The 288358-nt window shown below is 40.7% G+C and overlaps 1 protein-coding gene and 1 pseudogene across 3 annotated transcripts; both read right to left on the bottom strand.

Annotated features, from left to right (window-relative positions):
• Nucleotides 1-64452: 64452 nt before the first annotated feature.
• Nucleotides 64453-249879, bottom strand: ANO6 (anoctamin 6). 3 transcript variants are annotated; one of them, XM_046010920.1, is made up of 21 exons: nucleotides 249467-249879; nucleotides 206294-206347; nucleotides 178364-178443; nucleotides 145525-145653; nucleotides 130325-130390; nucleotides 129105-129392; nucleotides 128777-128890; nucleotides 126653-126768; nucleotides 120271-120405; nucleotides 111519-111624; nucleotides 107402-107462; nucleotides 100236-100378; nucleotides 97929-98006; nucleotides 93049-93274; nucleotides 91823-91992; nucleotides 91522-91619; nucleotides 85390-85520; nucleotides 78045-78250; nucleotides 73896-74098; nucleotides 72363-72468; nucleotides 64453-67567 (listed from the first exon to the last, which is right to left on the bottom strand). In XM_046010920.1, exons 1-21 carry the CDS (start codon nucleotides 249537-249539, stop codon nucleotides 67361-67363), a joined length of 2790 nt encoding a protein of 929 aa, XP_045866876.1. In that variant the 5' UTR covers nucleotides 249540-249879; the 3' UTR covers nucleotides 64453-67360. The 3 variants fall into 3 exon arrangements, with proteins under 3 accessions (XP_045866876.1, XP_045866877.1, XP_045866878.1); XM_046010921.1 differs by lacking the exon at nucleotides 206294-206347 and having other exon boundaries at nucleotides 249467-249878; XM_046010922.1 differs by lacking the exons at nucleotides 178364-178443; nucleotides 206294-206347; nucleotides 249467-249879 and having other exon boundaries at nucleotides 145521-145653.
• Nucleotides 171527-176967, bottom strand: LOC123945895 (annotated as a pseudogene).
• Nucleotides 249880-288358: the final 38479 nt, after the last annotated feature.

Raw genomic sequence — 288358 nt, 5'->3', positions numbered from 1 at the left:
CATTTTGTTCCTTTCTCATTTTCCTGATGTTGTTTGTCTATCATGTTTTCCTTTAGCTTACAGGGCATTTTAAAGACATTTATTTTAAAGTTTTTGTGGAGTAAGTCTGAGGCCTCTGATAATTTTCAATTTCTGGAGTATTATTTTTCTTTTGAGTCAGCCATGTTTCCATGTTTCTTTGTATGCCTTGTGATCTTTTGTTAAAAAGTGAAAATTGGGGCATTTGAAAAGAACAGTCTCTAGGTTTTTGTGGATTGGGTCTGCGCAGAGATGAATCTTCATTAGTTAGTTTAGTGTGGAGTCTCAAGGTCCTCTCAAGCCTCTTCTGAGGCTGTGTCGTCCCATCCTGTGTGTGTGCTTTCCCCCAAATTTCCCTGTATATATGTTTGCTTTTAGATGTCTTAATTTCCTTTGAGTCTTGCCGCTGCTCTTCTCAAGGACTTAGATTTCTGTGTGGTATTCCTCTTCCCATAATCTCTTGACCCAGGTGTCCACAGGTCTGCAGCCTTCCTGCAGCTCTCATGTCACAGTGCTCACCACTGCTTCTGGATATCCAAACTATGCCACCATCCCATCTGTGTCCTAGAAGGGTGAGACAGAAATTAGTCCTCCGGGCATCCCCAAACAAACCAGAATATCACAAGCAAGTTCCACTTTTTTTTTCTTTCTCTTTCAAGGGAGGAACCAACAAATGTGCATTTTCCAACCTCAGAGCACTGGGGAGGAAATGGGGCAAGGATTGGCAGAAACACCCTGAAATTTCCTACCCTTTTGGGTGTGACTTTCTTTGGTTAGTCATTCACTGGTTTGCTACAACTTTTTAACTGATTTCTAGAATTCTCACAAAGCTACTTTTGTCTGTAAGTTGTATATTTGGTGTTTCTGTGGGAGAGTAGGTGTAGACTTTACTAGTCTGCCATCTGGCTGAAGTTTTTCTTCTGTGTAAGTCTTCTGATGTAAGTAACCTTGTATCATTTTGGAAATATGTCATGAAACAGTTGAATGAAATGAAACCATGTTGATTAAGAGAGAAGCAAATTATAGAATATTAATGTATTTGTGCTTCAGAGAATTGAGTAGAAGAAACTAAGTTTTTTTTTAGACATTGGTGCTCCGAGTAAGTGCAAGGAAGTGCTAAAGGAGCCCTGAATGGTGGTGGTCTAAATGGACCAGAAGTTTAAAAAAGACCTCCAAATAACCTTTAATTGACCAGAAAGTAATAAGATAATATTTAGTGATTGAGTTCTAACATACGGAGATTAAAGTACTTAGTTGGGGCTTTGAAGTTTTTATTTTGCAAAACAGATTTTTTATCCGTTTAGAGTATGTTCGTTTGCAAGACAAAGAATATTGTCTCTCCATGGTTCAATATATTTAGTTACTTTTTCTCATAAGGAAAATCTAGAGGTAGAAAGAGTCAGAGGGTGGTTCAGCAGCTCAGTAATACCAGAATGTGTGTGGGCATGCTTCTGGCCTTACCCTCATGGTTGCAGATTGGCTCCTGCTGCCCCATATTCAGAACAGAAAGAAGAGGAAAGTTGCTTCCAATTATCAGACTCTTTATCAGGAAAGCACTGAGAGACTTCAACTTACAGCTCACTGGCCATAATATGGTCACATGGCCTTTTTTGCTACAGAGGAGTCTGAGAAATTGAGTCTACATTTTTCTGCCTATGCTGTAGAAGGTGGCAAGAGAGAAGCAGGGTTGGAATGGCTGTTGGGTAAGCGGATCCAGCAGTGTTTCCTCACGGGTATTCAATGAGGAAAATTCTACTTGGTTCTTAGCTAAGTAAGTAAGAAATTCTATGCCTTCATTTCATCACAGACTTCCATAGTCTCCAGAGTCATATTCTGATAGAGTGGTGCATGCACAAAGTGTATTTCTCAGTTTCTGTTTTAAGATAAGATTTTGTATTTTGGAACAAAAGCGTATGTTGCTTTTTTCCCCTGTTAACAATTTTAATAATATTTGACCTTTTTATGAACTCATTCAGACAACATTTATTAGGTGTCATCTATGTGATAGTACTTATAGTAGATACTGATAATTCAGAGATGAGTAAGATCCTTAGCTTCAAGCGGTTCATAGTCCAGAAGGTAAATGCTTTGAGGTAAACAATTACATATATGCAATTATAATTTATTTTAAAACACATTGCTGTGCATGTATGATGATATTGTACTTGCGGCTCTTGTGATGTGCATATTCTTAGTCTGCAGACAATCTTTTGGGTTTGTGGGGTTTGCTAGGAGATCCAGGGAACACAGTTTAGAGATGACTTACAGTTCATTAAGCAAATGCCACTGTAATGATACTACCTTTCTTTAATCTTTATATTGTCCCTGAAGTCATTGAAATCTATAGGTCTTTTATATGAGGCACGGATACCCAGCCTGATGATAATACAGTGGTTTGAATTTAGGTTCCAGTGTTATGCGTGGAAACTAAGAACGTCATTGTCATTTAACTTTATGGCTAAAAAGAACTGGTGAGTGACTACATCTGGTTGCGTTGATGTACTCAGGTCCTGAGTAAGAATATGAATCAACTGCACCTGGTAGCCTGAGGCATTCCATTTTCCAGCCCCTGAGATCTGCTGCTCCCAAGCAGACCACATGGTATGATTCCCCTTTCAGTTCTGCTTTTGGAGCTCACAACTGCCTGGAATCATGAGAAGCTTTCATTCTACTTCTTGTCTAGGAATCTTCTCCCCTTTTCCTCATTGGATTACATGAGACCAGGCCATGGCATGAAAGCCTGCTTTCCTTTACCTCTACTTTGTGATTCTGTGTCTCTGCAAAAGTCCCTTGTTTAGAAGTCCACAAACTCCAGTCTTTGGGCCAAATACTGTAGCTGTAAAGTCTGGGAGCTAAGAAGGGATTTTACATTTTTAATTGGTTGAAAAACCCAAAAAGAGGACTTTTTTGGTGATGCGTGAAAATTACATGAAATTCAAAATTTAGTGTCCACAAATACACTTTTATTGAAACACAACAATGCTCATTTGTTTACCCACTCTCTGTAGCTTGTTTTGAACTACAATGACCAAGTTGGATAGTTGCCACAGAGACCATATTATCTACAAAGCCTAAAATGTTTACCATTTGGCCCTTTACAGAGAAATTTTACCAACCTCAGATTTAGAAGAAAAACATCTGCCTCTGGCTATAGAAAAGAAATCCATAATCACATTAATAAACTACTCTAACCAGATTGGGATTGCCAATACCTGCCAGTATACCGAGTTGTAAGGGCATTGACACTATTGCATGGTAGTGGTGGGTGGGCATTTTTAGCAGCAGAACTGGTTTTTCAAGTAATTTTTATTAGTTTACTTGTTCAATATGATATGTATATTTTATAATTTATTTTATATAATTTTATATTTTTATGTTATATATTTTATAACATAATATATATATTTTATATACAAAATTTGTATATTTAGATATACAAAAATAATATGAATACACACATTTTATTTTTTTATTTTTTATTTTTTTTTTAAAGATTTATTTATTTGACAGACAGAGATCACAAGTAGACAGAGAAGCAGGCAGAGAGAGAGGAAGAAGCAGGCTCCCCGCTGAGCAGAGAGCCGGGGGCTTGATCCCAGGACCCTGAGATCATGACCTGAGCTGAAGGCAGAGGTTTTAACCCACTGAGCCACCCAGGTGCCCCAGAATACACACATTTTAGATTGGTCTCTGGGTTCATCTCTAAAGTCCCTCCAATGGTCTCTAAAGTTCTGTGGCTCTAGGTTTGCCTGAAGTCTCAGCATCTTTGCTCTTAGAAGGACTCTGTCATTGCTAGGAGGAGCTCTACATGACTGGGGGTTTCACTGTTCCCACCGTTAGTAAATGGTGCTGATAATCTCTACAAACCAAAAATCTGCATGTCAACTGTCACAACCTTTCCTCTCCTTTATCCCCACATTCAATTTACCACCAAGCTCCATCAGTTCTAGCTCCTAAATATCTTGCATGAGTATCCTTGTTTCGCTTTCCACCACCACCTCCCTACCCAACATGCACTTGGACTCTGGGAAAAGTCATCCAGTGATGTCATTATTCACTCTGCTCCCCTGAAATTACTCTCCATAAAGCAGGGTAGGCTTTTATAAACAGATCTGGTGAGAGATTCCCTAGTTTTGACCCCATCAGTGTCTTCCCATTGACTGCCTCTCTAGGCCCACCTCTTACCTCTGTCTACCTAGAACTCAATCATACTGGTCTCCTTTCAGTTCCTTTACTGAGTAGTGGTCTGTTCAGTCTTGGGGCCTCCATGCCTGCTATTCCTTCCTCTCTTACTCCCTCTGTCCTTTAGTTCTTGGTTTTTGTTTACAAAGGGAAATGTTGAATATTTATCATATTCCAGATACTATGTTAATTGCTCAGAATACAGATAATGAAATGACATAATCCTGTCTAATATAAACCTTATAATCTAAGAAGGGATACTTAGGTATATTAGGGATATACCTAAGGGATATATTAAACAAATAATCTTCAAATAATTACAATTGTTATCAATGATAAGCTGAAAGATAAATAGGAAGATTTCAGGGAGTAAAACGGGAGTATTGATTTCATCTTGGAAACACAGGGAAAACATTGTGGGAAGAATATTTAAACTGACTCTCATAGGATGAACAATTATTCTTTAGTTAAGAGAGATAAGAAAATTCTAAGTCAAGGAAAATAGCATGTACAAAGTCCTAAGGCTAAAAAGAATTGAAAGGGATCTAGTTCCAGAACATGAAGAGGAAGAGAGACATTGATTAGAATAAGCTATGAATAAAGGGATGGCCCCGATCATGTAGAATCTGGTAGACGCTGTTAAGCATTTTGGCCATTGAGGAATTCAGATTTAAGTGTCTTTTCCTCCAGGAAGCCTTCCTTCATTCTCCAACTGGGTGAGGCAATCAGCCCCCACTCTCTGTTCTGACATCACACACATATGGTTCCACAGTCCCTATTCTTTGCTGACCTTTATTGCCTTGTATCTTTTCCCTGCTAGCCTGAGAGCTCCACGAGGAAAAGAAATTTTTCTCCTTCATCGCTATTCATCTGTGCCTAGCTAGCACAGTGCTTGAAATACAGCTGAGAGTTCGATATAGGTGTGTTAAATAAATGAATGCCCCTCCTTTTCTGTCACTGTCTAAACACGGGCTCTTCTGGTGCTTCCCAGAAGCGTGGAGATCACCAGATATTCTTGCAATGGCTCTATTTATGGATCATTCTCCTTGATCATTGGAATAGCTTCTCCCCTGCTCTCCTGACTTCTGTTTTCTTGCTTCTCATTACCATCCTTCCCGCTGCTCCCTGGAATACTATCCCAAAGTAAAATTTGGATCGTGTCTTTAAAAAAATGTTTTTCTACCCTCACAGACCCTCCATCACTTCTCCCTGCCCACAGAATAAACTTTAAGCTACTTTGTTGCTGGTCCTAAGTCATCCATGAGTTGACCTTGACCTATCTTACTGGTCTTATCTTTCAGTTCATGTATTCTGACCTCTGATCATAGCCCAATTCCGCACCATGTCAGATGCTCAGATATGCCCCATTCCAGTTGTGGTACCAAGAAGGAATACCTTTCTCTTTCTTCTCTGTCGATGTTTGGCTCATCCTTTGCCATCCAGAAGAATCTCAGTATTCTGTTCTTTTTACTGTTTCCATAGCCCAGTGGTTCCCAAAGTACGGTCCCTAACCAGCAGCAAACTTGTCTGATGGGAAAATTCTCATGTCTTACCATAGACTTACTGAAAACCTGGAGTCCTGGGGTGGGTGGGTGGGGGGATGGGGGTACAAGCTTGTTGAACAAACCTTCTAGGTGATTGTCATGCTCATTACTGTTTGCCCAGCGCATGGCTGTACTTCTATTTTAGGAATTTAGAATGCATTGAGTTCTGGCTAATTATTTACTTGTCCATATCCCTTAATAGAATATAAGTAGACTGAAGGCAAGAACTAGATCATATCCATTTTATCTCCGCCAAAGTGGAGGAAATGAAATGGCAATGAAGTACAGGGTAGTTATGGATAGTTGGTGCTGCTCCTTTTATACCTAATGCAATTTAAGCTTTCCTCCTCTGCAAGTAAATTTATTTGAAAGGAAGATAAATTATGTTGCTATACATATTACATTACACTATATTTCACCACACACACACACATATATGTATCTGTATCTACCTACCTATCTCTACCACTATAGTAATTAATTCACCTGCAACATTCTTAATGATGAATCCCAGACTCAAATCTTAGGAACCTGCTAAGAAGAAAGTTCTCTGAGGGGAAACTGATTTGTCTTGCCTAGTTAGGATTTAGGATTTTTAGCCCTGCTTCTCAGACTTTCACATAAATATGAATCACTTGGGATCTTTTTAAGCTTAAGTTTCCTGATTCAGTTGATCTGTGGAGAGGCCCATGAGTCTGCCTTTCTCACAGGCTCCCAGGTGGTGCTGCTAGTCTGAGTGGGCCTCAGAGGGAAATTTTACAGATGACCTACCTTCTTGCAAACTAGCTATATCATTTTTGTCTTGCACAAGGAGATTTGGCATGAGTACAACTTCTTTGTGGTATTTTTATTCATGTATGGGTGAAAGGCCCTAGCCAGTGGTTCTCAACCCTAGTTACACTTTTGAATCACCTGGAGGTGGTTTTAAAAAATACCAGGGCCCAGGATCTACTCTCTGAGAGCCAGATTTAATGAACCACAGCCCTAGGCAATGAAGTAAAACAGGTGCAGAAATTACTGTTATGTTCCACATAGCAGATCTATGACAAATCTGCCCTTGAGAAGTTTTTCATCTAAATGGTAAGATGGTACAATGCATATTAACAAGGACTTAACATAAAATTATTAAAAGGAAAAACAAAAAGCAAACTTTGTTCATGATATAAAATATGACAGGAATAGTTGGAAACCAAACCAAACAGTAGGCCTGCTAATATGTGTACCTTTCTCTGGAAATACTCCCAAGGAAATTGTTATTTGGGAGAATAGGAATCTTGCCTACTTGTTGGATGATGAGCTTAGACCATCATTATTAGTGTATATGGCCCATTTGAAGATATTATAGCTGAAATATATTGGATTATGTTCCAATTCTTTATCTCATACCTTGTTATAGAATTGTGAGACATATATGCTCTTGTTGTGTTGACTTTGCAATGCCTCCCACAAGAGCAGGAACAGCATATTTTCTTATCTCATTGATGTTGGGATGGACCAATGGAATGTCACAATACAAAGACTTTAAATTTTTTTTTAAAGATTTTATTTATTTGACACAGAGAGAGATCACAAGTAGGCAGAGAAGCAGACAGAGAGAGAGAGAGAGAGAGGGAAGCAGGCTCCCCATGGAGCAGAGAGCCCGATCCCAGGACCCTGAGATCATGACCTGAACTGAAGGCAGAGGCTTAACCCACTGAGCCACCCAGGCGCCCCCAAAGACTTTAAATGTTTTGCTTGGCTTCTTGTACTTCCGCTGTTCCACAATAATACCCCACTGAGGGGGGTGCCTGGGTGGCTCAGTCAGTTAAGTGTCTGCCTTTGGCTCAGGTCAATGTCTCAGAGTCCTGGGATCGAGTCCCATGTTGGGTTCCCTGCTCAGCGGGGAGCCAGCTTCTTCCTCTCCCTGTGCCCCAACAGTGAGGAGTCTCCTTCTCCCTCTGCTCTCTCTGTTGCTCTCTCCTTCAAATGAATAAATAAAATGTTACTGTTTTTAAAGATCACACCTAGGATAGCAGAGGTTGTGACTCACCTCCAGGAGACTGGGGCGTAGCTCAGAGATTTTTAAATATTAAACACAGGTAATTCACTGACTTCTCCGTTTAAGGAACTAGAAAGTTGAACAATGTAGATGCATTTTGCCCAATACATTTAAGTTCTCTTAATCAATGACACATCTGAAATATACTTTATTGGATGATTTCTGTGATGGAATCATCACTGTTTACTTGTAAAATAAGGATACAGTGGTTAGGGTTTATAAAGTCAGAGTATTCAGTTTGGAAACTTCTTTATTTTCAGAATGTGCTATTATCTCTTTTTTGTTTAAATTGTTTCTTTTTTGAAATGATATGATAGTTGGTTAGCTATGTTTTTTTTTTCCCTTACTTAGTTGGAAATTGAATGTTAGAAATCTTGCCTATGTTCCTAATTTTGGTGGAGTGCAGGAGGAGTTGCAGAATTTTCACAGCATATGAGTCCAAAAGCTAGGAAACCACCTTTATAATCCATTAACTTCATCCAATGTAGAGAAATCAAATTTGGAAGATGAATATTAGCTGAGGATTAAATGAACCTGTAGGCAGAGGTCCTTCCTAGTTGCTGATAGCACAAACAAAACATGCCCTACAAGAAACCCATACTAGGGGCGCCTGGGTGGCTCAGTGGATTAAGCCGCTGCCTTTGGCTCAGGTCATGATCTCAGGGTCCTGGGATCGAGCCCCACATTGGGCTCTCTGCTCCGCAGGGAGCCTGCTTCCTCCTCTCTCTCTGCCTGCCTCTCTGCCTACTTGTGATCTCTCTCTCTGTCAAATACATAAATAAAATCTTAAAAAAAAAAAAAGAAACCCATACTAATTAGGGGTTAGACCAGAGCCCCGTGTTTTGCCATCAGCTTTTGTTTTGCTTGTTTGTTTTGTGAACTTGTCTTAAATTGGTGAGGCTTCTCTGCAGAAATCAAGGATGGATAAAATAGATTTTAGCTAAGCAAATGCAGTGTTTACAACAAACCACACCTAATCATATAAAAATGTCAAAATCGCTCTTCCTAATAATGTTATGAGGTGTTCTGAAATGATAAGCTGTTAATTTCTCTTTCTGGGATTTCTAGCTGACTGTCAAGATAATGGTAATATCACCTGATATATTTTCAATATTAAAAAAAGATTGGCAATATCTTTATAAATATGTAGTACTGCAGAATTGAGACAAATGGTACCAGTTGGCTATGAATAAACTTCCCTGATTACTGTTTGGAGAGGCATTAACTCCTTCAACTCCATGAGGCAGCTATGACAGGGCAGAAACACAGGGACAGGCAAGACCTGGCCACCTGTGTGTGCTTGGACAAGTCATTTAACCTCTCTGAACCTCAGTTTATTTATCTACAAAAGGCAGGATTTAGATTAGGTGGCTTTTAAGGACTGTACCAGATATGAAATTCTATAATATTATATGTATTCATATAATTACATTTCCAAATGAAGAGGAAAAAAATGAGGCCAAGTTATTCCTCAATACGTTCTTAGTAAGGTAGTATTTTTGCGAATGAGGAAACAGAGCCACAGAAGGGTTAATTAACTTGCCCCAGATCACACAAAAACTTTATACTTTTGTATATGGTCTTTTGGATCCAATTTAAAATATACGTAGATCTGGGGCGCCTGGGTGGCTCAGTGGTTTAAGCTGCTGCCTTCGGCTCAGGTCATGATCTCAGGGTCCTGGGATCGAGTCCCACATCGGGCTCTCTGCTCGGCGGGGAGCCTGCTTCCCTCTCACTCTCTCTGTCTGCCTCTCTGCCTACTTATGATCTCTCTCTGTCAAATAAATAAATAAAATCTTAAAAAAAAAAAATATACGTAGATCTATTTTTCCAAAAGAGCAGCCTCAAAAAATTCCCATTATCTACATTTTACTTTAGCAGACATTAAAATTATTTTTACCCTCTTTAAGTGGATTATTAAATTCAGGGACATTTTCTGATTTACAATTATAAATAAACTTTCTAAATACTAAGTGCCCTGACTTTAAAGAATCTTTACATTTTCCCTTTAAAAGATAAACAAAAACCAGGGGCCACCTGGGTGGCTCAATCAGTTAAGCATCTGTCTTCAGCTCAGTTAATGATCTCGGGATCCTGGGATCAAGCCCAAGTCATTGTGGGCTCCCTGCTCAGTGGGGAGCCTGTTTCTCCCTCTCCCTCTGCCTCTCCCCCTATTGTGTGCTCCCTCACGCGCTCTCTCTGTCAAATAAATAAATAATTCTTTGAAAAAAAGATAAACAAAAACCAATTGAGTAAGCTAAAAAATAACTTGCTTTTTCCAATTATTATACATGCACGTGTGTCTGTGTCTATGTGCCTGTGTGTCTATGTATATGTATGTCACAGGGAGGAAAATGCTGTCATTTTGTTTTCTCCTAATGCTTTTTACTCCCATTCATCATAATATAGGAATTACCTAATTATCTATAAAATGTGGCCCAGGTGAAACCCAACTATCCTTAGTTTTCATAAGGCGCTCGAAGCACAGAGGTGTTCGTTGACGTCATCAAGGTCACACAGAACCTTACAATGCTGGCTGGGATTAGCATCTAAATTTCCTGACCCAGGCGCTTTTCTCCCATGAGGCTGTTCTCTCACAGAGGGCTTAGACTACGGCCTCCTTCGCAGGCAGGATTTGGACACTCTCGTGAAATGCTTCATTAACGGTCACAGCGCCCTTGGACATGGCTACCAGTGACGTCTCCAGGTAACAGATGATGGGTTTTGAACAGGAAATCAGGGAATTTAGAGCATAAATTCACAGGAAAATAAACTCAGGTGTGAGGACAGGCTGGACTTTTACTAATAGTCAAGCCACGGCTTTCACGCTGGGATTCCATTTTTTCCTCTTGGCTCATCACTCCACCTCCACAAGCACTTGATTTAAATCAGATACGTCCCTGGGACTAATATTCAACAGCCTAAGATCTTGTCTTTTCAGTTTGGATTATTTTTTTCCCTACTAAAGCAGATTTCAGTGTATTTATAAGAACTCCGTCAATGGTACCGTACAAATAGTATTCAAACAAGTTTCCTCAACCCTAATTAGAATATTGTTTTATTACGCTGCACATTTCCTAAATTGCACACTAATTAAATGTATATTGTACTTCATTATTACCCATGAACAACTCTCCGTACTCAGGATTTATGGCTGTGTACCATGGTGGTTGATGACGGTTATCAGCATTTCAATTTCAAATGCGTTTCAGAGGTTTAGAGCTTATCTGGAAAATTAATTGCAGCTGAAAACCTGGGGTGCCCTGTTTTTACACAGACCAGCCTGGGGCTCTCCTGCTCCCGGCTCCTTTTTCTGGAACAGCTGCCAGGGGAGTGGGATGAGGAGTGGAAGAGGGGCAAAAAAGGAGAGTGGATGGTGGGGGGAGCAGAGAGCCACTCTTCTCAGACCTTTCCACCAATCGCTGGAGTCTGTCTGGAGGGGAAATGAAAACTCTTTTCTGCTTAATGAACGGAGTAAGTGAACGGAAGCCTGAGTTCCCAGCACTCCATTAGCAAGCCAGCCAGCCAGCCAGGTGTTGGCCGCTGTCAACGTTGGCAGATTTTGCCCTTTGTTTATTTTTTAAGCAAAGACTTCAGAGTTTTGTGGGGTTTTTTGTTTGTTTTTTTGGTTTGTTTTTGATCTCAGCTACGGGATTTCAAGATATGGATGTGTTTGTTGGCTTAGAAGCAGATAGATGAACCTTGAAGGCAATTGGACTTTTTCCTGCCAGCTTGTCCCTCAACTTTTCCAAGCTGGCAGGTCAGGGAACAATAAAAGAGAGCTATTCTGGCTGGTGGCCTTGCAACCCACGTACTCAGCATTCTGTGTTGTGACTTTAATTGTACTCTGCCTAGCAACATAAAAGAGCAGTTTTCCAAGGGTAAAAACAGGAGCATTTACTTTTATTTATTTTTACTAATTTAACAGGAAGGTCCTGGTAATAGACTAAGAACTTTCAGTTTACCATGAACACCGAAAAGCCGAAACTCCCTGTTGAATTCAAAGGGCCATTTGGTTGCAAAAAGCAGCAACCAACAAACCCCAGGCTAAGTAAATGCAATGCAAGAACTGGAAGTGTAGCTGAATATTATGAGTGGCTGAAATTATAAGCTGGGAAGTCTTCAGGAACCAAGATTGCCATTCTTTGTCATCTCTCTCTTGCTCATGCTTAGCTTCTCTTTCTTTCCATAATGTATTTCACTTCTGCCTCTTTTGAGACATCTGCTTTACCCTCTGCTTTTTACTGTGATCTGGTTCTCCACACAGTTTTCCAAACTCCCAGCCTTGAGGGTCCACGTGACTCTCCATTTCCAGTGACTACCACTAATTACTACCGTTCTGCTATCTCAGTTTAAATTAAGAGACAGGCTCTGATTGACTCCACTTAGGTTAGCCGTCCAGCCCATGTCTGATCAGTTTTGATGGGTGTGATGGCACCACCACCAGTAAATACATTACTTACTTCTGCAGAGTCTATGAAAGCAGCATTGCCAAGAAAGAGGGTGCTAGCTGGATACCTAGTGTATTGTACACACACCTGGAAATGGCTTAATGGCAAGCAAGTGGTGCCATATGTGGAAAAACAGCTCATAGAAAACAGAAAACAGTTTAATTCACTGGCTTCTAAGCATTAGAGGGCATACATACCCTTACACTGCCTATGAAAAATAAAGATGCCACAGCTCCCTCCAGAGATGATGGTGTAGGGGCAGTTAGTAAGAATCAGTACTTTTTAATAAGACTTTCAGGTGAATCCAATGAAAATGGTCCGTATACCTCATTTTGAAAAACCCTGGTTTCTCAGCTGATCCTCAACACATTCAGGTATAGCGAGTGATTAGTGGCAAAGAACATCTTTATTGATACTTAGTGTTGGTAACGTTCAAAGACCCCTGATTTCCCTGTAGTGCCTGGAGCAAGTTAGGGAGTGGGAATGAACTATGTCCTACATCTGAGCTTTGATGGTGATCTAGTGATAGGTGTGTATAAACAGTTCCGGATCCTATTCAGAGAAACTCCAAGTGCCTTCGTTTTACGAGGGATAGTTCCTGTCTGAAAAATAAAAGGTAAATTAATTATGAAATAACACGGTCATGTTAACAATGCCAGAGCAGTCAGCACTAGAGTGAAACATACCAGAGTTGATTACATTAGCTGCCTGGGAGGATTGATACTAAACTGTCAGGAGTGACATAAAAAAACTTATAGTGCTGTTAGTACTACCTCGCAGGAGTATCAGAGAGGATAATTTAATTTCTTTCATCCTTGTTTCCAGGGTTTCATACCTTCCTGAAAACGCTCATTTTAAAGCACACAGATTTATAATTTTTTCACACTCCCCCCCCCCGCCACCAAGTTAAAAATATACCGTACGGTTGCAAGCTTGCTGTTTTGTGTGTGTTGAAGAATGGTTTCAGGTTAGCTGGAGGGCCAAATATCTACCTTCCAACACGCAGGGCTCCGCCTGTTTTACTGGATAGAAAAACCAAAGCAGTGGAGGAAGAACAAAATTAAAAAGAAATTAAGATACGAGCTTTGTACAGCCAAGTACATCATCATCTTTCCACATGAAGCACAGAGGGTGGTTCTTGCAGGCGCACACAGGAGCGTGGCACCTGTGTTCATTTAAATGATTACACATTCAACAAAATTTGAATGTGTGATGTGCAATCATTTGAATCACTCATTATACATTAAAATAAACTGACACAAATACAACTCGTTCTCTGATGCTTTTGAGAAGCTAAGTAAATTAAAGAACGAAACGAAGGTGATGCTAGGATGAAGATTTGACACACAATAGAGGCAGAAAATTCCGAATTCATGGTTTTTGACTGTGATCAGATAACTTTCAGTGCTGGCATGGGATTAGAAACACAGCAAGACTGTTCCTTGTCCAGGATCTTCCCACCTAAGGCTCCCAGACCACTTCTCACTGAGCTTTGGACCCTAGCTTAGCAAGCGGAAAGAATGTAGTCCTCCAGCAAAGTACAAGTGTTTTGCCCAGCTTCCCCCATTATAATTGTTCGTGATCACTGTCTCTTCATTTTTATGGCTAATGATTCTTACATCTGACTTCAACGGGGCTTCTGACACTATCAATCCACTGAAACTATTTTCAAGGTTTACCACTTTGACAAATCCAAATTTCCTGCTTTCCTACCTTTCTCGACCTGTCAGCATTTGAAACGGATGACCCCCTGTCTCCTACCTGAAACTTCTCTTTCCTTCTGCAATAACACACAGTTGTAGTTTTCCTTTCTCATGGTAGTTCTGCTGAGCCTTCTCACCCTCCTCCTCCATATTAAAATCTGAAATTTAAATGTGATGAAAACAGAACTCTGACTTTTTAAACATACCTCTCTTAAACCGTAGCATCTCCATCCCTAGTTGCTCTGGCAAAAAATGAGTTATTCTTAACTCCTGTCTTTCCCTCTCTTCATCACATGTTCAATTCATTAGCAAGTCCATTCAAGACTGTACCGAAATGTTTCCCAATCCTTTGGGCTCCATTACTGTTCACCCTGAAGACTATTACAGCTATCAGGTTTCTCTCCTTCTAGTAGTAGTCAGTGTTCTTTCCCTCCAATTTTATCCATCTTTACTGATATCACCCTTGTCAGTCACCCATCATATGTTGCCTGGCTACTGTAGTTACCTTCTAATTGACCTCCTAACTCTACAACCAAAGAGATCCTCTAAAAAATACAGAGAAATTTTGACATTTCCTATAATAGCTTCCTATTATATTTAGAATAAAATTTGGGATCATCATAGCATACAAAGCCCTAGAAGATCTATTTCTGAATTCCATGACTGTATTTTCTACGATTCTTCACTTCACAGAATGTTCTTTTAAAAACTTAAATCTGACTTTGTTTTTCCCAGGATTAAAAACCTTCAAAGTTTAGTAATCTTTACCACATTGTACAATGTTATGTCTGTTAAGAATATTTTTGGCTCTGATGTAATGGAAAAACTAATTAATGGCGTCTTAAACAAAAAGGGATGAATTTTTCTTAAAGAACAAGAAATCCGAAGTAGACAGTTGGTGGTACTGGTGCAGCTGTTTAATGATTCCACGAAGTAATCAGATTCCTTCTTTTTTTCTCTTCCATCCTTAGTGTGTTGGTGTTTGATCTTATGCCTATCACCTCATGGTCCCAAGATGGTTTGTAAGGTTCCAGACATCACATCTATATCATCTGTGTTCAAGGTAAGAAAAAGGTAGAAGAGATAGAAGCTATCTCTTCTAAAAACGTAGAAGAGATACTCCTACTCCAGGGCCTTTGCACTTATTTCTCCAGCTGGAAAGAGTTTTCCCCAAATTTTCATACGGTTTGCTCCTTGTAACTACTGAGGTTACAATACAGATATCTCAAAGAGAAGAGTCACTAATCCAAAGTAGCACCTCTTAGTTTACTATAACTGTCTGGTTTTCTTTTCTTCTTATTGAAATCTATATTCATTTTGTAGGGCTGCTATAACTAAGTATCAAAGACCAGGTGGCTTAATGTCTTCCTTCAGGCTTCTGTAACAAAAATACCATAGACTGGGTGGCATACATTACCGAAATTTATTTCTCACAACTCTGGTGAATGGAAAATCAAGACGCCTGCTGATTCAATTCCTGGTGAGAACCCTCTTCTGGTTCGCAGATAGACACCTTCTTGTTGTATCCTCACATGGCAGGGAGAGACAAAGGAAGCCGATTCTTTGGCGTCTCTTCTTATAAGGGCACTAATACCACCATGGAAGCTTTACTCTTAGGACCTAATTATCTCCCAAAGACCCCATCTCCAAATGCCATCACACTAGGGACTAGGGTTTCAAGATATGGATTTGTATGTTCAGTCCACAGGACTCAAACAATAGAAATTTATTGTGTCATAGTTCTGAAAACTAGAAGTCCAAGATCAAAGTGTTAGGGTTGATTCCTTCTGAGGGCTGTAAGGCAAAGAGCTGCTCCAGACCCCTCTCGTTGACTTGTAGATGGCCATTTTCTCCCTGCGTCTTCACATTGTCTTCCCTTTGTATCTCTCTGTATCTACATTTTTTCTTCTCATAAGGATACTAGTCATATGGATTAGGATCCAAGCTAATGACCTCATTTTAATGTGATTACCATTGTAAAAAAATACCTATCTCTAAGGTCATGTTCTGAGGGATGGGGGTTAATAATTCATATATATTCATAATATTATATATGGTTGTATATATAATTCATATAATATGAATATAGATATTCATAATACATATGGATTTAGGAAGAGGACACGATTCAGTCCATAAAACCTCAATAAATATGTGCTAAACGAATGGATGGATTTGAATCATAGCTGCCATTTACTGAATGTTTACAATGTGTCAAGTGCTACATGGAGTGCTTTACCCCATCTCCTTTAATTCTCACAGTAATCCAGCGAAGAAGGTTCTACATGTATTCTCTTTTAGAAATGGGAAAACGATAGCTAGAGTTATATGAGTAAAACGGCAATATAGTGGAGGCCAGGAAGACAATAAAGGCTGGGATGTCTCTAGCAAAATACTGAGGAAACTTCATTTGAGACATCTTCATTACCTTTGACCACATTCAATCATAATAAGACAAGAAGACTGAAACAGAGAATTTAGACAGGGGTCAGCAAACTGGTTTTTGTGAAATACATATTTTAGGCTTCTGAGTCACGTGGTTTCTGTCATAACTTCTTTGTCATTATAGTATGAAGCAGCCATAAAAAATATATAAACAAATGACCATGGTTGTGTTCCAATAAAACTTTATTTATGAAAGCCAGTGACTAGCCTTTATTAAAGAAATTTTTACTTTGTTTCTTTGTCCTTTCATTTTCCTAAAGGCAAATTAATTTTATGAATTTAGAAAAGCTATGCTGACCTTCATCTCTGAGATGCCCCTTTTACAGAGATTTGTACTATATCATTCAGAATCTGAGAGATACTCAGAAGGTCTACAACTGTCCTCCCAAATGCACTCTCCTCTGGAAAATTTGTTGTCACGTCCTGTTGCACTGTGAACTTATTTCTGAGTGATGACAGAAGAGAGCTGTGGGGACGGAGGAGAAGTCAAAGGGACAGAGTTGCAAAAGCTAGCAATCCCAAGTTTCATTCCTGGCTGAGGGATGGACAGAACTAGCTTCAGTGCCTGTTACTTCAATTCTCCACGAGTTGTTTCTTTGCCTGAAGAGATCAGAAAACAAAACTTTATCTAAGGATGTAGTAGCCTGGGTAGCTCAGTCATTAAGTGTCTGCCTTTGGCAGGTTATGATCCCAGGATTCTGGAATCAAGCCCACATGGAGCTCCCTGATTGTTGGGAAGCCTGCTTCCCCCTCTCCCTCTCTCCCTGTTTGTGTTCCCTCTCTCACTGTGTGTGTCTCTGTCAAATAAATAAATAAAATCTTAAAAAAAAAATGTAGTCCTTATTAAACCTTGGAGGTGACCTGAATAAATATACTTGATAAATAGGTAAGGTAAGGGTAACCTGATTAAGGGGTGTTAAAGAATTCTCCCTTGTTGCCTGAATATTTGTATATTTTCAACTTGTGAGTCCCTGTGCCACTTGTCAGCTTTTGATGAGTTTCTTTTATTTTCTCCTGATTATAAACCTCAAGGACTCAGCCTGTTTGGTTTTTGTTGTTGTTTTTTTTCCCCCCTCTTCTCACAACTGTCTTATTTCATTGTAGTCCATGGAGGTCTTCTTTTTTCAAGTATAGAAAAGATGGAGTTTCCATTACCCCACCATTCACCCCTTAGTAGCAGGGTCCTTGTGGGCCCATGTCTGTTGCAATTGAAGCAGCCTACTTCTAAAGCAACCTGAGAAACAGGACCCAACAGAAGTGAATATGGGAGTTTCTATGATAACCTAAAGATCTTACAGTACTAGACCCTGATCTAAGTAAGACTTCTCCATGTCTTCATTTTCATTTAAGAAAAAAATGACATTTTTTTCTTATTACAACAGTGACACATGGCAATATGTTAGACTAAGTGTCCTGAAAATCTGTCCAATACAAAATCCTAGGAATTCTAGATTAAATATAACAAATATCCTTTAAACACATAGCTGAAATGATAAGAATATTAGAGAAATCTTCAAGGGCCAAAAACAAAGAGGGAGCTGGAAACCTGTGTGGTTCTTCCCAAAATAATAATAATAATAATAATAATAATAATAATTCTTCCTCTTCCTCTTCTTCCACCTACTGGCAATATGAAATGAAAATGACACTTACTTACTTATCAGGACCTAAGCTCCAGACTGAAAAAAAAAAAAAAGGTAATCAAGGCCTTCCCATGTGTGGGTTTGGGATTTGAATTTTAGATTACCTGAATGTCTAGGAAACCCTAACCTGAGGAATTCAAGGGGTTCTTATTTGAGAGGGCCCCAGGATGCGTGGCAAAAGCAAATGCACATTCCCCATGGAGGCTTTTCTTCTTACTCAAGCTCTGAAGGATTCTTATAGATTAAACCCCAAATAAGGCTTCTTAGGTCAAAAATTTCAAAACTCATAGGAAATGAACCATTATGTATGACAATGTTAGCAGATACAATAATAGCAAAATTAGATACCCAATACCTTTTGATATTGAATTATCACATATAGGTTATAAGTAGATTTTAATATGTCTCTTTGCTAGTACCAGACTGGTTACTGTACCTTTAAAATCAAGAAGTATGAAACCTCTAACTTTGTTCTTCAAGATTTTTTTGGATATTGTGGTCCCTTGGGATTCCATATGAATTTTAGGAAGGATTTTCCTAATTCTGTAAAGAAAAAAAAGGTCACTGGAATTTTGATAGCGATCACATGAATTATTTTGAGGAGTATTGGCATTTTGCCAATATTAAGTCCTTGAATCCATGAGTACAGGATGTCTTTCCATTTATTGGTGTTCTCTTTAATTTTTTTTTCAGTAATATCTGGTTTTTGGTGTACAAGTCTTTCATCCCTTAGACAAACTGATTCCCAAATATGTTATTTGTTTTGATGTGATTGCAAATGGAATTTTCTTACTATTTCAGACTTTTCATTGTTAATGCATAAAAAAGCAACTGATTTTTGTGTGTTGATTTTGTAGTCTTTAACATTGCTAAATACACATATTCTAATATTTTTGTGTGGAAACCTTAGGGTCTTCTACAAAATCATATTGTTTGTGAACAGAGATAATATTACTTCTTTCTTTCTAATTTGGATGTTCTTTATTTCTATTTTTTGCCTAATTGCTCTGGCTAGGATTTCTAGTACTATGTTGAATGAAAGTAATGAAAATAGACCCACTTGTCTAATTCCTGATTTTTTTTTTTTTAAGATTTTATTTATTTATTTGACAGAGAGAGATCACAAGTAGATAGAGAGGCAGGCAGAGAGAGAGAGAGGGAAGCAGGCTCCCTGCTGAGCAGAGAGCCCGATGCGGGACTCAATCCCAGGACCCTGAGATCATGACCTGAGCCGAAGGCAGCGGCTTAACCCACTGAGCCACCCAGGCACCCTCTAATTCCTGATCTTAAAGAGAAAGCTCTCCGTCTTTCACCATTAAAAGTGTTAGCTCAGCTAAATTTTTCAGAATTTGGTCTTTTATTATGTTGAGGTAGTTACCTAATAGTGCTAGTTTGTTGAGTGTTTATATCATGAAAATGTGTTAAATTTCATCAAATGCCTTTTCTGCATCAATTGAGAAAATCATAGGTTCCTCTCACCCCCATTCTATTAATGTAGTATATTACATTGATTAATATTTGTTTGTTGAAGCGTCCTTACATTCCAGGAATAAATCTCACTGCAGCATGGTATATAGTCCTTTTAAGTTATTGTTAAATTCTGTCTGCTAGTATTTTTCTTGAGGTTTTTTTCAGCAATATTTATCAGGGGTATTGGTCTGCAATTTTCTTATAGTAGCCTTTGTGGAGACTTGGTATAGGTGTAATGCATAGAATGAGTTTAGAAGTACTCCTTCCTCTTCAGCCTTTTGAAGAGTTTGAGGAGAATTGTTGTTTTGTGTGTTTCTAGGAATTTATCCACTTTATCTGAGATATTGAATTTGATGTACAATTGTTCATAGTATTCTCTCATAATCCCTTTTATTTCTGTAAAATCTACTGTAATACCCCCTTTGTCATTTCTGGTATTAGTTTTTGAGGTTTTTTATTAGTCATTGTAGCTAAAGTTTTGTCAGTTTTGTTGATCTTTTTGAAAATCAATTCTTGGTTTCATCGATTTTTCTCCAGGTTTTTAACTCTCTATTTTGTTTATCTCTATTCTAATCTTCATTATTTCTTCTTTTAGCTAGTTATTTATTTGCTATCTTCTCTTTTTATCCTTTCCAGTATAATTAATATATGCTATTATATTAGTTTTAGGTGTATAATATAGCTGTTGGGCAATTCTAGACATTATTCAGTGCTCATCAAGGTAAGTATATTCTTGACCTTCTTCATCAATTTCACCCATCCCCTCCGATAACCACCAGGTTTGTTCTCTATATTTAAGAGTCGATTTTTTGTCTTCTTTTCTTTATTTTATTTAATAAATTCCACATATGAGTGAAATCATATGGTACCTGTTTTGCTTGTTTTTTTCTGACTTATTTCACTTGGCATTATACCCTCTAGATCCATTCATGTTGTTGCAAATAGCAAGATTTCATTCTTTATTATAGCTAAGTAATATTCCGGGGTGTGTGTGTGTGTGTGTGTGTGTATGTGTGTGTGTGTGTACACATCATCTTTATCCATTCATCTGTCACTGGGTACTGGGGTTGATTCCATAATTTGGCTATTATAGATAATGCTGCAATAAACATAAAAGTACATACGTCTATTCAGATTAATTAGTATTTTCATTTTCTTTCATTAAATACCACTTAGTAGACCACTTGGTAATTCTATTTTTAATTTTTTTGACAAACCTCCATACTGTTTTCCACAGTAGCTTCACCAGTTTGCATTCCCACTGACAGTACAAAAAGGTTTCCTTTTCTCCACATACTCACCAACATTTGTCTTTTGTATTTTTAATTTTAGCCATTCTGACAGGTGTGAAGTGATATCTCATTGAGATTTTTATTTGCATTTCTCTGATGTTGTGCGTCTTTTCATGAGTCTGTTGGCCATGTATATGTCTTCTTTGGAGAAATATTTGTTCATGTGTTCTGCCCATTTTTTACTTTGATTATTTGTGGGTTTTTGAGTTGTAGAAGTTCTTCATGTATTTTGGATAGTAACCCTTTATTGGATATGTCATTTGCATTTATCTTCTCCAATTTAGTAGGTTGTCTTCTTATTTTGTTGATTGTTTCTTTTGTTGTACAGGAGCTTTTTATTTTGTTGTAGTCACATAATTTACTTTTGCTTTTATTTCCCTTGCCTGAGGAGACAGTGTTGCTGTGGCTGATGTCAGAGAAATTACTGCCTGTGATCTCTAGTAGGATTCTTATGGTTTCAGGTTTCACATTTAGATTTTTATCTATTTTGAGTTTAGGTTTATGTGTGGTGTAAGAAAGTGATCCAGTTTCATTCCTATACATGTTGTCCTGTTTTCCCAACACCGTTTGTTGAAGAGATCATCTTTTTCCCATTGGAGATCCTTGACTCCTTTGTCAAGGATTAATTGACCATATAATCATGGGTTTATTTCTGAGCTCTGTATTCTGTTCCATTGATCTATGTGTCTATTTTTGTGCTAGCAATAACTAATTTCATTACAGTAGTTTTGTAGTGTGTTTTGAAATCTGAGACTGTGATACCTCCAGTTTTGTTCTTCTTTATAAAGATTGCTTTAATTATTCAACAGCTTTTGTGACTTGATAATATTATTTATTCTGGTTCTTTGAAAAATGCCTTTGATATTTCGATAGGGATTGCATCAAATCTGTAGATTGCTTTGAGTAATATGAACATGTTAACAATATTTGTTGTCTGAATTCCTCAGCATGAAATATCTTTCTATTTGTGATATCTTCAATTTCTTTCATTGGTGTTTTATAGTTTTCAGAATACAGGGGTTTCACCTCATTGGTTAAGTTTATTCCTAGGTATTCTTGGTGCAATTGCAAATGGGATTGTTTTCTTAACTTCTTTCTCTGCTGCTTCATTATTAGTGTATAGAAATGCAACAGATTTCTATATATTGATTTTGTGTCCTGCAACTTTACTCAATTCATTGATACTGTCAAATTGTGTGTGTGTGTGTGTGTGTGTGTGTGTGTGTGTGTGTGTGTGTGGAGTCTTTAGGGTTTTCTATATGGCGTATCATGTCATCTGTAAATAGTGGAAGTTTTAGTTCTTCTTTACTGATTTGATCCCTTTTATTTATTTTTGTTGTCTGATAGCCATGGATAGGATTACCAGTATTAATGTTGAATAAAAAAGTGTTGAGAGTGGACATCCTTGTCTTACTCCTGATCTTAGGGGAAAAACTGGTTTTTTGTTTTATTTTGTTTTGTTTTTATCATTTAGTATGATGTCGGCTATAGGTTTTTCATACAGGGCCTTCGTTATGTTAAGATATGTTCCCTCTAGATCTACTTCGCATAGAGTTTTTATCATGAATTGATGTTGTACTTTGTCAAATGCTTTTTCTGCATCTATTGAAATTATCATGTGGTTTTTATCCTTTTATTGATGTGTCCTATCATGTTACTTGATTTGTGAATATTGAACTACCCTTGCATCCCTGGAATAAATCCCATGTGATTGTGGGATTTATTGGATTTGAGTTACTAATATTTTGCTGAGGACTTTTTTCCTCTATAATCATGAGAGAGATTGGCCTGTGGTTCTCCTTTTTATTTTGTGATATGTTTATTTGGTCTTGATATTGGTGTGATACTGGCCTCATAGAATGAATTTTGAATCTTTCCTTCCTCTTCTGTTTTTTGGAATAATTTGAGAGGAATGGGTATTAACTTTTTTTAAATGTTTTGTAGAACTTTTCTGTGAAGCCATCTGGTCCTGGACTTTTGTGGGTTGTTTTTTTTTTTCCACAGTTTTTTTTATTAATGATTCAATTTCATTGCTGGTCATTGGTTTGTTCAAATTTCTATTTCTTCCTTTTGGTAGTTTATATGTTTCTAGGAATTTATCCATTTCTTCTAAGGTGTCCAGTTTGTTGGCCTATAGCTTTTCATAGTTTTCTCTTATAATTGTTTTTATTTCTGTGCTGTTGGTTGTTATTTCTCTTCTTTCATTAATAATTTTGTTTATTTAGGTCCTCTCTCATTAATGAGTCTTGCTAGAGGTTTATCAATTTTGTTGATCTTTTTAAAAACCAGTTCCTAGTTTCATTGTTTGGTTTTTAGTTTCTATATCATTTATTTCTGCTTTAATCTTTATATTCCTTCTTTTTGCTGCATTTGGGTTTTGTTTGTTGTTATTTTTCTAACTCCCTTAGGTGTAAGTTTAAGTTGTTTGACATTTTTCTTGCTTCTTGAGGTAGGCTTGTATTACTATAAATTTCCCTTCTTAGAACTGTTTTTGCTGTATCCTAAAGATCTTGGACCATTGTGTTTTCATTTTCATTTGTTTTCATGTACTTTTTAATTTTTTCTTTGATATCTTAGTTGACCCATTCATTGTTAAATAGCATGTTGTTTAACCTCCATGTGTTTCTCTTCTTTCCAGATTTTTTCTCTGTGGCTGATTTCTGGTTTCATAATGTTGTGGTCAAAAAAGATGCCTAGTATGATTTTGATCTTTTTGAATTTGTTGAGACTTGTTTTGTGGCCTAACATGTGATCTACTCTGGAAAATGTTCCATGTGCACTTGAAAAGAATGTGTATTCTGCTTTTTTAGGGTAGAATGTTCTGAATATGTCTTTTAAATCCATCTGGTCAGTGTGTCATTCAAAGCCACTGTTTCCTTGCTGATTTTCCATTTGGATGATCTTTCCATTTCCATCAGTGTAAGTGGGGTGTTGAAATTCCCTGCTATTGTTGTAATACTGTCAATTATTTCTGTTGTTTGTTATTACCTATTTTATGTATTTGGGTGCTCCCATGTTGGGTGTATAAATATTTACAATTGTTATATCTTATTGTATTGTACCCTCTATTATTATATATTGCTCTTTTTTGTCTCTGTTATAGTCTTTGTTTTAAAGTCTATTATGTCTGATATAAATATTGCTTCTCTGGTTTTCTTTTGACATACATTTGCATGGTAAGTGTTTTCCATCCCTTCACTTTCAATCTTTAGGTCCAACATTAGTCCCTTATAGGCAGCATATAGATGAGTCATTTTTTTTTAATCCACTCTATCACTCTATGTCTTTTGATTGGAGCATTTAGTCCATTTACTTTCAGAGTAATTACTCATGGCTATGTATTTGTAGCCATTTTGTTATTTGTTTTGTTGTTGTTTCTATAGATTTTTCTCTGCTCCTTTCTTCTCTTATTCTCTTTCATGGTTCGTTGGCTTTCTTTAGTGATATACTTGGATTCCTTTCTCTTTACTCTTTGAATATTTATTGCTGGTTTTTGATTTGTGGTTACCATTAGGTTTGTATATACAGCTTCTGCATATAGCAGTTTATATAAAGTTGATGGTCACTTAAGTTTAAATCCATTCTTTATTCCTTTTCCTCCTACATTTTAGATATATAGTGTCATATTTTACATCCTTTTATGTTATGAATCCCCTGACTGATTTTTACAGAAATATTTATTTTTATTGCTTTTGTGTTTTTCACTTTTCATCCTCTTACTTATTCCCTTTTCACTCAAAGAGCTCTCTTTAATATTTCTGGGAGGACTGGTTTACTGCTCATGAACTCCTTTAGTTTTTGTTTATGTGATAAACTATTTATCTCTCCTCTATTCTGAATGACAGCCTTGCTGGAAAGGTTATTATAGGCTACAGATTTTTCTGTTTCAGCACTTTGATTATATCCTCCCACTCCCTTCTGGCCTACAAGATTTCTCCTGAAAAATTTGCTTATAGCCTTAAGGGGTTTCCCTTGTATGTAACTGTCTTCTCCTCTCTTGATGCTTTAAACTTTTTTTTTTTAATCACTATTTTTTGCCATTTTAATTACTATGTGTATTGCTGTGGAACTCCTTGCGTTGAACTTTTTGGGGGGGGGGAGGGGGTGCTGTCTGTGCATCTTGGATTTGGTTAACTGTTTTCTTTTCCAGATTACAGAAGTTTTCAACTATTATTTCTTCAAATAAATTTTCTGTGCTCTTATCTCTCTTTTCTTCTCAGATATCTATAATGCAGATACTACACTTGATGGAGTCACTGAGTTCCCTAAGACTATTCTCAATTTGCATAATTTTCTTCCCTCTCCTTTGCTCAACTTGGTTACTTTTCATTACTGTCTTCTAGGTCATTAATTTGTCCCTGTGCTTCATCTAGCCTGCCATTTATTCTGTCAAGTGTATTTTTAATTTCATTTATTGTGTTCTTGATCTCTGAATGGTAGCTTTTTAAAAAATCTCTGTGTTAAGGGTCTCACTGAGTTCCTCCACTTTTTTCTTAAATCCAGTGAGTATCTTTATCTAAGGCGTATAATTATTTTACATTCTCTATTGTGCATATTACTTATATCGATTTTGCTTTGGTCTCTTGCTGTGGTTTGGTCCTTTTATTTCATTTGGGACATATTCCTGTCTCCTCATTTTGAATGAATACCTGTGTCTATTTCTGTGTGTTAGGAAAGTTAGCTACTTCTCTTGTTTTTAATGGTAGCCTTATGAAGAAGAGGTACTGTAGTACCCTACAGTACAGTATCCCCTGTTCCCATAGGCCTGGTGCTTCAGGGAGTATTTCCAATGTGTGTTGTATATGCTCTGCTGTTGAGTCTTGGCTTTGTTTTCCTTCACATCAGTCATCAGCAGAGGCTCTCTTTGCCTATTGTGAACAGAAGGTGTGCAGTGGTCTGACAGTGAAGCAAGACCTGCCCCTGCTGGAACTAAGGTCCGCAAAATGTGGGGGTCTTGACAGGGCTTGCTCAGGTTTTTGGAGGAGAGGCCCAGAGCACCAGGACTGAGGCAAGCATGACTGGGAAGCACAGGTTGAGGGAGGGTGCAAGCAAGTTAGATAAGGAGTGTTGGAGCTGTGCTGGTTCCCACAGGTGCTGGGGAAATAGGGGAGGGGAATGGCATCTGCTAGCTCCTTTGTTCCTGGAGGAGTCTCCCCATGATCCCTGTCTCTCTGAGCCATGTTCCGAGATCAGCAAATCACTCTCCCTCACATCTGCCCCCCAGAGTTTTTTCAAACTGCTAATTCTATGCTGTATCTGCACAGTTTGTTTGTCATGCTGTCTCTTTAAGGGTGGAGACTCCACTTCCTAATACTTCAGGGCTCTTCCAGAGCCGAGCCCACTGATTTGTTAAATTTCAGATTTTAAATCTCACTGGTTTTGAGAATTCATGGAATTCAGCTTCTCTCACTTTCAAAGGCAAATATTATGGAGATTCCTTTTCCTGTTCATGGCCTCCCCAGTATAAAAGTTTGTTTTCTGCCCTTCTCTGTGCCACAGGTTCCCCCCTCTCCCCACTGCAGATGAAATATGGCCATGTCTTTGCCCTTCTTACCTCCTTCAGTGTGACTTCCTTCCCTTCATTTAGTTGGGAAGTTTATTCCATCAGTCTCCAGGTCATTTTCTTGGTTATTTATGCTGGAATGGACATTATTCAGTTGTATTTGTCAGAGGATGTGAGCTTAGGCTCTTCCTACTCTGCTGTCTTCCCAGCTGACCCTCTAGAGGCATCTTTTTTCCCAGTTGTATTGAGATATAATGGACATACAACATTGTGTACGGATAATGTATACACAATGTGGTGATTTGATCTACTAATATATTGCAAAATGATTACTATCACAGCATTTGCTAACACTTCCATCATGTTAACATAATTACCATTTCTCTTTTATGTTGAGAGCATTTAAGATCTATTTTCTTAGCAACTCTCAAGTATCATGTTACAGTATTATTAACTCTAATCACCATGCTGTATGTTAGATCTCTAGAATTTATTCATCTTATGACAGAAGTGTATACTCTTTAACCAGCATCTCCCCATCTCCCCATCTCCCCCCATCCCCAGCCCCTGATAACTACCATTTTACTCTGTTTCCAAGTTTGGTTTCTTTCTTTTTTTTTTTTTTTTTAGGTTCCATATATAAGTGATGTTTTATAGTATCTGTCTTTCTCTGAATTAATTTAACATAATGCCCTCAAATTTCATCTAAGTTGTCACAAATGATAAGATTTATTTTCTCATGGCTGAGTAATATTCCATTGTATTTATACATTACATCCTTTTTATCCATTCATCTGTAGACAAAGGTTGTTTCCATTTATTGGCTATTGTGAATAATGCTGCAATGAACATGGCAATGCAGATAGCTCTTTGAGATCCTGTTTTTATATTTTTTGGATGTATATCCAGAAATTGAGTTGCTGGACTATATTGTAGTTCTATTTTTAACTTTGGAGAAACTTCTATATTGTTTTCCATTAGTGATTGCAAGAATTTACATTCATACCAGTAGTCCACAGGGGCTCTCTTTTCTCCAGATCCTGGTCAAGACTTGTTAGTTCTGGTCTTTTTGATGATAGCCTTTTAACAGATGTGAGGTGATCTCTCATTTGGTTTTAATTAACATTTCTATGATGATTAGTGATGTTAATTAAGCACCTACCGACCATTTGTATGTCTTCTTCAGAAAAAATATTCAGATCCTCTATCCATTTTTAAATTGCACTGTTTGTTTTCTATTGAGTATTTTGGATATTAACCCCTTATCAGATATATGATTTCAAATATTTCTTCCCATTACATAGATTGCCTTTTTATTTTGATAATAGTGTCTTTTGTCTTGCAGAAATTTTTAAAGTTTGATGTAGTCCCACTTACAAATTTTTGCTTTTGTTGCTTGCGCTTTTGGTTTCATATTCAAAAAATTATTGTCAACACCAATATCCAGGAGCTTCTTCCCTATCATCTTCTAGAAGTTTTATTGTTTCAGTTGTTATGTTTATGTCTTTAATTCATTTGGAGTTAATTTTTGTGAGTGGTGTAAACAGGGTCTTGTTTCATTCTTCAGAGCATGATTTCCAGTTTTCCCAGTATCAGTCATGAAGAAACTATTCTTTCCTCATTGAGTGTCTTGGCTCCCTTGTCAAATATTAGTTGGCTATACATGCAAAGGCTTATTTCTGTGTCTATTTTTATTCCAGGACCAGTATTGGATTACTATAGCTTTGTAGTATAGTTTGAAATTAGTAAGTGTAATGTCCCCAACTTTGTTCTCTTTCAAGATTACTTTGGCTATTTGAGGTCTTTTGTAATTCCATACAAATTCAAGGACTGTTTTTTCTACTTCTACGAAAAATGTCATTGAAATAATTTTAAATTTAATTAAAATTTTTTTCATTTTATTTTTTCTTTTCAGTGTTCCAGCATTTTTTGTTTATGCACCATACCCAGTGCTCCATGCAATATGTGCCCTCCATAATACCCACCACCAGGTGTCGTTGAAATTTTGATAGGCGTTGCCTTGAATCTATAGGTGGCTTTGGGTAGTTTTCTTTGAGTAGTGTTTCCTCTTTTCCTGCCTTTTTTTGTTTTTAATTTTATTACTGAAATATAGTTGATATGCAATGTTTTATTAGTTTCAGGTGTACAACATAGTGATCTAATAATTCAATACCTATGCAATATTCACCATGATATATGGAATTTCCATCTGTCATTATATAACATTATTACAGTATTATTGGCTATATTCCCAATACTGTGCTTTTAATACCTGTGACTTACTTATTTTATAACTGTAAGCTTTTACCTCTTAACTCCCTTCACCTATTTCGCCCATTCCCCCTACTCCCCTCCCCTTTAACAACCATATTTGTTCTCTGTATTTGAGTTTGTTTCTGATTTTGTCTGTTCTGTTTTATTAGATTTCACATATACATGAAATCATACAGTATTTGTCTTTCTCTATCTGACTTCTTTCACTTAACAAAACACCCTCTGGGTTTATCTATGTTGAGGAAAATGGGAAGATCTCATTCTTTTTTATGACTGAGCAATATTCAGTTGTGTACATATGTAACACATCTTCTTTATCCATTAACCTATCAACACTTAGGTTGCTTCCATATCTTGGCTATTGTAAATAATGCTGCAAAAAGCACAAAATTGTGTGTATCATTTTGCATTAGGGTTTGTGTTTTCTGTGGGTGAATACCTGATAGTGGTATTATTGAATCATGGTAATTCTATTTTTAATTTTTTGAGGACCCTCCATATTGTTTTCCACAGTGGTTTCACCAATTTACATTCCCACCGAAAGTGCACTAGGGTTCTCTTTTGTCCACATCTTTACCAACACTTGCTATTTCTTGTCTTTTTTGATTTTATCCATTCTAACTAATGCAAGATGATATCTCACTGTGGTTTTGATTTGCATTTCCCTAGTGATGTTATCTTTTCATGTGTCTGTTGACCATCTGAATGTCTTCTTTGGAAAAATGTCTGTTCAGATCCTCTGCCCATTTCTTAATGGGATTATTTGTTTTATGGTGTTCAATTGTATGCATTCTTTAAATATTTTGGATATTAACCCTTTATCAGACATATAATTTGCAAATATCACCTCCCATTCAGTAGGTTGCCACATTGTTTTATTGATGATTCCCTTAGCTATGCAAGAGCTCTTTATTTCAGTGAAATCCCAATAGTTTATTTAGAAAAATGTATCTCAAAAATGTTGCTAAGGTTGATGTCTGAGATTACTGTGTGTATTTTCTTTTAGGAGTTTTATGGCTCCAGGTCTGTTTCACATTAAGTTTTAAATCCATTTTGAATTTATTTTTGTTTGTGGAGTAAGAAAGTGGTCTAGTTTTATTCTTTTGCATGTTGCTATCCTGTTTTCCCAGCACCATTTGTTGAAGAGATTATCTTTTTCCCATTGTATGTTCTTGCCTCCTTTGTCAAAGATTAATTGACCATATAATCACAGGTTTATTTCTGGGCTCTGTATTTTGTTCCATTCATCTATGTGCCTATTTTTGTGTCAGTAATTTGCTAATTTGATTACTGTAGCTTTGTAGTATATCTTGAAATCTGTGACTGTGATTTTGTTTTTGCTTTGTTCTTCTTTATAAAGATAGATTGCTTTTGTTATTCAGATCTTTTGTGGTTTGGTAAATTTCAGTATTATTTTTTCTAGTTCCATGAAAAATGCTATTGGTATTCTGATAGGGATTGCCTCAAATCTGTAGATTGCTTTGAGTAATATGAACATATTAACAATATTTGTTGTCTCAATCCTTCAGCATGAAATATCTATTTGTGACGTCTTCAATTTCTTTCATCAGTGTTTTACAGTTTTCAGAATACAGGTTTTTCACCTTGTTGATTAACTTTTTGCCAAGCTATTTTATTATTTTTTGTGCAATTGCAAATGGGACTGTTTTTTAAAATTTCTCTTTCTGCTGCTTCATTATTAGTGTGTAGAAATGCAACAGATTTCTGTATATTGATTTTGTGTCCTGTAGTCTTACTGAATTCATTGTTACCATTAATTGCTTTTCTGGTGGAGTCCTTAGGGTTTTCCATGTATAGTAACATGTCATCTGCAAATACTGGAAATTTTACTTCTTTACCAATTTGAATACCTTTTCTTTCTTGTCTCATTGCTAAGGCTAGGACTTGCAGCACTATCTTTTTTTTTTTTTTTTAAAGATTTAAAAAATTTATTTGACAGACAGAGATCACAAGTAGGCAGAGAGGCAGGCAGAGAGAGAGAGAGGAAGGGAAGCAGGCACCCTGCCGAGCAGAGAGCCAGTAGTGGGGCTCCATCCCAAAGTCCTGGGATCGATTACCCTGGGATTGATACCTGAGCTGAAGGCAGAGGCTTTAACCCACTGAGCCACCCAGGCACCCCGAGGACTTGCAGCACTATCTTGAATAAATATGATGAGAATGTACACCCTTGTGCTGGTCCTGATCTCAAAGGGAAAGCTGTTTTCACCACTGAATATGATATTAGTTGTGGTGTTGCTGTTGTTTTTTTCACATACAGCCTTTATTGTGTTGAGGTATTTTTCCTCTAAACCCACTTTGTTGAGAGTTTTATTAACAGTAGATATTGGATTTTGTCAAATGCTTTTCTACATCTATTGAGATCATCATATGATTTTTGCCTTTCATTTTTTAGTGTGATATGTCACAATGATTGATTGACAGATATTGAACCATCCTTTCATCCCTAGAATAAATTCCACTTAATTGTGGTAAATGATCCCTTTAATGTATTATTGAATTTGGTTTGCTAACATTTTGTTGAGGATTTTTGCATTTGTGTTTACCAATCCTGGCTTGTAGTTTTCTTTTTCCTTTTTCTTTTTTCTTTTGTAGCGTCGTTGGTTTTGGCATGCTTTGGTTTTAGCTGGCTTCATAGAATGAATTTGGAAAATTTCCTTCTTTTTTGGGACTATTTTGAGAAGAATAAATATTAACTCTTTTTAAAATATTTGGTAGAACTCACCTATAAAGCCATCTGGTCCTGGACTTTTGTTCATTGAAATGTTTTCCATTACCAATTAATTTTTTTTTTTACTAGTAATCTCTTTGTCCATATTTTCCATTTCTTCCTGATTCAGTTTTCAAAGATGGAATGTTTCTAGGAATTTTTCCATTTGTCTAGGTTGTCCAATTCCTTGTCATAATTTTTTGTAGTAATCTCTTATAATTCTTTATATTTGTGTGGTTTTGATTGTTACTTCTCTTTCATTTCTGATTTTATTTAGAGTCATCTCTTTTTCTTGATGAGTCTGGTTAAAGGGTTATCCACTTTGTTTATGTTTTCAAAGAACCAACTCTTGGTTTCATCAATTTTTCTTTTGTCTCCATTTATTTCTACTCTGATCTTTTTTTTTTTTTAAAGATTTTATTTATTTATTTGACAGAGAGAGAGAGAGAGATCACAAGTAGGCAAAGAGGCAGGCAGAGAGAGAGGAGGAAGCAGGCTCCCTGCAGAGCAGAGAGCCCGATGCGGGGCTCGATCCCAGGACCCTGAGATCATGACCTGAGCCGAAGGCAGCGGCTTAATCCACTGAGCCACCCAGGCGCCCCTACTCTGATCTTTATAATTTTCTTTTTCTACTAACATTACACTTTAGTTGTTCTTTTTCTGACTCTTTTTTTTTTAAGATTTTTATTTATTTATTTGACAGACAGAGATCACAAGTAGGCAGAGAGGCAAGCAGAGAGAGAGGAAGGGAAGCAGGCTCCCCACTGATCAGAGAGCCCAACATGGGGCTTGATCCCAGGACCCTGAGATCATGACCTGAGCCGAAGGCAGAGGCTTAACCCACTGAGCCACCCAGGTGCCCCTTTTTCTGGCTCTTTTAAGCGTCAGATTTGATTGTTATTATTTGAGATTTTTCTTGTTTCTTGAGATGGGCGTATATCACTATACATTCACTTTTAAAGCTCCCTTTGCTACACTCCAAAGAATTTGGATATCATATTCAATTTTTATTTGCCTCCAGGTATTTTTTAATTTTGTCTTTGATTTCTCTGTTAATCCATTGGTTGTTTAGTAGCATGTTGTTTAGCCTGCAGTTGTGGGTTTTTTTCCAGTTTTTTTTTCTTGCGATTGATTTCTAGTTTCATATTTTTGTGGTTAGAAAACATGCTTGATATGATTTCAGTCTTAAATTTATTGAAGCTTTTTTTGTGGCCTACTATGTGACCTTTCCTGGAGAATGTTCTATGTGCACATAAAAAGAATGTGTATTCTGCTGTTTTGGGATGGAATGCTCTATATTTATCTGTTAACTCCATCTGATCTACTGTGTCATTCAAAGCCACTATTTTCTTATAAATTTTCTGCATGGGTGATATATCCATTGATGTAAAAGGAAGGTTCCAGTCTCTTACTGTTATTGTATTACTGCCCACTTCTCCCTTTGTATATAATGCTTTATGTATTTAGGTGTACCTAAGTTGAGTGTGGAGATATTTATAATTGTTATAGCCCCTGGTTGGATTGATCCCTTTATCATTATGATGCCCTTCTGTGTCTCTTGTTACGGTATTTGTTTTAAAGTCTATTTTATCTGATAGAAGTATTGCCACCCCAGCTTTTGGGGGGAAGGAGGCTGTCTTCCTTTTGGAATAATGATTTTCTGTAATTGTATGCTTTGATTCCTTTCCTTTTATCTTTTGCGAATATACTGTAGGCTTTTGTCTTGTGGATATCCTGTGTTGTACATATAACATCTGATAGATTTAACAGTTTACACTAAAAACTTCAGTTGCATATAAATCTCTACCCTTTTATTTCCTCTCTTTTTATATTTTGATGTCACAATTTTCCTTTTTTATATTGTGTATCTATCAAAAATTATTGTCACTGTCATTATTTTTAATGCTCTGTCCTTTAATGTTAATACTCAAGTGGTTAACAATCCATCATATTACAGTATTTGAGTATTTTGAATCTGACTATATACTCACCTCTACCAGTGTGCTGTATATTTATTCACATGTTTTCATGTTACTGATCAGTGTATTTTCATTTCAGCTTGAAGAATTCCTTTCAGCATTTCTTGTAAGGCAGGTCTAATGGTAATGAAGTCCCTCAGCTTTTGTTTGTCTTTGAAAGTTTTTATCATTCCTTCATTTCTGAAGAATAGTTCTGCTCTGTGAAGTAGTCTTGGTTAACGATTTTGTTTTTTTCCTTTTAGTACTTTAAATATATCATCCCACTCTCTCTTGATCTGTAAAATTTCTGCTGAGAAACCATCTGATAACCTTATGGGGTTTCCTTTGTGAGTTATAAGTTATTTCTTCTCTTGCTGCTTTTAAGATTCTCCCTTTGTCTTTGATTTTTGACATTTTTATTATAATAAGTCTTGAGTAGATCTCTTTAACTTGATCTTGTTTGGTTACCTATGACCTTCATGGGCTTGGATATCCAAATCTCTCTCCAGATTTAGGAAGTTCTCAGTCATTATTGCTTTAAATAAGCACTTACTACTTCTCTCTCTCTATTTCTCTTCTGGGGTTCTCTTAATTCTCAAATTGGTGTTTTGATGGTGTGCTATAGATCACATAGGCTTTCCTTATTTTTTTCCACTTTTTTTTTTTTTCTTTTTGCTCCTCTGATTTGGATAATTTCAGTTGATCTGTCTTAGGCCTCACTTATTCTTCTGCTTGGTCAAGTCTATTGCAGAAATTCTCAAGTCTGTGGCTGAAGCCTTCTTAAGTTATTATATTCTACAGTTCCAATTTCTGTTTGGTTCTTTGTCTTTTTCCTGTTGCTGTTTATTATCTCCATTGAGCTTCTCATTTTGTTGATTATTTTCTTGATATTGATAATTATTTATCTGTATTCTCCTATAATTCTGTGAGGATATTTAGGACAATTATCTAGTATTCTTGTTGGGCGATTCCTGGATCCCCATTTATTTGGGGCCAGTTGCTGGAGGCTTACTGTATTCTTTTGGTTGTGTCATATTTTTTTGTCCTGATTCTTTGTAATTCCCAGGCATAGGTGCCTGCACATTTGAAGAAGCAGCCATGTCTTCCAGACTTTATGGACAGATTTGGGTAAGAGAAGACTTTCCCTTGCATGTGAGGGCACACTGGAGTGTTATGATCCCAGGTTTAATGGTGCAGGGTGTGAAATGCAGGGGTATGTGGTAGCCCTGGGTCTAGGGAGGTTTGGTGTGTTTTCTGGCTCAAGCTATTGGGGTCTATAGCTTTGACAACTGTGTCATCGTTGGCAACTACTGTTGTTGGTCCGCAGTGGCTGCAAGGACTGTTGGAATTCTCAGTGAGACACCTTCATGTCCATGGCTAGAGACCAGGGCAGATATCAGCCATGGCTAAAGCCAGCAGTGTACACATACTCAGCTGTGAGGACCAGCTGTAGGTGTCTATAAAGTGTCAGGGATAGGTTGCAGATATACACATAGTGATGGGTACCAGACCAGGCAACAAGGGTCAGAGCCAAGGAGAGGTTCACGGGCAGCTGTGTTGTGTGTGCTGTCCTCTGATTGTGTTAATCTCTTCCTGCGCATATGCATTGCAGTGAAGGCCAGTGATGTGCATCAGGTCAGCAGCATGCGAGAGTATAGCTGGAGGGGCTAGCCTCAGGGGTCGTCTTGGTGGTGGAGGTCAGCCAATGGGGTCTAGGCTGGTGTTCAGCATTCCAATAGCTGCAGAGGCCTGGGCAGGGGAAAGGAGCAGGGAGGGACTCAGTCGAGTGGCATCATTGAATCCCAATACCTGTGGGGAGAAAACTGGTGAAATCTATAGGAGGCTCACAACAGAAATGCTGGCCATTGGTTCTTTCTTCTATGTTGAAAGCTTCTGGGTTTATCCATAAAGAAAGTCACTGTGAATTGTGATCATTCCCTTTGTGTGACTGCTGCTGATTTTCTTCCTTGCTCCTAGCTGTCCCTTATAGCCCTTTCTATACCCCATCTTTGTGGGGGTAAAACTAAAGGGGGACCTTCATGTGGTGCTTCAAAAGCACCTCCTGCCTTCCTTAGTGAGGGAAACTATTTCTAGTTGTGAAATTCCTTCTTGGCATCGAGTAATGCTGGCTTGGGGGAATGGAATGATATAAACAAAATGTCACTGTCTTCCTTCACTTTTTGTTGAGGTATTCTAGGATTTTTGTTCCACTGGGTTGCTGAAGTTACTTGAATGGATTCCAGAGCTCACCCAGTGCTGGTTTTGTCCAAGGATAGCTGTTTAATTATTGATATTTGCTGGGCGGAAGGAGCCTGGGGTCTCCTTCATCACCATTTTGGTGATGTCACTTTCCTGTTTCTTTATATGCCTTGGGATTTTTGTTGAAAACTGAGCATTTTAAAAAAACAGCTACTTCTTCCAGTTTTGCTGGCTAGACTCACGAAGGGGAAGATAACCCCTAATCAAGCCAGGGAAATTTACAGTCTTAAATACCAGCATTAAAAAATTAGTGAGGTGAGGAACACTACTCTCTCTCCAGTGTGTAAAACAATGCCTGTCATACAATAGACACAATTTGTTGAGTGAATTGTGAAATGAATCTAAGTTAAGAAATTAGACAGAGGGGTGCCTGGGTGGCTCAGTGGGTTAAGCCTCTGCCTTCGGCTTAGGTCATGACCTCAGGGTCCTGGGATCGAGCCCCGCATCAGGCTCTCTGCTCAGCCGGGAGCCTGCTTCCCCCCAACCCCCCTGCCTCTCTCTCTGCCTACTTGTGACCTCTGTCAAATAAATAAATAAAATCTAAAAAAAAAAAGAAAGAAAGAAATTTAAAAAAGAAAAATAAAGACTAAACCCAAAGAAAATCAAAATAAAAATGATATATTGAATATAAAATATAGACATAATAAAATGAGTCAGCAAAGTCAAAAGTTGGTCCTTTCAAAAGTCCAATGTCATGGACAAACCAAAATTAAATATCACAGCAAAATCGTATCTTGCATACCCTGGTACTTACTGTTTCCAATTAGTCTGAACAGAAATGAGAGTCAGCATTTGCCTTTGGGAGTTTGTTTAAAAGCCCAGATTCAAATTCTCACATGCCCAGAAAACTCTCCTTTACCATTTTCCTATGGATAGGAAATAACAGGGTGCTAATCTCATGATAGCCTTGCTAAGGCTGCCTTCTGGTTGAATCTGTCTCCACTTGGAGGGACCAAATGGGAATCAGTCATGAGAACCACACGGCAGATGAGTTCAGGAGTTTGCCCAATGCAGCATTTGTATATGGAGATTGATAGCTTCCCAGATCCACTTCACTGGACTTTTACATTGGCTTCTGTATGTCCTGTAAAAAAATCTTTGGTGTCACCTCACCTCAGAAGGCAGCTGTAGTTCTGTATTGGACTATGCCTCATTTCAGTGGTAGGCTGGTGGTTGGTGGCCAGCAGAGAGCTGGCAAGTGGCTGGGGAAGTAACAGTAAAAATATTTTCTCTCAGTTCACACCCGGGACTGCCACCCACTCAGCCATTGTATGAAGCCAACATCTCTAGCTCTACCCATCTTGATTTAGTAACTTGCACAGTCAACTGTCATTTCTATTTTCACCCTATTTTATTTTCCTGGGTATGCTTTCTAAGTCTCTTGGCTGGAAGAATCTGATCTCAGGGAAGGTTAACACATTCATTCACTTATTTATTCATTCAGTCAACAACTGTTGGTTGAACATCTACTCTCTGCCAGGTCTGCTACAGACACGGTAATGAATGAATACACTGTCCTCTTTATCTGAAGGAAATATCTTTAATGAGATTGCTTCCTGCATACAGTGTGCAGGTCCACTGTACATTGTGTTTTTAGAGTGGGGCTCTAAACAGCATCAAGATTTGTAGTTTTGACCATTTTCTGCATTTTACTTCACTAATATTAATGGTCGTATTTCCTCCCTTCAGACTCCAGAATTTCTAAGTAAGACAGCCTGGAATCCAACGTATATACACAAATCTATGCTCTATGTAGCAGGATACACAAAAGAGGCTGCAGAAGTCCTCAAAAAAACTGTGCAGTCCGGGACAGACAGCTGGGAAATAAAGATCAAGAACTAGCAGGCATCAGTCAGGGATGAGGGCTTTGTGTGAGGAGAAGCACCAATGCAGGCCTTGTGTTGGGTCCTGAGCTTCAGTGAAGGTCATTAACATCCACCAGGAGATGAATTTCACATGCAGTGACAGTGGAAAGTTTGCATTGGTCTTCTGCCCACCCCCTCACACTTGGAGACATATTGTCCAAGTTAAATGTGAATGCCATGGTTCACTCTGGTTCAAATTTTTACTGTTATAAAGCAGTGATTCTTATACTTTTTGCCCACCAAACCCCTTCATACTTTTCAAACAGTATTGAGAACCCTGAAAAACTTTTGTTTGTGTGAGTTCTATCTAGTAATATTTAGAGTATTAGAAAATAAAACTAAGGTAGGAGATAGGAGAAGAATAAATGAAACAAGATGGGATTGGGAGGGAGACAAACCATAAATGACTCTTAATCTCACAAAACAAACTGGGGGTTGCTGCGGGGAGGTGGGATTGGGGGAGGGGGAGCGGGCTATGGACATTGGGGAGGGGAAGCGAACCATAAGAGACTATGGACTCTGAAAAACAACCTGAGGGTTTTGAAGGGTCAGGGGTGGGAGGTTGGGGCAACCTGAGGGTTTTGAAGGGTCAGGGGTGGGAGGTTGGGGGAACAGGTGGTGGGTAATGGGGAGGGCACGTTTTGCATGGAGCACTGGGTGTTGCGCAAAAAGAATGAATACTGTTACGCTGAAAAAATAAATAAAATGAGAAAAAAAAAAAAAAAAAAAAAAAAAAGAAAATAAAACTAAGAAATTAAAAAATTTTCTTAATTTTAAAATAACAATAAACCCACTGCATGTTTTAATGAAAAATAACTCTATTTTTCAAAATAAAGTGGGAAGAGTATAATGTTTTATATTTTTAATGTCTGACTTAATAGAAAGCAGCTGGATGCTCATAACTGCTTCTGTGTTCTACCTGGGGCATATGGAATGTTGTGTAGCTTCTGGAAACCCCTTTCCACACCGAGAAAATGAGAGTGAGAATGCAGATAATGTCTTCACATTATTATGAAAGTAGTTTTGCGTTTGTAGGCCTCCTGAAAAGGTCTCAAACTTTCCCAAGGGAACCTAGACCACACTTTGAGAATCACTGTTCTAGAATCTCAAAGCTGACAAGATGCTTTTAACATATGTCAACATTTCTCAGACTTTTCCACCCAAGTTCCAATGAAGAGAAAAAAGGAAAGGCATAATCTGGGGGGTCTAGATGAAGCAGTTCAACATAAATAGGCAATTCCTTTGAATTTTGTTAATTTTATATTATGAATTCCTTTACATTTTACATTCAGCTCCAAAATATATCTGTTTGTTTCGATATGACCTTTTCTCCCCTAATCATTGAAACCCACACCTCAAAGTAGATGCCTTGGATTCATCTGTGGTTTCTTATATTGCCTAGCACACTGAATTTAGTATGAGACATTAGGAACTCCAAAGTGACACTACCCAGTAGGAACAAATAGCCCCATTTAATGAATCAGGAAGCTAGAGGCTACAGAGGTTAAATAACTCAGTGAAAATAAGGATCAATCAAATGGAAGCAAGCAAAAGCTATTTATTCAGACCTTGCTATAGTAAAGGAATCAGTCACTGTCCAGTGCATTTTGGCTGAGACTCAATGGTAGAAATAGGAGTGAGGAAGCTTTCTAGTGGAAAAATGGGAAGAGTCCAGGTGTGATCTAGTTGGAGGCTGTTGACATGGGGAAGATGGAGGCAAGCTACCTAGAAGGGGGTCATCCTCTGTGATTGGTTAGGGTGCATGTTTGGCTTTCCCAGATTGATCCTAGGTTGGATGGAGGGGTAAAAATTAGAGAAGCTGTCAGTCATTAATCAAGCCCCTGCCATGTGGGGCTGATTGTTTTACGGGTTGTTGTTTGGCTTCCTGGACTGTCACTAGAGAGAAAACGGTCTGACTTACTACAAGTCTGGCTGGCTTTCTGATCTGACTAGTGTAGTTAAGGGGTTGGTCTCCTGGGCTGGTTGCTACAGGTTGTGGGTCAGGGTTCTATTTCTATATACCATCTGGCAATTTTCCACTCCATATTCAGTCTCTCAGTAACAAAGGGTAACAAGAGAGGACATGGCCTAAATGTCTTTGTGAGAGTTATCTTTGGAAGAGAAGAATTTGCAACGCCCCTGCATGTGGCCTCTTGACCACAGCTGGTCAGAAAACTGGAGTACTTAAAGAGGAAATGGAATAAGTTAAATTTATAATTGCTCTTTCAGATATTTTAAAGCATTTCATTAAGTTTGCAAGAGGAGACAGACATTCAAAATTCCCTTAAAAGTGATAAAATTTGCTAAGTTTATGAAAAGAATAGGATTTGGGTTGAACTTAAAAGTAGAAGGAAAGAAGTAGCTTTTCTGATCTATAACTTCAATACACTAAAAATAATTATTAAGACCAAAGCAAATCTCTGAAGTCTCTTTTGGGCAAAAAGATGACCCCGATGACCTCAACTCACACTTCCTGGCCCTCTGAAGTGGGCTGGGCTGGGCTGGGTGAGAGCAGGACCTAGGTCTCTCTCACGCAGCCTCCATGTATAGCTTCAGAAATTTCAGTATGTTGTATTTCTTCTATAATCATATGCTTCCTTTAGAATCATTTTTTAAAGGCTACTTAAAATTCACCTGCAATAAAATAAAATGTTGGCAGTGAGTTAGTATGTGAATAAGCACCTGGTACCGTTCATGGTATTTATCTGACCCCCACCAATTACAGGTCACCCTTGAACAGTGAAGGAGTAGGGGTTCCCTGCCCCTGCACAGTTGAAAATCCTCATAGAATTTTGACTCACCAAAAAATTTACTACTACTACCCTGCTATTGACCAGAAACCTTACCAAAAGCATACAGTTAACAATGTTCTGTTAGTTTCAGGTGCACGCCATAGTGATTTGAGAAGTCTGTATGTTATGCTCTGCTTGCCACAAGTGTAGTTACCATCTCTCCGCATACAGTACTGCTACAATATCATTGACTATATTGCCTATGCTCTACCTTTTTCCCTGTGACTTCGTCATTCTGTAACTGGAAGTTTGTCTCTCCTGCTTCCCTTACCCAATTTACCCATCCCCTACCCACACCTTCTGGCAACCACCAGTTCTCTATTTCTGTGGGTCTGTTTCTGGTTTTTTGTTTATTTGTTTGTTTGTTTTGCTTTATTTTTTATTCCACATATACATGAAATCATATGGTATTTATCTTTCTATGACTTATTTCACTTAGCATAATACCCTCTAGGTCCACCCATGTTGCTGAAAATGCATGATTTCATTCCTTTTTATGACTAATATTCCATTGTGTGTATACCACATCTTTTTTATCCATTCATCTATTGATGGGCACTAAGGTTGCTTCTATTATAAATGATTATTATACATGATGTTGCAATAATAAACATAGGGGTATGTATAGCTTTTTGAATTAGTGTTTTTCTTTCTTTGGGTAAATGCCTAGCAGTGGAATTATTGGATCATATGGGATTTCTATTTTTCATTTTTGAGACACTTTCATACTGTTTTCTACAATGGTTATGCCAATTTACATTCCTACCAAGTGTTCCCTTTGTCTACATTTTCAATCTTATTTCCTGTTTTGTTATTTTTTTTTAAGATTTAGTTACTTTAGAGAGAGAAAGAGAGCACACGTGCATGAATGGGGGAGGGGCAGAGGGAGAGAATCTTCAAGTAGACTCCCTGCTGAGCATGGAGTACCATGTGAGGCTCAGTCTCACAACCTGTGAGATCATGATCTGAGCTGAACCAAAGAGGTAGATGCTCAACTGACTGAGTCACCCAGGTGCCCCCTATTTCTTGTCTTTATTCTAGCCACTCCCACGGTGCTATCTTATTGTGCTGTTGATTTGAATTTCCCTAACGATGAGCATCTTTTCATGTGTCTGTTGCCATCTGTATATTTTCTTTGGAAAAACATCTGTTCAGATCCTCTGCCCATTTCTTAGTTGGATTATTTGTTTTTTGGTGTTCAGTTGTATACATTCTTTATATACTTGGGATATTAGTGTCTTATCAGATACATTATCTGCAAATATCTTCTCTCATTTAGTAGGTTCCCATGTCATTTTGTTGGTGGTTTCCTTAGCTATGCAAGAGCTTTTTATTTTGGTGAGGTCCCAAGAGTTTAGCTTTGCTTTTGTTTCCCTTGCCTTAGGAGACATTCTAGAAAAATGTTGCTGAGGTTTATGTCCAAGATTATGGTGTATGTTTTCTTTTAGGAGTTTTATGGCTCTGGGTCTGTCTCACAGTTACGGGTTTTTTGTTTGTTTGTTTGTTTTTTGTTTTTTTAAAGATTTTATTTCTTTATTTGACAGAGATCACAGGTAGGCAGAGAGGCAGGCAGAGAGAGAGGAAGGGAAGCAGGCTCCCTGATGAGCAGAGAGCCCAATGCGGGGCTCGATCCCAGGACCCGGGGACCATGACCCGAGCCAAAGGCAGAGGCTTTAACCCACTGAGCCACCCAGGCGCCCTCACAGTTAGGTTTTTTTTGTTTTGTTTTGTTTTGGTTTTTTTTTTTTTTAGATTTTTTTTTATTTTTATTTATTTGACAGACAGAGATCACAGGTAGGCAGAGAGGCAGACAGAGAGAGAGGAAGGGAAGCAGGCTCCCTGCTGAGCAGAGAGCCCCATGCGGGGCTCGATCCCAGGACCCTGGGACCATGACCTGAGCTGAAGGCAGAGGCTTTAACCCACTGAGCTACCCAGGCGCCCCCACAGTTAGGTTTTTAATTCATTTTGAATTTATTTTTGTATATGAAGTAAGAAAGGGTCTAGTTTCATTCTTTTGCATGTAGCTATCCAGTTTTCTCAACACCATTTGATGAAGACACTCTTTTCTCCATTGCACCTTCTTGTCTTCTTTATTGTAGATTAATTAACCATATAATCATAGGTTTATTTCTGAGCTCTCTATAGTGTACCATTCATCTATGTGTCTATTTTTGTGCCAATACCATTATGTTTTTATTACTATAACTTGGTAGTATGTCTTGAAATCTGGGATTGTAATACCTTCAGGTTTCATCCTTCTTTCTTAAGATTGCTATACTTATTCAGTCTTTGTGGTTCTGTACATATTTTAGTATTATTTACTGTAGTTCTCTGAAAAATGATATTGGTGTTTTGATAGGAATTCTGTTAAATCTAATTGCTTTCATTAATGTGGACATTTTAATGACATTAATTCTTCCAATCTGTAACATGGAATATCTGTCTGTGACATCTTCAATTTCTTCCATCAATTTTTCATTAAGTTTTTTACTCTAATTTTAGTGTAACTAACATCTAGTGTTATGTTAGTTTCAGGTGTACAATACAGTGATTTAAGAATTCTGTACGTTACTCATAAGTGTCCTCTTACTCTCCATCACCTATGTCAAGCATCCATCTACCTACCTCCCCTTTGATAGCCATCAGTTTGTTTTCTATAGGTAAGAGTCTGTTTCTTGTTTTTTTTTTCTTTTCTTTTTCTTTTGCTCTTTATCTTTTTCCTTTGCTCATTGTTTTGTTTCTTAAAGTCCACATATGAGTTAAAACATGGTATCTGTTTTTCTCTGACTGACTTATTTCTTAGCATTAAACTCTTTAGCTCCATCCATGTTGTCGCAAGTAACAAGATTTCATTCCTTTTTTATGGCTGAATAGTATTTCATGGTTATATATACCACATCTTCTTTACCTATTCATCTATTGATGAACACTTGGATTTTATATTTTGGCTACTGTATATAATGCAATAAACATAGGCATGTATTGCTTTGAATTGCTGTTTTTGTACTTTTGGGGTAAATACCCAGTAGTGCGATTCCTGGATCATAGGGGGTAATTCTTTTTTTAACTTGTTAAGGAAACTCCGGACTGTTTTCCACAATGGCTGCACCAGTTTGTATTCCCATCAACAGTGCATGAGATCTCACATTTGGTCTTCTTTTCCTCCACCTTCTTGTCAACACATGTTGTTTCTTATCTTGTTGATTTTAATCATTTTGACAGGGGTGAGATACCTCATTATAGTTTTGATTTGTATTTCCCTAATGATGAGTGATGTTGAGCATCTCTTCATGCATCTGTTGGCCATCTATATGTCTTCTTTGGAAAAATGTCTATTCATGTCTTCTGCCCATTTTTGAAATGGGTTATTTATATTTTTTGGATGTTGAGTTTTTGAAGTTCTTTATATGCTTTGGATACTAACTCTTTATCAGATGTGTCATTTACAAATATCTTCTCCCATTCTGTAGGTTGCCTTTTAGTGTCATTGTTTGTTACCTTCATGGTGCAGAAACATTTTATTTTGATGTAAACCTAATAGTTTATTTTTACTTTTATTTCCTTTGCCTCAGGAGACTTCTTTAGAAAAAAGTTGCTATGGCCAGTGCCAGAGAAATTACTGTCTGTGCTCTCTTCAAGGACTTTTATAGTTTCAGGTCTCATATTTAGGTCTTTAATCTATTTTTAGTATATTTTTGTGTGTGATGAAACAAAGCGGTCCAGTTTCATTCTTTTGCATGTAGCTGTCCAGTTTTCCCAAAACCATTTGTTGAAGAGACTATCTTTTTCCTGTTGTATATTTGTTCCTCCTTTGTTGAAGATTAGTTGACCATGTAATTGTGGTTTATTTCTGGGTTCTCTATTCTGTTCCATTGACCTATGTGTCTGTTTTTATGTCAGTACCACACCATTTTGATTGCTGCAACTTTGTAATATAAAGTCTGGAATTGTGATACCTCTAGTGTTGTTTTCTTTTTCAAGATTGCTTTGGTTATTTAAGTTTTTCTGTGGTTTCATACAAATTTCAGGATTGTTTGTTTTATCTTTCATCAATGTTTTATAGTTTTTGGAGTATAGGCCTTTCACCTCCTTGCTTAAGTTTATTCTGGGATATTTTATTCTTTTTGGTGCAATTGTAAATGGGACGGTTTTCTTAATTTCTCTTTCTGTTACTTTATCATTAGTGTAGAGAAATGCAACAGATTTCTGCATATTAATTTTGTATCCTGTAACGTCACTGAATTCACTGGTTTACTGCTAATTGTTTTTTGGTGGATTCTTGAGAGCTTTCTATGGATATATGCCACCTGCAAATTGTGACAGTTCTACTTCTCCCTTACCAAGTTGGATGACTTTTATTTATTTTCTTGTCTGGTTGCAGTAAAGACTTCCAGTACTATTTTGAATAAAAGCCATGAGAGTGCACATCCTTGTTTTGTTCTTAATCTAGAGCAAAAGCTCTATGTTTTTCAGCATTGAATATGATATTAGCTGTGGGGTTTTCATAGATAGCCTTAACTATGTTGAGGTATGTTTCCTCTAAACCCACTTTGTTGAGAGTTTTTATCATGAATGGATGTTGAACTGTGTGAAATGTTTTTTCTGTAGCTATTGAGATGGTTCTATGATTTTTATCCTTCATTTTGTTGATGTGGTGTATCACGTTGATTAATTTGTGAATATTGAACCATTCTTGCATCTCCAGAACAAATGCCACTTCATTACGATGAATGGTACTTTTAATGTATTGCTGAGTTCAGTTTGCTAATATTTGTTGGGGATTTTTACATCTATGTTCATCAGGGATATTGGCTTTTAGTTTTCTTTTTTTGTAGTGTCATTTTCTGGTTTTGATATCAGGGTAATCCTGGCCTTATATTTAGAAATTTTCCTTCTGTTTCTATTTTTTGCAGTAGTTTGAGAAGAATAAATATTAACTCTTCCTGAAAAGTTTGGAAGAACGCAATTCTGAATTCATCTGGTCCTGGGCTTTTGTTTTTTAGAAATTTTGTACTGATTCAATTTTGTTATGAGTAAGCTGTTTGTTTAGATTATGTATTTCTTCTCAATTCACTTTTGGGAGATGGTAGATTTCCAGGAATTTATCCATGTCTTCTAGGTTGTCCAGTTTGTTGGCGTATGATTTCTAATAGTAGCTTCTTATAATCCTTTGTATTTCAGTGGTGTCAGTTGTTACTTCCCTTTCATTTCTGATTTTATTTGGGTCCTCTGTCTTTTTTGCTGCTGAGTATGGTTAAAGCTTCATAAATTTTATTTTTCTGTTCAAAGAACCTGCTCCAGGTTTCATTGATCTTTTCAATTGAGAAGTTTTCATCTATCTTTTCTTTTCATTTCTTTTTCTTTCTCTCTCCCTTCTTTCCTTCCTCTCTCTCCTTTCTCCCTCCCTCCCTCTCCCTCCTTCCCTCTTTTTTCTTTCTATCTTAGTTCATTTACTTCTACTCTGATCATCATTATTCCTTTCTTCTACTAACTTTGAGCTTTGTTTTTACTTTTTTTCTAGTTCCTTTAGTTGTAAGGTTAGACTATTTGAAAATTTTCTTGTTTTTGTGTGTATCTGTGTTTTCTGTTTATTTGTTTTGTTTTGTTTGAAGTAGGCATATGTCACTACAACCTTCCCTTTTGAAACAGCTTTTGCTGTGTCCCAAAGATTTTAGACCCATTTTCATTTGTCTTCATGTATGTTTTTATTTTCTCTTTGCTTTCCTTAATGACCAATTGGACATTTAGTAGCATGTTGTTTAACCTTGATGTGGTTGTGTTTTTTCTTCTTTCTTTCTTTCTCTCTCTCTCTCTTTTTAAGATGCTTGATATGATTTCAGTCTTCTTAAATTTATTGAAACTTACCTTGTAGCCTAACATGTGATCTGTCCTAGAGAATGTTCTATGTGTACTTGAAAATAATGTTTATTCTGTTGTTTTGGGTGGAATGTTCTGTATATAAGTGTTAAGTCCATCTAGTCTAAATATGTGATTCAAAGACACTCTTTTCTTATTGATTTTTTTTGCCTGTGTGATCTAACCATTGATGTACAAGGAATATTAAAGTCTTCCCCTACTACTGTATTACTGTCAATTTCTCTCTTTGTATCTGTCAATAATTGCTTCATGTATTAAGGTGCTCATATGTTGGGTGTATAGATATTTACAATTGTTACATGTTTTGGTTAGATTGATCCCTTTATCATTATGTAATGCCCTTCTTTGTCTCTTGTTACAATTTATGTTTTAAAATCTATTTTGTCTGATATAAGTATTGCTACCCTGTCTTTTTTCTTCTACAGTTTGCATGGAATATCATTTTCCATCCCTTCACTTTCAGTCTATATGTGTCTTTATGTCTACATGTGTCTTTAGTCTCTTGTAGGCAGCATGAGATTAGTGTTTTTGTTGTTGTTGTTTGATCCTTTTGTCACCCCCTGTCTTTGATAGAGCATTCAGACCATTTACATTTAAAACATTATTTATAGGCTTGTACTTACTGCAATTTTGTTAATTGTTTTCTGGTTGTTTTTGTAGTTCTCTGTTCCATTCTTATTCCTCTTTCCCTTCTGATTGATGACTTAATTTAGTGTTATGGTCACCTTTTTTCTCTTTTACTATTTTGTATCTATTATAGGTTTTTTGTTTTTAGTTTTTGTGAAGTTCATATATAATATCCTAAGTATATAGCAATCTCTAGTAAGTTGATGGTGTCTCTGAATTTAAAATGCATTCTGAAAGAATTTCATTTTTATTTTTCCCTCCATTTTCATGTATATGTTGCCATATTTTACAATTCTTATTTTGTTAGTCCCCTTACCTATTTTTTTAAGGTATAATTTTATGACTTTTGTCTTTAACCTTTATACTAGCTTTATAAGTGTTAGCTCTACTATCTTTACTCTGTTTGCTTTACTTATGACATTTTTTTCTTGCATAACTTTTTTTTCAAAGATTTTATTTATTTATTTGACAGAGATTACAAGTAGGCAGAGAGGCAGGCAAAGAGAGAGAGTGGAGGAAGCAGGCCTCCTGCTGAGCAGAAAGCCAGATGCGGGGCTTGATCCCAGGGTCCTGGGATCATGACCTGAGCTGAAGGCAGAGGTTTTAACCTACTGAGCCACCCAGATGCCCCTTTTCATAACCTTTTTACTTACAATTGTGGCTTTTTCTTTTCTACTTAAAGAAGTCCCTTAAACATTTCTCATAAGGCTGGTTTAGTGGTAATGAACTCCTTTAACTATTTTTAGGTTTTTTAAAAAATTTGTTTTTGTCTTAGAAATACTTTATCTCTCCTTTCACTCTTTTTTTTTTATTGTGTTATGTTAGTCACCATACAATACCTCATTGGTTTGCCTTTTTTTCCCCCCAATGTTTCTCTTTATTTTATTTCATAGTTTATTTAGCCAGTTTGTTACATAGGTTAGTCAACCCTGTTATTGGATTTTTGAGGTTTTTTAAAAGTTTTATTAAATTCTTTTCAGCGTAAGAGAATTCATAGTTTATGCATCACACCCAGTGCTCCATGCCATATGTGCCCTCCATAATACCCACCACCTGACTCCCCCAACCTCCCACCTCCTGCCCATTCAAAACCCTCAGAGTGTTTTTCAGAGTCTATAGTCTCTCATGGTTCATCTCCCCTTCCAATTTCCCTCAACTCCCTTCTCCTCTCCATCTCCTTATGTCTTCTATGTTATTTGTTATGCTCCACAAATAAGTGAAACCATATGATACTTGACTCTCTCTGCTTGCCTTATTTCACTCAGCATAATCTCTTCCAGTCCCGTCCATGTTGCTATAAAAGTTGGGTATTCATCCTTTCTGATGGAGGCATAATACTCCATCATGTATATGTACCACATCTTCCTTATCCATTCGTTCATTGAAGGGCATCTTGGTTCTTTCCACAGTTTGGCGACTGTGGCCATTGCTGCCATAAACATTGGGGTACAGATGGCCCTTCTTTTCACTATATCTTTGGGGTAAATACCCAGTAGTGCAATTGCAGGGTCATAGGGAAGCTCTATTTTTAATTTCTTGAGGAATCTCCACACTGTTCTCCAAAGTGGCTGCACCAACTTGCATTCCCAACAACAGTGTAAGAGGGTTCCCCTTTCTCCACATCCTCTCCAATACATGTTGTTTACTGTCTTGCTAATTTTGGCCATTCTAACTGGTGTCAGGTGGTATCTCAATGTGGTTTTAATTTTAATCTCCCTGATGGCTAGTGATGATGAGCATTTTTTCATGTGTCTGATAGCCATTTGTATGTCTTCATTGGAGAAGTGTCTGTTCATATCTTCTGCCCATTTTTTGACATGATTATCTGTTTTGTGTGTGTTGAGTTTGAGGAGTTCTTTATAGATCCTGGATATCAACCTTTTGTCTGTACTGTCATTTGCAAATATCTTCTCCCATTCCGTGGGTTGCCTCTTTGTTTTGTTGACTGTTTCCTTTGTTGTGCAGAAGCTATTGATCTTGAGGAAGTCCCAAAAGTTCAATTTCGCTTTTGTTTCCTTTACCTTTGGAGACATATCTTGAAAGAAATTGCTGTGGCTGATATCGAAGAGGTTACTGCCTATGTTCTCCTCTAGGATTCTGATTCCTGTGTCACATTGAGGTATTTTATCCATTTTGAGTTTATCTTTGTGTATGGTGTAAGAGAAGGGTCGAGTTTCATTCTTCTACATATAGGTGTCCAATTTTCCCAGCACCATTTATTGAAGAGACTGTCTTTTTTCCACTGTATATTTTTTCCTGCTTTGTCGAAGATTATTTGACCATAGAGTTGAGGGTCCATATCTGGGCTCTCCACTCGGTTCCACTGGTCTGTGTGTCTGTTTTTATGCCAGTACCATGCTATCTTGGTGATCACAGCTTTGTAGTAAAGCTTGAAATCAGGTAACATGATGCCCCCAGTTTTGTTTTTCTTTTTCAACATTTCCTTGGCAATTCAGGGTCTCTTCTGATTCCATACAAATTTTAGGATTATTTGCTCCAGCTCTTTGAAAAATACAGGTGGAATTTTGATCAGAATGGCATTAAAAGTATAGATGGCTCTAGGCAGTATAGACATTTTAACAATGTTTATTCTACCCATCCAAGAGCATGGAATGGTCTTCCACCTTTTTGTATCTTCTTCAGTTTCATTCATGAGTGTTCTGTAGTTCCTTGAGTACAGATCCTTTACCTCTTTGGTTAGGTTTATTCCCAGGTATCTTATGGTTCTTGGTGCTATAGTAAATGGAATCAATTCTCTAATTTCCCTTTCTGTATTTTCATTGTTAGTGTATAAGAAAGCCACTGATTTCTGTACATTGACTTTGTATCCTGCCACATTACTGAATTGCTGTATGAGTTCTAGTAGTTTGGGGGTGGAGTCTTTGGGTTTTCCATATAAAGTATCATGTCATCTGCAAAGAGAGAGACTTTGACTTCTTCATTGCCAATTTGGATACCTTTTATTTCTCTTTGTTGTCTGATTGCTGTTACTAGGACTTCTAATACTATGTTGAACAAGAGTGGTGAGAGTGGGCATCCTTGTCGTGTTCCTCATCTCAACGGGAAGGCTGTGAGCTTTTTCCCATTGAGGATGATATTTGCTGTGGGTTTTTCAAAGATAGATTTTATGAAGTTCAGGAATGTTCCCTCTATCCCTATACTTTGAAGCGTTTTAATCAGGAACAGATGCTGGATTTTGTCAAATGCTTTTTCTGCATCAATTGAGAGGACCATGTGGTTCTTCTCTCTTCTTTTATTGATTTGTTCTATCACATTGATTGATTTGCGAATGTTGAACCATTCTTGTAACCCAGGGATGAATCCCACCTGGTCATGGTGGATAATCTTTTTAATGTGCTATTGGATCCTATTTCCTAGGATCTTGTTGAGAATCTTAGCATCATATTCATCAGGGATATTGGTCTGAAATTCTCCTTTTTGGTGGGGTCTTTGCCTGGTTTGGGGATCAGGGTAATGCTGGCTTCATAAGAAGAGTCTGGATGTTTTCCTTCTGTTTCAATTTTTTGAAAGAACTTCAGGAGAATAGGTGTTATTTCTTCTTTGAAAGTTTAGTAGAATTCCCCAGGGAATCCGTCTGGTCCAGGGCTCTTGTGTTTTGGAGGTTTTTGATCACTGCTTCAATCTCGTTACTAGATATCGGTCAATTTCTTCCTGGTTCAATTTTGGGAGTTTATAGTTTTCCAGGAATGCATCCATTTCATCTAGCTTGCTTAACTTATTGGTATATAACTGTTGATAATAACTTCTGGTGATTGTTTCTATTTCCTTGGTGTTAGTTGTGATCTCTCCCTTTTCATTCATAATTTTATTAATTTGGGCCTTCTCTCTTTTCTTTTGGATTAGTGTGGCCAATGGTTTATCAATCTTATTGATTCTTTCAAAAACCAGCTTCTAGTTTCATTGATACATTCTACTGTATCCTAGTTTCTATCTCATTGATCTCTGCTCTAATCTTGATTATTTCCCTTCTTGTGTGTGGAGTTGGCTTAATTTATTGTTCATTCTCCAGTTCTTTAAAGTGTAGAGACAGCTGGTGTATTCTGGATTTTTCAGTTTTTTTGAGGGAGGCTTGGATGGCTATGTATTTCCCCCTTAGGACTGCCTTTGTTGTATCCCATAGGTTTTGGGCCAAAGTGTCTTCATTCTCATTGGTTTCCATGAATTGTTTAAGTTCTTCTTCTTTGATCTCCTGGTTGATCCAAGCATTCTTAAGCAAGGTGGTCTTTAGCTTCCAGGTGTTTGAATTCCTTCCGAACTTTTCCTTGTGATTGAGCTCCAGTTTCAAAGCATTGTGATCTGAGAATATGCAGGGAATAATCTCAATCTTTTGGTATTGGTTGAGCCCTGATTTGTGATCCATTATGTGGTCTATTCTGGAGAAGGTTCCATGTGCACTTGAGAAGAATGAGTATTCTGTTGTTTTAGGGTGGAATGTTCTGTATATGTCTATGAGGTCCATCTGGTCCAATGTGTCATTCAAAGCTCTTATTTCTTTATTGATTTTCTGCCTGGATAATCTGTCTATTACTGAGAGAGGCATGTTGAGATCTCCTACTATAAATGTATTCATATTGATATGACTCTTTATCTTGATTAATAGTTTTCTTATGTAATTGGCTGCTCCCATATTAGGGGCATAAATATTTGCAATTGTTAGATCTTCTTGGTGGATAGTCCCTTTAAGAATTATGTATTGTCCTACTGTATCTCTGACTACAGTCTTTAGTTTAAAATTTAGTTTATCTGATATGAGAATCGCTACCCCAACCTTCTTTTGAGGCCCTTTGGCATGAAAGATGCTTCTCCATCCCTTCACTTTCAGTCTGGGTGTATCCTTAGGTTCGAATTTGGTCTCTTGTAGACAGCATATGGATGGGTCCTGTCGTTTTATCCAGTCTGCAACCCTGTGTCATTTTATGGGCGCATTTAGGCCATTCACATTTAGAGTGATTATTGAGAGATACATTTTTATTGACATCATGTTACCTTTGAAGTCTTTCTGTAGATTGTCTCTATATTTCTGTTCAATAATATTCTTAGGATTTTTCCTCTTTTATAGAACCCCCCTTAATATTTCCTGCAGTGTCGGCTTGGTGGTTGCATCCTCTTTTAAGCCTTGCTGGTCTTGGAAACTCTTTATCTCTCCATCCATTTTGAATGTCAATCTTACTGGATAAAGTATTCTTGGCTGCATGTTCTTCTCATTTAGTGCCCTGAATACGTCTTGCCAGCTCTTTCTGGCTTGCCAGGTTTCTGTGGACAGGTCTGACGTTATTCTAATGGGATTTCCTCTGTACATAAGGAGCTTCTTTGTCCTAGCTGCTTTCAAGAGAGTCTCTCTACAATTATTCCTCATTCTCACTATTAGGTGCCTCGAGGACTTTCGAGATTCTATAATCTTGGGGGCAGACCGTTCTGCCTCTAGTACATGAATGCTGGTTCCATTTATGAGATTGGGAAAATTTTCATGGAGAATTTGTTCCACCATATCTTCTAGACTTATTTCTTTCTCCTCCCCTTCAGGGATTCCAATAATTCTGATGTTGGAACGTTTCATTTATTTCCCTAATTCTGTTTTTGTGGCTTCTAAGCTGTTTGTTCCAGGCTTCCTCCTGATCCTTTCTCTCTGTTTGTCCTCCAGATCACTAATTCTATCTTCTGTCTCAGTTACCCTAGCTTTTAGAGAATTTAGATTAGATTGGAACTCATTGAGAGCATTGTGAACATCATCCCTGGTGGCTTTCAGTTCTGCCCTAATCAATTCCATTTTGTCATCCATGGCTTTCTCCAGCCTAGTTATTGCCTGGATAATTGTTAGCCTGAATTCCCTTTCTGACATGTTGTCTATGTCGATAGCCATTAGCTCTGTTGCAGAAGGCCCAGCCTCTGAATTTTTCTTCTGTTGGGCATTCCTCCTCGTAGTCATTTTGATGAGAGATGGCTGAACGGAAGTAGCTGAATGCGTTGACCATGGTGCAGGCAAGGTGCACCCTGGAAAGCTTCTGAGCAATCCAGAGTCCCCACCCAAATGAAAGAAAAAAGAAAGAGAGAAAAAAGAAAAAGAGAGAGAGAGATAGAGACAGGAAAAAAACAGAAAGATAAAATAAGAGAAGACCCAGACCAAATGGGCCCCAAGATAAGGTTTATGAAGTATACAAACAAAAACAGACAAACAAAAAGACTGATAAAAGTAGATGACAAGAGAAAAAAAATATATATATATATTTATAAAGACAAAACAAAAAAAGAACCTCGTCAAAAAGAACCCCAAGTATAAGATTTATATACTACCAGGACAAACACAAATACACAGAAACACTAAGATATAGGGGGATTAAAAATTGGTTTACCTATAGGGGTAGCATTGATTGGGGAAAGGGGATTACCTTGAAATTTAACTCTTATGAATATTAAAAAATAAAAATAAAAAGAATAAGCTAAGCTAAAATAAAATAAAATGAAAAATGAAAAAATAGGGGCGCCTGGGTGGCTCAGTGGGTTAAGGGCTCTGCTTTCGGCTCAGGTCATGATCCCAGGGTCCTGGAATCGAGCGCCGTGTCTGGCTCTCTGCTCTGTGGAGAGCCTGCTTCCTCCTCTCTCTCTCTGCCTGCCTCTCTTGCCTACTTGTAATCTGTCTGTCAAATAAATAAAATCTTTAAAAATAAATTAAAAAATAGAAAAGCAAAAGAAAAATACAGTATATGTATCAAAAAGTTCAGGTTTAAGGTTGTTATGGAATTTGATGTACTGGACATCTCACTGTGATGGTAACTAGGTTAAAAAATTATCTATAAAGAAAATGAACCAGAATAGTGGGAACAAATTAAAAATAAAGGTTGTATCAATGAAGTAGTGGTGGTTATTCTTGTCTTTTCTTTTTCTTTTTGGTTGACTTTCTGGGGGAGGGGCCTGCCATGTGGGTTTTCAGTCAATGATGTTCCCTGAGTTAAGTCCTCCTTCCCCCATCAAGGGGATGGGCTCTGAGGAAACCGGTTTTTCAGGCTTTTGTTCTCTGGAAGGTTTTTTTGGTTGTTTTTGTTTGTTTGTTTTTTGTTTTTGTTGTTGTTGTTCATTTGTTTTCTCTCGCCTTGTCGGCTTTGGATGGTTGTTGGAGGTTTAGAGGAAAGCAAACTGCACCCAGACCTCCCTCTCAGAGAGAAGCCTCAGTCTGTTCCCCTCTGGGTGCTGCAGAGCACATAAGCTCCCCCTTAGCCGCGGGCAGAGCACATTCCCAGTCTCAGTCCCTGGGGTTGCAGGAACTCCTGCTTGTACCCAAAACCACAACAGCGGTGGATGTCTGGGCAGCTCCAGACCGCCAGAGAGGTTCCAAACAGCGATCGCACACTGAGATTTTCCCATTAGCTCGGGCTGGGAGCGCTTAGACTCTCCAGGTCCGAGAGCGCCAGGCTGGCGCCTGCATGCGCCTCTCTCAGGGGAGGGTGAGGGGCACGACTCAGACTGGTTGCATGGCCTGCGCGCATGGATAGTGCCAAGGGCTGTGGTTCTGCTGACTGTCGAGGCTCCCAGCTCCTCACTGGAGCTGCCTCTCAGGTGCACCCAGGCGCTCCCATGTGCTCTTAGGCGGTGTGCTCGTGGCTCAGGGACCAAGATCTGGTTTCTTCACTGCATTCTGTCTGGCTCAGCGCTGGGGGTGGATGTCCTGGGTCAGGGGACTTAAGCCCCTGTCCCTAACCACCCCAATTCCCACAATTTCCCCCCACGGTCCTTTGCTCTTTTTGAGTGCTTTCAACCAGACTCCAAGTTAATGCTGGTCCCCAGACGCAGGGCACTCTTGTATTGGGGTATTACTTTCTAATGGGTCACTTCTGGTGGCTCCCTCCCCCTTTTGTTTATCTTCCAATATCAGTCCGACGTTCCCACCCTGCTTTACCTGCCCACTGGTGTCTTCTGCCTTCGTAGAGATCCAGAAGTGTATAATTCTAATCTCAGGCTGATTTTCTGGGTGATCAGAGTTCCTTGGTAGGTAATCAGCTCACTTTAGGGTACAGGTTGAAACAGTTCCCCTCCTAGTTCCCCGCCATCTTGTCGACCTCATTGGTTTTTGATGTAGTGTTTCAAGATTCATTGTTTACATATAATACCCAGTGCTCCATGCAATTTGTGCCCTCCTTTATACCCATCACCAGGCTCACCCATCCCCCCACCTCCCTCCCCTCTAAAACCCTCAGTTTGTTTCTCGGAGTCCACAGTCTCTTGTGGTTCATCTCCACCTCTGATTCCCACCCCTCCTTCACTTTTTCTTTCCTTCTCCTAACATCCTCCATGTTATTCCTTATGTTCCACAAGTAAGTGAAATAATACGATAATTGAGTTTCTCTGCTTGCCTTATTTCACTCAGCATAATCTCCTCCAGTCCCATACATTTTGCTGATGCAAAAGTTGGGTATTCATCCTTTCTGATGGCTGAGTAATAGTCCTTTGTATATATGGACCACATCTTCTTTATCTATTTGTTTACTGAAGGGCATCTTGGCTCTTTCCACAATTTGGCTATTGTGGACTTGTTGCTATGGCCCTTCTTTTCACTACATCTGTATCTTTGGGGTAAATACCCAGTAGTGCAATTGCAGGGTCATAGGGTAGCTCTATTTTGAATTTTTTTGAGGAATCTCCACACTGTTGGCCGAAGTGTACAAACTTGCATTCCCACCAACAGTGTCAGAGGGTTCCCCTTTCTCCACATCCTCTCCAACATTTGTTGTTTCTTCCCTTGTTAATCTTTGCCATTTTAACTGGTGTAATGTAGTATCTCAATGTGGTTTTGATTTGAATTTCCCTGACAGCTAATGATGGTGAACATTTCTTTATATGTCTGCCAGCCATTTGTATGTCTTCAGTGGAGAAATGTCTTTCTTGTCTTCTGCCCATTTTTTGACTTAATTATCTCTTCTTTTGGGTGTTGAGTTGGAGAAGTTCTTTTTTTTTTTTTTTTTTTTTTAAAGATTATTTATTTATTTATTTGGCAGAGAGAGATCACAAGTCGGCAGAGAGGTAGGCAGAGAGAGAGGGAAACAGGCTCCCCGCTGAGCAGAGAGCCCGATGCGGGACTCGATCCCAGGACCCTGAGATCATGACCCGAGCCGAAGGCAGCGGCTTAACCCACTGAGCCACCCAGGCGCCCGGAGAAGTTCTTTATAGATCTTTGATACAGCCCTCTGTCTATAGTGTTATTGTGAATATCTTCTCCCATTCTGTGGGTTTCTTCTTTGTTTTAGTGACTATTTCTTTTCCTGTGCAGTAGCTTTTTATCTTGATAAAGTCCCAAAAGTTCACTTTCACTTTTGTTTTTCTTGACTTTGAAGATATGTCTTGAAAGAAGTTGCTGTGGCTAACGTAAAAGAGGCTACTTAACTATGTTCTTCTCTAGGATTTTGATGGATTCCTGTCTCACACTGAAGTCCTTCATCCACTTTGAGTTTACCTTTGTGTATGGTGTAAGAGAATGGCCCAGTTTCATTTTCCTGTACCTAGCTGTCCAATTTCCCCAGCACCATTTATTGAAGAGATTGTTTTTTTCCACTGGATATTTTTTCCTGCTTTGCCAAAAGTTGTTTGACCATAGATTTGTGTTATCTGGGCTCTTTACTCTGTTCCATCAGTCTATGTGTCTGTTTTTGTGCCAGTACCATGCTGTCTTGGTGATCACAGCTTTGTAATAAAGCTTGAAATCAGGGAACGTGATGCCCCCAGCTTTGTTTTCCTTTTTCAACATTTCCTTGGTGATTCGGGTTTTTTTCTGGTTCCATACAAATTTTTAAGAATGTTTGTTCCAGCACTTTGAAAACTGCTGATGGTATTTTGATCGGGATGGTGTTGAAAGTATAGATTGTTCTGGGGAGCATCTATATCTATATAAATAGACATTTTAACAATGTTTATTCTTCCAATCCATGAGCATGGAATGTTTTTCCATCTTTTGTCTTCTTCAGTTTCTTTCATGGGTGTTTTGCAGTTCCTCAAGAATAGATCCTTTACCTCTTTGGTTAGGTTTATTCCAAAATATCTTATTGTTTTTGGTGCTATTGTGAATGGAGCTGATTCCTTAATTTCCCTGTCTATATTTTCATTGTTAGTGTATAAGAAAGCAACTGATTTCTGTGCATTGATTTTGTATCCTGCCACATTACTGAATTGCTGTATGAGTTCTAATAATTTATGGGTGGAGACTTTGGGTTTTCCACATACAGTATCATGTCATATATGAAGAGAGAGAGTTTGACTTCTTTGCCTGTTTGAATACCTTTAATTCTTTTTGTTGTCTGATTGCTGTTGCTAGGACTTCTAGTACTATGTTGAACAATGGTGGGAGTGTGGGCATCCCTATCGTGTTCCTGATCTCAGCTTTTTCCCACTGAGATTGATATTCTCTGTGGGTTTTTCATAGATGGATTTTATGAAGTTGAGGAATGTTCCCTCTATCCCTATGCTCTGAAGAGTTTTAAACAGGAAAGAAAGCTATATTTTGTCAAGTGCTTTTTCTGCATCAATTGAGAGAACCATGAGGTTCTTCTCTCTTCTCTTATTGATTTGTTCTATCACATTGATTGACTTGTGAACCACCCTTACATCCCAGAGATAAATCCCATCTGGTCATGGTGGATACTCTTTTTAATGTACAGTTGGATTCTATTAGCTAGGATCTTGTTGAGAATCTTGGCATCCATATTCATCAGGGATGTTGGTCTGAAAGTCTCCTTTTTGAAGGGGTTTTGTCTGGTTTAGAGATCAAGGTAATAATGGCTTCATAGAAAATCTGGAGGGGCGCCTGATTGGCTCAGTGGGTTAAAGCCCTCTGCCTTTGGCTCAGGTCATGATCCCAAGGTTCTGGGATTGAGCCCCTCATCAGGCTCTGTGCTCAGCAGGGAGCCTGCTTCCTCCTCTCTCTCTCTGCCTGCCTCTCTGCCTACTTGTGATCTCTGTCTGTCAAATAAAAATCTTTAAAAAAGAAAAAAAATCTTAAAAAAAAGAAAGAAGAAAAATCTTAGTCTGGAGATTTTACTACTGTTTGTATTTTTTTGGAAACAGCTTCAGGAGAATAGGTATTATTACTTCTTTGAATGTTTGGTAGAATTCCCCAGGGAATCCATCAGGTCCTGCACTCTTGTTTTTTGGTAGGTTTTTGATCACTGCTTCAATCTCACTACTGGTTATTATCCTACTCAGGTTGTCAATTTCTTCCTATTTCAGTCTTGGAAATTTATAGGTTTCCAGGAAAGCATCCATTTCTTCTAGGTTGCTTAACTTATTGGCATATAGCTGTTGACAGTAATTTCTGATGATTTACTAATTTGGGTCCTTTCTCTTTTCTTTTAGATTAGTCTGGCCAGTGGTTGACCAATTTTATTAATTCTTTCAAAGAACGAGCTTCTAGTTTCATTGATGTGGTCTATCGTATCTCTGGTTTCTAATTCATTGATCTCTGCTCTAATCTTAATTATTTCCCTTCCTGTGTGGAGGGTAGGCTTAATTTGTTGTTGATTCTCCAGTTTTATAAGGTGTAAAGAGAATTTGTGTATTCAGGATTTTTCTGGGTTTTTTTGTTTGTTTGTTTGTTTTTTATTGAGGCTTGGATGGCTATGTATTTCCCCCTTAGGACTGCCTTTGCCATATCCCATAGGTTTTAGACTGATGTGTCTTTATTCTCATTGGTTTCCATGAATTAAGTTCTTTAATTTTCTGGTTGATCCAAACATTCTTGAGCAGGATGGTCTTTAGCTTCCAAGTGTTTGAACTTCTCCCAAACTTTTTCTTGTGATTGAGTTCCAGTTTCAAAGCATTGTTGTCTGAGAATATGCAGGGAATAATTTCAGTCTTTTGGTATTTGTTGAGATCTGATTCATGACCCAGTATGTGGTCTGTTCTGGAGAAAGTTCCATGTGTACTCAAGAAGAATGAGTATTCTGTGGTTTTAGGGTGGAATGTTTTGTATATATCTATGAGGTCCATCTGGTCCAATGTGTCATTCAAAGCTCTTGTTTCTTTGTTGATTTTCTGCTCAGATGATCTGTTGTTGAGAGTGGTATGTTAAGATCCCCTACAATTAACATATTCTTATCAATATGTCTCCTATTTTGATTAACAGTTGGCTTATGTAGTTGGCTGGTCCCATGTTAGGGACATAAATATTTAAAATTGTTAGATCTTCTTGGTGGATGAAACTTTTAAGAATGATGTAGTGTCCTTCTGTATCTCTGACTACACTCTTTAGTTTAAAATCAAATTTGTCTGGTATGAGAATTGCTACCCCAACTTTCTTTTGCAGTCCATTGGCATGAAAGATGGTTCTCCATCTCTTCACTTTCACTCTGGATGTATCTTTAGGTTCAAAATGTGTCTCTTGTAGACCAAATATGGACGGGTCCTGTCTTTCCATCCTATCTGCAGCTCAGTGCTGTTTTATGGGAGCATTTAGGCCATTCACATTGAGAGTGATTATTGAAAGGTATGTTTTTATTGTCATCATGTTGCCTATGAGGACATTGTTTCTATAGATTGTCTCTGTAAATTTCTGTTCTCTATCACTCTTGGGGTCTTTCTTCTTTTATAGAATCCCCCTTTATATTTCTTGTACTGCTGGCTTGGTGGTCACATAATCCTTTAGTCTTTGCCATTCTTGGAAGCTCTTTATCTCTCCATCCATTCTGAATGTCAGCCTTGCCAGATGGAGTATTCTTGGCTGCATATTCTTCTCATTTAGTGCCCTGAATATGTCTTGCCAGGCTTTTCTGACTTGCCAGGTTTCTGTGGACAGGTCTGACATTATTCTGATATTCCTCTCTCTGTACATAAGGGATCGAGATCTTCCCCCTAGCTGTCCTTAAGACAATTCCTCTGAATTTATGATTCGTGAATTTCACAATCACATGTCTGGAGGTCTTTCTATTCTTGTTGATTTTGGGGGATGTCCTCTACCTCTAGGACACAAATACGTGTTCCATTCCCCAGATTAGGGAAATTCTCATCTACAATTTGCTCAACTATATCTTCTAGTCCTCTCTTTCTCTCCAGCCCTGAAGGATCCCAATAATTCTGACATTGGAACATTTCATGGAGTCATTTATTTCTCTAATTCTGTTTTCATGGTTTCTAAGCTATTTATTCCAGGCCTCCTGATCCTTCTTTTCTATCTGTCTGTCTTCTAGATCACTAAATCTATCTTCTGCCTCATTTACCCTAGCTGTTAGAGTATTTAGATTAGATTTGATCTCATTGATAGCATTTTGAAGTTTTGCCAGATCAGCTCTCACTTCTGTCTTTAGGGATTCTATGTTGCCACTAATGGTTTTCTGCAATTTAGCCATAGTCTGGATAACTGTTACCCTGACCTCTATTTCCAACAACTTCCTTATGTCCATATCCAATAGTTCTGTGGCATAGGTCACAGTCTGTGAATTTTATCTCTGTTAGAGTTTCCTCCTCCTAGTCATTCTGGTGAGAGATGGTTGAGGGGATGTATAGTTGAAAATATCAGCCGCAATCCAGGCAAGGTGCACTATTTCCACTGGTGATCGTCTGCCCCTGTAGAGATTCAGAAGTGTGTAATCTTCCATCTTGGCTGATTTCGTGGTTGTTCAGAGTGGTCTGGTAGATATCTAGCTCAATTCAGGGGACCAGTTGAAATAGGGTCTTCTACTCCTCTGCCATCTCGACCCCTCCTTTCATTCTTTTTTAATGATAACCTTGCCAGGTAGACTATTCTTGGTTGTAATTTTTTTCCTTTCAGCACTTTGAATATGTCATGCCACAGTCACACCCGCCCCCCCAGCCTGCAAAGTTTCTGTTGAAAAATTAACTGATAGCTTTATGAGGTTTCTTTTGTACATAGCTTTATGAGGTTTCTCCTCCTTCTCTCTTGCCATTTTTTAAAATTCTATCTTTGTTTTTTAATCCTTGAGATTTTAATTTTTATAGATTGTAGTGTGGACTTCCTTGGGTTCATCTTGTTTGGAGTTTGCTGTATTTCCTAAATGAAGATGTCTGTTTTCTTCCCCAGTTTAAGGATGTTTTCAGCTGTTATTTCTTCAAATAAATCTTCTCCCTCTTTCTCTCTCTTTTCCTTCTAAGACCCCTATCATGCAAATGTTTGTTCACTTCATGTTGTCCAAGAGATACCGTAGCCTATTCTTAAAACTTTTTTCTTAAAACCAATTCTTTTTCTTCATGCTGTTAGGTTTGGACTCTTTTCACTATCTTAACCTCCAGATTGCTAATCTGTTCTTCTGCGTCCACTAATCTACTGTTAATTCTCTGTGTGTGTGTGTGTGTGTGTGTGTGTGTGTTTTTAGTTTCAGTTATTGTATTCTTCAATATTTATATTTTCTTCAAATATTTATATTTTCTCTTGTTGAAGTCCTCACTGAGTTCATCCACTCTTCTCACTAGTCCAGTGAGCATCTTTATGACCATTATTTTGAACTCTTTATCAGACACGTTGCTTATATCCATTTTATTTAGCTTTTGTCTTGTTCTTTCATTTGGAGCATATTTCCTATCTCCCTATTTTCTGTGACTTTCTTTATTTCTATAAATTAGACAGAATAGCTATTTCTCCTAAACTAAAAGGAATGATCTTGTACATGGTTTCCCTGTGTAGACTGTATGCCTGGTGACTTTGGTGGGTTGGCTGGCTGAGGCTGTGACTGTTGTGGCCTGGGGATGGGCATTCCACCATTCCATCCTGGTGGAATGGCCGGAGATGGGCATGAGCCAAGGCAATCCTAGAGCTCTCAGCACAGTGCAACCTGGCCAGACAGCTGAAGTGGGTGCACACTGGAGGGTCCAAGGACTCTCTGTGAAAAGGGCACCCTGGCAAGAAAGTTGAAGATGAATTAGGTCCGAGCTGGGGTGTCCTGGGGCTCTCTGCACAGAGGACGCCCCAGCAGAATAGGTGAAGCTGAAGTTGGTATAAGCCAGGGTGTTCTGGGATGCTGCATGTAGAGGGTGCCATAGCTGGGCAGCTAGAGCCAGGGTGGGTGTAGGCCAGGCTGTTCTGGGGTGCAGGGGCTCTCTGGCATTGTGGTTAAAGCATGGTTGTGGAATCCCCAGGGCTCTCCACACAAAGGAAGCTCTGGTAAATTGTCTGGAGCCAAAGTGAGAGCTGGGATGTCTGGCAAGTCATCTAGAGCCAAAGTGGTATGAACTGGGAGTGTTATTGCACCTGTATCACTTTGGCAAGTTGGCTGGAGCTACAGTGAGTGCTGAGCAGGGGTGTCCTGTTGTGCTTCAAGCAGGGGAACACTTTGGTGGGACAGCTGGGGCTAGTGTGGGCTTGGGGCTCACTTGGTGGTAGGCTTGCTAGTGTACCCAGACCCTGCTCCTGTCCACATTGCCAGGTGGAGGAGAAGGAAGGTTATCCAACCCCTCCAACCTGGAGAGAGTTTCAGCAGCTCCTCTGCCATTCAGCAGAATTCTAGGGCAGGATCCTTAATATTATAGTTGCTTCAAGCCATGGGTTTGTTTGCATTTGTTTTGTTTGTTTGTTTTTTGGGGGTTTTTGGTCTTTTTTTTTTTTTTTTTCCCTGTTCCCAGGGGCATTTGAGGCTGGTCTTGGCTAGGGGTCCAGGCCTTGCTAAGGCTGGCTTTGACACCCTGACCCTGCTTTTGTCTGTGCTATCAAAGTAAAGGGTAAATGCAAAGTATGGGGCTCACCAGCCCTTCTGACCTGGAGTGAGTTCCAGTACCTTGCCTCCCATTTGACAGGGTTCTAGGACTGATTCCTATATATTCTAGTTGACTTTGTAAACAGTGGCCTTTTTCCTGTGTTCAAGGGCAAATGAATTTGCTTGTGATCCCTCTGAATTTTCGCTCCTCTCACTGCAGTTTGCAATGGAGGTGGGGGTTCCCTTTGTTACCTTGTCTGTGTCTCCTGCTATTTATTCCTTCTGTGGTCTTTCATTGTGCATAAGTGGTTTGGTCAGTCCTCAGTTCTTCAGGAGGAATTACTCTAAAATAGGTATTAGTTTGGTGTGTCTGTGGAAAAGGGGAGTTCAGGGTCTTCCTTCATTGCTATCTTAGAGCAGAAGATGAAGTCCAATCAACATATATTTTGTATATTTTATACTCTATTCTTACAAACAAAGTAAGCTAGAGAAAAGAAAATGTTAAAATCCTAAGGAAGTGAAAATACCTTTATAGTACTGTATGTATTTATTAAAATTTTATTATTAAAAAAAATCTAGGGGTGCCTGGGTGGCTCAGTGGGTTAAGGCCTCTGCCTTCAGCCCAGGTCATGATCTCAGGGTCCTGGGATCGAGCCCTGCATCAGGCTCTCTGCTCAGTGGGGAGCCTGCTTCCCCCTTTCCCTCTGCCTGACTCTCTACCTACTTGTGATCTTTCTCTGTCGAATAAATAAATAAAATCTTTTTTAAAAAATCTGTGGAGAGGCACATGGGTGGCTCAGTTGGTTTAGTGACGGACTCTTGATTTCAGGTCTGGTCATCATCTCAGGTTCCTGAGGTGGAGCCCTGCATCAGGCTCTCTGCTCAGCGTGGAGTCTTCTTGTCTTCCCGCTACTCCCCCCCCCGCTGTGTGTGCTCTAATAAAATCTTATTTTTTTAATTATTTATTTATTTATTTTAAGATTTTATTTATTTATTTATTTGACAGATAGAGATCACAAGTAGGGAGAGAGGCAGGCAGAGAGAGAGAGAGGAGGAAGCAGGCTCTCTGCTTGGCAGGGAGCCCGATGCGAGGCTCGATCCCAGGACCCTGGAATCATGACCTGAGCGAAAGGCAGAGGCTTTAACCCACTGAGCCACCCAGGCGCCCCTAATAAAATCTTAAAAAAAGAAATCTGCATATAAGTGGACCCATGATGTTCAGACAGGTGTTATTGTAGGGTCAGCTGTATTTATGATCTCATCATTCCCTGCAAATGGGAGACGGTACTTAGCTTAAGAAATGAAATTCTGGTCAGTCCTTTGCTAGACTTAAAAGGCTTGAGAATAAAAATAACGGTAGTACTGGCCCCAAGGATATCATGTAAGGATCAGAAAAGGCTTCTTGTTGTTGGTCCGGTTATGGATTATATTTGATTTAGAGTTTTCTTGGAAGCCTAATGAGATTTAAGTTGGCAAAAGCCAAAACCAAATGAAACCAAACCAAAAACCAGAAAACAAACACCTCCCCCCAATAAAACAGAAAAAGTTAAAATCTGGATATGTTGTCTAGGATAAAAAGGGTTTATTTCTATAATGATATTTTCCCTTCTTTTCTTCTCCATAATTTCCCCTTTCTGTACCCAGTGCCACAGCAGGTTCAAACAGAGACTTTCTGGGATTATTAGAGACTTGCCCTCTCTGGTGGCATGCCCCCTGCAACCATGTTTAGCGTGCAGAAGCCAACTTTATGCAGTTGTAGAAAGTGCCTCTTCCTCCTCGCTGATGCAGCCTGGCTCTGGCGCACTACAGTGTGGGGGGGTGGAGGGGAGCTGGTTCCCAGCTCCCACCTGCTCTCCGGGCTTGGTGCCCTTGGCAGGGCTTGCTCAATCCCAGCAACTGGTTTTTTAGCAGCCCTGGCTAAAACCCCACACCCAGTTTTTCCCAGAAAAATCATGTTTCAAAGTAAGTGTAGGTGGTGAAAAATATAATTTTAGATATCATCTACATAAAAGCACACATTTGTTATCTGGGTGATACATAACTGATAAATAGTGGATATATATGTGTGTGTATATATATTACATATATATATATAAATGTTTACTTTCCTTAAAAACATGAAGACAAATATAGAGACCAGTGTTGTTTTGAAAAATGAATTTATTAAAATGCTCATAATTATAAAATATTAAAATGCACAGAAATTCACAAAACATTACAAACTTTACATCTCATACCACAGTGTATGAAAGCATCATGAATATTTCCGTTCTACTTTAGTTAAGCTGCTCATACATTTTAACTTTTCAAACATCTTATGCACAATGCGAAAATGGTACAAGAAGTGTTTCAATAACAGAGCATGTTCTGCCCCCACATTGTGAACTAATGTTTCCTGAAATTCAAGATGCATGCATGGGTAATTAGAAGGGAAGGCATTTCGTGACAGTTTACAAGATGGCCTTGTTGAGTTTTCAAACAAAAATGGTAGCGTTCCCTATCTATTGACACATCCGAAATATCTGAGGGATATTTAAGGAAAAATCCCCTGAGTATTTTGGTCTAATGCTTCAATCTGTTATAATTCACAGGCATTACAAAAGGATACAAAACTCAAAGTTCTCTAGTGGTTAACACCGGGCAGGTGGAGGGCCAGATTTTCCTTTCATGGGGGCACAATCACACCCACCCTTTTTCCTGGGGTGCTGCTTCCGCTCACATTTACAGATCCAGCCCATGCCTGCCTGCAGACGCAGCCCCACATTTTTCTTCGCAGCGGACAAGTCTGCGCTGGAGTGACATTAACACTGTCGCCGTCCCAGGTGACCCTGGCTCCCCGCACGTCGCTGTTTGGGGAATACTGGCAGTGTCCTACATCCGATTTTCTGCCTTTAAAAATATTGAGCTTTCCCCCGCTCCTGTCCACAAAAGCACATTTTAACCTATGAACGACTGATGAAAGATGACTTATGAAGACGTAAATGCACAACTCTTTTAAAGTTTTATCGTATGTACAAGGAGATAAGGCAAGAACATTTCCTTTTCCGTGCTCCCCTAAATGGTGAGTACTCGCCAGATCCAACACGAGGAGATAGTCCTCGGCTTCGGAGAAGAGCAGAGGTAAGAGCAGAGGAAGCGGCCCCACGCCGGGGAGCGGTGTCCCAGGTGAGCAGGGGAGGGACCAGACGCACCCGGTCTGGGCTGTGAGGAAGAAGCCGCTGTGAAGAAACGCCTTTCTTACTCCCTTTGCCGTCAGAGCTCCCGTGGCTTGCTGGGAACGCTCTGTTCCCATTGTTCATGTGACCAAGAAAGTTAGTAAAATGTTGTCCCTGATCCACTGGGCCAATTCAGAAGTCCAGAGCCCTGCTCCGATGGATCCTCCATACATACTATTTTTGTTTTTCAAAGCTTCATGGCATGCATTTAGAAGGGTGACCTTGAGTCAAGCTGCTCTTACCACAAGCCTTGGAATCTGCTCAGGACACGGCTTTCCTTTCCGTCTGCCGCTGGGATGCTGAGTGGCTTGGCCCCTGGGCGTTTAGCAGCACCGCAGTGGGTGGCGGCCCACCTTGCAGGAACCCAGTGCCAGACACCCTCTCCCCCACCCGGCACTGTCCTGGTCCTGTCCTGGGAGAGCTTTGCACTTGAAAGGCAGTCAAGCACAGTAAAGGCTGCTGAGCAGACAAACTGAAGGCAAGATGTGCGCAGTGCGGGCGTTCAGCAGGAAGTTACCTCCCACCGATGGCAGGGGTTGTGACCAGACTGTGGCTTTAGGGAGGCTCACATCCAAACCAGAGTCTCTTTTCTGGATTGGGAGTGATCTGGGTCTGCCCCTGTCTCTCTCCTCTCCCCCCACCCCTGCCCCCGCCTCCCCCACCCTGGTGCATGCAAGTTACAAACAAGTTCCTGGGCTGGGACAAGGGAATGGAGGTTGTAGGGAAGCACCTTGACCATGGCAGATGCTTTGGTATGTTGATCACTTGGATAGGCAGGACTCCTGCTGGAAAGGCACCCCCCCACGGGGACTCACAGTGAGGGCACCTGCTGGTCTCTTGAGCTGCGCAGCACCGTCCTGTGGGGCGAGCTGGGCAGTGAGCTGATCTGATGACTATAGGGCAACTCCTGGGAAAGGGATGGGCTTATCTTTCCAGACGCTTACGTTGATAAAAATGTAATTTTAATCCCTTGATTTCATTTTTTTTTTTTTTCAAGAAACTACCTATCTTTAGAAGAGGTAAATTAATTATCCTGATCAATAGGAGTTCCAATTCTATTTGAATCTGTAACTTTCCCTACTTTTGTCATCTTACTCCCTTGAGATTTGCAAAGCAATCAACACTGATTAGGCACAGAGGATTCCAGGAGTGCTCCTGGAAGATAAAAGGTGTCACTGTAGATTAGTCCAAATACACTTCAGAACCCTGCTATCTTTCTTGCAATCCATTAAGAGTATTTCTTTGAGATGGAAAGATAGGCCAGAATGAAGATGGAAACTATTTCCTCTTATTAAGTGCGGTTTCATTTCTGTAGGGATGTGCTAATACATCTAAATATTGTGAATTCTTGGGTCTATTTGCCGCTGAATACAGCATTCAAACTGAATTCTGAGTTAGCTATTTTTAATCACACAAAAGCTAGTATGTCTAGTCTTTAACGAAAGTATTGTAAGAAAAGAACTCTGGGACCAATCTGGCAAAGTGAAGAAATGAAACACTGCCTAAAAGGGGAGCATGTGCTTGAGAACAGAAAGGAATGAAAATAATCAAACGGAAGGACAAAAATCCATTCAGCTTTGGAAGGGGTGGTTTTTAAGCACACTGCAAGACACTTTCTGTGTTACAGAAATTCCAATTTATCAAAAAAGGGTAACATTTCTGGTTTTCCCAGGTCCTGCATGGCAGGCTGAAACTGAAAAATAATCTCTATGAAAATGGCAATAGCGAAGATGCCTATTTGCTAAAGTGTTTTAACTTAAACATTCTCATTAGTGATTCATAATATATTTTGACAGAGTTAAATTCTGTAAAGTGCTTCTCAGAACATAAAACTCTTATTCTAATTTTGGTCGTAAATTGTTCTCTACCACTGCCCCCATCCTCTCAGCTATGACCCCCATATTTTTTGTCATATCTTTGAGGTGATTCTCCCGAAGAAGCTTTTGGGTTAAGTATTTTTCTCTCTTGATCTTGCTCTTTGTGCTTTTGGATACATCTGGGATGGCATAGGATACAAAGAATTTCACAGAGTAGATGAGATGCTGTGGGAGAGAAGAAGAAAAATGTCAATCACAAGGAAATGGTGGGGAACACAGAGCTCTTTTCGGTTTTTTGTTTTGTTTTTTGTTGGCTTTTTGCTAGTCATCCTAGCAATAGATCTGGATAAGGTGGTGGGCATTCTCCGTATACAACCAGTCTCTCCTAGACCATGTGGGTCTGCCAAAGAGCTACATTTTGTTGCTTTGACAATTTCAAGAACACTAACACTCACCCTGACAATGCTGCAGTATTTTTGTGTGTGTTCCTTTCCTATCTCATTTCCAGGCCTCTTCCCCCGAAGATTAGCACTAAATCCTATCTGTGTGAGTCTATCTGTGTCATTTTATTTTTGAGAACCTGTTTAACAAAATATGTATATAGCCCCAAATAATATATTGTTTAGTCTCCCTTGATTTGGGCTTTATAAAAAGTAGGATACTGTATATGGTCTTTTGAAAATTACTTTAAAAGATCTATTTACTAGAGAAAGAGTACACATGAGCAGGAGGGGGTAGAGGGAAAGGGAGAGAGAATCTCAAGCAGACTCCTCACTGAGCATGGAGCCCAACATGGGGCTCAATCCCATGTCCTCAAGATCACGACCTGAGCTTAAACCAAGAGATGGATACTGAACTGTGCCACCCACGTGCCCCTAAAATTGACATTTTCATTCAAAACTAGTTTCTAATCCATCCATGTTATTGTGCATAACTGTAGTTTGTTCATAATTCTGTGTAAGAGTCTCCTGTCGCTTCCCCCATCAAAATGTACTGGGCTTGTTTCTAGTGTTTCTATTAGAAACAGTGATGTTAAGAATGTTTTTGCATTTGGATTCTGGAGGACATCTGTGAGAGTTTCTCAAGGGGATGACCCAGAAGTGGAACTGCCAAGACTGTTAGATGGTACCAAAGTATTTTCCAAAGTAGTTAATCCGGCTTCCACCTCCACCGGCAGCGTGTGATGGTTTCAGTGGCTCTGCATTCTTCCCAGCACTTGTGGTCATCGTTTTTTTTCTCACCAACATAGTGATTATAAAATGTACTTTCATTTTAGTCTTAACGTTTCTGATGACTAACGATGTCGAACAAATTTTTATTTGTTCGTTATGTAAAGGTCTCTGACTTACCAAGGAAATACATAATATACAATGATCATCATTAAAATTCAATAAATTGTACACGGTGTTCACGTGATAAGAGTGTGGAGAAAGCAGTAAAGCAGATTAGGAGTTTATGTGTTACGTGGGAGACCAATTTCAGATGGATTTTGTGCAGATCAGACTGGGTATGCCTCACTTTGCCAAGGCTTTGAGGAGGCGAGGGAACTAGCCATGCAGACATCAGGAGGAAAGGCATGCGAGGCAGAGGGAACAGTCAGTACAGAGTCTGTGGTGGAAGCCTGCTGGCTGTGCATCAGGAACAGCAGGGGTGGAGGCATGTGAGGGACAAGAGAGAGCGGTCACAGAGCATGGCTCGAGTGTGTCAGGCCTTGCACGGCACTGTAAGGACTGGCTTTTACTCTGAGTGAGATGTGAAGGCAGCAGAGAGCCTATTTAGGAGCCCATAGTCTTATTCAGGCGAGAAATGATGGTGGCTCCAACCCGGTTATAGAAGCAGAGCTGGCAATGGTCAGATCTGCAATGTACTGTCCAAGGAAAGCCAGCAGCATTGCATGCGGAGTAAGTGGGGGACTCTTAAGAATTTTGCCCTTAACAACCAGTGAGGCAGCTACAACTGCCATGACTGAGAGGGGACAGACCCACTGTGGGTGGAACATTTAGGGCAGCATGGAGAGGAGAACATTCCAAGTGGATTGAAGAAAATATGGGCATTTGGGGCGGTAGATGTATCTGTTAGCTATCCCAGCAGAAAGATCAAGTAGACATTGGATTCGTGGGTTGAGTTCAGGAGATACATATATCGTTGAGTCACTGGCATATACATGGCATTTAAAGCCAACGGACTGCATGAGATCACCAAGGCTGCGAAGAGAGAAAGAGAAGGAAGGGACTAAAGAAATTATGAAGGGACGGCCTAGTGAGATAAAAGGAAAAGGGAAAAAAAAATTTTCCTGGGAGCCAACTGAGGAGGAACTTCAAGGAGAGAGTGATCAGCTGTGTCAAAGGCTTCTGATTAGTAAGGTAATGGGAGAGTGGAGAATATTTGAGATGAGAGTGTGTCTGAATGATGGAAATTATAGAGTAAAGGGGCAAAAGCTGATGATGTAGGAAGGAGAGGTTCTTTTTTTCCCCCTATCTATATTTATACATGTGGACTTTCTGTATCATGCTACCCTTGCATTTCTGGGGTAAACCAATGTGGCCTGATGTCGTCTTTAAAAAATATATTGCTAGATTCAATCGGCACATTTTAAAAAGATCCTTGCATCAATGCAACAAAGACTGCATTATAATTTTCTTCTTTCTACTCCTGATTTAAGGATCTAAAAGGAGTTGGAGAGCAACTAAAATGATCTGAATGGGCTAAAATGGGCTGGCATTTTCTTTATGGAAAGATTTTTCAATTACTCAAAATTTTGTTACAATTCTAGGTTTGTAGTTCCTTTCTTTAGCGTTTTAGAAGATATTTGACTACTCGCTTCTGGCTTCCATGCTGCTGTTAAAGTCTACTCTCATTTCAATTTTGTCAGTCCTCTGTCCTTTTTCTCTGGTTGCTTTAAAGATCTTATCTTCAACAAGCTACACTTTTGTTACAATCTCGGTAAGCCTGGATTTCTTTATTCTGCCTGATTTGCTGAGCTTTATGCTCTGTGAACAGATCCCTTTCATTTCTTTGGGAAGAATTTTAGCCATTAACTCTTTAAATATTGTCTCTCCTCTAGTATTTTTTTTTCTTCTGTGGATTTTTTAAAAACTGCTTAATCTCTTTTTTCTATTTTGCATTTTCTTCTCTCCCTGTGATGTACTGGGAGTAATTTTTTTCAGACCTATCTCCCAATTTATTCATTCTTGCTTCAGACTTCTGTTTAATCCATATGCTTTTGCATTTCGACAACTATATATTTTTCAAAATTACCTTGTAATTTTTTAGTTTCTTATTGTTTGCTCATTTGTCAGTTGCTCATTTTGTTTCAAACATTTTCATACACAATTTTAATTAATTTCTAAAGTGATAATGCATATTCTTGAAGTTATTGAGGGTCCAAATTATTATTTTCTTCCCTCTGAATCTCACTTGTGGTTTCTCTCACTTCCCCGTGTGATTACTGTTCATCTTTGGAAGCTCATATCTGATTATTTCAATCTGAGAGAAAAATGTGGTCTAAGCGGCAGACATCTTTTCTCCAGGGAATATATGCATTTCCTCCTGCTCTGAGACAAATTTAGCTCTTTGGGGGGTCCCTGGCTGAATCCAAGAGTCTCAACTTTAGCTGGTCCACCTTGGGGCTGACCGGCTGCTTGGCGCCCTTGAGACTCTCGAGGGAGGAGCTGATGACCCCCTCGTCCTCAGAGGCCCCTGCGCCTCAGGGGGTGCTTCCTGCTCTAGTTGAGCCGTCACCTTTCTGCCCCCTTCGTAGATTCTCCTCCCTTCCTCTGAGCTCAAAAATGTAAGGAAATTCCACTTTAAGCTACTGTGAATGTTCTGTAGTGAAATGGCCCCTCAGTGTATCTAGTCAGCCATGATTTCAGAAGCAGAAGTCGAAACGCTTTGGCAACTACATATCTGAATATAAACTAGTGATTCTTGCTGATGTAGCAGAGACTTGGAATCCTTCGATGATGGGGAGCTAAATGACAACTTGTTTTCTCTTCTGTTAATGTTTGGTAGCTATTAAAAAAAAAAAAACAAAAAAACCCACGACTAGAAAAATGATCAAAGCCACGCAGCCTATCCGGCTTTTTTCTTGCTAACAGATCCTCATTCTGTTCAGAGCAAACCCAACATGTCCCATCTCAGCCTACTCTGTTGCTTGGAGGAGCCGTGTGCCCTGGAGGCTTCTGGCAAAGCATTTTCTCTCCTGACAAAAAGGAACAGATACAGCGAGCGTTCCTTTCCTTTCTCCTTACTGTCCAGACCCTGTACGTGCTCCATCAGGAGTTGTAGCTCTCACCCTGCAGCCACACACACGACATGCCGAGAGAGCACAAGTGCCTAGAGTCAGAGATCCCGTCCCCACGTCAGCGAGCTGGTCTTGATTCAGGAGCCACCACCTCCTACGCTATATGAGAAAAATCAACCTCTAAGTGTTACCCTAACTGGGACCACACCCATCGAGCAACTTCTGAGCCTTCACAGTTTGGTAGTGGTTATTCCCTCTGTGTCAGAAGTAAAGTTGCTTAGTTCAATTTCAAATTTATTGCTGCCTCAGTCATTTTAAGAGCTGGTTAATTTTAGGGATATAAAAAGACTTTTCTAAGAGGCAGATTATGAAAATGTAATAAAAATACTTAATAGTAATACAAATAAAACTATGACAAGAATAAAGTTCCTCAGGGGCAGAGATCACATCTTAGTCGTCTTCAGTAAGCCCCTTCCTGGTCTAGAATGCAGCCTAGCGCCCCCAATTTTTAAAACAGGCATTCAATACTGCAGTGAGAGGCACTGAATCCCCCTAGCACACAAAATGCGTTCACCTTTTCAAGCAGATAACCGATTTCATTTCATTAATGAGAGCATTATGGGTATTTGCCTGTTAAATTTCATTAACAGATGTCCTAAAATAATTGCTAGCAAGAGAAAAGAATGTATTTTAAGTCCGAGTTGGCAATACTTAATGCTAATGAAAGCTCTGCAAATATACTGCCGTATAAGCTCTTTCAAAATATACTTCTTCTACCTCCATGACAATGATGAAAGCCAGCTTGGCTGCGATCACATGCCAGTAGTAGATGTTGTGTTTATACTGCTGTTCGTGTCCAGGTGGGTTCCGGAAATCACGATACCTGAAAAGTAAAACAGGGATATCAGGAGGTTCTTTTTGATTAAGTAGTGAAAGCAAGGGCCCCTTTCAAAAGAGCTCATAATTAATGCACTGCTTTTTAAAACTGGACATCCTATAAATTTTCTCCAAGAGTTTAATTTGGCTACAAAATCCCGAAATAATGAGTCCAGTAATACTTAACGTAAAATAGAGAGATGATGGTAATGATATACACCATATGTGTAAAAACTATTTAAAAAATTTTTTGTCAGAGTTATACTCTTTTGAGAAAGCAGGAATAAAACACTAAAACGATGTGGTGTATTTTCACAAACAGGATTATAAATTTATTTATCTCGTGGTGTCAGCTTCCCTCAGCTATGGGCTACCTCTCCCTCTAGAGAGGAATGCCCAATTGCTTGCTGTAATGTAATCAACCTAATTTCCTTTTTAGAGGTCAGGAGCTACTGCTGTTAGTCTATTGCCCTCAGGTAGCACATCTCAAATTTTCTGCCTGTAACCTTTTAGACCTGAAAGAGTTTAACTACTCTTTAGAATTACGTCAAGGGGCACCTGGGTGGCTCATTGGGTTAAAGCCTCTGCCTTAGGCTCAGGTCATGATCACAGGGTCCTGGGATCGAGCCCCTCATCGGGCTCTCTGCTCAGCAGGGAGCCTGCTTCCCCCTCTCTCTCTGCCTGTCTCTCTGCCTGTCAAATAAATGAATAAAATCTTTAACAACAACAACAAAAAATTACATCAAGTAAGAAGATTCGATATGGGATTCTGAAGAGGCTCTAAAAACATTTATTTGGGACTTATTTCTGGTTTCTTGGTTGTGCTGCTGAGAATCTGAACCAGAGAAAGGTTTGAGGAGTTGAACTAAATGAGATTTAAATATTCCTTTAGGGTTAAGACACTGAATAAAAAAAAACAAACAAAAAAACTTTAGGACCTATACTTTATCAAGTGGTGATTTACTTGTTTATTGTCCACAGCTGACCTCACCAGCCCTCACAATCAATGCAGAGAAGCCTCATGGAGCGCTTTGGAGAATGCTGCTGGGTGAGCCTGCTGTCTTCACACTTCTCCGAGTGACAGTGCTCCTCTCTGGTCACTCGGCACATCAGCTTGTGCTTGAATAACAGATGAGTCATTACAACTGAACTGACTTGTTTTTGGGAACTCCTTGAGTTTCTTCCTTTCTAAGATACAAACAAGACTCTCCTCCTGAAACAGTTTCCCTGTGATCATTTGAAACTCCCATCTTTAAATGATGCTTTATGTTCTGATTGGTAACGTCTGACCCCAGTCTGTAGTAAGTGTGGCTGAAAAGAAACCTGGGCGGGGGAAGGGGAGGGAATGTCTCCAGCGGTTTTATTTAGAATTACAGGACAATAAAAGTCCTTTAAAAGAGGAAGTGCATTTTTAAACATGTAAGCAGAACTTGCCTGCATGTGGTAGGGATAACAGCCTTAGGGTCTGGATTTCCCTTGCTTTGGTTTTTGAAGTCTGAGACATTGAAGATGGAGAGAGTACTGTTGATGTATCCTTCCATGGTGTAATGGGTGTGGTTGCCATATGGAGGGACGGAGAAGGACCAGTAATACACCAGGCGGGGGATCATGTCAGATGTGAAAGCAATGATCATGGCCTGTATGGGGAGGAAAACAAGAAGGGGGTTGTTAATTTAGAGCCTCTATAGCTATGGTTAACAAACACACCAGAATTATGTGTTCATTGGTTTATTTTTTTTTTTAAATGAAAGATTCAGAAACTTTAATCCTTTCCTAACCGTCAAATGGATATAGATAGCCAATGTCCTAAAGTCTTTGAGCAATGCTTTAAAGGACAGTTACTTCCTCTTGGTCTTCAGTTCACATAAGGGCTGTCCAGAAGTCCATCTGCAGTTGAAAAGCAAAGGCCTGCAAGTTGCCTCTTAGCTTTCTTAAGTACAGTAAGAATAATTGTAGACCAGGGTATCCTGGATTAACTCAAGCTGCTTGCATATGTTGCATATAAATTAGGTTTTCAAAAGTTAGAATATTATACAACTCAACCTTGAAACTCTACTTGATATAATTTTAATCTTTTATGATTTAGAAGGCCCTTTTGTCTAAGTAATATTAAGGTCAACATTACAAAAATAATGTACATAATTCCTTTGTAGAGTTTACAATTAATATAAAACTCATTTTGAAAACACTTGCCTCTTAATTCTATTTTTATAAATTAATCTAATAAGGGCCTTCAAATTCATACTTTTTTTCCCCTAGAGTATCTTATTTATTCACGTCCACCCACAGTCTGATTTTAAACCGTCAATATATACTTACATATGTTGCTTCATTAGAGAGCAAAAATTTTTTATTAATTTAAATATGTAGGTAGCAAGAAACTCTTGGGGTTACGCCATTCATATGGTCAAGTGTATGCCCATTTTATTGGACCTCATGTCTAAGCCTCTAAACTTCAGAAAGACTAACTGAAGAAAGTCTAGTGTGTTCCAATAAAGGAATAAATTAAGATCAGTTTTAAACCTGAGTGTGTGTCAGGCAGCCCTCTATCAGGATAGAAGGGTATTATGAATTACATGAATTTTTCTCTAAAATTCTTTAATTTGGGCTTTCAACTCCCCAATGTATAAAATTGGTCTGAAAGAGGGAGAAAGTAAGGAATATACTTTAACCCAAATTCTATGTGAGTAAACAAAGCTAAATGATTCAGTCATTTACTGAAGCAGAAAGACATGTTTTTGGCACAACATGATTTTTAATAGTGTTCATCTGAACATATGGTTTAGATGCAGTGAGACCACAAGTCAACAAACAAGATCTCAGCAGAGCAAGAAAAACAACAAAGGGGGCTTTCCTATCGCAAAATTACTCCCCCTAGTAGAACCAGCTTTGTCATTTCCTCTGACGTATGTGTGTGTGTTTGCCTCTGGGTGGGGTTGGGGGGCGGAATGTAGGACAAGAATATTTAATTTTTTCCAGATTTCAGTAGTTTAACGTTTCCTGTTGTTTAACTATAGCTTTTTACAGCATCACCTGCAGGTGCTCCAAGAAGCTACAAAAATTCCAACAAAGAGAATTCTCTCTCTTGTCTTCTGACAAGACCCTTGTTCCTCCTGAACTGAGCTGCTTTGAGACACACTGCAGAAGTGCAAGTAAATGCGGTGTGCTGCTTTTCCATTTCTGTCAAAATAAATTAAAATCGGTCTTCAATGGCAGATCCTGGGGCCCGATACAACCTGTCAATTCAGCCTGTTATTGCACGAGCAGCTGGAAGATGAATGATTTCATCCCGAACCCTTACTTGATGTCCATTTTCATCCCTGGTGGCTATTCTTTCTCCTGTAGTTGAAAGTTCTCCTGTTACGGAAAGTTAGCCCTCTCTGTGCCCAGTAGATGGTAGAGGCCTACATTAGGTATGGGAGGGAATGATACACATGGGCCATTCCTACAGACACACAAACATGTATAGGACCCGCAGCCTGGAAGCCGGACCAAAACCTAATAATATGGGGAAAAGAATGGTCTGTAGTTCAATGATCTAAAAAACAGTTTTCCTAGGGTATGATAAAACGATGCTTAGGTTATGAGAAAAAACAACTACTGGATAAGAACCAGTAGCACCAATTAGTAAGCACGCAGGTGCCTGTTTACACACCCACCCCCCGCCCCACCGTAGCCTTAGAAACACAGCGAATACCCCATTTGTGCCAATGGAGTGGAGCCCTGCTGGGGATATCAGGAGAAGGTGCCTACGACAATCAAACCAGAGTGCTGGGAATGGGGAGTACAAATCATCTCAAGTTTCCGGTTAGCTGAAGGTCAAACAAAAACACTTTAAGTTTCAAACCTTGTTGCTTAAATATTCCTGAAGTGCCCAGGTCCACATTCCTACCTCGCTTCGTGCTGTACAGCATACTGAATGTGACAGACTCATTCTTTTATGATTGTAGAACTTGAAAAGCCTCACTGTCCTATTTCTGCACATCAGTCTTCATTTCGTAGCACAGGGGATGTGGAAGGTGTGGGTTACTTGGGTAAATGGAAAATGATATAACCTAGCAGTTGTCTTTTGTGTGCAATTTGCGACTTTCTTCAGAAAGCAGGGATAGCATACGATTTGGATAACTTGAGGGTCCTTGGCAGGGGGTGACAGCTGGGTTCCTGAAAATTGGCTTGATTGTGTAAAACTGTAACCACAGCTCAGTGGCACATTGTAAAATTCTTGTGCCTTTAGTTTAGATACCTGTCAAAGTCTAGGCAGTCACTGTTACTGATGATGGGTGATGAAGAGAATAACAACAGCTAACAAACACTGCGTGAGGACCAGGCTCCATGCATTAACTCCCTGAAGTCCCTAGTTACCCTTTATGGTATATAATAGTCTTAAAATATGCAGCAAGGAATTATTCAATTTACAAATGATAAACTGAAGCTCTCCAGTGTCAAGGTCTGGCCCAAGGTCATGCAGCTGGGAAGCTACAGCAGTGAGAGCTGGACTTTGGGTTTGACCTGTGTCTGCAGTGATGAGCCTCACCAGGAGCCTGACCCACAGGCACTGCTGAATTCTGTTTCTACAAGTGCTCGTGCGAAAAGGCTGTGGACCCCAGGCAAGTGTAGCTTGACCAAGAAATTAAAACTGGGATATCATCGTGTTGGGATTGTGACCTGAGAGTAAAATGGTTAGTGAAATAAGGGAGGAAATAGCCCCAGTTGTAAGGATATTTCTAGGGAAGGTGGTCATTCCCCTATTGGGCTGGAATGGAACTTATTCTCCCTGAGAGCTCCTTGTTGGCCTATGGTTTAAAAAAGGGAGAGGGAGAAGGGAGGGGTAGCTAGGGGGTTACTGATTGTTCAGATTTGCCCAAAGTCTATACATATTGTGAAGGTCTGTGTTCTGTTCCCCCAAGCTGGAACTGCTTGGCTAACAGAGCTGCTTAGCTAATGACCAGTGTGAGTGGCAAGCCAAGGCTGAGGTGGAGAAGAGAGATGGGACCCATTCTAAAGCCCCCCTCCCTGAAGAACCTCTGCCCTAGGAGACAAGGTAACACGTGAATGGAATGCAAACTGCTTATACGTACGTCATCATCAGATAGTTAATATTTTCAGTTAATAGTATGGAATATATGGTAAAATAGGGTAGAACGATAGTTCTTAATTTAGTGCCCTCCCACTACAAATGAACAGATTACTATCTCTGTTTTAAAAGCACTATTGGGAAAAAAAATAAGAGCACTATTTGATAATAGTGAGAGAGAATTGGTACTTACTCATTACTATTACCGTGTTTCTATTGAATAAAACCTTTAGCAAATGAACAATAATAGCATAATGGTCACTCTTAGCAACTGTTCCTATAAGAGGTCTTTGTAAGTCACAAATAATAATATAAACAGTTAAGAACATTAAAAAATAACACTCACAGTTATAACAACTGTTTTTATATGGAAGTTAGTATTGGCATCTCCCTCCCATTCAAAAAAAAATATACATATATATAGCAAACATTTGATTCTTTAGGTAGCAACACTAATGCATTTTTGGATTTCTCGAGCTCTTTACCCTGGGAAGCCTAGGTGTACTCACATTGGTCACCACAGCCATTATTGCTATTCCTTGCATGATGGGCTGCCACGCTCCGATGTCTTGGGCTTTTTCTGGAACCATGCGTCTATACTGGGTAGTCATTTTCCATGCGTCCACTCTTATTTCCAAAATATTGTTCACCAGAGCCAACAGGGGGGCCAGTGGAAAAGAGGCCACAAATAAGGTGACGAACCCAAACTGAATAACTGTCAATGGAATGGACACGTATCATGGAGCGGTGGGTGGATGGGAGGACAACACACTCTCCTTTACTCTTATAAAGACAAAGGCAATCAACAAACTGAATCCCAAAGAGAAAAGACATCCATGGTAGTAACAATGTTCAACAGGGAAAGAACCCGAACCAAAGACAAAGGTGAAGTGTCTGGAAAGAAGATTGGTTAGAGCTGGTTTCTTCTTTCATTCGTATACACTGAGTAGGAATAATATATTTAAAATCTTTAATCAATTAAAGTTATTCCCTGGCAGTAAAGTTAGGACACTCCAAGTATATTATCCATTCTCTGTAGAAATAGAATGTTGGAAGAGGATTTGTGATTTAGGGTTAAAAAAAAAAGCAGGAATATTGTGGAAGCATCTAACAAGTTAAAAAGAAATAAGAAATGGACTTTCGGGACGACTATGTTTAGAGAATGTTAGAGGAAATATGCTACAAACAGGCAAATGAGCGAGCTCCCCCAAGTCTGCAAATGTAATGCAGTGCATTCAGAGAATCTGTAGTATTGTTACAAATCGCAGACATGTATGTGTTGAAAGTGGCCTAATAAGGCAAAATATACTTCTTTGGGAATTTTTCTCTTGACATTGTTACAGTCTATGTGGTCACAGTAAATAAAAAGTCAAGTGATGGTTTAGAAGTTCTTTTCTTCCTTGTCTGTAATTTATATGGCATCGCTATAGACGGACATCAGAGATTTGGGGCAAACTGTACCATGGGAGGGGGGGCGGTGTGTGGTAAAGTTTAGGAATGAGATGGCCAGGATCTAAAAGAAACTTCAAGTAAACTGGTACAGATATGGAATTAAGTGAGTAAGTTAAGTCACATTAAGTGTGAGTAAAGGGAAGATTTACAGCCTCTTTACAGCTACAGCTCAGAAAAGGGGCAGGGACCAATCTGGCCAAAAAGGGCAAGACTATGGAGGGGTATGTGGCTAGAAGGAACTGGCATGTGCTTCTGGTCTGAGAGGCCAGGGTGTGTTGCAGAAGAAGAAGAGAGAGGGCTGGAAAGATCTGGCAGGTCCACAGGCCAGGCAGTAGCCATCACCTTCAGGAAAGACAGGCAAGGACGAGAGCTGGTGAAGTCACAGATGTTGACATGAGTACTTGGTGCTATGCTGCTGACTGCGTCTACGGACCACCTGCCCCTCATCTGCCCAAAGGGGCCAGGCAAGAATAGAAATGCATGGAGTGGGTACAGTCAACAGGGGCCAGGCAAGAATAGAAATGCATGGAGTGGGTACAGTCAACTGTGGCATACTGGCAAGTCCGTAGGCCAATGAAAGGGACTACTCACAGTTGCCATATCGGAATGAGGGTCCAATGTTGCCAGATCTCCTCGTTATTCAAGAGAAGCCAGAAATTAGGACTATACTGGTAATTAACACAGTTAAATAGCCCAAACAGAAAAGATGCCATTTAAAATAACAATAAAAGTTCAGACTATTTAGGAATAAATTAGTGAGAAATGTTAACATTGATATGATAATGGACTTAAAAATTAAAACAAATAATGATAAATGAATGGATGGTCGGATGTTCCATACTCTTAACTGGGCTGACTCAAGTTGGGGGACTCATCGCTTTTTTTTCCAAAATAGAATTTCAAAATCTAATGCAAATTTAATTAATAATCCCCAATAGATTTTTTTTTTTTTAAGCTGAAAGGTGATGCTGAAGTTTTTCAAGAAATCTACACAATTACACAGGTAAAATAACGAAGAGGGATGCTTGAACTGACAGCATGAGAGACGTTCCGAGAAAGGCTAAGATGGGACCAGAGAGAAGCCCATGCATATTATCACATGATGGCAACTGAAACAGTTCAGAGATAGTGCATTCACAGTACGAAACAGAATAGAGGCAGATATCCATGGGATTTTACTATATTATAAAAACTGATACTTCAAACCAGTGGATTCAAGTATTAGAGCAATTAGCTACATCACTGGAAAAACTGGTATGGAGTCCTCACTTCTGACACCAACATAAATTACAAGTGGATTAATTTAAAAATAATGCACCAGAAAAATCAACACGGTATATAACCTGTTTTGATGTTCAAACGAGAAGAACTTTCTAAACTTCTGAAATCAACAACAAAAAAGACCTATGGATTCTGCAAGGCAAAAAACACACTGTAAAAACCCAAATAATCCTTGACGCGAATTTTTTCAGGACCCTATACTGCTCTCTATCACTCTGCTTTCTCTTCACTGTGCAGTCAAGCTTCTCGAAATACCCCCTCAACTATTTCTCCACCACTCCTTCCTTCCTCAGCGCCACACCTCCTGCCTCAGCCCTGGCGGCACTCTCTCTGCAGCATCGGCCTATTCCTAAGCCGGTGCGCATTTCCAGTCCTTATTTATTGGATTACTAGGCTGTTTTAGATAGACCAAATATTTTCCTCTCAGCGGAATGCTTTTCCCTCTTGACTTTTGTTTTACTTAAAGAATCTAAAAAGCCACGGTGAGGGTTGTGTATACGTGTGTAAGAGTACACACACGTGCATGTGCACACAATTTTTTTTTTAAAACGCTACCTAGCTACAGGGTGTGGCTTCTACTTTACCCCACTGTCCAGCAATGAGGCGTGGGTGTGGGCTTCGGCTCTCGCTTCTCTGTGTATTTCACATCATGCTCCTTTTATTCGGTGTTCAAATCCCTCTTAAGCAATGTTATCACGCACCCTCTCAGCTTCTATGTTGACACAACCCTCTGCTATATCTCTTCCAAGTGTTCTGCTATTCTTCTTTCTCTTTGTGGATCTCTTTCCCCATTGACCCTTCACATAACCCCTCCCCCCCGGGGCCTCATCATCAATTCTGTGCCTGGCAGGCCTGAATCACTCCCATGGCCTCACCCGCAGCTCCTCTGAGCTCCTGATGGATCCAGCTTCCTAATGAAGATGTTTACTATGGACACATCCTGCAGACCCCCTTACACACAAAATACCCAATGCCTAACCATTTTCTTGAAACCAACTTTTCTCCTTATATTCCACCTGCGTATTCTATCTCCTGGAAATTATCTCAATTCCATTACATGTAATTATTGTTATATATTATATATATATATAATATATATATATATATATATATATATATATATATATATATAATTATACTAGTCATCTCTTTAACATTTATCAAATCTGTCTCCCTGATCTCTACTCCTATGCCTACCGCCTCTACTTAGGTGTGGGGATTACCAATTGTGTGGGTTACCTGGTGTAGCCTCCCCAAATATCATTTCCCCTCTAAATACCTTCCATTCTGCAGCAGAATGAGCTAATCTTTTTCAACATAAACATTATATAATTCTCTTGCTTACAAATATTCCAAGGATAAGTTCATTAAGGATAAGTTCTAGGGATGCCTGGGTGGCTCAAGTTGGTTAAGTGTTTGCCTTTGGCTCAGGTCAAGATCCTAGGGTCCTGGGATTGAGCCTTGCATTGGGCTCCTTGCTCAGCAGGGGCCTGCTTCTCCCTCTGCCTGCCACTTCCCCTGCTTGTGTGTTCTCTCTTTGACAAATAAAATATAAAAAAAAAAAGGTTGGGGGGATAAGTTCTACTCCCCTGGCTAAGCAAGCAAGATCCATTATGACATAGCCCTTGCTTCCCTGATAGTCCTACCTATGGATCCTTTGTTCTTACCATACTTTGTTTATTTGCCACTCTTTGAACTGGCCAAGCTGTTTCATGCCCTGGTACTTTTAAATGGGTCTACCTCTCTGCATGAAATGTCTAGTCCCTTTCCCATACTTCAGATAGACAACTTGCGCCCATCCTTCAAAGTCCAGTTCAAGTATCACCTGTTCTAGGAAGTCTGATCTCATCCATCTTCTCAACAATCCACCAGGTACTCACCAGCCCTCCCTTGGCTCTGAGGGCAGGCGCCCTGTCTTACTTGGTATCGCCACCAGTTGATACGGTGTTTGGCATGGCAGGTACTCCATAAATGTTTATTGGATGAATGAATGAATGAGAAAAGAGATAGGAGACATCATCAGGTGGTGGGCATCAAGGCAGGTGGTGGGCAGAAACAGTAGAGATGAGGGAGTGGGGGAAGACAGGCCTGGGTCCTAGAAAGTGTAGGATTGCTTAGCTGCGGTGAGCACTAGAGAGCCAGGAAAGGGGTGGGTACGAGAAGATGCTGAAGTGCTGACAGTAATCATAGTAAATTAGATGGAGAAAATAAAAATTGAAGGTCATTGTTTCAATAGATCTTTTATAAAAGTAACCTGGAGATGGAGGACAAGGAGGTCAAGTTAACAAGGGTAGAAGAGGCAGGGCTAGGGAAAAACAGGGTCCACTCTGCCACTTTACTGCATTTAATTTGTGGCACCTGCCCCCGGAAGCCACCACTGAATTCTCAAGAGAGTTTCTACGCCGTGTAGTGTTAGGAGCACAGAATGGTTATCTTACGGCTTCCAGATTGTAGACTGACAGGCTTTCTCTGTATCCTGTGTCTGAATTCTCAGAAGGTAGGAACATACACCTAGGGAGGCAATTTTGGTTAACACACCAGGGTTACTTTAATCATCTCCAAGGATGGCAGACAGAAATAGATAAATAAAGTAGAAATTTCACCCAAAAATAAAACCCCGGAGACGGGCCATAAAGAACTTTATGGAGATGCCAGGGGCCACGTTAACACAAACTCGACTAACAGCTGTATGTGTGTGTTGAAATGCCAAGCTCAGATCACTTAAATATTTATGAGTACCAGGTCCAGACCGTGGTGCTCCAGCTGAGGGCTGAAAGATGCAAAGGTCTTGGTAGCCACCTTGAGGGGAATCAGTCTAGCCAGGGGGACAGGCACACACAGAGCCAGATGCCATCAAGGCAGGAAGCAAGAGCTGTTAATGCCTACAGAAAAGAGCAGCAAATCTGTGTGAAAAGTTGAGTGTTACTGCTGAGGCTTGGCAGGAATTCCTCAGGTAGAGAAGAGAAGGGTGTTTCAGGCAGAGGGGAGTTCTAGTCTTCTCCATTGGACAGAGGGGAACAGAGCTGGTGGCGGGGTATGAGGCTCCAGGGTTGTCTGGCAGAAGATGGTTCCCCTCAACAGCTAGGAGGCATAATTAAAAAGGTAGATGGTGGTGTCATTTACAGATAAGGGGAAAACCAGAAGGAAGGAACTGTGGTGATGAGACCAAAGGCACTCTATATCTATTTTGGAGAAACAGAAATAATTCAAAAGGTACTTGGCAATTCTATCCCCACAAACTAAAATAACAAAAAATAGACTTTGCTTTGGTGTTGAATACCAATCAGACGGCCTACTCTCAACAATAGATGAATTTTTCTAATTCATTTGGTATTAGTTAGATAATAGGAAAACAATTTAATAATCTAAAAAAAATTGTCTTTAACAGTTATTATTCCATCCTTTCTTGTAGGGTAGGATGAGGCTGAATTATTTTGTTGGTAATTATTTTAATGAGATTATGAAACTCAAAGTCATGCCATTTCTCCCCAAGCACAACCTTTTCTTATAACTTCTTGCAACACTATCTATTTGACTAGTCAACCACAGAAAACTTTTTCCAAGCAATGTTTTTGGTGCTAAAATTACAAATGATATTCTGTCCCAGAATGTTGTTGTTATTAATGTTGATAATAGCTCCAATAAGAAATATTACAGTTATGACTCAGTTTGGAATCAGAGGTAATTGTCTTATAGTCTTTTTGAAAATGAACAGAGTAAGTAAATAAATACAGCTTCTACATTATGTACTGAAGCTATACCCTTAACTGAACCTGGTCACGAAACATAACAAAAGCAAAAATGAAATTCAAATCAAACTCCAGGCTGCAAAGTACTGTTGACTGAAGAAGCTGTAAGACAAACCTTTCACTCACTGAAGGAAGCAGAGGTGTTCCATGTATAATGTATATTTTTAAAAGCAATTATATAGAGAATGTGATTTAATAAAACCATCCTCTATCTGCAGACTTGTAAACAGGAACCACAAAGGGGTATCTTTGCAAACACACAAATCCCTGTTTAAAAGCAAGGCCCTGCCTGGGGCGCCTGGGTGGCTCAGTGGGTTAAAGTCTCTGCCTTCGGCTCAGGTCATGAACCCAGGGTCCTGGGATCGAGCCCCGCATCGGGCTCTCTGCTCAGCAGGGAGCCTGCTTCCTCCTCTCTCTCTGCCTGCTTCTCTGCCTCGTTGTGATTTCTCTCTGTCAAATAAATAAAATATTTAAAAAAAAAAAAAAAAAAGCAAGGCCCGTCAACCAAAATGTTGTGCTCGTTTTCTATTCTCTTAAGCTTAAAAAAATTGTAATTCAGGGCAGTGGTTAGCTGAAAGTGCAAAGATACAAAACATGTAAATAGTAAGCCATCCAACGGATAAAAGTGTGTCATGCATAATAGAAAAGACAGTGCTTTCTTTGGAAATGTTTTGAGATGTGTCCATTTAAAGGCACCCAAGAGCTCAGAATCGAGTCCAGCGGAAGAGAAACAGAGCCTAGGCAAGTACGGCACAAATGGACAACGGCATTCAAGAAAGAAGGGGCCTGTCCTCAGTCTTAATTCCAAACCAGCACAATGTTAGTTCTAAATTTTAGCCAGTGATCAGCCATGAGGTCACTTAAGGAACCACACAGAAAGGATGGGCCAGGAGAAATAGGTACACTGTCAAAAGTAGGTGGGAGGTGTGAAAGGGGGAACCCTGTGATCCTCCCTGCCTGGAAACAGTGTGCTCCTGCAGGCTGTTGGTGCAGCCTGGATTAAATGACTCACTCAGAAGTGTATCAGCCAACAGCTGTGGCTGTGTGGACTCCAGCCCAAGCTGAATCACCTTGAGTAATAGCTGTGAGTTCGTTCTCAGATGGCATGGGTAGAGCGCACTGAGAATGGGGAGGATGGACCTCAGTGAATGTTCCATCGGACTGCTTAGTAATAAACCTTTAGCTCTGTACAAAGAATATTGACGAAGACACACACATTCATCTTAGTTTAAAGCCTGACTGTGTAATTTTATCTAGTGGAGAAAAACGCGTTTTTTTTTGTTTGTTTGTTTGTTTTTCCATTTCACGATGCCAGGTAATTATTTGGGATCCAACACATGTTCCAGTATAATTTATGTCACTAAGGACTTACTCATTTCAAGATATTCATAAAACAATCCCAGTTTGCCCATGAGCTGCAGGTGGTAGTCTTGCTCCCATCGCGGGGTTATTTTTTCTGCTCCGGAAACTGTGCGACATCGTCCAATCAGGTTCTTGACCCAGCTGCCAAAAAGATCGAACTATAAATTAGAATATTATCAATTACTTTGCAGATCTCTCCAGCTAACCACACAACCTCCCCAAGAAATTAATCGCTGGTTTTCATGCTAAATTTCTATTTCTGCTTCCCTACCCCCCAGATATTTTGAAAACCAGTACTATGTACCAGGCTTTATTAAAATTGTAACTGCTACTGTTTTTCCCCCAGCTCCTTTTCGTATGGCAGTTAGTTTTTAGAAATACTTTTCTCTCATTTGATAAACTTTATTAGGTTTTTGTTTTGTTTTTTGTTTTCCCCCGTTTGGCTGCTATTATCCAAAATGGTCCTTCTAGTATGAAATCACCAGAGAAGACAACACAGACAGACAGTACGGGAGCTGATGATCCTGCTGTGGAGAAGAATGAGGCAGGGCAAGGAATGGAGATTGTCTGCATTTGTGGAAGGGGAAGAGGGCGATGGCAGAGACGGGCTCAGGTGGAGGAGTGACATTTGAATAAAAATGTGAAGGAGGCAAAGGGTACAGTGACTACAGAGCCCCAGAGGCAGGAGCAGGCCCCTGACTTTCCTTCAACAGACAGCATGGCGCCCGGTGTGGTCCTGGGTTAGTAGGAAACTGCTATGGTAGTTCTGAGCTGTGGGGAGCCCAAGAGACCACCGTGAGGATCTGGGCATTTTTTACTCTGGGGGAAGCAGGGAGCCATTAAAGGTTTCTGAGAGAATGGGGATATATTTTCATTTTAGATGAAACAGGTCCAAGACCCTATTTTAAGCTGAATAAATCAAGGAGCTGAGAAGTGACAATGCCCCACGCTCTGCTCTATTGGACACGGGCCCCACTGAGTCGTCTGTTGTCTTTTCTGTTACCTTCTTTCTTAATGCCTCCAGACAAATGTGTCCTCTCCCCCCACCGCTTTTAGGGCAATTTTTCCTGAAAAGAAACTGAAGTTGGCAGTGGCACGAAGCGTGCACCTGTAGCCTAAAGAACCGTTGTCCCCTCAAGCAACAGCTGGCTTGTGGTTTCCTCGTGGAGTGCACCGTAAGAGGCACGACAGCAGCAAACAACTTCAAATACAAACATCTGGGCTAAGCTGTGGATGATCCAGCAACATGCTCGCACGGATTTTTCAAATTCAGATACTGGGAAGGCTTCACCCTAAAGACAGCCCTAGTGGTGTTGCACGTGCACACGTGCGGAAGCCGCACAGGCACCCCACACGGAGAGACGAGCTACGAACAGCTTGTCATGCCAGACGTCCCACTGCTGCTGGTCTCTGTGGTAACCCGACCGACCATCCCCCAAGGCGCACGAGGGGGCGACTGCTCTACGACAGAACACGCTCTTGGCTTCACAATCCTGCCGCACTTCTTTCTCTTCTGTGACAGTAGGGACACAGCCCGAGGCTGTGGAAAGTGGCGGGGACATGGTCTCAGACACCCCTGATTCCGAATCCATACTTCACTTCTTACTACCTGACTTTGGTCATGCTAAAATAAAATGGGGTGCTGAAGCCTACCCTGTCCAGGGTTTCTGTCAGGATTAAATGATCCAGAACAGATAAAGTATCTAGCACATTTCCTAATACATCAAAACCCCCTTCACAGGATTTTCTTTTGACCAATACAGGCTCACTGGCTGAGGCCGATGGTAAACCCAATGCTGTCTGGATGGGTGGGTCCCACTTCAGCACTTAGAATGACCTGGAATGCTGGCTGCTGTGCTCCTTCCTGTGCCCCAACCCAAAGCTCTGTAATCAGGCAAGTCTAAGGCAAGGCCGGGCACCTGCAGCTTTAGGCATGATGGGGGCCTTGGGACACTGGTGGCATCATCTATCACCCTTCGGGACACCCAGACTGGAGACTCCTGGTTTCTATTGTCTTATTTATTTTTGCTCACACTTTCAGCCTCAGCCTCTTGAAGGATTCCTCTCCACGCTCCAGAGAAGCATTCTTTTATGACTGGGGATCCAAATCCATTCCAGTTTGGACTGAGGATGAAACTTCTGTCCCAGCAACCACTTGCACGACCAGCTCATCTACCCACTTCCCTCTGGTACCGTACTGCCTTCCCTCACCCATAAGGGGTCATATTAGAAGTCCTTCTGACTAGCTTCCTTTTCTGAGCTACAGACTCTGAGCCTCTTGTTCCGTCTTCCTCAGTTGAACCACTTATCTGTAGCAGGAAATCTTGGGCTGTCATCCATCCATCACTGTCCTTGGTCTTTTGTGTTTTCTAGTGGGTTATGAATCTAGGGCAGAGATCTCAATCTTGACTGCACATAGAATCACCGAGAGAACTTTTTAAAAATACTGATACCAGACACTTCTTCCCCTGGCCACGGTTGGAAGCTTCGTCCCTCTAGCAGAGGTTACAAAATAGTTTTCTTAGGAATTTACCATGCATGCTAGCAATAACAGAACAGCATTGTAAAAAGCCATCCTTTTCCAAGTCCTTATTATGCATAAAGCCGGGCTTAAAGCACTTTACACCTCATTTTCTCTTTGTTTCTTCATTATCATATGTAATCCACATGGCACAGATAATCACTATTTCTATTTAAGGCTATTCCACAGTATTCCCACTTGCTAATTTTAAATACAAGCACCCTTCACTATGTGAATCTATTTTACTGTTCCTGGAAGTAATGGGTCAGTGTGAACTGTGAGGGATAGCTGTATGTAAGGTTCCTTACTCTATGTCTCTGGTTCATCCTCTAGCCAAATCAGATCTTGAGAAGGGATATTTTCTCTTGTAATAGTTCACTTTAAGTAGTGTGTATCCATTGTGAAAAATACAAAAACATATAATGGATGAAAATTACAGTCATCCATTATCTAAACACCAAAGAACAATGCTATTGGTATTTTGGATATTTAACTATAATTATGTTCCTTATCATTTTATCATAAAAATTTCTCCAGAGTGAGTAGTTTCATGCAGCAATTGTATTAGTCTTTTGTCAGACACAAAATAAAATTCCTGGGCATGCCTCAAATATCCCAGTGAGGCTGAGATGGCGAAAGGGCTCTGAGCTTGTTCTCTGGATCCAATAAACAACTGTGTCACTTTGCTGATGTTATATATTTGAAGCTTACGGTTCACTCACTCATCTGGGGCTGGGGACTGCCCGCTAAATCCTAGGTACTGACTTAGGGGCCAGGGAGACCCCAAAGGGGTCATAACGCAAGAGGTGCTTCTTCCTACGCTCCAGGAATCCTCACCGAGGACCTCAAATGCGGTGGGGGTGGAAGGCGGCAAGTTTACGGTGACATTCATTTTATTATGTTCCTTATGACATACTTAAATGGTGTGAAAACTGCTACTGACTTACACAGTTTTTCTCTCCCCTCCTGTGTGTTTTGGGGTGGGGACAGTTTTGGGTAGCAAGAGTACTTGCACTCTCTCTCACTTTTGTGGAAACAGTGAGAAGGAAAATGGCACCTATCATAAGGAAGAACGATGGGAAGAGCCCGAGTCACTCTCTAAAGTGGCTAAAATTTAGCATTTCCAGTTTTCAGGCAAGCGGAAGAGAATTCAAAATGTACCACCCTTAAGTATTTTAGGCCAGGCGTAGAAAGAGCCAAACAAATAGCTTAGCTTACTAAAATTTTGTAACGATGGCCTCCCTTGAAGTGCAGGTATAAAGCGGCCATAGATACTATATACATCCTTTATTTTTAAATATTTTATGTGAACAAGTTTCATTGCATACGAATTTCTCAGTACCAGTTTAGGAAATATACATCTCCCCCCCCACCCCCCCACAACAGCTACTATTTTTTTTTTTAATCAGAAAATAGCTCTGACAACCAATTAGTCATCAAAATTTGGTTTAAATAACCAGCCTACTTCCTTCAGAAAAATGCTTTTTACTCATCTCAGTTAAGCCTTTCCTCTGTTTGATATATTTTCATATCCAATATTTGTGCATGACCTACTTCTACTCATGGAAAAAATCTGAATATGAACTCAGCGAAGGTAAGGGTTGTTTACTGTGTAGTAAGGCCCCCAAATATTAATTTTACAGCTAAGACCAAAATCCATTTTTCTATGAGGGGAGAGAGAGGTGAGGAGGAAGCTGTGGGGAAAGAGGAGAGTCTGTTTAGAGACAGACCCTGACAGTTTCCATGGAAGGTGGAGGATGAAGCCTGGTGAAGAGACATGGAAGGACACACTGAAACCTGGAGGTTTCTGCTCCACAAAGACAGGGGGGAAAAAAGAGGTTAAATGTTCTGCAAAGAGAATGAACAGGGACTTGGTAATGGGGAAGAGAGAGGAGAAGTTAGTGGAGGGAAGAGAAAGAAAGGGAAGTTCTATGTGGTGGGGGGAAGACAGGCAGCAGAGTCCGAAGCTACAAAGAAGGATAATAGGAAAAAAAAAAAACAAAACAGTTATACAGTTATACAGGAGAAAAGACTTTAAAAAGAAGGATTTTTTAAATTTTAAAATTAAAGTTGTTTGGGTTTCTGGCTCTGTGTCCCAAACGTCAGTAAAGGCTGCTTGTGTGAGTGGTTCCAGGGGACACTGAGGAGAGGGGCCACAGCAGGCGTTAGGGTTGGCATAAGCAGAAAATATAGATGTGGGAGGCAAGACAGAAGAGAGATCAAAAGTTCTGTGAGAACAGAAACTCAGAGCCAGAAATTATCTTGCAAAGTTATGTGGAATAGTCAGAAAAATGGCTCCCCAACAGATGTCCATATCCCCTGCCTAGAACAAACGAATATGTAAGTTAGCTGGTACGGGGAAATAAGGTTGCAAATGAGCTGACATTAAGATAGATTTTCCTGTATCATCCAGGTGGGCCTAGTGTAATCACCAGGGTCAATCAAAGTGGAAGAGGGAGGGAGGGAGGAGCTAAGGGGATATGACTACAGAAGTCAGACACACAGCCACAAGGCTGGCTCTGAGATGAGAAAAGAAGCCATAAGCCAAGGAATGTGGACAATCCTAGAAGCCAGAAAAGGCAAACAAATAGATTCATCTTAGAGGCTTCTGAAAGGGACATGGCTCCTGCCAACACCTTGACTGTAGCCCACTGAAACCCATGTCAGACTCGTGACTTCTGGAACTGTAAGGTATTAAAATCTGTTGTTTTGTGTGTGTGGTTTTTTTTTTTTTTTTCATTGTCTTCCTATTACCATTAGGTTAGTGGTAATCTGTTCAGCAGCAATAAAAAAGGAATATAAGCCCCCTGAAAATCTGCAGAAATTGAGACAGCAATGGACTCTTCACTTTGATAAGATAGGACTTAAGTGAAGATTTAAAAGGACAGTGTGACTTCGGCTAACATCTGTTGCTCTCATTTCTTAGGGAAAGAACAGTAAGCCAAAACATTTGTGGTTATTATTTTAGATGATTATCTCTTAAAACATTATGTAATCTCGTGCCTGAGGACCACAAGAGAACTCTGGTTGAAAGCACATGGATTTGGAGTCCTGGGATCTTAGATTTGAATCCCACAGTAGCCTCTATGGATAATGCAAACATGGGTAAGTCATTTAACTGCTTTAAGCCACAGAATCTTCATTTTTATAAAGGAGATAAAAATAAGGATTGTCTGTAAGATTAAATGACAGTGATCTATCAAGCACTTAATACAGGGACCTGGCACATACTAGGAACTCAACAAATTGCTACTGTTGGTTTTTAAAGCATACTATAAGGGAGGAGGAAGTCATGAAAACTGGGGAAATACTTAGTTCACAGCCTCAACAAAGGACATCTCTCCAAGAACTAGGATCAGTTTGCTACCAATAATGGGCTAATAGGCATAAACTGTAGCAGATGGGGATTTAAATATAATTTTTTTTCCTTTGTAACATAATTATCAAACACTGGATACATTTATACCGTTGGTCGGACCATCTTGTCTGGAGACCTGTAATAGAGTTTACTCCATTTTAGAGGTGGGCACGCAGCTGTGTGAACATAGAGGCAAGTGATTTGGATGGGTGGGCTATTCTCTCCTCAGTCACAGCCCCGGGATTACACAGCTTCATACTCACGGGAGTAACACCTCTTGTATGTTATTCCAGATTGCTTTGCCTCCCATGATTATCGTCAGCTGTGTCGTCAGTTCAAGGAGACAGCCACCTGGGTCACACTGGAATATGACAAAGAAAATCCCATTTAAATTCTAGATGGGTCAAACATGAAATTGAGTCACTAATTTTATTTTTTGCTGATATTATTCTGTTGAGGTGAAGAGACTCTCTAGACTATACAGTGAAGAAACTCTTCATTGGGCACCCGGAGGAAACAGGAAGCAGCTTAAATTGTCAAGAGAAGCCAGTTCTAAGTTCATACCTCTTCGTTTCTGTATTTTCCCAGCCAATAGACTGGGTCTCCTGGATAACCCACAAATTTGCCCTTAAAGAACGCGATGTAGAAGCATGAAGAATAGTAGTTGACAAACTGGAATAAGAACATCTTCATGGTCAGGCTGTTCTCATAATCTGTCTGCGTCCTTGGGAGTTCTGTAGTCAAATAAAGGTAAGATTTTAAAATTGTGAACAGCTTTGAGACCCTAACCAAAGACTCGGATACATGAGTTAACATGTTAAAAAAAAAAAAAAATACAATTCACACTGTTTCCGCTTAAGCTGTTCTGAATTCCTTAATATAGCTACTGTGTTAATTCCAAGTTTACACATCGTTGTAAGAGTCTTCCCTCCCCCGTCCGCCGAGAAAACAATATCCCATACAGCAAAAATATTCAAGGATGCCTTAATTTTTACTAGCCCAGTATTATCAAATGGACAAGGCCGTGCTCTTTCAGGTCTAAGTGGACAAAAAAAATTTTTTTTGAACAGCCCTGCTAAATGATACTCTCTTGTCTTCCTGAATTGGGATAAGGTAGGGCTGTTGAAACAAACAAGGGGGAACTTGTTACAAGCAGTTGGAGAAGACAAAACAGGTCATTCTTCTAGTTTAGAATTTAAATCAATCTGATCATTTTCAGAAGATGACCACTGAGCAGACCATTCGGAAAATGACCCAGGCATGTGCAGCATGTGGGGAGCGCTTAACTCTGACCACCAAGCAGCTGCCTGGGATACAAGCCAGGGAAAGAGAAACATTTATTACAAAAGCCGGAGCTGATGAGAACAGAGCTATATTAATATGAACAGCATGGGGGGAAGCCACGCAACAGTGTGATTACTTGTCCTCTCAGCAAAAGAGGAGCATATTTGCCACTGGAACCATGACCCTATTCCACTTATTTGCAATAAAGAGACTATTTACTTTCAACAATAGAGTACGTGATCTAACATAATTGAAAATATTATTCAGGGCTGATCTGTTTACACAGAGCTTGGACATTATAATGATTGTCTTTGCTTTGTCCCTTTTGCTAATGCAAAGCTGTAGATAATTCATTTCCCACACAGGTTAGATGAAATATGTTTACACTTGAAATTTTCAAAAATGTGTAACATGTTGAGATTGAAATGCCTAAAAGAGACAGACTTTCTTTTTCACCAGGTTCTAAAAATGTCTTACAGATGACCGAAGCTGTAATAGGACCTTACCAAAATTGGTAATCATGATGGCTACTTTTTCATATATGATATTCAGAATCATGATGATGATAAAGCTAATGAGGGAAGCTGTGATAGACGTGGCTGTCTGAGGGGTCAGGTACTTCTGGATTGAGTCTGTCCCGTTCAAGGTCTCGGGAAGTTTGGTAGAAAACACAATGAACACCGACAGCCTGTAGACAATGATCCCAATGACGGAGGCGATGATCAACAGGATCTGGAAGCACAACAAACACACGAACGTGAAGCTCACGAGGAGTATTTTTACGCTTAAAGATGAACCCCTGTGTGAACGGACAAGGTGCATGTGTGGGATGATGGGACTCTCGCACAACGGCCATGAGACAGGTGGAAACTAGGCATGTTAAATTTCCAAAATAGAGGAAAGGAATGATAGAAGTCAAAAGAGCATGTATCCACTGAGGGAAAATGAAAGCAAGGGGAGAAATTGCACAAGGAGGGAGGAGTCCATGGGAAGCCTGTACTTTTGGGCAGTTTGTCTGCAAACCCCAACCTGCTCCAAAAATGAAGGTCTATTAAAAAAAAAAAAAAAAGGTATCTTCAGATGAGGAAAAACTCGAAGAGCAGAACCCATGAAAACATCTCTCCTACAGTTATGGCATTCTTGAGGGTATGCAATAAAGTTTTTGCTCACTTATCGTCTTATTGGAAGGGGATAGCTCTCCTTCCAACAGAGAACCGAGCACAGGTTCAAGGTCAGTAGGTGCTAGCGTCTTAGTCCCCTGCACGAGGGGAGATTCTGAACAGGACCCGGGAGGCTGCAGCGTGCCCACAGGGAATTTGGAAAGGACAACAAGGTATCTGCTGATGAAAGCGGCACATGCTTTTCATACTCGATCTTAAGATCTGAAACTGGCAGTTATTCATACCTGCCTTTGCACAAGATTCATTTCACTGATCTGTTTCATTTTTGATGGCACAGACCCCATGTTGGGGGCAGGGCAGGGGCGGGTCTGAAGCCTGGTTTGTACATGGTTGGTAGGACATCACTTCCTTACTAGGCAGGTTTTCTCTGGCCCCTGAGCAACACACACTGAAGGCCCCTTTTTAAAACTGTTTCCCCTACATCTACTTTCTTGGACTTACTCCAAAGCATGTACTCGATGTGACTGACGCCGGTGAGGACTGCTACCAGAGAGAAAAGCTACTGACACTGTGCACTCCAGGGCCAAGCAAATCACTTGGTGTTGTTTACAGCAACAGAGAGTGGCTGGTTTTCACCTGGGGAGAGATTATAGGTGAGGCCCTGGAGCCAGCTTCCTGCATTTCAATCCCAGCTCTGCCTCGAGCTGTGGGACCTTGTGCAAATTACTTAGCCTTTGGGGTTTCAAATTCTTTGCCCTTAGAGTGAGGGATCCTAATGGGAACTAACTTATAGGATTGTTATGAGGCTTTAATGAGTCACTCCAGGTAAAAACACTTAGAACATTAAGCCCATGCACAGGAAAAGTACTATGTAAATGGTAGCTGTGAATATGGCAACTGACATGTTATTAACAAGAGGTTCTTCTTACTTTTAAAGCCATCAATTTGTAGAGAAGGCATGATATTTCCTCTTCTAATCTCTCTCATTATCTCCTTCCCTTCACAGAAAGGGCTTAATACTTGTGAAAGGAATGACATGTTTGTGTGCGTCAGTACATGTGAAAATTAGCCAAGGTAGAGAAAAATGTATTAGAGAAGGTATATCCCACCTTCCTCTCTGAGCACAACAAATATTGGCCATTTAAATCATATATATTTAGGGGCGCCTGGGTGGCTCAGGTGGTTAAGCGTCTGCCTTTGGCTCAGGTCATGATCCCAGGGTGTTGGGATCGAGTCCCGCATCGGGCTCCCGGCTCAGCAGACTCCCAGACCCTCTCTGCCTCTCCCTCCCATCCCCGGTCATGTTCTCTCTCTCGCTATCTCTCTCTCCCTCTCTCAAATAAATAAAATCTTAAAAAAAAATCATGTATATTTTTAAAAAAATCTCCATAATAATTTGAATTATTAAGTAATTATAATAGTTAAGATTCCTTAAATGTTAACTCTTCACCTCAGCACACATATTTTTAAAATCCTCAACAAAAGCCCTGGGAGATAGTAGCATGGTATCTTTTACAGTGGAAAAAGAGCCAAAGAGATTGAGACCTTGACCCAAATTAAGCCACTAGTAACTGAAAGAACAGAGATACTCAGAGACTCCAGAGTCCCACTAACCTCTACATGGCACTGCCTCCTACGTGGGTTAGGAAATGAATTCCAACTCATTTCAGAGCTTCTACAAACTTGACTTGTTTCCATACTTATTCAGGGCACTTGATAGGTTCAATATATCTTCCCAGGAGGAAGATTTTAATTCTCAAGCTCCTTATGAATCTTTTCTGGTTATAACTTTAATATAGGATTATGGAACATTTGAAATTACACCACGGTGGACACTGGTTCTCTTGTTGCCTTGGATCTGTTCCCAGTCTTAGCAGTAGACCCAGCTCTTGCTTTGGGAGAATGAACTCTCCTTCATTTTCAGTCCTACGGTTTGCACTGGATTGTCCCCCTGCTCCCCCGCCTTTACAGGTGCATCCTGACTGGTTTGAGACAAATAGGTATCTCATCCTGCTGGCCTCACCAATGATTCCAGGCCTGACAAATAACTTAGTAAGAGCCAGTGGGATGTGAGGAGAGATCTGCTAGTGTCTATGGGGGAGAGAAGCTTGCTCTGTCAAGAGGAAGTTGCTAACAGAAACCTCTCTTGGCTTGCATGTGATGTGAGATCTGGAATCTTGCAGCCATTCTGAGATCATAAGGTAGTACCCAAACCACCGAGCCAGGAGACCACTGGACACAGAATGAAGGCAGAACAAAATACACAGCCCATGATGTCATCTGGGCTGCAATTATCTCCTCTTCATGGAAGCCATACCTCAGACCTGGGAGTTTTAGTTACAGGAACCAATAAATGCCACTCACTCTCACTTTGTTGTTGTTGTTGTTTAAATCAACTGAAGATTGATTTTTCCATCACCTACAACTGAATGACTCCTAACTATGAAAATAAAGAATAAAAAAGAAAAATAGAAAAAAATGTATATACCATCTATATGTAGGCACAGTTCCTTCAGAATTATGTGCTATTTGCATATTAAAGATCATTTTACATATTTTATCCTTTTCTTAAGCCTTTCAAACCATAACATTTTTACATGTAATAAAATATTTTCATGGACATACTTTCTCATGGGTATACCATATACTATTGTATGAAGGATTAGAAGTAGGATATTTTGGCTGAGATGTTTTTATATATAATAATGCATATAAATAAATGTATATATTTGTAATAAATACATGTGACTAAATCTTTACTTTTCTTACCATTTTGAAATACCTCCTTATTAAAGGTTTTTAAAAGCTGAGTTAGTAGATTAAAGCACATGAATACCTGTGACTCATGATACTTACTACCAAACTGCTTTTTAAGAAGACCAGGGCAGCTTAAAATTCTCACACTCTAAGTAGGAGAGTAGCTGATCACTGCACCTCACCAACACTGAGCCTTCTCAGGGGAGAGGTGAAACACTATCTCATTTAAATGGGCGCTGATTTAATTAGTATTGACATCTGACACTTGCCAGGGTATTTTTCCTTTTGTGAAAGGGTATTCCTGTTCTCTGCCTCCTCAGCTTTTGAGATCTTTAGTATTACCTTACAAGTAATCCGGACTTCTTATGTATTGAAGGTATGAACCCTTTGCCCTCATTGTTAACAAAAATTTCCTCTGTTTTGTTTAAGCTTAGAATGATACTGATGTGTGGGGATCTGTAGATTTTCCTCTGAAACTTCTTGCACTGCTGTGATGTTTAGGAAGTTTTTTTTATGCAGAGATTGCATATTCATCAACATTTATTTCCAGTTTGTGGTGTTACCTTCCGAATATTTCTGGAATTACAATATGTACTCACAGTATGGTTTTATTTTATTTATTTTTCACAGTATGGTTTTAATCTCTATTTTTTTCCCTAAGAGTTAACAAGTATTCCATTGCCATTTATTTATTTATTTTTTTAAAAAGATTTTATTTATTTGACAGACAGAGATCACAAGTAGGCAGAGAGGCAGGCAGGGGTGGGGGGGTAAGCGGGCTTCCTGCTGAGCAGAGAGCCCGACGTGGGGTTCGATCCCAGGACCCTGGGATCATGACCCAAGCCGAAGGCAGAGGCTTAACCCACTGAGACACCCATGGCCCTCCATTGCCATTTATTAAATAATCTTCACTTATTCCATGAGTTATAATGCCTCCCTTCTCATATACTAAATTATTACTGATATGAGGGCCCATATCTGGGCTTCACATCCTCTTTTCTAATTTTGCTATTCTTGAGCCAATAAAACTCTCAATATATTACTAATGATATTACTAATATGACTTTATTAATAATAAACCCCAAATTAATGTTATAAGTCCTGATATTTTAGAAATATTATCATTTTATCTACAATCATTTGTTTCAGGCTTCTTTTATACCTTTCAGTAGTTTTTATGTTTTCTTTGATAGTTCCTATTATCTTTTTAAGGCTATTCCTAGACATTGTATTTTAGTTGCTACTGTCGGAAAATTATAAAATTCTTAATGCCTCCCACTTGGTCTCTTCACCAGAAACTGGAAAATCTGGACCTCCTCATCTGATTTAAACCAAGGAGGTGAAAGGAACTGGAAGAGCCACCGTGAGTGGAGAGATACTGAGAGCTGCTCCACGTGGTGGCGGAGTGGTTCTCTGGAAACAATTCTATGAGACCACATGGTTTCCAACTTGCCTTGAGTTTCCTGGATATTTACAATTAGATATTAAAACGTCTGTGACAGACTTACCCAGAAGAAGACAGCACTTGCACAGAGGGTTATACGGACACATTTTCCCCAGGTAGTGAAGGGAACACGCTCTTGTTCCTGAAAGAAAAAAAAGAAAAAGAAAAAGAAAAGAAAAGAAAAAGAAAGTCTCTAGTCAATCAAAGGAGGACCTTGGTGAAATGATTTTTTTTTTTTTTTCTCCTGACTGGTCTCTAAATCTTAGGCTTAATTTTGGGACAAATTCGTTTCCAAACACAGCCCCCTTCCTCAGAACTACATTTTGTTGTTGTTGTTGTTGTTGTTAATTTCAAACACATGCACAACAAGGCAACTGCAGTGCTCATTTTAATGCTTTTTGAAAATGCAAGCATGAGTGATGAACTGTTTGTCTGCCATGACCTGAGCTCAGGAGCCTGGGTATGTGACAATGCTAAGTTGTAGAGCTACATTCCTGAGCTCGTTGGAGATGTTAGCCACGGCAGCAACGACAGCGTAGAGCCGGGGCAAGACAGGAAGTCTCACGGGTGTCTGCAAATACTAGGTATCCACTATGTGCTTCTTGGATGAGCTTTATATATTAATTTGGTATAGCTATGAATTTTCAGAGTTTCCATAGCCCATAAGAATACATTTAATTTTTAAGAGAAGAGAATAATACTTCTCAAGATTTACCTGGATTATATGAGCAGCTGTAGCATAATCACAGCTACAAATACTTCCATGACATTTATCTAGGCCAGGTACTATTCTAAGTAGGTTCTACCCATTAATTCAATTAACCCTTACTACACTGTGTGAGGAAGCCACTCTATTATTCCCATTTTTATAGCTGAAGAAACTCTGGCATAGAGAACTTAGATCATTTGTCAAAGACCACTCAGCTAGTAAGTTGCTGTGTTTGGTTTGCAAACCGTCTCATTCCCACCACTTCATTTCCACACTAAACCAACGGAGGGTGCATTAGCAACGAAAGGAACACGAAGAAAAAAGAGAAAAATGAACCTTCATCTTCAATTTTTTAACAAGCAATGTTTCAATGGAAATTTAACTTACTGGCTGGCAATTTTAAATACTAAGTTTTCTTTAGTACTTTTTCTATGATGCCAATATTATAAGCTTTTTTTTAAAGTATTTAAAAGGTGTTTTCTAATTTTATCTAAGTTTCTGCTTTCATTTCTGAATGTACAGTCTTCTAACAACACATGGTTTGACCTCATCATCTTCCATAGAAAACAGTGAGAACGATACATAATGGGAATTATTTGAAGCTTGTTACACTGTAAAAGACAAATGTCACCTTCTGTTGATAACTGAACCTCATTTTTTTCCATTTATAAAATGAGGAGGTTGAACTGCTCCCTCCAGTCCCTTTTAGTGTTGGCATTCTATAAATCTGTGGTTCAATTTATAAAATCTATACTTAGGGACATTTTCTGATGCTCTTGGTAAAAGCATTTTCTTTCCAAGAATTACTCGTATTCTGGATTGACTGTCCTTATGCTGATGACTGCAAGTATAATCAGCTCTATATTTTCCGTGTTGATGGAAAGGAGCAATAATGCAGATGATTCAAAAATTACCTTTCACTGGCTTTGGAATATATATGTAGAGAGATACAGTTTCATTTTTTAATTTCTGCAGCAGCAGTAGCAGAAGCAAATCTACCTTTCCAATTATATAAAATGCCGAGCACAGGCCTAAACATAGTTGGACTTCAATGAATGTTTCCTTTCTCCCTCTACCCTTTCTCCAACTTTTTTGGATGAGAGCTGCACAATCTTGTGACCATCCCAACCAGAAGGTGGAGCAGTCCTGGAGGCTTAGAGCAGCACAGAAGGCAGCGGGCTCCTCTAGATGGGGTTGCCAGAGGGAGGGGCATGTGCAAAATGGAAAATCAGCTATAAAATTCAATGTGTCATAGAGTCCAATTTTTCTCGTTTGCATTTTTTATAGATATGAAAGAAAGGACACAGACCACTGCATCTTTTCTTCTACATTTCTGTTGCAGTCTAATTTTCTTTTCCCCAAATTTACTTTTATTATGAAAGAAGGCGTCACATTTATCTCCCATGTCCACTGTTCTAAGCAATACTTCTTCCCCTTGGCTACATATTACAATCGCCAGGGACGCTTTACAAAATTCCTGTACCCAGGATAGACCCCAGGCCACTAAGGACCACCAGAGTATATAGTGATGGGACCTGGGCATGGAGACTTTCCAAGGCCCCCAGGTCTTGGGTGCGCACACCCAAGGGTGCACAGTGCGCACCACAGCTGAGAACCACCGTGTACACAGACTAAGCCGCATCTACCTAACGTTCTCTTTACCTGAGTGATCTCATTGATCACCACGTGAGTACACTGCGCTTCGTATTCCGGCCGGGGCTGCTCTTCCTGCTGTAACTCGACTGTGTCCCATTCGTACTCGAGTTCCGCCTGGCGCCGCTTCCAAAACTCCAAAAACAAGGTGACTAACGGAGAGAGAACAGGAGCATGTGGTTTATTGGTGATGACTGATGGTTTCAGAAATCTGTACCAGATTATTAATGATTATAATTACCCATAACACTTTTATACACAGTCAGTAAAGACTAACTTACAGGGGACACTAATGTTTAACAGAGAGGAGTTAAGTGATTATAATAGTTATAGAACACAAGTTATATAAGGCATCTGCGGGGCGCCTGGGTCACTCAGTGGGTTAAAGCCTCTGCCTTTGGCTCAGCTCATGCTCTCAGGGTCCTGGGATCGAGGCCCGCATTGGGCTCTCTGCTCAGCAGGGAGCCTGCTTCCTCCTCTCTCTCTCTGCCTGCCTCTCTGCCTACTTGTGATGCCTCTCTCTCTGTCAAATCAAATAAAATAAAATCTTAAAAAAAAAAAAAAGGCATCTGCTACTGGCACTTTATTGCCCACCAAAAAACACAAATAACTACTGTAATTCAAAAACCAGTTTATCCTTCATCCATCCTTCAGCCTGTTCAGACCTACATCCCCCTCTTCATTCTTGAGCGCCTGACGGGGAGCACCTTAGTAGTCCTCAAATCTCTACTTACCACCACCCAAGCCACCCTAAATTAAAAAACTATTCTTAAATAGGGAAATCTGATATTTTTCTCAACCTTGTGTAAAGTATGAATGAAACTATTTTTTAAAAACCTTTACTATCTTTCAAAGCTTGGAACTTTAAATACTAAATTGAAACAACATCAAGTAGTGATTGAAAATGTAGGCCCAGGGTGGGGCACCTGGGTGGCTCAGTGGGTTAAGCCTCTGCCTTCGGCTCAGGTCATAATCTCAGGGTCTGGGATCGAGCCCCACATCGGGCTCTCTGCTTGGCAGGGAGCCTGCTTCTCTTCCTCTCTCTCTCTGCCTGCCTCTCTGCCTACTTGTGATCTCTGTCTATCAAATGAATAAATAAAAATCTTTAAAAAAAAAAAAAAGAAAAAGAAAATGTAGGCCCAGGGTAAATCCCTTCGACCCTTCTTTCGATCAGACTGGTACCCCTACGCCTTTCCTAGACAGAAAATTCTGGATTTGCCACTGTTCCACACGCAAGTACTTTTATGTGCCGACCATAAGGAGAAAAGCCACGGGCCTGATTCAAGGAGTTCCTAGATGTGCAGGAACTATGGCGACGTGACAGCTGCGGCAGACTAGTGAGGTTCCCATCAAAGTAAGCACAGGTGGCTCGGGGGGCACAGAGCCAGAATATGTGACCAACGTGCGGCCGAGGTTCTCCCAGAGGAGGGGACCACTGCAGATGACTGACTTAGAGCTGCTCAGGTGAAGTTGGGACATGAAGGCCACCTCCCCTGAAGGAGCCACACGTGCAAAGGCAAGGAAGCCAGAGGATCAGATACTTTCCAGAAACAGCAAATATCTGGAAGTGAGTGTACAGTGTCATGAGGAGCGTGGGGCAGCCGGTGGAGAGAGAGCAGGGGCATGTCACAAAGGACTCCATGCCTTAAGTGACCCTTTTGTAACTTCAAGGTGGAGGGGACACCGCAGGAGTTCTAGAGCGACTAGAGGCAGGGAGACCTGCCAACAGGTACATGATGAGGCTTGCTTGGGTGGGGAGGAGAGGTAGAACACAGCATATATGGCAGGTAGGATGTATGCAGAGGTATAAAGGGGAGGGAGAGGTCTAGGATGCCAATCGTGTTTCTGGCTTAAATGAGGTGATGCCCTAAATTCTAGGGCCATTATCCACAATAAGAAGGGCAGTAATAGGAGTGAAGTCAACAGGTTTGGTTCTAATCAGGTGCCTCTGGGCCACAGGAGAGACGTCCAGTAGGTAGGTAAACATCTAGAACTTGGGAGAAAAATCTAGGCTAAGCTGGAAACTTTATAAAGCATTAACTGAGGCTGTGAGCAGATGAGATCATTAAATGAGGTGTAGAGGGGTAGTTCTCAGTGTGGCTGCACATGAAAAGCACTTGAGCTTTAAAAAAAATCCCCAAAACACCGAGCCGAGGCAACACCCCTGAGTTTCTGACTTTACTAGACTAGAATGAGGCATAAGCACTGTGTTTTGTTTTTGCTTAAAAGGTCTACCATCAGGGTTGTGAACTGTGGGAGGAGAGAGCAGAGAGAGGCCGGCCAGCCGTACTGCAGAACGCCCGAGGATGGCCGCCTGAGGACAGCCAGAGACGCAGGAGGGCCGGGACTGGGCTGTGAGCAGCAGGAACTCTGCACTCCCCAATGGCGAGGAAGCTGAAATGTAAAGCACTCACTTCCCAGCAGTACTGGTTGTGACTTTACTCATTCTCCAGTAACGATGAGTGAGAGTAGAAATAAGCTGGGTGTTGGAACTGGGGTCAAATCCTGGTTCCAACGATTATTAGATGTGACTCCTGGTCGACATGTTCCAATGGGCTGAGCCCGTTTCCCATTCTGCGACACGGGGGCAGTGGAACCCACCTCACAGGGCTATTGCGAGCTTCATGGCATCATCTGTATAAAAGCCCTCCCTCCCCTCAGTGGCAACTGCTATTACTCTCCTCATTTCAGACACAGAGAGAGAGAGGGGAACAGAAAGGTTAAAACACCTGCCCGAGGTGACAGTGTTGGAGGCCGGGCGTTTTGGCTGCAGGGCCCAAGCTGTGCTTACTCACCCTGGGGTACTTCCTCAAGCCCCCTGCTGCGAGGCATAACGGGGTATTGGAAGGGGAGGTCTACAAAACCTTGGGTACTACTTTGCTGGGTGCACGTCGTGTATCATAACCACCCGTGGTTTTAGAATGTTGCTGGACGATATCACTGCTAACTCACGTGGCTCAGTGTCCCACCCCGAGGGCTCCAGGAACGAGGGTGACCGGGTGCCATGTCAGACCGGAGTTTCCTGTTCTGTGTCTTTTGATCTTTCCCCACTCTGGTGGGGAGCACTGCCCTTATGTTCTCCGGCAAACCACACACCATGAGGCTCATGTTGATTAGAGAGACCCAGTTAGGACTCTTACATCAACATGTAATGAGAGGAGAGCGAAAGCTGCCTTGGACCTTGGGAATCAAGAACAGCTTGTCCTCTCAATCATGGTGTCATTACATCTAAAAGAAGGCTGCATCACGTGAAGAAGACAGCCATCTGCAGCGTGTGTGATTATATCCAGCACCGTCCAAGGACAAGGCACACACACACACATGAGCACATGGTAGCGTTCCAGCTGCTGTTAAATTTGCTGCTGGAGAGCGGGGCCACTTTACTGGGCCTTGAAACCATTCGGACCTCTTTAGTCACAAAGCTGAGTAGGGCAGATGAACTTGCTCAGCCTTTATTCCAACTTCTACACTATAAGACCAGGTTAAAATAAATAATAATACATTTTTTCAGACTCTTGCTGTGCAGATTCCTGGTGTGATTTTATAAAATGCCCGTCAGGTGCATGTGTGTGTCACTTAAACCAGAAGCGGGGTTGAATGGAGGCAGAGGCAGTTGCAGGAGCTATGTTATTTTGCTGGTGTGCGTGCGGCGGGAGAAGTGTAGTTCTGGAACTAACCGCCAACAGCAGTTCCATGATCTCCAAGTGCAGCTGGTTAGGGGACTGCCTTCCCGACTGCCCAGCTCCCCCTAAGCCAAGTATCTGGTGTTTTTCGGGAAATCACGAGGCCCAGCCTAGAACTCAAAGGTGAACATTAAAAATGCAGCCATGCTGCCAAGAGCCTGGATCCAGGGAGAATCCAGCAGAAGTAGGTACAAAGCAACAAGCAGGAAGGAGAAGGGTGTATGCCAAGAACTGGCACTTTAGCCATGGGTTGGTGTTTAGGACTTGAGTCAGTATGAATGTGTGGCCTGGTGGGGCCTGAAAGGGGAGACATTATTCAGATAAGTACGTGATATGTACTACATTTATTACAAAAGGTTTTCGAGGGGCGCCTGGGTGGCTCAGTGGGTTAAAGCCTCTGCTGTTGGCTCAGGTCATGACCCCAGGGTCGGGGGATGGAGCCCCGCATCGGGCTCTCTGCTCAGCAGGGAGCCTGCTTCCCTTCCTCTCTCTCTGCCTGCCTCTCTGCCTGCTTGTGATCTCCGTCTGTCAAATAAATAAATAAAATCTTAAAAAAAAAAAAAAAGTTTTCGACCTTCAACTTTTATAATTCCTAGGGAACAGAAATAGTAAAAATACTCAAATAGATCTGGGGACACAAGAGATGCTACTAGACTATGAATGGTGGAGGGACGTCTGGGTGGCTCAGTGGGTTAAAAGACTCTGCCTTTGGCTCAGGTCATGATCCCAGGGTCCTGGGATCGAGCCCTGCATGGGGCTCTCTGCTCCGCGGGGAGCCTGCTTCCCCCCTCCCTCTGCTTCCTCTCTGCCTACTTGTGATCTCTCTGTCAAATAAATAAATAAAATCTTAAAAAAAAAAAAAAAAGACTATGAATGGTGGCGAAATAAAAGACTTCACATGGTCCTCCCGCCTCTTTGGTTCTGCAATTTCTGATGTTCTATAACAAGGTTCACAGCAGTGGTTCTCATAACGCAGACGTAGCAGGAAAGGCAATATAAGACACTTAAAATAAAGACTTCATCATACATACATATCCTTAAAGATACACATATGGCGCTACAAGCAATGTTGAAATGTTTTCTGCCTTCTAAAATCTGATGACATAAAATCAGCTCAATATGCTAAAGTCAGTTCAATAAACCCAGTATAGTTAATGATCACTGAAAGCAAGGTTAGCTGGGAAATGGCAGGTTTGTATTTCCAGTGCCAAAATTAGTTTATATTTTTGATTTATTTAAAATGTTTTTGGGGGCGTGGGTGGCTCAGTTGGTTGGGCATCTGCCTTTGGCTCGGGTTGTGGTCCTGAGATCCAGGCCCATGTCAGGCTCCCTGCTCAGCGGGAAGCTTCCTTCTCCTTCTCCCTCTGCCTGCCACTTCCCCTGCTTGTGTTCCCTCTCTTGCTGTCCCTCTATCAAATAAATAAGTAAAATCTTTAAAAAATAATAATAATAAAATGTTTTCAGGGTGCCTGGTGGCATCTGACTCTTGATTTCAGCTCAGGTTGTGATCACAGCGTCATGCGATCAAGCCCTGGGTCGGGGTCACTGCACGCTGAGGAATCTGCTTGTCCTTCTCCTTCTGCTTCTCCCCCCTGCTTGTGCTCTATCTCTAAAGTGCATAAATAAAATCTTTAAAAAATGTATTTCTAAATTAGGGTTGTCAACATCCATTAGTATATGGTGTTCAACAGATGTGTCAGAATTTTGTACATTACAAATCAGTGCTAAGCCAAAGGTTAGGATAATAGGTAAAGTGAGCACCACCCATGTGTTCAGTACCTGTGCTCTTATGGGGGGACGGGGGAGTTGGGGTGGGGAATAACATTCTATAACGGAGGAGTACAGAGGATTTTAATCCTCAAATTTGGTCTTTATTCTTCTACGTGTCAAATATCAGCTAGTGTTTGGTCTCTAGCCAGAACATGTTGAATGTGCAAAAGACAGTAACTTTGTAGATAAGTTTGGCCATCCTAAAGTTCTCTTTATTGAGGAGTGGCAACTAATCTCTAAGAACTGTCCAGAACAGTTGGATCATCTGTTCTGGGATCTATCTGGTGACTTCTAACAGGCACAGCCACTGCAAAAGGAAACACTCTCCAGGACATGTGAAAAGCACTGTGAGATGCTCGCGTTCACGTGCGATCTTCTCAAGAGTAAGAGATCTGAGTCACTTTGTTCCCCCAACTAGCTACAACCTGAGCTCTATTTCCCCCTTAACTTACACAGTAAAATTGGAAAGAATTTGGTTTTGAAAATGGAATTCTTCTATGGTAGAATGCTTACATTAACATTTAAACATTTGCATTTAGAAAAAATGACAATTGCCTCATTACAATGATGCTATTCAAAGTAAATAATATAACTATAGTGTTAAAACATCCACATAAGAATTTTTTTTTGGGGGGTGCTTGGGTGGCTCAGCCATTAAGCTTGGGTGGCTCAGCCATTAAGCATCTGCCCTGCATAAGCATTCAGGGTCCTGGGATCAAGCCCTGCATCAGGCTCCCTGCTCCGTGGGAAGCCTGCTTCTCCCTCTCCTATACCCCTTGTTTGTGTTCCCTTTCTCACTCTCTGTCAAATTAAAAACTAAAAAAAAAAAAAAAAATTATATTTTTTAGGACTCTATCTGTTTTACTTATTAAACAGAATTTATTATTTACTATTATAAGAATAACACATAACTTAATAAATACTTGCTCATATAAAAGAATATAAAGAAGAAAGCTTACCTGTAATTCCTGTATGGCTTCGCCTAAACCCCAACCCCATGTAAGTCAAGGTGGACCACAGCCGTGGGGAGTGTTACAAAAATGGTTCCCAATGAACCTTGCCTCCCTGCATCCAAGCCCCTGGGTCGTCCTCCCACCTCCTCACATTGTTGTTGGCTTGGACATGACCTACTTTGGCTGATGGGACATTTACAAACTTGATGCAAATGCAGGCTCAAAAAATGTCTGCACATTTGGGGCTTGTCCTCTCTTGCTTCTCTTTGGAAGTCTAAAGCCACCAGGTGAAGAATCCTGGACTAGCTCAGTGGAGGATAGGGCATCATGTAGAAGCAAGATGAGGCAGCCCAGGTGAGCCCCATAGACCAAACCAGGCTGGCGACCGCCAGACCATCTCCCTCAGTGAAGCTGCAGTGATCACTGCATAGATCAGCTGAGCCAGCACGTGACTGGAGAACCTCTCAGCTGATGCAGAGGATCATGAGAAATAATAAATGTACGTTTAAAGCAACCATATTTTGAAGGAGTTTTTTTAAGTGGTAACTCATAAAATGGCCTTATGGATTATAAATTGAGTTCTAAGGGAGCTGAAGCTTAGGCAATCCAAAGTCCTAAAACTGGGTTACTTTGATAGCATATATCAAACTGTGAAATGGTATTAAGCTAGCTGATTGTATGATCTCAGGTGTTTTGTGGTTTTTTGTTTTTTTAGTGTTAAGATGCAAAAGTAAACTGAAAAAAAAAAAAAAAAAGGAAAATAACTTACCCCATATTCCCATAAATACTGCAAACACTAGGGTTCCAAAACTGTCAAAGATGCACAATTTCTGGAAAATAAAGTAATGACATATAACTAAATCATGTTTTCTACTCACTAGAATTTAGCAAATATGCAATACTTTGTGTATTTTACAGTCTGAATTTCTTTTAAAGCTGATACCTAGTTTAAAAATCACCGTATCTACTACAAATTTGGAGATGGGATTTCTTGTTTTGAAAGCAAACAGCCTTTGCTGTATTTACCACAGTGCATTTTCCAATGGAATCCTTCCATATCGTGATAAAGCAATTGGCATAGCTGCCAAGATTCCATTCAGTTTAAAGTCTCTATCAGACCTTTGAATGATGGGCTCTTCTTATAAGCTGTCATAGTGAACTTGAAGTATTATAGCTCTACAAATACAGGGGACTTTAAGCAACTTCTGGATTTACAATTTGCATCTTATCATCATCTCATCCTGGTGAGAGGGTAAGTTACTGAATTCTTGCTTTTCTTGCTAAGAAGAGTACAAGGCTGGGGTTTATTCTGAGATGGTTCTGCCCAAGGAGAGCTCTGTTACCCCAAACCCCAATGATGGCTTTTCTACCATCAATGACAGAGGCTACCATTAACTTAGGTAAGACAGGGGCTGTTGCTAATCTTACTATGGGTACAACCATGAATGAATCAATGACACACCTGTACAAAGAAGGCATTTATTCACTAGTTCTGCTAAATTTCATTTTTTTACTAGTATATAAATAACCTATCTCCCATCTCCCATTTGGGAATTCCCAGAAAATCTTTAAATGAGTTACTAATTTTTCCTCTAGTGAGCATTTTAAAATATCCTTAAAAAACCTATAAAATATAATGTACTGGAAAAAGTGGCAAACATGTAGAATATCAACTTTATGATAGATCACACAGATCATACAAAGAGTAAAGAAGACAGTGTACAAAAAGAAGCTATAGGATTCAAAAAAACCTTTTCAATTGCTAAAGAAAATTCAAAGTTGCTTCTAAAGAAAACTTTTTGTTTTAGGTAACTTTGTTGGTTACCCTTTATATACTGATATAAAGTTGGTAAACTTTCGCCTATGTGAAAATATTATTTTCATAAAAGAATATCCACTTAACCATAAAAGAATATCCACAAAACACTTGTACATGTGTTTTCCAAAGCATATAGATGTCCTTCAATCCTCTATCTGGAGCTGATCAGAAAGTACAATCCCAAACTGTGATCCAACTATTTCTCTCAAAAATTAGCTCAAGGAAGACAGAATTAGTAAGTGAGTGGCCAGTCTGGGGAACACTGCCGCCCCACCTAATCCTCTAGTCCTGGAATTCCATGGATCAATATTTCAAATCTTCCAGCCTGGACTCTTATGGAACCAAAGCTTTCATTTAATGTTATGCCTCATCCCTCAGTGAAAATTACTGTAAGGAAATCCTATGCAGAACCGTCCCATGTGTTGTTATGCTATTACTGAAAATTCTGTCTTAACGTTTCTCCTAGGAATCATTGCAAGCCTCTATCTGATACCTCCCTACTTGCTCTGACACCCCTGAGTACCTACCCTAGAAAGAAAAAACCCTACCTATGAATTCTTAGCCCTACCATGTTGAGAAAAAGCCAGTGGATGCTTATCTATCAGTGTGAAAGGAAAAAAAAAAAAAAAAAGGAGCAGCAAGAAAAAGCAGGCTTACCACTAATGCCAAGATCACCCCAGTTGCCTGGCTCAGGTAAAGGATGTGCCTTGAGCTTCTACAAGATGGAGTCAGGTGGTCTGGAGGAAGTTACCATTTTTGCCACATTTATGAAGATTGAGGACTCAGCAGAAAGAACAAGATGGTTGGCCTCTCTATGTACCCCATAAGGAGGAATTGGGGGAGAAGGTGAGCAAGGGGCTTTCTTGGTAAAAAGCTTAGTTTAGTTTGCTTGGCCGGAGGGCAGAGATGGGGAAACACAGCTGTATTAAGAGCAGCCCCACTCAGCATCCTGCTCTAATCACAGGGCACAGGAAAGAAAAGAGAAGGCTGCATATGCAGGAAACCAGAGGAACAAACGAAAATCTAGAAAAGTGACCATTTGTTGTGTTTCTTCCTCCAAAGGAATAAAACCAAAATTTTATAACAATGTTTTCTGAGAACAAAATATTTTAAGTTACCACATTTCCCTTTCATCTTGCCAGTCAAAAAGTAAGAAACTTATTTAATGCTCAGTCACAAAAACATTAATCCTGATTATTTCCATAACTGTTCCCTCATTTCCTTGATCATGATTTTCTATTTCTACTTGATTAACCCTTTTAGCATTCATGTCCATCAGTGAATACTCTCTTTCCAAATGAAAGAGGCAGAAATGTATACATAAATGTATAAATGAAGAAATGATTAAGTTAACCAACAGAAAGACACGGAAAGCTGCTTTTTCTCCTTTTTAAAGTTTTTTTAAAATGTAATTCTCTTACAAAGGGAAGGAGGCACATGAAAGAATAAATCACTCTAAGATTCAAAGGTATCTTTAGGAAATTAGGATAAAGGATTCATTTTTTCCAAAACAGTGAAAAAAATGTAGATAGGGACATACTTTGAAAGTCACGTGTTTAAGGATGGGTAAGTGGAAAAGAAGAACTGAGAGGTGAGATGGGGGTCTCGTATTTGAAAGAGAATTTCTTAAGGAAAATGAAATTTCCAATTACAGTTTGTGGAGTAGAGTTTGCCTCAGGTATTATCACTGGCATTTGCCTTAACCCCAGTGTCCAGGGATATGCACTAACCAGTGACCTTTATGAGTCAGTATCATTGGAAGGCAGCTTCCCTCCTGCTAGTTTCAAGTCTTTTACTTTATGTGATTTATGACAGATTTTTATAGTCTAGAATTTGTGTTGGTTTCTGGGGGAGAGGCAATGAAATCTACTTTAATTCATAAATTAAGAGTAAAAATCCATGTGTCGACAATACCCTGCAATCATCTTAATTAAGTAGCAGAACATTTTTCAAACACAGTGCTCAATTTGTGAGTGAAGTGGCTGTTACTACGGTCAGCTGGTGAGGAACACTGTAATGGCAGGAAACACAGATTGGCTGTCAATTTCTGGCTTCATCAGTTACTAGGTGGGTGACCTTGAGACAATTATTTAAACTCTCAGACCTGCAGTGTTTTAATCTGTAAAATGGAGGGAGTACCTGTTTTGCCTCCCTCACAGGGTTGTTATGTCAAAAGTAATAAGTTCAAGGATCTTTTAAAATATAAGTTCTAAGTAACATCATTATAATAGGAATGTATTTGGTTTAAATAAGACTTAGATGGAGCAGGTTAGAATATTCTAAAGTCATTTAAAGATTCCTAAACTTTCATAGTGGAATAAGGGGATAGAGAAAAGATCACAACATGGGAAAACAGTAGGTCAAAGTTGTCAGGAAAATTCTCCAAAGTAAGATGACCACTTTTCTTTCCAGCCAGAGTTTGTGGCATGCCTTTCAGTAAGCTACCTCTTGTCTCAGTACTTGTCCTAAACCTCCTGGGTTGTAACAAGTCATATAGCTCAAGACCATCAGCATGCTTAAGGGAGCCAGATGTATTTTGGGGGAATGTTCTGGGACAATGTGAATATCTATTATCATTTATATACAAAGCCTTTCTTATGCATATTCATAGACACAGCCTAAATCTGATGACCAAGGCTTTTAAAAAACCAAACATAGTTTCAACACACCTTGAAAGTGGAAAAACATAAGTACAAATACCAGGTTTCTACTCACTTGAAATAAGGAAAAGATTTATAGTAAGTAAACCTATTAAACAGTATTCATGAGATAAGCTGGTTTTGAGATTTCTGCTTGGATTACTTCAAATACGCTAATAGTTCAATTCTGTAGTTCCTCACTGACCCACCTGAAGCTTTTAGATAAGACTTTTCATCTCAATTTACTATTTGTACAAGAGGAATAAACACATACGTTCTATGTCTACCTTTCAGAATGTGTGGAGGTTTATTTGAAAATTACCTTTCTGAATTTCGCAGAAAAAAAAAATAACTCCAGGCTGTACTAAAATTATTCAAAGAAAAAAAATCTTTCATTATTTGCAAATGTTTGGAGTAACAAAAATTACCTTTGAGGACTCGCAAGTAATATTGAGATTCCAGAATGAACAATGTTTATCACACTGAGGACACATGATGATCTTGCCACCAATATCAGGATGACAAACTTCTTTGCTAAAGGACAAAGAAAAATAAAATTTAAAAATGTTTTAAAGACTAGGACTTCCTTTCTAGCAGCATCATAAAATCACACGTCCATTTGTGATAAGAAAATAACTAAATTCTTATAAAACTAGGAAAGGAAGTGAACTTCCTTAACCTAACAAAAGCTTGCTACATAAAACCTATAAAAAATTATACTTAATGGTAAAATGCTAAAAGTATTTCCTTTAGATCAGGGCAAAGTATCTTGTTATCACTACTTCTTTTCAGCTGGAGGGGCCTTGCCAGCACAGTAAGTCAAGAGAAACAAAGATAGGATGCTGAACACAGAATCTGTATACAAAATATACATAGGGTCAGAAAAAGGAATTGTGCCCCTATAGATCTGCAATAATTAGAAATTAATTTTTTAAAATACCATTTTCCACAGCTTAAGAGAAATAAAGAGCCTAGCAATAAATCAAATTTCAGAGCCTAGCAATAAATCAAATTTCAGATGTATAAGATTTATAGAGGAAATGATAAAACTGTTCTGAAAGAGTTAAGATCTAATGGATACATTATCATATTCATAATTTGGAAGAATCAATATATGAAGATGTCATTTCTCCTTCATTTGAGCCATAAATTCAATAAAAGAGCAAAATGGTCAGACCATTCAAGACATTCCTCAAGAATAAGAGGTTATTGGCAGAAAAAGGAACTGAGCAAGAAAAAACACAGCGTTTATGAAGAGACCTCTGCATATACAGCAACTGCTTCGGATAGGGCTGGTCCAGCAAATTAGTAAAGTGAGAAGTGACATTTGCTGCCATCGAACATCCATATGGAAAAAATGTGAAATTGAACTCCTAAAGTTCAAACTCCTACTACAAATAAACAAACTCCAAGTGGAAAATGGGAATGCAGCAGTAGGAACTTGTTGGGGTGGTGGGGGTGGGGGTAGCTATTTGGATAACACTGGGGTAAGGAGAAACTCCACTAATGAGGAAATAAAAAGTAAAGGAAAATACTGATTTGCTCAAAATCTTTTAAAAGTGAGAACTTCATTAAAGGACCATAAAGTGAGAAGAAAAAATAGCCATAAACTGGTAGAAGTTTTGCAACACATGAAACCCATGACCCATATTCACTAGAGTATTCAAAGGACTCCTACAAATTAATAAGGAAAAAAACAACAAACTTAGAACAGGGTGCAGACTGCTCCCTCTCTCTGATGGACTCCTATGTTAATGGCCCTGGAGTTGCAGAATTCATTAGCCTTGCAAATAACTCAGTTAAAAGCAAAGTGGCAGGGAAAACACTTCTAGAATAGCTGAATAAAGATCTTGGGAAAACTGCTCTTCCATAAAAGCAATGATAACACTGGCAAAATTTGTGAAAAGTAACCTTTGTAGTCATCTGTAGAACTGTGGAAATGAAACAAGGGCTTACAGCAATCTGAGTAGTAAAAATAGCTAAACCTCCATAAAGATAGTGAGCTTTGTGACATTTTAACTTATTCCCATCCCCATCTCCTAACTCTAATGCTGGGGTTAAAAGACAACAGCCCCACAACCATGATAGCCTAGCAGCCACTGAATGAGGCAGAAGTGACCTGAAGCCACCAAAAACCCATCCCTGGAGAAGTGTCACTATTTGACTAGTCTGGAAGCTCCTGGAAAAGCTCCATTATCCGGATTTGTCATTTTTGACCCATCTCAGAGCTCATATGTGCTGTGCAAATGGTCCTATCCCCAGAGTGTCTGCTGAAAGCATTAGGAGGAATTATTAACATTACAACTGCCTGTGATGCAATACCAGGAGAGGCCAACAAGATGCTGATCAAAAAACTTAAAAGGAAACACTGGGGAATGAGATACTGATAGGGAGCTTTAAAAAGCTCCAATAAATTCCTAGGATTGTAGAAGGCCATGTGCATGTGTAGGATAGTGCAGGTGGCCGGGAAAGACCTGAGGAAACCTTAATTCCTCATCTCTGGGTGGCTCTGAGGTTCTGCATAAGTGGGAAGTAGAGGCTCAGGAAGACAGGCAAACAGCCTGTTAAAGTGCTGCAGGCATTCTCCATGGAGCAATGGAGCACATGGAGCAACTTGGCAAGGGCTCCAAAAATGACTGGTTCCCAGCATTTAGAAAAATCCTGTCTGATCATGAGCTGACAACTAAGCTAATTGAAAACAGTCTTCATGGTCACATGCAACCAAAAATAAAGACTTATAGAATTTGTTCAGAAAAATAACTAAATGAACAACAGCAGTGATGACAACAGAAGTCACAACTGTGAAGAGGGGAAATAGGATTTCTAGATCTGTGACATTATAATATTTAAAATGCCCAGTTCTCAACAGAAAATTATAAGATATACAGAGAAACAGAAAATTTTGGTCATAACACAGGGGCAAAAAGCAGTCAATAGAACCTGGTCCTTGAGGAAACCTAGATATTGAGGAAACCTAGATATTAGACAAAAATTTAAATAAGCAATTAAACATATGTTCGAAGAACTGACAGGAACACTGCCTAAAGAATTAGACTACGTGAACATCTCACCATGCAGAGAATCCTCCATATAAAAAATTGTTTAAAAAGAACCAAGTAGAAATTCTACAGATACAAAAGTATAATTTAAATGAAATGTTCACTAGAGAGGTTGCTCTGTAGATGACCAGCAAGGGGGAAAAAAAATCAGCTAATTTAAAACTAGGTCTACTGTGATTATTCAGTCTGAGGAGCAGAAAGAAAAAGGAATAAAGAAAAATGAACACTGCCTCAGAGATAGGTGGGACACCATTAACAATACTAGTATGCACATAATAGGAGTCCCAGGAGGAAGGGAAAGAAAGAAAGAAGGGGGCAAAAAGAGTATCTGAAGAAATAACAACTGAAAAGTTCCCAAATTTGATGAAAACATTGATTTGTATACCCAGGAAGCTCAACAAACTCCAAGAAGGATAAACTCAAAGATATCCAAACATAGACACATCAGGCTCCAGGTGTCCAAAAACAAAAAAGAGAATTCTGACAGCAGAAAGAGAAGAGTGATTCTGCATATACATAGACTCCTCAGTAAGATAAACAGTTGACTTCATATCAGAAACCACAGAGATCAGAAGGCAATGGGATGATATACTCAAAGTGCTGAAAGAAAAAGATGGTCACTGTGTCTGGGTGGCTCAGTTGTTAAGCATCAGCCTTGGGTGTAGGTCATGATCCTGGGATCCTAAGATTGAGCCCCACGTCGGACTCCCTGCTCAGCAGGGCACCTGCTTCTGCCTCTCCCATTCCCCCTACTTGTGTTCCCTCTCGCCATTTATCAAATAAATAAATAAATAAAAATCTTTAAAAACAAAAAAAAAGGAAGAAAAAAATGGGTCAATCAAGTATTCTATATCTACCAAAAGTGTTCTTCAAAAAAAAAAAAAAATGGAGAAATTAAAACATTTCTAGATAAACAAAACCTGAAAGAACATGTTGCTAGCCGACCTGCCCCACTAGAGCCACTAAAGAAAGTCCTTCGGGCTTAAATGAAAGAACACTAGACAGTTACTCAAACTCACCTGAAGAAATAAGGAGCACTTGGTAGAGGTAACTACAAAGGTAAATAACACTATATATATATACACATATATATGTATATACACAGGTAAATAACACTATATATATATACACACACATATGTGTATATATAATATGTATATATGTGTGTATATATACACATATGTATATATATAATATGTATACATAACACTATTTATATGGTGTTATGTATATGTGTATACATATATATACATATGTATGTGTGTATATATATACACACACATACACACACATACATATACATACATATATATATTTTATATTTTTTATATATTTATATATATTTTTATATATATATTTTTAAAGATTTTATTAATTTGTCTGAGAGAGAGAACATGAGCAGCAGGAAGGGAGAGGGAGAAGCAGGCTCCCCACTGAGCAGGGAGCCCGATGCGGGGCTTGATCCCAGGACTCTGGGATCATGACCCAAACCAAAAGCAGAAACTTAATGCACTGAGCCACCCAGGCACCCCTATAAATATATTTTTGTATGTAATTATTTTCTTCTGAGGAAGAGACAACTACATAAAACAATAATTATAAAACTGTGCTGATGGGCTTATAATGCATAAAGATGTAATTTGTATGAGAATAAGAGCACAAAGGGAAAAGACTTATACTGAAGTAAAGTTTCTGCATAGCACTGGAAATTAAGTTGGCATTAAAACTGAATGAAATTGCTTTACAACAAGATATTCATTACAATCTCCAGGGCAACCACTTAAGAAAATAACAACAAAAAAGTAAGAAACAAACTGGAATTAAAATGGTATACTAGAGGGGCACCTGGGTGGCTCAGTGGGTTAAGCTACTGCCTTCGGCTCAGGTCATGATCTCAGGGTCCTGGGATCGAGTCCCGCATGGGGCTCTCTGCTCAAGCAGGGAGCCTGCTTCCCTCTCTCTCTCTCTGCCTGCCTCTCTGCCTAGTTGTGATTTCTCTGTCAAATAAATAAATAAAATCTTTAAAAGAAAAAAATGGTATACTAGAAAATATCTGTTTTACACAAAAAAAGGTCATAATAGAAGAGTAGAGAAAAAAAGAAAACAGGAAAAAAATGACATTAAATGTAAATGAATTAAACAGTCAAATGAGAGGCAAAAGGCAAAAAAAAAAAGAAATAGAGAATAGACAAATAGAAAAATCAGTAAAAAAGGATTATAAGGGAATACTATGGATAATTACATGCTAACAAATTAAGTAATCTGGATGAAACAAATTCCTAGAAAGAAGTAAATAACTGAAGCTGACTCAAGAAGAAACAGAAAATTTTAATGGACCAATAGCAAGTAAAGAGATTGAATTAGTAATTTAAAAAATTAAAAAAAAAAATTCCCATGAAGAGAGCCCTACATTGGGCTCTCTGCTCAGCAGGGAGCCTGCTTCCCTTCCTCTCTCTCTCTGCCTACTTGTGATCTCTGTCTGTCAAATAAATAAATAAAATCTTTATAAATAAATAAATAAATTCCCATGAAGAAATGCCTATGCCCAGATGGCTTCACTAGGGAATTTTATCAGCCATTTAAAGAAGCGACACAAATGCTTCACAAACCCTTCTTAAAATAAAGAAGTGGGAACACTTCCTAATTCATTCTATGAGACCAATGTTACAGATAACAAAATCAGGCCAAGATGTCAGAGGAAAACTAAAGACCACTATCTCTTATGAATACAGATGCAAAATTCCTCAACAAAATACTAGCAAATCAAATCTAGTAACATATAGAAAGAATCATCATCAAGTGGGATGTATCCAGGAATGCAAGGATAGTTCAACATACAAAAATCAATTCATATAATATGTCATTTTAACAGAGTAACAAATAAAAACTCCGAATAGAAGGGAAATTCTCAACTCGATAGAGAACAATTATGAAAAACCCATAGCAAATGTTATCCTTACTGGTGAAAGACTGAATGTTTCCCTCTTAAGATTAATGTTATACTGGAAAGTCTAATCATGGCAACCACACAAGGAAAATAAAAGCCTCCAGACTGTAAAGAAGTAAGACTATTTTTATTTGAGATGACATGACAGTGTATATTAAAATTCTAAGAAATGTGTCAAAGAACTTAGAATTAATAAGCCAGCCCATCAAGGTTATAAGACACAAAATTAATATACAAAAAGCAATTATATGTCATACACTAGCAATGAATAATCCAAAAATGAAATGAAGGAAGCAATTTCATTTATAATGGCATCAAAAAAATAAATTACTTAGAATTAATTTGAGAAAAGAAGTGTCAAACTTCAATAGTGAGAACTACAAAATAGTTTATTAATAGAAATTTAAGACGACCTACATAAATGGGAAGACATTCTATGTTCATAGATCAGAAGTCTTAATATTGATTTGCAGATTTAATGCAATTCTGGCTTTTTTGCAGAAATGGACAAGCTGATCCTAAAATTAACATGGAATGCAAAGGAAGAAAACATTGTGTGAAGTTTTCAATTTCAAAACTTACTAACAAAGCTACAGTAATCAATATGGTATGTATTTGCAAAAAGGGCAGACATAGAGACCGATGGAAAACAATTGAGAGTCCATAAACAAACTCTTACACCTCTAGCCAACTGGCTTTTGACAACAGTGCTCAGATAATCCTATGGAGAAATATTTCAATAATGGTGCTGAGACCCCTGGATACATACCTGGTAAAAAATGAATCACAGACCTAAATCTATAAAACTTTTAGATGCTAAACACTGATCAAATCTTCATGACTCTGTATAAAAATGCTTTCTAAGGTACGATACCAAAAGCACAATCAAAGAAAAAAATTAGGTAAACTAGGCTTCCTTAAAATTAAAAACTGTTGTGTTTCAAAGGACACCATCAAGTAAGTGAAAAGGCAACCCACTCAACTGTACTCTGTGAAAGGGCACACTTTACAGTATGTGAATCATATCTCAATAAACCTGGTATATTTAAAGAGGGACATAAGCTTTAAACGTAAGATTTTGAGGAAGAGGAGAGGGCACGTATTGCATGGAGCACTGGGTGTTGTGCAAAAACAATGAATACTGTTACACTGAAAAAAATAAATGAATTTAAAATAAATAAATAAATAAATAAATAAATAAATAAATAAATAAATGGGCGAACCATAAGAGACTATGGACTCTGAAAAACAACCTGAGAGTTTTGAAGGGGCGGGGGTGGGAGGTTGGGGGAACCAGGTGGTGGGTAATAGGGAGGGCACGTATTGCATGGAGCACTGGGTGTGGTGCAAAAACAATGAATATTGTTATGCTGAAAAAAATAAATCAATTAAAAATAAATAAATAAATAAATAAATAAATTTTAAGTTTAAAAAAAAAAAAAAGATTTTGAGGAAGAGGAAATACCTATAGTATCCTCCACTTACAAATGCGTATTTTCAAGAGCACACAAAATGAAATATATTTTGTAGGGAGGGATACAAATATATGTGATAAAGAATATATAGTCTATGTAAAGGAATGATAAATAATCAAAATTTACTGCAGTTCTGATTTCCAAAGTGGAAAGTGTGGGAATGCAACTGAGGGAAGCATTTCCCAGTTAACAGTAATGTTGTTTTCCTTAAACTGGTGAGGGATCATTATTCCTTAGACCCTAAATACATTTTCTATTCCTGTGAATCTACTCAGCATGTAATAAACTTAACTGAAAATATTTAAATGCATGTATTTTTAAAAATACTTAATGTAAGTAATTAAAGCCCCAACAGTTCTGAGCACAGGGCGTATATCCCCAAGACCCTGCCCCAGATTTCTGTAAAGTAGTATGTGTGAAATAGTAGAAAACATGGCCGTGACCATCAGGGTGTTTGTATAAAATGACCTGTAATGAGGACAGCCACAATGCAAGAACCTTATAAAAATGCTAATTTGCACTTTAAAATATATTTTTGAGATGTTGTTTTATGGTTTTTGGTTTTTTGGTTGGAAGAGTATACAAAATAATGGAGAAGCCAGAGACAAATTTAGGCAAAAGGTAGCAACATTCAGCCTCTGGCCCTGAACTCTTATTTTCAGTGAAGAGAAGAGAGTACTTCAAAGACCATCTGCAGCTTTCTAGCTAAGAAGCCATAATGGGTACAAAATGCTCAGAATTCTCCGTTAAATAGAATGGATAATTATGCCTATACATCAGAGCTGCCATGTAAGCTTCCTGCCTCGGGAGCCAGGCTGATATGCTTGGGGCTAGAAAAATCTGGTCATCAGCTAGCTCACTGCTGGTGCCCAGAAATTTTGATCTGGCTGTCACAGCTGGAGAGAGGCCAGGTGAACACAAGAAAATGCCTGCTTCAGTGTGGCATCCCTTCTAAAGGTTGAGACTACCAAAAGCAGAGGCATAATGACAATTCAGAACATAATGACAATTCCCCAGTGATGGGGAAATTCAATGTTCTGGCATCCATGCTTTTTCCCTTTAGACAGTGCAGCTGGTATTTTAATTCTAACACCAAACACAAACTAATTGTTTATCACTTACTTTTTTCCCCATAACACTGTAAGGCCTAATTTTTTTAAAAGTAAAACAAAAACAAAAGTATTGTTTACTTGAATTTCTAAACACCAATTTCCTAATATATATTAAAAAGCCATTTCTAAAAGCATAAAAATACCAATTTTATCAACTTTTTGCTTCTGAAAAATTGAAGAAATCAGAGCTGCTCTTGGCTCCCATCTGTAGGCCTGAGCGGAACATTCCTCTGGGGAGCAGAAGTTCAAGGACAATCCTCCCTCCAGACCGCTTTTCTTTTTCAAATACAGTATTGTCTTAAAAAATTGGAGTGTTTCCTAAGGGTAATATTCCTGTCAGAAACTGGGCTGCATTATCTAAAAAAAAAATTTTTTTCCATTTCACTTAGTTATTATACTCAGGACAAAAGGGATATATCATCCAAGGCAGTAAGTGTTCTCTGATGAGTCTTCTTTTTACTAAAACAGTCTAAGGCCCTGAAAATAACTGTATATCTAATCAAAATTTTCAAATTTTTGGTTTTGGGAATTTTTGAATCTCTCATCAAAATTTTTCCTCACGGTAACAAGGAATAAACAGAACTCACCTCCATGTACAGTTATTTTGATTAAAATAGCCATAGAGAAAGCAAGCCACTCCTACTATTGCGGCCAGCAAGAGCATCTGAGTATAGTAGCCCAGCCAGGCAAAGTAGATTCCAATCTTTTCTCCGTAATATTTCCTGAAGAAAGACAGAAATTGTTTTTAGAAGACACACCGAACCACTTTACATCTTCATCCCAACCTCAATTTCTGATTTTAAATACCAGAGGCTTTAAGCTTGGACCTCTTACTCAATTCATACTTAAAACATGTTCCTTTTCATAAAGATCCCAAATTCCACTAAGAAACAAGTATTTTACATATCCTAGAACTACAGATCACTGGTAAGCCTGGTGAAGCAAAGTCAGAACAGGGTGAAGGAAAAAACAATGCTACACAGTAACCAAACAGAAGACATCACCATCATTCTTCGTAAACACGAACACATCTGATACATTCTCCAAAAGACTGTAACATGCATGAGACAAATGAACATGAACAATTTGCTCCCGGTTACTTGCTTTTGCTTGTCTAGGGAACTCCCTTGGAGCCAGTGTAATGTAAATCAGAAATAAATTAGTGTAAATCACAAATACAAGGACGGATGAGAAGTCACTGACAATGACTGAGGAATCCACTGGGCTGTATTCCTTACATCTAGCACTTCCATTTTCTCTAAGTTGTGAAAACTGATAAGGGGAAGAGTCCAGGAGGCCCCGCTGGAAGAAAGGAGGTAGGGCAGGAAGCCGCACCAGACTATTCCTGAAAGGGAGACAGATGCAGTTCAGGACTAGGAAAGAGTTGAGAGGTGAGGAGGAGAACACTGAGATGATTGTTAGGGGATGGCTGCTGTTGTTGATACTTTCCTAGACTGAGTCACTCCCGGCTCAGTAGCCAGTAGCTTCTGGCCCACAGAAGCTATAATTTACTTAGCTCTCTGCTTCCTTAAAGACCTCTATGAGACTTCCGGCTCAGTAGTAGGGGGCTGGGTTGAGGTCCTTGGGCTTAGCCTGGTGGGGACTAAGCTCTGAGGAAGGCCTGAAGTCCCTGAAGACTCCCTTCAGACGGGAACATCCCTGGGCTGAACCAGCCGTCCGCTTCAGAGGTGGTAGGCCTGGATGTAGGCTAATCCCTGGGGATAAGGAAGGACTGGCCCAGACATACAATCAGGAGTCAGGAGGAACCAAGTGTTGCATTTTTATGTGACTGGGGCTTTGCTGTCTGACTCATAGACTGTAGGCCTATGACAGGCTCAGGATAGTGCTGAGAAAGAAAAGCTTGGCAATGGGTTTGCAACATCTTGGCTGTTAGGCTTTCTGTGGTATGTTCTTATCAACCATCCCCACTGGAAATGCCACACTTAAAACTGGAAAGAATGTTAGAGGTTATTGGTCCAACTCTCCAATAGTAAAAATATTCTGCCTCATTTAGAGCTAGTCAGGCAGTCCCTGCTTGGATACTTAGCATGACAGGGAGTTCATTGTTTCCAGAGATACCTACATTATATTGGAGGCAAGAAGATCAGAAAGAATTTTTGAATCCAGACTGAAAACTGCCTCCAAGTTCCTGCTGAAAGGCTGGGAATAAAATATAATAATTCTTTCAAATATGATATTCTGATCATTCTTTCTGCCAAGAACATTCCAGTTCTTAACATCGATTTCTAAAAATTCAGCTTTTTGATCTAAGTTAAAAGTATATACTCAGCAAGGAGCCAGAAAGTTCTAGTAATTGTCATGGTGGTTCACTGCTTAGTTTTCTGTATGCTTACCAACAATTCAAACCCAGACTTTGACCTAACGTGTAATTTTCTCAGTACTTTCAAACACATGAGGTAGTCTATTGATTTCATCTCCTTGAATGAATCCATCAGATCTTCTCCAACCCGGATTAATGATTCTCTAATCCTGCACAGTGCTATCACCTGGGATCTCTCCATTTTTCTCTTAAGCTGGGAATCCCTGTTTCCTGAAGCCATGTTTTCCTCTTCCTTCGTGGAGCAACTCCTCCATTACTTTGCACGTTTAAATGGCAAAAGTTCCTCATGCTTATTTCAACAGCTTGACCATCTGTGGAATTGGAAAGTAAGAAATCACATCCCTTGGAAATTTGAAGTTATTGCTCTCTTTTCTTCTACCTGCAGTGTTGCCGTTGAGGAGTTCAGAGTTATTCTGAGACTTGCTCCTTCAAATGAAGGTTTCTCCTTCTGGAGGTTCTGTTTCTCCTTCTGGAAGTTCTCAGGATCTTCTTTTTGTCTTCAGTGTCCTGAGGTGTCATGTTGTCATGATTGATGACATGCTGAGGTGACTGGCTGGCTCTATTTTCATCCTCTGAGCTCTCAGTAAGCTCCTTCCATCTGGAGACCCAGCACAATCAGTTCCTGTCCCAAGTGTGCTATAAAGGTGTGTAGGTACGAGTTGTGCCTTTCCACAATGTCAGCTTTATGCACTCATAAAGCAAGATTTGCACAACTGTAACAGGTTCGGGACTCCAAACTCAATGACACTTCCCTACACATTTGATCTGGCTTCATACACGCCACACAGGACAAGATACAATACAAAGTCACACAACAGACAAGATACAATGAGGGTAAGAAATTAATGAAGCAAATGCAGTCAATCCCTGAGCATACAGGTGAGATGAGGACTCAGTCCAGTCCGGGTCCACTCTTGGCACTTAGTGCTTATTATGTTCAAGCAGTGGAGGGTCTCTATTATGTTCAGAGACCAATCTGGGGCCACTGCCCTTCAAATGTGGTCAGAAAAGGAAAAGTCCGAATCTGGAGAATCTGACAGTTTGCTGCAGAAGTCCTCCCTTTTTTAGAAAAGTTTTATCAGTCTTTAGCCTTCCCAGGCCTCTTCCAGTTCTAGTTATGGTCAGTTCTCGGTTCTTCCATCAGCTCTTGGCTTTGCCAATCATCAGTTCTTGGTACCACCTGCATGTTCTAGTGTTAGCTGTTCTCAGCTCATCTCTTTTGGCTGTCTTCCTGATTCCTGACATCACTGCTTGACATGAGTGACCCCTCATGCTCTCTATTGTTCTTCAATATGGTTCAGACACTGCTCTGATTTCTTCCCCATGTTGTCTCTGTTCTCATTCCTAGCACCCTACTATTTGTTCATTGCATCTCCTGGACTGACCTTCTAATTTTTATTTCTTCCTGTCCTTTTTATTTTCTCTCTTTTTATATTTTTGCTCTGTGTTCTGTACAATTTCTTCAACTTTATTTTCTAATGCTATGATTAGGGTTTTCCTGTTCTATTACATTTTTAAGAATCACATTTTATCCTTGGAATGATCCTTTTTTTTATAGAACTCCTATCCTTTCTTATGGATATCATAGTTTCTTTTCTCACTCTGAGGGTAAAAATGGGAGTTTGGGAGGTAGTTTTTCTTTCCTTTTCTTTTTTTTTTTTTTTTTCTGTACAAAATCTGTTTCCTCCAGTTGCTTTTTTCTGGTTTATTTGGTTTGCTTTATGGAAAAGAACTGATTTTCCCTTCAGGTAATCCCTGGGGCCCACAGATGAAGGTTTAACAGCCCAAATGCTCAAGGGGTTACTAGTGGGAAGCAAGGAAAGGAACATGTGGACCAGGGACAGGGAATAGTTACGGAAAAAAAAATGCATTTTCCTTAGTGAAATATACTTAAAATAGTGGGGAAATTGTTCTCTTTACCAAAAAATCAACAAAGGATGATTAAGAACCCAATACCCTGCCATCAGATGGTTTAGGTTTAACATAAAAGAAAATCACATGTGAGTATCAGCTTCAAATGTTTACATATGTAAAAACACCCTCTTTTAAAATTTTATCCTACAGAATACCTGGAGTTAATGAGAGAAAATGCCTCTTTATGACTGTAATCCAGTTAAAAAAATGAAGAAATTAGAGTATGACCAAATGAAATAGCAAAATAAAACCCCTTATGAAATGACTCTAAGCAATGATCACTAATGGTTGCTATCATCACACGCAGAAGAAAACAGTACATTATGTAGCTTCTGGTAGAAGTATGAAACTCCACATATTAAGTATTCTTGTACAAAGCTGAACCACAATCAGATCAAACTTTCAAACGAGGAACAAATTACTTAGCTGAAGCAAATACACAGGACACAGCAACAAGTCCAACACCAGCACAAGGAAGAATGAAGTCAGTAAAAGAGAGAATGGAGAAACTCCTCCACAGTCACAAGGAAGAAAGAAATGGAAAGATTAGAAGACAACTGAGAAACACATTAATTGCACCATCTGGACCTTGTTTGGTTCTCTGATCTGAACTAAAAAATTGTTAAAAAAAAACAAAACAAAACAACTTTTTGTGATAATCAGGAAAAACTGAACATGGCTTTTTGATGATTTTAAGTATTCAGATTGCATTTAAAACAGAATGAAATATATGAAATATAATGATATTTGGGGTTTTCTTCAAAATGCTCCAATGGAAAGGGATGGGAAGGAGGTAGAGAAAAAAATGAAACATGACTAGTGAGGAGTTCATAATTTTTGGAGGTGGGAGAAAGATATAGGCAGTTTTGCTGTACTGTTCTATTTTTGTGTATGTTTGAATTTTCCATAAGAAAATGTAAAACAAAGCAAAACAAGAACTCTTCAATGTTTTAAAACTCTCACTTTTAATGTCAAGTGGTTTTCCCATGTCAGTGGGCTCTGAGGTGAGATAGAAAAAAACAGGCACTTGGCTCCAGGCCAACCTGGGGGAACCTGCCTCTCCCCTCCTCGCTCTCCACATCCAACCCACAACCAAGTCCCACGGACTCCCCTACCACCCATTCCAACTGTGCTGCTAAGAGTTCTCCTCTGGCCCCTCCGACAGCCTCCTACCTGCTCTCCCTGCTTCCTGGGCCCCTGTCAGCCATTCCCCAAATTATCTTTGCAAAGTGTGAATGAGGTAAAATTATTGGAGTACTTAAAGCATCACAAGTGCTTCTCACTGACCTTAAAATCTAACCTCTTTTCCGTGATCCAGCTACCCCCCTTCTAACCTGTGTCTCATTCTTCTCTCCTTAGCACAGGTCTTCGATATTTCCTCATACTTGCCAGTGACCCTGTACCTCATGGGCCATCGTGCAAACTGCCCCAGTCTAAGAATGACTTCTTCCTAATCCACAAAATCCTCGCTCCTCTTCACTATTCAGGTCTTAATTCATCTGTTGCCCACTCAAACGTAACTTTCTTCACTTCCTTCCCCTCACCCCAACTCATCATGGCGTTTCTTCATTTCAATCAGAAATTTTGTTTACTTCTTTATTTTTATTTGTTTGTTGATTATTTTGGGTCTGTCTCTCTCTCCAGCAGCCTTGCCCAAACAACAAAAGTTTCTGGAGAGCAGCTGACCTTGGTGTTTTCAGAAAATAAATGCTGAGCTAGTCATCACACCTTGTTAGATATAGTGAAACAGTATCTAACAGCAGATACAGGCAAGCAGTGAAAACTTGTGTCTCTTACCATACAATTTAAGCTAAATCTAACATTTACTCCTGTGTAATGAGGACTATGGTGGGTCTTTATTCCCAATTTTGGGAGGTAACCTCTAAACCTTTGGAATTTCCCAAGATAAGGGTGTCTTTGTTACTCCCGAAGAACCCCTAGGACCCCACCCAACAGTTGATGCCAATGAGGTGACTCATGGAGGGCCCCTAGTCTGTGCTAATGGGATGACTCAGGATGGAGACTGGCCAGGCCAGGAAGACCAACCATGTGACTAGAGGACTGGGGGGCTTTGAGCCATAGTATGTTGGGAAAGGAAGGGATTGGAGACTGAGCCACAAGGGCAATGATTCAGTGACTCATGCCTATCTAACAAATCCTCAATAAAAAGCTGTGGGCAGGGGCACCTGGGGGCTCAGTGGGTTAAAGCCTCTGCCTTCGGCTCAGGTCATGATATCAGGGTCCTGGGATTGAGCCCCACATCGGGCTCTCTGCTCAGCGGGGAGCCTGCTTCCTCCTCTCTCTCTGCCTGCCTCTCTGCCTACTTGTGATCTCTGTCAAATAAATAAATAAAATAAAATAAAAAAAGGCTGTGGGCAGGGGTGCCTGGGTGGCTCAGTGGGTTAAAGGCTCTGTCTTCAGCTCAGATCATGATCCCAGGGTTCTGGGATCGAGTCCCGCAGTGGGCTCTCTGCTCAGCAGGGAGCCTGCTTCCCACCCACCCCCCACCTGCCTCTCTGCCTACTTGTGTTCTGTCTGTCAAATAAATAAATAAATACCAATCTTTAAAAAAAAAAAAAAAAAAAAAGCTGTGGGCAACGAAGTTCAGGGGTCTGGGTGAGCTTCCCTGGGTGGCAATCCTCTTTGAATACTGTCACGTCAATGCCAGAGAGCAACCTGAGTCCTCCCACTGGCATGTTCTCTATACACCTCACCTGATAAGATCCAAGGGCTGCTTTTTGTATATACTTCGTGGATGAGCCCACTCCCTGTACAGAAGGTACCGTTCACTCGGGCAGCTGACATCCTCTGACTTATGGTTGAAGTTGCACTGCGAAGCAGAAGCAAACAAGTGAGCATATAAGCACTAGGTGTTCACAGATCTGTTTATTCAATATGGTACTCGTACTTCACAGGAATAGGGGGCTCTCCTTTGCTGGAAAGGATGGATGGATCATCTAATTTTTAGTGATTTTCAACCAGTGGTATTATTGATTGCTTGAGGCCACTTGAAAATGTGGGTGGGGAGGAATACTTGGTTGTTATAACCCTAGAGAACACCTCAGGTTCCTTGTGGGAGCCCCAGAGATGCCTCACGTCCCACAAGCGTGCCAACTCCTAAACAGTTAAAAATTGGGCTGCTCAAGTGCAAAACGGCCACAATGGAGGAACACCTGGCAGCCCACACCCTCCCTGGATGCCCCGGGGGGAACCAGGGCCTTCGCTGGTTAGTACCAAGGTCAATTCTAAAACCCAGGCCTCTTTGTCCCCCCAATTCAGCAGTCACTCTGGGACAACATGCAGAATATGAACAACAAAGAAGTATGACATATTATATACTTCGTTTACTCAAAAAACAAAGGTTCTTGCCGCTACGTAAACTCAGTCACTCTTCCCATCTGACTCGTTTTTCTCCCTCCTGTACTAGAACCAGATTATCACCAGGTAAGCCTTAACATAGGTCCTGACCTCCGTTCACTTCCCTTCCAAATGCCACACGGGATCACTCCTTAGGCGGGATGTGGGATCACTGCCACTGAAAGAGGCTTTAGCAGGAAAGAACTGGGCATGGGCGGATGCCAACTGAATACTACTGAACTCTGGCATCCCACATGAATATTCATGACAGCTGTTCTTAAGTGTCTCTAAAGTTTGTGTCATGCTATAATGACTAATTTTGCCAGCAAATATAAAACACATGGCCCCTCAGGCTGGGCTGCCATATTGGGTCTCTTCACCAGGAAGTTCAGAATCTACTTCTCCAGTCAGCTCTGTGCTCTCTATTTACACATGTGCCTCAAGTAGCTCTTCTGTATCCTAGTTTATTATCATATACAGCACATTTCAATAACATCGTCATCCACACGTACACGTACTACCCAGCAGAATGATCAATCTCACTCTTGGCTTTCTTGGTCTTAGAGATTCAGGTAAATTGACAGTGAATGTGACAAAGCTACCGCACACTATAATATAGTATTTAATTTATTTCAATGACAGAATTTACCTAAAGAGCTTAGATATAATATCCCTGCATTTATCGTTAAGGGTCTGAAGCAGTCACATTTTAAAATTCTCATTTCATGAGAGATGTTATCGGCCACAGAAGTGCTCTTGAATTTGAGGAGCTGCTGTCATCTCAGAATGGAGTCCTTAAAAAATGTCAACACCCTGCAGCATTGCCATCGGGACGAGAACTCTGACAGATGCCTTTGTAAAAGCCTTGCGATAGTCTAGGACACAGGAAGAAAATGGTATTTCAGGGGGAAAAAGCCTGTGTTCTAGAAAATTATGAGTGAGAAGATCTAACACGAATTTTGCTTAAAAAGAACCAATACTTTTCTAGTTGATAATAACATCTGTCAGTAATTATAAACAGAGCTATTGCTTATACTACATGCCAGCGATGGTGGTAACATTTGACAGGGATTAATTTAATTAATCCTCATAACTCTATGACGTAAGTATGATAATTATCCCCATTTTATTGATGAGGAAATTGAGGTAGTGAGAGGCTAGGTGACTTTTACGAGGTCATCCAGCTCGAAAGTGGGAGAGCAAGCCCCAGAGCCCATGATCTTAACTGCTCACCAGCACAGCTCTATATGCGCACTACGAGATGGCTACTGTTTCCATCATCCGTTCATTGACTGTTCAAACTGACGGCCTTCTCTATGGCCCAAAATAACCCAGTTCCTGCCCTCAATGAGCTTGTAATCTTGTCATAGACCATCTTCATTTTATGGAAGAAGAAACTCAAGGTTAAGAAGATTAGCCCTTCTCTATTCACAGTGAAGTATGCCTTGGGTATTTTGTTTCATTCTTGCCATTTGACTTACATCATGGAGAGGAAAAGCTGCTTTGTAGATCCCAGAGCTGACAAGTCTGTTAATCCCAAACTTTTTAACATTGTCTCTTACTTGATACATGACCCGAGAGAGGATGAAGTAAACCTAAAAAAAATTACAAAACAGAATGAATGCATTAATGTGTAACTAACCAACCATTGTTTACTATTGTAACAGGAACCTGTTTTCTTTTCAGTGAGGGGTGGGGGTGGGGCAGCTTTTAAAAACGAAACTAAACCAACCACACCAGACCACTAATTATTCAAGCAGCAGGTTCCAAATTACTCAAAGACAGCAACTAAATTTGGTTTAGACTTACAATGCGGCTTCGGGTGGCTGGATTGAAGAAAGTATCTCTATCCTGAATATAAAAATCATTCATCCGGTTCTTCTCAAATGGGGCAGTGAAAAACTCTTGCTCTGGCTTGATGATACTTTCATCCACTTGGAGGACTTTGGTAAACCAGCTGAAATTACCAAAGGCTGAGGACCGGGTTTTCAGATCATTGGGTTTCAGAGGCAATTTGATGTGCATTATCTCAGCGTATGTACATAACACCTCCCATGGGGCATGTACTTTTACAAACACAAGCTTATCATCCAAAACCTACAATGGAAGAATAAAACATAAACCAGGAAACCAAACCGATTATTTTCATAATTTTAAAACACATATGGATTGTTCTTACGTTGCTGGTAGTCAAAACACAGGACGCTGGTAAAAACAAAGATGAAATAAAAACAGACTTGCATGCCATCAGACATTTTTGCCTTAAAGATAATTTCTTGGTTCAAATTATTGAGCAAGTAATTAAAGTCCTTTTCATACTTTCAGAAAATTACTATTATTTTAAACGAAGAAAAGCAAACTTGTTAATCTGCCTATCACTCCACCCGAACTGGTGACTAAAAATAAAAACATTAGACTATTCACTGCAGTGTTATTTTAACGATAATTTTAAAATTTCTAACCCAGAGCAGGACTTATTAGTATATTATATATCTATTAAATGTTATGTTATGTGTCCATAAGAAAAAGATGTCAATACAGAAATGCATCTACTACATATTAGCAGAAAGAAAAGCAAATTATAAAACTGTGAAATAATAATCCCCCTTTTTGAAAGGGAAAAACAGATATGTTTTGAGGAATAAAAAAGTTCAGTGGGACCACAAGGTTATTTATGCATAAATAGAATATAGAGGATTTTTATTTTTGTTATTATTATATTCACTAATTTTTATAAGCCATTGTTTGTTGTAAAATAAGAGATCTTTTTAAAAAGCTCTTAAAAGAAGAAAGCAATAATTTACACATGCATTCAGTATTACATTCTTTGGCTACTAAAAAAGGTATGCTGCTTTTGATCAGAAGCAAATACATTCTATAGTGCAGATTTTGATGGATGCCCCCCCTTTCCACCCAGCCTAGAGCATCACTAGAATTGCAAGTTTCAAATGCCAGCCTAGCATCCCAAATGACATGTAGCCTCCCAAGAGCAACAGTTAGCCTGGAATTGGAAAGGATCCAACACTTACCGATCTTGTTGCTTCTAAATGCAGGCCATCACAGATGAGGTTAGATTCATATGCTCGTCTTTTTTTCTGTCAACAGAAATTGGAAAATATGTTAGGCCCTGTAGTTTGGCCAAGGACAGAAAAAGTCTTTTTTAAGACAAACCAAACCAAACCAAACCAGTTTGAATCTGATGAAAAGACAGATCTGCTCAAAATGGCACGTAAGCAACCAAGGTGCTCTCGCTGTTGATTTGTGGGTGTGTTGGATTCCTGCAATGAAATGCAATGGAGTGTACTTGGATTCACTTAGCACTCTCGAAGGCCTTGGTTGTCCCCATGGGTTTCGGGCCATTCCGGATGCATAAAAGTCTCTGGCTTTGGCTCAATTCCAAAAGTTTTTTTTTTTTTTTTTTTAATTATAAGCAGTCTGGCACAAAAAAGGAAGTTTCTGAGTCCCATTCACTGATGTCATTTACCAGATCTGGCATTCTAGACATATCAGATATACAGATGGTTCCAATTTTAGATATATATATTTCATCTCTACATGCCTTGAACAAATTCAACAAACAAAATAAACAATTTTGGCAAAATTTGAAAGAATGTTTTTCTCTGCAAGATTAAAATTTCCATGAAGGTATAAAACACTTATAAACCTACAAAAATAGGGAATTAATTAATTGATAATAGATCTGTCTGTGTCACGTGGCCATTTGAAAAGATGCAGAATGTACCATATTTATTGATATTAAATTCTATCTGGCTAGGCTTTTGTCAGGCTGTGTCCTAAGCTGGAAGGAAAGCATGTCAAGGTAGAGACTTAGTTAACCTTTTAAAAGAAGGGTTTTGGTGATGAAACAGTTATATTGCATCATGAAATCAGAAAAATGGGTGAAGACAGGGATTCAGTGTACAAACTCTAAAACCAGACTGCCTGTGTTCAAATTCTGGTGCCATCACTTATGAGCTCTTCGGCCCTTGGCAGAAAACAAACTCTCTATGCCTCATTTTCCTTCTCTATTGAATAGAGAAAGCCTAATTTCCTTTTGAGGTTCTCATGAGGATTGTAGAATTTAAACCACATAAGGCACATAAACTAGAATTTCCATTTCTAGTCATCTCAGAAGATTAATTGGACCAATTCTTCCACCGAAGACAACTGAAAAAGTTGGACAAAAAAAATCCCCCAAAACAAAAACCATTTGTCTTAACTTGAGCAGTTAATAAGCTAAAGGAATTAGTGGATCATGGCCTAGGTAATCCAGGGAACCCAGCAGTCAAGACCACTTTGCCCAGGGAGCGCCACCCATGATTTGCCAGTTGCCAAGGGGAGGAGGAAAGGCTGAGCTGCAGTGCCATCAAAGTGCCGAGAACACGGAAAGCAGCTGATAAACAGAAAACAGATGGTGCTGCGTGAAAAAGGCCAGAGGCCAAGAAGTGAAAAAATACACATAGTATTTGGTTAAATATGAGTCCAAGTGGAATCCCTAACATCTTTTGTGGAAGTATCAGAAACAGAATATTGGTATAATTTTTATTTATTTAATAAATGATGTGATACAGTACTTACAACACACCAGAGGCTGGTCTAAGAGCTTCACAAATATAATACATTTAATTGCTTCTTACAATTTGAGCACGCAATAGTGAGAGAAAAATCAGCAAGAGCTACAACTCCCTTAAACAGGAACAAGCAACCAGACCCGCCATATCTCCAACCTCAGCTTGGGAAGCTCCTTTAGACTCATCCTGCTTCGAACTAGGTAGTACTTCTTCACTCTAGATCCTAACCTCCATTTTGATTCTTGCATGGTAGTCCAGTTCTCGTGCCTGATAGCTTCTTTCTTTACTACTGCTTAAAAGCATTTTTCAAGGGTGCCTGGGTGACTCAGTAGGTTAAGCATCTGGCTCAGGTCATGACCTCAGGGCTGCGATATGGAGCCCTCCATCGGGCTCCACATATTGGACGTGGAGCCTGCTTAAGATTCTCCCCCTCCCTCTCCTTCTGTTGCTCCCCCCTCCAAATAAATAAATAAATAACAAAAAAAAAAAAAATAAAAGCATTTTTAATCCTACAAACAATGTTCAACATGGTGCTTGGCACAGGGTCTATGCCGAATACTTGCTTGTTCAAAGACTATACTCAACAAACGCTTATTAATTCCTTCTACAAACACTCCTGAGAACATCCTTCAAAGTACTGAAAATTCAAAGAATTTAAAGTAGTTTGCTATGGGGGAACTAGAGAGAAACTCAGCGTCCAATGACCTAAGACCTTCTTCTGATACAGAAGGACTGAAACATTTATTCATGTGTTTCATGACAGTGTAACAGGCATTTGCTGTTCCTTATGGCCCCCTCAACACTGCAGCTCTCCCCAGAGCCCATGCCCACTACACTGGTGAAAAACACATTCTCCTTCCCGGTCTCCTGTGAAGTTCAGCTATTTGCACATGAGCTAGGCCTTGTCAATCAGACCAACCACTCCAGACTCTCTCTCAGAAGCCAGTGACACAAAGAAGCTGGGTCCAGCAGAACTCATTCGAGGGTGGTTTGGAAAGCAAATGCCAGTTCCCGAGATGGCCAAAGTAGAGGTTACGGCAGATCTGGGCTGCTGCCACTGACCAGCAACCACGCTTTCTCTCCCAGAATGGCTCTGCAGTGGGACTTGGGGCACTGCTCCCAGCTGCCTGATTTCCAGGCTTATCTGTCCAACCCTTCAGAGGAATTTGTGAGCTCCCTAGCATTCCTCTGATAAACACCTTATTTGCTTAAGTTAGAGCTCATTTCTGTCACTCGCCAGCGGGAATCGTGACTGGTTCAGTAACCGTGACCTAGGGAGAAGTTGTTAGGCTGAAACCGACATCACTGTACAGTGGAGGGAGCAGGTGCTCTGAGTATACCAGACACTCTGACTTCCTCTCCTTCAGGGAAGATGACTCAGCCTGAGTCTGTACAAGGGGCAAACCAGATTGACCCATTAGCAGGATCCATGACTGTGTCTTCTGTATCCTTTTGAAATCAGTCAGGAATGATTTCAGTTAGAATGTAAAGGTTCAGGCCCAAGGATATTCACTCTTGTAGAAAAATGTCTTTCTCATTAGAAGACCCAGAGAATCAGTCAAAAGAGGAACTTCTCTAGTGGATAAACGGCCATTTTAACAATTAAGTACTGGCAGAAAGAAACACATAACTGTGTTACCTGGCCTTATTATAAATTCATGGTTACTACTACAGTTCGGTCCACTAGGATACACCGCCATCTCCTTTCTGGTCCCTACTCATCCACTAGGGAGCTGCTCCAAACCTTCAAGGAGCTCCTCACATTCCACACCCAACTCCAGACCAGTGCACTCTGCTAGTGACCTTGCTTCCTTCCTTGCAGAGAAAACGTCAACCACTCATGGGAACTCCTGCAGGTGCCTTTCCATCTACCAATCAACAGCTAGATACCATCTCTCTTCCTGGAGTCAGAAGACTGCATCCTTTTCACTTCTCTTCACATCTGAGCTTGCTTCAGCAATACCTCCTCTTTTTCTCTTTATCCTTTCCTCTTCGTTGCTCTTACTCCCAGCCAACAGACACTTCAAATGTCTCCCATCCTTAGCAACATTAAATCCTGCCATGGCCTTACCTACTCTTTAATTACCACCCTTGCCTCTAGAGATGTCTTTTAATCTTGATATCCTCAGCACTTAGACCTATAATAGAATAAACATGCAGTAAATGTCTGATGAATGAACAAATAAATTGAGCGGATGGTGGATCGATGGCTGCCTATTAAGTAGGAATGGACTGAGGAATAAAAGTACTGAGTGAAGCAACCAAGCTCGCCTTTCCTGAGGCCCCAGCATGTTCCATGAACTTTTGCTTACGGGTATTACAGGATATGACAGAGAGGAAGAGATATAGTTTAATTCTGGGGCGTACTGGCACCAGATAGCTCAGGGGCATTCAGAACATAAAGGGTCTTCTAGATACTTTGGAACCTGAATTACTAGATGCCAAAGGGGGATGGTTGAGAGAGCTGGAAATGAACCAACCCCACAGGAAGGCAGTTCTGTCATCTAACATATGAAACACAAACTACTCCCGTCTTGGTTGTATCGGCTATATCACCATGACGGTTGTAACATGCTGAACACTAGACAGTAAGACATGGTTCCTTCTCTATGGAATTCCTAAACTGAGGCTACAACTCTTTACTGCCTTCACGGTACTCTCTCCTTTCAGATTTTAGTCTACCAAGTAGCCCATTTAGTTCTTTCAGTTTTGGTTTTCCTTTTAGAAAATAATGGCATAATAGTTAGATTCAAAGTCAAAATTCAAATCCAGATTCTGTAACATTGGGCAAAATAATGTAAATCAGACAAGCACTGGTAGCTTCATTTCAAAATAGGACAAGAAATAGCTTCATCTTGAGGGTCTTTCAGGGATTAAATACGATCAGGGATATAAAAGTCCTCAGTATCATGTTTTATACATAATAAGCCATAAACATGTTAGCCATTACCACATTCTCTTTTTCTCCATTCAAACATGTTCAACTTCCCTTATTCCTTTTAAAACACGAAACAAAAAAACTAAACCCTCACTCCCCTACAGGCCTTCCGGGCTCACCTCTTCTTTTTTAATGCGAAATATCTGAATAAGAACAGGCAAGCCCAATCCACTTGCACCCAGTGACCCCCTAATCCTTCAGTGGGACACCGATGACACTGTTTTACTGTAACTCCAAGAACTGGATCTTAGTGCTGAGTTACTCTGCTCTCCCTCTTGATTCTTCTATTTGGTCATCCTGGTCCTTGGACTACGTTCTTTGATATCTGATAAATAGGTATATCTGTGTGAGACTGTGTGTGTGTGAGTGTGTGTGTGTGTGTGTGTGTGTGTGTGTGTGTCCTCTTCACTCTCTGAAGGTTGTAAACACATCTTTAGATCTTCTCACTTTTCCCTCATTTCTGTGTATAATAAGGGAGGTCATTGACAAGAGTGTATAGCACATGGGAGTATCAAAGATGCAGAAAACCTTAGAAATACTTTTCTTCCATCTCATTTTAATGGCTTGGTAATAGTCTCTCCGAGAGATGTACTATAATTTATTTAATAAATCTCAAATTTTTGGATATTTAGGTTGCTCCTAATTTTCACTATGATAAAAATCCTTGTAGAACAGTCTTTGTGCATCCATTATTATTTCCTCCGGATAAAGTCCCAGAAGCAGAATTGGTAAATCAAAGAGCGTATGCAATTTTGAGTTCTTTAATATGTACTGCCATACTGCCCTCCAGAAAGGTTGTACTAATTTATCCTATTTTAGTTCTTATCTGGTTCTTTATAAAGAACTCCTGAGATATTTACCTGATGTCTCTCAAGATAATTGGTAGACCTTGGAGTTGGTTTATAATGCCCTCTATTTTACCACTCAGTATAAATACTTAAACAGCTGAATCAAGGATAGGACATTTTTATTTGCTTAAACATCTTAATCTATCACCTTGGAGTTACTTTCATAAGACAGTTCTTGTTATTTTCCTTTGGCAAGGCAATTCACAAAGAACTAGTGGACTATTTTAAAAATTGATCAAACCAGTTTTCTTGGTATGTCAGGCAGCTAAAGTAAATTAGCATATGTGTGGCCTTTGTCAAACAAGCACATATCAGGCAAAGACTGATCACTTAAGAAAAGATTGCTTCCCTCTGTTTAATATGAAATCATTATCTTCACTTCCTTGTAGAATTTATACTTAGATAAGTAACAGTGTTCTTGACATTTAAAAAATTAGGGTAGAGCTATCTTCCATGTTAAAAATGAAAGAAAATTACTATTGCATATTGACTGACATAGCCATTGTTCGATAAATATTTGTTGAAAAAAATAAATATGAGATCACACATTTTTTTTTCACTAAAGATCATCTATGTGCCTTATTGGAAAACTTTACATATACGAACCTAAACTATGCTCTATAGTCTATGGTCTGTATTTAGCAGCACAAAATAACCAAACTAGGCTCTTTGGTTCTGAAAAATGCCCAGTCACACTTTAAATTGTACTGTAAATTCTTCTGTCCCTAGGGGAACAAATTCATTGGCAGTGCAACCTGGATCTTTTTTTTTTTTTTTTTTTAAACCCTAAAGTAAATCCAAAATGACTGTAATCATTGAGGACCTGTGTACATCCTGAAAAAGATGCATGTGATTCTGCTACTGTGGGGTGGAGAACGGTGCTGGAGGTTCAAAGTAAAAAAGGGTAAGAGTACCTATCTCACCCCAGAAACTGGAATTTTATTCATACCTCTTTTGAGAGATTAATACAGCTGTCAGAGAAATAAAGAACAAAAGCAATCAAAATCACAAAGGACAGACTGGTGTGATTAAGGGAGCTTTCTGCCCCTAAGCACCTTAGATTACACATCTCATTTGGCTTAATAAAGTCATTGTGGTGAGGAATGGCTTGTGAATTACACAGCAAGAGTACTGATTATAAACACCAACCTACCATTTTCCTTAAGTCAACCAGCTTTCACAGGATAAGAAAAACAAGGATTATAACGCCTATGAAGTAAAGTTACTGAACACAGTGTAATGATAATAAACCACAAATCAGTTGGGATTAATGAATATATGCATAGATTAATTTCAAGTATTCTTACAGCTTTGTTGGGCAAAGTGCTGATGGTACTGTCAGCGTATTTTTCAACTTGCCAATCTTTGTTCAGCCTACAAAGATGAATGACAAATAAGTCAAAGGTCCTTAATTTGTACAAAAAAAATTACTAACCACTCTAAGTACTATTTCTTAGTTATACGTCATGTGCTCAAAAAGGTTTGGTAAGCAGAATAAATACTTTAGTTAGGACTTAATTTAAATTCACATGCTGGTGATAAAACATTTAATGTTAGTGGACCAATCTGATGAGGAATTTACTCAAGTAGATAACATGTGTTCTCTAGGGGACAGAAAAAGGATGCACATTTTAAATAATAAGCATGGAATGGAAGTGAACATTAACAGCTAATTTTAAAATTAACATTTTAGGTGTAATTACAAAAGACATAAATGCTCTCTGTGGGTAACTTAGAGAAGAGAAATTTTCTGAGAAGGGGAGAAAAAGTAACTTATAAAAAGTCACTGCTGAGGGCACCTGGGTGGCTCAGTTGGTTAAGCAACTGCCTTCAGCTCAGGTCATGATCCTAGAGTCCCAGGATCGAGTCCCGCATCAGGGTCCCTGCTCAGTGGGGAGTGTGCTTCTCCCTCTGACCTCTCCCCATTCATGCTCTCTCTCTCTTGCTCTCTCAAATAAATAAATAAACTCTCAAAAAACAAAACAAAACTAATTTAAGACAACTAGTATAAACATTTTAGTGCAAGTTTTAAATTTTTATTAAATTTTTTAAAATTTTAAATTAATTTTTTTAATTTAAGTTTTATTAAATACTTTTTTAAAAAATCTGTTGAGGGATCACATGGCTTGACTTCTCATTAAGTCTTATGTGTATTAAATATATGGTTATTTGTGGGTAATAGATGATAATTAACAGTATGGATAACTCAGAAATCATTTATTATCGACTTTAGCTTGCAATGTATAATTTTCCTAGTCATCAGCTCCCTACATATGCGAATACTACATTAACTTTATTTATTTATGATTCATTAAAAAAGTATTTGAGGTCACTTACAGAAATAACATCAAGAATAAAGTAGTTAAATGAGAAACACAGAGTGAAAATGTAAAGTCCAGGAAAATAAAATGATGTATCAGAGTAATAAATAAAATGATTTTTTATTAACCGTAGGTCCTGTTCAGAAGTTAGAGTTCAGCTGTAAATTTGCTTCTGAGTTTCCTAGTAGCCAAAGAAAATGGGAGATGTTATTAATAATATATTCTAACATTTTAACACAACTAAAAAAAAAACCTGTCCAAAAGAAATATAATGTTCTGAGGATCTCCCAGAAAGCAATGTGTTCCATGGAGCCCCATAAAGGAGAAGACATGATTGAACAGACTTCCCCACGTTGAAGAAATAAAAGGATGGCAGAAAGGGATTTTGAAGCATCAGAAGAGCATAAAATATTTCCTGGAAATGACATGTTTGCCACAGATAGTCCATGAATTGGGAATTTGAGGCTTATATTAGGATAGGTTAAGAAGAAATGATGGCAACCAGTGTTAGCTGGTTTTACCTTCCCAGATAACTTTTGGTAGGTGTCCTCTCTTCTGTTTTAGGGAGGAAAATCCAGTCTAACTTCAGTTCACTAGCATTCTGGACTAAGGCAGAGACCTCTTCTTTATATTTTTATCACCTTCCTTTACACCCTACTTGCTTATACTAAGATTGTAGGTTAAAAGGAATAAAGTAAATTAGAATCAGCAGTTTCAAATTACAGCTACAAAATGTGTTGCTGGTATAAGCACGTTTGGTTTATTTTTGAGTACTCAGCATGAGAGCAATGAATCCAAATCTTGGTTCTTATTCCTCAAGTGGAAAGTATCCTGGGGCCCAATTCTTAAAACAGACAGAAAGGTCACCAAGATGTGGAGAACAGAAAATCCTTTTCTTTCTCTGATTGCTCCTTCTGAGATCTAGCCTTAGGTTGGAATGAAAAAGCTGTCATTTGTCCTGGGGGGTTCCAAACAGTCACCTGTATTTCACTTTATAAAAGGCACGAGATCAGGAAAAATCAACTATACTAAATTTTCATAAGTAATAAGCTGGGTAGGGATAAATATCACAAAGGAGTAGCTGCTGTATGCATAGAGAAGGTGGTCTCAACAACAGTATTTCTTAACTTGGATAAAAGTAGATTGCTCAGGCAGCATCTGATACCTACTTAGTCAGAATCTGAGTCAGAATCTCCAGGCATGGGGCCAAGAAAACTAAGCAAGTGCTCCAAGTTGTTTGTATAAATAAGTAAGTTTGGAAAACTTACTTGCCCTAAAACCCAGTTATCCTAAAAACGCTCAGCAATCCAGGACTAGAAGGGGACTCTTTAAGCTTTTTTTTAAAGAAAACTACCAAAATCTTTTTTTTTTTAAGATTTTATTTATTTATTTGACAGAGAGAGATCACAAGTAGACAGAGAGGCAGGTAGAGAGAGAGGGAAGCAGGCTCCCTGCTGAGCAGAGAGCCCGATGCGGGACTCCATCCCAGGACCCTGAGATCATGACCTGAGCCGAAGGCAGTGGCTTAACCCACTGAGCCACCTGGGCGCCCCAAAACTACCAAAATCTTATAGCAGGTGTGATATTTTGGTGAAATTGTACAAACATTCCCAATAAAATCAGGAACACTATAATGGTGACTACTGTGTGTTACTGGTTTTATGCAAGAGGCCTTAGCCATTGCACTCCAGTAAGAAAAAGAAAGTATAAAAATGGCAAAGGTAGACCAAAGCTTTCATCATTCATAGATAATTGGTCTTTTCCTGAGAAATCATAAAAGACACACTGGAAACTATTAGATCTAAAAAGTTTATCAAGGTTTCTAGGTAGAACTGGTGAAAATTAATGAAATTTTTTAATACACAATAAATCACAAAACACAATTTAAAATGCTGCTGAAAATTTCAACAAAATTTTAAAACAAGAGCAGTTAATAAAAATGTAAAAGATCAGAAAAAGACAAATACCATATGATTTACTCATATGTGGAGTTTAAGAAATAAAATAATGTTCATAGGGGAAAAAAGAGAGTGTCAAACCGAGAAACAGACTCTCAACCATAGAGAACAAAGTGAGGGTCACCAAAGGGGAGGTCGGTGGAGGGATGGATGAGTGGATGGGAATTAAGAAGTGCACTTGTGATGAGCACTGAGTACTGTAAAGTCTTGAGTCTTACTAAACTCTACACTGAAACGAACAAACCAAAAAGTAAAAGATCTTCATGGACACTGTTATAAAAGTTTACTAAAAATGTAAGAACTCAGTAAATGGAGTGATGTAATGTATTCACTGTACTAGAACTTTTTTTTTTCTTAATATTTTATTTATTTGACAGAGAGAAATCACAACTAGGCAGAGAGGCAGGCAGAGAGAGAGGAGGAAGCAGGCTCCCCGCGGAGCAGAGAGCCCGATGTGGGGCTCGATCCCGGATCCTGGGATCATGACCTGAGCCGAAGGGAGAGGCTTAACCCACTGAGCCACCCAGGCGCCCCTGTACTAGAACTTTTTGATGAGCTTTGAAACATGTCCAAAGGAATCTCAACCAGCTTCTAGGCAAACATTTTCAGCCTTGTGATAACTCATCTAAAGCAATGGGCAACAGTTTTTTTTTGTTTTTTTTTAAAGATTTTATTTACTTATTTGACAGGCAGAGATCACAAGTAGGCAGAGAGGCAGGGGGCGGGGGGAGCAGGCTCCCTGCTGAACAGAGAGCCTGACGCAGGGCCTGATCCCAGGACCCCGAGATCATGACCTGAGCCGAAGGCAGAGGCCCAACCCACTGAGCCACCTAGGCGCCCCTGGGCAACAGTTTTTAAAGCTCACAGGATCTATAACCAATTAGTTAGTTGTCTCACATTATTTGAAGTTTTGGATATAATTTAATTTGATTGCTCATTTCTTAAAAACCTCCTATGCTATGATCTCCACGGGTCAGATCCTTCTGCCACCTACTAAAGAATTCTTAAAGTCAGGTATGAAATACAAATTTACATTTCCATACACAAAATTTACATAAACTTCAAGGACATAAATTTTCCATTAACTTTTAGGAATCGATTGGGCAGACAGAAAGCTAAACTAAACAACTTACTCGGGACTGCTTATACTGTCTTCCTGCTGCCTTGACCCCTCCATCCTCTTTACTGACACCTGAGTCATACCTTTACTTGGTCATAAACCCATCTATTTGAAGGGACATCAAGTGTCATACAAGCAAATTTCAAAATAGATCGATTCTGCCACTTGTTTCTAGGTCTAACAAAGGAAGTGGAAAGAACATTACTAACAAAACTGAGCAGAAACAGTTGGAAAAAAAATATGGACGTTTCATTTAGAACATCTTTGTTATTCCCAATGTACATCAAACATATTTAGATATAATTAACCATGCCATTCCAGACACCGCTGGCTACCTAGCGAACAGTCATTTCCCCCTTCTTCACTACTAAGAAAAGCCTGATGCTTTTTCAGGTATTGGGTGATTAGGCAATTTAAGAGATGAAAGACTCATCTTCATTTGTCTATGCTAATGATGCTAAGTAATCCCATTCATCTTGCCAACAGTCATTTTTGGAACAGACCTGTGATAGACAATGAACTGTGAAGGGAAAGCTGCTTAGGGTCCTTCTAGGGGGAGCTTTCTTCCCCCTTAAAAAAGGCATTCCCAGGGCGCCTGGGTGGCTCAGTATGTTAAAGCCTCTGCCTTCGGCCAGCCCAGGTCATGATCCCAGTGTCCTGGGATCGAGCCCCAAATCGGGCTCTCTGCTCAGCAGGGAGTCTGCTTCCCTTCCTTTCTCTGCCTGCCTCTCTGCCTACTTGTGATCTATCTGTCAAATAAATAAATATATAAAATCTTCGGGGGGGGGGGGGCGGGGGAGGCATTCCCTTTCCCACCTCCAGGTGCCTTGAAGTACAACAGCGATTTTGTAACAAGGTAAAGTCAGTTTAAGAAGAGTAACATACTGGGGCGCCTGGGTGGCTCAGTGGGTTAAAGCCTCTGCCTTCGGCTCAGGTCATGATCTCCGGGTCCTGGGATCCAGCCCTGTGCCAAGCTCGCATCGGGCTCGCGTCGGGCTCTCTGCTCAATGGGGAGCTCTGCTTCTCTCTCTCTCTCTCTCTCTCTCTCTCTGCCTGCATGTGATCTGTCAAATAAATAAATAAAATCTTTGGGGAAAAAAAAAAAAAGCCTCTGCCTTCAGCTCAGGTCATGATCCCAGGGTTCTGGGATCAAATCCCATGTCGGGCTTTCTGCTCGGCAGGGAGCCTGCTTCCCTTCCTCTCTCTCTGCCTGCCTCTCTGCCTACTTGTGATCTCTGTCAAATAAATAAATAAAAATATTAAAAAAAAAAAAAAAGAACAGCAACATACTGAGGATGGCAGGGCAGAAAGATGTGACAAATTCAACTCCTGATGACCTCTTCAAACTAATGAATTACCTAACCCAGAAATGATTTTATCTCTAGGCTACTTCTTAAGTGAGAAAATTATTTCCTTTAGCACTTAAGCCATTTTGAGTTTGGTTTTCCTGTTTCTTGCTGTAAAAAAAAAAAAAAAAAAAAAAAAATTCCAAGTGATTCAGTGCCAAACACAGTGGGCTAAATGGGCACATATTACTGAACCAACTTACAATCATCCCCCATACCTAATCTAAATGTAAACGACTTACACTTTTTAAAGGAAGGTATGAAGTTCCTGAAGTAGTTTCACTAATATATTCACAAAGTTACATGCTATTTGGAGATCTGGCTAGGAAAAATATGTTCTCTTCTGCTCAGGGAAAGATGCAGCCTTTTACTCCTTCATGCTTACTCCTCTGTTTTGTGGCCCTATGACTTCTCTCTTTCTCTATCTCTAGAAAGTACAGAATGATACTCTTTAGATCAGCCACTGGTTAAAGTCTACCTTGGTGTTACTTTAGGACATCAACATGATTTAGACATAATTTTTTTTTTCCTCTCAACGAAAACAGAATTTTGATATTGCCTTTCTCTGCTGGAGTCCTAAATCCTGAATAAGGCCTGTATGACGGAACTCACAAATATTTTTCTGATTAATAAAAATGATTCCAAAGCTGAGCTTTAAAGTCTGGTGAAATCTAAGTATATTGTACAAATGCAGACTCAAAGCACTTCAAAGCATGGCTTATAAAAACCAACATTGTGGTACATCTCTCTATTGAGTTCAGAGATTACCAAATTAATGATGATTTTTTTCCTCCTGATTTATAAGTTACCCTGGGACCTACGTTTCTGTGTAAAACAAATGCAGCACTTATAAATAATGAAAGCAGTTCTAGGGCCCCTTCACCATGGCAGTAAAGCTCTCGTCTAAAACCAGAACTGTTTCTTTTACACTTTAATGGATTAGATTTAACTTACTTTCTATATTGCTCAACGCAGCTTCACTGGCATATGCATGCTTAACGAATATTTGATGGTGACTCTGACTGCACATAACGTATCTTAGTGTCCACAGGAAAATGATAAAACATTCTAAGGTATAGTACTCTAATAAATGTGTGTGTATATATATATATACATATATATATATATATACACACACACATATACATGTACATATATATAAATTATATAATAACAAAAGAGGAGTCATTCCTTTTCATACTAATACTTTGTGTTAAGAAAACTGGAAATAAAAGATATAAGAATTAAAATCTATTATCTAATATGTGCTATAACATTTCTATATAATATTGTATTTAATCCTAACCATAATCCTATGGATTGGGTATTGGAATTCCCACTTCCTGAATCTAAGATGCCATCAGGGTGTGATGAACCAATATTTTACAAATCAGTAGGATATATTCAGCCAATGAAATTACGATGTGTCATTTGTAAGACATACCCTGATTTTAAAAAAGCCAAAATGTAAAAATAACATGCATCTCAAAAATAATAAAACATGATACTGATCAGAAAATTCACTCAAGGCATATAGACAGTTACAGCTGTGTCAAGACAAGCCAGCTGTCCACCAGAGATCCTTGTTCCCCTTCCATAGTGTAGCGTTCCTGTGCAGAAACGGCCGTCTAGTCGGAAATGACATTTTCCTTTTTCCTGAGTTCTGACTAAGAGAAATGTGGCACAATCGGTGTTGTCACTTCCAGGCCAAAGTAGTAAAGAAGCACAAGTCCTTTTTCCATCCTCGCTCTTCAACTCTTGGTTATGTTAATGCCCAGGATGATCTTAGAAACTACCTGCTGAATATGGCAAAGCTTCTGTGTCAGCCTGAGTCCCTGGATGACTGCAAAGGACAGAGCACGCCCCTCCCCCCGCAATATCCCTAAACCCATCTTGCTTAAAACAGGGACGCCGCATCTGCCTTTTATTATGTCAAGCCACTGTATTTCAGGGCTGGTCTGTTGTATCAATTGGAATTACTCCACATAGAGTAGCAGAACTAGAATTTGAATGTCAAGTTCCAATGCCTGGGTTTCCTCTGTGGTATCATGCAAAGACAAACCTCTAAAGTTACCCCTTCCAAAATAAACAACCAAAACAAAGCAGGCATGATTGCTTCATTTGAAGCAGATTTCATCAGCTGTTTTGAAAGAATGAGCAGAAGTCAATAGATTTAAGAATGACGAATTTCAGAGAAAAAGTCCAGAGAGGGACAATTAAAATTGTGTGTATATAATAGCACAGAGGTGAGAACAAACAAACAAAACAAAAAATGAGGGAGTTATTTTCAAAGTGGGGAATGGTGACATATGTATGCTCTCTCCTTTCTGTCCTGTTTCAGTTTAATACAGTTTCAGTTCAGGTAAAGAAGATCCAGGCATTTGTTATAACCCTAGCCTACTAAATGGTTTACTGTCTGAAGCTAAAAATAGTCTTGTGACTTAGAAGAGCCTGAAGAAAAGGAAAGGGATGAAGGAGCAGCTTGACTGGTAATGGATAAAAAGGAAGGGAAGTGACAGAAAATCGGAGAGGTGACTAGCACCGGTTCTCGATTCAAGACAAAGTCATGAACCATGGCTTCACTATTTCTCATCCTAGAGTTGGTGATCCTGGGCAATCATTTAACCTCAGGGTCACTTCTGTCAACTACAATGGTACTGTAACAGAATGTACCTCACAGGTTCTTGTGAAAAGGATGTGAGACAATGCATGTACGAGGCTCATCCTATCCATGAGAGCACGCCGAATACTAGTTGCTCCTCTGCTGGCAATCATTATTAATCATTAGCTTCCTCTCCCACCTCATAGCAAAGAGCCAAGTATGCTTTTAATGTCAATCTCTTCTACAGAAAGAAAAGTACAACTCCTTAGGAGAAAGCCTGCCCTCTGCTCTAAAACCCACTGAGGTTAAGAGCCTGAGGAAGTTTCGGCTTCAAATGAACAAAACAACAACAACAACAAAAACTGTTAACATGCCTTGAGGGAACGATGAGAAGGGAAGATATAAAGGTATGTTTGGTACATGATATCTCAAACATCAGTTTCACTTTATTGCTTACATAAAAATAGCCCTTTTCTTCACAATATAATAAGAAATAAAAAGGAGAATAGCACACAGAAAACTTACCCTTTGTTTTTCATTTGAACCCTTTTTATTGGTTTCTTTTTTGCTTTCATCTTCATATACTAGAACAAAGTCGATTCTTCGCTGACCGTCATTAAAAAAAAGGGAGTCGGGTTTCCCATTAAATTCTTCCTGTGTGGGGAAAACAAATTTTAACGTAATTTTTAAGTGTCCATTTATAAGTGCTTATTTTCTAGTTTTAATTGGTACATTAGTGTGTTTATAGAGAAAAAGAAATCCATTGCTAGTTGCTTAACCAAGAGGTCACGGTCACCATGATCTTTGCAAGCATAGCATGTTCTAAGTGAAAGAAGTCCTTGAATTGAGCAGTTTAGGATTACTCTACAAACACACGGGAATTTACCAGTATTTCCTGTGTAAACAATCATCTCAGAATTGTTCCCTCCTCCAGCAGCGAAGGAGTTACCACTTTGTAAATCAACACAGTAACCAGAGGTGCCTATCTGAAGGAGAGAAGTTCAGTTTCTTCTTCTTTCAGGAAGAAGAAAAATCAAAGACAAAGCACCGTTCATGAAAAATCTCATCCTTCTTAAGCCATATTTTCTAACCTTTCTCATGGGACCTCATCACTTCACAGAAAGTGACACTTTCTAACATTAAACATACACCAGAGGACGCTCTGATAAACACAAAAGCTACAGTGGTTGTTGGTATTTGTCCCTGAATCCACAAAAGATACCCTTCCTCGCCTAGCAAATAAAACAAACAAATGACCCCAGCGACAATAATAAATAATTGAGTCTTCAGTTTAGAGCTTAAAAGCCTTATGGCTTAAAAATAAAGAAATAATTGTGCAACACAGACCTAACAGCTTTTAAACAATCTTTATTACCATGTGGATTTGAAAGGAATTGTTTTAATTTGCTCTAAGCAAAGACTTGGGTTTGTGTTTCTCACACCGTTTGTGGGGACGCTGATGTGAAATCTGTTGCTGTTGAAGAATCAGACTACTTTTTAACTGATATGTAACATTTCTAAATTTGTAACTTTTTTCATTAAAAACTCATGGGGGATGGCATTTTGTAGTCATTTGGTAGAACCACTTAATCCCTAAATGGGATTAATTCTTCTCTGTACTTGAGCATCGATTCATACAAAAATCACCGCCCCTTCTTCCTTTCCTTCCCACTTTTGAAAAGAGAGACCTTTTGCTGAATGTATACAAGATACTTGTCATTCCTTTCTTTTCCACCAGGGAGCGGGTGAAGGTTTACTTGCCCACAGTCACACTACCTGCCACTCAGCGGGTTGCCTCACCTGTGGAGCACGTGCTGCTGGTGTGACCTGATTCCACACACCTTCACACCAGTCACACTTAACCAGGGATTCTAACTACCAACAGTGTGACTTCCCCAGCCTGAGCACGGTGGGGCCCAGACAACAGACACATCCTTGCCTTAGGCTGGGGCCACTATCGATTCTTTTATTTACAATTTCAGCTCTTTAACACCCATCGACTGTAAAAGTGTTTCAAGCTATACAAAAATGCTAACGCCCTGTCTTTTTCATTTCAGCCACAAAGTCCTTTGGGCTCCTTCCATTTCTCTTCTTTTCAAAAAGATGTCACTATTGGTGACAGCCAGGGTGGCTGCTAGGGGAAAACTCTGGGTAGAGGGGGAAAAAAAAAAAGGAAAGAATAATTTCTTCAGAATGGCAAAGGGGAGGCAGAGTGGGGTGGAAGAGAGTCACAAGAACCTGGTCATCATGACAGACGTCTGAATAGCGTACAAAAGCCACTTGTTCTCTGTAGCCCACATTCTGTTGCCTTTGGTGGCATCCAGCCGGACTCACTGAAGTGAAGGTCTGAAGAATGAGGCCCGGAAGGAGCACCGCATCTGCACATGGCTCCCGGCACTCTCCCGCGCCCGGCCCTTGCTTGGCCACACGGGCCGGTGGGCAGCTCCCACGTAAACCGGTCTGCATGCACATGTTTCATGGGTGACAGAAGACCGTGGCCCTTTGTTTGAAGGAAAGCCTCAGTGACTTGGCATCAGCCGTCTGTAGGAAATAACTAGGTCAAACTCTGATATGGTATTACTGGAACGCAATGCCAGGGAAAGGAGGCCAGTTTTCTGCTGCTATGAAATCCAGGTTTCCCATCGCTTGGCAGAAGATTTCCAACTAGGCAACTGGGAAGGAGGAAGAAACAACGCAGGGCTGGGAAGAATAGGTTACAAACAAGAAATCTGGCCTAAATTTAAAAAGACTGATTTATGAACAAAACTGGGTTTTTTTTAAAGGCTGGATTTTTCAGTAATAATTCTATGACAGCCCTAACTCACCCAATAGGACATTGAAATAACAGAGAATTAAAAACTAATTCCTCTCCTAAAGTTTTGCTATAATGAAGTAAAGTTTTCGTAATCTCTCAGGATAAATATTGATAAACTTCTTTAAAGAACGACTAATTGTTCAGTGATGAATTTATCTAGTCCTGACCTCTCTGCCTTTCTTGGTCCCTACTCAAAACCTGATCTTTATGCTTTCTGACCAAGTCAAATGGCACCAAGACAAGACACAAAAACCCTGAAACCAGACATTTTTCTGAAAAGGACATCTGGATGGCCAACAGACAAATGAGAAGATGCTTGTTGCCATCCATCATCAGGGAAATAACAAATCAAAACCACAATGAGATACCACCTCACACCTGTCAGAACAGCTAAAATGAACAACACAAGAAACAACAGATGTTGGCAAGGATGTTGAGAAAGGGGCACCCTTCTATACTGTTGGCAGGAATGCAAGCTGGTGCAGCCACTCTGGAAAACAGTATGGAGGTTCCCCCAAAGAAGTTAAAAATAGAGCTACCCTAGGATCTGGCAATTGCGCTATTAGGTATTACCCAAAGGACACAAAAATAACCAATGCCCTCACTGGTCCCGAGGATACTAGATTCCACCAATCGAACACTCATTTCCTCATTGGTGGCCACGTGACCTAATGTTGTACTTTAAGTTAAAGGCTGCAGGGTTTTTTAAAAAAAAAAACCCATATTCATTTGCCATTATGTCAAAACCCATGCTGCCAGCCACCGTGGAACAGGGGACCTGACCACCTCTGTCTTTGGCTGTTGCCTTTGACATTTCACACTTGGCATGCAGAGGAGACATGCTGGTCTGAGCAGTAAGAACTTGGCTGCGGAGAACAGGAGAGCGGATAAGAAGGGAGGTTCGGTGTGATCTACGCAAACATTGTTATCCAGGCCTCCCTCTTCTAAGGTGGCTTCTTGCCTTCTTTTACTTGTGGGGCGGATCCTTCAACAAAAGAGCCCCAGAGGGCAGGATTTGCCTTAACCAAATCACGATAAAAAATGCAAGCAGCAGGGGTGCCTGGGTGGCTCAGTGGGTTAAAGCCTCTGCCTTTGGCTCAGGTCATGATCCCAGGGTGCTGGGATTGAGCCCCACATCGGGCTCTCTGCTCCACAGGGAGCCTGCTTCCTCCTCTATCTCTCTCTCTCTTCTGCCTGCCTCTCTGCCTACTTGTGATCTGTCAAATAAATAAATAAATAAAAATCTTAAAAAAAAAAAAAAATGCAAGCAGCAAAATTCTGTGCCCAGTGCTTTTAAGCTAGAGTTGTGAATTTAGGAACTTGAAAAAATTTTGCTGTTGGCTAGGGGGTACAGATGGGTACCAGTCCCGCCCCAGGATTCAGTTAAGACCTCTGTACTTACTATAGGACAAGAGACTGAGAAAGAACATCCTATTGGACAGAAAGACAAGTCCGAAGATGAGCATTTTCCAGTAATTATTTGGTAGGAAAATTTCTCATAAGCAATCTCTGGCTTAAATGAGGCCTTAGCCTTCTTGATGAGGAATCTGCTGGTATATGAAGGGTCGTACGATGGTGAGGTCCGTCTTCTAGGTGGAGAAAGAAGGGCTGGGGTAAGACCGTAGCTGGGGAGCCGCTGTGTGAGAGGCACTGCTCTGTTCTAGGTGAGCGGCACATCTTACGAAAGCAGGCTCCTGTGATCCCTGTTATCAGCACTTGGCAAGGCCGGGAAATAATTTGCTGCTAACATTTGTCCAATCTCATCCTTCTCAAGTGTCCACAAATTGGGTCCTCAAATAACCCTGCCAAAACAAGATTGGCAGTCCCATTCCACAATAGAGGCATCTATTCCTAGAGCTTAAATTGCTGAATTTAAGTTATTTGTCCAAGATCTACATAAAAAGCAGTCCACTTGGGATTTTTGCTCAAACTTTCATGTGTAAGCATGAATGAAACTTTCCCTGGACAGCAAGTGATATCTGATTCTATGTCCAGGACTGTCAAGTAGACTATTCTCAATAGGGCTGTCATTTACTTATGATACTGGAGAGTAGTCCAAGCTTATTTGGGTAATGGTCTCATCCTTTATAGAAAGCAGGATGCAAGAAAGATTTAATGCCTAACAATAATGGTTGAGGAATTACATCACGAAAAATAAACAGTATCAAAACACTCACACAACTGAAGAGCAACTGATATGTGAATGTGGAAAAAATGTGACTCTCTGCCATCTTTAAGACCAGTAAAACAAAGCTAACTAACTCCAAGAAGGACACAACAGGGAAAAAAAAAAAAAAGCCAACTTTAATCATAGAGAACTAAAGTGAAAATATTGGATCTTCTAATTTTTCAGGCAACCCTGAATCCACGTGCATAGCAAGTTCTAGGGAAACCGAAGTTCAGAAGCAAAAGCCTTTATGTAAATATTTAGATCTCCCAAAATACGGAACACAGTGGAATTTTATTTACATGCCATACAGTTATGAGATATATTCTGAAGTGTTTTCCCTAACTGTAGGAGAATTCCGGGAGATTCAAAGTATAAATAATAGTGGAACCTCTTTGCTTTACACAATTGTGTAAAGAGAAAAGCAACCAGGACAAATTCTTTCCTTCTGTGAGATCTCCTCTTCTGTCTGCAAAAACAAATAGTAAGAAAATGCAAAGTAGAAAGAAAAATGCCAAGCCCAAGCCCTGCCAGTATGGAAGGCTTGATGCCGAAGGTAGAAAGACTGGTATTGTGGAAAGTAGCGTGGAAAAGAGGAAGTGACCTGTTCACAGGGATAAGGAGAAATACGTGGACACACACGGGAGCCAAACCAGAAATCAGGTCAGTTAACTGGTGTCTTGGAAGGGATGAGCGAGCACGTTTTTGACTGGACTCAGGCATTCGGGAACACTAAAGGGAAGGAATCAGCAGAAAGAGGGTCTGTTCCAGGAGGAAGGCGTATCCAGAATAAGGACTCTGGTTTGTTTTAGAGTCAAGCGTGTCAGAATGTTCCACAAAGATCCCTTGATGGTGATGCTGTAATGATCCAGGTGTACTCAAGACTGACCCAGAATATCTGTACACACCAGTCGCCTTTCCCACTCTCTTAACCACGCTGTTAACTTCTGAAGGCCAGTGGCCACATCTTGTCCACCGTGAGTTCTCTGCTGAGCCTTGCATATAGCACGAGCTCGGTTTACTTTTTTCTTAAGAAAAAAAAAATTACCTTTTCTCCCCTATGATAAAAGTAATATATACTCAATTTTTAAAATTCTGAAGATACGGAAGAGTAAAAAGGAATAAACAGAAGTCATTTGTAATCCCACCTCCTACAGCTGAGCTGAGCTTAATATTTTGGAGTAGATCCTTTCAGGTTTTCATGCGTGCACATGCACTAACCAAAACGGTACCATACCTTACATACTGTTTTATAAACATCTCTCACAGACATTTTTCTAGCTGGATCTAAAGCTCTGTGTCATATTTAATCACTACAATATAAACATTTCCTCTGCTGATGAACACATAAATTGTTTCCAATTTGCTGCTTTTATAAACACTGATGCAATGAGCATCCTTGTATATGTCTATCTGTGCACATGTTCAATGACTATTTCCTTGGGCTTAATTCTAGAAGATTTTAAGTGGCACAGCCTCTTCAGAAGCTTTTGACATATAGGTCACTAAACTGTCATTCTGATATTTATGATAAATGAATACTTGCACCAGCAGAGTATGAAAATGCCTTTTCCACCCTCACCTGATTTCAGTTATTTTCACTTTCCCCATGATCGTCAAAATATCTTTTTTCATTTGCACTTTTTAATTAGAGAGTGCCAACATTTTTATGGGTACTGTCCAGCTGAAATACTGCTTTTGTGAAATGCCAATTACTATTCTTGACCTAACTGAATTATATTATTATTTAATCCCTATTCAGTAGATTCTCTTGAGTTTCACTGATGAGATCCTAAAGACCATGCAGGCAAATGGGGCAAGTCGGTAAATGGTAATATAGAAGGGGCCCATAAAATTATCAAGTAAGTCCCAAAAGGAAAAGGGAGAAATATTTTAGGGTACAGTCCATCAGTCGTGGGTTCAATGATGTTGACATGTTTTCCGAAATTCAGACACTGAATTGGAATGTGCTATACCAGTTTTAGAGATCCTTGCCCCAAGCTGACATACTTTCCATTATAGTTTATATGCCACCTCTGTAACTACCAAGTAGCAGTTATATATTTTGACTCAAAAATTTCTGAAAAAAAAATTTTAGAACTTAATACTTATTTAGTCCATAAGTGATTTTTGTTGCAGGCATTGGTAATTGGCTCTAACTAGTTCCCAAATAGCTGAACTTATGGGTTTTAGTTCTTTCTCAACAGGGATAGATACAGTTCACTTATAAATGCTCATTAGATTGTGTCATGAAAATGACGCCGCTGCTTCTGTTTTTTTGGTTATACCCACAAGGGAACATGAACATGCCAACAGGTTGCTGATTTGGTTTATGCATTTTGCCTTTGTTTCCTTTTGCTTGGGTTAAAATAAACTCTGGAGTTCTATTATTAGAACATCACATTTCAGATGCTGGTTGAGTATAAAGGCATAATGCCTTAGGCATAATTACTGTTAAATATTCCCCTCCAGCCCATGCCAAGGAAACAGTAGTTTTATCAAATGAAGTTCTCACATGACTTTATATATTCTTCAAATTTCTGAACCAAGCTTGAGGAAATATGAAAATAGAACTTTTAATGACCTTTTTAAAGTAAAACTTCCTTAAAAGGAGTTACGTAACTAGAGTAGATAACAGGCTTTCAGAAAATTTGCAGGGAGATGCTCATAGGAGGCTCCTCCCAGGGCAGGGGCTCTGTTTGAACCTTTTCCTTAACCCCGTGGTAAGAGCTAGGATTGGGAGTTTCAGTGGCACAGCTATATACATTTTTTTCTCTCTCCTGTTTTTCCATACACTTTCCAACCATTTTAAAACCTCTGGTTAGGGGGCGCCTGGGTGGCTCAGTGGGTTAAAGCCTCTGCCTTGGGCTCAGGTCATGATCTCAGGGTCCTGGGATCGAGCCCGGCATCGGGCTCTCTGCTCCGCAGGGAGCCTGCTTCCTCCTCTCTCTGCCTGCCTCTCTGCCTGCTTGTGATTTCTCTCTGTCAAATAAATAAAATATTTAAAAAAAAAAACCCTCTGGTTAGCGTTCCTTAATGGTGATTTGCAGAAAAGAAGAATAAGAAAAATCACAAAGAAAAAGACAAAAGTGTGAAAATGCATATAGCGGTTGTTTTCATGCTTTTCCAGAAGCAGCCATCACTGGTTTGCACAGTTCACATCAGATAATGGTAACACTGGTGAAATGTGGGTGAGATTAAGCTATAAATATTCCCAGTAAAACCTGTGGAAAGATAAAGTGATAGATGTGATAAAACAAGTCAAGTGGTATAAGACGATAGTTCTGAGAGGCAACGATTATCCTCCCGGAGGCTGACCTCTTAAGGTTTCAATTTCCCCAAAGTGTCCTGCTTTTGCTTTCATAACACATTATGGATTTCACATTCTTAAACATGTTTTGAATCTATGAGAATTTTCAGTTTGTACTACCTCTTGAGGAAAAATGTTCTAAAGTTTTCCCACCTAGGCAAGATGGTTGTCCTAATTATACTTTTTGGACCTTTAAGAAATAACTCCCAATCTTATATTCTGGAATCCATTAGAACCAAAAGAATATTTGGACCAGATCCTTGATGATTTAATGGGTTTTCACAATATTCTGTCCACAACTTTAAGATCATCACTCTTAAGAAACGATGGTTTTCCTGTGACTTTATAACTACAGGGTTCCCCTCCACCTACCCTCCTATTCCTCTCACTCAACCGTATTTCAAGTGGCTTTCACATAATTAGTTTCAGTTCTCAGAAAACTAACTGGTTATGACTCAAAAATATTCACTGGTAGTTCTCATTCACCCAATCCATTGCTGTGAACCATATCCTTTTCCCAGTCACCTAAGTCACATGTGACCTGGATTACGAGTCCCTGAAATTTTATGCTTTTGAAAGAAAATCCTACCGCATAGAAGGTGATTATAGTCTTAGAATGAACAGAAAACAGGGTTGCAAACTGGTTATTCAGGCTGTCAAACGACAGACGATATGGAAGAAGGTAGCACTGGGGGTGTAACCAAGGCAACAGTCAAGCTCTTTCCTAGGCTCCTGTCCAACTCCTCTTCCCAGGCTCCCTTAAAGTTACAATCCGTCACTCCCAGAGGCTCTTCCTCTTTTACAGAAGGTTGCTGTTTCTCATCTAAGAACTGCCCTGGGTTATTTTTAGCTTTTCAGCTGCTGGGAGTTTGCAACACAAGAGTCCTGTCATCAACATTCACTCCCTCAAAGACTGTTATGTCCCATGTATCCATGGGCCATAATCTTCTCAGACTACTTCTCTGAGAATTGGTGTTTACAAGCTCATTCAAAGCAGGAGGAAGGAAAAAGAAATCAGAGCACCTAGTACCCAGCAAAGCAAAGCAAAGCAATACGACAACACCTATCAGTTGGTTAATGTTTTATATAAATATTACCTTCTCTCCCTTAACTCACAAGAAGTTTACAGGAATGGCTGTTCTTTGCGGTATGAAAATGAGAATGCATAGATGTTTCCAAAATAAAATAAAAAAAAAATAGGACTAATTTAAAACCATGGCACAAAAATGTTTGAAACTGACTGTAAATAAAATATAACACTTCACAAAATCCTCTTCCTGCCAGTTGTTGGGAATTTTCAAGAAGCAAAGTGCTCTGATGAAACATTTTTAGATAAACCTTATACCAATTAATAAAGGTCACTTTAACCTATTTATACTCTAAATTTTCTCAAATACAGTACACAATAGTTTTTATATCTTTTAAGAGATTATTGAACATCACTTAGCTGCTATTGTTATTATTGTTATGATGGAGGTAGAAATGAACAGACCCCCAAATAAGAATACAGAACTTGGGCTTTGTTATACAGCTGAGCGGATTTCAAAACACAACTCTGCTACATACAAAGCACTATGCCTTTATGTATATATTTTATTTCTTTAAAACTATTTATTCATCTGTGAAAAGGTGGAAATCAAAGAAAGAAATGCATGGTTACTGTGAAGGTTAAGAACAATGATACATGAATAGCAATAGCACAGGCCTGGAACACAGTAAAAGCTCAAGAACTGTGAGTTCTTGGTTTTCTCTAATGCGTAACAGTTCTTTGTTAACGACCAGCTGTGGTGGGTGCATTTACATACTCCACAGTCACTAGAAATGTGCACCTGCTTCTTGCTTTTTCTCACTGCCATTACTCAGATTATGAAATCATTTCTTTTGGTATCACTTTACCTGTTTTTAATAGATATTTCATTACACTCTTATTTGCTGCTTCTCATTTGCTTTGAATTGGACAACCAGATTAATGGAATTTATCGAATTTCTTTGAAATTTAATATTGGTGCTTTGGTTTTGGACATCAGAGTCTTTAGTTTTCTTAAGGTTCTGAGTAAAATGTGACCGATGTAGAGTGCCCTATCCTGTGAGTGAACAAAATACGTGAAGGGTTAATATATTATCATGACACTATATTCTCCCTGTGATACACTGATTTATAAGAAATATGTATTTCGCTATTCAGATGACCAAAATCTCTTTCTCAGATGTATCTGGTCTTCATCTATATGTACTGAAGATGCTTCAGAGACATAAAGATGAAATAGGTGTCTTCTTATTAATAAAGATGACTTTTGGACCCTACCCAAGGGTGTGGGACTGGCTGCCAGGAGGACCAACCATGTAATTAGAGGGCTGAAAATGTCAGTGCCCTCCATCACCTCCAGGGAGGGGGAAAAGGGTTGGAGTTTGAATTAGCCAATGACTTAGCCAATCATGGCTATGCAATGAAGCTTCCATAAAAACCAAATGAACTGGGTTTGCAGAGCTTCTAGGTTGGTGAACACATGGGGACGCAGGGAGAGGGGCAGACCTGGGGAAGACATGGAAGCCCCAAGCTCTTTCCCCATTCCTTAACCCATATATCTCTTTATCTGGCTGTTGATTCATGTCCTTTAATAAACTGGTAAATATAAGAAAATGTTACCCTGAGTTCTGTGAGCTGCTCCAGCAAATTGACTGAACCTATAAAGAAGGTTGTTGGAACCTCCAATCTGTAGTCATTTGGTCGAAGCCCCGGTAATAGCCTGGGTCCATCTCAACTGGGGAGTGGAAGGCAATTTTGTAGGACTGAGTCCTAAACCTTTGGAATCTGATGCTATCTCCTGGTAGACAGTGTCAGAATTGACTTGAATTCTCTGATACCCAACTGGTATCCGAGAACTGCTTAGTGTGTGGCGGAATGGGGAACACACCCCCTTCATTGGTACTTAGAACTGGTACCAGGAACCCTTAAACAACTCTCCCACTGCCACCTCTTTCAAAAGTGGTCTTATGGCATCTGGCATCAAATAGAATGAAAATAATAAGATTAATGAATTGTAAATAGAATCAGGGCCAGAGAAAGTAGAAGGAAGAAAATGTACTAACTGCTGGGACAACTGTAACTGTTGTGATTTTAACATGACACTTGGCACAAAGCCTCCTGGCAGCAGGGTGAAAAGGAAATGCGTTCAATGATCCAGTTCTTGGTATCAGAATGAAAGGAAGCATTCTGATTTGGGTAGGAGGGAAAGGTCTCATGTGAGACCTTATATAGAAACACACAGTTTTTGTCCATTTCCCTAACAATGTCCTTGGCAAGGAATTGGGGTTATAAAATACAATATGCCTGTAACCTTTGACTTTTTCTTCTTTAGTTCTCATATTGCTTCTACCTTTGAAGAAATTAGTCTACATTTTACCCTGTTCCATCTATTGCCAGCTCTCCAGGCTGCATTCTTGACCCTTACAAACTAGATTACTATTAATATTCCAATTAGTCTCCTTGAATCCAGTTGTCCTGTTTGTCAAATTCACCTTATACACTTCTACCAAATGGATGGTCCTAAACCAACATGTTCAAGTTGCAGGATTCAAAAACCTTTAGTTAGTCCCAATGACCTCTGGAAAAAGTTTAAACATTTCCACTGGGTATTCAAGATCCTTCATAATCTCATTTGTCATAGATATCCTATATATACATATCAATTTTATATATATATCAATTATACATATAGATATATCCTATTGATAGCTATATATATCCTATCAAATATAGGACAAAACATATCTTATATTTTATTATCACTCCCCATTCCTAACGCTCCAACTCAACCATCCTTTCTCACCAGTGTTTTGGCTACATCACCATGCTTCCCGCCTCTACTCCTTTACTTATGTGACATCCCCTCCTAAAGTCTCTTTCCCTTCTCCTTCCCACCTATCCAAAACTTAGTTCTGCTTCAAGGAGAAACTCTATTCTTCTCTCATGAAGCCTTCCTGATGGAAAGTTCCCGTTTTTCCCTCCCTCACTATGCTACTGTCGATGCCAATGGGTGGGTGCATTCCAAATTTCTGAGATCCCTTCAAGGGGCCCATGGGGCCACAGCTATTTTTATAATACTAAGATTTGACCTGTCTTCTTCACTGTGTTAGCATCTGCAATGATGGTGCAAAAGCAGTTGGGGGATGGGTAACATGGCCAGAGTCTTCGCACTACTCAGCAGCAGCAGCAAACTCTACTAGTTGTCTTTATACTCTTCAGCACCACATACGGTAAAGAGCCACTTCCCTTAAACATGTTCTTCATGAAGCTGTAACAACGACTAACGACATTAAATCCTGACCCTGGAGTACACGGCTTTTCAATACTCTGTGAAAAGAAATGGAAGTCCCCAGAAAGCACTTTCTGACGCACACTCAAGGAGGATGGTTGTCTGGAGGAAAAGTGCTTGTATAATTTTTGAGTTGCCACTTGCTTCCACAGATACCACTTTTACTCGACAGATGACTGACACAAAATTCAAGTTATCTAGACTTGAGTATTTGGCGGATATTTTCCCAAAAACGAACAAAGTGAAACTGTCATTTCGGGAAAAACAACTGACAATATTTACTGGTAATGATAAAATTCCAAGCAAGTATTAGAATTTAGGACAACTTGTATTCACTGTGAATTTGACAGCTTCCCAATATTCATTAGCATTTCTGATGAGACTGGGCGTGTGTTAACAAATGTCATTTTTTTTCATATTGTATAACGAAATGGGTCAACATTTGTATTAAGAGCTGCTTAACTCAGTGAACCAATATTTTCAGCTGTTCTATGCATAGTGATAAAAATTATGCTTGGGTAAAGATCCATTCAAAATGCAAGACCGGTTTTCAATATACAAAAAGTTTGTTGATATGGTTTCACATTCTACAACCAACCTTTAAGATGTTTACAACCTGATAAGTTTTAAATTGGTATCAAAGAAGAATACCCACAATTACCTGAAAAGATTTAAAAACTCCTCTCTTGGAGCGTCTGGGTGGCTCAGTTGGTTAAGCATCTGCCTCTGGCTCAGCTCATGATCCTGGAATCCCAGGATCAAATCCCGCATCAGGCTCCTTGCTCCACCAGGAGTCTGCCTTTCCCTCTGCCCCTCTTCCCTGTTCATGCTTTCTCTCTCAAATAAATAAAATCTTTAAAAAAAAAAAAAACTCCTCTGTTTTCTGACTACCTACCTGTGTAAGGCTGGATTTACTTCATATACTTCAACCAAAACAACATATTGCAATTTTTAACTGCAGAGGTAGATATGAAAATCCACCTGCCTTCTCATAAAGAGAGTTGTAAAATACATAAAATAATGCCACCCTTCTTACTAATGCCTGTTTTTGTTTAAAGAATATAGTTATTTTTCATGAAAATATTTTATGTTAATGTATATTGGGTTTATCATTGGTTATGTTTAAGTAAATCAATATACTTAATTTTTTTCAGTTTTAAGTTCTATTATAGTAAGTATCAATATACCCACATAAAAAAAGCTATTTGGGGTCCATACTTTTTATTAAGAGTGTGAAGCGTAGGACTATAAAGCTTTTAGAACCACTGTTTTATACTATTCATTCTGGCTCTTAATTTTGCATTATATAAATTATAATAATAGTATGATAAAATACCTATATAATATGTCATCGAACTATTTTTATGTATACATACTATCATTTTTATTGGATTATAACAATGAAGGAGAGAAACCTGTTTTTTGGTTTAACCTATAACCCCTAGGAAAACAAGCCAACAGACACTTGCTGAATTGACTTGAGATTACATTCAAGTCAAAAGTGTTTAACAGGACCATCTTATCCAAGTTTTATAAAGGTTCAGTCTTGTTGGTTTCTAAAAGTTGCGCCAGGTGGCTTTGAAAATTTAAGACCACATTCCATCCCAAAGCAGTAGTCAGGTTCTGTATTCCATTAATGTTTTTAATGGTTATATTGTATTCCACTGAAGTAAACTATTTCCCTCCTCTCTTGGCATATAAGACCCCCACTACCTGGAACCCCTCCCTTTCCCTGCCTAACCTTCCCTGTCCTCCCCAGCTAGCTTAGGTCCCCTCCTTTTATACTCTCAGAGCACCTTATATTCATCCTTATATGTCACCTCCCACAATTTTAATTGTGTAGTTATTCATGTAATTATTTGATTAATGTCTGTTTCTCTCACTAGAATATATGCCCCAAGGGGTATTTCAGTGATATTTCCCCATAGTACTTGTTTAATAGGGTTATGGAAATATTAAGTGGATAAATATTATTAAATAAGTCAATTGAAATTAATTAACCCTTTATTCTGTGATATTTTGTAATGTTACAGATAAAGCAACAGCATGCAGGGGGCGGGGGTGGGGCGGGATTCCATTAGCCATCACAGAATGAAATGAAATGATCTGATTTTTTAAGGAAGTGCTTAAAGAACAGATGGTGGGTGGCAAAGTGGCAATGGGAGACTGTGAAAGTCCAGGGAAGAAAGGCAGTGAGGGACCTAGTCTGAGAGGGTAGCAACAGAAATGAAGACAAAGGGACAGGCAAGCCATGACTTACACTTAGACTCAGCAGGTCAGAAACAACGTCAGGAGGATTCTGAGGTTTGTAGCTTGAGCAGCTGAGAGGATGGTGAGTATATTTACCGAAACGCACAAAACTGGAAGAACAGCACAGTTAAGAGGGGAAGACTCCTAAGACTCTGAGATTTCCAAATGGAGAGATCAAGGACTGAGGCTGAGACTTGAAGTAGAAACCTGGGAGCTGCTAACACAGAGTTCTGTGGTAACTGGAGCTAAGGGAGGGAGTTTGAGGAGAGCCAGTGAGAAAGATGAGCTTGGGAAATCTGACTGACAGGAAGGGCTTGGGCAGACAAGGAGGAGAAGCAAAAAGGTAAACAGGTGGTCAACCGTAAGATTATCTTGGGTTCCTTCCCCCTTCACGTCCCAGCTGTCTCCCTTCATTTCCTCTTCCTGCACTGCCCACCCGCCTGGGACTGTTAGAGTGGTCCGCTAACTGTACTGCTCGCTTGCTTCTCTCCTTCCAGTGCCTTCTGCACGCTCCAGCCAGACTGCCATCCTATCCACGCTCTCCAGCTGCACTGTCCAACACCATAACTACTAGCCTGCAGAGCTACTGAATTCACAGGAATTAAAATTAAACAATTAAAACTTCGGTTCTCTGTGTCACTAGTCACATGGTAGGGTAGGTCATCAACAGGACATGACCGCTGGTTGACCCTGGACCTGGACCCCAGCAATCAGAGGTTCCTCACCCCCACCTCTGTCTTTGGAATGTGTATTCCATTCACCTTCCCTGCTCCGAGAAGCTACCCCAAGGACCTAGCCTTGAGATAGTGATGTGGAATTCAGACCATCTGGTCCACATATATGACTGAACACAGTTAAGGCTCGATATAAACTTCTAAGATTCTGGCAGGTGGTGGGAGTGTGGGGCGGTGGTGGAGATCTAACTGCCTTGAGGCTGCCTAAGATAAGCCTTGTAAGTTCCTTTGCTTATTAAACCTACCACCTCTAGACCTGGAGTGGCCTCTTTCTTCAGTCTCTCCTTCCCTTCACACATGGGGTCAGTTTCAGATTGTAGCCGGGAAGGTCCCAAGGAGGTTTTGAAATGAACACCACACTTCAAGGGTCTCCACAGCCAGACATGGCTAGAGGGCTACAGTGTCGGACATCACAGAGATAGCACACTTCAATCATCAGAGAAAATTCTGTTGGGTAGGGCTGTTATAGCATTGCTTTGTCTTTTCAGCTGAAAAGTTCAAACCCTTGGTCCAATACTGCTACATTCGGCCTTCAACTGTCTAACTTCATCTCCTCCCACTACCCTAGATCAACTCTACACTCGATACACACTGGACACTCCTTACTCATCCCCACCTCCACTCGCAGGTTCATGCGGTTAGGAAACCCTCCTATACTACAGCCACCGTGATGGTCAGGTTCGTGTGTCAGCTTGGCTAGTCTACACTACTCAGTTATGCAGCTGAACACTAATCTAGGTGTTGCTGCGAAGGTATTTGGTAGATATGGTTAACACGTACAGTCAGTTGACTTTAAAGGAAAGGTTATAATAATGACATATTTCTATTATAAAATGTATGATACAGGGCGCCTGGGTGGCTCAGTCAGTTAAGCATCTGCCTTTGGCTCAGGTCATGATCCCAGGATTCTGGGGTCAAGTCCTGCATCCGGCTCTCTGCTCAGTGGGGAGCCTGCTTCTCTCTCTGCCTCTGCCTCTCCCCCTGCTTGTTCTCTCTCTCAAATAAATAAAATAAAATAAAAATAAAATGTATGATACAAGCCATTAAAAAAACACTCTTAATGACTTTAATTATCTTAAATATTTACATCACAAACTGGTAATTAAAGTAGCAGCTTCCCTATAAAATATTCAGAGCCTGGCCTGGGACACTGGTCTTCTCCTACCCTGAGAGGACTTATACCATTGCCCTATGGTTTTCTGGCCTTGAGATTTGGTCCAGAACTCACACTCTGGTTCTCCTGATTCTCAGGCCTTTGGACTGAGACTGAAACTATGCCACCGGCTTTTCCTGGGTTTCTAGCTTGCAGATAGCAGATCGTGGGGCTTCTCAACATTTGCAATCATGTAAGCTAATTTGTATAATAAATCTTTCTCTCTCTTGCTTTCTCTTTCTCTGTATGTATATATGTATGCACACATGCATCTCTGCACATGTGTGTGGAACAAAAAGTCTGCCAACTTTCTCACTAAATGCTCCTACAAAGAGATCATTGCTTTTACCCAGGATTAAAATAGTTCCAATCACTGAACACTACATTAGAAACTAATCATGCACTATACATTGACCAAGTGAATTTAAATTTAAAAAAATAAAATTAAACTAAAATATTTCTTAAAACGACAACAAAAGGAAAGATTATTTTCCTCAATGATCTGGGTGAGACTCACCTAGTCAGCTGATGGTCTTTAAAAAAAAAATAAAAATATCCTCAGGCTTCTCTGAGATAAAGAAGTTTTACCTTATGGCCTGTAGCAGCTACCCCTGACCCTGAGTCTCCAGCCGGCCCTTCCTGCCACCATGCTTCATGCATTGGACTCCACACTGCATAGACCATCTGCTTAATAAATCTCTGTTTATAGGGACGCCTGGGTGGCTCAGTGGGTTAAGCCTCTGCCTTCAGCTCAGGTCATAATCCCAGCATCCTGGGATCGAGCCCCGCATCGGGCTCTCTGCTCAGCGGGGATCCTGCTTCCCTCTCTCTCTCTCTCTGCCTGCCTCTCTGCTTACTTGTGATCTCTGTCAAATAAATAAAATCTTAAAAAAAAAAATTTCCTTTTAAAAAAAGGAAATACTTATATATAGATACAGATATATACATACACAGATGTACACACACAAGAGAATGTGCATATACGTGTGTGCGTCTGTATATATCCTACTGTTTTCTGGACTGGAATACCTTTCGGTACAGATTGCAGCACCTGGTGAAATCCACCCTTCAGGGCTGAGCCATTTACCACCAGCGCCTTCAAAATTACAAATGTGACTTTTCAAAGATAATGGTTCTTAAACGAGGCTGCACGTTAGAGTCACCTTCGTAAACTTGTTACAAACATGGGCAGGTTCTAACCAGGAGCAAGATTAGCATCAGAAGGCCAGCTTGGACCTTCACTTTTTAAAAGAGCTCTCTAGGATAAATGAAACAAGATGGGATTGGGAGGGAGACAAACCATAAATGACTCTTAATCTCACAAAACAAACTGGGGGTTGCTGGGGGGAGGTGGGATTGGGAGAGGGGGAGCGGGCTATGGACATTGGGGAGGGGAGGCGAACCATAAGAGACTATGGACTCTGAAAAACAACCTGAGGGTTTTGAAGGGTCAGGGGTGGGAGGTTGGGGGAACAGGTGGTGGGTAATGGGGAGGGCACGTTTTGCATGGAGCACTGGGTGTTGTGCAAAAAGAATGAATACTGTTACGCTGAAAAAATAAATAAAATGGGAAAAAAAAAAAAAAAGAGCTCTCTAGGGAAATCTGAGGCACAAACAGAGCTGAGAACCAGGATCCTAACCGAACTCCTCTCGACTTTAAGTGCTGCTGGAACTCCTCAAACACCGCACACTGCCTCATGATCCTTCGTTCAAACAACTAATCAGCATCAGTTGCAGGACTAACATTTGTCAGTTATGAAGACAGTGCAGGGCGCAGGGGACGGAGGCAACAGTGGGCCCACTCTTGGCCTTGAGGGGAAACACTGAGATATACTTCTTGGTATTCCTTGCAGCACATGCATTAATAAATATTAAATGAATGAATAAATGAAAATTTTAAAGCAAAATTTAGTGAAGCTGATGCTGGTTTATTCAAAATAGTGCATAATTTAAACAGCTCTTATTTCTAGTTCAATTGAAAATCCTATTAGCAAGTGTTGGTAAGTGCCTGACATATTTATTTATTGATAGACGGTACTGTTGGTATTTTAGAACATTGCTGAGTAGGATTAATTCTCACCCCACGGATAATTTGGTAGATACCCCATGCCTATAACTACTTTCCTCAGAGGCCTAAGTAAAAAATGTCTCTCTGTGCTCTTATAAGGGGAACAGAACCGACTCCTGAGGCCAGCACAGTTTGAAGGAGAGGGGAAGGGGGGGATGGTGGGGCTGATCGACACAGGGCTGTGGTTACTGTGAGGCTGGCCAGCCCTGTACCTACAATCTGTGTGGTCCAGTATAAATGTCCATAAATGTTAGATAAGATTCTTACTGTATTATTATTTTATGAATATGCTTTTAAGATGGCTAAAATGCTTTTCCATCACTGTGCAGTCACGGAACAACACCCCAGTGAAGGAATCTGCTGATTTTTCTGCTTTTTCACATGAGGAGACTTGAGGTCCTAAGAGAAAAAGCGACTAGCTCACAGGGAACTTAGAGCAGAATGGCACAGGGACAGAGGGCTTCTAATTCCCTAGAATGCCATCTTGTGCTCAGCTTCCTGGGGGACTTTCAGAACGACTTTCTTTTACAAAAAAGAAAAAAAAAATTTTTTTCTAAGTAAAAACACTTTTCAAAGTCTCAGAAGTACCTCCTCTCATTCACCTCTCTCCTTCAACCTTTTTATTTCACAAGACAGTATATTCACTTTTTAAAAACACTTAAGACTACCGAAAAACCACGAAATGCTGGTGATACCATTAGTATCCCTGAATGATCTGTCAAATGTCTCATTATGTGTTTTTATTTTAAGGGATTTGGACTTAGCAGTCAAATTTTACTCCAGCCACAAGTATGGCCTTGACTTGATATATTCTAATTCATACTAATATTGTAAAGATCTATATTACTGGTTTGCTCATTATAATTAATGAAAATGTTCTTTGGTAGTTATTAAAATCTGTCAGGTCACATTAATCTACATTTCAAAAAGGAACTTGGGAGCAGGAACTGTACATGCATTTTCCTTTTAACGGAGCCATTGGAGTTTTCTGGGTAAAAGCGCATCTTACAGTGTTTGGTTTGGTTTTGATTTTTAAACCAGAGACAGACTTAAGGAATACATTTGTGGCTTATTACAGTAAAGATACACTTTTTATTGTTATTTGTCAAAATAAGGAAAGCTAGGGTTAACTAGTAGGACTTCAGAAATAAAGGGATTTTAAATCATCTTTCCAAAGCCCTTAAGCCTTCCAAATTAATTACAAATTCAAAATACATTGAGGGGGGGCAGCTACAGTTGAAATCCCACAGGTCTCTCCTTTTCACTTTTCCAGGAATCCTGTGAATTCATTCTGTGTATAGATTTCTGCCAAGTTCTGTGTTTCTCTTTAAATTTTTATTACAACTTCTTCCATTACTGCTGTTTTTTTAGGTCATGGCCCAGTCAGGTTATTTACCAGCAGACACTCAACTTTAACTCAATTCATTTGCTTCTGTAGGCTTTTCTGGCCATTACTGTGGCATGCTTCTAGATGACTTATAATCAAATGAGTTCCATGGTAAATACTGATATCACATCTTTGTTCAGAATGCCCAGGGCTCCCTGTTTTCCTCTTGCCTGTTTTTGTCAAATTAATTTTGACATTTCCCCAGATAATGGATAGCTCACTGAATTTCAAATGGAATACTTTGTGGGGCAAGAATTCACAAGGCATTTCAGTAAAGGCTTTCTGAAAATAGGGCAACAAAAGCAGTAGAATGAACACTGATATAAAGAGGAAATTTGGTTGATGATGATGATAGATTACAGGAGGGGAAAAAAAAATAAAACAAAAGCAACTCAGATTCATAAGTGAGCCATATACAACTTACTAGGGTGGGATAGCCAGAAACATCCTGGCTTTCTCTCACTCCCTGCTTGCCTCCCACTACCAAGTCCTGCTACGCATAAAACATCTATGCCCTTCCTTCCTATCCCCATTCACATGCCCTGGTTCAAGCACAATCATCGGCATAGGCTGTTACCCAGTCTGTCTACATGTGAACTCCTCCAAGGAATTATGGTACTTCAAATATGAGCCGGTCTTTCTACTGAAATGAAATGTCTGCCTATATATACCTTTTTTTTAAAAGATTTTATTTATTTATTTGACAGACAGAGATCACAAGTACGCAGAGAGGCAGGCAGAGAGAGAGGAGGAAGCAGGCTCTCTGCTGAGAGCCCCATGGGGGGCTCGATCCCAGGACCCCGGGATCATGACCTGAGCCGGAGGCAGAGGCTTTAACCCACTGAGCCACCCAGGCGCACCTATACACCTTCTATTCATGGGTCTTAACACTGTATTTTGCAACTCCATCCACCAATTACTATCATCAAATATTTAAATTTGATATCATACACTTGCCTAAGTGTCAGAATCCACTACCATGTTGATTTTCTAGAATCAACATGCTGCCCACCCCCCGCCTTAAAATGGTGCACCCAGAACAGTAGGCAGTAGGTGGCTTTACTGATAACGAGCAGAAGAAGCCTAGTACTTCCTTTGTTCTGGACACATAGGTATGAATGCAACCTAGACTTGCATTAACTTTTTGACATTATTATTACATGCTTGATTCATACTAAGTTTAATTAGGCCAATACCTAGCCTTTTCACATGATCAGTCATTAGCCTCAGCTCTTACAATCTGTACTTAGGCAGCATATATTTGTGAATTACGGAGCAGGAGCTTACTTTAATTCATATTGATTTTTGTCTCCTCTAGGAACTGATTTCTAGCCCTTGTTCCAGTCTTGGTAAGATCAATTGCCCAGATAAGTATACTCTCACTGGGTCCACATTTCTTCATTCTGTATCTAAATGTAATCTTTTTCACACTGTTTGCTAAAATCAAAACAGGCAAAAATGTGTCAACTACACTTCAATGAAAAAAACACAAAAATGCCCATGGCTTTCCCCTGTTCTGCCATTACAATCACCTCCATTAAAAAAAAAAAAGAAAAAGGTAATGCACTCAGTTTGACATGACTTATTTTTATTGAACTTGCGTTGGCTCCTGATGACCTTTCCTTTTTTAACATTCGCAAACCATCTGCTTAAAAATCTCATTCTGTAATATTCCTGGAGATTAATACTCCAGGGGCAATGCCTCCATTTATCAGAATTCAGTCTCCGTCCAACTTTTACTCTAACTACACCTTCTGGAAAACTGTTATAGTTGTCCCTCTACAATTCTGGAACTTGTCCTGGCCCCCATATCACCTCCAGATTCCCAACTGTGGTTCCAGGAGCAAATCACATGTCCTTTAAATACCCTGGTTCACACATAATCCTTCTAGCTAAGAAGTTTAAACTCATTTGGAATAACGACATTCCTTTCTACACTAATTTCATGCAGCATGGGCTTCTATAGCTCTCTCTCCTAGGGCTTGAACACAACCAATCTAAAATAAATAAATAAATAAAAATTAAAGGAAAAAAGACAAAAGAAATATACACGCTGATAAGTTCTTTCCCCCTCTGTTTTCTCGTACCATTAAATTGTCTTCCTCAAGTTTTAGATTACTGCTTCAAAATCTAACACAACTCTAAAGTCAATCGTTCTCTCTTCACTCACCATGCTAAGCAATTTTCCACAAGCTTCCATTGAACACATTCACTCCGGACTTTACTTTTATTCTTAACGTTTAGTAATAGTGGAAAAAATAAGATTGGGATATTCCAGAGGATTATTAGCACGGAATGATAATTTTGTTAACTCTGAGTTAAACTGGTCGTAGCTGGTCTGATCCAGCTGGGCCTAGAAGCCCAGTCATCATTTATGACTATTTCTCTGGGAAAATACATTCTGCATTCCAAAGAAGTGACTCAGAAAGAAATCTCTGACTGAGACTTTGCACGCTGGCCTATTTTTGCTCCTACCCTCCAATCCTAACAAATCAACAAATGTAGCTTCTTAATCAGCCACATAAAGCAAACGAGTAGGTCCCTTCTCTCTATATTCAGGCAAAGGATACATTCCCTCACCTTTTGCTCCTGAATGCATGAAATGCTCTCAAAGTGGAAATGCCAGGTGAATTCCTACCATAGCAAATGGGCCAATTCAGCTATTCTTACTAGCCGATCTTTGGTCTCATTTCTTCTTTTGAGAGTTCTTTTGCCAAATCCATGTTCCTTTGTTTGGTTTCCTTATTTGGGTGAGCTCCTTTTCTCTTTTAGTTTGGTGAACTACATGCCAAAACCTACAAAGCAAAGCCATCCTATTTCTTTGTAGAAGACACAAGAGTACAAAGCCAAGTAAGGAAGTCCTTTATTCCCAGTCTTCCAGGTCCTGAAGATCCTGGGATCTTGAGGCAGACCTTGGGACTTTGGTTGGGTTTCCGAGATTAGCCAGAAAGACCCTGGACTGCCAGTCTCCCTCAACAGCCCCAGCACCAATTCATTTACCTCAGGGCCAGTTAAGCCAGAAATAACCAAAATGAAGTCTGGATTTCTGAGGGAGGGGAGATGGAGATTAAAACAGACCCTGGAAGCCATTTTGAAATAAAACTTGACCGATCAGGGGCGCCTGGGTGGCTCAGTCGTTAAGCATCTGCCTTTGGCTCAGGTCCTGATCCCAGTATCCTGGGATCAAGCCCCGAGATAGGCTCCCTGCTTAGCGGGAAGCCTGCTTCTCCCTCTCCCACTCTTCCTGCCTGTGTTCCCTCTCTTGCTGTGTCTGACGAACAAAAAAACAAATGAAACAAACAAACAAAAAACTTGACCGATCACTCTGAAACAAAGCCTGAAAACAAAACTATGCAGACCTCTGGGCAACTGGCTCTGATCTTTCTTTCGTACCTTTCACACTCAGGGCAAAGAAGTAAGGCTGACATTCACCTTCTTCTATAGGTCACTTCCAGACCATTAGTCCCCAGTGTTCTTGGGATAAAAGCAGCTCCTCTTCGGTCCATGCAAATAGCGTAAACCCCCAGAGTTTCCCAGAGCCTATCATCTCCTACCTGCTAGCTGCTACTCCTGGTCCACCGAAATTCTGGCCCTTGACTCACATTTCCCTCTCCATTCCAAGTTTTCCCTCATCCAGAAGGACATCTGCATCCACAGACATGACTGGGCCACCTTGGCCCCTTAGTAACTTGACCCTAGTGATGTTCTCCCTTTCATGCACTAACTTCCATGGTCTCACGCTGGACCTTGTCATCACTTGAAAAATTCTCTTTACAAAACCACTTACTCAGGCATTCCCCCTTTCTGACCATAACTAACATCTCCTCCTCATTGCACAATGCCCTCAGAGGCACCATGACTTTTTCTAACCAATCTGTAGATGTGTGTTTCCTTCCTTCCCCTCCCCTCCTTTTGAAAGGTTACATTTCCCAGACTCATCATTTCAACAGTATTACCAGTATTCTGCACTTTCCATCTTGACCATCTGGCAAAGCCCCAACTCGTGCAGAAGCCTGATGTCTGCTTTCTTGGTGTCTGAGCGACGCTGGAGAGTCCACAGCAAGCAGGCTGGGATTGCTGGAATTCAGGCTCACCAGCCCCACACAGGCCCTCCCCACTGCCCAGGCATCCTCATACTTTTCCTGTTTTCCAGGCCAGTCCTGGTCTTCCGGCTCTCCAGGACTGCTTCAAAGCACCACCCACCCCCCCCACTCCCCCACCCCCCCAACATTCTGTTTTCTTCACTCTCAGCAGCTGAAAGTGGAAGCTGTTGGATAAGAACTCCCTCTGCTTCTCTCCAACAAAGCCATAAACCAGCAGCATCCAGCTGCAGCTCCCGTATCTTTAGAGACACTGCTCCTCCCATCTAATGTGGACCCTCCACATCTATAAACCATTCCACAGCCCATCTCAAAGCCACTCTTTTCTCATCAATATTTAAATCTGTTCGGGGTTCCATCCGACAGGAGGGTATCGTCTCTGGTTCTAGGTCTCCTCCACGTCCTTCTCTCTCACCCTCCAGCCCTTCAAAGTCAGACTCCTGGAAAGAGAGTTCAGAATTTCCTTTTTTTTTTTTCTTCTCCTCCTTGTTCCATAATCCACTCCAAACTGGATTAGAGGGGCACCCCCAGCACTCCCCAGAAACAGCTCTATATAAGGACACCAGTGACCCTAATGCTTTTCCAGTATTCCTTTAACTCACTGGTTCTTAAATGAGGGCAATTGTGTCCTCAGGGGACATTTAACAATGTCTGGGCATATGCGGTTGTCACAGCTGGGGACAGGGACCTTTGCATCCCATGGGCCAGGGCCAGTGATGCTGCTAAACATCCTACAGTACACAGGACAGCCCACAAGAGAAATCCAGCCCAAGATGTCAGTGGTGCTAAGGAATCTGCTGACGGAATCCCTATGCAACACCCAAAACTACTGACCACGTCATCTGCTTCTCAGCTTCTATCCTGCCTTTCTTCAGGTTTCTCTCCCACCTCTCCGGTCATCTCCTTTGGCAGCCATCTACTGATCCCTGAGTCACTAGCCCTCATTTCTTAGAGATTTGAGCCCTGCCTCATCGTCAATCTCTCCAAGACATATCTTCTTCTGACATAATTCTTGAGGATTTCCACCTCCACCCTTCCAGCATCCTGCCCTTGCAACTCTACCCTGCCCCAGCCCCTCATTCCAATGCTCAGTATCCCAGACCTCGTCTGTCCTGTTACTGTAATTCCTCCCTTAGTCAGAAAGATCCTGACTCTCCAACCATATTTTTCCTGTATTATTTTCTCCAATACCCCAACTGCAAGTTATCAAACCCCACTAAGATCTAACTGTTCTGATACTACTGCCTTATCCTGCTCATGTCCCTGGTCCTCTACTCTCTTGCAAACACTCTAAAACTCTCTTAGCCCTGTCTTGCTTCACTGAACTGGATTTAAGAAACCCCCACATTGCCCAAATCAAACTTGTTGTCTACTGTACTGTTCCCCAAAGCCGGACTTGAATGGGAAAAGCACACACCTGTCATGACAACAAAGCCCAGGTGGGTTCTCTTAGTGCTGTCAGGAAATCATACTACATTTCCCACAGCTTTCACTCTCAGATGACTGTCTCATACCTTCTCCCCTCTCTTTAGGTCTCTTACGCTCTTCTTCCTTCCTCAATGTTAGTTAATGTCTTGCTTCTCGTTTCACTCGTAAACAAGAAGCAATCAAGAAAATACGTCAGGGGCACCTGCGTGGCTCAGTCATTAAGCCTCTGCCTTCAACTTAAGTCATGATCCCGGGGTCCTGGGATCGAACCCTGCATCAGGCACCCTGCTCAGCCAGGAGTCTGCTTCTCCCTCTTCCACTCCCCCTGCTTGTGTTCCCTCTCTCTGTCAAATAAACACATAAAATATTAAAAACAAAACAAAACAAAAAGCCTTGACAAGCTCCTACTAGGAAGACTACGGAACTAATTCCACTTGGGTCCCAATACACTGGTTTTCCTCCTACTTGTAAGAATAAACTGTCTCTGCAGCCTCTGCAGCCATGGGGGGTGTCCAACCTCTCCACTTATGGACCGGATTCCATTCCTTTCTTTTCTTCTCAAGGATGTCATTCCAGAAATCCTTCCTTCTTGTTCCCACATCATCATATTTTCCCTCCCTACTGGATTAGTTTCCATCACCTTACGAACAGAAATTCCTGTCATTTTTTTTTTCTGTACACAGCTGGTATAGGCTTGGGGGCGGAACAGCACATTGAGAGACAGACAGTCCGACCAGCAGGGCACGCCAGGCATTCTCTGGGGCCTACTATAATGCTTGCTTGGTGGACATGCTGGTGGGGCAGGGGGATCTTGTCCTGGGCTTGTGACACCCGGGTGTGTCAGAGGCTCCCTGGCCCGAGGTCCTGGGCAGCAAGGGCAGCAGCACCAGGCTCAGCTCACATCCTTTAGGGCGGGGGTGGCACACTCAGGCAGAACGGGGCCTCCCGGGGCACATGAGAGTTGTAGTATTTCCGCTGCATTGGTTCCACCTGCTTCCGTGTCGGCAGCTGTGTGAGCTTCCGGAAGTTGGTGCTCAGATTTTTGCTGCATAGCATGAAGCCCATTGGGCCACTGGGGTAGGTGGGGACGGTGCAGTAAGCGGAAGTCGCCACAGGGAAATCTGAGGTCTGGGGGGCAGCCACCCACTGCCACTCGCCCTGGCAGGGGACACTCGCCACCATCCTTGAGGGCCACCTTCACAAGCTGGTGACAGGACTCCTTGAAGAGAGTCTTGGCAGAGCCCAGGGGGTCTGCAGAAGTCAGTGATGATGACATCAAAGGCATCCTTGTTCTGTTTCATGAACTCAAAACCATCGCCCACGTGTAGGGTCAGCTTGGGGCCACAGCCGCCCACAGCTATGCCTGGCAGAACTTCCTAGAGACCTGAACAACATCCTTGTCAGTCTCCCACTGGACCACAGGCCAACTCCACGGAGGAATGCTTCACCCCCTCCTGCAGGACACCCCTGTCCCCAGCCCCAATGAGCAGCACCTGGCAGGGGATGGGGAGGCTACAGAGCGGCAAGTTGGCTATCACCTCCCAGGAGAACTCAGCCCCCTCCGTGCACTGGGTGACGCCGTACAACACGAGCACGTTGCCACAGCGCTCACTGCAGAAGGATAATCCAGGCCAGCCTGCAAGGCAGGAGGAGAAGGGCAGCAGGAAGGGACCAGCTCTGTCCACTGCCCGTGCTACAGCCTAACCCAGCCAGAGGTAGGGGCAATTCCTGCCATCTTCAGACTAAATTAAAAAACTTCTCTTCATCCTCATACATAATAACACCTTGTTCTGCATTCATGTTCAGAGAAGAAAAAAAAAATTAAACGTGTCATCTAAATGCTGTGTATCCCATTCCTCTTCTCCCCTATTGCATTCAGTCCTCTCTAGTTTTGTATCCTGCTGCTCAACTCAGACTTCTCTTGTCAAGGCTTCCACACTACTAAATCCAACTTCCCATCCTCACTAGCAGATCTGGTCATTCCTTTCAACTTTAAACCTTCTTTGGCTCCCAGGACTCTCCTCATTTTCCTCCCACCTCACTGCTCCTCCTTCTCAGCCTCCTCTGTGGATTTGTCCTCAGGCCCCCTTACTTGTCAACACTGGGGTCCCCAGGGCTCCGTCCAGGGTCTCTTCATCTCACCCCCTGCTGGCCTCAGTCCGTGGAACAGATTCAAACACCACCCGTGTGCAGACAACCCCCACATCCCTAGCTAGACCACTCTAACTCCACACCCGTATATTTTACAGCATACCGACATCTCCGCTTGGATGTCTCAAACGTCATGTGCTGAAAACAGAATTTTTATTTTCCTCTGCATATCCTCCCCTCAAACTGCTCCTTCCACAGACTCCCCAGGGTCAAAAACCTTGGAGTCATCTTTGACTGCTCTTTCTCGCACACCTCAGGTCTGATCTGTCAACAAATCTTATTGATTCTACCTTCGAAACATACCGAGAATTGGAGCATGTCTCACTAACACAAGAATTAGCACTCAGGACCAAGCCGCCACCACCTCCCACTTGGGTTCCTGAGAAGTCCAAGCGGTTTCCCTGCTTCTGCTCCTACGTTTCTGTAATCTATTCCCAACACAGCCAAAGCGATCCTGTCAAAACACAGGGCAGGGCAGTCAAATCATTCCTTTGCTCAAAACCCCCCAGTTTATCCCCCAAAGGCTTACCTTTAATTGATTTCCCAACTCATTCAGAATAAAACCAAAGTGTTCACAAGGGCCTATGAAGCCCCACTATCTGTTATCTTCACCACATTTCATTCTGCTCATCACATTGGCCTTCTTCCATTTCCTCAAACGGATCTCAAACTCCTACCTCCAGACCTTTGTCTATGCAATTCCTTCTGCCTGGCACACCCTTCATCTAGATTTCCAAATAGTTTGCTGTAGCACCCTGCTTTCAGGTCTTTTCACCTGTCCCCTTCTGCACACCCTATTTCTGAGATATGCCCTGACCATTCCATTTAAAACCACAGCCAGCCCCCGCCCTGAACACATATGTATAATTCTCCCTTTAACCTTCTCTAAAGGACTTAGCATGTCCTAAGATCGTATTTATTTTGTCCATTATGTCTCCCCCACCAAAACGTAAGCTCCAGAAGTACGGGGATGTTTTTTCTACTGTTCACTGCAGTGCCTCAAAGAGCAGAGTAATATTTTAACTCTCGGGGATTGTATATATTTCCATCTAATTAAAGACAATCAAACGTCAATTTCAGGAAATCAACAATATTTTCTGCAAAGTAGTATCTCCCCTTCAGAAAGGAAACCCAGTTACACAAAATCCCAAACAGGATAATGACTCTTCAGATCTCCTTTCTGCACAGACACAAGTGTGGAACAAAGGGGACCCCCTCTCCCTCCACTCTGATCCTCCTCTTCCTGAGTCTCTGTCTCGACTTAGTCTTTCTAAATCCTGTAGTTTCTCATCATCTTCCCTGGTTTATCCTATTATGACCCTAATACTCTTTGGCGAGCCTAAGCTCTTATTATTTACTGCAAATTTGGCTGAAGCTAAAGTAAGGAAAACAGCATCAACTGGCATGAAACAAGAGGTGGTTAGAGTCTTCCTGCCTCTAAAAGCCAGGAGATTTAGACATAAAGCCTGAGTTCTGGAAAGGATGGAAAGGGGGCTCTTATTAGCGAGACTCAGATCATCAATTCCTTAGCCTTTCCTTTCCTTCCATGTGCCTTTGTGTTGACCGCAGTCTGGTTTCCATCCAGCTAGCGACAAGCAGATTCCCCACGGCTCCCCTGGAGCTCTTCCCCACAGCCCATTCCTCCTGTACACCCAGGTTCCTGGGTCAGTACCAAGAGAGTCGGGGTCTCTAGAAAGAGCCCTGACCATCACTCAACCTTCCCCCTACTCTTCCTGCACTCCTTGGGGCTTGGAATGAACCTGGGCTCCTCTGGGCCAGCCATGACTGATGAGCCCCTGGCCTAACCCCTCAGGTCACCTTTGCTCTTAAGCAGACCTGAGAGTGAGCGCACCAGGGGAAGCCTCGGTTGCCCTACCTCGGCATGCTACCACACTGCAGAAAGGCCTGTACCTGCGCCACTACTGTGTTGGTGGCTGCCCAGCCTCGGTTCTGACTGGACTGCCTCGTTCTGCAGCCTCTGCTTCAAAGTCTGAACTCAGCAAGGTCATCTGGGTCTCTGATATCCAGTCCCCAGACTCCCTTTGGCCAAATCCCTTCTCCACAGTCCAATCCTTGTCCTCATGAATCTAGCCTGTCTTCAGAGGCCGTGTCCCTAAAGGACGGCCACCCATCACAGGGTTCCAGAGCATCTGGCTATGTCACCGTTTCCTTCACTAGATCCCGCCTTGAACTAATTGCTTTGAAAACTACAATAGGAGTAATTATAGTTCATCAGCACAAGGGAACAGAAGTTAGAGATGATAACAATAATGTCAGAGAGAAAGAAAATAGCATAGAGCCGTACACCATAAACCATCACCATGCTGTGTGTCCATCATATCTCAATACGCCTGGAAAAACAACAGTGCGGGACACCATTCAGGGTAAAATATTAAGTTAATTAAGCAGATCGCAAGCAGATTTTCACTGCGCTTAAACAAAGAACTGGGATCGAGCTGGTTTCCTACCACAACAAGGTCACCCAGTTACTCTCTGTGGAGCCAGCATTTCACCAGGCCCCATTCACCGGGAGCCCCGTCCACACCTCCACACTGCCTCAGATGGGGGGCTGTGTCCAGCTGGAACGTGTCCCCAGAGCCTCACAAGCAAGAACACAGGCACCCGACATCCGACTCGGTTCGCCCCTGGGCAGTTCAGAGAGTCGGGCCCAGCCGTGGGGGCCCCACCGAGAACCGGCCACGCGGGGGCTTTGCGGCCGCATTTATCTCTCCGTGATTTGCGCAGTCCCGATGGCAGGCCCGGCTGGGCCTGGCGCATCGCCACAGACACCTGAGCTGTGAAGGACAACTTTCCCATGCTTGTTGTGCTGGGAACCAACGTACTCAACCAGCATCGCTCGCGTGGGCCTGGTTTCAAACAGAAGGAAAACAGAAGTCCTGAAGGAAACAAACCAATAATCATAAGCGTTTTGTTCTCCCCGTTGGCCAAACTGTATAAATACACTCCGCTGAAAACACGAGGCTCTTGATCCTTCTAAAATCTGAACTAGCTGAGGATAAAGCCTGAGTAAACACCGTCTATGCCTTGCTGTGTTTCTGTTCACCTCAGCACACAGCAGCTGCTGCTTCCAGATGCCAGATGGAGAAAAACAGTGCTGACGCCTCGGCTCCTTTTCTTCTTCTCCCTCTTTTTGTTTTCAGTTTCGCTTTGTGCCATGTTCCCTCTGCTCCTGGGTTTGTTCTGGTGCCCCTGGTTTGGATCTGAATGTTTGGTTTGTACCCACGTACCTGGTTTTGTCCTGGCATCCGCCCAATCCACCTGCCTACACATGAGAGCCACCCGTTTTCATGGACGCTGTCGCTTTCTGCCTCCAAAAAAAGGCTTCCCTTGCATGTCGTGCCTGATTCCCTCGGGGACTCTGTTCTCAAGGCGCCTTACGTGCCTCCTGTTTGTTTACCAGGGAGGCAGCAGTTTGGGAAAGAGCTGTGTAGGAGGGAACTGAAGCAGGTGCCACAGTGATGTGGGGGGGAAACGCAAGTGACTGTGGACACGGTCCCTGCCGATGGGGGTGTGCAACGAGCATCAGAGGTGTGGACGTCTAAAAAGCACAAGAAAATCAGAGACTCCTTCCTAAACATGGTATGAACTCACAACTAGAGAAAGATAATAGCCAGATACAGAAATCTTGTCTCAACCGCACATCTAAGGAAACCATGCTTCACAAGTTTAACTCCGCTCCTGTGGTCTCAAGAAAGGGCTCTAGAGATCGTTGAGGCGTGACAGTGAGAAAGAAAAATATGGGGAGTTAGCCTAAAATTCTCTTTTCCGCTTGGTGTTCTCAGACCCACCGTTAAGAGAAATCTCTTAAAACATCAGTGTATCCTGTGATCCTCAAGTTCTACCCCTCCTCATTCTTAGACTCACCAGCCTTCACCCCTTGCAAAGGAAAACGAGGTAGTCAAGAAGTTAACACTGAAGGTAGAAGAATATTACCAGTGTGACCACCAGTGCAGACTGTCTGCTGCAGCGACCTCGCTGAGGCAGGCCGATCTCAAACCTCCTAAGACACTCAACTCTCTTCTTGAGGGAAATACTTTTATTTTCACACAGGGAATCAGGGCGAACCATACCGGTGTTTGCCAAGCACATCAGCACTCTACCGCACACAGCTCTTTGCAGATTAGAAATAGTGCTTGAAGAGTATCCACGTGCAGCAGTTAGAAAATAAAACAAAAAAGGGCCAGCTCTGGGAGTCTGTATCAATTTCATATTCAAATGGGAAATATCTGCGTCAATTCTGCTTTGGGGTTCTCCCTGTAGAAGTTAGGGAAAAAAACCCACAAAACTGCCCTGCTACTTTAACTAAGATACAGGATACATTGGTGGGCATTCGCAATTTTCCTTCACTGAAAATCTCATTGACTGTAACAGGGAAGTCATTGAATACGTGGTCTTTCTATTATATCCAAGTGATTTTCACAGCAGGCAATCTGCTAGTACGCCACAGGAGTCCCACACTGTGAAATAAAATGGCATTGGGGATACACTTTCACGTGCAATCCCTTTTCAGTCCAGAGCACTGCCTAGTTTCCTTACTCTTGGCTGAATTTAGTAAGTAATCCATAAAGAATGAGTGAGAAGAAGAAAAGCACATAATGAGTTCTTTTTTTTTTTTTTTGTCTTTATCAATAATACAATTGTGCACGCCAATTACTGGTGTGGCAACTGTATGTCCACTTTGACAATAAACCAAAAAAGCCTTTTGCCTTGCTGAAGTGGTAGACAAGCCATTTGCAGCAAGGGGCAAAAATAAGTAAATCTGGGTGGATCCTGGCGTGCCTTTCCTACACATCTGGTGCGGTAATACGGTACGTGAGTCAGAGAAATGCTTCTTCCCATCCCTCTCTTCAAACGAGCCTCACACAAAATCGATTTGCTAAGGACATTCTGCACATGGCATCCTATGTGCTTAATTTTCTTTAAACAAGGCATTAATAAAAATCACAGTAGCATCTAATAAGATTTTTAATTCCTTGAGGGTGAGAACCATGGCTAATCTTTAATGAGACTAATTTAGTGAGAGCAGTTAGTTCCCCTGTTGGTAGGAACAACCAACAAAACAGTCCCAGCCCTACAAGATACACCTATACAGGTCGTATGACTGACGGCTGCATAGTGAAATGGGAATCAGACTGGGCAATGTACCTGTATGTGCTCAAGGGAGACCGGCTTCCAGAGTCACTAACAGCAGAAACTAACAGCAAAGCTATCCGTGAATGGAGGAGGAGTTTTGGAAGGAACGAAGCTACTTTACTGCAGAAAGTACAAAGCAGTATGAAGAACAAGCCTACGGAGCATGACGCCAAGACGCGGTAGTTCAGGAACCCGCTCCCCAGAGAACCAGAGCTTTAAATACGCAGCTCTGCCACTGAGACCTGTGCCACGTCTAGAGGCACTGAGGGCAAAATTTCATGAAAAACCTTCTGCATTTGGTGAGAATGGAAGAGGTAGTAGTAGTACTTACAAACTCCGGGGTTCGGAAATCAGGCTGACTTTCCAGTGCTCCAAAACTGGAGACAGCTGTCTGTTCAATGTTGTCCAACACTAGAAAGAAAGAAAGAAAGAAAGAAAGCATGACTTTCACAGGCTCATAATACTTTTCTGCTTGTGAATCACCAGCACCGGTGTAACAACTGTATCAGCACCTGTGGCACACCTCCCAGGTTCTGGGACTTAACACTCCCAGCTATCAGGGCCACTCAGAATCTTTAGGAGCTATTCCATCTACCGGACAATGCCATGCTCATAGGATACTCCGTCTTAAAATGCTCGAGGCTAGATCAACTACGGGAAATCACTTAGTTTCCACTTGGAAGGACACAGCAACAAAATGTAAAACTCTAGCTAAGGAACATTTTAACCTATTAATGTTCTCTCTTCAACTATATCTCAGAGAACTGATGTGGAGTCATTTGGGGTAGCAATTTTCTGTTTTAAAATCTGTTGACTAGTGCTATCTGGTAGAAATATACTGGGTGCCAAATAAAACTTTCTAGTAGGTACATTTTGAAAATGAAAAATAAACGGGTAAAATTAATTTAGTAATATATTTAACTTGATATACCCAGATCATCTGAATATGTATTCAACATAAAAATTATTAGTGAAATAGTTTACTTTTTTTTTTTTAATCCTAAGCCTTAGAAAGCCAGTGGGTATGTTATAGTTACAACACATCTCAATTTGAACTAGCTACATTTCAACAGCTTAATAGCCACATGTGACTAGGGGTCACTGTGTTTCACAGCACAGTGTGGGAGGGGAAGAGGAATCAAATCCAGAAGCTGGGTTGTTCTGCAAGCACCAGTCTCACCGTGCCCACAAGTTCCTGATATGAATAAAAGGAACTGGTCCAGATCAAAAGATAAGAGAGAAAACGAGACAAAACAACCATTTGCAGTGTGTGCTTCCAGACTGGATCTGGGCTTGAACAAACCAGATGTAGAAGACTTCAAAACAAACTGGGGAAACCTGAATATTGATTAAGCATTGGATTGTATTAAGGAGTTATTAATATTGATAAAGGTAACAATGTAATTTGGGCTGTGTGGGGAAACTGTTATTAAATGAACTTAAATATTTAAGTGTGTTTAAATGCACATTTAAATAAATTTAAATAAATATTCTAACTTATCAACAGGTCTAGCCTCTTCAGTAAATCGATGACATGAAAAAGTCAGAGATGGGAAAGAGCCTAAGGAACGTATCTCCAATATGTGTTTTCTCCCCCACACCACCAAACAATTACCTGAATTCTGACACTATCCACCTGAAGATAGCATCAGACCATGGGTTAAGGGCTTGGTCCCACAAGACAGGCCCCAGCAAGTCCAGGCTGTCACTCAAGCTTCTGACTGACTGGCTATAAATCAAAGGTTCCCACTACCCTCTCCTTGGGTTCGATTAATTTGCTAGAGTGGCTCACAGAACTCAGAGGAACATTGACTTAACATTTACCAGTTTATTATCAAGGGGATTACAAAGGATACAGATGAATAGCCAGAAGAAGAGGGTCAAAGGCAAGGTATGTGGGAAGAGGCACAGGGCTTGGATGCCCTCTCTTCATGAAGGCGCCACTCTCCCCACACCTGCACAAGCTCACCAACCTGAAGCTCTCCAACCCTGCCCTCCAGGTTTCTACATACCCTTCCTTCCTTAGACAGGATTGGTTGATCACAGGCCACTGGCAACTGATTCAATCTTCCTTCCCACCTCCTTGGAAGTCAGAGGGCAGGACTGAAAGGTTCAGCCCTCTAATCTCCCTGTGGGTTTCCACTGCAACCAGCCCTCACCCTGGGGTTACCCAGGGGCTTTCCGGAAGTCCCCTCATCAACATAACAAAATGCACCTTTCTCTATCTCCTCATTTAGGAAGTTACCAGAGTTGCAGGAGCTCCTGCCAGGAACTGAGGAAGACTGAACATATTTCTTATTATAAAATCACAATATCACAACCACCATTGGCAGTATATGGTGTCTGCATCCCAACTTGGACCAACCAGCTTTTTTAAAGGACATACTTATCAAAAATAGAAAGGTTGAGCATGGAATAAGCATTAAATTGTGTTAAGAAATTGCTTTTAATTTTATGAAGTGTGATGTTATCTTGGCTTTGTCATGCCTTTTTAAAAAGCATTTTAATTAAAAAAAAAAAATCCATTAGAGGCTTTTGGGAAGGAAAAGGCTGAGTCCCCATCAATCCAGAAAAAAATTCCCTTCAATGGTCCAAAAGATAGCTTATTGGGGAGCTGGATTAAAAGATCTGTTAAGTGGCTATTCAACAAAACCAAAATGTCAGCCAACAATTCAGCTACCAAACCCTTAAGTTTTGGCACATCACTAAGAAACATCCCAATATCTAGATTAGATTTAAGATCTACTCAGAATCCTGTCCACTAAATTCAGATCACTGTACACCTATGAACTGAAAGGTCGTGCCAGTAGCCATGACAATACAAACAAGTGATTCTCACTCTAGAAAAACTGAGCTTCTCACAAGACCCCTAAATGTGAACCAAAGCAGAAACCAGAAATAGACATGGTGGGCCAAAGCTTACAGAACTGTAGCCAAAGCCAAAATTACGGGGCTTGCCTCCGAGAACCCCAGAGGAATGTGGCGATTACTGCACAGCCTGCTACACTTAGGGAATTGTAACGTAAGAAACTGGTTTATTCCAACATCAGAACCACGGTTGTCCAAGATAATCACAATCTTGAAGGGTGCTTCTAGAACCTGCTAAAATGTGTTTATATTGGTGGCTATGACACTGTGTTTGAAATTGGTGATCTGCAACTTGGTTTACATTAGGAAGGAAAGACCTAACGTTTTTATATTTAGATATTAAAAAATCAGGTATGTAGTATTTATGATACATTGTGTTGTGGTTTTTTGTGGGTTTTTTTTTTTGTTTGTTTTTTGTTTTTTTTTTGGCAGAACCAGCAACTCACTGGAACATAATACTCAGATATTTCTAAAAAATGAGTTTTGTGAATCAGATGGCGTGATTTGACTTTTGCATCTTATCTGGATTACTTCACAATTAGATGCCCAATTTAACTATGAGGAATCTGAGGTCAAAAGACAGGACAGAACTGCTGTTGAGGTTTTTCTGTTTGTTTTGTTTTTTTGTTGTTTTTTGTTTTTTTAAGGAAAGGCTTAAGAAAGTATGCATTTGCTGAAAGAGAAGAAACAAGATGTATTACCCAGATGTTTTATCAAATTAAAGACACCGACGCAGCTCGAGAGGATTTGTGAGAGAAAATATAGAACTATTTATAGTTTTAGTTATTCTGTCGGTAATGGAAACTAATAGATTCACTGCTTAATGTCAACACAAAGGAGAAACTGTCAATTTGAGTGAATAAAAACAGAAATGGCTTTACTGAAACATCATCTAGGTAGAACAAAGCTGCAGCTGTTGCTCTCATGACCTACTGTAGTACTGAGAAGCAAATGATTTATGATGCTAATATGATCATTATACTTCCACTACCGAAGGGCTCCCGTTACTGTTTGATATTCTCATTTCTGGTAATCTAACACAGCCGAAAAAGTTCATTTCTCAGCAAAAACAGTCAAAATCAAGGTGACACTTTGAGGGCTTTTTATGAAAAACAGGGCAGAATCGGGGGAAAAAACCTTCTAATAAGGCAAAATGTTAATTTTTTCCCTTATATAAATCATTTTTCATTTACCATTTTGAAATGTATTTTTAGTATTGTCAACATGCCTCGCTTTACACAACGAAAGTACCACTTTGAATGGTTTCATGATTAGGTTATTTAATTTCAGCAGTTGGGATATAAAAGTATATTTTTGTGACTTGTGTGTTATCTGTTCATCAAAAAGCTGACTAGAGACCTGAAAACTAGTTATTGTAATATGATGACCAAACTTTGGCCTTCACCTATTGGTGGAATTTTTGTATGGATTTACAAAGAAAGCACAATGGAAAGTCAGGTTCGACGAACATTCACTGCCCGGTTTTTATTTTACATGGTCATTGTGTCATTAGGCCCTGGGGATACCAAGAAGAACCAGGCAAGCAAGTCTCCCTCTTCTTGAGAAAAAGAAATTGAGACATGATGAATGTTAATTTTAAGCTCATTAGTAAGTGCCAGGCTACAAAGACTTACAGAAAGAATACTGTGGAAAGCACTGTACACATATCTATCGATTTCGTTTATGTAGGTAAAAGTCAAATAATAGGTTTTGGGTCAAAAGAAACCCACTAAAATTCTACTTTTCCAAAATTTAATAATTAATCACGTAACAATTAGTTAAAAGTAAAAGAAAAGCATGTTTTAAAAACTATCAAGGTAGGGCACCTGGGTGGCTCAGTGGGTTAAGCCTCTGCCTTCAGCTCAGGTCATGATCTCAGGGTCCTGGGATCGAACCCCACATAGGGCTCTCTGCTCGGCGGGGAGCTTGCTTCCTCCCCACCCCACCTGCCTCTCTCCCTACTTGTGATTGACATACATAAATAAAATCTTAAAAAAAAAAAAAAGAATCTTATTCTAAAAACAAACAAAAAAACTATCAAGGTAGGTAAGTAAATAAGATTAAAGGAATCCAGTCATTGGTGGTACTAGTTCTGACTGACTTGCCAGAACAAAAGGAAGGGGCCCAATATCTAGACGCGCCGTCACTTTAATGGGTTCATAACAACACAGTGGAAAGCTCACCAGAGAGCTGCAATTCATATGATTATTAGTCTATCAATTAGAAGAAATGGAATAACTAACACTTATTTTCCGACTGTAAAATAGATCACCTCTAGAGCAAAGCAAATTTGAGACTTATTTAAAGTGGGTGATAAAAGGATCCATTATCTATAATTTTATAACTTAGCCAATCAGAAAACACAAAGAGACCTTTCAGGAAATTCATGAGTAAAAAAAACAAAGTGCCTGATAAGTAGTGCCCTAGCAATAAAAGTAATCAGAATTAGGCATTCACACTTTATCAAACAGCACCAGCACGGAAGTGGGTGGGTCCAACTGACGTATTTATTACGGTGATTGGTTGCCACTGAAATGATCAGACTCCTAGTGACCACATGAGAGACAGCAGATAAAAATAGATGAACCTGGTGCAAAGGGCACTGGGCATGGATTAAAGGGATTGACTAAGTTCAAGTCCTGATTCTGCAACTTTAGCAGCATGATCCCAGGCAATAACTTAGTCTCCGTTTATTTATCTGAAGCTGTTAATAAAATTACTTTCCCTTGTTATCTCACAGGGCTGTGCAAAGGGTACAAATGACAACTCAAAAGCATGTTGTAAAACAATACAGTACTATATAAATTAAGTTCATGTACACAGACCCAGCGATATGAAAAACTATAAACAGAAATTTCCTGAGTGTGTTATTTTATGCTTGGCACTTCTAAATTTCTGATCTTATTTAATATTATTTTTATCTTTGTTTTCACAGCTGATGAAAATTTCAGGTTATCAGTTGCCTGAAGCCAACCACCAAAAGTGACACAATGAGAATCTGAATTTGTCCAATTCCAGAATTGGACATATTTTTTAATATATTGATTTGTCTCCTCAGCTGCTATGAATAATTCCAAGGGGTCCCCCTATTGCTAAATGTAAGTTGATAAGGAATCAAGGTAGCATTGTACATACAAGTCAAATAAATATTAACCAACAACCTATCTTTTTTTTTTTTAAGATTTTATTTATTTATTTGACAGAGAGATCACAAGTAGGCAGAGAGGCAGGCAGAGAGAGGGGGGAAGCAGGCTCCCCGCCAAGCAGCGAGCCCGATGTGGGGCTCAATCCCAGGACCCTGAGATCATGACCTGAGCTGAAGGCAGAGACTTAACCCACTGAGACACCCAGGCGCCCCTAACCAACAACCTATCTTGAAAATCAAATGATAGAACAGTATAGTGAATTGTATTAATATAGCCAGCACCATTAGAAGAACTAATGGAAAACCTCCACAAGATAAGTAAACAGATACAACATTCTGGCTAATGGCTAAAGACACGGAGCTAGGTGATAGGAGTACAAACATCAAGATAAAAAAGTACAGAAACTGCCTTCAGGAATGTCATGACCTAGTGAACGTACAAGTTAAGAGGTATCAGAAGGGCACCTGGCTGGCTCAGTGGGTTGAGGCCTCTGCCTTCAGCTTGGTTTGTGATCCTGGGGTCCTGGGATCAAGCCCCGCATCGAGTTCTCTGCTCGCCAGGGAGCCTGCTTCCTCCACACTCTCTCTCTCTGCTTGCCTCTCTGCCTACTTGTGATCTCTGTCAAATAAAATTTTTAAAAAATTTAAAAATTTAAAAAAAAAAAAGAGGTATCGGAGGAATGGCCCATTCACCTTGGAAACGCGGATGTATTCACATATCCAGATGGGGGAGGATGTCTAATGATTTGCCACGCAGTCCTGCACCTGAAACTCTTCTCCCCTTTGACCAGAAGTCTCTGAAAACTGGTCTCAGCGTGCACTAGATATTTGACTTGAATGCTAGCACCCACCCATCACGATTCTTAAAGTAACTGCACACTTGGGCCGCCATTTCCTACCACTTCACACTTCCCAGGTATTACATGGGTCCACTTAGTCTCGCTACCCACATCTTTTACAAGTGAGCCTTCCCGACAGGGCCTGCATCATCGTGTGGTAGGTGTATTTGGTCCTCAGGTTCCAGTATCTCTCTCTCTGGCCTCGGTTTAACAGGACCTATTGTATTTTGGTGACAATTAAGTAGGGGAAAATCTATTTCTCATATTATCCATAGCTTGTAAGCCTGCAGATTATAGACCCTGTCATATTAAATGAGATTCTAAAATGAGGCCAAAGAGTCATCATAAATGAAAAGAAAGTTAAAAATGAAACATAAAACACGAAGACAGGACAGTTTCTTTCAAGGCCGAGATGGCTGTGTTTTACTACCCAGGGCAGTGGACTTGAATTGTAAGACCTCTACACAGTTTAACTCTGTGGCTTCAGGCACACCATTCAACCCTGAATCTGTCTCCTCATCAATAAAGTGCAGATGATAATGCCTACATCAAAAGGTCATTGTGGACAATAAATTAACTGACACACAGATAAAAGCGACTTGAAAAGTGTTAAGTACTATATAAATATTGCCTATTATTATTTTTTTACTTTAATAAAGTCTGGCACAAAGTTTTCTTCCTGACTTTTCACCTTGACTCTTCTTTTTCATAAAATAAATTCAAGTGTAAAAAAAAAAACCAAACACAACATTAGCTCAGCAAATATTTCTGAATGACCTCAATGTCCTATGCACTGTTGACTACTACTCGCAATGAAAAGAGACATGACTCAGGAAATGTTTCCTCATTTTTCTGAAACTGGACGGGTGATTTTTTTTTTTTTTTAACCCCAGCTTGTTACTGGCATTTCAACTCAATAATGGTAATATTTAAATGAAAAAAAAAAAAAGTGAAATCATCCTCTAATCATTTCTGGAATGCAATTTCAAATTCAAATTGATAGTTTCTATTAGAATTCTGTGTTTCCCATCTTAAGACAAAAATGTGCTCTCTCACTCTCTTGTATGTGCTCTTTCTCGCAGATAATTCTGGAAGTGGAAGAAATAGCTGAAGGGGAAAGAAAAAGGGACGAAGGCAAAAATGTCATTATGAAGATGTCAAGTTTGTTAGGAGAAGGAAATTTTTGACTCACATCTGAAACTCAGCACTATTGATCAGGCAATTTAGAAAATCAATAAATATTCTCCCTAAATTATGGTAAAAACCGCCTTGTTTCAAACTTTCCCCGTTGTGCTTGCCATTTTTGATCAATATATTGTAATCACACTGATTCACTACCTAAGCCAGAGCTGGGGTCATTCTTCACTTTTCCCTTTCCTTACTTGACATTTGGTCAGTCACCAAGTTTTAACCTTTTTATTTATTTATTTATTAAAGATTTTATTTATTTGAGAGAGAGCGAAAGCATACACGCAAGCAGTGCCGGGTACATGGTGCGCTGCAGAGAGAGAGAAAGGGAAAAGCAGAATCCCTGCTCAGCAGGGACCCCAAAGTGGGGCTCAACCCCAGTACCCCTAGGATCATGACCTGAACCAAAGGCGGAAACTTAACCAACTGGGCCACCCAGGCACCCCATTCTTTTTATTTTTAAACTCCTCCTAAGTATGTTTTATCTGAAATGTGCATCCCTTCACTGTCCCCCGACACACACACACATTCTACCCTTTCTTAAAATTTTTATTCCTGTGCCGCCAACGTACACCATTCATGTACCAAGTTAGGTTACTTGTTCAACTTCATGCTCCTATAGCACTTTCCATTGTCTAGTAAAACCTGTCAGGTCACTAAAGGTGCCCAAAACCTCAACTTGCATTATTAGTTATCAAAATAGAGTATTTTTCAGCTGATCTTCTAGAGTGTGGAAGAGAAATAAAGAAGAGTGATTATTATACATCAAATTTTCAGCTTTATACTGAACAGAGGCCCAAATAATCACATGGTAGTTGCTCTCTCACAACAGGCCACCACCACAGAAGATAAAATTCGGGGGAAATATAGGTTTCCAGCCCCCTTACTGCACTGTATGGTCCTGATTCATTCTTCTTCTCCGATGATCCATGAACTCTTGGGAGGAAAAGCCATTATCTTATTCTACTTTGTTTCCTCAGAATTTGAAACAATACCTAATATGTTACAGAGTATCCATAAGTGAGTGAACCAAAGATGGGATGAATTATAAACTCCACCATTCCAGAAAAGTTATTAGCGTTCTTCGATTTTCAGAATGGAGTCTGATTACTTACATCATGACACCAGCGTTTCTATAGCTCCAGAAACATCCTGCACTGGGCCACAGTGAAGTATGTTCACACTCAAGGCACGCTAACAATACAGTGCTCCTCCAAGATAATATTCTTCCAATCTTTTGACAGCATTTATGAAAAGGAGGATCTCTCCCTTTCATCCGCACTGCCCGCTGTTCCAGCAATGTATCAAACAGAACATGCTCCTTCCCACAGCACAACAGAGTTCCACAGAGGAACAAAAGAGGGACCGTTCAGTGAGTCGCTTGGGTGTCTCACCCTTCCAGCCCCATCCTAGTGGCAACTCTAAGGACTTCTTCCATCCCCCAGCAGCAATATAATACCCAAGAAGAGCTCTGATAAACACAATTTTCTTCATCTTGTTATTTTTCTGTGCTGTTTAGAGTGGTTTTAGCTCCTCTTACGCACTGCCTCTCCCTATTCCCGCAACCGTCCCCCAATAATTCTGCTCCAAAAATATACCTGGAAGTTAAACACATCTCCTTTTGAAGAGCTGGGAATAATGATCCCATTATTCATTCGCACGTCCCAACCAGGTTAGCTAATGCTTTTATAGAAAAGCTGACTGTATCTCTCACACTTCTCAGATTCCAACTGAATTCATCAGTTCCTTTCACCATCTTCAAAGTATTTTATTGTATTACCCTACGTAAAACATAAAAATTTCCATTTTAGCAATTTTTCAGTGTACAATCTGGTGGCATTAATTCTGTTCACAATATTGTGCAACCATCACCACTATTTCCAAAACTTTTTGTTAATCACATCAGAGACTCTGTAACCGCTAAGCAGTAACTTCCCATTTTCCCCCTCCCTACAGGCCATAATTACGTCCAATCTACTTTCTGTCTCTATGAATTTGCCTCTTCTAGAGATATTTCATGTGAATGGAATCATACAACGTTTGACCTTTTGTTTCTGGCTTATTTCTCTCAGCAGAATGATGTCAAGGCTCATCCATATTGCAGTACATGTCAGAACTTTATCCCTTTCTATGACTGAATATTGCACTGTGTGTGTGTGTGTGTGTGTAACAAACCACATTTTATTTATCATTCATTCATCCTTGATGGACACTTGGGTTGCTTCTACCTTTTGGCTGCCGTGAATAATACTGCAATGAACAACGGCATACAAGTATCTTTTTGAGTCTCTGTTTTCAATTCCTCTGTGTATATACCTGGTAGTGGAATTGCTGAGTCATTTAGTAATTTAATGTTTAGCTTTTCGACGAACCAGCAAACTGTTTTCCACAGTGGCTGCACCATTTCACATTCTCATCTACTCTACTGTGGTTGCTGGACAAGCTTTTGTTGTCATATCTTAGAATCCATTGCCAAATCCAAGGCCAAAGATTTACCCCGTTTTCTTCTGAGAGTTTTAAGGCTTTAACTCTTATGGTTAAATTGTTGATCCATTTTGATTTAATTTTTTTGCATCTGATGCAACAGTTCAGTCCAACTTCATTCTTTTTACATGTGGAAATCCAGTTGTCACAACATCGTTTGTCAAAAAGATCCTTCTTTCCTCACTGAGTGTACTTGGCACCCTTCTCAAAAATCCATTGGCCATAGATGTACATTTTTATTTCTGGACTCTGGAGTCTATCCTACTGGTCTATGTTTATCCTGATGTTAGTACCATACTGTTTTGATTACTACAGCAGCTTTGTAGTAAGTTTTGAAATCAGGAAATGTGAGCCCTCCAACTTTGTTCTTCTTTTTCTAAGTTGTTTTGGCTATTCAGGGCCCCTTATAATTCCGCATGAATTTGAGTCAGCTTTTCCATTTCTGCAACCTTTACTATTTTAAAAAGTAAGTTTTTAAAAATTCAGATTTAATAGCATTGATAATAATCAATCATGTAAATGAAGAGTGACTTTATTTGATTTTACCAACTTGGTGTTGTTTTTTAAAGCTTGGCTAAGACAGTTTATGTTCTATAAAGGACAAGTGGTATTAATTATAGAAATATGTTGCAACAATATCTTGGAAAGCTATTACTATCACTTTACAGTTCAACTGGCCCAGGCCTCCCAGGACCCTCAGGGTCCTGAGTTTGCAGTTGGCTATAGCTCAGCTGAAACCCGGTCCTAGTCACTGACCTGTCAGTCCCCAGATTATAGTGATTATACAGTGTCCTGGGGATGAAAGAAGACACTACCCTTAAATTTCTCTTGTCTTTAAACTCAAAACACATTGAGTTGTTACTCCTTGCTCACCCTACCCGAGTAGGCCTGATTTCAAAATGAGTTTTTGAATCCTATGAGGGATGAGAACATAGAAATGCAAAGGAAAAAAAAATAAAATAAAATATATATACACACACACACACATATAGGCCCACAGTCCCTTACCCTTATCTGAAATCTTTGATGCCAAAGCATTTGTGTTTCAGAATTTAAAAAGAAAATAACTGGGGAGGGGGGTGGGGAGGATAGGTGAGCCTGGTGGTGGGTATGAAGGGCAACACGTATTGCACGGAGCACTGGGTGCTATACGTAAACAATGAATCATGATACACTACATAAAAAAAAGGGGGGTGGGGCTTTGATATACAAAAAAATAAAAATAAAAAATAAAAACATTATTTCCAAAAAAAAAAAAAAAGAAAATAGCTTTTATGTATGTAGTATACATTACTATGTACCTTCAGTGGGGTCTGGGGCAATATCCCTTAATCAAATGAAGTCAGTCTTATAGCCAAAAATATGAACATTCACTCTAAGTGGGATAAATAAGATATATAAATAGCCTCGTGCTGGCTGAGGTCAGGTTTCTCCACCAAATGAGTTCGGATCTGTCAGGTGTTTTTTGGTTTGTTTTTGTCTTTGAGTATAGTTGACATACAGTGCTATGATCTGTCAGGTTTTATAACCAAATGAATTACCAAAAAAATTCTTTTTAGCACTTCTAAGATTTTTGAATTCTAAGTAAGGAAGTGTGAAAGTTTAACTACTAAGAACGTATTTAGCACACAAAACAGAAGATCTCAAAACCCAATTACACAGCTTGTCATATATACACAGAGCAAAAGGCTCGCAAGTGCCTTCGAATTGAAGACTAGGAAGGTCCTCATAGATTGTCATAATCACTCATCATCTCACATGTTCAGTGTTTTGCCAAATCAGTATTTTCCCCAGCAATCAGCTACAAACAAACTCAGAAATGAACCATAAATTTGCATAAAAGAAAAACCAGAATTCACATGCCATTTTTAATGATCAAATTGACAGAAAATAATTACTAATACCTAACAGAAGCAAAGGAGCAGAGAAGACATACAGATTTTGCTAGTGTCGGGTTGTACGAGTTTGTGGTTGGCAATTTGGAAAAATGTAGCAAAAGCTTTAAACTCATCATATTCTTCAATCTATTATAATTCTATTTCTAGGAAACAATTCTTGCTTAAGTCACTGAGGACATGGCTACGGATAATACATAATGCAATTATTTAAATAATTTTGTAGAAGAATATTCGTCACACAGAATTTTAACAATGTACTTCGGTGTGAAAAAGTAAAACTGCATATAGTATATGCCCCAAAGAACTGAGAGCAGGAACTCAAACAAATATCTGTATATACCCCTGTTCAAAGCAGGATTATTAACAGCAGCCAACAGGTGGGAGCAAACCAAGTACCCAACTGCAGATGAAGGGAAACACAAAATATACAATGCAGTATGATTTAGCCTTAAGAAAGCAAATTCTCACACATGCTCTAACATGGATGAATCCATACAAGGACAGTATGCTAACTGAAATAAAGCTGGTCACAAAAGGATAACTCCTCTATGATTCCACTTCTCTGAGATCCCTAGAGGAGTCAAGTTCAGAGACAGAAAGTACAAGAGTGGTCATCAGAGGCTGAGAAGAGGGAAGAATGGGGAGTGACTATTTAATGGGTGCAGAGTTTCAGTTCTGTAAGAAGAAAAACTTCCGGAGGTGGGTGGTGGGTACAATTGCACAACAATGTAAATGTACTTATTGCCACTGAATTGTACGTTTAAAAAAGGATTACAAGTAAGTTTTAGGTGATGTGTATTCTACCACTGTGAAAACAAAATGCCATTCTGCTAATGATTGTGGACGAAGCTGCCCCAGGTAGCAGGCACTGGGGGTCCCAAGACAGAGGAGCATAAACAAGATGTACACTATGCCTTACCCTTCTTAGCTGGAGAGCTCTCTAAAGGGTTGAGTCCATAACCACATCTACCACCTACAGGTAGGTGTAGAGGGCTTTTGTGGTGCTAAGGCTCTTATCTCCTTGCCTAGATTTTAAATCTCCCCTTTGTCATGAGCCATTTCCAATAAACTGAAGAGTATATAAAACTAGCAAACAAACAAAAACCCTATATATACTATATAATCTAAATTTGCATGGGGTAAAAATAAATTGAACCCGAAGATAATGGGTGATGGAATGTCAGGTGTTTTTATTTTCTTTTTAGTATCTGTCTACGTTTTCTAATTTTCTACAGTGAACATGTACAAAACACGAATATGTTAAGGAAGTGTCTCAATCTTAACTACAAGCCAAATTCTTGATTTCCACCCTCCACTATGCCCCCTCCCCTGCCAAAAAGACTTTCTATATGCCACCCCCATCTTCCCCATCTCACAGGGAAGTGGCCCCCAAATCCACCAAATTAATCAGATCAAAATTACTGGAGTCCTCCCTGGCTCCTTTCCCTCATTCCCCTGCATTTAACTCCTCAATAAATCCTATCAGCTGAATTTTCAAAGTCTACCCAGATTTTGGTTTAAGCTACCAGCTAAATAATGGACCCAGAAAGTAGCTACTTCTCACCATTTCCATAGTGCCTACGGAATACTAGCTACCAATTAAGGAGTCCTTATATTTCAATGCTTGTTTTATAGCTAAGTTCTTTTTATATAGAGTTCATCCTCTGTTCATCCTCACAACAGTCCTATAGGGTAAAAATTAAGTATTATAGTTACGTTCATATCACTGATGAAGAGGCACAGAGAAGTCAAGTGTTTTGTCCAAGACCACACAGCTAATGAGCAGGAAAATCAGAATTTGAACTTAGGAGACCAGAGGCGAGGCTTATAGACATATTACACTGCCCTTTGGCCTTAGCTTGCTCACTCCCATTATTCAAGTCTCTGTTCAAAATGCATGCCCCAGAGAGGCTGTCCTTGAAATCCTAAATTTAACAGCCCAAGAGTAGAGCCACTGTTCTCCATCACCTTGCCCTGCTCTACTTTCCTTTAGTACTTAATAATAACTTCATTATAATATATTGAGTTCCACGACGGAGTTTATTTGTAGATGAATCCCAAGCACCTGGAACAGTACCTGGGATGTGCTAGGGACTCCATAATTATCTCAATGACTTACCAAATGGATGCATAACTTCTGTAAGGCTGGCTACTGAGTCAGACCTGAATTCAAATCCCAGACCTACCACTTCCTCACTATGTGAATTGGGGCCATTTATTCAACCTTTCTATGCCTCCAAGTCTACACCTGAAAAATGGGAATGATAGTACTTCCTCCTGGGGTGGTTCTAAAGATGAAATGAGTTGTGGCATGTGAAATGTTTAGTGCATTACCTGCACACAGTAAACACTAAATGAATATTAACAACAAGTATTATACAAGGAGGGAGAAAATGATGTATTTGAACCTTCGTGAAATTCTTTTCATTTTTTTAAAAAGACGTACAGCCTTCCAAGTATGTCAAGAAATAAGAATGCTGACAGCACTTTATTCAACGTTCTAGTAACTCAAAAATTAGGAAAGTGTCTGTAAATTCAATCTGATACTTAAAAGAGATCACAAAGAGAACTCAAGACATGTAAATTCCATTTTTATGCATTCTCTACTGTATTATCTATTTCTAAATCATGCATATTACTTAAATTTTGAATGTATGCATATATTTTTTAAGCTACCAGTTAAATAACAGACCAAGAGGACAAAAATTCCTTCCATGTGGATTAGTTTTAATAGTTTAGGATATTATTTTAAGTGAAACAGAACTGAATGCCTATATGGTTAAGGTGGTTTAAATTCATATGTGGTGAATGTGCTGCCTGTGCTCAGCAGAAACACGACAGAGTCATGGGCTACTCTAGCAGCAAAACCTCATCCTCTTCCCTTTCACCCTCTAGAGCCCAGGGAGCTTGGCGGAAGTGGCCACCCAGCCCCCACGCCCCTGTCATTTCCTTGTGCGGAAGCAATGGCCAGAGCCATGGCCATCCTAAGTGCTGAGAATGCAGGGGAATGTGCTCTGAACGAGTGGCTCTTTGAGGGAAACTCACACCCTGCGTGGAGAGCCAGGAGTCGAGGCAAGAAGCATCCTTCGGGATACACAAGTGCCTCTCCAGGAGGTCCCAGGGATTGAACCCAGGCCCTCTGATCCACAGAAAACGTAACCAAGTCTGGTGTCTCTTTCTTTCCTCACACTTCGATTCTGTAACTCGAAATACTAGCTCATTTGCCAGCTGGTAAGAACCTCCCACTACTCTCCCCAGTAGATGAGGCGGGGCTCCGTGATAGGGGTGGGGAGGCAGGCAGCCCGCCCACACAGGAACATTCCAGTCCTAATTTGGGAGCTCTTTATGTAATGCATTAGAAGGCCTTTTCTTTTAGAATCCCATCAGGGACTTCAGTCCTGTGATTATCTTCCAGCTGGCCAGATGCAGCAAGAGAGGTTCAGGTACTTCTACTCCAGAAAATACCACAAAGTGGTTATTTGAGATTTAAAAATAAACATATCATCCAAATATAGCTAAATCACCTAGAGATGCAAGGTATTTAAATTCTTTCAAAATATGCATTTAACATGCTAATTACAGAAATACTAATACAAATGACACTTAAAGCTGATTGCCTTTCCCTAGGGAATAATAATCCTGAGACCTGTTCCAGAATCAAATGTCTTAAATTACTGCCTTTCTGAGTTCATCTCATGACTGCTTTGTCCTTGTCCTTCCTTCCTGCGTAACAAATTTATATAAGCATTGGGCTTTTGCACAAAATAATATCAGTCATTTCTGTAGCATGCAATATGAACTAAGTCCTACGGGTCTTCAAGATATAAAAACGTCCATTAAGAGATTTATATACGAAAGTTTTAGGTAAGAAAAATAATACAAGTGACCATCCAGGAAGGACAGATGCCACACAGGGCTGAGAAGCTGAAGGTGCGAATGAGCGGACCTTGCTGGGGCTGGAGGAGGTGGTCCAGAAACCAAGCTCTGAGCGAGGTACGAGAGGAGATAGGAGACCACCTCAGAGACTGCTCTGATAAGACAATCCAGGCTGGAAGTAACAGAGTGATGGTGGTGGTGAGGACAGACAGAATTAGATGGAGTCCAGGGATATTAGGGCCTTAGAATCTACAAGTCCTGTGAGTGACGGGAGGGAAAGTGAGAGATGCCCTGTCTCAGACGCCTGCCTGCCCTGGGCAACCGGGTCTGCGAAGCAAGAAGGGCCTTCAGATCTTCAACGTCTCCTTTGCCAGTTTCAGTGAAGAAGTCTTAACCTCCTGGTTTGTAGAGGAAGCGGAAAAACTAGGTGCTTTGAGAGAGAAACGTCATAAAGTTCCATGCACGAATCAACTGCACTACATGTTACTCATTCAAGCAAGGAGCAATTGCCGGGGGCCTGCCATGTGCCAGCACTGGCCACGGCTCTGGGGCTGCGGCAGTGACCAGTGACAGAGGACCCTGCTCCCCACCCCCACCCCTACCCTCCTTGGCCTAAAGCCTCCTCCGGTGCCTTGGTTCCCATTCCCACTGGCTTCTTACTATCCGACATTGAGCATTTTTTCCTGACTTCAACCTACTCTTCATTTGCCCCTCGTCGATATTTTTCACACTCAAACTTCTTCCACCTTAAAAAAAGAAAAAAAGTAAAGAAAGAAAGAAAAGGCCCCTTGCCTTGGGCACAGTCGCACTATCAAAATGTCAAACACACCTTCCCTTTGACCCCACAACTCCATGTTAGGAACTTGTTCCACAGAAAATTCCTGTGCACGTATATACGTAAGGATACACAAGTCAGTATGCACAGGTGTGTTCAGTGTAGTGTTGTGAAAAAGCAAAGCTGTCTAAATAAAACTCAAATATCCAGAGAATCAACTCCGACACACTAGAAGACTACATACACCTGCTCCATGGGATGAGGTCTCTGAAGTACACCGGTACAGATACAAGCTTTAGCAGACCCTCTGGCCATAAACCCAATTTCTGTAAAGTAAGTGTGTATCACTATGTGTATGTGGTAGAATATGCACAGAAGAATCTAGAAGCATATACCTCAAATTATTAATGGTGGTCACACTTGAGGGAATGCAGTTAAAGAGGCTGTTCTCAGTCATATTTTTTAATGTTTATAAAACTTTTACAATGAGTACATACTGCTCTGATAACCAAAATAAAACAATAAAGGTAAGTGTTTCCTTCCTTCCTGAGAAGGAAACACCACTTTATCAGCCTTTTCTACTGCATCTGCTACATTACAACATAGTCCAAAATTCTTAATACTACTGCTACGGCTCTAGGTGGGCGGGCAACCCTCGTACAGGGATCCAGCCTCTAGCCACCTGTCACTCAACTCTGGCTAAGATCATCCGTGACTCGCACGCTGCCAAACCCAACACCCATTTGACATTTTTGCCTTACTTGACATCTCAACAATCTCTGACACAGCTGACCAGGACTTCTTCTGAAGACTCCCTTCTCTTAGAAGTTCTTCTGTCCCTCTATGGGGCCTCCCCACCCCGTGACTGGAGCTTTACTTCTGAAAACACTCAGGCCTCCACCTATGGCCTGCTCTGCTGTAATTTACCCATGGCATCTGTTAACAGCTTCAGCAAAAGACTCCAAATGCATCGTTCTATTTCAGGTGATCTATTCTGAATTCCAGACTCATACATCCAACTGCTTATGTGACCCCTCCTCTCGGAAACCTCCCAGGCATCCCAGACTCACACAATGTTCACACCGGACTTATGTTTACACACACACACACACACACGCACACACACACTTCTTTCTCCAGGATTTCTTATCTCAGGAAATGGCACAACCACCAATGCAGCTGGTCAAGCCAGAAACCTGGGTGTAATCCTGGAGCCCCCCTTTTCTTCATCCTCACAGTCAAACATTCATCATCCTACGGTGCAGAATATATCTTGAGTCTGTCTTGCTCTTTCCATCTTACATGCCAAGCAGACCTGAGTTGGACTAGGGCAGAACTTCCCTGACCAATCCCCTGCCAGCAATTTCCACTCCCTCCCCATCCTCTCTCCCTTCAGCAGCCTAAGTGACTTCTGAAAATGAAATTCTGACCCACTCTTCTGCATTAAACCTTTTGTGGCTTCCCATTAGGAAGCTACTTCCACATTTATGACCACGAGCATAGGTTACGTCTGTAATGGAGGAAAGTAAGAACAATCATTTTTAAAGGAGTCTGGTTACAAAGAGACTCTAAGCACCATGAGAGCAGGGGTTAGGCCTGTGTGGGCTGATGCGGAAGCTCAGGGCCCAGCCAGGTCCCTGCGCACAGCTGACTCTGACACATACAGACCGGCTGAACGACTGAATGAACGGGACGTGGGAGGACCTCGGCTGGACACAGAGCTGAGGAAGGCATGGTTTTTTTGCTGTGCCTTGTTTTAGAACACGAAATATGTACTCATGTTACATATATTACATATTCACAGACACACACAAATGGTGATGGAAAAGAGTGAAAGAAAAGTACACAAGAGGGGTCCCTGATGGAGACAGGCACAGACAGAGTGGTGAACCCTCCACCAGAGAAGCAAAGTGAAGTGTAAATGTAAGCATATGTGTGCATTACACACATACATTGCACACATGTGCACTACACACAATTTTTTTTTTGAGGGAAGAAAAGTTGAGGCATTGTCCCCGGAAGGTTTCCACTCCCTCTGCGATTTAAGAAACAAGATGACCTACTAAGAATGAGGGGCAAGGGTGTGAAATAGGGACCCGAGGAGAGCAGTGGGAGTGGAAATCCTTTCCAGGATGGATACGAGTGTCCGCTGGCTAGGTGCGCAGGGTTCAGTTTCTGTTCTGTGTTTTTTTCCTGAGCTGGGCAAAGGCTAAAGAGTCTGATTTTCTTGCTGGCCTCCCAGCCCTAAGGTAACAGGTCCTCAGAGTCAGTCTAAGAATCAAGTGTATCCCAATAACCCGGGGAACTCTGACAAAAGGATTCCTAGGCCCCAGCCCGTGGGGATTCTGCATTAGTAACGGAGGGCAAGGATGACTCCGGTGTGCAACTCAGTCTGGGACGCACGCCCTAAAGAACCTCACCTCGGTCTCCAGACCAGCGGGTCGCCAGCCTCACAGATCACACTTCCTCCTTAGTCACTGTACTGACCACTGCGAGGCACACTGGGTTGGTGATCAAACCAGCCAGTCAAAACCACAGTGACATGCAATGTCCACTTGGTCCCTCCATCTAACAAGAAACAGCAATGGGGAGGGGACAGAAAATACAGCTGTGGCTTTTATCTGCTCACACTGGGCTTCCATGGGAAGGACACACTTCCTGGTAGGGTGCTACCAAGAATGACCATCCCTGCCAGAGGGGGAAAAGGCAACAAACCAGACCTCTTTCTCTATTATCTTCCCCGTTTTTCTGGCTCAACCCTAACACTTTATCTCTCTATTGAGAACATGAATCCAAGTATGCTTTGCAGCTGAAGTACTACCAGCTGAAAATAGCCCAAAGGGAAAAAATTCAGAATTTTTAACCATTTAACAGTTTCCTATTCATGAAATGTGGGTTGCAATTTTACTCGAGACTTTCAAGATACCAGAGTTTCAGAGACTGACTGACAAACCCAAGGACAAGATTCACTTCTGCAATTTCTTTAGTTGGCTGCCACAACTCTGTTTCCTAATCTGGTATTCAATCACACGTGATTATCCCAACTGCTTAGAAATAAAATCAATCTTTGGGTACAGAGAGATCTTAAAATCACCTACTTCAGTCCCTTGGACTTACAGATGAGAAAATAATGGCGAGAGAGAATGCCCAGGTTTAAGTATTAAATCTGGGAAGAGGACCCAAGCTTCCTAACTCCTGGTCCAGGGAATTGTCCACCGTACTCAACCCCAACTGTACCTAAGAGAAGAACTAAAGTCAGTAAAAATGGAGATTCCTAATTTACAGAGAAGTCCCATTTCGCAAGTGTGATCAAATGCCTCAGAAACAACAAAGAAAATTATGTCAAGTGAAGCTTTCATTTAAAGGTGGAGTACTAGGAGGCGCCTGGACGGCTCAGTTGGGTAAGCGTCTGCCTTCGGCTCAGGTCATGATCCCAGAGTCCTGGGATTGAGCCCGAATCCAGCCCCCTGCTCGGAGGGTGTCTGCTTCACCTTCTCCCTCTCCTCTGTCCCCCTGCTCATGTTCCCTCACTCTTTTAAGATTTTAAGATAAAATCTTAAAAAATAAATAAGTAGGGGTGCCTGGATGGCTCAGTGGGTTAAGCCTCTGCCTTCAGCTCAGGTCATGATCCCAGGGTCCTGGGATCGAGCCCCACATCGGGCTCTCTGCTCAGCGGGGAGCCTGCTTCCCCCTCTCTCTCTGCCTACCTCTCTGCCTACTTGTCATCTCTATCTGCCAAATAAATAAATAAAATCCTCAAAAAAAAAAAAAAAAGAAGAAGAAGAAGAAGAAGCAAAGCCTTTTAAAAATAAATAAATAAATAAAAGTGAAGTACTAAACACCTGCACTGTCTTGCTCCCTCCTCAAACACCACTGGGTCATAAACAGATCTAAACAGCACAGGAAAAGAGACAGTCACACAATTTTGGAAGATGGAGAGTTAACAGACAAGTGGTGACTGGCTGAGCAGACTGAAGAAAGCTCAGTCCCAAACTAGAACTATCTAGAAGCAATGCCATTTAAATGATAAACACTCAAGAGGCTGAAGGACCGACAGCGCCAGGTTCCTCTGGCAGTGGGGGTGAAGGTGGGGAGAAGATTGGCTGAAAGTCTGCTTAAGTAGAGAGACCCACAGATTTTTCTCCCTCACTCCTTGAAGAAAGTAACTGCCTCCAAACCCCCTGGCCCCACCTAGGAGAAGACTGACGTGTATTTCCTAAAAGACTCAATAAGGGATCTTTGGACTAGAGGATTCGAAGCATGGGTGAGGAGTGGGATTTCATACTGAAGAGAGAATACACAAATTATTGCTGAATGTTGAGACACCGCGGCCTTGTCCTTGGCTTTCTCACTGGTCATCTTTTCTCTGGAGAATCTGCTCGCTCAAATAACAAACAAAAACCTAAAACTATATCAGGATTTCCTAAACAAAACAAACCACCTAGCCTAGTATGAAGCTAAGCCCAATGTGCTATCAAAGAACCTCTAGTCACCTTTTTTTAGATAGTGGATATAAAACAGGAGGGAATAATAAACTTCTGGATATTAGGGAAAGCATCTAACAGAGAAACAGCAAGGCAACTTAGAGGAAAGAGAAAAATCACAGAAGGAAGAAATTTTTTAAAAAATCAAAACTCTAGCATCTTCAGCTATCTGAGAAAAGTACACTCACGAAAGAAAAGATACTATCAAAGAGAGAGAGAAAGAAAGAAAAATGTTAACTCTTAGAAATTAAAATGATGGCAGATTCAATAGAAGGCCTGAAAGATACAATTCAGGAAATATCTGAGAAAGTTGAACAAAAACACAGAGATGGAAAACAGGAAAGATGGAAAGTTTGGGGGCCAATCTGGGATAGCCAATAACTAGATAATAGATAATAGAGTGTTCATCATCAAAGAAATGGAGGGTAAGTGATTATAAAGGGACGAAATTTCCCAAAATTGAGGGACATCTTTCCCCCAAAACTGAAGGACACCATTTTCCCTTTAAAGAAAAGTGGGGAGAGGGAAGGAATTGGAGCTTCCATACTGAAGAGGGTTAGTTTCCAGCATATTAAATGCAAACAGACCTACACCAAGGTCCATCATCATGGAATCCAGAAAGAGTTTTCATACAAAGGTTTTTAAGTCCAAATGGCAGAACTTCTGAAAAGCAACACTGGAAGGCAGAGGCTTCAAAATTCTGAGAAGAGATGATTTCTCTTCAAGAATTATAGTCAAGGCATCACTAAAAAGCCATGGAAAATGAAGGCGTTGTCAGACCTGCAAATCTCAAAAAGTTCTGTCTTCTTGTACCCTTTCTCCCTAAGGAACTGGACACTGTGTGCCACCAAAATGAAGTAGCAAACCAAGAAAGAATAAGTCATTCAGGTCCAGAGATCAGGGGCTCCAAAATGGGAGTGGCAAAAGGAGTTCTCCGGAGAGTGGTGAAGGGGAAGCCAAGAAAGCAACACAGGCAGAGATAAGATCAGAAGGTTCTGAGAGGTACATTCTCGATGTGGTTGACTGAGAGGAAATTTACAACTGGGGTAGAGCCTGAGGTTGAATATTCATAAGTACACCAGAAATGAAGAGATTTTAAAAACTCAGTATCTGCTATGTAGTCTTGACAGGAAAAGTAATCCAACTATATTACAGGGCTCTTCTGTGGAAAAGTATTAGTTGTAATAAACACTGCATTCTGATTTTACCAAATTTATAATATAAATACAACTGGGAGAATGGGGGTTGGGAAATTTGCGTGAGAGGCAAGAGGAGCAGGGGTGGATGAACCGGAGCTAAATACTCACTTTTTCATCAATAGGTAATCCTTAAAACTAAGAAACAGATGAGTAACAATATGATTATGTTAATTAAAGATATAGAAGATATAGAAGCAGTTACTAAAATAATCAGCTGAAGTTGAAAATACTTGCCTCTGGGGAACATAAAATGGAAGGGGAGCTGCTGCTCTTCATAACAAATCTTGTATTACTGAATTTTCTACTCATGTAAACATTACAAAATAATTATACCACACTTTGACAAAAGCAAAAAAATTATTTTTTCCCCTTTTAAAAAAAATGGAAGCAAGGACTCATGTCAAACATCTCATGACAGGACATGTATAAACATTAAGAACTCCTATTCTGGAACCTACTCTGTGCCAGGCACCATGCTCAATGCAGAAGACAGAACAGATAACGCCACAGAAAAAGTCCCTTTTCAGGGAAACTTATGTTCCATGATAAAACTAAACACAAGATCCAATGAGACAGGACAGGGATGTATCTGGCAGAAGCAGCAACACACAGAGCTCGAATGACCCGGAAAAATTTCACGAGTAATGGGAAAGAACAGCAGATCTTAGCAGAGTAAAGGAGAAATAGGTAATGAAGAACTACAGCACATCTAGACAACATTTTAGAAATTCCACCATAATTAAAGGACCAAGAAATGGGGTGAGAGATGGAGAGGGTTTAAGAAGATGTCTGATTCTTTGTTTTTGAACATAGGGGTACATGAGCATTAATTCACTTATTCCTTCAGTCATTCAAAAACACTTATTGAGCATCAGAATTCATATGCAGCTTATGATCTACTGGAGGGACAGAGGCAATAAACAAATACAGACTTAATTTTGGGTAGAGATAAATGCTTTGAAGCTAACAAAGCAGGTGAAGGGAACCAAGAGTAATGGTGGTGTTTTGGCCAGGTGAGTCAGGGGGACCAGCCAGCCCCCAGGGGTGGCGTCCGAGGGAGAACTCATTGAAGTACAAGACAAGAATCCTAGACAGAAAGGGGTTGCGAGGGGAGAGCAGGGAGAGATGGGGATGAGAGCAACATTCTAGGCAGGAGGGTGACATGTCAAGGGGCAGGGAGGGGCCGGTGTGGCTGAAGCCCCTTGAGAGATGGGCAGAACAAGAGACGGGGACAGAGTGATGGCAAGGGCATTACAGTCCATGGCCAAGAGTCAGGACTTTATACTGTTTGTGGAGAAGCCCCTGCAGGTAGTATAAAAGTATAAAACAGAAGAATTCCCGTGGCTGCTGTGTGAACTCAGACCACAAGGTAAAGAGTAGAGGCAGGAAGATTCCAAAGTTCTGGCAAGACGTGGTGGTGGTGACCCGGGGCTGGGACTTAGGTGTGGTGTGGGAGATGAGGAGTGCTTGGATCTGGGATAGATGCTAATGGGTCCAACAGGAGGTGTGAAAGAAAGGCAGGCGTCCAGGAAGACTTCGGGTTTGGGGTCCTGAGTAGAGTCACTGCCCAGATGAGGAACGATGGAAGAAAACAAATGAGGAGCTGGTTTTGCACATGCCACGTCTGCAATGTCTAGGAGGCAACCAAGTGGAAGAGGTGAAGCAGGCAGCTGAAAAGCCAGGGAGAGACAGGGACTGGGGAGAGGTATCTGGAAGTCATCACCATATAAACGGTATTTAAGGCTCTGGAAATGAGTATCACCTAAGCAGTGAGCAGAGATGGGAAGCAGTCAGAGAACAAAGTCATCGACACTCCAAAGTTAGAGGCAAAGGACGAGGAAGAGAAGGACCCAGCAGGGGAGACAGGAAAAACAAGGGAGGTGCAAGCAGGAAAAACAAGGGAGCAGCATCACAGAAACCAAGTAAAGAAAGAATTTCAGGAAGGAGGGAGTGGTCAGCTGTGCTCAGTGTGGCTAAGATAAGCAAGGGCTCCACAGTAAAGGGCTAGGGCCTCCATGACTCAGGATGAATGAACAATGCTGTGAGAGAACATTCCCTACCCATAAATGCACTCAGACGACTTAGTAATTTGGAAGAGTAAGCCTCAGTTCATTTCAAACACCAACGCTCTGTTTCCACGAGTGCCTCCTCACGTGGCCAGCCCTCCCTCCTTCCGGATTCTCCCAGGAAGCGACCCAGGAGATCCCCATGCCTGGGAAATAAAGGCAACTCTCAAGGGTAGGCTTAAACGCAATGGCGTAGCAGACCAGTGCTCACAGCAGAGAATCAGATACGCTTGGGCAGGACAGAACTATTCCACAGGTCTCTACATTTTTCTAACTCACAGCCTGGGAGAGGAAAATTAAAGCAATCATTCCACCCATCTCGCAGAGCCCCTGAAAGTGCAGAGTATCTGCGATTTCTGCAACTTCTGATTACACTTTCTAACCCCTTCCCCTCTCCCTCTTTGCTACATTGTGACACCAGACTTCTTCCTTTTTTAAAATCAAGTTTACTGAGGTTTAATTTTATATACAGTAAAAATTTACCCCAAGTCTGGTGCATTTTGACTAGCGTATACAGTCATGTAGCTCCCTCTCAAAGCCCCTCCATAGTCAATTTCCTCCGCTTGCTTCTGGTCCTTGGCAAGCGATGATTTCTCTCTATGGTTCTGCGTTTTCAGAATATCATATACATGGGATCAAATCGTATGCAGACTTTTATATCTGGCTTGTTTCACTCAGCATAATGCTTCTGAGATTTTATCCATTCTGATGCCTGTATCTGTAATCTGTTCCTTTTTGCTACTCAACACTGTTCCACTGAGTGGCTGTATCACAGTTTATCCATTTGCCAGTTGATGGACATTTGAGTCGTCTCTAGGTTGTAGTTATTATGAATAAAACTTCTATAGACTTTCACTAGAAGGTCTTTGGTGGACAAGGTTTTCATTTCTCAAGGCAATACTTAGGAATGGAATTGCTGGGTCATGTAGAATCTAGTTTTTGTCGGCTAAGAACAGCTAAACATCTACCAAGCACTTACTTTGTATCACATAATATTCCAAGCTCTTCGTAGGTCTTATGCCGTTTAATTTTTAAAACAGAAAGTTTAATCAAGTTATGAATGCCCCGCGATGAGGAAACTAAGGCACAGAGGGGTTAGGTGACGTGCCCAAGATCACACAGCTTGCAGGCAGCAGGGCCAGGATTCTCAAACCCAGGAATCACATCACCAAAGGCAAATCACCCACCATTTTGCTTTGCTGCCTCCCTCAAGTCAGACGTGTGATGGCTGGGAGATAGATTACCAAATTCTACCTGATGCTGTTAAGTGTTTGGATCAAAAATGGCCATTGCTAACTATTCCCTTCCCGTCTTTTAACCATGACAATGAATACACTGGAAGTCTCGGAGTGTCACTGCCGTGAGGACATGCCATTTTAAAGTCAGAACTTTATAGGACATTATGAAGAAATGCTTTTAACTGTGTTACAGAAGCTTATAAATATTAACTTATGAATGTTAAATAGCAACCGTAAGAAAAGCTAAAGTCAGCTGGCATCTACCGCGATGATAAAACTTTCTTCTGGAGACTTCTCCACTCTCATGACGTAAGAGGCCATGGTGGTTAGAAAATTATAAGCACTTTGGAATCAGACAGACCTGGATTTAAATTTTGGCTCCACTCCCTGGTGGATAGGTGCATACACGTGTGTGCGTGCACACACACACACCCCTCTTCACATGTAAACACTGGTGTGAACGAGTCCTAATTTGCAGGACAGTCATAATGATTTGATGGCGAAACGAGGTTGAAACACTGAACACTGTGTCTTACATAATAAACCCTCCTCTCCCACAATGTACTGCTGAGCCTCTGAAATTGGTCTGATAGAAGCTGGTTACTTAGCAAAAAGTTTTTTTAATTTTTTAAAGATTTTATTTATTTATTTGACAGAGAAAGAAAGAGATCACAAGTAGGCAGAGAGAGAGAGAGGAAGAGAAGCAGGCCTCCTGCTGAGCAGAGAGCCCAATGTGGGGCTCGATCCCAGGACCCTGGGATCATGACCCCAGCCAAAAGCAGAGGCTTTAACCCACTGAGCCACCCAGGTGCCCCACTTAGCAAAAATTTTTATCAGTCTATTTTTCACCCAAATAGCAGCAAAGGAGCGATTGGACATGGGTCCTTCTATAAAACTTCATATTTCATCTTAAAAAGGAAGTCAGGCAAACCCTGCACTTTCTATTCCACAGTATAACCAAAATTATTTTAATATTAAACTGTTTTATATTTACCTTCAGTGAAACAACTTTGGTTTCTCCTGAAATGTCTAAGACCACTTCAGGAAGATTCCCCACCGACTACACAGGGGCCTCACCTCCACGCCCCCACACTGCCCTTCCTGATCACAGCGCAGGAGACTGTGACGTCCGAGACCACACACTCTGGCCATCCTTCCCTCCTGACTGCAACATCTTGACATCATCTTCACATTTACCCTACGGCTCTCAGCCCAGTTTACAGTTCTGGCTCTGGAAGCTCCTAATTCTCCACACAGGAAAACAGCTTCTCTCTGTGACCCCGGTGTGCCGCCGCCTGGCCACGCGGCTCAAGAGATGCAGCAGCAGCCTGCCTTCGGAGTCAGCCCTCTGATACAGCCAGAAGACTCAACACAAACACTGCAAACCTGGGAATACTTTTTCACATAAAAATAAGGTACTGACCAAGAATGAACCTTATGTCAACAGGGATGACAGAAGATTCATAGTTTTGGTTTGTTTTTGTTTTTTTTTTAATCAATTGAACTGAATTGAATCAATCACTATGAATTGAAAATAATTTAGCACATGAATCCAGAGAAGCCAAAAGATTTGATTCAGCTCTGCTAACAGAATGTGGTTTCTCGGAGTTATGTCTACAGTATGATAAAAGAGATAATTTAGTCCTTAAAACATACTTCCATGAAATAGCGTTGTTTTCTTGATTCAACTTTCTGTCTTAAGGTAGATGCCACATGCTGCTACCCTCCACTTTCACCACCCACACTTGTCAGTATGTTATTCAAAAGTCCCTAGATGGTCTAAGTATCTTGAGCAACTTGGGAGGTCACTGAAATTCTGTTTTCATTTACATCAAAAGCGCCCTGAAATTCCCCCCCCCCCCCAAAACTTCTGTTCTGGAAGATAGGGGTGGAAAGTCGCAGTGTATGAGATCTTGACCCACAATACAGTGGGCCCTAGAAAGACAAATAAGTTTTGCTTTCAGAACTTTTTCTGGAAGCTAACATATAGAAATAAATGGATTATTTTTAGCAATCCATATGGACTAATGGAGGAATTTAAAAAAATCAGGGTACTTCAACTCAACAAATGATCCAGAATCCTACAAGATGCCAGCAAGTTACAGAAAGGACAAGGAGGGTGAGATTCCTGGGCTCCTGGAGCCGACAGTCCGAGAGGAGAGCCAGGGGTGCTGTTCAAACAGAGAGGAAGGGCATCTTACCCGGCCTGGATGGGTGAGAAGTCAGAAAAGGCCTCTTGGAGGCAGCAACATCACCTGAGGAATGAGGAAGCATCAATAAATACAAAAGACAAACAGAAGGTGGGGAGGCAGACAGCAGAGACACCAGACAGAGGGTCAGACCCGAGTCCCAGACCTGCTCCTGCAACAACTGGGATCCGACCTTGAGCAAGCTCCTTGCCCTTTTGAGTTTTCATTTTTTTCTCATCTGTGATATGGGATGGTTAGATTATGTCAGTTTACCCTAACCTTTGCCGTGCATTAGGAACCTCTGGGAGCTTTCTAAAAATACTAGCTCCCTCCTCCAGAAATATGGTTTCGATTGGTAGAGCACCTGTGTTTCTCTCAACAGCTTTCCAGGTGATGCTGGTCTGATCGGCGATGGTGGTATAGTGGTGAGCACAGCTGCCTTCCAGGTGATGCTGGTCTGCAGTCAGCGTGGGGAACCACTGGATGAGAGGTCTCTCAAATCTGTGGTTCTCAACCCCCTAGTGCTCAAGAACACCCTCTGGGGAGCTTTTCAACATCCCAAGGTAGGCTGCTTTCACAACAATTAAACCAGAATCTCTGGGACCCAGGCATCTGTATCTTTCAAAGTTCCCAGGCTGATTCCAAGGCGCAGCCAAGGTTGTGAACCACTGTTCCAGGGGCTCTTCACACTTCCATTTCCTAGGACAGCCACTGAAGGATGGCAAAGAGAAGGGAAGAGAAGCTTTTAAGTTTCTCCCTCTCTTTTGGGTCAAATTAAAAGGAGAAAGGCATGCCGAAGCCAGTGACGGATTTTAAATGGGGTTGTAGCACACTGTAGGGTTGATTTTGGACATATGCATAATTCACGCCGACACATGACAGGTAGAAAGATGCTTATTCCAAAATGCTCTCAGTTCTGAATTTAAAATTCAACAGAATACATATAAAATGACTCCATGGTGTGTTCTCTGCAATAGTTAGTTAGGATTTGATTTGCATGGCTGCCTATAATATGAACATTACATTCCCTACCCCCAAGGTTACTTAAATTCACTTATTAAGGCGATGGTGAGCTAAACAAACAGTAATTAGAAACACTCCAGACTACCTTTTAAATCTGTTGCTAAATTATATTTTTCCTGCACCAAAGCCCATACACACAGCATGTCCACAAGCATCACAAAACCAAAACCTCAGAAATATTTACATTCATAAGAGCCCAAGTTCCTCTGGGTCTTCCCATTGGGTTCTGCAGGGAAGTCAGGCCAACTTTGGAAAAGGGCTGTTCATTACTGTTATTTCTCACATCTGGGTAAATAAAGCACTGCCCACATGTGGTTAGAAATCCCTGGAGAAAATGAATTCTCCCTGGGTCTGAAAATGAAAATGAAGAACACCTCTGATAGACTGCCTCATTTCCTGAAAGTAGTCAGAAATGAAAGCAATTCTTCAGCAAAGAACATGTGCACTGCGGTACAACTTATAAAATAACGCCAGATGATACCTGTGGCTAGGAGGCCGGGCCTGAGCACGGAGGGAGGGCCTGGAGAACAGGACTGGGCCCTCTGCGCTGTACTTAATCTCAGAGATGCTGCTGGTGCTGCCTTAGAGGTCTGCAAATCCAATGAGCCGCCGAGCATCCCGGTCTCAGCTGTAAATCTTGATTAGCAGTAAGACTACTTACATTCCATTAGGAAACTGGCCCCTCTCCAAAGGGTGGAAGCAGCCAGAAAGGATTCATGGGCCATCATGGGCACAGAAACAGCAATTCTTACAAGAAAAATGGTTTTACTTCACTAAGAAGAGTTTCTGCCTGTTAATGATTCAGACTGATCTTTCTTCCTGAGGAGAAAGGACAGCTGTGTGCTGTGACCGAACGCTGCCCAGGGAAGCCCCTCCTTCCACATTAGGCCAGAAGGAGGTACCGGCATATGGTCAGGGGCTAGAGGGTAAGAAAGCCTGAAATACCCTTCACAGCAACTGGTGAGGACCAGTGCACAGGAAGGTGACAAACAAAGGCTGTCTTTCCCAAAATCAAAGGCCACTTGTGTCTCTTAGGTGGCTCACTACCATTCCTTCCATAATGGGTATTTAACAGGAATCCCACTCCATTGTTGGTAATGCGGGTGGACAGGGTACCGGGAGACAACCTAGATGCCCATGAGCAGGTCACCAGTTACATCCAGAATATACACAACGGAATACTATGCAGTCGTTTAAAAGGCCACTACAGAGGATGCACAGATACACAGATGTGTGTTTTTATATGATACATTCAGACCAGACAATAATGCACCTGGACTCTGCAGAGCAAACATTTGTGTCAGTGTATTTAAAGAGGTGCCTGAGCATGGAAGGAAGGGGCTAGGAGAGTGTTAACTTTCCTTTTATAATCGTGAATACAGTTTGAATGATCTTTTCATGTACTTACCCTCCCTCTTTAACAATAGGCATTGTTAAATAGGTGGAAGGCTATTTTTGGTTTCTTCTTTATACTAGTCTCTCCGTATAAAACAAATGAAGGTTATTTTAAATAGATATTATGTGCTCAATTGCGTCTCTTCCAAACTCACATGTTGGGGCCTTAACTCGCCGTACCCAGAATGTGATCCCATGAACCGTAATGGAGTGATGAGGTTAAAATGCAGCCATTAGAATGGGCGCTAATCCAGTCTGACTGGTGTCCTTCTGAGAGGAAAAATGGGCAGAGACCCACACAGACACACAGAGAAGAAGGACCACATGAGGACACAGTGAGAAGGTGGCAGCTGCGAGACCAGGGGAGAAACCTCAGAAGAAACTAAATGTGCCAACACCTGAACCTTGGACTTCCAGCCTCCAGAACCATGAGAACATAAATTTCTGTTGTTTGGTCACCCAGCCCATTTATCTGTAAATAGACAGAGGGACACAGTTCTACCAACGCAACAGGGGGAGAGGCACCCGTAAAAGTATTTGATGGGTTAAGAACCCACCATGTCTGCTACGATGCATCATTTGGTAGGCAAAGAAACTGGGGCTCACTGTGCTTCTGACTACATCAGAGTCACGCCCTTCAGTGACATGAACCAGGAATAGAATGGGCTTCCTACCTCCTTAGTCAAGACTAAGTCTGCCCATGCCACTTACCTTTTATGGTATTTTTAACAAGTCCCATAACTTGAAGGACTAGCGACCGAGATATTTTATTAGTGTCTTTTAAAGGCCTGGCTGATGTTCAAAAGGTTTTCTTCCTGTGCTGATAACTAATGAAGAGGTAGGTGTCACAGTAAAATTATTAATTCAATTAAAAAAAAAAAAAACTTGGTACCAGAGTTTTAAAGAAATTCAGAAAAACAAGCAACGTGCCATATTTGTATGCCAACCTAATTTTTTATACTTTAAAACATGTGGTCTCAGACCACATTGCAATATATCAAAAATGTGGTAGTCCAACACTAAATTTTTTTGAAGACTTATTTGAGAGAAAGAGAGAGAGAGAAGAGGGACAGAGGGAGAGGGAGAATGTCTAGCAGAAACCCCACTGAGCAGGGTGTCTTGAACTCATGACCCTGAGATCATGACCTGAGCCAAAACCAAGAGTCAGATGATCAAACGACTAAGCCAACCAGGTGCCCCAGCCAACGCTAAAATCACATATAGAAATTATATATTTTTACAAATTAATTAATCCTTCCTTTAAAAATAGAGTTTTTTAAGGTTTTTAGAGTTTTTAAAGTTTTTCTAAAGTTTTATAGTTTTTTTTTAAGAAATTTTATTTCTTTTTTCAACGTAACAGAATTCATTGTTTTTGCACAACACTCAGTGCTCCATGCAAAACGTAAAGGAAGGATTAACTAATCCTTCCTTTAAAAATAGAGTTTAGGAAATCAGAGCAATATATTAAAGTCACAGACTGTGCCTATAGTATCTATAACCTAGAAGTGGGTTAAGGCCCAGGCACATGGGGGCACCTGGGTGGCTCAGTGGGTTAAACCACTGCCTTCAGCTCAGGTCATGATCCCAGAGTCCTGGGATCAAGCCCCACATCGGGCTCTCTGCTCAGCAGGGAGCCTGCTTCCCTACCTCTTTCTCTGCCTGCCTCTCTGCCTACTTGTGTGCGCGCTCTCTATCTCTCTTACAAATAAATAAATAAAATCTTTAAAAAAAAAAGGCCCAGGCACATGAAAATACAATCAGAACTTAAAAATAAATATTTGGAACAGTTCGGGCTGCATTCAGAGGAAGGTAGAATCCACCCTGAATGGTTAGGAAAATTTTCACCGAGGGCAAAAGCTCTAAGCCAATCTGGAATTAGATACATAAAAGTTAAGAAGTGATGTATATCCACATCTATCTTGCTACTGAAGTTTTAAAGGCAAGAGCTGTGGCTAAGATCCTAACAGAGTGCCTGGCAAGCAAAAGGCATGTGCCAGTGCTGAGGCAGGAGAAAACAGTGGGAAAGTGCGGGTTCTCATAAGGAGGTTGTGGGGTAGAAGGTTAAAAGAAGTTAGGATCAGCCTGTAGATGTGTTGAAGTTTGGGCTTTAGCCCTAGACACTATGGACTCGTAGAAGGTGTTTCTGAAGGAGAATGTTACCAAGAGCACAGATGGGACCAGCAGTGATGTGCAGAATGGAAAGAGGTGGTAGGGAAACGACCAGAACCAACCAAGCGGTGTCAGGGGTTAATCACATGATCCGCTGGGGAGTCTCTGCTTCCCCGTGTGTAAAATGGGCATCACACTGCCCATCTTCATAGGACTGTTACGAAAGCTTCAGGGGATGTAACACACTAACAGTTAGCACTTCAGAAAACAGAACTGTCATTACCATAACCATTTTTCCACCCTGACAGATACAGAAGGAAATGAGAGAACAAGGGTGGGGTACGGAGCCAGGGTATGTCCTCTTAGGCTCTCCTCAGGCACCTTCAACAGACAGGGATAACGGCTGTCTTCTTTTCCGGTCGCAGAGTACACCATATTTACTCCCTAGTTCTCCAGAACTTAATACGTCGATCCAGTAGACCCAGGAGGAACAGATGTCTGAAATAGTATTTAAAATCAAGACACTGCAAAGTTAATTTTTAAGTTGTTTTTGTATAAAAGTAACTAACAGGCTAATGCCAATCAGCTTTAAAACACTAAATTAATGGACTCAGCTATACATCCAGGAAAACCATTTTCATAATGAAAATGCCAATGCCTTTTTAATTAAGGATGGAATTGCCAACATAAAAGACTCAGGATAAATGAGGAATCGTTCTTTTCTCTCATAAATGAAAGAACCTGATAACTCTGAATTATTCTAAGACACTGATTACCAGAAATTGTTTGGAATCTAAACTACAGGATTTTCCAACAGCATAATAATCACTTCATACGAGGGCTGACAGCCTCAGACCAAATTTGACGCCCTGGCTTTTTAAGTTCCTTTTCCTAATTATTATCAGGAGACCCATGGCCCTATATTTAGAGTCATTATGAAGCTCTACTAAAGATAATGGCACTTGGTCTAACACAAAGCAATGCTAACTTCTTTGTAAATTTGACCTTAAAAGATTTGCTATACGGGAAAAAAGTATATGCACATTTATATAAATGTAGAGATGTGTGTTCGTGGGAAAGCTTTACCAACTAATCATTAGCTATCAGTCATCATAAAATAAACATGTCAGAGATTTGTCCTGATATTCCTATTCTCAACATTCATGATGTATTTAAAAACTGTTTGCTCTTTGGCCCCAGACCAGATTTCCACACTTCCTACATCACTGGAGGGTGTATGACTTCTTAACATTAAAAAAAAACAAAAAAACCCACACCCAACAAAATGACCCAAAAGGGCTAACATAAAGAGAGTGAAATAAAACATAACTGGTTACTGCTGCCAGAGTCAAGAGAGACTTTCCAATAAACAACGAGGCCAAGAGGAAGACAGCAGTGAGCAGTCAAACTAGTAGGCGAAGACCCACATAGAATAAGGAAGGCAAACACACCAGTATAATATGACAGTGGAGAGACATTAGTCAGCACATACATGCATTCAACACTGAAAATGAGTAGCATCTTAGAAGGACACTCCAGAAAACAAAATCAAGAATTAACCAGAAGGAAGGAAAGAATTCCCACAAGGACAAGACTGAAGGCTAAGACAACATGGGGCAGGTTATGGAGTAAACCACAAGATAAACTGAGATAAATTAGTTTTAATCCCTCTTCTTTATCTCCCCAACTAGCTTCCTTCAGAATGTTTCTTAACTTCCTAAACCTCAGCACCTTCGTGGGCAGTCTGAACAGGGAAGATTATATGGTATCACAAAGTCTCTCCCAGCTCTGACAATAGATGGGAAGTTTCTGTTTAGCTGATACACAGATGCTTTGTCTTTTATAGGCTTCTCTTACTACATAATGAGCTTCAAGTTTGCAAGCCTGGAATTTCACAGAAAGGAGCCAAACTCTGTCAGCATGCGCACGGAGCACAGCCCTAAAGCAGGAGTCAAACCAAGGCCTCTGACAGGAGTCCAACCAGCCGGCCAGTTCAAATGTTACCTGTGACATCACGTCGACCTCAGTCACGGTCCCTTTGCCCCTGTCCTCCTGAGTTCTTCTGAGCTGACTACACTCGATTTCTCAGCCTCAACTCTTCACATTACCCTACAGGTTACATAGACACTTATTTAAAAAGGTTAGGAGAGCTCATAAGACGTAAAAGGCACCAGAAATGTGCCTGGAGAATGGCACGGCAGGTTAACAAGAACCAGTACTCTAAGAGAACACCTCTCACTGCCCTGTGGCAACGAGTCCTTCACCGGCTCCACTTTTCCAAGTCTTCATAAAATAATTGGGATGCAAACAAAAATTTATACCCACAAATATCTCACAATATTTCTTATAACCGCAAAAATATCTGCCACATGCTCAACCTACAATAATCAAGGAAGATTATGTAAATCATACACCAAGTTAGGCTCTTACGACATGTGCCCCTCGCTCCTGCGCTCACCCACTGACGGTCACTGCCTTCACCAGACTTAAGGTCCGAGAGGCACAAACCACATTCTGCTCACGACCTTAGCTGTAAAGTCTGCCCCATAGTGAGCACAAAATAAGCATTGGTTGAATGTTTGCTAGTGAATGCTCTCGAGTGAATTCTATATGGTCGGATAGCACGCAGCTAGTAAGCATGGTGTGTGAAGCACACTGAAGTGCAGAGAACACCGAGGAAGACAAGGAAGACGTTCTGGAGAGGCAAAGCAGCGATGGTTATTCGACAGTGTGATGGTACACAATGCCCCTGAGTCATGCATTTGAAACTGGATAAAATGGCCAATTTTACGTTAAGTATGTTTTACTACAGGGAAAAAAATAAACATCAGGGAACACTTCTGAGGCAAGGTAAGTGAAAAAGCAGCGTACCACGTGTCTGAACTATGACATTACATCTGCATCTCTGAAAAGCTAGAGAGCAGCACGCTAAAGTAGTCATGTTTGGTTTATCTTAGGGTGATTTTTGTTTTATTTACCATTTCCCGTATTTTTTTCCAAAATATCCACCACTGTCCACGTATAACACACACCATGAGAAGAAGCTGTGTCCCAGGAAGTGTCGGGGATGGGAAGGTTTGGTGACCAGCAGATTTCATTTAGGTGAAATCTAAATGGGATCATTCACCTGGCTACAGTCCTTGATGTCCTACAGATAACATACCACCTGTGCGCGCCTTCACTGCATGCCTTCGCTATGGAGACAATCCAAAGGCATGCCGCTGGAGTTTGATTTTTATATTATATGGGCGCGTAATTTTCTACTTTTTCTTACTGTTATGCCAGAAAGCCTGCATCACAGATTTGCTGCTCTGTAAGTACACTTTGCCCAGGCTGAGAAGAAGCCATAGATGGTGTTCTGGATGCATTAATGCCAAACTGGAACGAAAGCACAGTTGTTCTGAGGGGACAGTGTTCAGGACCTGGGACAGGCCTGTCTGGAACTCCTCACAGAGTGAGGCATCCAGGCAGCCTCAGGAAACACTAGATCCGTTGTGTTTCACAGATGAATTAGAAGCAAGGCCTCTGGAGTCACACGGACTCGGGACTGAAGTAACATATGACATAGTCCTCGGACTGCCATCTACAACCGTCATCTTCAGGGCTCTTGCCTCAGCTTCTCCACTAATAAATGGAGATGATAATAGCTACGTCCAGGTATTAAACAGAACAACATTTTCATCAGAGATGCATCAGAGATGCCAGAAAACCCAGCGCCTGCTGTCTGGAGACGCACAGTCGGCACCCCTACTTTCATTTCCTTTCCTTCTTTTACAGTGAGTGTCTAATATGGGAAGGCAACAGCGAATGTGTAGAATGACCAACTATCTATAACTAACAGTTAACATGATAGGGATATAAGAAGATATTTTCAATAATCTCCTAATTCACTCCATCGATTCAGAAGCCCTCATGATACAGTTCAAACCAATTTTCCTGTTCTGTCTTCCTCAGTAGTTGGAAAGTTTTAATCACCATTCTCTGTGTATTTCATATACCTGAGATCATGAAGCCGCCCGTCACTTTCTTCAACATTCTAATATCTAAATCTTCTCTAACTTTACAGGTATCTGTGACTCCCCTGAGCCCTCTGCAAGCTCCCCCCACATTCCATTAGCTGGGGAGCCTCTGGATCCCTCTGAATGGGGCTGAGCATCACACAAGGCAGGAGCCCGCTTCGAGAATCCCATAGCTGAGTGTGGAAAAATACAATTGCACGATCATTATGCTTCTGAAGGCTACTTGACTTTGGGCAACAGACGAAGGCGTGTGGGTACTCCCGACACAGATCCAAGTGTGGCCAAAAGTGCCCTCTGTGCCTGCTCCAGTGACTTTTGTACTGTGCTCTGCCTGTGGTTACCAAAACTGTTTAGCAAGCTGATTACCGATACTGTCTCAGATCTGGCACTGTGCCAAATACCTCCCTCCAAGAGAGCAGCCCCTGTCTTTGCAAAAGATCTGCTCCCTTCCTTGATTAGCTCTTTTACTTGAGTGTCTCCTTAGGCAAAGGATAATGGAAATCTTCAGCTGGCTGGGGATGTGCCTGTGTGTGTGTGTGTGTGTGTGTGTATGTGCGCGCGCGCGCGCGCGCACAGGCTAAACCGTGAACTCCGCTACCTTCAGGCTAGAAAGCTCAAGCTCATTCTTCCAATAAACATGTACTGAGCCCAGTGCTTAGCCCATTCAAAGATAAGCTAGTCATGCCTCATGAAAGAAAATATCAACCATCACACCACAGTGCAATATGTTCTAGAACAAAGGTATAGAGAGGGTATTATTGTAGCTGCCTAGAGGGCGGAGGGGGAGGACGCTGGCTCTGCCTAGGCAGGATTCTAGGAGTTGGATAATTCACACATCTCTTTACAGGCCGGTGCTGAGGAATGAATGAGCTGACCTGCAGTGTCTCTGGGGGGTTAATGCCACTGCAGTCTTTTAATGCAGTCTACTTAATACCACTGCCACCAAATTGCTTTGGTTACTGTATTTGCTTTCTTGTTCTCACATATTCACGTCCTTACTTTATTTTCAGAAAAAAAACATATGGTGCTTCCATTCTCTCCCCAGTCTTTCAACCCCATAATGTTTCCTGCCCTGGAGAGTTGCTTTGACTCTCAGGGAAACAACACTGTAATGGCTTAGCGGGAGCAAACAAAGAGACGGGAAGGAGGCTGCTTGGTGAAAGGAGCTAGAAAAGAGTGCGTGGAACCATTCCCAGAGGCGCCGCTGTGGCCAGGCCCTCCGTGGCTCCAGCAGGTAAGCGCCCTGGAGATGTCAGGGGCATGGCCATCCTCCAGGGACAGCTTCTCTGCAAATCATTTTCCAGCCTCTGTCCCTCACCTCACCTCCTTCTAGGGATATGGTATTTGTCAAGAGTGTTTTTAAACCTTTCGGAGGCCATGCAACTCTCTGGGAAAATCTGGTGAAATTCAAGGATCCTCTCCCCAGAAAAATTCCCAGAAGCAAATAAACATAAAATATTGTACATAACTTCTGGGAATTCACAAACTCCTGAATCACATGGCTACTAGGAGGGGGCACATTGTTCAGTTTGAGTATTTTTCAGCTTCTACCCTGTGCCAAGCACCATAAAGACCCACCTCAACTTGTCACCATTCTCCCATACACCTTACCTTACCCCATGTTATCTGCTCAGGAAACACCACTTGAGCCACTTAAGTATCACCTCTTGAATGAAAACATTCACGAACCCTTCACCGTAACTCACCCCCCCACCAAGAGGGACTGACTGCACTCTTCCTTCTGCCTTACTGAATTCTGCAGGACCTTGCATCAGAGATCCTACAATTGTTACCATCTTCACGTGTGTTCATGCCTTTCCCCTCTTGCTAATTATAAGCAACCTGAGGGCATGGACTAGAACTTAGTCATCTTTTATTTCTAGCTTCTAGTAAAGTCCTCACTCAGGAGGAAAACATCCCACTGAGAAAAACAGACACAAGAGCAAATACTTTAAACATGGCGTTCCTAATGCTCCATCAGATGTGATCTTAAGCTAAATCTTAAAGGAGAAGCTACAGTGAATAAGACAGAGTTAGGATTGGACACTACAGAGAGAGGCGGGGCAAGGCAGGGAGGACACTGTGCGTACAGGGAAGAAGGTAATTCAGGATTCATGGTGACTACCAAGGTAGGCAGGAAGAAGTCATAATCGATGAGGAGAGAGAAGCAAAGCGGAATGAGGTTACGGACGGCACTGAATGAAGTGTAAGGGGGCTTGGACTTAGTGTGTAAGGGGGGGACGTCATGGAAAGATTTCTATTTAAAAAATTTAAAAACCATTAACAAGTAATAGTTATAGAAAAATGGAGAAAAGGCACAAACAAAATTCTGCAACCCCACCGTATTGAGACAACCACTATGCTATTCTTTCATCTTCATACATTATGTAAATGTGTATTTATATGTATGTGGCCATGGTTTCCATGTCCTTTTGATTCTGCTAATATTCATTAAGCATTTACCAGGTACCAGACATTGTGCTAAACACACTCCATGCTTTCTGTCGCCACACCATTTAAAACTCAGAGAAATTCTTAGAGGTAGTTCCTATTGTAATGCCACGTTAAAGAGGAAGGCACAGTGAAGGTCGGAGGAAACGGCACAAGGCCACACGGCTCATATGTACCAGAGCTAAGGTTCAACTCCAAGTTTTTCCACTGCAAAGGTGATAATCTCACGCTACAATTTTTCTTATGTATTCTCACGCATTTATTTTATAAGACAAGTAACTCCATTTACCCAGCCGTCTCAGAAAACTCCCTCTGGGTTCTTGATTAGCACTGTGGGACACTGAAAGAAACAAACCTACGAAGCATCCACATTTTCCTACTGTCACCTCATACAGACAGCACAGAAAATCCCCGGCCTTTATTTCAATCTTTTTGCAGTCTTGGTCAAGTTCGCAGTTTTCTTCAGATTAATCTGGCGACGGCATAGAGAAGGATGGATTTGAGAGGACAAGACTGGAAGCCTGGATTACAAACACAGAGACAGAGCCACCATCCAGGGCAGAGACAGGAACACCAAGGCCCAGGGTAGTGGTATTTGTGACTGAACGGTGGGCGTGGACTCAGAAACACAGAAGACATCCACCGAGGCCTGGGTGTGCAGGAAAAGCAGCAACAGGGTGGTGTGAGGAGAGAGAGGAGGGAGGGGAATCAGGCGGTGGATGCCATTGACTGAGAAAGAGAACACAGGAAGAGATGTGTGTGTGGGTGCTGGACACAGGAGGATCAGGAGTTCGACTGTGAACATGAAATCCCCGAGCGCGTTCTAAGCGCCCTACTTTACGCCGGTGCCTCGCTCAGTGCCGGAGAGACAGCAGTCAATCCACTGAGCAGGTCACAGGATGGCTGGAGTGGGGACACAGAGTGGAGAAAGAAGGAAGTACAGGGAGTAGGGAAGGCATCTCTCTGAAAATGTCCTACGGGGGGTCTAGAGTCCAAGAACAGGCCAGCACCTCTAAACTCCAAGTGTGAGTGAGCAAGCCTTGAGAAAACACGGGCAAAAACGGAAGTGGACTGAGGTTGCTACTCTAAGTAATGCCAGTGTTTTAAGCAGAGCAGAGGAAGCAAGAAACCAAGACGGAAGAGTCAGAGGTAGGAGGAGGGCCTGGAGAGCCCGGACCACAGAAGCCAAGAGGCAAGTGGAAGGAATAATAACCCATCTTGAGACCATATTGCCCTTGGACTTCTCAGGGGGAATGACTTTTTTTTTTTAATTCAAAGGTCACTCAGTTGATTTTAAACTTTAAACAAAATCACATAAAAAGGCCATGATGAGGGTAAGAATTTACATCTCCTGGCTGTGCCTCTCAGAGTTTTATCCACCGGCCATATGGAGTTGATGGTTAATATTCAGCAGGAAGTGAATTTATAATCATGTGCCTGCCATTCAAATGTGAAAAGAAATGTTTTCTGCTCAGTACACCCAATAATACATTAACATATTTCCAGTTTAAAATACATTTATGAATAATTTTATACATTTTATAAATTTGCTGGCAAGAATGATAATAGAACAATCTATTTTCACTGCTACATGAAACAAAAAAGAGGAATGAAAGGTTCAGTTAATCAAGAAATTTAATATGCTTTATAATAAATATCAAACAGTCATTACTTGAGCTATACAAAGGATGGCTGAGGTCAAAAGATGATTATAATAGCAAGAGTTTGTGCCCATATTTATTCTCTGTCAGTTGCTTATATTTGCATAAGAAGTTTCCTCTATTCATGAATTTTTTTAACCACATTAAAATGCTAGAAATCAAATTTGTTTTTCCTGATTTATATACGGGCAGTAATAATAAGATTTTGTAATGATTAACAGTGGTAACAAATAAATGGAAAACACTAGCCCTTCCAAAGTACCATGCAACGACAAACAGATATGAAAATAAATTACCTCCACTGCTTTAGGTAAATGTGGTTTGGAAAGCCAGGAAAGCACCAGAATCTGAAATGATTACTGTGGCAGAGTTTGATGAAGCCAGGAAAGACAAAATACTGCGAGTTCTTCCTTTTTTGATACCTTTTCAACACTATGTATGTATGTATGTGTATGTGTACACATGTACAGACACTCAAATTGATGGCATCTTCATCAGAAGATGAGATGCAGTAACTTCAAGTTTATAGTGGAGACACTTGGGGCCAGAAGGAGATGCAAAATCTCTCCATCTGGGAGAACGTCATGTAGTCATAATTTCACTTCTTAACAATCACCCAGAGCTGGGAGTCACCACTAGCAGAGATGGTAATTTAATAAAATGGAAATGACTTAGGGGTGATTCTTTCTAAACTGAGGAGAATCGTATGGTTTCATGATGGTTTCTTTGGGAATAAGGTCCAACAAGTAAAGTTCATTACAGCCTTCTCCAGCAACATTTCCTGCTTTTATTGTAGGAGAGAATTCCAAGTCAGAGAGAGACGGAGATAACGATGGCTAAGCTCTACGTTTTCAAAGATGGCCAAGATGAGGGCTTCCAATACATCACACACACAAATACCAGAATAATAAAATCAGGAAAAGAAGGAGAGAGGAAAGGGATAAATGAATAAATCATACAAAAGAGATTCTATACAATTAAGAACACTGTCGTAAACAGGAATAAAGTATTGTTGACTTTGGTAATCTAGACATGCAAAAACTATGGTAACTTAAGTTTTCAGTGTTTACAGTGTAAGAGATATTACATATGGAATGTTTAAGTAAAAAAAATAGCTTATTCTCATTTATAAAATATGTAAGGGAGTTAAAAATTTGATATCTTAAATCTAAGTAGGGTCACTTTAAAATATGATTATTTTACGGCATTCAGATAAAACTACATAATTAAATAACAGGGGCGCCTGGGTGGCTCAGTGGGTTAAAGCCTCTGCCTTCGGCTCAGGTCATGATCCCAGGGTCCTGGGATCGAGCCCCGCATCGGGCTCTCTGCTCAGCGGGGAGCCTGCTTCCTCCTCTCTCTCTGCCTGCCTCTCTGCCTACTTGAGATCTCTGTCTGTCAAATAAATAAGTAAAATTAAAAAAAAAAAAACTACATAATTAAATAACAGAACCAGGAAACTTGGTTTATGCATCTGAATATTTCAAGTTTGTTTATAGAAAAACGTGGCCATAATGTATATTTCTACTTCACCTTCAACTGATAACTAGTGCCCATCTTTTGTTTTTATGATATTGGAAATTTTCCACAATCCATTTAATCATAAGTATATCTGGTGAAAAAAGTTAAATATCACCAGAAGTGTGATAAACACTTAACTAGCCAAATTAAAAACAAGTTATCCAGACTAAACTGGACTAATAATATTTTCCAAAAACTTGAGATGTGATGATAAAGAGTTGGTTCTGTAAGTACGAGCAGGAGTTAGTACCCATGATGCCTTCAACAAACGTGCCCTGTCTTATGTAGCCTGGTCTTCTAGGACAGAGTACTACATAGGGGTCAAGAACATAGATTCTCAAGACAGATGGCCTCGGTTCGCTTCCCAGCTCAGTCACTTGCTAATCATACGACCTTCGCAAGTTACTTCATCTTTCTGTGCCTTGGTTTCTTCACCCATAAAATGGGACCATAAAAGCACCTACCAATCCAGATTGTTGTAAGGAGTCTACGAATCAATGTGAGGCACTTAGGAGAGCCCTCAGCACACACTACGTGTTCAGGAAGGATTGGCTTATTATTATTTGCTTACTGTAAATATCATCATCATCATCATCACCATCATTACAGCTCTCATCTATTTTGTGGGCTTTCCAGGAAACAAAAATCAATTCAGGTCTGAGTGCTCAGGTCTAATAATCAGTTACTTGTATAATACCTTATTTCAGCATACCATAATTAAAATGTAAGATCTGTGCATATTTTTGGTGGACTATAAAAGACAATTACCAGCCCAAGGCTAATGAGGGGTAGACATAGGACTGGACCAGGAAATGCTCACACAGGAGTCTTCTGACTCATGTCAATGCCCCTTTTCACAGTAGCCCCTAAACTTAGCAGGCTTTCCGTAAACTATAGCAACAGATCCAAAAACAAGCCAATAAATAAATAACCACCAAGGTATATAGTTCTCTATAGATGACAGTCAAAAGAAAGAAGATATGTTCAAAACATGCAATTATGCATGGTGTGGCTTTGGCCACAGATGACAGTAGTGTGAAAACATGGCAGGAAAAATAAGCCTTACCAGGCCGAAGCCCTGCTCTAACAGGTACTGCCTCCCCTGGCAATAATCACCAGCAACATCCCCATTCCCCGTTCCCCCTTACTGACCCACCTTCAGGACTGGGGACAGCTGTGTCACCAGTCTGAGTTTCCAGAATCCTAGAGTAACCTTTCCCTGGCTCTCTAAACTGTAACTTACATGTCTTGCCCTTCCGCCTTCTCCTTTCTGTACCATCCAAGATCCATCAACCTCCTCATTCATAAGATTGAGAAACTTCTGGAATTGTGACATGTAGAGTTCTGAAGAGCTTTTGCAAATCTGAAGCGTAAATCAAACATGACTAGATTCACTGTAAGGGTTATTAATACACAATTATGGAATGGGCAAGCTGGGAGGACTCTTGGATATAATCTAGTCCAAACCTTTCATTCTACAGATGAGAACTCTGATATCGATGATCACCTATAACTAAAATAACAGACTCGAAGTAATCTAATGCATTCATATGGCTTGAAAAGGACACCTTAATTATACATTTTCATGTTCTAATATAGCAAAAGGTTAACCATCAAGGTTGTTAATGATATTACAGATCTTCTAACTTATAATCATGGACAGATTTAGGGATAATATTCAAGCTTGTTAGATCACGTGTCTCTTCTATGGACCTCGACCGCACATTTCATTCTCAATAATGGCATCAATATGCCTTTCATAAATTAGCTCAAACAATGAATAACTTCACATATTTTGAGATTTCTGAATTGGTTTTTTTTTTCTTCTCTGCAACTAGATCTGTGGCAGGGGGCTTGGAGAGAGCGGAAAAGCAAGTTCCAGACTCCTACTGACTTCAAATGGGAAAGCCCGGTAGGAATGAGCAGGACAAAGATAATCTGCCAAGACTAAACTTCTTTTCCTAAAACATGCTGTTTTTGAAAGGATGTACATGTCCTTTTACTAAACAGAGATCTTCCATTTTTGTATATTTAACAAGAGAAGTCGAAAAGAAATTCACAAATAAATAAGTAAACAATCTTATTTTTCAATTCTAGGGACTCAACTTCTGTTTCTCGTATATAGATTTCAGTTGGTGGAAGCAGCCTGCAAAGCCTACAAACACTTTAAGGGAGTAGGAGAGTCATGGTGATAAAGCAGATTGTTTAAAATATATATAGCATGTCTATATATATGGGAAATATAAATGGGAAAACACCCAGAGGGATACAACCCAAGACCAACTTCAACCAGACAGAATGTGTTAGGTAAGGCCAGACTTCATTCTGACTAATTGTTGCCGGTGTCATATAGGCTGTTAAATATTTTTTATTCACTCTTGATATAAAACCAAATGTTAACAGACATTATTAGATGCTATCATTTTCTTTTTCCCTATGTATATTCTCATTTTCTTCCAGTGACAATGTAATACTTACACAATTAAATAAATGTGACATTAAACAGGCCAAATTATAGAATGTTCACTACTCCCTTTAAGGATCTTGACTTAGTGAGATATTCTGTAGACCAGCATAACCTATCAATAAAGCAATTTTTTTTTTTACAGAACAAGGAAAAGTTACCATTTTAAAAAGTAGACACAATAAGCCTTTAATAAGATAGCATTAATTATGTCAGCCCCTGCAAGAACAATATAGTGGTAACTTCTTCCCCAGAAGAAACCTCAAAAGACATCAATACCTCAATGAGCCAAGAATCATAGTTCCCTGCTGTGTGAAGGTTTTCACAAGTCTTCAAAGTTAATTTAGAGACAAAGATTACAAAGATCATATCCTTACTAGAGCTGAAATTTGTATTCACATTAAAGTGTGTCAATGACCAAACCATTATATTTAAAATATAATGAAAGAATACAGCATTAAGGGGCACCTGGGTGGCTCAGTGGGTTAGGCCTCCACCTTCAGCTCAGGTGATGATCTCAGGGTCCTGGGATTGAGCCCCACATCGGGCTCTCTGCTCAGCAGGGAGCCTGCTTCCCCTCTCTCTCTGCCTGCCTCTCTGCCTACTTGTGATCTCTCTTTCTCTCTCTCTCTGTCAAATAAATAAATAAAATCTTTAAAAAAAAAAAAAAGAATACAGCATTAAAAACAAACAAACAAACAAAATAAATGCTGATTTCCCACCACCTCCTTTATAAGTTAACTTTGAACCACAGATAAAGGTGAGAATTGTTTTGACTTAATAGAAGGGTAAACTGGGGCACCTGGGTGGCTCAGTGGGTTACGCCTCTACCTTTACCTCAGGTCATGATCTCAGGGTCCTGGGATCGAGCCCCACATCGGGCTCTCTGCTCAGCAGGGAGCCTGCTTCCCCCTCTCTCTCTGCCTGCCTCTCTGCCTACTTGTCATCTCTCTGTCAAATAAATAAATAAATAAATAAACTCTTCAAAAAAAAATAAAATAGAAGGGTAAATGATCTACTGTGAAGGCTGTTCCAACCTGTGTCCAAGTACACCCCATTGATGTAATTATATTCCAGCAACTCTAAGCTTGATGGGCCTGAGTAACAAAACTCCTTCACAGCAGTGAAATGAGTATTTAATGAGAACACCGATTGTCGGCCAAATTTCAGCACGTGCCCCTAAGAAACAATGGAAAGATGTCCGTTCTTATAAACGGCAGCTATTAAAAACAGTAGTTTAAAAAATTCCCTAGACTTCTAAAAAAAGATACAGATATGTTTATGTTTATAACTTTCTGACCACTTTCCTGTAATATTTGCTTAATAATTTCTTTAAATCCTTTACAGCACCATCTGTTATGTTTAAGATAAACCCAGGTCTCCAGGAGAGATTAGTTCAAAGTATTTCCCTTAACTTCAAAATTATGTAAAGAGGATATATCACATCAGGCGTTTGGTTGTTTAATCATAAGTTATGGTTTTCCAACCACTAAATGTGTGTGTGTGTGTGTGTGTGTGTGTGTGTGTGTGTGTGTGATTGTCTGTGTGCTCTGCCAGGTGAAGCCAGCATTATTACCAGCTTCCTTATTTCCAGAAACCACTTATTGTAAATAAAAAGGTTAGGAAATGTCCTGTGCACTTGACCCCAAGTCAGGCCCATGGAAAATGCTCTCGACAAGCTGGGGCAGCCAGTACTTCCTACTGTGGAAGACAGTAGGGAGGTTCCTTAAAAAATTAAAAATATAATTATCATAGGATCCAGTAATTGCACTACTGAGTGTTTACCCAAAGAGTACAAAAACAGTAATTCGAAAGGATATATATACCCCGATGTTTATTGCAGAATTATTTACAATAGCCAAGATAGGGAAGCAGCCCAAGTGTCCACTGATAGATGAATAAAGATGTCATGCATATACAGATACACAGTGGAATATTATTCAACCATAAAACCAAATGAAACTTTGTGATTTGCAACAACATGGACAGAGCTAGAGGGTATTGTGCTAAGTGAAATAAGTCAGAGAAAGACAAATGATTTCATATGATTTCACTCATACGTGGAACTCAAGAAACAAAACAGACAAGGTGAGGAGGGGCAGGGAAATAAACCAAAAAACAGACTCTTAACTATACAGAACAGATGGTTACCAGAGCAGAAGGGGGTAGGTGGCGGGGGAAACAGGGGATGGAAATTAAGAGCACACTTACCTTGAGAATCACTGAGTAATAGATACAATTGTTGCATCACTATATCGTATACCTGAAGCTAATATAACATTTTATGTTAACTATACCTGAATTAAAATGCAATTAAATAAAAAAAGAAAATGCCATCAAACTTGACTTTTCAAGATGTCGGTATTCTTTATATTAAATAACAATTAAAAAAAGCTTAAGTGGTGGTTGAGAAACCTTGAGTGGTAGGCTAAACACATAAAAGTTTAAAATATTTAATAATAAACAAAAACTACAGGAGAATGGGCAAGAAAGGAGGCATGGAAGAAAGGGTACTACTTTTGGTCATCAGCATTCTCTCCTAGGGCATGACTTTTCCAGCTTGTTAAGCATTTGAGAGGGCTAAATTTAAAACAGGAAGCTTTACCACAGTTGAACAAACTTTATCATACATGGTGAATGGGACTACAACAACTTTTAAACTGTGGCCATTAATTCTTGGTAATGTCTCTCGTGAGGTTGTGGGGGAGGGGGTGGTTCACAGCCCCTCGCCTGGAGTATGGGCAAGCCTATGACTGCTTCCTTCAATAGAGCAGAATGGAAATGGCACTTGTGACACCAAAGACTATGCCATTAAGAGGCCACACAGCTTCCATCTTGTCTGCTGGATCCCTACTCTCGGCACCCTGAGTTGCCATGAAAGAACTCGCACTACCCTGAGGCCACCATGCTGAAGAGGCTGCGTGTAGGTCCTCCAGTGACCAGCCGCGGCCAAGCTCAGTCCTCCAGACACCCCGCCAACGTCAGAGAAACAGGACTGGAGCTTTTAGGGACCAGACCATCTGCCAACTGAAGGCTACTCAGCCAACGAAGCCCAGGATGAATCTCTGGGCAAAATCAGAAGTATAATAAAACAGTGGTTGCTTTAAGTCACTAAGCTTTCAAGACAGTTTGCCATGCAGCACAGAGAACCACAGAATTTAAAAGGGACTTCAGAGATGTGCGGGTGAAACTCTGCTTGCTTTGAGGAAACGGAGATCCAAGCTGGTTTAACGTCCATAATTACTAGTTAGCGACCACGATAAAACTAGACACCAGGTCTCCAGGCTCCCAGCTCTGTTCTTTCAAAGAGCCCATCTTGATTTAATCACAAACCATCTCCCCCCTTTCATTCTGTTACGTGTGAACTCAAAAGTACCCGGGCATGTTCTTAGAAATGGTTTCTTCTACCTACTTTTATTTAATTTTTTTTAAAGATTTTATTTATTTATTTATTTGAGACAGAGAGAATGAGAGAGAGAGCATGAGAGGGGAACGGTCAGAGGGAGAAGCACACTCCCCACTGAGCAGGGAGCCTGATGCGGGACTTGATCCCAGGACTCCAGGATCATGACCCATGCCAAAGGCAGTTGCTTAACCAACTGAGCCACCCAGGCACCCCTCTTCTACCTATTTTTAAAAGTTAAGAAAAATTCTGACATATTCTTTTTCTTAAGCCTTTATCTTAAACATTTTCCTTGGGTGAAACTAGGGAAGAATTACTGTTTGGAGAGTATGGAATAAAAGTTCTGACCAACATTTGCTGCAGTAATGTGGACAACAGTGTTAATTTCAAACAGGAGGCATAAGATTTCATGTCTTCCCATTTCATATGAAATACCTTCAGGTAAACTTTGGTGTTACTTTCTCCATTACTTACACAATCAATGTTTTATTCCAACTTGTAAGACAACCCATGACCTTTTATTAGATCTAGTTACACAGTTCTTGAGTTTCATTCCCTTGGTTAGCTGAAATCCACACTAAAAGGCAACACTGAGCTTCCCAAGATTATCCTTTTGTGTGAACTGTTTATGGGAAATGTTTCAGGTGTTAGGCTCCGTGTGAACCTGAAATTGCAGATTAATGATCTGCTCGGTAAGAAACTCTCTCATTAAGTACCTTACTCTTTTGGATACCATGTTCATTAAACTGTTAATAAAGACAAGAAGATGATTCCAAAGATCAAGTAACAAGTTCTAGCAGCCACTGAAAAAGAAAAGTGGGTAAGATATGGGCATTCAGGCAACTGGCACACTAGAAGTATTTAAGGTCAGATGCCCATAAATGGTTGAATGATTTGGAGAATCAGTGTCTAAATTATCCTCCAGAAGCAGGTTTCCTCTAAACTTACATGAACTATTATCAAGATACTTGAAAACCAAGTTTATCACCTGATGGCAACCCTCTTCTGCTCTTCACAGACCTGTATCTTCCATATGCTATCCTCCACACAAAACAGAGATCCCTGAAATGTCTTACAATTGGAATTCTTTGCCTGCCAATGAATTTGCCCTCAGGAAAAAAAAAAAAATTTCAAATGCATGACTGCACCCCCGAAAATGAGAAGAGTTCTAGTATATTAAAAAGAATTTTCTGAATTTATAAACCTTTATACACTTGCAAAATATTTAATAAACAAAATTCAAAATGGCAGACTGTACTCCAAAGGAATCAACAGCTCAGAAAAACCACCCAAGATGAAATACTGATCACAACTTAAAAAACAGTATTTGTGAACACCTCGTGAACAGGATACAAATTAGGCAAATTTCCTGTATAATGTACTCTTTGTTTTTGTCGGATAATAGTTTTTTTAATCATGCATTTTTGTGTTTCTGCTTCTCTGATATGGAAATTGCAGCTTCAAAAAGGAAGAAGTTCTTGTGTTTACAAGGCATTGCAAGACCAGGACATCCCAGCAGCTGGGACGATGCTATCAGGCTGCAATTCAAAGTCTTTGAAAGCAGTTTAACATCTACTCTATCATTTCATTCTCACAGAAAGTCCTATGTGGATATTATTATGGTTTTAAGACAACTTTTAGACCAGAAAGGTTAAGCTACATCACGGGATGACAATCCTCACTCAGGGTAACAGCTTCCATTTCCGCAGCAGACTTATCCGCAAAAAAAAGGAGTTATTGTAAATGGCAGGTCTTATTTTTGGCTAAGGCTGGCTAAACGGGCCCAGAACAGATAGCCTTGAGTTGGAATAGTATCTAAGATTCAGTGGGGCCCCACGGGTACTAGTTAGTAGCACAACCTTTGTTTAAATGACTTTTGCCAGGGTCTTCTTCCATATTCCTTCAGGTCAATACCCTCTCAAATTCCTGGTTGTGTTTTTTCTAAAAAGTTTCATAATCACCAAATACATTTTCTTTACTACCTCATGTATATTCCCTGAAGACACAAAAGAAAATTCAGCCTTACTACTTGGTGAAAGGTTGCTTTTTTGTTGTTGTTGTTGTTTTGTTTTGTTTTTTTAAAGATATATTTATTTGAGAGAGAGAGAAAGGGGGTAGAGTGGCAGAGGGAGAGAATCTTCAAGGACACTCCCTGCTGAGCATGGAGCCTGATGGACCCCAGTATTTATCAAACTTTTTCCCCTCCATTAACACTAAGGACTACTGTCATATCTAGATCAGCTTTCCACCTAGGGAGAATCTTTGAGTAGACGAAACAGAAGTAATGGCAGTGAGATTCTACAGATTATGAAGTAAGAGTCATAATCCCCCAGTAGATTAATCAAGTATTTACACTGTTCTTATTTTCTCATGTTTGTACCCATAACTAGATTGTCTAGGAATCAGCTTAACGTTTGAGTCAAAGTTTCGATCCTGCCTGCGTTGGTCATTTGCTGTGTGGCTACAGCGAATTACCTAACTTTTCTGACTCTCGATTTTATCATCCATAAAGTGGTTATTATAATAGCACCTGCTTAATTGCATCATTATAACTATCAAATGTAACCTATAGCCACTTACTATTGGTTATTCTTTTTTAGGCACCCTCTCAGTTTTTAAACTGATCGGCATATAACAGACATTTAAATCCTAGGTTAATGGATTTCATTAGAAAATAGGATAGAACTGACCCACATGAAGCCATCTGGTTTACCCCTGTTTGAAGCAGCACTATATTGAAGTCAGACCAATCGTCTTGTCTATTTTTTTTTAAGATTTTTATTTATTTATTTGACAGAGATCCCAAGTACGCAGAGAGCAGGCAGAGACAGGAGGAAACAGGCTTTCCGCTGAGCGGAGAGCCCGATGTGGGACTCGATCCCAGGACCCTGAGATCATGACCCGAGCCGAAGGCAGAGGCTTTAACCCACTGAGCCACCCAGGTGCCCCTGTCTTGTCTATTTTTAAACATGCTTAGGAAAAAGTCTGTATTTGGACCTCAATAAGTGTTTAACAACTATACCATTAGGTTAATTATAAAAATGAATTCCCTAAATCCACTAAGATTCTCTCTCTCCCCTTTTCCACAGCTGGACTCTCTACATTATTAGAGTCTACTAGTCAGCTTTCTTTTTCAAAGCCCAGCAACATGGGTCCCATTACTTTTTCCTCAGCAATGTTTATTTTGACTTCAATTCCCAAGTGTAGAAGTATTTCAGGCATCATATTGACCCAGGTTAAAAAAACCCTGAAGAACTCAGAAAGGATTACACTGGAAAGTGCAAGAAAACCAAAAACCACAAAGTAAATTTTCAATAGGTTTCAGTCTTGGCTCTGAAGAATGTCACTGATCCAACAATTCTGATCGGAACTATTTATTACAAAATGTAAATGACTATATTCATTTTTATTCATTCATACTATAAAATTATGAAAATTGAGCCCCAGAATAAACTGAATAAAGTCACCTGAGGAATAAAATCAATTAAAGACGTACTGTGTACTTACACTCAGACAGACTTGGAAATTCAGTGCTTTAAGCTAATTTCCCTCTTGATATTTTCAGACCGAATTCAGTAACACAAGTAATGCTTATTAGTAATATTAATGTACCATATGCTATCTCTGTCAACTTAATAATATTCTTGGTTTTCTTGACTAAAATGTCAATCTAACTTCTGGAATCCTACCCAAGAGAATCTATGCAAAACAGAATGAACAGATTCATTCTATAGGCATAGTAATTAGCCATGGGCCCATTCATGAATTCTGTAATTAAGTTCTTGTGCATATTATAATAATTTTATTTGAAATCATAAGATTTGCAGAACTTGGCTAATATAGCTACTAGTCCCAGGCACTGTACTAAGTCCTTTAAGTACATTATCTCATTTTATCTTCATAATAAGAAAAAAATGGCTGAGATTCAACAACTTACTGAAGGTTGCACAACCAGTAAGTAGCAGAGTAAATATTTTAATTCAGTTATTTTAACATCAGAAACCCTTCCCAACCAGCCTTTTCTATTGCTTTATACCAGAGAAATATTTGAATAACATTCATGTTTTTCACAAAAAAATTTAAAAAGGTAAAAGAGCAGATTTAGCCATAACTTGTCTAGAAAGAGCCACTACCACCACTGACCCAATGAGGGCCCCCCCAAAATCAGGAGTTTTTTGTTAAGACAGAGCAATAGAATATATCTGATGTCTCTAATTTTTACACTAAGAAAAGCAAACAGAAAACTATTAGATTATTATGAATATTAAACACTACATTTCTTTTTTTTTTTTAAGATTTTATTTATTTATTTATTTGACAGAGAGAGAAAGAGATCACAAGTAGGCAGAGAGGCAGGCGCAGGGGGGTGGGAAGCCGGTTCCCTACTGAGCAGAGAGCCCGATGCGGGGCTCGATCCCAGGACCCTGAGATCATGACCTGAGCAGAAGGCAGAGGCTTAACCCACTGAGCCACCCAGGCACCCCAACACTACATTTCAGTACACTGAACTGACAGATAAACTTCACTGCCATTTTGGTTTTAGAAGGTAACAATATAAAAGTTCAACAGAAATGTGCACACTCCCCATAGTCATTTACGCAGTGAATGTAACTTCCACAATCTCTGCAACTTAATGTCCACAAACAGCAATTGTAGGGATCGGTTTATAATCTCTCTCCCCACCCTGTCTCCTGCTGACAAATAATTAAAATCTTTGAAAAAAATAAAAAGTTAAATGCTTTATTCCAGGTAGTCATGCTGGATGACCCTAAGAAAGTGGTGGTTTTAAGAGTTCAGAATGCTTGGTTGAGGTGACTCCTATGCACACTATGTTTACATACTCCTATGTAGGCTATGTTTAAAGCCTAGTACAAATGCACTTGGGCTTTAAAACATTACAAAGCAATTTATCACAATTATTTTATTATTTAAATTATTTCTCACTCCTAGTGGACAAATAAATTAACACGGTGTACAGAAGTCACCAGTAATGGATTTTCTACATATACTTGAAAAATATTGATTCATATATACTTTTCTACAAAGCTGCTGATTAAGTCAGAAGTCACAACCGAGTTTTTTGAAAGGCACATGAAACATTGTAACCTTGTTTAATAAAGTAAAAAATTCAGAAGGGAGCCTTTCTCAATCCATTTTGAGAAGCTCCTAAAGCTTAATAAAGCAAATGGCAGCAGCACACACCAGCTCTTGTTGCCCAAGAAGCCCTACGGTTGACCTAGTCACAGCATTTACCGCTTTTTTCTTCTTAATTTAAACCCATGTCTAGGTTCTGTCAAAACAAGGTTAGGCCTGTTTTGGCTGTGTGTTCACCTAGAACTAATTTCCCTCTCTGAAGGCAGACGAGATCCCTCTTCCCTTCGTACAAAGCCTTTCATTTCCAAAGACAGGCTGACCTGGTGAGAGCCAGAAGGGGACCTTCGGTGAAGATCTTCAGTTTGGAGCCTGCCTGCCTGGGGCGGGGAGTGAAGTCTGCCTTATGGGCAAGTGCTGGGGAATAAATCCGCAGGAGCCAGGAGGATGGCCACCTGGGAGAGGATGCGGTAACCAAGAAAGGTGGAGAGAGACGGGCAGGCTAGTTCGGGAACACATCAGTGGCAGCAAGAGAAGGAAAAAGGCACTCAAAAAAGGTTCTCAACTTGTGAGATTCCCAGTACATTTTCAAATATTAGAAATTTTCAACTAGGGGACATTTTAAGTATATGCACAAGATGAAGAAAATATCCATTTTCCACAGTGAAGACCAGACACCTCCAGTCATCAGCACTCCTTGCTGAGTGCCAGCTTTGCTCAGATACCCTCCTGCTCAACTAGGTCACTCCCCAGCAACGGGAGGGGGTGGGGCAGCACAACACCGGACACAGGAGGACAACACCACCACTGCTTTTGAATAGAATTGTTTCCTGTGAGGCCCTGATTTCTACCGCTCAGGAGGTGGTTTCCCCACATTCCAGTAAACACTTGATCTTTCTTGGGTGTCAGGTTGAACTGAAGTCTCCTCTCTTCCCGCAGGAAACTGTATCCCACTCTTATTCACAGCCCCACTTACAGCAGCCAGGACGCCATGACTAAGTTAGTTGCCTGAAAATCAGTACAGCGCTTTGATCACAATTCAGGGTCCAAGACTGAAGGTGCCACCAGTATAGCAGCTAAAGAAGAAACTGGTCGCAGAGCTCGTGTTACTAAATCTGGGGACACGGGGATGCCATTATCAGGGTCTGTGGCAAGCAGGGACGGGGGAGCACCCCCCAGGGGAAGACTTCACACCAAGGGCAGGAGGCCAATTAGAAGGCATTGCTGAGTAAGATGGGACCTAAGAAAGGAGTCTGGGCAACTGGGGGAGAAAAAGAAAACGATGGGCCAAATGATTAAACCTGAAACACAAACACAAGGTTAATGCTGGACTGCTGCTAAGTGCTGAAGTTTAAAATCCTTCTTGCCTGGAGCCAGAATTGGTTGCAGAGACTGCTGTGTAGCTGAGCCAGGAGATAGGAATCAAGGGTGGGTGGGGGCTGGGGGTTGGAGGTTGGGGAGGGGGGTCTGTGAAGCCTGGAATGAAAGTCTGCTTTAACCCAGCCCCTGAAGATGACTAACAGTGGAACCAGACTCAAGAAATCATGAGTCATCCTTAAGGGAAATAACGTCAGCGTCCGTCACTTCTCTGGGAACTTGGAACACACGCGCTTGAACAAATATTTTGGAACCTAATAATGTGCACTGACGCTGAATCCCTCCTTCATTTTGGATAGGTCCCCCTTACTTTTTTGTTCTCAGAGCTCTTCAGTTACCAAATGAGGCCCACACTATCTGTTTAGAATATTTTTAACCATTGTAAAAAAAAAAAAAAAATCAATAAGAGTTGACCTTTTTGGAAAAGTAAATTTTCCTATTTGGAAAAATAAATGATTATGCTTGAACTGCAAGGAAAGAATCCACAAATAGTCCACTTCAGGCAGGTATCCCGATCACCAGTAAAATCGTCAGTGGGCTAACGCTCCAAATGAACGGGCAGTCATGGTACGCAATCACAGCACGGCAACTGAAACCTGAATTTCTCTAAAATGAGACAGGAGTTACTTTTCCTCACACATTCCCTTCCATCTGAAGACAACATTTGCTGATTTCCTATTACAGGCAAGGCATCATGTGAACTGCTAAAGGGGTTACAAAAATAACTAAGACCAAAAAAATACTTGACATTAAAGTAAAAATAATTAAAAGGCTAAGTATGATCAGGCTGCTATCTTGGAGAGATGTACTATTTCACAATTTAAATCAAAATATTTTTCCAGCTATTCTTATATATAAAATATACCGAACTGCAACTGAGACCCAAAACAATGTGGACGGATCTCCAAAAATAAGGCTGAGAAGCCAGGCACACAGAACACCACATTCTACTGGCTTCCACCTACAGGCAGCTCAAGAACAGGCCAACCAGTGTACCATGGAAGTCATTCAGCGGTCACCTGCACTGGGGGAGAAAAGCATAACTTGAAAGAGTAATGCAAGTGTCCTCTATTTTGTTTTGGGGGATAATTATAAAATTTGTCAAAAGTTAGCAAACTGAACAGCTAACTTTGCATTTTACTGTATGTAAAACACGCTTTTTAAATGTTAAAAAATACCCCAGGACTAAATAAACATTACTAAGAATGGATGGCTCAGGTGAAACCATGGCAAAGGGTTATTGGTAGCATCTCTTACACTTGATGACAAAGGTCTTTATAAAGAAAATATTCCCAGTTTGAAAGGAAGGAGCTGCAACGGATAAAACAGTAAGTTTAATAATAATATAATCCCATTCCTTGCTGGATTTCAGTCAAGTATGAAAGAGCCCAACACAGAAAGGAAACGGGAATTTTTTTTTTAATATTTTTACTTATTTATTTGACAGAGAGAGAAGAGAGAGAGATCACAAGTTGGCAGAGAGGCAGGCAGAGGGCGGGGGCGGGGGGGGGGGGCTGGGAGGAGGCTCCCTGCTGAGCACAGAGCCCGATACCTGGCTCGATCCCAGGACCCTGAGATTGTGACCTGAGCCGAAGGCAAAGGCTTAACCCACTGAGCCACCCAGGTGCCCCAGAAACAGGATTTTTTTAATAGTAAATGAATATAGTATACGAATAGTAAATGAAAATAGAATTTGCATCCATTTCTTCCTGCAGTAGCAACTAAAAACAAGTTTTAATTTGCCATCTTCATGATGACTCCATTACCAGGGTACTTTGGCTAGTAAGGACTTCTAGAGTGTGATTCTCTAGCACTGGGGTTTCTCAAGAGGAAAGTCCTTGAGGGAGCATACCAGGGTTCCTGTGGTGTCCGTCACTTCCAGCAAGTCATGTCCCTTAGCAAAGCAGGGCAGAAAGAGTGGAGAGCCCGTTTCCTGCTGAAAACCCAGGGAGCCCTTTGCTAACTCCCTGCTCCATTCAGGTCAAAAGAGGAAAAGGTGGACCACAGGGACAAGATATACCCGCTCCTTACTTCTCTCCTCCTCCTCTGTGAACAGCAGGAAACTGCACGGAGATGGAAACTACCATCTCTAACTGATGGAAGGGAGAGTATTATGCTACACTGGGCTACAAAGGAAGAATTAAGGGAGCTGGGGGCCACCTACCGGCTTCCGTGGCTTTCCAACCCAGTGCTAACAGTTTGGCCAACCTACCAAGAAATAAAGGGCACAGCACCGTATAGACGGAGCTAATGGCTCACTTTCCTGAGTGCACTAACAGTTGCAGAAATCCAAATAAACAAATCCTCCTCGTGGAGGGCTGGCCCAGCACAGCACAACCGGAATCGCGAATCAGAACACAACCGTGGTTCTTTACTCATGAATCTAATGTATGTCTTGAGCCTTCTCACAGACCTACTTTTTAAAGATGACACTCTAAGGCCGTGTTATTTTTAGAATTATGAAAATAACAGCTGCACTTGTCAGCCATCCTCCAGCGAGGGTCCACCTCCTTGAACTGCTGTGGAAATGCCCAAGTTCTGTTCTCAGCTGTACTCTCCTGGGTCAGTCTCTTTCTTCCACAGTCTTTACATATAATTTGCTGGTAATGTTGGCATGTTTGTCTTGCCTGCCAGTCAGCCTCCTCGTTGAGGGCAGAGGCCACTGCTGCCTCATGTAGGGCTGAATTCCTAGCACAGAACACAAGGCCCGGCACGTAGGAGGTGCTGAATAGACATTTGGTAAATGAATGGATTTCTGCATGTGCTTTTGGTTTTTACTTTATCACTTTTTTTTTTTTTTTTAAGATTTTATTTATTCATGTGGTACCTAGGTGGCTCAGTGGGTTAAGCATCTGCCTCCGGCTCAGGTCATGATCCCAGGGTCCTGGGATGGAGCCCCACATCGGGCTCTCTGCTCGGTAGGGAGCCTGCTTCTCCCTCTCTCTCTGCCTGCCTCTCTGCCTACTTCTGCCTACTTGTGATTTCTGTCAAATAAGTAAATAAAAATCTTAAAAAAAAAAAAAGATTTTATTTATTCATTTGAGACAGAAAGATAGAAAGAGCATGAGCAGGGGGAGAGGCAGAGGGAGAGGGAGAAGCTGACTCCCCACTGAGCCGGGAACCTGACATGGGGCTGGATCCCAGGACCTAAAGATCAAGACCTGAGCTGAAGGCAGATGCCTAACCATCTGAGCTCCCCAGGTGCCCCTAGGTTATCACTTATTAGAAAACAAGCTTCACTAAAGCTGGAATTCTCTCTGGTTCTCTATCCTCAGATCTTAAATAGTACATGACCCAAAAGAGGTCTTCAGTAAAGACTGTCAAAGGACATTAATTCAGTGCTCTGAGTTCAGTAAAATCTCTATGCACATCTTTTGAGAGACACAGAGAGAGAGAGAGAAATCCTGAGCAAGCATGGGAGCGGGAGGCTGGGTGTTGAGGGAGAGGCAGAGAGAGAATCCCAAGCAGGCTCCACTCTCCACATAGAGCCCGACACTGGGCTTGATCTCTCATCATCCTGAGATTATTACCTGAGCTGAAATCAAGAGTCAGATGCTTAACTAAATGAGCCACCCAGGCATCCCTAAGCACACGTCTTTTTAAAAGAGCAACAGTTCTGATTTATGAAGGCCACTAGTAGCAAATTCCACAATCAGCTTCCAAAGGGATTTTTGTGTGTGTGCCAAATAACTTAGTCAAGACTGTGACCGAACTCTTCAAAATAAGTATCTTGGAGTATGAACAAGCCGCTAGCCACAGTTTAGGCAACTGTAATTCTCAGGAAAACCATGATTACCCCATTGCTCAAAAGCCATTTACTGCGTTGCTCACCCTTAGAGCAGATGACAAGGCCTGTTAGCAATGCTCACATCTGCTCTGTGATTTGTAAGCTGCGACGTGCTTGTTATAGAAGCACGCACGCCATAGGTAATGCTACGTAAATGGAGGGAGGAACTAGGAGACAGTCTGACAGTCTGGACTATAGGTTGAAATCCACAGACAAGAACTGCAAGTCTAAGTGCAGTAACCAAAAGATGAAATGTTCACATTTGTTGCAGAGTCCCTTCTACAAACACTTAACTATAAAGCAAATCATTTTAACTCTCCTTAGAGATAAGAACAGCCTTCCTCTTTTCATTTTGCTTTGATCTACCCAGATGGAATGGGATGACTAACTTTTCTTATGGCTGATGCTACTAGAGGGGCCTAGCAGTGTTTTAAGTTCTAACAACTGGGTCCAGGCGAATCAGTCTCAAACCTCAAACACACAAAATGAAACATGTCATTTCATGTACCCATTTTTGCAAATTAGGTTGAGATTATTTTATTTTTACATCACTAAATTCAAAACAACTCAAGCCACAAAGGTAATGATTTCTTTGTGGGCTCTTGTCTTCAGTTTTATCATTTTGCTCTGTATCCTATCCTTGGCTTTTAACAGGTTTTATCTGACTTCAAACTTTTCAGTAATACTTAATGAAGAGAAATTTTAGCTCTTGGAGCAAATGAGACATGTCTGAATTTTTCCATTTAAAATAACGGACCATTCAAATGATAACTAAATATTACATGTTTATTTTAAAACTGCGTATTTTAGGGGCACCTGGGTGGCTCCGTTAGTTAAGTATCCAACTCTTGATTTCAGCTCAGATCATGATCTGTGTTATGGGACTGAGCTCCCTGTCTGCTTCTCTCTCTCTCTCTGCTCCTCCTACTCATTCATGCACACACACACACTCTCCCTCCCTGAAATAAATAAATCTTCCTGGGGTGCCTGGGTGGCTCAGTCTGTTAAGCCTCTGCCTTTGGCTCAGGTGATGATCCCAGGGTCCTGGGATGGAGCCAGTGTCAGGGTCCCTGCTCAGCGGGGCGTCTGCTTCTCACTCTCCCTCTGCCTCTCCCCTGTTCGTTCCCTCTCTCTCAACAAAATAAAATCTTTTAATAAAAAAATAAACAAATCTTTTTTAAAAAATGCGTATTATGTTAAAAGTTTACTTTATTAAAATTTCACAGGATCAATATCAAGAACACTACTCTTTAGACTTTAACAGAAGATACTTTGAAAGTCTTAAATTTGCCAAATTAAGAAATGCCCTTTCTTTTGTGTTTTCTTTACTGTAAAATCTAGCAAAGTATCATTTAAGTTTCATTATGAATCTTTATAGCATATTCTCTTACCTTACTAAAATTATGTATATTCCAAAGGATGATACTGTTGTGAAATATATCTACTAGAAAATCTAACTTAAGTTACACTAGTCAATTATACTGTATTTTCTATGCTTGGTTTTTCTATAAATGACTCCATTGTTTGTTGGCCTATTATGTGCCAGGAACTGTCCCTTGTCCTTTTATTTATTAATATTATTAAACCTTGTAACAATTCCATAAAGTATCATTACCCTTTCTATATTACGTCTACAACATTTTTCTGATATGGAAACCAAGGCTCCAGAGTTATAAAAACCTACTCGAGGGCTGATCTATACACAAAGGCCTATCTTCCCAGTCTCCCATAGTACTTCAATGATCAAAATCTCGCATCCATTTACTCACTCAGTAAGCATGTATTGATCTCCTACCATGTGCCAAGCCCTATGCTGCTCAGTGAGGTGACAGATCTCCTCAAGGTACTCACAGTTTAATGAAAAAGACAAAGACTAACAGTGAGCTAATACATGGAAGGTACAGCCTTGGGAGAAAGGCAAAACCTCTAGTGAAAAACAAAAGAGACAAATCTGGGCTGAGATAGACGTAAAAATTGCTACCCAGAATATCAACATTAGCTTCTAATTATAGAGGGTTTTCAGTGTATCAGGTACCACAACCCTGCAAAGCAAGACTTTTTTTTTTTTTTTTTAATGACATCACTGCTACAGTCATGCTTGAAGTAGGTTCTAATATCAGCTCTGTTTTAGAGAGGAGGGGAAGAAAGCTCTGTTACTCACTCAAGGTCACACAGCTAGTGAATGTGTGGGCTAGAATTTGAATCACATCTGTCTAAAACTGAAGTGTAAGCAGTGGTAGTCTCGACCTCGGGCAATTTGTCTGAGGAGAACACTGGGACAGAGGTCAGATAAAGAACTCTGAGGAGAATGATGGGCAACTGAGGAGCCAACAGGGGATAAATAAAAAGGGCCACAGGCCAACAGAGAGCCCCATTTCTTCCTGATACACTACAGGATGCCAGTCCACATTCCTGGCCAAGGTAAGGCAAGGTTAGCTATAACAAAGGTGGAAATAATCTTTTAACACAAGGAGAAGTCATGCTTTTCTTTTAATCTCTGGTATAAATATCTCTCATCAAATTCCGATTTTCACATGCAGATCCAAACCTCAAGAAAAGAGCATTTTCACCTGATCCCTAATACCTACACTCATCCAGGGCTTCGAGGGAGAGAGTGGATCCCTCAGACAGGGAGCTAAGGCCCTGGTGTCTCCTTCCCTTCAGACCCACATGGATGTAGATGCAAGAATGGAGTTGGGGTGTGCTCCAGTAACAAGGTGGCTGGGAGGTCCTCTCTCCAAGATACAAGGTCATTTCCACGGGGTGCCTGAGTGGCTCAGTGGGTTAAAGCCTCTGCCTTCGGCTCAGGTCCTGGTCCCAGGGTCCTGGGATCGAGCCCCGCATCGGGCTCTCTGCTCAGCAGGAAGCTTGCTTCTCTTCCTCTCTCTCTACCTGCCTCTCTGCGTACTTGTGATCTCTGTCAAATAAATAAAATCTTAAAAAAAAAAAAAAAAGGTCATTTCCAATTCTGAAGATGTTTAGAGAATGAGAGGCCGAAAGTGACTGCCTGCACACACAATGGTCAAGAACTAGAATGTGGGCAATGTAAAGCCAAATGGGTTTTTAACGTCAGGTCAATGATCATGCCCACCACAGACCACCACCCCGCCCTCCCTCCAGTGAAGGGCAAACATCTCTGAACGATCTTCCATGTTTCCAATTTCAGGAGTTACAGTGGAATCAGGGAGAACCCTGACCACTAAAAATCTCATCATTGATCTTCCTCTCCCCTATTCTCCCACGATATTCAATTCTTAATAAAAACGATTTACTTCTTACTTAAATGTCTCCTTCCTCATGTCTTGTACATACAATTATCTGATGACACATGGGAGCACACACACTTTGGCAAGAAGTGCCTGACAGCAATTGAGCAAAAGGGTAAACTACAGGTACTACTGATGGAAAAAACATTCCTACATTTACGAGCCATTCACTGGGAGCCCACAAAGTATCAGCCCTTGGGATCTTTTGCTAAGATTCCTTGAAAGAGTTTCCTCCTGAAATAGGTTTCCTGGAATTTGGGAAACATTGTCAGTCTGCTTGAAGATGGGGGAGGGGGCACACAATAATTATCTCTTTGCAGAAAGCACATGCTATTCTTCGACCCCTTTATCTTTAGGCACCTGTGTCTGCAGCACAGCTGCTATCACGGTCATCCTTAACCTGACACTTAGTGGGCAGCTTCTGCACAGACAATATGACATGAGCAGCACAAACGCAGAGCCAGTGTTTAGAAGGGAGGACTGAGAGATCACAGAGGTGAAGAGCAGCCACTTTTTTTTTTTTTTTTAATTTGACAGAGGTCACAACTAGGCAGAGAGGCAGGAAGAGAGAGAGGAGGAAGCAGGCTCCCCGCGGAGCAGAGAGACCGATGTGGGGCCCGATCCCAGGACCCCGGGATCATGACCTGAGCCGAAGGCAGATGCTTTAACCCACCGAGCCACCCAGGCACCCCAAGAGTAGCCACTTTTTAAAAGATTTTATTTATCTGACAGAGAGAGAGAGAAAGCACCAAGTAGGCAGAGCAGCAGGCAGTGGGAGAAGGAGAAGCAGGCTCTCCACTGAGCAGGGAGCCCGATGCGGGGCTTGATCCCAGGACCCTGGGAGCATGACCTGAGCCGAAGGCAGACACTTAACCGACTGAGCCACCCAGGTGCCCCAAGAGTAACCACTTCTTAGGCTGGAATTAAAATAAAATGAGGTGAGATCTTTTAAAAAAAAAAAAATGAAAAAAGTAGCATGTAAATACATGAATTCATTAGGAGGTGACACTGTAACTGCCACTTGCAGAACATTGAGTGAAAGGCCCCACATGGCACTAAACAGACACTTCACATCTTCCTAGCAACCCTACCGGGCTGAAGAAACAGGTTCAGAGGAGCCAAGCAACTTGCCTCAGGTAACAGATTCTCAATGTCAAAGCCAACCACAAACTCGGGTCTTCTGACGGCCGGCCATTCCCTTGGCCCTGCTCTGCGTCAACATTGCCTTCCCGTAGTCTGTCCTCCCAACCTCCTCATCAGGGATTCACCTTCCACCCTCCCTCCTTAAAATCTCCTATTTTCCTAGGTGGCATCTCTGACCAATGAATTTACACAGTTTTCTTATTACTTGTCTCACTTAGAAACAATGGTGGGTTTTGCTTATCTTTTTTTTAAGAAAGGGGATCCTATCTTTTACACAAACTTAGCATCCAGGGCTTGTTTATTTAATAAGTAACAGCAGAAAGAAATAAAACAATACAAAAATTAATGCAACTGTTTCAAATCATTATATAAGCAAACTTTTAAAATAATGGTAAGGGGCTCCTGGGTGGCTCAGTGGGTTAAAGCCTCTGCCTTCCACTCCAGTCATGGTCCCAGGGTCTTGGGATTAAGCCCCTCCCCCCCCATCGGGCTCTCTGCTCAGCAGGGATCCTGCTTCCTCCTCTCTCTCTGCCTGCCTCTCTACCTACTTGTGAGCTCTGTCAAATAGATAAATAAAATCTTTAAAAAATAAAATAATGTTAAAAGTCTGAGTTTTATACATGAGAAGGGTGTATAATGTTTGCTTACAATTTAGTGGGGGATCATTTTTCTTAAAAACTAAGCACAAATCAGAAAAAACAAACAAAAAAAATGCTTAAAGCTGTGTCTAGGTGACACCAGAGAAAGGTTTAGCCATCATTTTGTTTGTGCCAAGCCAAAGATTATCTTTCAAATATCTAGGTAGAATGTCTGGAAAAATCATAAAAAATTCAATTATGTCAACACAATCTTAGTTTATGTAAAACAAGCTTTATAAACAAGCCTATAATCCACCTAATTGCACTTTGTGAAAGAACATCTATTTGCATGACTGACCTAGGGCTGAAGTTCTGCCAAAGTTAAAATTAAAATTATAAAAAAGATAATTTTAAAGATCAGTATCCTATTTCCTTCAATTTCAAGGATTTGTATTTTTAAATAATGTGGGAAATAGTAGAGTTTCAATGTCCTAGATGAAAAGCATTAAATATAAAAGCCACAGCTGGACTTCACAAAAGAATACATTTTCCTTCATTCGTATTTTTAGCGACTGAGTAAGTTGCTGCAGCAAGCTCTTTCAGTGAGAACTCAGACATGTAGCCGGGCCAGTGATAAATACCACAGCAGAGAAACTTGCTCATTAACCCCTCAACCTGTCTTCCACGCAAACATTCCATCTGATGTTCTGGCTGAGGAGTATCTGAATCACTCTTTGGTACGTAGCCACACTATTCTATTGTTGATGTTTTCATCTAGTATTCTTTAAACTGGCTGCTTCTTGGGATGGATACTAATTAATTTTAGTTGCAGTATTCTAGAGCAAGGCAAAACCAAAGGAAATGCAATAATAGCAATGATGATAATGACGTAAGACAATCCGTTGATTGCATTAAATTCTCACCATCTCTATCTTTATACAGGAGCTACCAATAAGTCGAAGTACATTTCCTTGGTTAAAGTTAATTGGAAACAACATTTTTCTGTTCTAAAACTGGTGATTTTTGCACAGACCCCGCCCTGACTATACTACACCAAAAGCAGATTAAGCTTTAATCTTACGGCATACAAAACTTCCATTAAAATCTAAAACAGTCCCTTAGCAAATATTTATTGAGTATCTACTATGTGAAAAGCATTACAATACACAGGCTGTGAAGTACAAAGGTGAGTGCATAGCACTTCTCCCTTTAAGACTATGTAAGCTTTGGGATGCCTGAGTGGCTCAGTGGGTTAAGCCTCTGCCTTCAGCTCAGGTCATGATCTCAGGGTCCTGGGATCGAGCCCCATGTCAGGCTCTATGTTCAGCAGGGAGCCTTCTTCCCCCTCTGTCTCTGCCTGCCTCTCTGCCTACTTGTGATCCCACTATCAAATAAATAAAATCTTAAGAAAAAAAAAGACTTATTGAATCAGCTAGAATACAAAACACAAACTGGTAAGTATGATAACAGATGAAAACCTAAAGTATTAGCTACAGTGGAAATTTTTATTAAAATGTAATCATTTTACTCTAACCTGCTACAACTACCCACTTTGAAAGTTTAAGACCATTTTTTAACCTAAAGCTAGATTATGGGATTCCCAATAATGCATTATAATCGCCCTTCAAGAGTGTCAAAATTTAAATAGTATCTCTGACAGAAACCTTCACAGGAGCTTTTGGTCTAAATTTACTGGTTTCTAAAAAAAAAAAGTGCACAGCAATCAATATATGTTACTATTGCAACCACTTGAGAAAAAGAAAGAGGTGTGAGTGTGAAAGTCTTTTAGAGCTGTGTCTGTGTCAGATTTAGAGAACAATGGGAACTACAAGAGGAGATGAGAAACATTTTAGAAAGCAATTCTTTGACTTGAAAGTTAAAACGCAGAAGATAAATTGTGACTGAGGGTTTGAAACTGAAAATAATAGGTTTATATTTTTTAAAAAGGAGGCAAAACGACACTCAAAAGAGAAAGGCTTTAAGGAACGTTTGCTTTGGTTTTTTCTGTTTTGAACTGTCATTCTACAGGTAGAGACAATCTCCCCCTTGCCACAGCAGATAAAGACAGCATCAAAGTTGTCACATGTAGGAATACTCAAGTATATCACATTTAGGAATACTCAAGACACATCGTTGTCCTACCCCCACGCCCCACTTGTCTATTTCTGACCCTTTCCGGGGCTGTTCAGGTGTGGTATCTGAAGAGTCCCCTTGGCAAGATTACAGGCTTTCTCCTTGGTACCACCAAGGACCCTGGTACACATCTTGATTACAGGAGTAATCGCAGACTAGTGCAATTATCCATTCATGTACCTGCCTCCTTCCCAGATAGTGAGGCACAGGAGGTCAAGGACCCCGGAACCCAGCAGAGTACCTGATACGTACAATCAACAGATAACAAGGGAATCTCAAAGTGACATAGAAGAAAATTCTATGAGGGCCACCAAGCATAATGTTAATCAAACTATTTAAAAACAGCAGTTCACTTCTTGATCTTTCAACAATGATCTGCTTGGCTTCTACCAAAGAGCAAGCACCATTCGAGGCATGAAGGGCATAGCTTGGAACACAAAGCATGCAAGACACCAGCCTTCAGGGAACTTGTATGTCAAAGGAGGATGAGAAAGCGAACATTTTTTTTTTAAATTGTAGCAGTGAATGTCTACAATGTTCGGGATATTCTGCATGATCTCTAGAAGACCCAAATGACCTAGTCCCCAGTGCCCAAGAAATTTACACTCTAGCTGTGGGGATAAAGATGATCAAAAACAAAGACAAAATACAAAGTGCATGTTAAAAAACAAACAAAACAAACAAACAAAAAAGTGCATGCTAATCGTGTAGAAAAGAAAAATAAGGGGTGTGACAGTTTACTGGTGGGCACTCTGGGCAATGAGGATCCGTACTAGCTTTCTAAGTTTGTGGCAGACTTGGAAGAGAGTGAGCCACTGAAAAGCAGAGGAGCTAAGTCTGGTATCAGCAAGGAAGGGAAATGGTCTGAGCCAAAGCAGAGGAGAAAAGTGTGCGACTTGCTGGAACTATAGAAAAGTCTCCCCTCCTGCACAGCTGCCACCACTTGCCACCTAATCACTCAGCTCAGGTCCAAGAGTCCAGCTGTTTGCTTGCGGCCTCAGAGAGGTCACCTCTTTCCTAAACTTTCAGACCACTCCTTTCTACTCTCATGGCCAGGGCAGGCATTTCCAAACCTGACTACCAGAAAGGTTTACCTCTACCACCTCCCCTCTCCACCCCACTTTCCAACATGCTGCCAGGGAGCTTTATCTTAACACAAATTTGCTCCTATCACTCCTTAAAATCTTTCAGGACCTCCAAATACCAAATCCTTAAAACATACAGAATATTCTTCATGGTGTGGCCCCTTCTTGCCTCCCTAGCCTGTGGCTGCTCTCTTCCACCATGGGCAACTCCATGGAGCTCCTGACTTTCCCTCTGCCCTCCCTGCCACTGCATCTGCCTGGTCCTCCAGAGCCCAGCCCAGCAATCTCTGCTGGGAAGCTGCCTTCCGCACCTCCTCCCATGGCTTTGTACGCACCTCACCTCGGTAATGGCACTTACTGCAAAGGGCTGGTTCCTGGGCCCCACCTCTCCGCAGCCAAGAGGTGCATTTTACTCATTTTTAGTAAAGCCCCACACCCAATCTTGCACCTAGCACAGAAGGGTTGCTCAGATAATACTGATAAAGCAAAACTGGGGCTAGGATCAGATCTTCAGGTGATTAAACAAAGTTTGTAGGGATAGAAATTGTGCAGGAAGTCTGTGTAAAAATGTGACATCAAAAAAGGAGCCAATAAAGACACCTGAAAAATACAGCTGGACCATCAGAACTCATAAGTAATGGGCCTCTGCCAACAACTGCCCCCCTCCCCTACCCCGACCCACAACCAGTGACTCGACGACCATCAGCTATGGAGATCAAAGAGTAAATTCTACTATAAACAGATTGGGAACCCAAAGCAACCAACCAAGCATCTAAACAAACCTTTTTGCCTGAACCATCTGACTTGTTCCTGATAATTCCCTTCTTTTTTGAGAACGCTTTACCTCTCTCAGCAAAGTCTGACCCACAGAAATGGAAAATCAATCAATCAATCAATCAGCACACTATAGTACCTACATTTTGGCTATAAAAGATGTTTCTATCATTTTCTACATGAACAGGGAGAAATGGTGGATTTTATTCACTGATTAATGGGGCGGGGTGGGGGGGGGAGAGTCCTGGAGGCAGGCCAGCCAAAAACGCTTTTTTTTTTTTTTTTTTTGCACAACAGGCACACAAAACCTGCCTGGACACATGCTATCTACCAGCATCAGTGCAAAAGGGCTAAAAGACACCTATTTCCTGCCCCTGCTGCCCATGTGTCACACCTGCATTTGGTTATTGGAGCTGATTTAGAAAATAAAGGGTCTTTTGCAAAAATGCTCTCATGCTAACAGGTTGCCTCATTTAGAAACCTTTGGGGACAATTTCTGGTGGCCCTAAGCAAAGTAAATAAGGAAAAGATGCTCATAATAAGATTTACCATCTTTGAGTCTTTGGTCAGGTTCAGGCCAAACAAGGAAGCAATCTTGACACATAAAGCACTGAACAGTGCTTCAAAAGTAAGCAGAAACCCACTGGTAGGGGGGAAAAAAAAAAAAGAAGGGCCCTAAGTCCCAGTCTACTACAGGGCACACTTCCATATATGTACATAAAACATGTATATCCTACGACCGGGGACCACATCTAGTTTTCTTTTTGTCTTTTGCAAATTACCTGATGATCGATGTTTTACCCAGGAACTAAGTCAAAAATAACTCTACTGTTCTGAATGACAAAGTTAATATTCACAGAGGAATTACACAGAAACCTTCAGTACCTGAGTGGATTTTAAATTATACAACTATTAGTAATGTCAATCCAGTACTAGGAGAAATATGTTAGTCAACAGCTTTAACATAGCTCTGCATTGTAAAACAAGAGGCACAGGTTAAAATTATCATCTTCATTTCACTAGAACCTCCTCTCCCATAGTTGGAAATTATAATAATTATTTTGTTAAAGGCTATATACCATCAGCCTACTTCTGCTTACCTTTAAAAAAGTCTTACTACTTTACAATGACATAAACTTTCTATTGACATGGTAAACATTTGTGCTTATAATAAAATCAGTGCATCCCAAACTGAACTTGTATAACAACCAAAGACCGCTGAGATAATAACTGCCTGACATAAACTGTTGAATTGACCCTTATAGACAGTAAAGTATCGATATCAGTAGCTTATGGAGGGAAGGGTGAAGGTGGAGATATTTAACTTTTTATTAAATACAGTTACAGTTTGACTTGATAGAAACAACATAAATTACATCTGTAATTACAAAGAAGAACGTACTGCCACACACTTAAAGTTTATGATGCCTCATCTGGTAAACATAGACTAGACCAAAGTAGTTTTCTTTCTAAACTGAGATCTGATGACACAGCAGAACAAACAAAGCTCAGAGTCTCTAGCTTACTATGATTTCCATTAGGGTTTTTTATCCTTATTTGTTTACAATACTCAATATAAACAGTAACACCTCACCATAACAGACAAGGGAGGGGGGTGTGTACAGTCAGTTAAGCATCTGCCTTCAGCTCAGGTCATGATCCCAGGGCCTGGGATTAAGTCCCCCACATCCCACTTCCTGCTCAGTGGGGAGTCTGCTTCTCCCTCTGCCCTTCTCCCTGCTCCTTCTCTCTCTCCCTTACTCACTCTCTCAAATAAATAAACCTTTTTTTAAAAAGTATATTCCTACAAAACAGACTATGCTACTTTATTATAACTTTTAAAAGTTGGCTCCTATAATTTACATTTTTATGCAATCATGATTTACCAGTAAAGCCTGCTAAATAGCATTATACGTTATCTGACAGCTGAGTGACCAGGTGGAAAATGAACTAATAATGCACACAGGTCTTGAAAATCAGAAAGTCTGAGTTTGAATCCTAACTAGTTATACAAAAAGCTAGGCAGATAAACCTGTGAGCTTCAGTTTTCTAACAAAAAAAAAGAATACTACTGGCTCCCTCCATCTAATAAACTGTTCTCAAATGAATGAAAAGTAAAGCTAAATCATGAAGTATAAGCCCCTCTATTCAATTTGTTCCTGGTCAACAAGAAAGTTATCTAGTTCTTTGGATGTTAATGAGCAGTGCCTATAATAACCAAGATACAAAAATAACTTAATTGTCCAAGTATAGATGAATAAAGATGTGGTGTGTGTGTGTGTGGGTAACCATCACTACCACCACCCAGCCTCCTCACCACTTCCTCACCCTTGCATGTGGGCAATGGAATATTATTCAGCCGTGAGAAAGAAGGAAATCCTGCCATTTGGGACAACATGGATGGAACCTGGAAGGACATTATGCTAAGTGAAATAAGTCTGACAAAGATAATTACTTATATCACTTACAGGTGAAATCTACTAGTATAGGTGAAATCACTTAGAGGTGAACTCAGAGAAACGGGAGAATGGGGGTGGGAGGGTGTTGGTCAAAAGGCACAAACTTCCAGTTTTAAGACAAGTTCTGGGGATCTACGGTACAGCATAGTGATTATAATTAATACTGCATCCTGTACTTGAAAGTTGCCAAGAGAGTGTGGACTTTAAATGTTCTCACCACAAGAAGGAAATGGTAATTATGTGAGATGATGGAGGTGTTGGTTAAAGCTATGGTGGTAATCATTTTGCAACATATAAGCGTATCAACTCAGCACTCCTTAAAGTTATAAAATGTTATACGGAAACTGTATCTCAATACAGCTGGGGGGGGGGGACGATAAAGAAAAACCACACCTAGCTCCGAAAATTAAGTTACTTCTAAAGTTATCAGAGAAAAATAGGACTTGAGGACAAGAGCAGGAACTGTTAACGTTTTAAACTGATTTTGCTTGCAGGAAACAGACTCAGAGTCTCTGAGCAGACCAGCAGGGTAATTTAATTGCCAGTCTTCTGGAGGGACCCAATGTGTCATTGCCTGACAGTGATGTTCTCCCTTCTCCTCCAGTAGTTTTCCCCTTCCCCACCTCCTCCCTCTCCTCTTGTTTGTTTTAATGGTTGTTCTACTCTTAAACAGCTCCCCCTCCTTTCCGTCTACAACTTCTAAACATTCTAAACTCTAACTGGAAATGGTAACACCCAGGCTTGGCTTCCACCCATCCCTCACCACCCCCCAAATCTCGCCAAGCTCCAGGGGCCCTCTGGACTTGTAGAAATGTCCCGAGGTCCGCCCGGACTAGGGTTTACTCCTCCAATCACGGCCCCTGCGGGCTCCGCTGCTGACAAAAGGATCCCGGGCCTCCACCCGCCGCCACAAATCCGTTCCCCGGGCGCCCCACCCAGCCCCCACCCTCCCTCCCCAGAGCCGATCCTTTCTTTCACTTTACAGCGGATGCAGGTGGGTCACACCCCTGTTCTCCCAACCGGGGCCGGCTCCCCGCCCGCGCCGCTCTCCGGAATCCCCAGAGCAGGTTCGAGGGGGAGAGGAAATGACCCAAAAGTTGCTGCTTCTGGGTCAAGACTTCGGCGCGCGGAGACCTCCCTGTATCTAGCATGACTGTTCCGAGGCTGCGGCTGCGGCCCGCCCGGACGCTGTTCTCGGGAGCCCGTGCGCGCCCCGCGCCTCCCCGGCCTTCACCCGGGCGCCGGCCCGCAGGCAGCTGAGGCTCGAGGCGGCCGCAGTGCGGCCCCGGGACCGCAGCGCCGGCTCCCTTCTCCCCGGCCGCCCGCGCCCGCGCCCCTCCGAACGGCCGAGGGTTCCCGCAAGCCGCTCCCGCGGAGGGCGCGGCGCCCACGCGCAGTCCCCAACTTCTTCCGGCGCCGGCCCACGCCGGGGAACCCCTCGCTCACCGATATCCCCGTCGTCGTCGTCCTCCTCCTCCTGGTCCATTTCCAGCAGAACGTCCCTGGTCATCATTTGCATGGCTCCCCCGGAGGGCGGTTCCGAACTTGGCGCGAAGTTGGGGGCTCCTCGGTTCCGGAACGACGCGGCTCTGGCTGGGCCCTGCGTCCGGGCGGGGACCGCGGCGCGCGTCTGGTTCCCGGCTCAGGGGCTGCAGCGCCCGGTCCGCACTCCTGGAAGCCCCGCCAAAGCGGCCGCCGACCCAAGCCCTGCGCCCAAGACAGCCACTCGCCACCCGAGCGGGGCCGGGCCACTGAGCATGCCCAGTGAGAGAGCCGGGCTCGCTGCGGAATGATTAAACTTCCCCCAGGTTTATTAGCTCCCAGAAGGAAGTCGGGACGCGAGCCGGAGTAGTCGGCGTTCGCGTTCTGCAGCCAGTGACCTCCAGGAAGGGGGAGGCGAGAGCACGCGGGGGCGGGAGTGGACAGGGTTCCCCAAACGTTGCCTCCAAACGAGGCAGCGCTCTGTTCTAAGGTCATATATGGACACGTCCTGGGGCTTGCTTTCTTTGACATGTGTTACTGCAGAGGGGGGAAAACGCCGCAACAGCTCAGGTGGAGAACCCTGAAGGCGAGCACGTTTGAACCGTATGTAAAGGCTAGGTGGAGCCCATGGAGGATCTTCAAGCATCAATTACTCTGACCCCAAGGGGAGGGAACGTGTTTTCTGTGGGGGAAAGGGGAGAGGGAGATTACAGAGAGAAGAGGCAAAACTCGCAGATAATAAACAATACGCGAAAAAAGACAAAGAGAGGGATCTCGAGAAACGTGTTGACAAAAGGCCGCAGGATTTCCGCAGAAAGGGAAGTTAGAAGGCAAGAGAAGCGCCCCCTACCCCCGCCCGCCTGAGCACACGCAGGGAGTGGTCGCAAGATGATCATGAGTCAGCTTAGTCCTACGTATCAAAAATGCAAAAGAAGCCAAAGAATTTCCCTATGGTTAGAAGTAAGCTCTACTATCATGCAGTGTGAAAGACTGTAACAACCAGAGGAAGCAAAGTACTAAATGAAATTGAGGCAGAAAGTAAAAGAATGCGTTCCCCGGGGACCGAAGGGAGCAGAAGGACAAATACAAAGGGATTTCTACTTTTAAGACTCATGGGGGCGGGGGCGGGGGTAGGGTAGTTTGAACTGCAAGTTCCTGGGATTGTGTGTCTGCAGAATGTTTTCAAAGAAGCTGCTGTTGGGTTCATGTTGATTCCTGAAAAGGGCTTAGCAGGTATATTTGAAATCCTTGTTATATTCATTGCCCTATACTTCTCATCAAAACTTTTTAAAAACAATTTTATTTATTTGGCAGAGACACAGAGGGGGAACACAAGCAGGGGGAGTGGGAGAGGGAGAGGCAGGCTTCCTGCTCAGCAGGAAGCCCCATGCAAGGCTGGATCCGGGGACCCTGGGATCATGACCTGACTCCATAGCAGACGCTTAACGCCTGAGACACCAGGCACTCCCATCAAAACTTTTTATATTTTTTCCATGGAGGTACCAAAATTATCGTAATTATGATGACAGTAAATCTCCCGTGCATTTTATTCTCCCGTACGTATTTGTTTGTTTGTTTTTTTGAGTTTCCATATGAAAGAAAAAACATTGGGACCAATCATAAGTGGGAAACAGCCACAAATATACATAAGACAAGTGGAAATTAATTTTAAGAAAATGTCCAATATCTTAACAATTTTTTTTAAGTTTTTTTTTTTTAAATAGGCTCCACACCCAGCATGGAACCCAACACAGGGTTTGAACTCATGTCCCTGAGATCAAAACCTGAGCTGAAATCAAGAGTTGGAGACTTAACCAACTGAGCCACCCAGGAGCCCAGAGAGAATTGTTTTTAATATAAAGAGAAAACAATACATTGTAATGGGCAGGAGGAGGTGGGAGAGGGGTATCGAAGAATAAAGAAGAGAGGAAAAATGAGGAGGAAAAAAAGAAGATTGTTTTCTCTTCATGAACTCCTCCCCAAAGCTTATGGGGCCTACTAAATTAGAAATTCCAGAGGCATTTTAGCGACATGATCAGTTATCACAATGTTCATTTAACAAATGTGTACATTGTGCTTTTTATATGCTAGGCACAGTTCTAAATATTTTACATTGAGTCGTGTAATCCTCATAACAACCCTAGCAATTATTACCATTCTTTTACTCAGAAACAGGATGATTAGCTAATCCAGTATCACACATAGGAAGTAAGTGGCAGAGCTGGGGTTCAAACCCAAGCATCTAGAATCTGGGCTGTTGGCCATCTGATAAACCACCTATAGAGACAAATCACCCCTCCCCCCAATTCTAAGTCTCATCAACTTTCTGTCCCAATTATCTCACAAAATGATCTGGTTTTTATGGCTTAAGACTTCGCTCAAAATTAATTAGTAGTTAGAAAACTCTTGTGGTTGATTTTGTAATAGGATCCCATGAGTCATTTGAAATTCTTTTTAGATTTTAAAGTTTACATTTCTGTTGCTTGATAAATGTTGCAGAGGGACACTGCTGGCCTTATGTGTAAAGGGAACTGTTGCTAGAAGGGAAATGAATTATTTACTTGTTATCTGTGAGTCTATCATCAGTAGATTCCATTCTTTCATTCAATCTATTTTATTTTCTGTAGCTCCTCTCATACATTATTTTTTTTTCCAACTGAGTCATAAATGCTTCACACATAATCAAGGTAATTGGCCCATGTAAGAACCACATCCTTGATCCTAAAAAATTATCGTCTATATCATGAATAGGTAGGGAAATAAAATGTGCCTAATAATATGTGGCCAGGTTATTGGATTTGCAAAGCTTTCCCAGGTCAGAGTGGTAGCCCAAGTATTTTCTCTTTTATTGGTCTTATGATGAATTACAACCCTCACTTGGCCACAGGAGGCCCTTTCTCTGCCCAGCCCTTGAATATTGGTACGTCTCTGATTTTGATTCTGTCTTTTTTTCTTCTCATCTTTCTCTGTTGAACTCATTCAGTCTTATGAGTTTACTATCTAATTCAAACAGGGCCAGTTTCATGAGCACATCAACACCTGATTTACAGAGGGCCCAGCACTCAGAAGCACTTAATGCTCGGGGCATTAATGCTCTGTGGTTGCAAGTTTAAATTCTTAATAACATTATCTTAGAGTTTTTGTTTTATATGTGTCGTTCAATGAAACAATGAGGTGTGCTTGGTTCTCCTACAGTCCTGCCTCGCACTGCCTCTGTGCCCTCGGGGACAGCTTCTTAGCCTTGCCCAGACTCCTTTTTGCCTTACCCAAAACCAGGACCACTAGGACCAAGAACACCTCGGCATAGGTACAGGGAAGGTCAGGGTCATGTTCATACACCCATGGTGCTGGAGGCAGGGCCTGAAGGCAGCTGTCCCTGTCCTATACTAGCAGTTTCATAGTGCTGTCACCCAATGGGTGACTCAGTGGGAATGAGCCTCTTTCCCATCCCCTATGTAAAAGCATCCTCTGGGAGGCTGTGTCTTTAATGTGGTTTGGAGCCTAGAGTCCATGGGGATGAGGAAGGGGAGATACCTGGCTCCACTTCTCTACCATCAGCCAGGGCATGGTCTATCAGTCCTACAAATTGGTGGGAGGGGGATCTGGCAGCTGGTGGACCTCATGTGCTCACTGAACAAGGAACCCTGCAAAGTTTTGTTTGCAACGGGCACTGCAAATTGGATAGCTGGTCCTGATTCCAAGGTCTTTATTTCCAAATCTCTCTTCTGTGTTGCAAATAGTATATATACTTGAATGCTGGACATCTCCACTTGGCTATTTCTTAGACATTTCAAAATTAGCAGGTCCAACACTGAATTTATCATCTCTGCCCCAAACGTATTTCCCTAAATTCATGAATGTGTAGTTACACAAGCCAATAATTTGAGAAGCATTTTGACTCCTTCCTCTCTCTGCTATCCCCCATGTCCAATCAGTTGTTAAATCTTGTTGTATCTACCTCCTGGATAGCTCAAACACATCCTATATCCATTGCTGCATTGGTGCATAACTGCACAGCATGACATTTTAGCAGAAGCCTGGTATAAGAGATTGAGACTTCAAACTACCTGAGAGAAATGGAGTTTTAGGCAGAAGGGAAAGCAAATGCAAAATTCCCAAGGGAAAACCAGCAAAAAGATCCTGGTAGCTGTGGCATAATACACTGCCCAAATTCAGCAGCTCATGGCAATAATAAATAGGTATCTTTTCATACAGTTTCTGTGGATTAGGGATTTGGGAGCAGGTTAGTCAAGTGGTTCTGGCCTAGGTTCTAATTTGTTGTCACAATGTTGTTCAAATTGCAGTCACCTAAAAGCTTGACTAGGGTTCGAAATCTGCTCCTGAGACAATTCAACCTCACGTGGTCCTGCTTGGCAGCAGTCACTTCAGTTCTTCCTCCACCAGCCTGTGGACCCCTTGAACATCCTCATGACACAATGCTGTCTTCCCCGACAATGATTAATCCAAGAGGCTGGGTGAGGTAGAAGCCACAACATCTTTTATGACCTAACCCTGGAAGTCACGCATTGTCATTTCTGCCACAGTTACATGAGTTCAGTCAGCTCTACTGCCTATGGGAAGGGCTTATACAGGAGCATGAATACCAGAAGGAGGGCTCATTGGGAGCCATCTTGGAGGTTGGTTGCCACGTATCTCTGCTATCACTTTTGTGACACATACCACTGTCATTCTTCATTCTTAGTTACTGAAAACAAACTATATGCTGACCACTTCCCTGGATGTTGGGGATTCAATAGTAAAAACAAAAAACAAAGACAGACAACATCTCTGCCATCAGGACTTTCCATTGTAGTGGAAAGAGACAAATAAGAAAGTGCCTGTCAGACAATAGTGGGCACTCGTGAGAAAAATGCAGTAGGGCAAGAGTCGGAGAGAATGACGGTTGGGAGACAGACTTTATAATGAGTGGCTAGGAGAAGACTCTCTGATAAGGTGACATTTTTGTAGAGGCCTGAAGGAAGTGAGGGAACAGAGTATGTAAATCCCTGAGGAAACAGAGTCTCAAGAAGGAAAAGCAAATGCGAAGGCTTGAGGACAAGCATGCTTAATGTCTTCGAGAAAAGCAGAGGCCGGTGGTGACTGCAGCATAGTGATAGAGGAGGGGAGTCGTAGGAGGTCAGGGATGGCAGAGGAGGGGGAGTTTGGCAAATCACTTTTAGTCGTCAGAGGGCCTTGGGTTTTGATTCTGAATAATGTGAAAAGCCTTTGTAAAGTTTTGGCTAAACCGGTGTCATACTTATATTTTAAAAGGATCTTTTCCACAGCATTATGGAAAATAGACTAGACTGCAGGAGAGCAAATGTAAAATCAGGGAGGCCAGTTAGGAGACTAGTTCTTTAATTCAGCCAAGAGATAACGGTCCTGAACCAGAATGGTACTGGTAGATGTGGATTAAGGTATGTTTTAAAATAAATCTGAAGAGTGTCTGAGGTACTGGATATGAGTCTGAGGGAGAAAAGGGAGTCAAAGAGAACTCCAATATTTTGACCTGAGAACCTGGGAAAATAGAGTTGCTATTTTTAAGATATGTAGGACTCCAGGGGAAGAAAGGAGTGGAGGAGGTTGCTTTTGGACCCATAAATTCAAATTTGAGATTAGACATCCATGTGAAGGTGTCCAGCAGTCATGTGTCTGGAGCTTGGAGGAGAGATGTGCACTGGAGATAAACTTTCGGACTGGTTAGGATTGCTTAGGAGGTTAATCTCTGTAAAGCGATAGGCTCCAAGGGACTCCTGGGAGGCTCTCTCAGTGAAGTGTTGGACTTTTGATTTTGGTTCAGGCCATGGTCTCAGTGTTGTAAGATCCAGCCCCATGATGGGCTCTGTGCTGGGCATGAAGCCCAGTTAAGAGTATCTCTCTCCCTGCCCCCAACCACCCAAAAAGAGATAGTGTCTGAAGATTGATCTCTAGGACTCTGCCCTCCAACACTTGCATTGGGACAATGTGGAAAAACCAGTAAAGCAGACTGAGAAGGAAGGAGTGTCTAGTGAGAAATGAGAAACAGGGAAGTGTGAAGTTAAATTTTTTCCCAAAAAGGTGGAAATGATATTCTATGTCAAATGAGTCTGATAATGTGCCTTTGTAAAGATTTCAAATTTTCCTGTAGCTAAAAAAGCTTTCTTTGAGTGTGAAAAAAAATTTGCCATTGGATTTTGCTGTGGGAGGTCACAGGTGACATCAGCAGATTCAGAGGAGTGATAGGGGGCAAACGTATAGAATAGGTTGCCTAGTGTATTTTTTCCAACACCACCAAGAAATTCTCCAAATTTCAGTGGATAATGACTGGGTATCCTACAATTAACTCAATTCTGACACTATTTGGAGATAGCATCAGATTCCATAAGTCAAGAGCTCAGTCCCACAAAACTGTCACCCCATCCCCCCACTTCAGACCCCTATCACAAGTCCTAGTTGTCACCTGTGCTTCTGATCAACTGGCTATAGACTGGAGGTTCCCACAACCCCCAACTCAGGTTTGATTAATTTGGTAGAGCAGCTCACAGATCTCAGAGAAACATTTACTTAAATTTACTAGTTTGTTATTAAGGAGTTTATAAGGGTAGAGATGAACAGCTAGTTGAGGAGAGTAAGATCCAGGAAGTTTCTGAGCACAGGAGCCTCTGTCCCCAAGGAACTGGGGTGTACAACCGCAGTTGTTCACCCGCATGTTTATCAAGTCTTGTTGAAGAGTATAGAGCTCACCCGTCAGCACCCTCTTAGCCCCTTCTCAGGGACCAGTGGGTGGGGCTGAAAGTTTCAACCCTCTAATCACTTGGTCTTTCTGGTGACCAGCTCCATCCTGAGGTTATCCAAGGGCACCACCCTGTCATTTCATTAGCATAAGCCCCAAAGGGGCTCCTATCACTCAGAAAATTCCAAGGGTTTAAGGAGGTTTGTACCAGGAACTAAGGGCAAAAAACAAATATATTTCTTGTGTCACCACAGGTTCACAGAAGAAAGAAAAAAAGAAATGGTAAAAAATGGCTATGAACAACTCTTTTAAGGAATCTTGAAATTCTTTGAAACAAATGAACTCCAGAATTCTATACCCATTTCTATTTGGATTCTAATAGGCAGCTAAAATTTAACATCCACAATCAATCTCTTGATCTTCCTCCCTGGTCTACCAGTAATCTCCATCTCAGATAAAGCAAAACTCCATCCTTCTGATTGCTCAGTCCCCAAAGCCTGGAGTCATCTTTGACTCCTCTCTTTCTTGTACACTCTGTATTTACTCCATCAATAGATTCTTTAATGTCTATTAAATATAGATAGATAGATAGATCGATCTAGATATCTATCTATATATAGATATCTAGATCGATCTATCTATCTATCTATCTATCTATCTATCTATTCAGAATTAGGACCACTCCACACCACCTTCCCCACTAACATCTCATCTGTGACAACATCCTCTCTTACTTGGATTAGTTTTCTAATTTCTTTACTTCCCACCTTTGTCCCCCTATAGTCCATTCTCAACATGATAGCTAATGTGATGCTTTTAAACCATAAGTCAGATCATATTATTCTCTGCTCAAACAACCAAGAATTCCCCATTTGAACCATAGGAAAATCTAAGGTATTTGAAAACCACCCTATTTAAATTGCAAAACTTCCAGAGGGCACTCCCCCCCCCATATGATTGTGCAAGAGGTTTACACAGGTGCCTGGGCAGGGGGAGTAAAATGAGGCCTTGATATCTAACTCAGGCTCTGCCTGCCAAGCTTCATGATTTGGTGCAAGATTTGTTCTGTCTGTACATGCTTCCACATAGGTTGTCAGCAACCCTGGACACCTTTCCACACATACTCCACCTCCTTCTTACTTCGCTTTATTTTCTCCTTATTACCTAACTCCCTGTTACATACTACATCATTTGTTTACTTACTCTCTGGATTATCTGTCTTCATCAACCAAAGAATAAACTCCATGAAAGCAGTGCTTTTGTCTTTTGTTCATTATTATATCCCCAGTGCATAGTAGGTGCCCTATTGAATTGAATTGAGGGTAGTGTAAGGGTAGTGGATAAATGCATTAGTAGAGAGAAGGGTGTGTGGGGCCAACAGAGGGTATGTGGGAGAGAGAAGGGAAAATTGCTGTAGAGGTGTCCTTGGGTAGGTGAAAGTGATGAGCTCCTATAAACTAGAGATAATGGCTACAAAATGCAGGATAAAATTCTATCATGCAAACCGTAGTGAAAATATAGTATTTGGATACAGATGCAGGTATATAGGTAAATGTATTGGTAGAAGCTGTGGAAGCTGTTCTTTTCCCCCCAAAATGTTTATATTGACAGATTTTAAATATATAGAAAAGCTGGAAGAATAATGTAACAGATACCTATACATCCATCCAGGCTTCAACATTTTGAACATTTTGCTATGTTTGATTTATCTGCTTGTCTTTATATATTTCATTGAGCCATGTTAATATTGCAGACCTCATGACTTGTCATCCCTACATAAATAACTTATTCACATAGAAGAGATTTAACAATATTTCCTTCATATCAAGCCATCCCATATTCAAGTCTCAGAGTCTTTAATGGTTGAGTTTTTCATGCAAACACCCAGTCACATTTCACATACTGTGACTGGTTATATTCCCTGGCTTTTTTCCCTATGACTTGGGCTGACTTTTTCTTTTCTTTTTTTTTTTTAAGATTTTATTTATTTATTTGAGAAGGAGAGAGAGAGCACAAGCAGTGGGGAAGGGCAGAGGGAGAGAGAGAGAAACAGACTCCCGATCAAGCAAGGAGCCCAACATGGGGCTCGATCCCAGGACCCTGAGATCATGAACTGAGGCAAAGGCAGACACTTAACTGACTGAGCCACCCAGGTACCCCTAACTTTGACTTTTTCAAGGAACAGAAGAGCTATGGATGATTTTCTTCTCCTGATACTAGTTTCCAAAGTCTAGTATTTCCTATTAACTGGATATAAGTCAGAGGTTTAATTAGATTTGAGTTAAACATTTGTAGCAAGAATCTGTCATAGAAGATGCTATGTTCTTCATGTGGCATTACAGTAAGAAGTATCCACGGATAGACTGTCCAACAATTATTGGTGTTAAATTTGATCACTTAGCTACATGGCAAATACCAAATCTTTCCATTGGGTCAGGGTTCAAACCTGGGCAGTCTGACTCCAGCGTCTGGGCCTCTAAACACTTTGCTATTGTTGAGGTAAATTTCTAAAATGAGGCCATCTCTGCCTGGGTTGACATGTCAGCAAACCAAACTTCTGTGTTCCTGTAAATGCTCTCCTTAACCAGAAACACAGTACAGTTGACCCTTGAACAACAAAGGGTTTAGGGGTGCCAATCCCCCCTCCCTACACTGTTGAAAATCCATGTATAACTTTTGACTCCTCAATAACTTAACTACTAATAGCTTACTGTTGACTGGAAGCCTTACCAATAACATAAACAATTGATTAACACATATTTTATATGTTATATGTATTATATACTATAGTCTTATAATAAACTAAGCTAGTTAAAGAAAATCATAAGAAAAACATAATAGGAAAGAATCAATAAGAATATCATAAGAAAGAGAAAATACTGTAGAGAATAATAAGTACTGAACTGCATTTATTAAAATAATCCACAAGTAAGTGGACACACATAGTTTTAATCCGTGTCTTTCAAGGATCAATGGTATGTCTACCCAGCCAATCCCCAAATGCCAAGCAATGTTTGGGCTCTATATTTATTTTCTTGTTCCTCCATCTTTCTGAATAAGGTCAGATATGCAAGTTAAGCCATTCATAATCTGTTTATGCATTGCCACTTATAATGTTCTGTAAAACTCACTCTTGGCCAAAATCCTTTGGGAAGAGTGTTTGTAAGTCACTGTACTCCTCCAGTCCATACATTATTTGCCCTTGAATAGAGGACATCAAACTCTACTAAACTGTTGGTCATGTCATTTGACACTATTTCTCTTTAGGTAAGAGTGCAAGTCTCAAGAACAAAGAGCACATACACGCGCAAGACTAGGTTTAAAGGTAGGTCCCCAAAAGCTGATTGCTTCCCCCCCCACTCCATGAAAATGCCTTATCAGTTTGGAATCTTAAAAAAAGTGCCCTTGGTATTACACAATGATAAAGGGATCAATCCAACAAGAGGATATAATAATTATAAATAACTATGTACCCAACATGGAAGCACCTAAATACATAAAGCAAATATTAACAGACATAAAGCAAAAAATTGACAGTAATACAATAATAGTAGGGGAATTTAACATGACACATCAATCAATAGATCATCCAGGCATAAATTCAGTAAGAAAACTGTGGCTTTGAACAAGGCATTAGATCAGATAACTTAACATATATGCAGAACATTTCATTAAAAACAGCAAAAAACATGTTTTTTCAAGGACACATTGAACATCCTCCAGGATAGATGACATGTTAGGTCACAAAACAAATCTCAGTAAATTTAAGGAGACTGAAATCATATCACACATCTTTTCTGACCACAATGGTATGAAACTAGAAATCCATCACAAGAAATTTAGAAAAGAACACGAACACATGGAGGCAAAACAACATGCTACTGAACAGCCAATGGGTCAATGAGGAAAAAAAAAAAAAAGCACATGAAGACAAATGCAAAATGAAACACGACTGGACCAAAATCTTTGGGATATAGCAAAAGCAGTTTTAAGAGGGAAATTTTTAGTGATACAGACCTCAAGAAACAAGAAAAACCTCAAATAATTAATCTAACCTGACACTTAAAGGAACTAGAAAAGAACAAACAAAGCCCAAGATTAGCTAAAGGAAAGAAATAATAAAGTTCAGAGCTAAAATAAATGAAATAGAAAGTTAAACACACACACACACACACACAACAAGGAAAGATCAAAGAAACAGAAAGCTTATTCTTTGAAAAAAGTCAACCAAATTGATAAACCTTTACCCAAACTCATCAAAAAAGAAAAAGGACACAAATAAATAAAATCAGAAAGGAAAGAAAAGTAATAACACCACAGAAATACAAAGAATTATAAGAAAATACTGTGGAAAATTATATGTCAACAAATTGGACAACCTGGAAGAAATGGATACATTCCTAGCAAGATACAATATTCTAAAAGTGAATCAGGAAGACATAGAAAATCTGAAGAGAGGGGGCGCCTGGGTTGCTCAGTGGGTTAAAGCCTCTGCCTTTCGCTCAGGTCATGATCCCAGGGTCCTGGGATCGAGCCCCGCATCGAGCCCCGCATCGGGCTCTCTGCTTGGTAGGGAGCCTGCTTCCTCCCCCCTCTCTCTCTCTCTGCCTGCCTCTCTGCCTACTTGTGATCTCTGTCAAATGTATAAATGAAATCTTAAAAAAAAAAAAAAATCTGAAGAGAGGAATTACTAACTAGTACCAAAATTGAATTGGTAATTCAAAAACTCTTCAAACACAAAAGTCCAGGACCCAATGGATTTATTATTGCTTTCTACCAAACATTTATTTTTTTAAGATTTATTTATTTATTTATTTATTTTAGAGATGGGAAGGTTCAGAGAGAAAAAATCTCAAGCAGACTCCCCACTTAGTGGGGGATCTGTTGTGGGACTCGATCTCACGACCCTGAGGTAAGACCTAAGCTGAAATCCAGAGTCAGATGTTTAAGTGACTGAGCCACTCAGGCATCCCTCTACCAAACATTTAAAGAATATTTAATATATATGTTCCAAAATCTATTCCAAAAAATAAAAGAGGAAATGTTCCAAATTCATTCTAGAAGGCCAGCATGACTCTCATAACAAGACCAGACAAAAACACTACAAAAAAAGAAAAACTATAGACCAATACCCCTGATGAACATAGATGCAAAATCCTCAACAAAATATTAGCAAACCAAACTCAACAATATATTAAAAGGATCATTCACCATGATCAAGTGGGATTTATTCCAGGATGGAAGAATGATTCATTAGTTGCAAATCAATCAACATGATACACCACATCAATAAAATGAAAAATAAAAATTTTATAATCATCTCAATAGATGCAAAAAAGCATTTGATGTAATTCAATAGTCATTCATGATAAAAATTCTCAACAAAGTGGGTTTAGAGGGAACATACCTGAACATAAGAAAGATCATACATGAAAAACTCATAACTAACATCATACTCAGTGGTGAAAAACTGAGAGATTTTCCTCTAAGATCAGGAACAGCACAAGAATGTCACAGTACTGGAAGTCCTAGCCACAGCAATCAGATAAGAAAAAGAAATAAAATGTATCCAAATTGGTAAGGGAGAGGCAAAACTGTCACTATTTGCAGATGGCACAATACTATATATAGAAAACCCTAAAGTCTCCACCAAGAAAAACTATTAGAAGTAATAAATGAATTCAGTAAAGTTGCAGGATACAATATTAATATACAGAAATCTATTCCATTAATAATGAAGAGAAATCAAGAAAACAGTTCTATCTATGATTATGCTAAAAATAACAAAAACCTAGGAATAAATTTAACAAAGTAGGTGAAAGACCTGTACTCTGAAAAGTATAAAACATGGATGGAAGAAACTGAAGACAACATAAACACACAGAAAGATATTTTATGTGCATGGATTGGAAGAATTAGTATTGTTAAAATGCCCATAGTACCCAAAGCAATCTACAGATTCAATACAATTTCTATCAAAATACCAACATTATTATTCAAAGAACTATAACAAATAATGCTAAAACTTGTATGAATCAGGAAAGACCCTGAATAGCTAAAGCAGCTATTCCTTGAAAAGGAACAAAGCTTAAAAAAAGAAAAAGAAGAAGACAAAGAAGAAGAAAGAAAGGAAAAGAACAAGGCTGGAGGTATCACAATCCCAGATTTCAAGGTATACTACAAAGCTATAATAATCAAAATTATAGCATACTGGCACAAAAAAAAAAAAAAAAAACATATAGGTGAATAGAATAGAAAACCCCGAAAGGAAACCATGCTTGTATGGTCAATTAACCTATAACAAAGGAGGCAAGAGTATACAACAGGAAGAAACAGTCTCTTCAATAAATGTGGCTGGGGAAACTGGACAGGTATATGTAAACGAATGAAACTGGATCACTTTCTTATATCATAAACAAAAGTAAACTAAAAGTGGATTCAACACCTAAATGTGAGACTTGAAACCATAAAAAGCCTGGAAAAAGACATGCAGTAATTTCTTTGACATCAGCCTTCACAACATTTTTGTAGATTTGTTTCCTCTGGCAAGGGAAATAAAAGCAAAAATAAACTATTGGGACTACATTAAAATAACAGGGTTTTGTGCAGTGAAGGAAACCATCAACAAAATGGAAAAGCAACCTACTGAATGAGAGAAGATATTTGCAAATGATATATACGATAAGGGGTTAATACAGAAAATATATAAAGAACTTATACAAGTCAACACCAAAACCCCCAGATAATCTTTTAAAAGCACACTCTCTCCTTCTGTCGCTCCCTGCTACACCAGCACATGCTCTCTCTCTCAAATAAATAAATAATATCTTTTAAAAAAAAAAACAAAAATGGACAGAGGACCTGAATAGACATGACATTTTCTCAAAGACATATAGATGGCAGAGAGACACATGATAATATGTTCAACATCACTAATCATCAGGGAAATGCAAATTAAAAACGTATACCTGTAAGAATGGCTAGTATCAAAAAGACAAGACATAACAAGTATTGGAGAAGATGTAGAGAGAAAGGAACCCTCATGCACTGTTGGTGGGAATGTAAATTGATATGGCCACTGTGGAAAACATTATGGAGGTTCCTCAAAAATTAAAAATAGAAATACCATGTGGTCCGAAAATTCCACTATTGGGTATTTATCCCAGAAACCAAAAACACTAATTCAAAAAGATATACACACCCCTGTATTTATTGTACCATTATTTACAACCAAGCTATGGAAGCAACTCAAGTATTCGTCAATCGATGAACGAATAAAGAAGATGTATATATTATAAATATAACGGGATGCTACTCAGCCATAAAAAGGATGGGTTCTTGCCATTTCTAACACATGGATGGAATCAGAAACAGACCCACAAATACAGAGAACAAATTAACTGATGGTGGCCAGAGGGGAGGGGTAGAGGGAAAGGCAAAATGGGTAAGGGGAAGAGGGAGACACGGGTTTCCAGTGATGGGATGAATGAGTCACAGGGATAAAAGATACAGCATAGGGAATATGATCAATGGTATTGTCATAGTGTTATATGGTGAGAGAGGGCCACTACGCTTGTGGCGAGCATCGTGTAACACAGAGCTGTTGCATGACTGTGTCGTGTACCTAAAACAAATGTAACATTATGTGTCAACTATAGTTTAACAAAAATGTAAAATAAAAAACAACAAAAAAAAGTAAGAAAAATAAAAATAAAAAAAAAAGAAAATTTCCTACTGGGTTGTTGGTTGGTTTATGAAATTATGTGGAGGCCCCAGATTTGTCAATAGCCTGACTTTAAAAATTACTCTATGCAATGGAAAATATCAAATACCCCAGAATGTTCACATGCCCAGTTCAATACTAATCTAAGTCATTGCTGTGGCAGGTAGGGTAAGGGGCAGAAGCAGCATGAATTTCTACAATGCAATCTCAAAGTTATTAGAATTTAATTGCATTTTTAAAATATATAATACTTCAGAAGGCAAGAAGAATTATGAGGAGAAAACAACCCAAGGGTCTCATACTTAACAAAGAGATTAGAAATAACTTTCTATAACAACTAGGGAGTAGTTTAGGGGTAGTCCTTCATTTTCACTAGCATTTAATTCACAAATAATTTTCGAGAGAAAGTGAAATAAAATCTCCTTTTCTAGAATATGGCTAGATATTTTTATAATCAACAAGAACATGTTTTTATGACTATAGTCAAGTCACAGAATTACCTCAGCCTTTTTGGCACCATCTGTTTTCATTTACTGAGATCGTATGTCCTGTCCACAAATCTGAAAATATTTACTATTCAACACTTTACAGAAAAAGTTTACCAACACCTGGGTTATACCATCCCTTCTTTAGACTTTTTAAAAAAATATTTTATTTATTTATTTGACAGAGAGGGAGAGAGCACAAGTAGGCAGAGAGGCAGGCAGGGGGAGAGGGAGAATCAGGCTCCCTGCTGAGCAGGAACCCTGAAGTGGGACTTGATCCCAGGGTCCTGGGATCAAGACCCGAGTCAAAGGCAGGTGTTTAACTAGCTGAGCCAACCCAGGTGGCCCTGGACATAATTTCTGAAAGGTGTATTATATTTCTGAGATGGAGCTGTTCCGCAGGCAAACAACCTGCATAAATGGGTATTTATAAAAAAACCACTTATTTAGGTGTTGATTTTTATTCATTATTTTCAGCAATTACATTTTTCCCCCATCAATGATCATGGAAGAAATCACAAATGACTTTATAGAATCAACAGACAACCTAAAGTGAGTACTCCAGAGTGATGTTTTTGACAAGTGTTAAATGTCCTTTTGGTTGAGGCAGGACAGGGAAGTAAATGGGCCCAAGAACGGAGCCATGAGTCCCGCTCAACATTAAATTTTTCTCCCAAACTGGCTCCGAGGACCCTCAGTGTACCTGGAGGCAAAGGGGTCAACTATGCAGGTCTCTGGTCTTTCTCCCAGGCCTTTGTAGCGTTGGGTCCTGCCTCGTCAGTTTCTATCTAGCCTGGGCAGCATGCATGTCACCTTTCCTCTGCTCACTTAGTCTCCTGGCATAGATTCTGGGTAGTGATGCCAATCTTCATCATTCCATATGCCAAACTGAGCCCATCCTGCTCTGGGTGCATTTTATTCTGTATCTTCCACAACCTTGTTCAGGAATCCCATAGCTTCTTCCCAGTGATGGTCTCACTTGGCAACTTCTGCTGAAGTTCTGGGCGGCAGGTAAGAGCTGAGACTCTTTATGCTAGACATACTTGCCTTTCTGCCTTGGGGTCTTATTAGGGGAATAACTCTGTGCAGATATTCCTGGTTTGTTTCCACTGACACCTCTGCTTGGTGGGGGACCACCTGGCTGGGTGGGGAGGCTGTGGCTGGGTCAGAAGACCTGCGGTGGGCACAGCGCTCCCAGCTGAGAGTGAACCAAGTTGTAGACTGAAAGTTATAGTTTTGTTGTTGTTTTAATTGCACTAAAAAATGCATAACATAAAATTTAACCTTTTCTAAGTGTACAGTTCAGTCGTGTACATGTATTTACATTGTTGTGCAACAGATTTCTAAAACTTTTTCATCTTGCAAAACTGAAACTCTATATTCATTGAACAACTTCCATTTTTCCCTCCCCCTTCCCTGGCAGACATCGTTCTCTCTACTTCCTATTTGTGTGAGTTTGACTACTTTAGCTATTTCCTATACATGGAATCACATAGTATTGTCTTTTTGTGAGTAGCTTATTTCACTCAATATAATGTCCTCAAGGTCTGGAAACTGTCTTTTGATCATTTCGATTTCTCAGTAAAATAGAAAACAAAGGTCATTGGCAGGAAATGAGAATGTAGAAGGAAGTTTAAGTGAAGAGATTTGGAATGATTGTCAAGACAGCTGGAAAGGAAATGGACTAGGGAAAGAGCACAGGGTCATACCAAAGCCCTACACGAGGGCATGGATTTGACGTGAAACCTGTTAGCACGCTCACATGTTTTTTCCAGGCACATTCCACTACTCAGGTCCATGCATCAAACAGGTGGACAGCTGGATATCACTCGGGTGGGGTTTTGCAAGGTAAGTTCCACAGAGGAAAAGAAGGGGGAGTTGATGGTGTATGCAAGGGAATGCTTTTAGCAATGACAGGGTCCAAAAGGTAAAACGGTGAGGGCATAACTGAACAAGAGTTGTAAGATCAGAAAGTTGAATACTTCGGTGGTACAGAAGGATCAGGGTTGCTGGAGCTATTTCTCCTCCTGGAAGACTTCCTTGGTTTTCCCCAGTCTATATATCCAGTATTTTCCCACACAAGCATTTAATACACTTTGCTGTAAATGCTTACTTAATTGTTTAGCTATACTTTAATTCTCCATATGTTCTGTTGAGGGGAGGGACCTTGTATGCATAGCTCACTCTATATATGAAGCATTGAAGGGTGTTTTTTTTTCCCCTAGTATTTAAATCTGACATAGAAGGTGCTTGTTAAAAGTGATTCTATTCCTTCCTTCTTGAAACTCTTCTTGGAGCTTCCCAGGAAGTCCCACTCATCTGATTCCTCCCCATTCACCAGCCACTCCTCCCTACCAGCCCTCTAGCCCTCTGTTCTATCTCCCTCCTTCCCTGAGGTTATTTCATCCAGGGTCATGACTTAAAAATATCATCTAAATCTCTCCCTCTAACCTGAACATCCCTTGGGTGTTTCCAGATTCTTCTGTCCACTTGTTAATTCTATGTTCCTGCTTGGGGAAAACAGACTTATTAATACTACCAAAGCACCATTACCCAAGCCCTCTCCATTTATTGAATCGTACCTGTGGCAGACTGTATTTTATAAAGAGAGCTGCACCAAAATACTTATCCCACTTCCCATGCTCTTCTTACAATGTGACTGAAACTGCTCCATTGAAGGTGGGTTCTGTGATCTCTCTCCTTCGATCTGGGCAGGGTCCGTGACTTCCCTGATTAGTGGAGTACAGAGGAAGTGATGCTGTGTGACTTCTGAGACCGGGTCATAGAAAGGGTAGAGCTTCTTCTGCTTGGCTCTTTATCTCTCTCGAGATGCTCACTTTTTGAAGCCAAACACCATGCTGTGAAAAAGCTCAGACCACATAGAGAGGTCATGTGTACATACTCCAGCTGATAGGCGCACATAGGCCTAAGCGGACAGCCATCATTATCCATTAGACATGTAAGTTGAACAGACCTTTAGATGGTTTCAGCCTCCAGCCTTTGAGCCTTCCAGTTGAGGTTCCATACATGGAACAGAAAAGAGGCATCTCTGCTGGGACCTGTCTGAATTCCTGACTCACAGAAATCACAAGAGACAATAAATGATTACATTTGGGAGTAACTTGTTACGCAGCATTAGATAATTAATACAGTATAACAGCTAGTCACTTGCTCAGGCCAAAAATTTAGGAGTCATTCTTCATTTCTCTTTTTCCCTCTCATATCCATATGCAATCTATTCAACAAGTCTGGTTCACTTATCTTCCATGATATACCCCAGTCCAAGTAATCATTACCCGTGGCTAAAGCAAGCAGAAAACTTCTAACTGATCTTCTCTACAGCCCATTCTCCTTTCAGTGGCCAAAGGGATCCTTTGAAACTCTCTATCTGAATATGCTCCTTCCCTGCTTAAATCTCTCCACAACTGAAAAAATTCTAACACTCTCAAGATGTTTGATACTATTAACAAACAATTGTGAATTTTTAAAGTGTGATAATAGTATTGTAATTTTTTGGTGTGCATATAGAAATCTCTGTAGACAAAATGATATAATTTCTGGGATTGTTTCAAAATAATACAGAGAGAGGGTGAGTCGGTAGGGATATTGACCAAACAAGGCTGGTCAGGAGATGAAAATTATCTGTGCTAGCGATAGCACTAGGGAGGGATTAGTATACTATTCTAATGTTTTCATGTTTTAAAGGTTATTTTTTTTAAAGGGGAAAACCTTGTACTGTCTTTCTTTCCATTCCTCTTTTGTTCCCTTCCTTTCCCTTATTTTTTGTTTAAGAAAAGTCATTAGTTTTTTTCTTTTTCTTCATTTGAAAGATCTCTGAATGGCAGGGCCTGAAGAGCTGGGACCAAGGAAGCAGAATTGAGGAAGTGACTGTAGACATGGAGGGGAGATAACACTCCAAGGTTGAGAAAGCAGTGGTGGGGTTAAAAGATTGGTTACATGAAAGAGGACTAGGCAAGGAAGTAAATACAGTACAAATATGGAAATGGGGAAGGCCTGATAAAGTCCCATGGTTTGGATCAGAAGGAGACATTAGAGAAGTCATAGTATCTAACTATCTATCTAATGTATGTATGTATGTGTGTGTGTGTGTGTGTGTGTGTGTGTGTGTGTGTGTGTGTCTAGCTATAGAAATATGTGTAGATATGTTTTATATGTATATGCTCTATGCATATGTTCTCTCTATGTGTTTCCCATCTCAGTCCAATGAGATGGTCTAGAAGCAATAACATCCTGGGAGCTATGACCACACTTAGCATCCAAATCTTGGTTTCTAAAACCATCCCCACTGCAAGGAGCCAGGGGTCCTGGGAAAAATGGCTGACTCCAGGGCTGGGGCAGGGGAAGCACAAGAGGAGGCTGGAAACTTCTCTTGGGCCAGAAAGTAAGGAAGAACTTAAAATAATTATGAAGACATGTCAGAAGAGCACAGGAGGCAGTCTGAAGGGACTCTCAATGGCTAAATCTGGACAACTTGAGCACCCAAAGAAGTAATGAAGTAGTAAATTATAATCCATTGAATATAATAGGAATTTTAGTCTATACAGATAATGAGAGGATGAACGGATAAATGAACAAATGGAGAGGGGGAAAGGGAAAACTCTTTCTTACCTTAGAATGCAACTAATAAATGAACAAATTTATTGTTCATTTTCAATTTCAATTGAAATTTCAAATTGAAGGAATGAACAAATTGGGAAATTGCTACTCTGCAACCATCACAAAAATGGTTCAGACATGAAACATCAATAAATGCTAAAGTCAGGGGGTGAGAGGTTATTACGAAATGGGATATTTACATAGGATCAAAGCCTTTTCCCCACAAAATAATTTATTTTAAAGGTTAAAAAGTAATAACCTTATGGGGATAAATCTGATAGACACCATCTTAATCAAAATTAACACCACTCATGGGCGCCTGGGTGGCTCAGTGGGTTAAGCCTCTGCCTTCAGCTCAGGTCATGATCTCAGGGTCCTGGGATCGAGTCCCGCATCGGGCTCTCTGCTCAGCAGAAAGCCTGCTTCCTCCTCTCTCTCCCTGCCTGCCTCTCTGCCTACTGGTGATCTCTCTCTGTCAAATAAATAAATAAAATCTTTTAAAAAAATTAATACCACTCAAAACCAGAGAAGTTAATATTATGTGCCTCCTGATATGTCAGACTGAGAAGAATACAGAATAATTTCTGTAAAATTCCTACCCCAAAAGTACAACCTGAATAATCATGAGGAAACATCAGAGAAACCCACACTGAGGGTCATTCTCCAAAATAATTGGCCTATGACCTTGTAAAATGTCTACGTCTCAAAATACAAGCCTAAGGAACTATTCCAGATTGAAGCAAATTAAAGAGGTATGATAATTAAATTCAACCCATGATTCAAGATTGGGTCCTGTACCAAAGAAAAAGAAACTTGCTACAAAGGATATTATTAGGACAGTTAGGGATCTCTTGGGGGATAGGCTTATATATTATTAATTCCTTAATTTAGATTATTATACTACGGAATTGGAGAGGAACCTGGGTGGAAGGTATATGGGAGTTCTTTGCATACTCTTGCATTTTCTTTGTAACTTTGAAAGTACCTAAAAAAACAACAAAAAAAGTATAAACAAACCGCAAACAAAAGCCTCCCCATTGTTCCTTTGCCTGGCCCTGCTGGTGCTGCCTTCCTCCCTCTCCTTCCCTCTCCCCTTGTTGGAACTGCTCCAGCCAACCCAACTTTTTTCCCTTTTCTGAACACCAGCCAAATGGGTTCCATGTCAAGGCCTTGGCATTTGCTGTTTCTCCTTCCAGTCTCCCCAAGGCTCCGTCCTCTTCAATCGGTTCTCATAGCACAGGGTCATGTTAGACTCTTTTACTTCTCCACCGCTATCTGTAAGAGTTTCCTATCTGTTTACTTGTTTGTTGCCCATCTCTCTTCAGTAAATGTGAGCTCAAGGAGCCCAAGGACTTTGTCTCTTTCACCCCCATGGACCCAACAGCTAGAACGTTTCCTGGTGCATAATGGGTGCTTATTAAGTGTTGCTGTGTGACTGCGTTCATAAATGTTTGTCGAATTAATGACATGTTGAGCTTCTAAGGAAGTCTCTTAGTTGAGTAGTCTAGTCCTTTCACATGACCTAGCTCAAAGACAAATTTTTAAAAAGAGGAAGGAAGAGGAGGAGGAAGGGGGTGGTGAGGGAAGAAGAGGAGGAGGAAATAAGGGTTTGGTTACCAAATACATTAGGAAAATGCTCCACACCCTCTTTGGGATTCACAAAGGTTCTCAAAGCCCTCCTGAAACAAATCCTGCTTATCTTTAACAAAGCTGGTCTTAACTGTATTTGAGCATGGGATCCTCTTCTATTTACTTATTTTTGGATGTGAGAATATAGAATACTGTGCTAGGATCTTTTTATCATACATGTTCCAGCAATAGAGGCAAAACAAAATGAAACCAAGCCACTCTGATCCAGATATATATGAAAAAAAAATCTCTAAACATACCAAAAAGTGTCTCTTGTTGGACCTGATAGTGAGGTCATGGATGCCATGCCATTTACTGCAAAGTGGCCACCTTGTTCTTGATGATCAGATGTCCCACGTCCCTCCTTCCTCTAACAACTTTCCCCAGCGAAACTGTCGTGGGCAGCTGTGTCAGAGGGACAGGAGAGTGGCCTCTGGGCTGTAGATCAGCTGTTGACACCAGAGGAAGAACTGTGTAGGCAAGAAGGGATTATTGCATTTTTCTTCGTTTCTAGAAATGAGAAGTCTGCTACGCAACATAATTATAATGGATTTTTTAAAACGTAGTAAGGTTTTTTGTTTGTTTGTTTAGTAATAATATCTGTAAGGTACAGTGTAACTAAATAATCACAAATTTATTATTTTATACTTTCCGATGACTTTCCAGACTATTCCTTACCTTTCTATATGTGAACTAGTAAGTCTAGATCACTAAGAAAATTCATTTTACATCCGTTTACCACCATGTTTAGCATGGCTCGGTTTCAGCAGCCGTTTGGTACTGCCCTATCTCCTCTATCCTCCAAGTAGAAAGTTGATTCCATTTTTCAAACTGGGCATGACAGGAAGAAGTTACACAGTTTCTTCTTCAGAAGGAATTTCTGGGACCTCAACCTGCTTCCCTTCACTCTTCTCTCTTGAGATGCTCCCAACCTGTCCTACCTCCCTTTCCCAGAAGCTCTCACTCTTGTTGTTCTCACATGGCAGCAAGATGACATAAAAGACCATATATTTTACCAAAAGGTCTGCAAGTTCCAAAATGTCACAGCCTTAATATTTTTTCTTCACTAGGTCAACAGTTTAAACCCCAATCCAGTCCCAAGTTCTTCACCTCACCAAATGCTTTTCTGTTCCTTTACCATCTTTCCTTATGTGTTCTTTTTTAAAAAATTTTATTTATTTGACAGAGAGAGAGAGATCACAAGTAGGCAGAGAGGCAGGCAGAGAGAGAGGGAAAGCAGGCTCCCTGCTGAGCAGAGAGCCCGATGCAGGACTCGATCCCAGGACCCTGAGATCATGACCTGAGCTGAAGGCAGAGGCTTAACCCACTGAGCCACCCAGGCGCCCCTTTCCTTATATGTTCTAATTTGAAAGCATTTTTTTTTTTTCTAAAAAGATCTAATCCAAACCTCAGAAGATACAAAGTTCAACAAAGGGCAGGGTTTTCTCAGTCTATATCTGTCACCACCCCTGGGGTGCATGTTGGGGAGGACTTACTTTTTTTTTCTTTTTAAGATTTATTTATTTATTTGAGAGAGAAAGAGCACATGAGTGGGAGGGGTAGAGGAAGAGAGAGAATATCAAGCCGACCTCACTTCCACACTGAGCATGGAGCCCAACTCTGGGCTCCATCTCACGACCCTGAGATCATGACCTGAGCCAAAACCAAGAGTCAGACTCTTAACCAACTGTGCCACCCAGGCATCCTGTGGCCTCGATTTCTGTATGAGTATAAAAGCACCCAGGTATAGATACAATCATGACCCTAGGAACCAGTCTGGGTTGAAGACATTTTCTACTGTCTTCTGTGGCTACAGCTTCTCACAAAGCATGTCCATGAAGTTTAGATCCTGGATGGCAAAACCTTAAGAACATCTTTTGGGATGCCTGGGTGGCTCAATCGGTTAAGCATCTGCCTTCGGCTCAGGTCATGATCTTGGGGTCCTGGGATCAAACCCCGCATCGGGCTCCCTGCTCAACAAGAAGTCTGCTTTTCCCTCTCCCTCTGCCCCCTCCCTGCTTGTGTTCATGCTCTCTGTCTCTCTCAAATACATAAAATCTTTAAAAAAAAATAAGAGCATCTTTCTTCCTCATATCTCAGGGCAGAACTGGAAAGGAACTGACATGGTTTTCAAATGCTCACTCTGAACAATATCCTCCTTTGTGATTCAGGTTAGAGAAAAATAGGAATAAGTACTAAGAGAAGGAAGGGGTTAAGATGAAAGAACGCAGACAGAAAAAAAGTATTAATTCAAAGTATTAAGTAATATCGTCATAGATAACTGAAGCCAAATCAGATTTGCAGATAATACTTGTAGAAACTTTATAAACCTGGGAACACACACCTGCATACATATACAATATTTCATGAAAATAAATATGAGGAGAAATATGGGTGGATGATCAATTCTAGGTTTCTGTTTTGCAAGTCAGCCCAGGGCTACTGTGGAGGAAGCGTTTCTGAATCTAAACAGAGAATAAGAGCCTTCATAGGGTTAGGGTTAGGGTTTTGGTTAGGGTTAAGGTTAGGTTAAGGTTAAGGTTAGGGTTAGGGTGTTGCTGTTGTTTCAGAAAATTTTCTTCCCCTCCTTTTTTTTTCAGGAACTTTTTCTTCCTCACCTGATATTTTAATATACCAACACATCTGCAAATCATCCAACTAAAACCTTGTCAGCCAATACCTTTCTTATCAGATAGTGGCCCAAAGCCATTGGCCTCCAATCTGTAATTCATACTCATAATCCATCAAGTCCTCTGCACAGGGGAGCTAGGCCCTAGTCCTAGTGACTTATTGTTATGAGGATCAGGGACTCGTGTCACTCTGAGAGTTACAATGAAACCGCGAAGGGCACTGCACACCGGCTGGAGTTAGAACACGCTATAGCCCTGCAGGGGGTTTCTGTCTTTCTCTCCTCTCTAGAGTAAATGCCACTGGGGCTGAAGGCCGCAGATCTGTCAATCTGGCCATTTAACAAAGGGTCTTTAAAGGAATTTATTTACACCATTTTCTCCCATAGGGATCCGAAAGTTCTAGCTACACCATAGGTTGTTGGAATAAAATGAGAAGGGTGCTTTAGATCAGTGTCTACCCTCTATGAAGCAAGGAGGGGGAAGGATTACCACAGCTGTAGGGTTGTGCAGAACAGAGCCAAATTTTAAAATATAAAAAAGTTCCCTCTAACTTCCCCTATTTCTCTCAGATCGTTTTCTCCATCCCTTGGTCCACAAATATCCTACTTGTCGCCAAGTCTACTCTCAAGAAAGAGTATCTATCTAGGTTCAGGGTGAGAAGACCTCCAAATGTGGGCCCAGGGAGGCCTGGATTTGGCTCACATCTCAAGTCTGCTACTTATAAACTGCGTCACCTCAGACAAGTTGCTTTTCTCTGTATGCCAGCTTCCTCTTTCCTTGGGCAGGGTCATGGGGAGGGAGGGAAGTGATGGAGATAAAAAGAGCTAACTCACATTTTATATCAATGTTCTCCTCACTCGACAACTCTTTAGTATCCCTATGTGTGTGTACTTGGGATACAGTGGGAAAGGAATCTCCAAATCCGTCCTTAAGAAGTTTATAATCTGTGGCACCTGGGTGGCTCAGTGGGTTGAAGCCTCTGCCTTTCGCTCAGGTCATGATCCCAGGGTCCTGGGATCAAGCCCCACATCGGGCTCTCTGCTTGGCAGGGAGCCTGCTTCCTCCTCTCTCTCTCTCTGCCTGCCTCTCTCCCTACTTGTGATCTCTATCTGTCAAATAAATAAATAAATAAATCTTAAAAAAAAAAAGTTTATAATCTGACGGAAATGTGAGTGCCTTTTATGAGTGCCTTTGATATACCGGCAGTCCCTGACTTACGGTGGTTTGACTTATGATTTTGTTACTTGGTGACGCTGCAAGAGTGATACATATTCAGCAGAAACTGTACCTCAAATATTGAATTTTGATCTTTTCCCAGGCTAGCGATAGGTGGTTTGATGCTCTCTTGTGTTGCTGGGTGGTGGAAGCGAGCTGTAGCTCCCTCCCGGCCACGGGATAGGTGGGTAAACAGCCCATATGCTGACAAGCCTACTTACGCCAAGGACCATTCCATCTTTCACTTTCAGTACAGTATTCAGTACGTACGTAATGTGAGATATGCAACACTTCATTATAAAACAAGTTTTGTGTTAGGGGATTTTACCGAAGTAAGTGTTCTGAGCACACTGAAGGTAGGCTAGGCTACACTATGGTGTTTTGTAGGTGGGGTGTATTAAATGCATTTTTGGCGTAGATATTTCAAACTTATGGTGGGTTTCCCAGTGTCGCCCATGCAGTGCAAATCATATTATTCAGCTGCTTGATACTCAGTCTCTTTATTTTCTACATTCTTTTTTTTTTTAAGATTTTATTTACTTATTTGAAAGAGATAGCGACAGAGATAGCAAGAGCGGGGAGGAGAGTAAGAAGAAGGCTCCCCACTGAGCAGGAAGCCAGACTGGGTCTTGATCCCAGGACCCCCGGGGGATTATGACCTGAGCCACTCAGGTGCCCCTATTTTCTATATATATTGGAAAGGTATATGAAGTCCATATTCCTCCATGATCGAAGGGGACACCCCAAATATTTATCTTCTACCAGTCATCTGTCAGGCTCTGGGCGGCCCCCACCCCATGCCCCTGTCACCAAGCATTTTTCTCAGTAATCTTCACAACAGATGTGAGGAAGGCATTATCCCCAGTTTATTGAAGAAGAAACTGAGATCCGGAGGGGTTGAACACCAAGGACTCTTAACAAATGAATTCTTGAGGTTATAGTCTGAGCTTCTGTAATAAAGAGACCAGAAAGTATAATAGCTTAATTAATTAAGTTAATGTTAATTTCTTAACAGCCCCAGTGTGAGCATTCCAGATTGTCAGAGCAGCGATACTCCATGAGATCGTTTTGAGACCCAGGTTCCCTTTATGTAGCTACTGCCGTCTCCTGCATGGCAAAAGCTCAGTCACCACCTTATTTTTTTGTTGTTGTTTATAATTTTTTTATGTCGTGTCACCATACAGTACATCATTAGTTTTTGATGTAGTGTCCCATGACTCATTGTTTGCATATAACACCCAGTGTTCCATGTAATCCATGCCCTCCTTAATACCCACCACCAGGCTCACTCATTCCCTCAAGCCCCCTCCCCTCTAAAACCCTCCGTTTCCCAGAGTCTCTAGTCTCTCATGGTTTGTCTCCCCCGATTCCCCGTGCCCCCCTTCATTTTTTCCTTCCCTCTTCTAATGTTCTCCATGAATCAACACAGAGGGAACTGGAGGAGATCATGCTAACTGAAATAAGTCAAACAGAGAAAGACATAAGGAATAGCATGCAGTCACCACCTTATTCCTGTGTTCTAGCTTACAGGAAAGAAAAAGGATATTTAGGGCAACTAGCTTTGCCCTGAAGGAGCAGACCCAGAACCTGTGAAAATCCTTCTTGCTCACACTCTACTGACCTGAAACTTAGACACACGGCCATCCCCAGGTGCAGGTGAGGCTAAGAAATGTAGCCTATGGCTGGGCAGCCAGCCCTGTGTCCCGCCAAAACTTAGGATGATTTCTTATTAAACAGAAGTTGACGATGAGCACTTAGAGCAGTCTATAGCCTCTGGCACAGTAAGTAAGTGATGAAGCAGAAACTCAATCTTAGGTTTGCTTGGATCCAATTACTGCCTCTTAGATACAAGAGCTAGAGAACTCTGGCTCTTCTTCCATTTGTCTTCAGTGCAGAATAATAATAACAACAATAATGATGATGATGTTTTGTTGTTATAGTTTAGGATCAAGTAATTGGAATTACATGTCAACTTCTCAGAAACACGGTGTGTGTGTGTGTGTGTGTGTGTGTGTGTGTGTGTTTTAACTTTTCTTCCTGTAGATACTAATATTCCCCACCCCCATCCACCTCCACCCTCCACTGTTTTCATGGAAATATCTCAAGCTTCTAGTAGCCTGGCCTTGTGATTCCTGTGAGCTAGTTAAATGGGCTACAAAAGAGAGGGAAATAATTCAGCCACTTGAAAAAAACAATAACAAAAACAAACCAAACCTGTCATCTCCCTGCCAAATGTGTAAGACGTGATATTTTTAAGGTAGTAAAGTGCAGCCCTCTATAGGTTTCATTAAGGTTGGCTAATGTGGGAAGAACTGAAGAGGAAGACTGAGTGAAATGCCTTTTTCCCTCTCTCTGAGGCTTCTTTCCCCCCATTGCCCTTATAAACAGAGGTCCTTAAAACTACATCTTAGGATGTCTTTTTAATTCAGAGCCAAAGAAATGCCACATCCGTTTGAAACTACTGTTTCTTGGACATGAAAAGCTTTGTTTTCATTTCTTTCATTTTTATAAGTAAATGCATTTCTTACCTGCAGTGATACAAAGGGCTAGTGCGTAACTCAACACCCTCGGTCTCCTTAAGCTTCTTGCTATAAAACCTGCACTCTTCTCCCCCCTCCCCCAGCCCACACCCAGTGATCACTAACTAGAAGTAGTTGTCTGGACCAGTTGCCACAAACCCTTTTCCCCTCTTTCAGTTTTTCTGAGTCCCTGACATTCTGTCTCCTTCATCTTTGATCCAAAATGCTTTTTTGAAAACTTGTTAATGATCTCCTAATTGCCAAAGCCAATGTTTATACCATCCTAGGGCTCTTTGTAGCCTTTGATACTACTGACGGCTCCCTTTCTATTTGAAGCTCTCATTTTTCCAGATCTGAGTTTTAAAACAATGTTGTCCTTGACCCCCCTGCTCTTCTGCTCCAGCAGCCCAGTTCGTAAGGGCTTTTCTCTCCCACGGAGTCAACCAGCACATCTACCTGTATTCAGATGGGTCCACCTCTCTGGCTTCACTCCTCCTGAGGTCCAGCCTTGTATTTCCCAAGCGTTTCCAGCTGAGCATTCTCTGTGGATGGCCCTACCAGAAGCAACAGTTGTGACCGTGAACACCTGACCTATTCCCCCAAAGCCAGTTCCTTCTCCCAACCTTCCTAGTTCTGTCCGTGGTACTGGCCATCTCCATTGCCCTGGCTTGGAAGTTGGATGACTTGATCTTGACTGACGCACCCATCACTGACTTTTCCTAGTCCCCATATCAAAGCAGTCACGGGGGACTGTCAGCTCTGCCTTCACAACACTATCACTTCTCGTCCTTTCCACTTTGTTGGCTATCACGGCGGTTTAGGGTTTACTATCAAATCCTTGGACCCCAGGAAGAATGAACTTGTTAGCTTGTCTCCTGCCTGTGGTTTCTTTCCCTCTCCTGCACTCTGCTTCTACCTGAATCCATTTCGCCCTCTGCTTCCCCACGAATTGTTTCTAAACCCCACTTTCATTCTACCAGTTCCTCACTCGAGAGATCCTCAACAGTTCCCTGATGATGAAACACCCTAATACTTTACTCTTCTTTTTATTTCAACAAATGGCAGGCAGACATGCTTCTCTTAACTACTGGGTGAACATACCTTTTTTACCTCATCCCCAAATCCATGTACTTCTCTCCACATACCCACAGCTACGCCATAGTCCAGACAACCGCACCCTCTTACCAGGACATTCCTCCCCACTGGCCTCTCTGTTTCCAATCTTGTCTTACTATACAGTACATTCTCCACAGCCAGCACGGTCTTTTATTTATTTACTTTTTAAAGATTTATTCATTGATTTTAGTGAGAGAAAGATAGAGCATGTGTACAGGGGGAAGGGCGGAGGGAGAGAGAGAGAGAGAAGCAGACACCCTGCTGCGTGCGGAGCCCAGTGAAGCGCTCGATCTCAGGAACCCAAGATCATGACCTGAGCTGAAACCAAGAGTCAGACACTTAACTGACTAAGCCAGCCGGGCACCCCCAGATTTACTTTTTAGAAAGTAAATGGTTTATGTGATAGCTGTTCTCCAACGAGCCACGTCTCCCAGTATTCACACCCTCACTGAAGGTGCGCACCGTCACTCCCTTCAGTCGGCAGAAGGCGGCACACGTGACAAAGGCAGCCAACTCTGGGCTGAGGCTTCGAGAAGTCTTGGCAGCTTTGGCTTTAGTAGTTGCAGAAGCCCTGAGCTGCCATATAAGTGATCTACTTTTCTTGTTGGTGAGATCTCATGGGAGAGAGCCTGAAACCACGTGGAGGGAGAAGAGAGACAAGGAGAGAGAGGGAGAGGCCCAGCTGTGTCAGTGTCCAGCTGAGTCCAATGGTGTGGTCATCTCTGCCAAGGTACTGGACACACGAGTGGGTCACCTTGACCGGCCCAGCCTCGTCCAGCTCTGCAGCCTGAGCAGACATCTTGTGAGGTACAACTGGCCAGCCGAGTCCAGTCAGCTCCCAGAATCGTGAGACAGTCAAATGGTTATTATTTTAAAACAGTTTTGAAGTGTTTGGTACCTAGTAACAGGCAACTGAAACACAATTAAATCCCGCTCCTCCTTAGAGGTGCCTACAAGGTTCTCAAGGTTCTACAGGACCAGGCTCTTGCCTACCCTGTCCTCATGTTCTATTCCAGTCACTATGTTCTGCCATCCTGGCTTGTGTCTGTTCCTCAGCCACGCTGCCTTAGTGCGTCCCCTGGACAGACCCTCAGCCTGGAATGCTGTCTACCTTCTTAGACAGTCCATCAGAAGCTGCTCCCTCTTCATTCTCCCTTCCCCACCCCTACTCTTTATCAAGACATTTATTTGCTTCAAGGTAAATATCACTCTCTGAAAAAAACTCCTTTGTTTACTAGCTTATTGTCTATCTTTCATCCCTGCTTCCTCTAGAATATAAGCTTCAAGGGGGAGGGTCCCTTGTCTTTCTCATCAGATGGAGACTTACCATGAGCTTCATGAGGCTTATTCTCAGGGACCCTCACTTGCGTGTACCTCCTCAAAAGCTCTATATTTAATTTTGTATTTGTAATTTGGCATTCTTTTTCTTAAAGAAGTCTCCTTAAATTGTTTAAACTTCGGGGCCCACAAAACCCTGAACCCACCTTTTTAAATAGCTATATTCCTGGGGCCTGGAATGGTGTCCAGCACATAATAAACAATAAGTGTCTGCTAATGAATGAATGATGCCTGGCATTTTGTAGGAATTCTGAATGTGTCTTCTCGTTTCAGGGAGGGAATTTTCATTCCTCTCGCACTGTTCTGCACTTTGCTCACACACGAATCTTCTTAAAATATCCCCTTCCTTCTGTCACTTCTCTTTTCCAGAATTCAACTCTAACATGAATGGAGGATAAAGTTCAAATCTCTAAGCCTGCCATTCACTCAGGCCTGTCACAAGCTCCTTCTTCAATCTTATCTCCTGCTTCTTGCCTTCATAAACACCATATCAGAGGTGAGAGAGGTATTTACTGCCCCATGACCACCTCCACCCCTTCCATCCTCCGAGCCGTCACATTGGATTGTCCCCTCATCTGGAGAGCAACTTTCCTTTAGTCTTGGCCACATGGAATCTCTCAACTCCAGTAGACCTGGAGTTCTCTCCTCCTGAACTCTGGCCAGCCATATTATTCCACTACTTAGAATGTCCTTCTATTACTAGTTATCTTCTCTTGTCTCTGGTCTTGTCTGCCCATCTGGATCATATAAGCACTTTGCCCAGGGACTGTATCCTCATTGGAACCATTCCCAGTTTAGAGGCCCCAGAGGAGACTGAAGAGGTCCTAGGGAAGCCCATTGGGTTCTACACTTGGAGCCAAATGGGAAGAAAGTACAGAATTTCACAGCTTCCCTGGAACCAAATAAAATCACCAGAAATGTGAACAGAAAAGAAATAAAGTCATGAAAGAATGGCAGAATAATACTTTAATGTAAGTTCTTAAATCATAAATGCTTCAAGGGCAGCTCTGTCACAGTACGTAGAAAGTACCTGGTTTGGGGGAATTTACAGCCACACTGCACCCCTAAAGATAAAACACTAGAGCCGTCAGCCATGTGGTGATCATGGTGGTGGCGATAATGATGGCAATGTAAAGAAAGCTCAAGTCTGTTAAGGCGAATGAGACATTGGTATTGTTTGATGGGGTCCTGCATGAGTAGAATTGACTGTTACTGCTTTCTGTGTTAGCAATGCCAAAGGACACAAAGTTTTTCCAAAGGAAAGTATAATTTATGTTTCATTTTTCAAAATGGCTACATTTTCCCTAAGGCATAATGGAAGAGTCTTCTTCTTCAAACAATATAGTTCTACAAAAGAAAGAACTTTTTGGGAAATGGGGAAGAGCTTTTGTTTCCTGCCAGCATCAGACTTCTTTGTCTTCTTTCGTGTGTGTTTCAGTGATAGGCGAAACGACAGTCCTTTAGTAGAAGTTAAAATTACAGCCCTAAAAAAAAAATCTACTCAAATAGAGTATTTTATTTCAGTTTAGACTCATTTCCAATTGTGCTTAATCTTTTCCAGGCTTGTTATTGCTTTCTCTTACAGTTTCCACTGTGAAATGACATCTTTAGTCTCTTTTGCCCTCTATTGAATTGCCCTGGTAATAACAGTAACTAGCAAAATGCTAGTCCTCTAGCATGTAGGGGAAGACATAAATATTTGATCTCAGATCAGTGGTGTGTGTAATTGTTGCTATAGAGAAAATCTTTTGATTGCTGCCCAAATCTGGAGGCCTATTAAAATTTAATTCCTGGGTCTTCTCCATATATATAAAACTCAGAACTTTTCATAGCATGTAAGTTAACCCTGCCTGTTCCTGGGACAAACTATTGTCCATCTCCATGGGGATGGAGCAGTAGGAAATGCAACTCACTCACAGGAATAAGATTTGGATGTTAGAGAGTAATTCCTTCAATGAACACTGGAAAACTCTGGAAAGAATATCGAGGGAAACTGTGGTTGTCTTCTCTAGATGCCATTAAACATAGGATAGACTTTCATTTGTCTGTATACTGTTCGGCTATTAATATTCCTAATTTCTAAATAAATCACAGAAAAGCAAAATAATCAGACAAAATAAATATAAAAGCAATTGATGCATTAGCTTGCTTTTTTATTTTTAAAGATTTTATTTATTTATTTGACAGAGAGAAAGAGATCACAAGTAGGCAGAGAGGCAGGCAGAAAGAAAGGGAAGCAGGCTCCCTGGATGCCATGCTGGGCTCGATCCCAGGACCCCAAGATCATGAGCTGAGCTGAAGGCAGAGGCTTAATCCACTGAGCCACCCAGGTGCCCATTAGTTTGCTTTTATAAACATGTCAAGAGCTGGGTCAATGCTAGGAAATTGAAATATTATGGTTTCAGCACATTTAAATGTTATTCATAAGTTACATTTACAGAATACCACCTATAAAAAAGAACACATAAAGCAAATGTTCTTAGGGCAACAGTGGCAGAAGTATAATATGCGAAGCTTTTCCTCCTAATACTTACATCACACTTGTAAGTGGGATTTGGCTACTGGCTGACTCATCTCATTATATCCAGATGAATGAAGTACTAAAGAAGTAGATAATCCCAAAGCTTAATTTTATACATTAGTTTCAAAGTCTCTCAGCTGTACCCAAAGCTGTTATGGTAACACAATTAACTGTTCTATCTTCTACCTCTTTGTCTCCCTCCTTCCCTTCTGACAGGGCGTGACATAAATCCCAAAGTGATAAAAAGTTCACAGAGCATGAAGGTAGGTGAAACTAGAGGGCTAGCTATCCACATTTGTACCCCCCAAAGGGTCAAAACTGACCAAAAGGTAAACGTAAAAAGAAGTCTAATGAGATTTTTTTTTTAAAAGATTTTATTTATTTTACTTAACAGACAGAGATTACAAGTAGGCAGAGAGGTAGGCAGAGAGAGAGAGGAGGAAGCAGGCTCCCTGCTGCGGGATCATGACCTGAGCCGAAGGCAGAGGCTTTAACCCACTGAGCCACCCAGGCGCCCCGAGTCTAATGAGATTTTAATTTGAGATTCTTTCTCTTTGCTTGACTTATTTCACTTAGCAAAATACCCTCCAGTTCCATATGTGGAACATAGCACAGAGGACCATAGGAGAAGGGAGGGAAAACTGAATGGGAGGCGATCAGAGAGGGAGACACACCAGGAGAGACTTTGGACTCTGGGAAACAAACTGAGGGTTTCAAAAGGGAAGGGGGTGGGGAGAAGGGGTAACTGGGTGATGGGTATTAAGGAGGGCACTTGGGGTGGTGAGCACTGGGTGTTATACAAAACTAATGAATCGTTGAGCATAATATTAAACTAATGGTGTATAATACGTTGGCTAACTGAACATTTAAAAAAAAAAGAAATCTGAGATTCTCTTGTTGGCATGTGTCATGCAACTAATTTCTCTACTGGGATTTAAGATAGGAGAGGCCAAAAGTACTAGTTAAGAAATGAGGAGTCAGACATGGGCGCCTGGGTGGCTCAGTTGGTTAAGCTTCTGCCTTCAGCTCTGGTCATGATCCCAGAGTCCTGGGGTCCCTGCTCAGTGGGGAATGTGCTTCTCCCTCTCTCTCTACAGCTCCCCCTGCTCCTGCCATCTCTCTCACACACGCTCTCTCGCAAACAAATAAATAAAATCTTGAAAAAAAGAGGTGTCAAACAGTCCAGAGGTCCAGTACTGGTTATGCCATTTAACTGCTGCATGATTGCTTAATCTTAAGTGTGGTTTTTTTAATCTTCTAGGCCTCAATTTCCTCATCTGTATAATGAAAAAGATAAAACTTCATAGAGTTGTTCTGAAGACGAAATGAGACAATATCTGTGAAATACTAGGAAGAGACTTGGCCGGAAGAGACTTTTGATTAATATTAGTCATTATTAGCATCATCACAATGACTGTAATTCTCAACATTATCTTTATTATTTTGAGCATGAATAATGAAGATAATAGTAATAGCCTTAACAGGGAAAATTTCCCTAGACATTCGCTGGGAAAGAAGGCTGAGAGGAAGTCTGAATTCTGGGCACGCTCCCTCCCAGCTCAGCATTGTATCTGAGGCTGTGACCCAGGACAGGAAAAGGCTCACAGCACTCCTTGGCATCATGTCTGGTCCTAGGCTTCCTGCATGTTTTCTAAGCAGGATTCAGAGCTTTGCAGGTAATTCAGGTAATTGATCAACCATGGACGCCGCGAGCTGTCAGCTCAGCAATTCTTTCTTTGACACATGCAGACGTCTGATCTGGGCCAAGAATTAGAATGAGGGAATTATTATTTAACTTTTTAACATAGAAAACTGTTGCACAATCCTGGGCCCCAAAATGTCAGAGAGAATGAAATCTTTATTGTCAATACATATGCATAATTCTGAAGTAACAAGTAGCAATGGGTTTCAAGTATAGGAATTTACAAATTGGATAGAAGGTTCTTTTTCTTTTGTCTTTGTGTTGCTGGGGGTGGGTGGGTGGGTACTGACATGGAATTGCCATTACCTTTTGGGGGTGGGGTGGGGAGAGGTGCTGAAATATATTTTCTAATAAAGAAGCATTCACTCTTCTTTTGGATATTCTAAGTAGATGGTACATAAAGGTGAAGAAGGGGACCCCCATTTTGGAGGGTTGTCTCTCAAAGAACGAAGAGACTGTCTACTAATACATGTCTGGGGAGGTTTGGGAAGTTCAAGCAAGCTGACCATTGTTGAGTCCCTGAGAGGTAGGGCTGGAAGTTTACTTGGAAAAGTTAACATTTGACAAGTTATAATGTAATCTCTCGGCAGAAAGACTGAATTATAAAGAGAATGAATGAAAAAGGCTGAAAATCAAAGAGGTTGAAAGAATTCAATTCTTTTTTTTCCCCTCAAGCGAAAACAATGGAATCTGAAGAACTAGTATGAACTAGCATTAACTAGTGTATCACACACCTATGTTGCCTGAGGAGTGGGATGGAACACTAAGCTTTTAAGATTGGATGATATTTTACTTGGCTGTATCCTTTCCTGGGTGTTACTCCCTTTGTCTCTTTCTCTCTCTCTCTCTCTCTCTGTCCCTTTCTTTCTCTCTGTCCTTTAAATTTACTTAATACCTACTGAATGGCTGTTATTTGCAAAATACTGTGTTAGGCACCTTGGTCACAGTAGGGAGCAAAATGGTACACCACCCCTGGCCAGCTCAGATATTATGGTAACAGGAAAGAGTACGTATTTTTCACTGCAACCTAATTAATTGAGATTCTGATCTATGCATTGACCAGAGATGATTGGGTTAATGTGAGTCTCCAAGAGGCTGATTATCCAGATACATGGATTGAACTGAGTTTTTACTCAGCTGAGAACCAAGCCATCCATGGTCCCTGGAGACCCACTGAAGACACTGTCACCCTGGGCATTGCCTCTGGGTGCTCAACGGCCATCTCTCTCTGAGAGCTCAGGCCCATTTTTATTACTTCCACTCGAGGGTGCAGTTCTTATACCAAGTCATAAATACCACCCTGGTTGAGAACTATAAACAGGAAATGCCGACTTTTGGTTATGTTGTTAATGTCAGTGTCTGTTGACCTGCCCCTGGTATTCCTCATGGCATGCATTGGCAGTTCTGAAAAGGTAAGCCAGCAGGGAAGTGGAGCTAGAAACGGAGATGAATATGAAGGGGATTTTTTAAATCACAGAAACTGACAGTAAAAGGCTGTGGATATAATCCAACAGCTAAGGAAAATGTAATTAAAACAATGATTTCATAACATCAATCATGCTCTTTTTATCCCAAATTTCAAGAATTCATCCTGTAATATTTTTATTATTTTATATTCTGAAATTACCCAAAGCACAAATCTATATTCTGAAATTACCCAAAGCACAAATCTAACCATGCGATTATAAATTTCCTGAAAAGTCATGAAGTACTTCACAAATTATTCATTTACTCAAGATTAAGTGTTACACTGGCTATTATATTCTCTAATAAATCCTATTATCGATTATTTGTACAAATGATTTACACATTTAACTACGTTTTTAGCTTGCTGCTTATTAAGTCTTAAACCCTCAAAAGATGAGATTAAAAAACTGCCTGGGATAATATATTTTACGTGAATTAAATGATTCAAAACCAACCACAAAAGAAGCAAATCCCATTGCATCTACTTAGAATGACTAAAAAAGTTTCATTTACGTGGTTTAAAATTGTCCTCTATTTTTATTTTGAAACTTTTACCCAGTACTTTGGAACTATTTATTTTCTTCAGTGACTCTGACCTTACAGCTGGAATGGGGCTAAGACAGCACGTATCTTGACGCTCAAATGTGGAAAGCTCACATTGGACTTAGCTAATGCATGCAAAACATGTCCCCAAGGCTCTGTTTCTCTGCTTCCTATTTTTTTTCTTTTTCTCCATGGCACAACTCTGGAAGTGTTCAATAGGTTGTCTCCTTTTGAAGGCCATGACTCTGGTTGAAAAAGGCTTCAACCAGGAATAGATATTTTCTTTGTGCCTAAGGAATACATGCTCATTAATAGAAAAAAAAAGGTTTCTTTTAGAATTGTGATTCATTATGATGAGAATAGTAATAGTACTACTGTGAAAAAAATTAGCTAGGCCCATGAACTAATCAGCATGTATACATAAAATAGTTCTGCTAAAAAAAAAAACCGTCCTTGTGAACTAACTAATCAGCATGTGTAAATGCATATATTAAATTCCTGACCATGTTCCAATACCGCTCTGTTAGGGAGCACACTAAGTCATTACTTAGACTCATTAAGGCCACAAAAAAAAAAAATTGCAAAGAAAAGAGGCAAGTGCATTTTCCAAATAGCTAAAATGTTAGTGCTCATCATGTGTCAGGCACTCTGTCAAATAGCTTTATGTGTTAACTCATGCAATCTTCACGACAATTTTGGAAAAGAGATGCCACGACTATTTTAGAGATGGAGAAGGCGGGGTCACAGAGAGAGGCAGCGCTGTGCCTGCAGGGCCAGCCCCAGCAGCGCCACGGGAACCCAGCGGTCTGGCTCCAGGGCTAGAACTCTCTACCACCCGGTGATGTTCCCACTCGGAGACTGCACAGAATCAACAACCCTAACTCAGAGGAGGAATCAGGGATTTAGTCAAGCTCTTTCTAAGATATAGAACCATTTTTCCCAGGCTGGTGGGTAAACCAGTGGACCATGTGTGCCCCAGAGAACAGAAAGGCAGCTTTAGCTACCAGACCCCAAGTGTTCTGGTCGGCCCGAGATCACGTCCGTGGGAGACAGATGCCCCCTACCCACAAAAGCTTCAATAGTCCTCACTCTGCAACTTTCGGATTATTGTTTGGTTTTTCCCGTCGGTCGCCCAAAGGGAGAGAATACTGTCATCGCAGAGATTGCGTCCTGTGATCCCTGAGTGCTAATGTCTTCGTACAAATGAACAGTCTGATACTTATCTGCATGCCCTGCTCTAAGAATCGACCATGTCACATCCGACATTAGGTGTAGGAGGAAGCCAGGGAGCTGCGCCGACAACACACCCCTGGCTGTACTCAGTCTCTTCCTTTCCTGACACTCTCCACCCTCTCCTGCGCGTGGACCAAGCCACTGGGCTTTAGGATGGAGAGTCCCCAGGAGCCTCTGGCTTCCCTCACACAAACAGATCTTTGGTGGCCTACCCTTGTCTTCCCAACCCATGTCCCCCGTACATCACACCTTCCAAGTCGGTCACGGTCTTAACCACATTCTAAAAACAAGAGCTATACCAAAATTGTGTCATGTGGCCATACTTCAGAAACTGATGCTTGGAAGGTTTATAGGACAACTGTGGAGAAGCCTAGAACTGAGAACCAAATCCATGGCTCCTGATTCCTGGTTCCCTGCTACCCCCTAGTGGTCCACTGGTAATAGCCCTGCTTCCAAAGGCACCAGGTTGAAAAGGCTCTTTCCTTCTCTTAGGATAAGAAATAGAAGAACAGATCTACTAACTGATCACAGAAAAACTTGCAAGTTAAATCAGAAAAAAACCTTTTTAGACCAGTTTTCCAACTAGTTCTTCCAAATATTTTGAGGAATGATAACCTTATCAAAAATTCTTCTAATTTGGGCGCCTGGGTGGCTCAGTGGGTTATAAGCCTCTGCCTTCGGCTCAGGTCATGATCCCAGGGTCCTGGGATCGAGCCCCACATCGGGCTCTCTGCTCAGCCAGGACCCTGCTTCCTCCTCTCCCTCTGCCTGCCTCTCTGCCTAGTTGTGATTTCTCTCTGTCAAATAAATAAAAATATATAAAAAAATTCTTCTAATTTAACTAAAATGTCATGATTGTATTACAAATAAATTTAAAAGGCCCATTTGAGGATTATTTGGTACTTTAAAAGGTGAGAAAAACAAGTATAGCAGTTTCTGAAACACACCAAAACATGGTCGTATGTGCCACCAGCAAATTCTTTTCAAGGGTCATCTTAGAATATTAGAATGCTGCCTTTCTGGGCTACATTGTTTGTAAATTTTATTGACCTTCAAATATGTGAGAAGGACTCAAATATTAGCAGTCTAACATTGCCATGTGAAACGTTTCTCTTTAAGCTCTTTCAACAGAAGAGTGGAATTGCTTGGTATATATTCTTTTCATTCTCTGACATGTGCCTAATAATATGTCACTATAATTGGTACACAAATATCATGGGACGGTATGTCAAGTGGAATTGTTACTTTCAATCTGAAGCTTGAGAAGCCAATGTCCAAAATTTCATACATATGGTGTATTCATATATATGTATTTACACCCAAACATATATACATATGCATATATACTTATAGATTAATCACCATATTCTACAAAATATTACAAAGATATGTAAAGAGAAAGACAT

Source organism: Meles meles, chromosome 7 (assembly GCF_922984935.1).
Source record: "Meles meles chromosome 7, mMelMel3.1 paternal haplotype, whole genome shotgun sequence".
Lineage (NCBI taxonomy): Eukaryota > Metazoa > Chordata > Mammalia > Carnivora > Mustelidae > Meles > Meles meles.
The sequence above is the reverse complement of the archived record's forward strand: the minus strand, read 5'-3'. Positions and strand labels throughout refer to the sequence as shown.

Bases quoted from the DNA above. Each gene is read 5' to 3' on its own strand.
- ANO6 (XM_046010920.1), bottom strand. From the start codon at position 249,539: ATGCAAATGATGACCAGGGACGTTCTGCTGGAAATGGACCAGGAGGAG. The intron at 72,469-73,895 runs GCAAGTTCTGCT...TTTACTTTTCAG, and splicing joins GTTATCCCTACCACATGCAG to GTATCGTGATTTCCGGAACC. The intron at 67,568-72,362 runs GTAGAAGAAGTA...TCTCTCCCACAG, and splicing joins CTTTCATCATTGTCATGGAG to CATCTCATCTACTCTGTGAA.